The 287,339-nt window shown below is 45.6% G+C and overlaps 5 protein-coding genes and 2 long non-coding RNA genes across 20 annotated transcripts in view; 4 read left to right on the top strand and 3 right to left on the bottom strand.

Annotated features, from left to right (window-relative positions):
• LOC140901478 (complement decay-accelerating factor-like) overlaps positions 1–4,895 on the top strand; it is a gene marked incomplete at its 3' end in the record, with an annotated part of 6,936 nt that extends 2,041 nt beyond the window's left edge. The window contains exons 4-8 of the mRNA XM_073320401.1: positions 277–459; positions 2,117–2,308; positions 2,555–2,651; positions 3,962–4,047; positions 4,846–4,895. Of these exons, the coding sequence (XP_073176502.1) occupies positions 277–459; positions 2,117–2,308; positions 2,555–2,651; positions 3,962–4,047; positions 4,846–4,895 (608 nt within the window). The remainder of the gene's footprint in view (positions 1–276; positions 460–2,116; positions 2,309–2,554; positions 2,652–3,961; positions 4,048–4,845) is intronic.
• A 4,197-nt stretch (positions 4,896–9,092) lies between these two features.
• Positions 9,093–20,634, top strand: LOC140901477 (complement decay-accelerating factor-like). The gene is made up of 10 exons (XM_073320400.1): positions 9,093–9,196; positions 11,822–11,998; positions 12,568–12,750; positions 13,446–13,628; positions 14,209–14,391; positions 16,049–16,240; positions 16,487–16,583; positions 17,894–17,979; positions 18,777–18,971; positions 20,501–20,634. Exons 2-10 carry the CDS (start codon positions 11,893–11,895, stop codon positions 20,632–20,634), a joined length of 1,359 nt encoding a protein of 452 aa, XP_073176501.1. The 5' UTR covers positions 9,093–9,196; positions 11,822–11,892.
• Positions 20,635–26,357: 5,723 nt separating this feature from the next.
• Positions 26,358–49,282, top strand: LOC140901476 (complement receptor type 2-like). Its single transcript, XM_073320399.1, has 17 exons — positions 26,358–26,367; positions 26,499–26,681; positions 27,377–27,559; positions 28,140–28,277; positions 32,731–32,901; positions 34,451–34,633; positions 38,185–38,367; positions 40,970–41,146; positions 41,978–42,160; positions 42,739–42,921; positions 43,678–43,869; positions 44,117–44,213; positions 45,557–45,642; positions 46,180–46,362; positions 47,455–47,595; positions 48,252–48,334; positions 49,169–49,282. Exons 1-17 carry the CDS (start codon positions 26,358–26,360, stop codon positions 49,280–49,282), a joined length of 2,490 nt encoding a protein of 829 aa, XP_073176500.1.
• A 30,340-nt stretch (positions 49,283–79,622) lies between these two features.
• LOC140901506 (C4b-binding protein alpha chain-like) lies at positions 79,623–115,781 on the top strand. 4 transcript variants are annotated; one of them, XR_012155866.1, is made up of 11 exons: positions 79,623–79,739; positions 95,869–96,060; positions 96,900–96,996; positions 97,853–97,938; positions 99,428–99,640; positions 102,302–102,484; positions 106,484–106,663; positions 107,293–107,316; positions 108,900–108,966; positions 113,252–113,699; positions 114,496–115,781. XR_012155866.1 is itself a non-coding variant. In XM_073320456.1 (10 exons), the coding sequence occupies exons 1-10, from the start codon at positions 79,661–79,663 to the stop codon at positions 113,301–113,303; spliced, it is 1,173 nt and encodes a 390-aa protein (XP_073176557.1). In that variant the 5' UTR covers positions 79,623–79,660; the 3' UTR covers positions 113,304–115,781. The 4 variants fall into 4 exon arrangements, 3 of the variants coding, with proteins under 3 accessions (XP_073176557.1, XP_073176558.1, XP_073176559.1); XM_073320456.1 differs by having other exon boundaries at positions 113,252–115,781; XM_073320457.1 differs by lacking the exon at positions 107,293–107,316 and having other exon boundaries at positions 113,252–115,781.
• LOC140901512 (uncharacterized) lies at positions 91,098–153,677 on the bottom strand. 10 transcript variants are annotated; one of them, XR_012155880.1, is made up of 10 exons: positions 153,535–153,677; positions 149,437–152,592; positions 145,086–145,193; positions 138,702–138,913; positions 137,822–138,556; positions 135,388–135,531; positions 133,423–133,544; positions 133,270–133,321; positions 132,183–132,893; positions 120,281–123,012 (listed from the first exon to the last, which is right to left on the bottom strand). It is a non-coding gene; the product is annotated as an uncharacterized lncRNA (long non-coding RNA). The 10 variants fall into 10 exon arrangements; XR_012155878.1 differs by adding an exon at positions 91,098–91,829 and having other exon boundaries at positions 122,836–123,012; positions 132,183–133,544; XR_012155875.1 differs by having other exon boundaries at positions 132,183–132,413; positions 132,795–133,544.
• Positions 153,678–153,679: 2 nt separating this feature from the next.
• On the bottom strand, positions 153,680–196,894 carry LOC140901514 (uncharacterized). Its single transcript, XR_012155883.1, has 3 exons — positions 196,769–196,894; positions 154,476–154,691; positions 153,680–154,297 (listed from the first exon to the last, which is right to left on the bottom strand). It is a non-coding gene; the product is annotated as an uncharacterized lncRNA (long non-coding RNA).
• Positions 196,895–205,193: 8,299 nt separating this feature from the next.
• CD34 (CD34 molecule) lies at positions 205,194–237,442 on the bottom strand. 2 transcript variants are annotated; one of them, XM_073319713.1, is made up of 8 exons: positions 237,158–237,442; positions 217,685–217,846; positions 216,527–216,795; positions 215,108–215,191; positions 211,311–211,467; positions 210,833–210,885; positions 207,461–207,625; positions 205,194–205,423 (listed from the first exon to the last, which is right to left on the bottom strand). In XM_073319713.1, exons 1-8 carry the CDS (start codon positions 237,234–237,236, stop codon positions 205,232–205,234), a joined length of 1,161 nt encoding a protein of 386 aa, XP_073175814.1. In that variant the 5' UTR covers positions 237,237–237,442; the 3' UTR covers positions 205,194–205,231. The 2 variants fall into 2 exon arrangements, with proteins under 2 accessions (XP_073175814.1, XP_073175815.1); XM_073319714.1 differs by lacking the exon at positions 205,194–205,423 and adding an exon at positions 205,436–206,970.
• Between the last annotated feature and the right edge of the window lie 49,897 nt (positions 237,443–287,339).

Below are 287,339 nucleotides of genomic sequence, written 5' to 3'. Positions count from 1 at the left end.
AATTATATTTTGGATTCTTAAGGGAGTGAAGGGCGATTTCTAGGGACCGAAAAGTAGCAGATTGGGAAAATCTGAGTTCGGGGTGAAGGGGAATCGAGGTCGGTGATATTTAATCTTTTTTGGATGTGTCGCATCACCGGTGCGATGCAGGGTTTGACACAACACAGGCATCCTGGGCTTTTCCCCCTCCTGGAGACCAGCCTATTTTATGCTCTTCTTGAACAGGGTTCAGATTTTTTTCCCTGAAATATTCTTCATCCCCTCTCCCCCCTTTAGTGTTGCTGTGTCCCCCACCTCCGGTCATCGTCAAAGGGAAGCACAATGCCAAGCCTTTGGCAGCTTTCCCCAGTGGAACATATGCGAACTACAGCTGTGAACCTGGCTACGCCCTCCGTGGAGAGGCTTCGATCTATTGTACCACATCTGGAACTTGGAGCCACCCTTCTCCTCTATGTGAAGGTGAATGGATTTTCGGTTGGCTTCTTCCTTTTGTCAGTAACCCAGCAGGATGGATAGTGAGAGAAAGAATGTTCAGACACACCATCTAATGCAACAAAATTCACAGCTGGGAATAGGTTTCAGAGCAGCAGCTGTGTTAGTCTGTATCCGCAAAAAGAACAGGAGGACTTGTGGCACCTTAGAGACTAACACATTTATTTGAGCATAAGCTTTTGTGAGCTACAGCTCACTTCATCGGATGCATTCAGTGGAAAATAGAGTGGGGAGATCTATATACATAGAGAACATGAAACAATGGGTGTTACCATACACACTGTAACGAGAGTGATCAGGTAAGGTGAGCTATTACCAGCAGGAGAGCTGCGGTGCGGAGAGGGAAACATATTGCAGTGATAATCAAGGTGGGCCATTTCCAGCAGCTGACTGAGGAACAGTCATGGGAGAGGGAGGGGAATAAACATGGGGAAATAGTTTTGCTTTGTGGAATGACCCGTCCACTCCCAGTCTTTATTCAAGCCTAAGTTAATAGATTCCCCAGGGAGAGACACAGGGCTATAATCACTGCCGGCACAAGAAGCTCAGTTGACTTTGGTGGAACTTGCACACTGATGCCGGTGGAAGCGTGGCTCTCTGAGTGCTGCCGGACAAGATTACAGTTGAAAGGATTTATAAAAGTGTCAGAAGGAAGATGGAATAGTGTAGAAATACTCACGAAAATGAAGTTAAAGGCTCTGCAAAAGAAATGACTCTGTAGACAAACTCCCACGCAGACTCTTAGGGCATGTCCACCCATCGATGTTGCAGTGGTTTCACTAATGGTGTGAACCCAGACACTTGCTGTTATTACAAATGCAAATATATTCTTATGAGACAATTGAATTTGAAAATGTAAACGAAGGAAGTGGCAGAGAGTGCGTTCACCAGAACAGTCTGAAATCTCCCAAGGTGCGAATCTGGGTGTGTACACGCTGCTAGATGCAATGAGAGGTCAGCGCTCACGGTTGAGGCAGCACGAGGAGCGGTTATTTATGTTCCCACGTCTGCCGTCGGTGAGGTGTGCTCGTCTTATCGCCTCAGCCGCTAGATGAGAGTAAGAGAGAACTGAAGTGTCTTGCGTCAATGGGATGTCGTATCAGTTTGTGAAGGGCTTGGGCCCTTTAACAGATGATGCTCTATGTGGATATTAATTCCGTTGGGCATTGCTGAACCTATAGAGTCCTATGCTTTCAGGCCAGAAGCCACGATTGGGACCCTTTCGTCTTTCGCTGACAGTACTTCTGAAAAATGGCACATTTTAGCGTCCTGGGAGTAGGGCAGCCCAAGGATGGATATTAGGACCTGAGGTAAACAGGGCAGGTGTACATGTTGTTTTAGTTGATTGGGAAATAGAGGTTCTTGTGCCAGCAGTGAGTTTGGCCCAGTGTGTGTTGTTTTAGGTTCAGTGTCCAGCTATGAATTTTATTGCATTAGCACCTTTGTCTCATCGTTCTTTTTCCCTCGGCTTTAGTCCTAGTGTAATACCTGGAAGAATATTTATAAAGCAGATCTGCAGTTGTTTCTTTGTAACTGTTGTTGTATCTACCTGCACCTGACATGGTACATGGCAGCAGAGTAGATATGGTTCTTTTTTTCTCATATGTATTTCCTTTCTTCCTAGAGGGCTGTGGAGTCCCAACGAGGTTAAGCTTTGCTGAGCTGAAGAGGGAGTATAAAAATCAGTCTTCCTTTCCTGTTGGGAAGACTATAAACTATACTTGCCGGCCTGGATACAGTAGACACCCGCATATGCAATCCACTATTACATGCCTTGAAAATCGAACGTGGTCAGAAGCATTCGAGTTCTGTAAAAGTGAATATCATAATGAATTTTGTTTCTATTGTTCAATAAAGGTCTTTGAGGCACTAAGTTGTGTCCACGCTGCAAAGTGTTACGTATCTTTAAATAGTTAATAGTGACTAGTAAAGCTCACTCGCTGTGCCTATTCTGGGCCCTTTTAAATGCCATCTTTATGGGGAGTGTTAAATATGGACAGTTCCTGGGGATAATTGTTGCATTGAAAGAGAGAAGCCTAATCCGAGCCTTGTTCTCCACCAGAGAAATCGTGTGGTCATCCAGGAGAGCCGGAGAACGGCAGAGTTATTGTAACAGATATCCATTTTGGGTCAACTGTCAACTTCACGTGTGAAGAAGGGTAAGTTTCAGACTGCCTGAGCTGACTACTTGTGCTTCGCTTACAGCTGTGGAACACAAATGGATATCCTCATATTCTCCCAACTCCTGAAAGCAGTTTACTCTTCCATACTAAAGCAGCCCTCCATCTTCTTGGCTCAATCAATATAATTTTTATATGCGAGGAAAGACGGATTGGAATAAGTCTCCCTCTTTTCTTCACTCATGCTCTGCCATTGATTGTACAAACTTTAGTTGCAGTTTGGCCAGCTGAATGCTCTGCCTGCAGGTGCTGGCTGAGCACAGATGTCTCCTGTGGAGAGTAGGATCCAAGTGACCAGGGCAAACCTTGGAATCTCTTGGATTTTACCCCTGCTTGGACACGGGAATAGTTCTTCTTCGGAATCATTGGAAATGGCTGTTTTCCCGTACGGAGTTGGGTGGAAGGGTTTTCACTGACTAACTGCCCACCTGCCAGACTGATGAGGTGTCTCCAAAGGGAAACCCTGCTGGGGAAGGTGCCCGAGTGAGAATGCTGGGGATACGGTGGCAGAAGAGGGCGTCATATGCCCGCTCCATTTGAGGATGAGGACTGTGCTTCAGGGGTCTGCAGCTGTAGTGCTGGTTTGTGACCTTGTAGAGCGTGTCCTATGTGAGGGCGAAAGGGAAGAACCTGTGACCACAGGAAGTCCCATTTCACAGACACTGCCTGTAATGACAGCTGGCTGCTGAACTCCAGAGGTCAGCTCAGCTGAGGTTTGCTGTATAGCGTCTGTGTTTTGGACCTCTCTGCTGGGGTGGGGTGTTACTCCTGCATGCATTACAACAGTCTTGATTGACTTAGTTTATGAATCTCAAGCTAGCCAGACCCCAGCTGGGTCTGCCTGGCCCGCACCCACGGAAATGTATCTCCTCCATCATGAGAAAATCAAAACCCCTCTTGGCAACCTGCCTGAAAATGCCAGGGGGAAATGCTGTAGTGGTGTTCCTAGTTTGCCTTTGGCTTGTGGTTCAGTGGTGGGGAATGATCCATCTGATGTGGTGAGTAGGACTTGAGGGAACCAGAAGGAGATCTGTGAGACGGGGGATCCAAAATAGCAGCTCATTGGTCCGACATGGGCTTCTGTACTAGAAATTAATTCTACAAGAGGCTGGGGAGTTCGGCTCTGGCAAGGAGCATTTCTCCAGTGGTGGTCAGTCAGAAGTCAGTGGTGTTGGTCCCCACCTGCTGTGGCTGGGGAGAAGAGCTTCCCAGAAGAACTGAGCTTCTCAGGAAAGCTCAAACACCAAAGAAATAGATGAGAACTGATAATCCCCTCTGCCTAACAACAGGCACCGGTTGATTGGACGGCCTTACAGACGATGTGACATTTCTGGCATGCGTGTTGCATGGACTGGTGATGTTCCCATTTGTGAGCGTAAGTAGGTCACAACTGTCTGTCAAAGTGCTTAGGTACCCCCCCCCCCCCCAAATGTGAATAAACAGATATGGAAGAATTCTGATCCCCGCCCCAGAAAGTCTCACCTGAGGCACAGAGTGATTATGTGACATATCGTTTAGGGAATCAGTCAGTAGCCAAGTCAAAAATTGAACCCAGGTCTCCTGAGTCCAATGCCGGTATCTTAAGAACCAGACCATATTGAAGGGGGGTTGCACCTTAGAGAGAACTGTCTGTGTTAAGTTCCTGGCAATCAGAATTTGGTGTTTCTTTGATAACTGAGTAATAGCAAAAGGCATTCAGCTTGGTATGGCAAAAATGCCCCACCAAGGTGGTTATTGGCCCTTCTGGATTTCTGAAGAGCACAACAGGTTTACCTGATACCCACTTATATTCATCCAAAACCAGACACGAAGCTCATTACCTGTGCTTTAAGGCGTTCGCCTGCCCTGGCGTGCTCACCAGCTTATGGTGCAGCAGGAAAATCATGCGTTTTTCAACACCTGGTAAGGATTCAACAGGTTGATCTTAAAACGGTCCATATGAAGGAAGGTGTAGACCATTAAGACACTATCCTAGTAAGTCTCTTTCACAGTTTACAGACCATCAGTGCGAAAGAGAATTGGGTATAATTACCCATTGCGCATGACCTGTCGGCCTTGCTCGTTCTAGTGGTTTCATAGTTAGGGCTCCTAAATTTCTTTAGCAGATCAAATAACTGGAGCTGCTTCTCTACCAGCAATGATTCTAAAATACACTCCTCCTGTGTGTCTCCAGGTATTCCGTGTCTTCCGCCTCCAGACATCCCCAATGGAAGTCACAGTGGCGAGTTCACAAAAAACTTCTCTTTTGGGTCAGCTGTAACCTACAAATGTGAAAATGGTTACTTGCTCACTGGAGAGGCCTCTATTCACTGCACAACCAAGGACGGGCTAAACGGCGTGTGGAGTGCACGTCCCCCTCGGTGTGGAGGTAGGGTTTGTGGAGGTGAAAAACTCCTGCCAGCTCTGCTGTTTCATGTATAGAAAGTTCAGGTCTAGACAAACCCACAAATGTGAGACTCCAGTTAAATCCCTGCACTTAGTGTGCCTGCCTGTGGCAACATCTCCACAAGATTTTCCAGGATTCATGTTGGAGACTGAATAGCTCTGGAGCAGGGCTAAAGATCTGAGATAGAAACTGGTGCCACCGGATGCACCCAAAGAGGAGCTCTGTGTTCAGCCCATGTAGGGTCATAACTTCTATTAAGGTTGTTAAAGACCTTTGATCCCAGCCACAAGGGAATGAAAGTGGGGGATGTTATGGTAGCGCTCCATTTCCCATTAGTATGGGGATGTCTATTCTTGGCATTTGAAGGGACAACTGAATGCCCATCAGGAAAATCTTCCTTAAAAGGAAAAAGAATTAATCCTGCGAGATCTCTGTATGCGGAACATGCATAGCGTTTAGTAGTAATTCCTTCAGTGTGGATGCAAAGTCTACCCCCCTATGAGTGAAGGACACAGGCTTGCTGGTGCAGTGGATAATGGGGTGGAGTAAAGCTGTGTCAGTCCCAAGCACTTGACCTCTTATTACTAATGCCCTGGGGATAAATATAAGCCAGACTTGTGGAATTTTATATTTGGAGGAGTATGGTAGGCAAGCTGAAAGACCTGGCACTTCTAACGGTAATGAAGAGAGGGTACGTTGCTGGGACCACCAGCTTCCTGAAACCTCTCTGGCTTGACTGTGCAGATTGCTGAGCTCCCTCAATGTCTGAGGTCAATGGCTGTGAAGGCCCGTTGGTTCCTTGTAGGACTGAGCTCCTTGGCTCTACCCTGGGGGTGCTCCCATGACTTGGAGATTGGTGCACAGGACACTCCTTGAGAAGATTACCCTTGCGAAGTTGCTATGAAGGGACCTAAGCTGTTACCAGTGTGTCTCCATCTCCTCCTCTTAGGGTGGCCCTCCACATTTCCCACAACAATCTGTATTTTCAAGTAGGAATAACATAGAGGAGTGCAGCAGTTCTCAAACTGTAAGTCAGGACCCCTAAAATGGGTTGCGGCCCCATATTAATGGGGTCACTAGATCTGGCTTTACTTGCTTGGGCCTGGGATCGAAGCCCTAGCCCGCTGCCTGGGGCCGAAGCCAAAGCCCGAGTCCCACCGCCCATGGCCTAAGCCCGAGGGTGGCCTGGGTGGCTGGACTCAGGTCACAGGTTCCCTAGCTGGGGCTGAAGCTCTTGGGCTATGGCTCCCCCGCCTGGGGCACAGGGGCTCATGCTTTGGCTTTGGCCACCCTGCCCGGGACGGCGGGGCATAGGCTGGCTCAGTCTTTCTTCCCCCGTCCCGGGTCGTGTACTAATTTTTGTTGTCAGAAGGGGGTCGTGGTTTAATGAAGCTTGAGAACACATGGGCTAGTGAAACAAGTTACATGGAAAATATTGAAAGTGTAAAAAAGGCTTGAGAGCTGCGAAGGCTGCGGAGATGTTTTTCTTCCTCTCTGGCCCTGTGTTTCAGCTAAAGCGTTTCTTTTTCAGAGGTTAGATGCCCAGCCCCACAAATCCAGAATGGAAGAAGAGTATCTGGTGATAGACGTGTCTATTTATATAATGACAGTGTTACCTTTGAGTGCGATCCCGGCTACACCATGAAGGGTCACAGTCTGAGTCGGTGCCAAACTGATGACACGTGGGATCCACCTCTGCCAGTCTGTGAGCCAGGCAAGTGTCAAAACTCTGATTTGTTTGTATTATGCATCTAGAAACAGGTTTCCCTTCTGTCTGATCCGTGAGCACCTCCAACGCTAACCCCGTCTGGATCTGTCCTGCCTGCTGCTCGCCTCAAATCCAGAGACTTTACAGACTGGTTTGAGGGGAGAGGTGGACGGTCCCAGTTGTTAGGAACAGACGTAGAGGATAAGAAATGAACCAGGTTGGGGGCAGTGCTGGCAGGGCTCCGAGAGCAGTGGGGATGACAGATGAGTAAATTTGTCCCTTCTGTTTTATTGCAAAGCTTGTGCTTTCCCACAATGCATTTGGGGGTCAGGATCCCTCCAACTGCAGCAGCTGCAAGAAGTGACCCAAGTTGGCAAGAGCCATGGGTCTGCTGAGGGGGAATTACTGTACCACAAAGGTGAAAGCAGAGCACTTTTATCTTCTTCTGCTCAGGATCCTCATGTCTGTCCCATCTTGAAAAGGGAACTGGAAGTGATTTAGAAGATGATATTCAATAACTTCTTGGTCTACTGCAGCTTTTGCAGGTGGTACTTCTGCTTCCTCTGCTGACTTTCACTATTTTTATCAATTATGAGCAGTCCTTCCAGTAACTACGCACGCTTTTCACTCTTCCTTTGGAGGTGGAATATGTCCCTCTAGTTCCTGCCTGTGGAATAATCATGAACTCACTTCTGATTTTCCCTCTCACACTGGTCTTTCAGTCAAGCTCTTTTCTGTAATGGGGTGGGGATGAGAGTGTTACAAATGAGTAAAAGATTCAGAAAAGCAATCGGCCGTTAGCTCTTGCAATGTAACATACTAAATAGTGAGCCTAAATTGTCCAATGATTTTTGGTTGCCCAAAATAAGATGCTTAAAGGGGCTTGATTTTAATTCTGGGTGATGAGTGTCCGTAAATTACCATTGTGATCCTGACTACTCCCTTCTTGGGGAGGCATCACTTCATTGTACGGCGTCTGAAGCTTGGAGCAACCCCCACGCTCAATGGGAAGGTGCGTTTCTGTTCTGCTTGCTGCTTCCCTTTATCTCGCTCGGTGCGTCAGACACGTAAAAGGATTTAAACAGATACCCCAAGAACTTTGAGACAAGCCACCAATTCAGCAAATTCCACAGTTGGGGACCAAACCTCCAGTGAGACTCACCTGGCCAAAGTCACTGCTGGCAAGAGGAGCTCCTTTTAACTTCAGCGGCATTGCATCCACTTGTACCAGCGGTGAATGATTCTATGAGTGCAGCCGGGTAATGTTCATGCTGAAAGAATTGCTACAGGTGACAAGAGGACGTGAGAATGTAGAAATACTTATGAAACTGAAGTAAAAGACTTGTCAAAGGCAATGGCTCAGTGGGTAAACAGCCCATTTCATCCCACACGTGCGTTGGAGTCTAAAGGGTTTGTTATGCTTTCCTTTTCAGCCACATGCGTAAGCCCAGAAGTGGAGAATGGAAGAACAAATGGGGTACAGCGTGCCTACAGACCCAGCTCCTGTGAGGGGCCCACAGTTTGGCGTCTACTCCTTGCACAAGCTCCTATCACAGGATTTAAGATGAAAGACAAGCTCACCAGTGCAACAGAATGAATAGCAGGGAATTAAAGCTCCATTTAATTAGACACATGGTGAAATAAATGCTTTTGAAAATAAAGGCATTGTATGCGCATTCTGCGTTTGTGCACACAGATACACCCCCCACGAGGAAAATATTGAGGGGGCGGGAGGGGAAAAAGCATCTGTCTGAATCCCGAGGCACACTTGACATGAATCACAAAAACTGGAAACTAGTATCTACGCTCCCCTCACACACACCGAGAGAAACACATAAACCTCTGCCGCCAATCCCTACCCCTTGCTACACACTCAGTCAACAGAAAAGATTTGCAGTGGGTACTGGAAAGGCCAACAAGCGTGAACTGTTTCAGACCCTGTGCAAGGAGTAGATGCCAAACTGTGGGCCCCTCACAGGAGCTCTCCTGCCAGCCCTGCTCTCTCTGTCACTGAGAGGGAGCCATCTGGGGCCTCTGCTCCCCACAAGAGGAGCAGTATGGAACCCCGTGGGATGTGGTTTTAGGCGGGCTTGCATGATAGTGTTTGCAGTGGAGAGGTTAAAAGCAACACCATAAACTCTTCCCAGAAACTGGTAGGGAGTCAGTGCAGAGCACAGGCACCAAGGGCCCACTGAACAGCACTGCTTGCGGGGCAGGCTGACGCCTTCTGCACCTTTTCAATTTCAGAGGTTCTCTGCATCGCCCCAGCAATCCAGAATGGAAGAAAAGTAGCTGGACGTGGACCTGTCTACAGACCCAAGGACACGGTTAGGTTTGAATGTGATCCTGGCTACACCCTGAACGGCAGCCGTCAGATTCAGTGCCGAGATGAAGGAATCTGGGATCCTCCTGTTCCAGCCTGCACACAGAGTGAGTGTGAATCAAGGTTGACTGCAGGGTAACTGAGACGATCAACATCTGGTAGGGATGTGCCTGGATGCAAAAAAAAAAACCAACGTCCTTTGAATCCAGGGGTCACTTTTCAGCTGTGAATGGGGAACGTACAAATATCCGCCCACCCCCTAATCTCTTGAGTGTGCTCGTCCCTGTGATAGCTGATCCCTTGCGTCCTGCCCTGCCCTCCTGACAGGGAGAGATCTGGCAATGGGCTGTCTCACTGAGCATCCTAAAGCTGTGAATGGAAACACAAATCAGCAGAACTCATCCCGCTCTCCACAAATTCTATTTGGATTTGCTTTCCCACAATGCATTTGGGGGTCAGGATTCCTCACACTGCAGCAACTGCGAAAAGTGACCAAGTTTGGCAAGAGGGGACCTGGTGAGGGGAATTTCTGTAACTTAAAGTTGAAAGCAGAGCATTTTTATCTTCCTCTGCTCAGGATCCTCACGTCTGTCCCATCTTGAAATGGGAACTGGAAGTGATTTAGAAGATGATACTCAATAACTTCTTGGTCCACCGCAGCTTTTGCGGGTACTTCCGCTTCCTTTGCTGAATTTGACTATTTTTATCAATTATGAGCGGTCCTTCCAGTAACGACAGATGCTTTATACTCTTCCTTTGAATGTACTTAGATTGTCCTTAGATTTCCAGAAAGCTTTTGACAAGGTCCCTCACCAAAAGCTCTTACGTAAATTAAGTTGCCATGGGAGAAGACGGAAGATCCTTTCATGGATTGAGAAGTGGTTAAAAGACAGGGAACAAAGGGTAGGAATAAATGGTAAATTTTCAGAATGGAGAGGGGTAACTAGTGGTGTTCCCCAAGGGTCAGTCCTAGGACCAATCCTATTCAACTTATTCATAAATGGTCTGGAGGAAGGGGTAAACAGGGGGGTGGCAAAGTTTGCAGATGATACAAAACTGCTCAAGATAGTTAAGACCAAAGCAGACTGTGAAGAACTTCAAAAAGATCTCACAAAGCTAAGTGATTGGGCAACAAAATGGCAAATGAAATTTCATGTGGATAAATGTAAAGTAATGCACACTGGAAAAAATAACCCCAAGTATACATACAATATGATGGGGGCTAATTTAGCTACAACTAATCAGGAAAAAGATCTTGGAGTCATCCTGGATAGTTCTCTGAAGACAGCCACGCAGTGTGCAGCGGCAGTCAAAAAAGCAAACGGGATGTTAGGAATCATTAAAAAAGGGACAGAATAAGATGGCGAAGGGCAACTAAAATGATTAGGGGTTTGGAATGGGTCCCATATGAGGAGAGATTAAAGAGGCTAGGACTTTTCAGCTTGGAAAAGAGGAGACTAAGGGGGGATATGATAGAGGTCTATAAAATTATGAGTGGTGTGGAGAAAGTGAATAAGGAAAAGTTATTTACTTGTTCCCATAACACAAGAAGTAGGGGCCACCAAATGAAATTAATGTACAGCAGGTTTAAAACAAATAAAAGGAAGTTCTTCTTCACACAGCGCACAGTCAACCTGTGGAACTCCTTGCCTGAGGAGGTTGTGAAGGCTAGGACTATAACAGGGTTTAAAAGAGAACTGGATAAATTCATGGAGGTAAAGTCAATTAATGGCTATTAGCCAGGATTGGTAAGGAACGGTGTCCCTAGCCTCTGTTTGTCAGAGGCGGGTGATGGATGGCAGGGGAGAGATCACTTGATCATTACCTGTTAGGTGCCCTGGAGTGAGTGACCTTGGCATTGGCCACTGTCGGTAGACAGGATACTGGTCTGGATGGACCTTTGGTCTGACCCAGTATGGCCGTTCTTATGTTCTTATGAAGGTGGAATACGACCCTCTAGTTCCTGTACGCTGAATAATCATGGAACCATTTTTTGTTTTTCCCCCTCACACTGGTATTTCAGTCAAGCGCTTTTCTATAATGGGGTGGGGACAAGATTGTTACAAATGAGTTAAAGATTCATAAAAAACAACAGGCATTAAGTACTTGCAATGTAACGCACTGGATAGTGAGCCTATATTGTCCAGTGATTTTTGGTTGACCAAAATAAGATGCTTAAAGTAGCCTGATTTTTGTGTGTGTCTCTGTGTGTGTGTGATGTGTCTGTAAATTACCATTGTGATCCTGGCTCCTCCCTTTTTGGGGAGACATAACTTCATTGCACAGTGTCTGCAGCTTGGAACTGCCTCCTCCCTCAATGTGAAGGCGCGTTTCTGTTTTGTTAGCTGCTTCCCTTTGCCTCGCTCGGTGTGTCAGACACACACGAGGGTTTAAATTGAGACCATGAGAACTTGGAGACAAGCCACCAATGCAGCAAATTTCACAGCTAAACACAGTGAAATACACGGGCCAATGTCACTGCTGGCAAGAGGAGCTCCTTTAAGTTCAGTGGCATTGCATCCACTTGGAACGGTGCTGATGGATTCTGCAAGTGCAGCTCAGTAATGTTGATGCTGAAAGAATTGATAAAAGCGACAACAGGATGTGATAGTATAGAAATAGTTATGAAATTGAACTACAGTAAAAGACTTGCCAGAGGAAAAAATGGTTCAGTCCATTCCATCCCACGCCTGCGTTAGAGTCTAAAGGGTGTGTTATGCTTTCCCTTTCAGCAACATGCGTAAGCCCAGAAGTGGAGCATGGAAGAACAAATGGGGTACAGCGTGCCTACAGACCCAGAGACATGGTTGTGTTTGAATGCGACGCTGGTTACACCTTGAGTGGCAGCGCTGAGACGGAGTGCCAAGATGATGGTAGATGGGATCCTCGTGTCCCCACCTGTGAAAGAAGTAAGTATGACTAAGGCTTTGATCCCGTTGTGATGAGTCAGACCTGGCAGGGCTGAGCCGGGAGGCCAAAAGGACTGTGGGATTAGTTTGAGACCTGACAAGGGAAATGCAAATATCTGTGTAGTTATCCCAGTGTTCCCTGTGTTCCTCTCCATCGTATCTGGGCTCTTCCATTCTCCAAAAAGATCCCTGAAGAACTGAGTCCTGGTCAGTTTTGCCCACTTAACCTCCCTCCCAAGTTAAGGGAACTTGTGGGTGGCCCCTACCAATGAATAAATAGTCCCAAAGTGGCAGCATTTCCCATATAAACACAAAATATAGAGTGGAAATGGCGCTTGGAGCCTTACTTAGGCATCTGGGAAAATGTTTGGGGGTTACAAGAAGCATAACGGAGTCATCATTCTTTATAGGCATTTGGGGGGATGTGAATGGATGGAGGTATGTGATCTGCATTTGTCTCACTGCTGTTGTGCTGGACATGACTCAACAGAAGTATGCAGATATTTTCCCTTCTGGAGATCAGCCTGCATGAGCTCTGCTTCAGTTAAAGCTCTCTTCCCTCCCTGTAGCGGTGCAGTGTGTCTCTCCTCCAGCCATCGCCAACGGGAAGCCCAGTGGCCAGGCCTTGGCAGTGTTCACCAGTGGAATGTCTGTAAATTACAGCTGTGAGCCCGGCTACTCCGTAACTGGGCAGGCATCTATTTATTGTACGGCATCCGGAACCTGGAGCTCTCCCCCTCCTCGGTGTGAAGGTGCGTTTATGTTCTGTTACCTAGAACTAAGAGGAAGAAGCTCCTACCACAGGATTTAACTCAAAAGACAAAGTCACAAGTGCAACAAATTTAAGAGCAAGGAATTAAAACTGTATAATTAGACACAGGGTGAAACAAATGCTTTTGAAAATAAATGTGCTGAATGCAAACTCTGCACTCCTGTGCACACATACACACCACATTAGTGAAACATTAAAAAGCTGCAGCTGTGTGAAACCCGAGGCACCCCTGACATAAATTAGAAACACTAGTAACTAATTTCCACACTCCCCTCACACTCACAGGCACGCTATCCCCATCTTGCCTCGTTACACGCGAGTAAAGAGGAAAGTGTGTCCCCCAAAGGCAAACAGGCCAGTATTGTTAAAGACCATGGTGCCAAAATGAGGGTCCCTCACGGGGAGCTCTCCCACCAGCCCTGCTCTCTCTGTCACTGAGAGGGATCACTCTGGGGACTCTATTCACCATGAGAGGAGCAGTACGGTTCCTCATGGGATGTGGTTTTAGACAGGGTTGCGCTATACTCTTTTTGCATTTTAGAGGTTAAAAGCAACACCATAAACTCTCTTCCCAGAAACTGGCAGGGAGTCAGTGCAGAGTACAGGCACCAAGGGCCCACTGAACAGCACTGCTTGCGGGGCAGGCTGACGCCTTCTGTGGCTTTTCAATTTCAGAGGTTCTCTGCATCGCCCCAGAAATCCAGAATGGAAGAAAAGTAGCTGGACGTGGACCTGTCTACAGACCCAGGGACACGGTTAGGTTTGAATGTGATCCTGGCTACACCCTGAGCGGCAGCCGTCAGATTCAGTGCCGAGATGAAGGAACCTGGGATCCTCCTGTTCCAGTCTGCACACAGGGTGAGTGTGAATCAAGGTTGACTGCAGGGTAACTGAGATGATCAACATCTGGTCGGGATGTGCCTGGACGCAAAAAAATAAACGTCTTTTGAATCCTGGGGTCACTGTTCAGCTGTGAATGGGGAACATACAAATATCCGCCCACCCCCTAATCTCTTGAGTGTGCTCGTCCCTGTGATAGCTGATCCCTTGCGTCCTGCCCTGCCCTCCTGACAGGCAGAGATCTGGCAATGGTCTGTCTCACTGAGCATCCTAAAGCTGTGAATGGAAACACAAATCAGCAGAACTCGTCCCACTCTCCACAAATTATATTTTGGATTCTTAAGGGAGTGAAGGGCGATTTCTAGGGACCGAAAAGTAGCAGATTGGGAAAATCTGAGTTCGGGGTGAAGGGGAATCGAGGTCGGTGATATTTAATCTTTTTTGGATGTGTCGCATCACCGGTGCGATGCAGGGTTTGACACAACACAGGCATCCTGGGCTTTTCCCCCTCCTGGAGACCAGCCTATTTTATGCTCTTCTTGAACAGGGTTCAGATTTTTTTCCCTGAAATATTCTTCATCCCCTCTCCCCCCTTTAGTGTTGCTGTGTCCCCCACCTCCGGTCATCGTCAAAGGGAAGCACAATGCCAAGCCTTTGGCAGCTTTCCCCAGTGGAACATATGCGAACTACAGCTGTGAACCTGGCTACGCCCTCCGTGGAGAGGCTTCGATCTATTGTACCACATCTGGAACTTGGAGCCACCCTTCTCCTCTATGTGAAGGTGAATGGATTTTCGGTTGGCTTCTTCCTTTTGTCAGTAACCCAGCAGGATGGATAGTGAGAGAAAGAATGTTCAGACACACCATCTAATGCAACAAAATTCACAGCTGGGAATAGGTTTCAGAGCAGCAGCTGTGTTAGTCTGTATCCGCAAAAAGAACAGGAGGACTTGTGGCACCTTAGAGACTAACACATTTATTTGAGCATAAGCTTTTGTGAGCTACAGCTCACTTCATCGGATGCATTCAGTGGAAAATAGAGTGGGGAGATCTATATACATAGAGAACATGAAACAATGGGTGTTACCATACACACTGTAACGAGAGTGATCAGGTAAGGTGAGCTATTACCAGCAGGAGAGCTGCGGTGCGGAGAGGGAAACATATTGCAGTGATAATCAAGGTGGGCCATTTCCAGCAGCTGACTGAGGAACAGTCATGGGAGAGGGAGGGGAATAAACATGGGGAAATAGTTTTGCTTTGTGGAATGACCCGTCCACTCCCAGTCTTTATTCAAGCCTAAGTTAATAGATTCCCCAGGGAGAGACACAGGGCTATAATCACTGCCGGCACAAGAAGCTCAGTTGACTTTGGTGGAACTTGCACACTGATGCCGGTGGAAGCGTGGCTCTCTGAGTGCTGCCGGACAAGATTACAGTTGAAAGGATTTATAAAAGTGTCAGAAGGAAGATGGAATAGTGTAGAAATACTCACGAAAATGAAGTTAAAGGCTCTGCAAAAGAAATGACTCTGTAGACAAACTCCCACGCAGACTCTTAGGGCATGTCCACCCATCGATGTTGCAGTGGTTTCACTAATGGTGTGAACCCAGACACTTGCTGTTATTACAAATGCAAATATATTCTTATGAGACAATTGAATTTGAAAATGTAAACGAAGGAAGTGGCAGAGAGTGCGTTCACCAGAACAGTCTGAAATCTCCCAAGGTGCGAATCTGGGTGTGTACACGCTGCTAGATGCAATGAGAGGTCAGCGCTCACGGTTGAGGCAGCACGAGGAGCGGTTATTTATGTTCCCACGTCTGCCGTCGGTGAGGTGTGCTCGTCTTATCGCCTCAGCCGCTAGATGAGAGTAAGAGAGAACTGAAGTGTCTTGCGTCAATGGGATGTCGTATCAGTTTGTGAAGGGCTTGGGCCCTTTAACAGATGATGCTCTATGTGGATATTAATTCCGTTGGGCATTGCTGAACCTATAGAGTCCTATGCTTTCAGGCCAGAAGCCACGATTGGGACCCTTTCGTCTTTCGCTGACAGTACTTCTGAAAAATGGCACATTTTAGCGTCCTGGGAGTAGGGCAGCCCAAGGATGGATATTAGGACCTGAGGTAAACAGGGCAGGTGTACATGTTGTTTTAGTTGATTGGGAAATAGAGGTTCTTGTGCCAGCAGTGAGTTTGGCCCAGTGTGTGTTGTTTTAGGTTCAGTGTCCAGCTATGAATTTTATTGCATTAGCACCTTTGTCTCATCGTTCTTTTTCCCTCGGCTTTAGTCCTAGTGTAATACCTGGAAGAATATTTATAAAGCAGATCTGCAGTTGTTTCTTTGTAACTGTTGTTGTATCTACCTGCACCTGACATGGTACATGGCAGCAGAGTAGATATGGTTCTTTTTTTCTCATATGTATTTCCTTTCTTCCTAGAGGGCTGTGGAGTCCCAACGAGGTTAAGCTTTGCTGAGCTGAAGAGGGAGTATAAAAATCAGTCTTCCTTTCCTGTTGGGAAGACTATAAACTATACTTGCCGGCCTGGATACAGTAGACACCCGCATATGCAATCCACTATTACATGCCTTGAAAATCGAACGTGGTCAGAAGCATTCGAGTTCTGTAAAAGTGAATATCATAATGAATTTTGTTTCTATTGTTCAATAAAGGTCTTTGAGGCACTAAGTTGTGTCCACGCTGCAAAGTGTTACGTATCTTTAAATAGTTAATAGTGACTAGTAAAGCTCACTCGCTGTGCCTATTCTGGGCCCTTTTAAATGCCATCTTTATGGGGAGTGTTAAATATGGACAGTTCCTGGGGATAATTGTTGCATTGAAAGAGAGAAGCCTAATCCGAGCCTTGTTCTCCACCAGAGAAATCGTGTGGTCATCCAGGAGAGCCGGAGAACGGCAGAGTTATTGTAACAGATATCCATTTTGGGTCAACTGTCAACTTCACGTGTGAAGAAGGGTAAGTTTCAGACTGCCTGAGCTGACTACTTGTGCTTCGCTTACAGCTGTGGAACACAAATGGATATCCTCATATTCTCCCAACTCCTGAAAGCAGTTTACTCTTCCATACTAAAGCAGCCCTCCATCTTCTTGGCTCAATCAATATAATTTTTATATGCGAGGAAAGACGGATTGGAATAAGTCTCCCTCTTTTCTTCACTCATGCTCTGCCATTGATTGTACAAACTTTAGTTGCAGTTTGGCCAGCTGAATGCTCTGCCTGCAGGTGCTGGCTGAGCACAGATGTCTCCTGTGGAGAGTAGGATCCAAGTGACCAGGGCAAACCTTGGAATCTCTTGGATTTTACCCCTGCTTGGACACGGGAATAGTTCTTCTTCGGAATCATTGGAAATGGCTGTTTTCCCGTACGGAGTTGGGTGGAAGGGTTTTCACTGACTAACTGCCCACCTGCCAGACTGATGAGGTGTCTCCAAAGGGAAACCCTGCTGGGGAAGGTGCCCGAGTGAGAATGCTGGGGATACGGTGGCAGAAGAGGGCGTCATATGCCCGCTCCATTTGAGGATGAGGACTGTGCTTCAGGGGTCTGCAGCTGTAGTGCTGGTTTGTGACCTTGTAGAGCGTGTCCTATGTGAGGGCGAAAGGGAAGAACCTGTGACCACAGGAAGTCCCATTTCACAGACACTGCCTGTAATGACAGCTGGCTGCTGAACTCCAGAGGTCAGCTCAGCTGAGGTTTGCTGTATAGCGTCTGTGTTTTGGACCTCTCTGCTGGGGTGGGGTGTTACTCCTGCATGCATTACAACAGTCTTGATTGACTTAGTTTATGAATCTCAAGCTAGCCAGACCCCAGCTGGGTCTGCCTGGCCCGCACCCACGGAAATGTATCTCCTCCATCATGAGAAAATCAAAACCCCTCTTGGCAACCTGCCTGAAAATGCCAGGGGGAAATGCTGTAGTGGTGTTCCTAGTTTGCCTTTGGCTTGTGGTTCAGTGGTGGGGAATGATCCATCTGATGTGGTGAGTAGGACTTGAGGGAACCAGAAGGAGATCTGTGAGACGGGGGATCCAAAATAGCAGCTCATTGGTCCGACATGGGCTTCTGTACTAGAAATTAATTCTACAAGAGGCTGGGGAGTTCGGCTCTGGCAAGGAGCATTTCTCCAGTGGTGGTCAGTCAGAAGTCAGTGGTGTTGGTCCCCACCTGCTGTGGCTGGGGAGAAGAGCTTCCCAGAAGAACTGAGCTTCTCAGGAAAGCTCAAACACCAAAGAAATAGATGAGAACTGATAATCCCCTCTGCCTAACAACAGGCACCGGTTGATTGGACGGCCTTACAGACGATGTGACATTTCTGGCATGCGTGTTGCATGGACTGGTGATGTTCCCATTTGTGAGCGTAAGTAGGTCACAACTGTCTGTCAAAGTGCTTAGGTACCCCCCCCCCCCCAAATGTGAATAAACAGATATGGAAGAATTCTGATCCCCGCCCCAGAAAGTCTCACCTGAGGCACAGAGTGATTATGTGACATATCGTTTAGGGAATCAGTCAGTAGCCAAGTCAAAAATTGAACCCAGGTCTCCTGAGTCCAATGCCGGTATCTTAAGAACCAGACCATATTGAAGGGGGGTTGCACCTTAGAGAGAACTGTCTGTGTTAAGTTCCTGGCAATCAGAATTTGGTGTTTCTTTGATAACTGAGTAATAGCAAAAGGCATTCAGCTTGGTATGGCAAAAATGCCCCACCAAGGTGGTTATTGGCCCTTCTGGATTTCTGAAGAGCACAACAGGTTTACCTGATACCCACTTATATTCATCCAAAACCAGACACGAAGCTCATTACCTGTGCTTTAAGGCGTTCGCCTGCCCTGGCGTGCTCACCAGCTTATGGTGCAGCAGGAAAATCATGCGTTTTTCAACACCTGGTAAGGATTCAACAGGTTGATCTTAAAACGGTCCATATGAAGGAAGGTGTAGACCATTAAGACACTATCCTAGTAAGTCTCTTTCACAGTTTACAGACCATCAGTGCGAAAGAGAATTGGGTATAATTACCCATTGCGCATGACCTGTCGGCCTTGCTCGTTCTAGTGGTTTCATAGTTAGGGCTCCTAAATTTCTTTAGCAGATCAAATAACTGGAGCTGCTTCTCTACCAGCAATGATTCTAAAATACACTCCTCCTGTGTGTCTCCAGGTATTCCGTGTCTTCCGCCTCCAGACATCCCCAATGGAAGTCACAGTGGCGAGTTCACAAAAAACTTCTCTTTTGGGTCAGCTGTAACCTACAAATGTGAAAATGGTTACTTGCTCACTGGAGAGGCCTCTATTCACTGCACAACCAAGGACGGGCTAAACGGCGTGTGGAGTGCACGTCCCCCTCGGTGTGGAGGTAGGGTTTGTGGAGGTGAAAAACTCCTGCCAGCTCTGCTGTTTCATGTATAGAAAGTTCAGGTCTAGACAAACCCACAAATGTGAGACTCCAGTTAAATCCCTGCACTTAGTGTGCCTGCCTGTGGCAACATCTCCACAAGATTTTCCAGGATTCATGTTGGAGACTGAATAGCTCTGGAGCAGGGCTAAAGATCTGAGATAGAAACTGGTGCCACCGGATGCACCCAAAGAGGAGCTCTGTGTTCAGCCCATGTAGGGTCATAACTTCTATTAAGGTTGTTAAAGACCTTTGATCCCAGCCACAAGGGAATGAAAGTGGGGGATGTTATGGTAGCGCTCCATTTCCCATTAGTATGGGGATGTCTATTCTTGGCATTTGAAGGGACAACTGAATGCCCATCAGGAAAATCTTCCTTAAAAGGAAAAAGAATTAATCCTGCGAGATCTCTGTATGCGGAACATGCATAGCGTTTAGTAGTAATTCCTTCAGTGTGGATGCAAAGTCTACCCCCCTATGAGTGAAGGACACAGGCTTGCTGGTGCAGTGGATAATGGGGTGGAGTAAAGCTGTGTCAGTCCCAAGCACTTGACCTCTTATTACTAATGCCCTGGGGATAAATATAAGCCAGACTTGTGGAATTTTATATTTGGAGGAGTATGGTAGGCAAGCTGAAAGACCTGGCACTTCTAACGGTAATGAAGAGAGGGTACGTTGCTGGGACCACCAGCTTCCTGAAACCTCTCTGGCTTGACTGTGCAGATTGCTGAGCTCCCTCAATGTCTGAGGTCAATGGCTGTGAAGGCCCGTTGGTTCCTTGTAGGACTGAGCTCCTTGGCTCTACCCTGGGGGTGCTCCCATGACTTGGAGATTGGTGCACAGGACACTCCTTGAGAAGATTACCCTTGCGAAGTTGCTATGAAGGGACCTAAGCTGTTACCAGTGTGTCTCCATCTCCTCCTCTTAGGGTGGCCCTCCACATTTCCCACAACAATCTGTATTTTCAAGTAGGAATAACATAGAGGAGTGCAGCAGTTCTCAAACTGTAAGTCAGGACCCCTAAAATGGGTTGCGGCCCCATATTAATGGGGTCACTAGATCTGGCTTTACTTGCTTGGGCCTGGGATCGAAGCCCTAGCCCGCTGCCTGGGGCCGAAGCCAAAGCCCGAGTCCCACCGCCCATGGCCTAAGCCCGAGGGTGGCCTGGGTGGCTGGACTCAGGTCACAGGTTCCCTAGCTGGGGCTGAAGCTCTTGGGCTATGGCTCCCCCGCCTGGGGCACAGGGGCTCATGCTTTGGCTTTGGCCACCCTGCCCGGGACGGCGGGGCATAGGCTGGCTCAGTCTTTCTTCCCCCGTCCCGGGTCGTGTACTAATTTTTGTTGTCAGAAGGGGGTCGTGGTTTAATGAAGCTTGAGAACACATGGGCTAGTGAAACAAGTTACATGGAAAATATTGAAAGTGTAAAAAAGGCTTGAGAGCTGCGAAGGCTGCGGAGATGTTTTTCTTCCTCTCTGGCCCTGTGTTTCAGCTAAAGCGTTTCTTTTTCAGAGGTTAGATGCCCAGCCCCACAAATCCAGAATGGAAGAAGAGTATCTGGTGATAGACGTGTCTATTTATATAATGACAGTGTTACCTTTGAGTGCGATCCCGGCTACACCATGAAGGGTCACAGTCTGAGTCGGTGCCAAACTGATGACACGTGGGATCCACCTCTGCCAGTCTGTGAGCCAGGCAAGTGTCAAAACTCTGATTTGTTTGTATTATGCATCTAGAAACAGGTTTCCCTTCTGTCTGATCCGTGAGCACCTCCAACGCTAACCCCGTCTGGATCTGTCCTGCCTGCTGCTCGCCTCAAATCCAGAGACTTTACAGACTGGTTTGAGGGGAGAGGTGGACGGTCCCAGTTGTTAGGAACAGACGTAGAGGATAAGAAATGAACCAGGTTGGGGGCAGTGCTGGCAGGGCTCCGAGAGCAGTGGGGATGACAGATGAGTAAATTTGTCCCTTCTGTTTTATTGCAAAGCTTGTGCTTTCCCACAATGCATTTGGGGGTCAGGATCCCTCCAACTGCAGCAGCTGCAAGAAGTGACCCAAGTTGGCAAGAGCCATGGGTCTGCTGAGGGGGAATTACTGTACCACAAAGGTGAAAGCAGAGCACTTTTATCTTCTTCTGCTCAGGATCCTCATGTCTGTCCCATCTTGAAAAGGGAACTGGAAGTGATTTAGAAGATGATATTCAATAACTTCTTGGTCTACTGCAGCTTTTGCAGGTGGTACTTCTGCTTCCTCTGCTGACTTTCACTATTTTTATCAATTATGAGCAGTCCTTCCAGTAACTACGCACGCTTTTCACTCTTCCTTTGGAGGTGGAATATGTCCCTCTAGTTCCTGCCTGTGGAATAATCATGAACTCACTTCTGATTTTCCCTCTCACACTGGTCTTTCAGTCAAGCTCTTTTCTGTAATGGGGTGGGGATGAGAGTGTTACAAATGAGTAAAAGATTCAGAAAAGCAATCGGCCGTTAGCTCTTGCAATGTAACATACTAAATAGTGAGCCTAAATTGTCCAATGATTTTTGGTTGCCCAAAATAAGATGCTTAAAGGGGCTTGATTTTAATTCTGGGTGATGAGTGTCCGTAAATTACCATTGTGATCCTGACTACTCCCTTCTTGGGGAGGCATCACTTCATTGTACGGCGTCTGAAGCTTGGAGCAACCCCCACGCTCAATGGGAAGGTGCGTTTCTGTTCTGCTTGCTGCTTCCCTTTATCTCGCTCGGTGCGTCAGACACGTAAAAGGATTTAAACAGATACCCCAAGAACTTTGAGACAAGCCACCAATTCAGCAAATTCCACAGTTGGGGACCAAACCTCCAGTGAGACTCACCTGGCCAAAGTCACTGCTGGCAAGAGGAGCTCCTTTTAACTTCAGCGGCATTGCATCCACTTGTACCAGCGGTGAATGATTCTATGAGTGCAGCCGGGTAATGTTCATGCTGAAAGAATTGCTACAGGTGACAAGAGGACGTGAGAATGTAGAAATACTTATGAAACTGAAGTAAAAGACTTGTCAAAGGCAATGGCTCAGTGGGTAAACAGCCCATTTCATCCCACACGTGCGTTGGAGTCTAAAGGGTTTGTTATGCTTTCCTTTTCAGCCACATGCGTAAGCCCAGAAGTGGAGAATGGAAGAACAAATGGGGTACAGCGTGCCTACAGACCCAGCTCCTGTGAGGGGCCCACAGTTTGGCGTCTACTCCTTGCACAAGCTCCTATCACAGGATTTAAGATGAAAGACAAGCTCACCAGTGCAACAGAATGAATAGCAGGGAATTAAAGCTCCATTTAATTAGACACATGGTGAAATAAATGCTTTTGAAAATAAAGGCATTGTATGCGCATTCTGCGTTTGTGCACACAGATACACCCCCCACGAGGAAAATATTGAGGGGGCGGGAGGGGAAAAAGCATCTGTCTGAATCCCGAGGCACACTTGACATGAATCACAAAAACTGGAAACTAGTATCTACGCTCCCCTCACACACACCGAGAGAAACACATAAACCTCTGCCGCCAATCCCTACCCCTTGCTACACACTCAGTCAACAGAAAAGATTTGCAGTGGGTACTGGAAAGGCCAACAAGCGTGAACTGTTTCAGACCCTGTGCAAGGAGTAGATGCCAAACTGTGGGCCCCTCACAGGAGCTCTCCTGCCAGCCCTGCTCTCTCTGTCACTGAGAGGGAGCCATCTGGGGCCTCTGCTCCCCACAAGAGGAGCAGTATGGAACCCCGTGGGATGTGGTTTTAGGCGGGCTTGCATGATAGTGTTTGCAGTGGAGAGGTTAAAAGCAACACCATAAACTCTTCCCAGAAACTGGTAGGGAGTCAGTGCAGAGCACAGGCACCAAGGGCCCACTGAACAGCACTGCTTGCGGGGCAGGCTGACGCCTTCTGCACCTTTTCAATTTCAGAGGTTCTCTGCATCGCCCCAGCAATCCAGAATGGAAGAAAAGTAGCTGGACGTGGACCTGTCTACAGACCCAAGGACACGGTTAGGTTTGAATGTGATCCTGGCTACACCCTGAACGGCAGCCGTCAGATTCAGTGCCGAGATGAAGGAATCTGGGATCCTCCTGTTCCAGCCTGCACACAGAGTGAGTGTGAATCAAGGTTGACTGCAGGGTAACTGAGACGATCAACATCTGGTAGGGATGTGCCTGGATGCAAAAAAAAAAACCAACGTCCTTTGAATCCAGGGGTCACTTTTCAGCTGTGAATGGGGAACGTACAAATATCCGCCCACCCCCTAATCTCTTGAGTGTGCTCGTCCCTGTGATAGCTGATCCCTTGCGTCCTGCCCTGCCCTCCTGACAGGGAGAGATCTGGCAATGGGCTGTCTCACTGAGCATCCTAAAGCTGTGAATGGAAACACAAATCAGCAGAACTCATCCCGCTCTCCACAAATTCTATTTGGATTTGCTTTCCCACAATGCATTTGGGGGTCAGGATTCCTCACACTGCAGCAACTGCGAAAAGTGACCAAGTTTGGCAAGAGGGGACCTGGTGAGGGGAATTTCTGTAACTTAAAGTTGAAAGCAGAGCATTTTTATCTTCCTCTGCTCAGGATCCTCACGTCTGTCCCATCTTGAAATGGGAACTGGAAGTGATTTAGAAGATGATACTCAATAACTTCTTGGTCCACCGCAGCTTTTGCGGGTACTTCCGCTTCCTTTGCTGAATTTGACTATTTTTATCAATTATGAGCGGTCCTTCCAGTAACGACAGATGCTTTATACTCTTCCTTTGAATGTACTTAGATTGTCCTTAGATTTCCAGAAAGCTTTTGACAAGGTCCCTCACCAAAAGCTCTTACGTAAATTAAGTTGCCATGGGAGAAGACGGAAGATCCTTTCATGGATTGAGAAGTGGTTAAAAGACAGGGAACAAAGGGTAGGAATAAATGGTAAATTTTCAGAATGGAGAGGGGTAACTAGTGGTGTTCCCCAAGGGTCAGTCCTAGGACCAATCCTATTCAACTTATTCATAAATGGTCTGGAGGAAGGGGTAAACAGGGGGGTGGCAAAGTTTGCAGATGATACAAAACTGCTCAAGATAGTTAAGACCAAAGCAGACTGTGAAGAACTTCAAAAAGATCTCACAAAGCTAAGTGATTGGGCAACAAAATGGCAAATGAAATTTCATGTGGATAAATGTAAAGTAATGCACACTGGAAAAAATAACCCCAAGTATACATACAATATGATGGGGGCTAATTTAGCTACAACTAATCAGGAAAAAGATCTTGGAGTCATCCTGGATAGTTCTCTGAAGACAGCCACGCAGTGTGCAGCGGCAGTCAAAAAAGCAAACGGGATGTTAGGAATCATTAAAAAAGGGACAGAATAAGATGGCGAAGGGCAACTAAAATGATTAGGGGTTTGGAATGGGTCCCATATGAGGAGAGATTAAAGAGGCTAGGACTTTTCAGCTTGGAAAAGAGGAGACTAAGGGGGGATATGATAGAGGTCTATAAAATTATGAGTGGTGTGGAGAAAGTGAATAAGGAAAAGTTATTTACTTGTTCCCATAACACAAGAAGTAGGGGCCACCAAATGAAATTAATGTACAGCAGGTTTAAAACAAATAAAAGGAAGTTCTTCTTCACACAGCGCACAGTCAACCTGTGGAACTCCTTGCCTGAGGAGGTTGTGAAGGCTAGGACTATAACAGGGTTTAAAAGAGAACTGGATAAATTCATGGAGGTAAAGTCAATTAATGGCTATTAGCCAGGATTGGTAAGGAACGGTGTCCCTAGCCTCTGTTTGTCAGAGGCGGGTGATGGATGGCAGGGGAGAGATCACTTGATCATTACCTGTTAGGTGCCCTGGAGTGAGTGACCTTGGCATTGGCCACTGTCGGTAGACAGGATACTGGTCTGGATGGACCTTTGGTCTGACCCAGTATGGCCGTTCTTATGTTCTTATGAAGGTGGAATACGACCCTCTAGTTCCTGTACGCTGAATAATCATGGAACCATTTTTTGTTTTTCCCCCTCACACTGGTATTTCAGTCAAGCGCTTTTCTATAATGGGGTGGGGACAAGATTGTTACAAATGAGTTAAAGATTCATAAAAAACAACAGGCATTAAGTACTTGCAATGTAACGCACTGGATAGTGAGCCTATATTGTCCAGTGATTTTTGGTTGACCAAAATAAGATGCTTAAAGTAGCCTGATTTTTGTGTGTGTCTCTGTGTGTGTGTGATGTGTCTGTAAATTACCATTGTGATCCTGGCTCCTCCCTTTTTGGGGAGACATAACTTCATTGCACAGTGTCTGCAGCTTGGAACTGCCTCCTCCCTCAATGTGAAGGCGCGTTTCTGTTTTGTTAGCTGCTTCCCTTTGCCTCGCTCGGTGTGTCAGACACACACGAGGGTTTAAATTGAGACCATGAGAACTTGGAGACAAGCCACCAATGCAGCAAATTTCACAGCTAAACACAGTGAAATACACGGGCCAATGTCACTGCTGGCAAGAGGAGCTCCTTTAAGTTCAGTGGCATTGCATCCACTTGGAACGGTGCTGATGGATTCTGCAAGTGCAGCTCAGTAATGTTGATGCTGAAAGAATTGATAAAAGCGACAACAGGATGTGATAGTATAGAAATAGTTATGAAATTGAACTACAGTAAAAGACTTGCCAGAGGAAAAAATGGTTCAGTCCATTCCATCCCACGCCTGCGTTAGAGTCTAAAGGGTGTGTTATGCTTTCCCTTTCAGCAACATGCGTAAGCCCAGAAGTGGAGCATGGAAGAACAAATGGGGTACAGCGTGCCTACAGACCCAGAGACATGGTTGTGTTTGAATGCGACGCTGGTTACACCTTGAGTGGCAGCGCTGAGACGGAGTGCCAAGATGATGGTAGATGGGATCCTCGTGTCCCCACCTGTGAAAGAAGTAAGTATGACTAAGGCTTTGATCCCGTTGTGATGAGTCAGACCTGGCAGGGCTGAGCCGGGAGGCCAAAAGGACTGTGGGATTAGTTTGAGACCTGACAAGGGAAATGCAAATATCTGTGTAGTTATCCCAGTGTTCCCTGTGTTCCTCTCCATCGTATCTGGGCTCTTCCATTCTCCAAAAAGATCCCTGAAGAACTGAGTCCTGGTCAGTTTTGCCCACTTAACCTCCCTCCCAAGTTAAGGGAACTTGTGGGTGGCCCCTACCAATGAATAAATAGTCCCAAAGTGGCAGCATTTCCCATATAAACACAAAATATAGAGTGGAAATGGCGCTTGGAGCCTTACTTAGGCATCTGGGAAAATGTTTGGGGGTTACAAGAAGCATAACAGAGTCATCATTCTTTATAGGCATTTGGGGGGATGTGAATGGATGGAGGTATGTGATCTGCATTTGTCTCACTGCTGTTGTGCTGGACATGACTCAACAGAAGTATGCAGATATTTTCCCTTCTGGAGATCAGCCTGCATGAGCTCTGCTTCAGTTAAAGCTCTCTTCCCTCCCTGTAGCGGTACAGTGTGTCTCTCCTCCAGCCATCGCCAACGGGAAGCCCAGTGGCCAGGCCTTGGCAGTGTTCACCAGTGGAATGTCTGTAAATTACAGCTGTGAGCCCGGCTACTCCGTAACTGGGCAGGCATCTATTTATTGTACGGCATCCGGAACCTGGAGCTCTCCCCCTCCTCGGTGTGAAGGTGCGTTTATGTTCTGTTACCTAGAACTAAGAGGAAGAAGCTCCTACCACAGGATTTAACTCAAAAGACAAAGTCACAAGTGCAACAAATTTAAGAGCAAGGAATTAAAACTGTATAATTAGACACAGGGTGAAACAAATGCTTTTGAAAATAAATGTGCTGAATGCAAACTCTGCACTCCTGTGCACACATACACACCACATTAGTGAAACATTAAAAAGCTGCAGCTGTGTGAAACCCGAGGCACCCCTGACATAAATTAGAAACACTAGTAACTAATTTCCACACTCCCCTCACACTCACAGGCACGCTATCCCCATCTTGCCTCGTTACACGCGAGTAAAGAGGAAAGTGTGTCCCCCAAAGGCAAACAGGCCAGTATTGTTAAAGACCATGGTGCCAAAATGAGGGTCCCTCACGGGGAGCTCTCCCACCAGCCCTGCTCTCTCTGTCACTGAGAGGGATCACTCTGGGGACTCTATTCACCATGAGAGGAGCAGTACGGTTCCTCATGGGATGTGGTTTTAGACAGGGTTGCGCTATACTCTTTTTGCATTTTAGAGGTTAAAAGCAACACCATAAACTCTCTTCCCAGAAACTGGCAGGGAGTCAGTGCAGAGTACAGGCACCAAGGGCCCACTGAACAGCACTGCTTGCGGGGCAGGCTGACGCCTTCTGTGGCTTTTCAATTTCAGAGGTTCTCTGCATCGCCCCAGAAATCCAGAATGGAAGAAAAGTAGCTGGACGTGGACCTGTCTACAGACCCAGGGACACGGTTAGGTTTGAATGTGATCCTGGCTACACCCTGAGCGGCAGCCGTCAGATTCAGTGCCGAGATGAAGGAACCTGGGATCCTCCTGTTCCAGTCTGCACACAGGGTGAGTGTGAATCAAGGTTGACTGCAGGGTAACTGAGATGATCAACATCTGGTCGGGATGTGCCTGGACGCAAAAAAATAAACGTCTTTTGAATCCTGGGGTCACTGTTCAGCTGTGAATGGGGAACATACAAATATCCGCCCACCCCCTAATCTCTTGAGTGTGCTCGTCCCTGTGATAGCTGATCCCTTGCGTCCTGCCCTGCCCTCCTGACAGGCAGAGATCTGGCAATGGTCTGTCTCACTGAGCATCCTAAAGCTGTGAATGGAAACACAAATCAGCAGAACTCGTCCCACTCTCCACAAATTATATTTTGGATTCTTAAGGGAGTGAAGGGCGATTTCTAGGGACCGAAAAGTAGCAGATTGGGAAAATCTGAGTTCGGGGTGAAGGGGAATCGAGGTCGGTGATATTTAATCTTTTTTGGATGTGTCGCATCACCGGTGCGATGCAGGGTTTGACACAACACAGGCATCCTGGGCTTTTCCCCCTCCTGGAGACCAGCCTATTTTATGCTCTTCTTGAACAGGGTTCAGATTTTTTTCCCTGAAATATTCTTCATCCCCTCTCCCCCCTTTAGTGTTGCTGTGTCCCCCACCTCCGGTCATCGTCAAAGGGAAGCACAATGCCAAGCCTTTGGCAGCTTTCCCCAGTGGAACATATGCGAACTACAGCTGTGAACCTGGCTACGCCCTCCGTGGAGAGGCTTCGATCTATTGTACCACATCTGGAACTTGGAGCCACCCTTCTCCTCTATGTGAAGGTGAATGGATTTTCGGTTGGCTTCTTCCTTTTGTCAGTAACCCAGCAGGATGGATAGTGAGAGAAAGAATGTTCAGACACACCATCTAATGCAACAAAATTCACAGCTGGGAATAGGTTTCAGAGCAGCAGCTGTGTTAGTCTGTATCCGCAAAAAGAACAGGAGGACTTGTGGCACCTTAGAGACTAACACATTTATTTGAGCATAAGCTTTTGTGAGCTACAGCTCACTTCATCGGATGCATTCAGTGGAAAATAGAGTGGGGAGATCTATATACATAGAGAACATGAAACAATGGGTGTTACCATACACACTGTAACGAGAGTGATCAGGTAAGGTGAGCTATTACCAGCAGGAGAGCTGCGGTGCGGAGAGGGAAACATATTGCAGTGATAATCAAGGTGGGCCATTTCCAGCAGCTGACTGAGGAACAGTCATGGGAGAGGGAGGGGAATAAACATGGGGAAATAGTTTTGCTTTGTGGAATGACCCGTCCACTCCCAGTCTTTATTCAAGCCTAAGTTAATAGATTCCCCAGGGAGAGACACAGGGCTATAATCACTGCCGGCACAAGAAGCTCAGTTGACTTTGGTGGAACTTGCACACTGATGCCGGTGGAAGCGTGGCTCTCTGAGTGCTGCCGGACAAGATTACAGTTGAAAGGATTTATAAAAGTGTCAGAAGGAAGATGGAATAGTGTAGAAATACTCACGAAAATGAAGTTAAAGGCTCTGCAAAAGAAATGACTCTGTAGACAAACTCCCACGCAGACTCTTAGGGCATGTCCACCCATCGATGTTGCAGTGGTTTCACTAATGGTGTGAACCCAGACACTTGCTGTTATTACAAATGCAAATATATTCTTATGAGACAATTGAATTTGAAAATGTAAACGAAGGAAGTGGCAGAGAGTGCGTTCACCAGAACAGTCTGAAATCTCCCAAGGTGCGAATCTGGGTGTGTACACGCTGCTAGATGCAATGAGAGGTCAGCGCTCACGGTTGAGGCAGCACGAGGAGCGGTTATTTATGTTCCCACGTCTGCCGTCGGTGAGGTGTGCTCGTCTTATCGCCTCAGCCGCTAGATGAGAGTAAGAGAGAACTGAAGTGTCTTGCGTCAATGGGATGTCGTATCAGTTTGTGAAGGGCTTGGGCCCTTTAACAGATGATGCTCTATGTGGATATTAATTCCGTTGGGCATTGCTGAACCTATAGAGTCCTATGCTTTCAGGCCAGAAGCCACGATTGGGACCCTTTCGTCTTTCGCTGACAGTACTTCTGAAAAATGGCACATTTTAGCGTCCTGGGAGTAGGGCAGCCCAAGGATGGATATTAGGACCTGAGGTAAACAGGGCAGGTGTACATGTTGTTTTAGTTGATTGGGAAATAGAAGTTCTTGTGCCAGCAGTGAGTTTGGCCCAGTGTGTGTTGTTTTAGGTTCAGTGTCCAGCTATGAATTTTATTGCATTAGCACCTTTGTCTCATCGTTCTTTTTCCCTCGGCTTTAGTCCTAGTGTAATACCTGGAAGAATATTTATAAAGCAGATCTGCAGTTGTTTCTTTGTAACTGTTGTTGTATCTACCTGCACCTGACATGGTACATGGCAGCAGAGTAGATATGGTTCTTTTTTTCTCATATGTATTTCCTTTCTTCCTAGAGGGCTGTGGAGTCCCAACGAGGTTAAGCTTTGCTGAGCTGAAGAGGGAGTATAAAAATCAGTCTTCCTTTCCTGTTGGGAAGACTATAAACTATACTTGCCGGCCTGGATACAGTAGACACCCGCATATGCAATCCACTATTACATGCCTTGAAAATCGAACGTGGTCAGAAGCATTCGAGTTCTGTAAAAGTGAATATCATAATGAATTTTGTTTCTATTGTTCAATAAAGGTCTTTGAGGCACTAAGTTGTGTCCACGCTGCAAAGTGTTACGTATCTTTAAATAGTTAATAGTGACTAGTAAAGCTCACTCGCTGTGCCTATTCTGGGCCCTTTTAAATGCCATCTTTATGGGGAGTGTTAAATATGGACAGTTCCTGGGGATAATTGTTGCATTGAAAGAGAGAAGCCTAATCCGAGCCTTGTTCTCCACCAGAGAAATCGTGTGGTCATCCAGGAGAGCCGGAGAACGGCAGAGTTATTGTAACAGATATCCATTTTGGGTCAACTGTCAACTTCACGTGTGAAGAAGGGTAAGTTTCAGACTGCCTGAGCTGACTACTTGTGCTTCGCTTACAGCTGTGGAACACAAATGGATATCCTCATATTCTCCCAACTCCTGAAAGCAGTTTACTCTTCCATACTAAAGCAGCCCTCCATCTTCTTGGCTCAATCAATATAATTTTTATATGCGAGGAAAGACGGATTGGAATAAGTCTCCCTCTTTTCTTCACTCATGCTCTGCCATTGATTGTACAAACTTTAGTTGCAGTTTGGCCAGCTGAATGCTCTGCCTGCAGGTGCTGGCTGAGCACAGATGTCTCCTGTGGAGAGTAGGATCCAAGTGACCAGGGCAAACCTTGGAATCTCTTGGATTTTACCCCTGCTTGGACACGGGAATAGTTCTTCTTCGGAATCATTGGAAATGGCTGTTTTCCCGTACGGAGTTGGGTGGAAGGGTTTTCACTGACTAACTGCCCACCTGCCAGACTGATGAGGTGTCTCCAAAGGGAAACCCTGCTGGGGAAGGTGCCCGAGTGAGAATGCTGGGGATACGGTGGCAGAAGAGGGCGTCATATGCCCGCTCCATTTGAGGATGAGGACTGTGCTTCAGGGGTCTGCAGCTGTAGTGCTGGTTTGTGACCTTGTAGAGCGTGTCCTATGTGAGGGCGAAAGGGAAGAACCTGTGACCACAGGAAGTCCCATTTCACAGACACTGCCTGTAATGACAGCTGGCTGCTGAACTCCAGAGGTCAGCTCAGCTGAGGTTTGCTGTATAGCGTCTGTGTTTTGGACCTCTCTGCTGGGGTGGGGTGTTACTCCTGCATGCATTACAACAGTCTTGATTGACTTAGTTTATGAATCTCAAGCTAGCCAGACCCCAGCTGGGTCTGCCTGGCCCGCACCCACGGAAATGTATCTCCTCCATCATGAGAAAATCAAAACCCCTCTTGGCAACCTGCCTGAAAATGCCAGGGGGAAATGCTGTAGTGGTGTTCCTAGTTTGCCTTTGGCTTGTGGTTCAGTGGTGGGGAATGATCCATCTGATGTGGTGAGTAGGACTTGAGGGAACCAGAAGGAGATCTGTGAGACGGGGGATCCAAAATAGCAGCTCATTGGTCCGACATGGGCTTCTGTACTAGAGATTAATTCTACAAGAGGCTGGGGAGTTCGGCTCTGGCAAGGAGCATTTCTCCAGTGGTGGTCAGTCAGAAGTCAGTGGTGTTGGTCCCCACCTGCTGTGGCTGGGGAGAAGAGCTTCCCAGAAGAACTGAGCTTCTCAGGAAAGCTCAAACACCAAAGAAATAGATGAGAACTGATAATCCCCTCTGCCTAACAACAGGCACCGGTTGATTGGACGGCCTTACAGACGATGTGACATTTCTGGCATGCGTGTTGCATGGACTGGTGATGTTCCCATTTGTGAGCGTAAGTAGGTCACAACTGTCTGTCAAAGTGCTTAGGTACCCCCCCCCCCCAAATGTGAATAAACAGATATGGAAGAATTCTGATCCCCGCCCCAGAAAGTCTCACCTGAGGCACAGAGTGATTATGTGACATATCGTTTAGGGAATCAGTCAGTAGCCAAGTCAAAAATTGAACCCAGGTCTCCTGAGTCCAATGCCGGTATCTTAAGAACCAGACCATATTGAAGGGGGGTTGCACCTTAGAGAGAACTGTCTGTGTTAAGTTCCTGGCAATCAGAATTTGGTGTTTCTTTGATAACTGAGTAATAGCAAAAGGCATTCAGCTTGGTATGGCAAAAATGCCCCACCAAGGTGGTTATTGGCCCTTCTGGATTTCTGAAGAGCACAACAGGTTTACCTGATACCCACTTATATTCATCCAAAACCAGACACGAAGCTCATTACCTGTGCTTTAAGGCGTTCGCCTGCCCTGGCGTGCTCACCAGCTTATGGTGCAGCAGGAAAATCATGCGTTTTTCAACACCTGGTAAGGATTCAACAGGTTGATCTTAAAACGGTCCATATGAAGGAAGGTGTAGACCATTAAGACACTATCCTAGTAAGTCTCTTTCACAGTTTACAGACCATCAGTGCGAAAGAGAATTGGGTATAATTACCCATTGCGCATGACCTGTCGGCCTTGCTCGTTCTAGTGGTTTCATAGTTAGGGCTCCTAAATTTCTTTAGCAGATCAAATAACTGGAGCTGCTTCTCTACCAGCAATGATTCTAAAATACACTCCTCCTGTGTGTCTCCAGGTATTCCGTGTCTTCCGCCTCCAGACATCCCCAATGGAAGTCACAGTGGCGAGTTCACAAAAAACTTCTCTTTTGGGTCAGCTGTAACCTACAAATGTGAAAATGGTTACTTGCTCACTGGAGAGGCCTCTATTCACTGCACAACCAAGGACGGGCTAAACGGCGTGTGGAGTGCACGTCCCCCTCGGTGTGGAGGTAGGGTTTGTGGAGGTGAAAAACTCCTGCCAGCTCTGCTGTTTCATGTATAGAAAGTTCAGGTCTAGACAAACCCACAAATGTGAGACTCCAGTTAAATCCCTGCACTTAGTGTGCCTGCCTGTGGCAACATCTCCACAAGATTTTCCAGGATTCATGTTGGAGACTGAATAGCTCTGGAGCAGGGCTAAAGATCTGAGATAGAAACTGGTGCCACCGGATGCACCCAAAGAGGAGCTCTGTGTTCAGCCCATGTAGGGTCATAACTTCTATTAAGGTTGTTAAAGACCTTTGATCCCAGCCACAAGGGAATGAAAGTGGGGGATGTTATGGTAGCGCTCCATTTCCCATTAGTATGGGGATGTCTATTCTTGGCATTTGAAGGGACAACTGAATGCCCATCAGGAAAATCTTCCTTAAAAGGAAAAAGAATTAATCCTGCGAGATCTCTGTATGCGGAACATGCATAGCGTTTAGTAGTAATTCCTTCAGTGTGGATGCAAAGTCTACCCCCCTATGAGTGAAGGACACAGGCTTGCTGGTGCAGTGGATAATGGGGTGGAGTAAAGCTGTGTCAGTCCCAAGCACTTGACCTCTTATTACTAATGCCCTGGGGATAAATATAAGCCAGACTTGTGGAATTTTATATTTGGAGGAGTATGGTAGGCAAGCTGAAAGACCTGGCACTTCTAACGGTAATGAAGAGAGGGTACGTTGCTGGGACCACCAGCTTCCTGAAACCTCTCTGGCTTGACTGTGCAGATTGCTGAGCTCCCTCAATGTCTGAGGTCAATGGCTGTGAAGGCCCGTTGGTTCCTTGTAGGACTGAGCTCCTTGGCTCTACCCTGGGGGTGCTCCCATGACTTGGAGATTGGTGCACAGGACACTCCTTGAGAAGATTACCCTTGCGAAGTTGCTATGAAGGGACCTAAGCTGTTACCAGTGTGTCTCCATCTCCTCCTCTTAGGGTGGCCCTCCACATTTCCCACAACAATCTGTATTTTCAAGTAGGAATAACATAGAGGAGTGCAGCAGTTCTCAAACTGTAAGTCAGGACCCCTAAAATGGGTTGCGGCCCCATATTAATGGGGTCACTAGATCTGGCTTTACTTGCTTGGGCCTGGGATCGAAGCCCTAGCCCGCTGCCTGGGGCCGAAGCCAAAGCCCGAGTCCCACCGCCCATGGCCTAAGCCCGAGGGTGGCCTGGGTGGCTGGACTCAGGTCACAGGTTCCCTAGCTGGGGCTGAAGCTCTTGGGCTATGGCTCCCCCGCCTGGGGCACAGGGGCTCATGCTTTGGCTTTGGCCACCCTGCCCGGGACGGCGGGGCATAGGCTGGCTCAGTCTTTCTTCCCCCGTCCCGGGTCGTGTACTAATTTTTGTTGTCAGAAGGGGGTCGTGGTTTAATGAAGCTTGAGAACACATGGGCTAGTGAAACAAGTTACATGGAAAATATTGAAAGTGTAAAAAAGGCTTGAGAGCTGCGAAGGCTGCGGAGATGTTTTTCTTCCTCTCTGGCCCTGTGTTTCAGCTAAAGCGTTTCTTTTTCAGAGGTTAGATGCCCAGCCCCACAAATCCAGAATGGAAGAAGAGTATCTGGTGATAGACGTGTCTATTTATATAATGACAGTGTTACCTTTGAGTGCGATCCCGGCTACACCATGAAGGGTCACAGTCTGAGTCGGTGCCAAACTGATGACACGTGGGATCCACCTCTGCCAGTCTGTGAGCCAGGCAAGTGTCAAAACTCTGATTTGTTTGTATTATGCATCTAGAAACAGGTTTCCCTTCTGTCTGATCCGTGAGCACCTCCAACGCTAACCCCGTCTGGATCTGTCCTGCCTGCTGCTCGCCTCAAATCCAGAGACTTTACAGACTGGTTTGAGGGGAGAGGTGGACGGTCCCAGTTGTTAGGAACAGACGTAGAGGATAAGAAATGAACCAGGTTGGGGGCAGTGCTGGCAGGGCTCCGAGAGCAGTGGGGATGACAGATGAGTAAATTTGTCCCTTCTGTTTTATTGCAAAGCTTGTGCTTTCCCACAATGCATTTGGGGGTCAGGATCCCTCCAACTGCAGCAGCTGCAAGAAGTGACCCAAGTTGGCAAGAGCCATGGGTCTGCTGAGGGGGAATTACTGTACCACAAAGGTGAAAGCAGAGCACTTTTATCTTCTTCTGCTCAGGATCCTCATGTCTGTCCCATCTTGAAAAGGGAACTGGAAGTGATTAGAAGATGATATTCAATAACTTCTTGGTCCACCGCAGCTTTTGCGAGTGGTACTTCTGCTTCCTCTGCTGAATTTCACTATTTTTATCAATTATGATCGGTCCTTCCAGAAACAACAGATGCTTTTCACTCTTTCTTTGAACGTACTTAGATAATACCTAGATTTTCAGAAAGCCTTTGACAAGATCCCTCACCAAAGGCTCTTATGTAAATTAAGTTGCCATGGGATAAGAGGGAAGATCCTTTCATGAATTGAGAACTGGTTAAAAGACATGGAACAAAGGGTAGGAATAAATGGTAAATTTTCAGAATGGAGAGGGGTAACTAGTGGTGTTCCCCAAGGGTCAGTCCTAGGACCAATCCTATTCAACTTATTCATAAATGATCTGGAGGAAGGGGTAAACACGGGGGTGGCAAAGTTTGCAGATGATACGAAACTGCTCAAGATAGTTAAGACCAAAGCAGACTGTGAAGAACTTCAAAAAGATCTCACAAAGCTAAGTGATTGGGCAACAAAATGGCAAATGAAATTTCATGTGGATAAATGTAAAGTAATGCACACTGGAAAAAATAACCCCAAGTATACATACAATATGATGGGGGCTAATTTAGCTACAACTAATCAGGAAAAGGATCTTGGAGTCATCCTGGATAGTTCTCTGAAGACATCCATGCAGTGTGCAGCGGCAGTCAAAAAAGCAAACGGGATGTTAGCAATCATTAAAAAAGGGATAGAGAATAAGACGGAGAATATGTTCTTGCCCTTATATAAATCCATGGTGCGCCCACATCTTGAATACTGCGTACAGATGTGGTCTCCTCTTCTCAAAAAAGATATACTGGCATTAGAAAAGGTTCAGAGAAAGTCAACTAAAATGATTAGGGGTTTGGAACGGGTCCCATTTGCGGAGAGATTAAAGAGGCTAGGACTTTTCAGCTTGGAAAAGAGGAGACTAAGGGGGGATATGATAGAGGTCTATAAAATTATGAGTGGTGTGGAGAAAGTGAATAAGGAAAAGTTATTTACTTGTTCCCATAATATAAGAAGTAGGGGCCACCAAATGAAATTAAAGGACAGCAGGTATAAAACAAAAAAAAGGAAGTTCTTCTTCACACAGCGCACAGTCAACCTGTGGAACTCCTTGCCTGAGGAGGTTGTGAAGGCTAGGACTATAACAGGGTTTAAAAGAGAACTGGTTAAATTTATGGAGGTAAAGTCAATTAATGGCTATTAGCCAGGATTGGTAAGGAAAGGTGTCCCTAGCCTCTGTTTGTCAGAGGTGGGTGATGGATGGCAGGAGAGGGATCACTTGATCATTACCTGTTAGGTGCCCTGGAGTGAGTGACCCTGGCATTGGCCACTGTCGGTAGACAGGATACTGGTCTGGATGGACCTTTGGTCTGACCCAGTATGGCCATTCGCATGTTCTTATGAAGGTGTAATACGACCCTCTAGTTCCTGTACGCTGAATAATCATGGAACCATTTTTTGTTTTTCCCGCTCACACTGGTATTTCAGTCAAGCTCTTTTCTATAATGGGGTGGGGAACAAGATTGTTACAAATGAGTTAAAGATTCATAAAAACCAATAGGCATTAAGTACTTGCAATGTAACGCACTGTATAGTGAGCCGATATTGTCCAGTGATTTTTGGTTGACTAAATTAAGATGCTTAAAGTAGCCTGATTTTTGGGGGTGGGTGGGTGGGTGATGAGTGTCTGTAAATTACCATTGTGATCCTGGCTCCTCCCTTTTTGGGGAGGCATCACTTCACTGTACAGTGTCTGCAGCCTGGAACTGCTTCCTCCTTCAATATGAAGGTGCGTTTCTGTTTTGTTAGCTGCTTCCCTTTGCTTCGCTCGGTGTGTCAGACACACACGAGGGTTTAAATTGAGACCACGAGAACTTTGAGACAAGTCACCAATTCAGCAAATTCCACTGTTGGGGACTAAACCTCCAGTGAGACTCACCGGGCCAAAGTCACTGCTGGCAAGAGGAGCTCCTTTAACTTCAGCAGCATTGTATCCACTTGTACCAGTGGTGAATGATTCTGTGAGTGCAGCCGGGTAATATTCATGCTGAAAGAATTGCAACAGGTGACAAGAGGACGTAAGAGTGTAGAAATATTTATGAAACTGAAGTAAAAGACTTGTCAAAGGCAATGGCTCAGTGGGTAAACAGCCCATTTCATCCCACACGTGCGTTGGAGTCTAAAGGGTTTGTTATGCTTTCCCTTTCAGCCACGTGCGTAAGCCCAGCAGTGGAGAATGGAAGAACAAATGGGGTACAGCGTGCCTACAGACCTAGCTCCTGTGAGGGGCCCACAGTTTGGCGTCTACTCCTTGCACAAGCTCCTATCACAGGATTTAAGATAAAAGACAAGCTCACCAGTGCAACAGAATGAATAGCAGGGAATTAAAGCTCCATTTAATTAGACACATGGTGAAATAAATGCTTTTGAAAATAAAGGCATTGTATGCGCATTCTGCGCTTGTGCACACAGATACACCCCCCACGAGGAAAATATTGCAGGGGCAGGACGGGAAAAAGCATCTGTCTATATCCCGAGGCACACTTGACATGAATCACAAAAACTGGAAACTAATATCTACGCTCCCCTCACACACACAGAAACACACAGAAACACATAAACCTGTGCCGCCAATCCCTACTCCTTGCTACACACTGCGTCAACAGAAAAGATTTGCAGTGGGTACTGGAGAGGCCAACAAGCCTGAACTGTTTCAGACCAAGTGCAAGGAGTAGATGCCAAATTGTGGGCTCCTCACAGGAGCTCTCCTGCCAGCCCTGCTCTCTCTGTCACTGAGAGGGAGCCATCTGGGGCCTCTGCTCCCCACAAGAGGAGCAGTATGGAACCCTGTGGGATGTGGTTTTAGGCAGGCTTGCATGATAGTGTTTGCAGTGGAGAGGTTAAAAGCAACACCATAAACTCTTCCCAGAAACTGGTAGGGAGTCAGTGCAGAGCACAGGCACCAAGGGCCCACTGAACAGCACTGCTTGACGGGCAGGCTGACGCCTTCTGTGGCTTTTCAATTTCAGAGGTTCTCTGCATCGCCCCAGAAGTCCAGAATGGAAGAAAAGTAGCTGGACATGGACCTGTCTACAGACCCAGGGACACGGTTAGGTTTGAATGTGATCCTGGTTACACCCTGAACGGCAGCCGTCAGATTCAATGCCGAGATGAAGGAATCTGGGATCCTCCTGTTCCAGCCTGCACACAGAGTGAGTGTAAATCAAGGTTGACTGCAGGGTAACTGAGAAGATCAACATCTGGTAGGGATGTGCCTGGACGCGAAAAAAGCCAACGTCCTTTGAATCCAGGGGTCACTTTTCAGCTGGATGAAATGGGGAACATACAAATATTCACCCACCCCCTAATCTCTTGAGTGTGCTCGTCCCTGTGATAGCTGATCCTCTGCATCTGGCAATGGTCTGTCTCACTGAGCATCCTAAAGCTGTGAATGGAAACACAAATCAGCAGAACTCGTCCCGCTCTCCACAAATTATATTTGAATTTGCTTTCCCACAATGCATTTGGGGGTCAGGATTCCTCACACTGCAGCAGCTGCAGAAAGTGACCGAGGTTGGCAAGAAGGGACCTGCTGAGGGGAATTTCTGTAACTTAAAGTTGAAAGCAGAGCACTTTTATCTTCCTCTGCTCAGGATCCTCGTGTCTGTCCCATCTTGAAATGGGAACTGGAAGTGATTTAGAAGATGATATTCAATAACTTCTTGGTCCACCGGAGCTTTTGCGGGTACTTCTGCTTCTTTTGCTGAATTTCACTATTTTTATCAATTATGAGCGGTCCTTCCAGTAACAACAGATGCTTTACACTTTTCCCTTGAATGTACTTAGATTGTCCTTAGATTTCCAGAAAGCTTTTGACAAGGTCCCTCACCAAAGGCTCTTATGTAAATTAAGTTGCCATGGGATAAGAGGGAAGATCCTTCCATGGATTGAGAACTGGTTAAAAGACAGGGAACAAAGGGTAGGAATAAATGGTAAATTTTCAGAATGGAGAGGGGTAACTAGTGGTGTTCCCCAAGGGTCAGTCCTAGGACCAATCCTATTCAACTTATTCATAAATGGTCTGGAGGAAGGGGTAAACAGGGGGGTGGCAAAGTTTGCAGATGATACAAAACTGCTCAAGATAGTTAAGACCAAAGCAGACTGTGAAGAACTTCAAAAAGATCTCACAAAGCTAAGTGATTGGGCAACAAAATGGCAAATGAAATTTCATGTGGATAAATGTAAAGTAATGCACACTGGAAAAAATAACCCCAAGTATACATACAATATGATGGGGGCTAATTTAGCTACAACTAATCAGGAAAAAGATCTTGGAGTCATCCTGGATAGTTCTCTGAAGACATCCATGCAGTGTGCAGCGGCAGTCAAAAAAGCAAATGGGATATTAGCAATCATTAAAAAAGGGATAGAATAAGACGGCGAAGGGCAACTAAAATGATTAGGGGTTTGGAATGGGTCCCATATGAGGAGAGATTAAAGAGGCTAGGACTTTTCAGCTTGGAAAAGAGGAGACTAAGGGGGGATATGATAGAGGTCTATAAAATTATGAGTGGTGTGGAGAAAGTGAATAAGGAAAAGTTATTTACTTGTTCCCATAACACAAGAAGTAGGGGCCACCAAATGAAATTAATGTACAGCAGGTTTAAAACAAATAAAAGGAAGTTCTTCTTCACACAGCGCACAGTCAACCTGTGGAACTCCTTGCCTGAGGAGGTTGTGAAGGCTAGGACTATAACGGGGTTTAAAAGAGAACTGGATAAATTCATGGAGGTAAAGTCAATTAATGGCTATTAGCCAGGATTGGTAAGGAACGGTGTCCCTAGCCTCTGTTTGTCAGAGGCGGGTGATGGATGGCAGGAGAGAGATCACTTGATCATTACCTGTTAGGTGCCCTGGAGTGAGTGACCTTGGCATTGGCCACTGTCGGTAGACAGGATACTGGTCTGGATGGACCTTTGGTCTGACCCAGTATGGCCGTTCTTATGTTTTTATGAAGGTGGAATATGACCCTCTAGTTCCTGTACGCTGAATAATCATGGAACCATTTTTTTGTTTTTCCCCCTCACGCTGGTATTTCAGTCAAGCTCTTTTCTATAATGGGGTGGGGACAAGATTGTTACAAATGAGTTAAAGATTCATAAAAAACAACAGGCATTAAGTACTTGCAATGTAACGCACTGAATAGTGAGCCTATATTGTCCAGTGATTTTTGGTTGACCAAAATAAGATGCTTAAAGTAGCCTGATTTTGTGTGTGTGTGTGTGTGTGTGATGAGTGTCTGTAAATTACCATTGTGATCCTGGCTCCTCCCTTTTTGGGGAGACATAACTTCATTGCACAGTGTCTGCAGCTTGGAACTGCCTCTTTCCTCAATGTGAAGGCGCGTTTCTGTTTTGTTAGCTGCTTCCCTTTGCCTCGCTTGGTGTGTCAGGCACACACGAGGGTTTAAATTGAGACCATGAGAACTTTGAGACAAGCCACCAATGCAGCAAATTTCACAGCTATGGACTAAACCTCCAGTGAAACACACAGGCCAATGTCACTGCTGGCAAGAGGAGCTCCTTTAAGTTCAGTGGCATTGCATCCACTTGGAACGGTGCTGATGGATTCTGCGAGTGCAGCTCAGTAATGTTCATGCTGAAAGAATTGATAAAAGCGACAACAGGATGTGATAGTATAGAAATAGTTATGAAATTGAACTACAGTAAAAGACTTGCCAGAGGAAATGGATCAGTCCATTCCATCCCACGCCTGCGTTAGAGTCTAAAGGGTTTGTTATGCTTTCCCTTTCAGCAACATGCGTAAGCCCAGCAGTGGAGCATGGAAGAACAAATGGGGTACAGCGTGCCTACAGACCCAGAGACATGGTTGTGTTTGAATGCGACGCTGGTTACACCTTGAGTGGCAGCGCTGAGACGCAGTGCCAAGATGATGGTAGATGGGATCCTCCTGTCCCCACCTGTGAAAGAAGTAAGTATGACTAAGGCTTTGATCCCATTGTGATGAGTCAGATCTGGCAGGGCTGAGTCGGGAGGCCAAAAGGACTGTGGGATTAATTTGAGATCTGACAAGGGAAATGCAAATATCTGTGTAGTTATCCCAGTGTTCCCTGTGTTCCTCTCCATCGTATCTGGGCTTTTCCATTCTCCAAAAAGAACTAAGAGGAAGAAGCTCCTACCACAGGATTTAACTCAAAAGACAAGGTCACAAGTGCAACAAATTTAACAGCAAGGAATTAAAACTCGAAATAATTAGACACAGGGTGAAATAAATGCTTTTGAAAATAAATGTGCCGAATGCAAACTCTGCACTCCTGTGCACACATACACATTAGTGAAACATTAAAAGCTGCAGCTGTCTGAAACCCCAGCAGCCTTGACATAAATTAGAAACACTAGCAACTAATCTCCACACTCCCCTCACACTCACAGACAGGCACGCAATCCCCACTCTTGCCTCGTTACACGCGAGTAAAGAGGAAAGTGTGTCCCCCAAAGGCCAGTATTGTTAAAGACCATGGTGCCAAAATGAGGGTCCCTTACAGGGAGCTCTCCCACCAGCCCTGCTCTCTCTGTCACTGAGAGGGATCACTCTGGGGACTCTATTCACCACAAGAGGAGCAGTACGGTACCTCATGGGATGTGGTTTTAGGCAGGCTTGCGCGATACTGTTTGCATTTTAGAGGTTAAAAGCAACACCATAAACTCTTCCTAGAGAGTCCAGAGCACAGGTGTAAAGCGCTCACTGAACAGCAGTGCATGCCAGTGCATGCTGATGCCTTCTGTGGCTTTTCAATTTCAGAGGTTCTCTGCATCGCCCCAGAAATCCAGAATGGAAGAAAAGTAGCTGGACGTGAACCTGTCTACAGACCCAGGGACACAGTTAGGTTTGAATGTGATCCTGGCTACACCCTAAACGGCAGCCGTCTGATTCAGTGCCAAGATGACGGAAACTGGGATTCTCCTGTTCCAGCCTGCACACAAGGTAAGTGTGAATCAGTGTTGTCTCCTGAGTAACTGAGATGATCAACATCTGGTCGGGATGTGCCTGGACGCAAAAAAATAAACGTCTTTTGAATCCTGGGGTCACTGTTCAGCTGTGAATGGGGAACATACAAATATCCGCCCACCCCCTAATCTCTTGAGTGTGCTCGTCCCTGTGATAGCTGATCCCTTGCGTCCTGCCCTGCCCTCCTGACAGGCAGAGATCTGGCAATGGTCTGTCTCACTGAGCATCCTAAAGCTGTGAATGGAAACACAAATCAGCAGAACTCGTCCCACTCTCCACAAATTATATTTTGGATTCTTAAGGGAGGGAAGGGCGATTTCTAGGGACCAAAAAGGAGCAGATTGGGAAAATCTGAGTTCCGGGGTGAAGGGGAATCGAGGTCGGTGATATTTAATCTTTTTTGGATGTGTCGCATCACCGGTGCGATACAGGGTTTGACACAACACAGGCATCCTGGGCTTTTCCTCCTCCTGGAGACCAGCCTATTTTATGCTCTTCTTGAACAGGATTCAGATTTTCCCTGAAATATTCTTCATCCCCTCTCCCCCCTTTAGTGTTGCTGTGTCCCCCACCTCCGGTCATCGTCAAAGGGAAGCACAATGCCAAGCCTTTGGCAGCTTTCCCCAGTGGAACATATGCGAACTACAGCTGTGAACCTGGCTACGCCCTCCGTGGAGAGGCTTCGATCTATTGTACCACATCTGGAACTTGGAGCCACCCTTCTCCTCTATGTGAAGGTGAATGGATTTTCGGTTGGCTTCTTCCTTTTGTCAGTAACCCAGCAGGATGGATAGTGAGAGAAAGAATGTTCAGACACACCACCTAATGCAACAAAATTCACAGCTGGGAACAGATCCCCAGGGACACACACAGGGCTATAATCTCTGCCGGCACAAGAAGCTCAGCCTCAGCTGCTCAATGAGAGTAAGAGAGAACTGAAGTGTCTTGCGTCAGTGGGATGTCGTATCAGTTTGTGAAGGGCTTGGGCCATTTAACAGATGAGTCTCTAGGTGGATATTAATTCTGTTGGGCATTGCTGAACCTATAGAGTCCTATTCTTTCAGGCCAGAAGCCACGATTGGGATACTTTAGTTTTTCACTGACAGTACTACTGAAAAATGGCACATTTTAGCATCCTGGGAGTAGGGCAGCCCAAGGATGGATTTTAGGACCAGAGGTAAACAGGGCAGGTGCATATGTTGTTTTAGTTGATTCGGAAATAGAGATTCTTGTGCCAGTGGTAAGTTTGGCCCTGTGTGTGTGTTATTTGAGATTCGGTCTCCAGCTATGGATTTTGTTGCATTAGCACTTTGTCTGAACGTTCTCTTTCCCTCGGCTTCAATCCTAGTGTAACACCTGGAAGAATATTTATAAAGCAGATCTGTAGTCATTTCTTTGTAACACTGTTGTTGTATCTACCTGCACCTGACGTGGTACATACCAGCAGACTGGATACGGTTCTTTTTTCTCATGTGTTTTTCCTTTCTTGCTAGATGGCTGTGATGTCCCAACGAGGTTAAGCTTTGCTGAGCTGAAGAGCGAGTATAAAAATCAGTCTTCCTTTCCTGTTGGGAAGACTATAAACTATACTTGCCGGCCTGGATACAGTAGACACCCGCATATGCAATCCACTATTACATGCCTTGAAAATCGAACATGGTCAGAAGCTCTCAAGTTCTGTAAAAGTGAATATCATTATGAATTTTGTTTCCATGGTTCAGTAAAGGTCTTAATGGCCTTAACATTTTGCAGCGTGGACACAACTAATGTGCCTTTAAATAGTTAATAGTCATTCGTAAAGTTCTCTCTAGCTGTGCCTGTTCTAAGCCTTCTAAATGTCTTCTTTGTGGAGTGTGTTAAATATTGACAGATCCCTGGGATCATTGTTTCATTGAAAGAGAGCACCCTAATCCTAGCCTTGTTCTCCACCAGAGAAATCGTGTGGTCATCCAGGAGAGCTGGAGAACGGCAGAGTTATTGTAACAGATACCCATTTTGGGTCAACCGTCTATTTCACATGTGAAGAAGGGTAAGTTTCAGATTGCCTGAGCTGACTACTTGTGCTTCACTTACAGCTGTGGAACACAAATGGATATCCTCATATTCCCCCAACTCCTGAAAGCAGTTTACTCTTCCATACTAAAGCAGCCCTCCATCTTCTTGGCTCAATCAATATAACTTTTATATGCGAGGAAAGACGGATTGGAATAAGTCTCCCTCTTTTCTTCATTCATGCTCTGTCATTTATTGTAGAAACTTTAGTTGCAATTTGGCCAGCTGAATGCTCTGCCTGCAGGTGCTGGCTGAGCACAGATGTCTCCTGTGGAGAGTAGGATCCAAGTGTCCAGGGCAAACCTTGGAATCTCTTCGATTTTACCCTTGCTTTGACATGGGAACAGTTCTTCTTCTGAATAATTGGATCTGGCTGTTTTCCCATACGGAGTTCGGTGGAAGGGTTATCACTGACTAACTGCCCACCTGCCAGACTGATGAGGTGTCTCCAAAGGGAAACCCTGCTGGGGAAGGTGCCTGAGTGAGAGCGCTGGGGATAAGGTAGCAGAAGAGGACGTCACTTGCCCTCTCCATTTGAAGATGAGGACTGTGCTTCAGGGGTCTGAGAAATAAAGGTCTGCAGCTGTAGTGCTGGCTTGTGCACTTGTAGAGCATGTCCTATGTGGGGGCGAAAGGGAAGAACCTGTGACCACAGAAAGTCTCATTTCACTGACACTGCCTATAACAACAGCTGGCTGCTGAACTCCAGAGCCAGCTCAGCTGAGGTTTGCTGTATAGCGTCTGTGTTTTGGACCTCTCTGCTGGGGTGGGGTGTTACTCCTGCATGCATTACAACAGTCTTGATTGACTTAAATTAAGTATCTCAAGCTAGCCAGACCCCAGCTGGGTCTGCCTGGCCCACTCCCTCAAAAACTTATCTCATCGGTTATGAGAAAATCAAAACCCCTCTCGATCAGGCATAATAATACCCCTCCGCCAGCAACCTGCCAGAAAGTGCTGGGAGAAAATGTTGTTACTTGTTTGCATATGGCTTGTGATTCCATGGAGGAGAATGATTCTGCTGATGTGGTAAGTAGGACTTGGGGGCACAGGAAGGACATTTGGATCCCCTGGCTCAAAGAATGCCAGCTCATTGGGCCTACACTGGATTCCGTTCTGTGGTTTAATTCTACAGGGGGCTGGGGAGTTCTGAGTTGGCAAGGAGCCTTTTCTGTTATGATCATCACTCAGTAGTCAGTGGTGTTGGTCCCCACCTGCTGTGGCTGGGGAGAAGAGCTTCACAAATAATTGAGCTTCACAGGAGAACTCAGATACCAAAGGAATAGGTAAGAACTGATAACCCCCTTTGCCTAACTCCAGGCACCGGTTGATTGGACAGCCTTACAGACGATGTGAGATTTCTGGCATGCATGTTGCATGGAGTGGTGGTGATCCCATTTGTGAGCGTAAGTAGGTCACAACTGTCTGTCCATGTGGTTACGTGCCCTTTTCTCTTTTTTCTGCTTGCCTCACAAATGTTAATTAAGAGGGAGGGAAGAATTATAATCTCCACTTTACAGTGGGAGAAATGAGGCACAGAGATTAGTGAGTTCTCCGGGTGATATATGAAGTTGGTCAGTGGCACAGCCAAAAATTTAATCCAGATCTCCAAATCCCGAGCCAGGACTTTAACCACAAGAGCCTCTCAGGGTTATAGGCATGACGAGAATTGTACACAGGACAATGCTTGAGGAGAGAACCCTTGCAAGGTTGCCATGAAGGGACCTACGCTGTTACCAGTGTATCTCCATCTCCTCCTCACAGGGTGGCCCTCCACATTTCCCACAACAATCTGCAGTTTCAAGTCGGAATAATATTGGTTAGTGCAACAAGTTACAGGGAAAATGCTGAGAGCCTAAAAAAGGCTTGAGAGCTGTCTAGGCTGCGGAGATGTTTTTCTTCCTCTCTGGCCCTGTGTTTCAGCTAAAGCATTTCTTTTTCAGAGGTTAGATGCCCAGCCCCACAAATCCAGAATGGAAGAAGAGTATCTGGTGATAGACATGTCTATTTATATAATGACAGTGTTACCTTTGAGTGCGATCCCGGCTACACCATGAAGGGTCACAGTCTGAGTCAGTGCCAAACTGATGACACGTGGGATCCACCTCTGCCAGTCTGTGAGCTAGGCAAGTGTCAAAACTCTGATTTGTTTGTATTATGCATCTAGAAACAGGTTTCCCTTCTGACTGATCAGTGAGAACCTCCAGCACTAACCCCGTCTGAATCTGTCCTGCCTGCTGCTCGCCTCAAATCCAGAGACTTTACAGACTGGTTTGAGGGGAGAGGTGGACGGTCCCAGTTGTTAGGAACAGACGTAGAGGATAAGAAATGAACCAGGTTGGGGGCAGTGCTGGCAGGGCTCCGAGAGCAGTGGGGATGACAGATGAGTAAATTTGTCCCTTCTGTTTTATTGCAAAGCTTGTGCTTTCCCACAATGCATTTGGGGGTCAGGATCCCTCCAACTGCAGCAGCTGCAAGAAGTGACCCAAGTTGGCAAGAGCCATGGGTCTGCTGAGGGGAATTACTGTACCATAAAGGTGAAAGCAGAGCACTTTTATCTTCTTCTGCTCAGAATCCTCATGTCTGTCCATCTTGAAATGGGAACTGGGAAGACACTAAATAGTGAACCTAAATTGTCCAGTGGATTTTGGTTGTCCAACTGAGATGCTTAAAGGAGCCCGATATTTTTTCTGGGTGGTGGATGTTTGTAAATTACCGTTGTGATCCTGACTAGTCCCTTCTTGGGGAGGCATCACTTCATTGTACGGCGTCTGGACCTTGGAGCAACCCTCACACTCAATGTGAAGGTGCGTTTCTGTTCTTTTTGCTGCTTCCCTTTTTCTCGCTTGGTGCGTCAGACACGCAAAAGGATTTAAATAGACACCACAAGAACTTTGAGACAAGCCACCAATTCAGCAAATTCCACAGCTGGAAACTAAATTTCCAATGAGAGACATGGGCCAAAGTCACTGTTGGCAAGAGGAGCTCCTTTAAGTTCAGTGGCATTGCATCCACTTGTACCAGTGGTGAATGGTTCTGTGAGTGCAGCTGGGTAATGTTCATGCTGAAAGAATTGCTACAGAGGATGTGAGAATGTAGAAATACTTATGAAAGTGAAGTAAAAGACTTGTCAAAGGAAATGTCTCAGTGGGTAAGCTGCCTATTCCATCCCACAAGTGCGTTAGAGTCTAAAGGGTTTGTTATGCTTTCCCTTTCAGCAACATGCGTAAGCCCAGAAGTGGAGAATGGAAGAACAAATGGGGTACAGCCTGCCTACAGACCCAGCGACATGGTTGTGTTCGAATGCGACCCTGGTTACACCATGAACGGCAGCCCTGAGACTCAGTGCCAAAATGACGGTAGATGGGATCCTCCTGTCCCTGTCTGTGAAAGATGTAAGTGTGACTAAGGCTTTGAGGTTGATCATCTTTGATCGTGTTGTGATGAGTCAGATCTGGCAGGGCTGAGCCGGAAGTCCAAAAAGACTGTGGGATTAGTTTGAGATCTGAAAAGGGAAATGCAAATATCTGTGTCGCTATCCCAGTGTTTCCCATGCTCCTCTCCAAAGTATCTGGGCTTTTCCACTCTCCGAAAAGATCCCTGAAGAACTGAGTCCTGGCCAGGTTCTCCCACTTAACCTCCCTCCCAAGTTAAGGGAACTTAGAGAAGGCCCCACCCAACTAGCCATCCAACCAATGAATGGTTCCAAAGTGGCAGAATTCCCAATGTAAACACAAAATAAACAGTGGAAATAACTGTTGGAGCCTTACTAAGATGGCTGAGAACATGTCTGTGGGTGTCAAGAAGCATGACTGAGTCATCGCGCTACATAGATATATGGGGGGATGTGAATGAGGTCGAGGGAATGGAGAATAGGTAGCTTTACCCCGGTGTGCATTAGGGTCACTGCTGTCGTGTTGGGTACAACTCAAAATGAGCATGTGGATCTTTTCCCTCCTATAAATTTAGCCTGCATGAGCTCTGGTTCAGTTAAGACTCTCTTTCCTCCCTATAGTGCTACAGTGTTCCTTTCCTCCAGCCATCACCAATGGGAAGCTCAGCGTCCAGGCCTTGGCAGTGTTCACCACTGGAACGTCTGTAAATTACAGCTGTGAGCCCGGCTATTCTCTTAATGGGCAGGCATCAATTTATTGTGCGGCATCTGGAACATGGAGCCCTCCCCCTCCTCAGTGTGAAGGTGCATTTATTTTCTGTTACCTAGAACTAAGAGGAAGAAGCTCATACAACAGGTTTTAACTCGAAAGACAAGCTCACCAGTGAAACAGAATTAATAGCAGGGAATTAAAGCTCCATTTAATTAGACTTAAGATGAAATAAATGCTTTTGAAAATAAAGGCATTGTATGCACACTCCGTACTCCTACGTGCGTATGCACAGATATGTACTCACGAGGAAAATATTTTTAAAAGCATCTGTCTGAAACCCTTACCACACTTTACATGAATTACAAAAACTAGAAACTAATATTCTCGCTCCCCTCACACACACAGGCAGACACACAAACCTCTGCCTCCAATCTCTACCCCTGCTACACACTGAGTGAACAGGAAAGATTTGCAGTGTGTCCCCTAAAGGCCAACAGGCCTGTACTGTCTAACAGCAAGCACAAGGAGTAGGCTCCAAATTGAGGGTCCCTCACAGGAAGCTCTCCTGCCAGCCCTGATCTCTCTGTCACTGAGAGGGATCACTCTGGGGACTCTATTCACCACAAGAGGAGCAGTATGGAACCCCATGGGATGTGGTTTTAGGCAGGCTTGCACGATAGTGTTTGCAGTGGAGAGGTTAAAAGCAACACCATAAACTCTCCCCAGAAACTGGTAGGCAGCCAGTGCAGAACACAGGTGCCAAGCACCCACTGAACAGCACTGCTTGCCGGGCAGGCTGACACCTTCTGCACCTTTTCAATTTCAGAGGTTCTCTGCATTGCCCCAGAAATCCAGAATGGAAGAAAAGTACCTGGACATAGACCTGTCTACAGACCCAGGGACACGGTTAGGTTTGAATGTGATCCTGGCTACACCCTGAACGCCAGCCATCAGATTCAGTGCCAAGATGATGGAACGTGGGATCCTCCTGTTCCAGCCTGCACACAGGGTAAGAGAGAATCTAGGTTCTATCCTTACTAAAATCAAGAAAATCAAGATACATCACGTTTACTTCTTCCCACCTATCTACTAGGCCAGTAACCCTGTTAAAGAAGGAAATTAGATTGGTTGGCATGATTTGTTCTTGACAAATCCATGCTGGCTATTCCTTATCCTGTTATTCTCTAGGTAATTATATATTTTTTTAATATTCAGTATCTTTTCCAGATATTGAAGTTAGGCTGATTGGTGTATAATTCCCAGGGTCCTCTTTGTTCCCCCTTTTGAAGACAGGTACTGTGTTTGCCCTTCTTCCTATCATGCTTGTGCTGTTCTACAAAATGGTAAGGACAGAAATGACTTAATGTGTTTTTCCCCCGCAAACCAACTAAAAATAAAATGGCAGTTGCCTGCCTTGAAGAGCCTGAAGTCATTCTCCTGCTGTGTTGTGCTCTTCAATGCAGTACTGAGAGAGTGCATAAAAACTAAAGACTGAAACAGACTATGAGTTGAAATCCTGGTAAAACTCCCACTGACTTCAGTGGGCTAGGATTTTGCTCTGTATGTCTGCATTCCTCCAGCGACAAGGCAGCAAATTACACCTTGGTACAGTAGTAGGATTACATGTTTGTTCTTGTCACCTTCATAAGTGAATATAACTACACCCAGAGCCGTGCCTTGGGTATGGCGAATTGGGGCGATCGCTTAGGGCCCCGTCCTTTGGGGGCCCCACAGACTGGTGCATTTGGCCTGGTGGGGTCAGTCCCACACCCCCTGAATGTATTTTCCACTGAATGCATCCGATGAAGTGAGCTGTAGCTCACGAAAGCTTACGCTCAGATAAATTTGTTAGTCTCTAAGGTGCCACAAGTCCTCCTTTTCTTTTTGTGGATACAGACTAACACAGCTGCTACTCTGAAACCTGTACCAGTCTGTAGATCCAGTATGTATAGAATAAATGGGAAAAATTCATGCCCTGTGTTAGGTTTCCACCTAGTGGTCAAATGACAATAGAGGTTGAAATAAGATTTGCCCTTTGCAGAATCTGCAACACAAACCTCCTGTCTATTTTGAGGCCTGCTTTACATCGAGATTTCCAATGCTAGACAGGTCTTTTTTTAAACCCAATTTAGTTAAACCAGTGCAAGTTTGTGTGCAGACAAGATAAAATGTATCCTGGGCTGTGTAGACAATACCTATCTGGGAGGGAAAAGAGATTGTTTTCAAATTTTTATTTGAACAAAGCTACACAGTTACACAAAATAAACTCAATGTGTATATGTCTCCTGAACATATCTGCATTAGTTGTTTCTAATTCCTGATCCCCACACACAGTTGCAAGGGCTTAACTAAAGGTGCTTTTTTTTTTTTTTTAAAGCAGATTTAATCATACTATTGCAACTTTGTGTGTGAGCACTCAAAGCAATTCCAACCTGGCTTATATCATTGTAGTCTGCACCTATAAATTATGAATGCAAGCTCAACTAAGATAAGAATTTTCAAATGATAAAAGCATGCCTACACGGGGGCTTGCACCCAGTTACCTATATTGATTTAAAGTCTGATTTAACTTAAACCAGTATGATTTTTGTGTGTAGACAGGCCCTAAATATGGGAAGGTAAAAATCAAACTCTCTCAACTTGAGGCCTGTCTAAAATGTAGTATGATATCCTAATATGGTTTGAGTTTTTTGACTGTGTAGATACCACCAATCAGTGTTACAACCATGGCTTTTGTTATGTTATTCTGTGTAAAACTCACTGCATTTAGGTTGGAGTTTTCAAAATATGTCTTATTCTCTACTTAAAATATTTCTCCCTATCAGTAAAAGGCAGTTCTCTAAGCAACAGCTTTGTCCTTCCAGCTTAACTCACTGTGTGTGTGACATGCTCCCGAGACTCGGGTGACCAAACAGCAAATGTGAAACATCGCGACAGGGGGTAAGGGGTAATAGGAGCCTGTATAAGAAAAAGACCCAAAAATCAGGACATCTGGTTACCCTACCCAAGACCCTCACAGTTGATATATGGTTGATTTAGCAGGTAAACGGAAAGAGCTTCTTTCTTGCTCAGCCAGTCAATACAGTGCTGAGCTTTCTCCTGTGCTGGAGGAGGCGATTGGGTTACAGTGGTTTATCTCCCTTTAAAAGTTGCAAGGGCCTTTCTATATAGCTGGCAATATGGGGAGGACTTTTAATAAATTTTGCTTTCTAGCTCTCACCAATAAAATCTGTAACATGCCTGATACAGAAAATGTTTGGATAAATATTTTTGAAGAAATCATGTGGCTGTGATTCATTTCATATTACAGTAGTTCAATTTTTTTCCCCTCTCTCTACCCCCAATTCTAGGTTCCTATAACTTCATCTCAGTAGTCCTCGGTAAGTAGTTTACTAAAAAGACCTGGGGTCAGATTCACAGCTGACTTCAGTGGACCTATGCTGATTTACCCTAGTTGAACATCTGGCCCATTGTTTCTAAACCTTCTTTATGGTAACACCCATTGTTTCATGTTCTCTGTGTATATAAATCTCCCCTCTGTATTTTCCACTGAATGCACCGATGAAGTGAGCTGTAGCTCACGAAAGCTTATGCTCAAATAAATTGGTTAGTCTCTAAGGTGCCACAAGTCCTCCTTTTCTTTTTGCAAATACAGACTAACACGGCTGTTACTCTGAAACCTGTCAGGATTCAGAAACCCTTGTGGGTACAGATAGAGGAATGCCATGACCTCTTAACTTTGCTTGGGATTTTGAGAGTTAATTAAAAATCTGCAAAGGCCAATAATACTGTTTCTGTGTTTCATAAGCCCATTTGTCAGACTGATTCAGTTTTCTCCCTTTTGTCTCTCAGGGATCGCAGGTGGGGCACTGCTGCTTCTCCTGGTTACCATCATTATCTCGAGGATTATGTCTAAGCAGAATGCAGGGTGAGGGATTTTTCTAAATTCCCATTCATTTCAAATATGTATGAACTGTTGTTTGGTTCCACAGTTTAATACTGGCCAAACATTTCATTAAATGACTCATGATCTCCATTTGCAACAATGGGACAAAAGAAACAGGTAATCACTAGTGTAATTTTGTGAGTCTGCAGGTAGTAATAGTTTAGTGTTCTTCACATACCAATCTTTTTATATAATATGTAAAAACTTCTCTCCCTTCTCGTCTCTTTGCTCTGGAAGAAGCATTATTATAATGTATTTTTACAAAAATAAACAAACCCAAAACATTCTTCTGTCACCAGGATATTAGCATGGTACAAAGAAATAAGGCCCATGATGGATTTTTCCCCTTTAGATCTGAAAGGGTTTTGGGTTTTTGTTTTGTTTTTTTTTTGGGGGGGGGTATCTCTGTAATATACTAAAGTTTGAAGAGAGGGAGGGAAAGGATGTAAAGTTTGGGGGTTTTTTCTGCTTTTTTATCTTTGAAATATCAGCGATGTAACGTGGTTTTCTCAGGTTTTCTGGGACTAGGAATGGAAGTAGTTTTGAGAACATATATTGTGAGCCGTCAAACTTTAATTGCAGCAGCAGAAGGTATTTAAAAATTACAAAAAAAAAAAATACAAAAACCTTTTCCCTCCCTTCTCCAAACTGTCAGTTAGACAATGGACTTAAATAGTTGTAAATAAAGGGTCTTAAACAGTCTGGTCCAAAATCCTTTCCACTCTCTCACTTGCTCTATGTTTAGTCTTTTGCAGTGTCCGACCGTAGCCTTATTAGTTCTCTAGTTGCCAATAACTGCATTTCTAATAATAAAACCCTTGAGCCTGCTTGGCTATGTAACAAAACAGTATTAAAGTGGCATAAGCCCTATTTTTTTCCTATTTTGCACATCACCTTTAAATGAAGATTTCCCTCCCCCCTCACACCATCCCTCTTAAATCAGGCAACTTTAATATAAGAACCCTCCTCATCTTTCGTCTTGGTAAATTAATCAATCTTGGTGTCCTCTGCTGGTATCAGTGAGATCTCAAATATCTTCAGATCAACTTTCCAAACTTCAGCAGCCATAAAACTCTGAAATTAGTTTTGAGGCTAAATATAAATTTACTTCCAGTCTCTCCTTTTAAAATAAACTAAATTAGAGTTTTCCTTTGAAAATGTAACTTATTTTTCCTCTTCACCATTCAGCTATTACTATACACATGAAAACTGCAAGTACCGGATGCCTTTGGCCCACATAACTGAACAAAAAAATTCATTTGCACCATAGCAGGTATGGGCTTATTTTAAATCACTTTCTTCAACATAAAAATGTCAAAATTGTGGTGAATGATGTCAGCTCTAACTTATTCTAATGCAGTGTTACCCAGACTGAGGCTTGAGAGCTGTAAGTGGCTCTTTAATGTGTCTCCTGTAGTTCTTTGCAGCACATAAGTTATTAACCAGTCAGGATGCTTTTACTATGTTAACAAATTACCAGCTTGCACTGAGTTATTAACTTGTTTGCTGTGAGAATAATAATTTTCTACTATTGTGGCTTCTTTGGGTAATGATTGCTAATTTGGCTCCTGAACCACAGAGATCTGAGTATTACTGCTCTAATGCAAAGACACTGTATGTTGAATGGAAAATGACTATTTTTCTCCCAGTCTCCTTGCTCCTATGTTTCTTGAATAAAAACAGCACCTGTTGTAACCACAGACACTTCCGGTTTGGCTAACCTTTTGTTTGTAGCAAACGAGCAGATCACATTTGCAATGTCACAACACTTTTTTGGAAGGTAGTACAACAAAATCAGGTCTGAAGCATTATTTGCATTAATTCTGTTTCCATCTAGTACAAAGGAAGATGGAAATCATGGGTCAAATGTTACCCACCTTAGAAACCATGTTTTGTTTGTAAAGTTGTGGGGAAATCTGCTTGCTATACAACTTACTTCTAGCCACACTAGAATAAGGCTCAAGCAGTTCTTTGGGTCTGTCTGCTTTAATATGTGTTGTGGTGGCTGCTCGGCTTACCGTTGAATCTGCATGTAGTCCTGTGGCTGCCACGGTCCACAATGAAAACCAACTTTTGCTTCAGAATACTGTCTTCAGAATACTGACATTTAACGTAATGGCACCAACAGCTACCTGCCTTTATACTTCAAATATATCTACTACCTCATGATTGTGTATTATACAGCATGAAATACAGTCTGACGTGAACAAGTTCACAATGTGCTATTTATTTTGACATGTAAACAGATTTTTTTTTTAAAAGTAGGCTGATCTGACAATCTTTCCCCAGGAAATGTAAACATTTCAAAAAGATTACTTTTTGTCCAAGTGAAAGTAATAAAATTGCAATAAAATGTTTCTAAAGATTGGCAGGAGCATAGAAGAACCAAGTTTTGTTTTAACATTGATGTATCCCTTTCTGCAGGCAGGAAACCACTTCTCCACGCAAAATGCACACCATGAGGAGAACATGGAAGCATTTCCTTCACCTTCTTTGTGGGTAATTTACATTCTTGCAATGAAGTTCTCTAGGGGAAAACGCAAAGCCACAGCATATACCTGACGACGTTATGCAGCTGCTTCCTTTAGATCCTTATAGCAGTTTAGTTCATGAAGTTCAACTTTACACAGCACCAGACTGTAGCTTTTAGGCTGCCCTCCTGCTGTTTGTCCACGAAAACGTCTTGCGTGCAGACTTCTGAGATGAACAACCACCCTGCAGCATCAAGGATGCTCACTCCTCAGATTATGCTCTGGCCTTCTTTCCCTTTCATGGAACTTCTTGTTTCTGACCAGTTGACTAAGCAATTTAACACCAGGAAGAGGAGATGACGCAAGTGCTGCTGAGCCTGCCTTGATAAGAAATTGCAAGCACAAAACCCTGAACTTCCTTCTGAGCATGCTTCATTAACTGCCACAGCGGTCTTCTTGAAAAGTTTCGGAAGGCTGTGTGTGAAAGGAACCTTAATTTTGAGGAGTTGCTGGATTTTATAAAAGGGCTTCATGAAAGTATCTCTTTCCTTTTACTTGCTCTTCAAAGACACAGCACTTAATGTTCTTCACCTTATAGTAGAGATACAATCAACTTCTTTTACAACCCCTTGTAATTTTTAACCCCTCTAAAAATAAGACTCAGATGAAATTTTGCTTTCAATATTTAATTTTTTCTTCTTGGATCCCTTACTTTAAAATGACTTCATGGGCGTGAAACTACAGATTAAACTTTTTAAATACTGCTTTTAAATCAAAAGCTGTGTATAAAATGTCTGCAATTTATTATAATGTGCTCTAAAAGAGAAAATATTTGTTTAGAAAGGAGATGGGTGAATTTACAGCAACACATTTTTAAAATCAATCTTGCTCATTTTGTGATGCAGATCCTGATGATGCCTCCATCTTCAGAGACTTTGCCATATTTTTGGGCAGAGGTTCCTACCCTGAATTTCTAATCTGAACTACAATTAAAAGAACCTGCACACGAAGAAGTAAATGCCTCCCTTAAACCCAGTAAAGGGACTGATCTTGCATCCCTGTAAAATCCCTCAATTATACATTAATTGGAGGCATTTGTGAACACCAGCTGCAGTACAAAGAAGGTGTTATGACTCGTTGTGTCCTTGATCCAGGGATTAAGAATGGGCAGTTTCACAAACCAGGCCTCTTGTGCTACTAGGGAAAGACTTGTAACAATGATAGTGGGGTTGTCAGATAGTGGGAAGTAGCCTAATAGCTTTTTGACCTGGGGAAAATGGACTAGCATAACTACAGCAGAATGACTGTTCTGGAACACTTGTATTCCAGTATAACTCCCCCTCACTGTGTCCTGGAATAAAAGTGACTTTATTCTAGAATAATTGTTTATTTCAAACTAGTTACTTTGAAAGTAAGAGTGTTCTTCCACAATGAGTGTCCACAAGGGAATTATAGGAAAAGCTATTCAGCTACAGCTGTGCCAATCAATTTCCCTCACAAAGGCAAGCCTTAAGTGACATCTTTTTAGGATTCAAAAATGAACCCCAAAAACTGTCAGTTGAAACCAAAGACAGTAGATTTAAGTCTAAATTCTGGTCCCAGAGGAGTAACTGGCAAAACTCCCCTTGATTTCTCTGGGCTCAAGCTTTGGCGTTCAGTGTGCAGCCCTTTCTTGCTATGCTTAATGCAGGCTAATGCAGGATCTCCAATGAATGTGCACTGCTTTATACAAACAACAATTAAGGACTCTAAAAGGCATCATACATTTTCCAAGCATCTGGATTCCCTTCAGAACTTCCTCTTCCTGGGGTGTTTAAACAGTACCCTAGGGTTGTGAGATGCTTTTGGCATGTTAAAGAGGTCTCTACACTGAAGAGCTCCCAGACTAAGACATGCTGCATAGAAATGTCATCAGGCCATGGGTGAGTCTCTCTAGACAAAAGAGCCTTTTACCCTTTAAGCCTTGGGCTACTTATTTTTGCTTTGACTATGGGCTCCCTATTTTTCTTCAATATCTTGTACCAGTATAAGGTGGAGTGTGGGTCAGCATTGGTGAAAAGTATCATTGTAAATGCAGAGTGGTTTGAAGAGATCAGACAACCATGCAGTGACATACATTTACGTTCAATTGTGGAGAAAACAGCTACAGGGACAGGCCTGTTCTGTACACACAATCTGTTTTTTTGTTTTTTTTTTAATCTGGCTTCACATCTTTGCACTGTTAACTGGGAAGGCAATTCAGCTGAGCTTCTCTGACAAGCATTCTACTATATACGCTTTAATATGCAACTTTGTGGCATTAGCTTTTAAGAAGGAACAAAAGCCTCATTACCTGTTTCCTGAATGGGTGTAACGCTCCATCTTTCAGCCCATTTCCAGTAACAGATGCAGTGAAGACTATAAAACTGACTGGAACAAGCCAGAGAGCTGTATGGTTGACAAGCATTCTGATAAGTCCAACTAAAAGAGTGGTTTCAATACAGTAACTGTACTGCAGCCAAACACAAACTAAATGTTGTGGTTAAAGTTGGGACACTGGGGAAAAGAGGTAGTTAAGGGTAGGGAAAGGGAGAGAAACAGAGATACGCAACTGTCACTTACTGGGGGTATGTTCAATGCTTAGAGCAGCATACTCAGACCTCAGTGCTGGAGGAGCCACATTAGCAATCACCCTTATCCAACAGAGGCCAAGTACTGTGACTTCATGGTTTCATTTACTATAAAACTGTCTATTCATATTTAAACACGAAAACAGGAGAAATTTAGTTTTTAAATAGTCTCACAGCACGATGACTGACCACCTATAATCATTTGATCAACTACTAACACGCTGAGCGGCCTGATTGGTTCTGCTACAAAGAGCTGCAAAGGACACAGGTAAGAACCATTTGTAGCTCAAAAGCTCCAATCGGAGTATCGCTGGCCTACAGGAATGGGACTCTGCTCTCCAATGGGGTCTAGGGACTCATACAAATCTAGCGTAACGTTTTAGTGGCAGAAATTATTGGCGCAGACGTTGCTCTCTCTGGGCTTTTGACCTAGGACTAAAGGCCCTTTTGGTCTTTCTTAAAGCCTGTTTGTTTGTCCGACCGGGAAGCGAGAGTGGAACAGTTTTCCTAGGACAAACCAACAGATGACCCGTCTCTAGCCGTCACCCTACCACTGAGAGGGGGCCCGTCCCACCCCCAGCCGATGATTAGCATCAGGTTAAGGGGGCTGGGGAGCGGGGGGGGGGAACTAACTCGCCCTTTAGTCTGAAGCGGGGGACCTGTGCCATTGAGCAGCGACACAAACCCGGGGAGAAATCCGCCTGCGAGCAGCCCCTTCCGGGCATGCAGCCAGGCAGAGAAAACAAGCTCGGGTAGGAAAGTGCAGCAGTTGGCAGCGCCCAAAGAGCAGCCCTCAGGCCCGAATCCCTCAGGGGCATTGTTGCCCCCCCCCGGCTTGTGCGCCTTCAGCCGTCCCCGGCCCGGGTCCCCGCTCCCCGCTGGGTCGCACCAGAGCGGGGCCGACGGGGGGAGCCGCGGAGCTGGGCGAAAACCGGCGGCGCAGCGAGGCCTTGGCTGGTGGCCTCCCTCCCTCCCTCTCTCTCTCTCTCGGGCGGGGACCGGGGACCGGCGCCGCGCTGGGCGAGCCTGGCCGCGGGCTTCCCGGGCGGGGCGGCCGCCGCCTCTCTCGGCCCGGCCCCTGCCCTGCGGCGGCCGCGGCGACCCGCGAGCGCGCTCCCGAGGCGGAGGCGGAGGCGGCGGCGGCGGCTCGGTTCGGCGCATGCGCAGTGCGAGGCGCGGCGCCCGGGGGCGGCGCTGCTCGGCGCCATGGAGCTGCTTCGGCCGGGCTGGATCCCGCGTCTCTCGGCGCTGCTGGCGCTCGCGCTGCTTCCCAGGGGAGCGCTGGGTGAGTGTCGGGGGCGAAGGGGGCTCCCCGGCCCCGGCCCCGCCCCCTGGGCTGGCCTCGCCCCCCGCTGGGCTGGCGAGTGGGAGCAGGAGGGCGTGGGGAGAGCGGGGCCCGGGGCCCCGGCTCTGTGGCCAGGTGCCGGAGGGGCGTGAATCCGGGGGGGTGGGGGCAGCAGGGGGAGACCGTTCGTGGCGGGCTGGGGTCCGTGGCCCTGTCTGCCATTGACAGCTCCCTGGACTCGACCCGAGTCTGCCGGGCAGGTGTGCGAAGGGGGCTGAGTCCTGAGTCAGGGTCACCCGCGGGCTGGAAGCCATTCATGGCTGCGGCAAGAGGCATGTGGCTGGCGCTGGGGTGGTCCCCAGCGCGGCCGTAGATGCTGGAAGTGGGGCAGTTCTTCTGCATCGCCTCGTGTTTAGACATGATTGGGCATCCCGTCTGAACACAACCGTCAGGTCAGGCAAAGGGCCGTAACGCAGAGAGACCCAGTTGAATGTTGACCAGATTTGGCAGGCCACATACAGGTTCTGCATTTGTCTGGACTGTTTTGCCTTTGGTTAAAACGGAAGTGTGTAGTCACAGGACAGTATGAGCTGAGGGGAAATATGAATTGGGCCCAAGAAAGGAGGAGAAGCCCTCTTCTAGTCTAGTGTGTAGACCCTTCAGGTGACGTGTGTGTGTGTGGGGGGGGGTTTGACCTTGGCATCTGGCACTGTAGGCTCCTCTTTTAATTAGCTATGACTTGGGGGTCCAAAAATGCGGATCACTCTTTTGCCCCCCCATGGGTCAGGCTGTGGGAGACCCCTGTTCAAACCCCTCCTCTGCAAAGGGATTTGAACAGGGGTGTCCCACCTCCCAGGGACCTCTTTCCCCCCCACCTCCACCCCCCAACCCCCCACCCACCCCACCCCCCGACCCCCCACCCAACCCCCCACACACCTCCCCCCGACCCCCACACCCAAGGGAACCTGAGAGGTGGGGGATCATTGTTTAGACCTCCTCTGTTTCCAGAAAGACAAGGGCCTCCTGAGAAAGGAGGGAATTTAAACAGGGGCCGCTCACCCTCAGCCCTGTCACCTGGGAGGTGATCCATCCTTGTCCAAGCCTCTTCTTAACAGGCCGAGGGAGGATTTGAACTGGGGTCTCCCACTTTCTATGTCAGTAGCCTACCCACTGGGCTACAGAGTGATCCTAATGGTCTTGCTGGTCCCATTGCTATTGACTTGAAGTGGAACAGCTTCAAGAGGCAAGAAAGAAGGAGCTCCCACTGAAAGTCCTTGTCCTCATCTGGTAGAGGACAGACTTGAACCAGCAACCTTGAGTTTCCCAGGAGAGTAGCCTAACCGCTGTAGCGTAGAGGGCTTTTTGCTTTTCCTTTGGCCCAATCACTATTTAATTTACATGGAACAGCGGCAAGAGGAAAAAACCTAAAGAGTTCCCCGTTGAGTCCCTGTCTCCTCTTCAGGGAGGTGCTGGTATTGAACCCGCAACCTTGAGTTTCCTAGGGGAGTAGCCTAACCGCTGTAGCGTAGAGGGCTTCTTGTTTTTCCTTTGGCCCAGTCGCTATTCAATTGGCGTGGAACAGCGGCAAGAGGAAAAACCTAAAGAGTTCCCAATTCAATCCCTGTCTCCTCTTCAGAGAGGCAGTGGTATTGAACCAGCAACCTTGAGTTTCCCAGGGGAGTAGCCTAACCGCCGTAGCGTAGAGGGCTTCTTGATTTTCCTTTGGCCCAGTCGCTATTCAATTTACATGGAACAGCGGCAAGAGGAAAAACCTAAAGAGTTCCCACTTGAGTCCCTGTCTCCTCTTCAGGGAGGTGCTGGTATTGAACCCGCAACCTTGAGTTTCCTAGGGGAGTAGCCTAACCGCTGTAGCATAGAGGGCTTCTTGTTTTTCCTTTGGCCCAGTCGCTATTCAATTGGCATGGAACAGCGGCAAGAGGAAAAACCTAAAGAGTTCCCAATTCAATCCCTGTCTCCTCTTCAGGGAGGCAGTGGTATTGAACCAGTAACCTTGAGTTTCCCAGGGGAGTAGCCTAACCGCTGTAGCGTAGAGGGCTTCTTGTTTTTCCTTTGGCCCAGTCGCTATTCAATTGGCGTGGAACAGCGGCAAGAGGAAAAACCTAAAGAGTTCCCAATTCAATCCCTGTCTCCTCTTCAGGGAGGCAGTGGTATTGAACCAGTAACCTTGAGTTTCCCAGGAGAGTAGCCTAACCGCTGTAGCGTAGAGGGCTTCTTGTTTTTCCTTTGGCCCAGTCGCTATTCAATTGGCGTGGAACAGCGGCAAGAGGAAAAACCTAAAGAGTTCCCAATTCAATCCCTGTCTCCTCTTCAGGGAGGCAGTGGTATTGAACCAGTAACCTTGAGTTTCCCAGGGGAGTAGCCTAACCGCTGTAGCGTAGAGGGCTTCTTGATTTTCCTTCGGCCCAATCGCTATTTAATTTACATGGAACAGCGGCAAGAGGAAAAACCTAAAGAGTTCCCACTTGAATCACTGTCTCCTCTTCAGGGAGGCAGTGGTATTGAACCAGCAACCTTGAGTTTCCCTGGGGAGTAGCCTAACCGCTGTAGCATGGAGGGCTTCTTGCTTTTCCTTTGGCCCAATCACTATTCAATTGGCGTGGAACAGCGGCAAGAGGAAAAACCTAAAGAGTTCCCAATTCAATCCCTGTCTCCTCTTCAGAGACGCAGTGGTATTGAACCAGCAACCTTGAGTTTCCCAGGGGAGTAGCCTAACCGCCGTAGCGTAGAGGGCTTCTTGATTTTCCTTTGGCCCAGTCGCTATTCAATTTACATGGAACAGCGGCAAGAGGAAAAACCTAAAGAGTTCCCACTTGAGTCCCTGTCTCCTCTTCAGGGAGGTGCTGGTATTGAACCCGCAACCTTGAGTTTCCTAGGGGAGTAGCCTAACCGCTGTAGCATAGAGGGCTTCTTGTTTTTCCTTTGGCCCAGTCGCTATTCAATTGGCATGGAACAGCGGCAAGAGGAAAAACCTAAAGAGTTCCCAATTCAATCCCTGTCTCCTCTTCAGGGAGGCAGTGGTATTGAACCAGTAACCTTGAGTTTCCCAGGGGAGTAGCCTAACCGCTGTAGCGTAGAGGGCTTCTTGTTTTTCCTTTGGCCCAGTCGCTATTCAATTGGCGTGGAACAGCGGCAAGAGGAAAAACCTAAAGAGTTCCCAATTCAATCCCTGTCTCCTCTTCAGGGAGGCAGTGGTATTGAACCAGTAACCTTGAGTTTCCCAGGGGAGTAGCCTAACCGCTGTAGCGTAGAGGGCTTCTTGTTTTTCCTTTGGCCCAGTCGCTATTCAATTGGCGTGGAACAGCGGCAAGAGGAAAAACCTAAAGAGTTCCCAATTCAATCCCTGTCTCCTCTTCAGGGAGGCAGTGGTATTGAACCAGTAACCTTGAGTTTCCCAGGAGAGTAGCCTAACCGCTGTAGCGTAGAGGGCTTCTTGTTTTTCCTTTGGCCCAGTCGCTATTCAATTGGCGTGGAACAGCGGCAAGAGGAAAAACCTAAAGAGTTCCCAATTCAATCCCTGTCTCCTCTTCAGGGAGGCAGTGGTATTGAACCAGTAACCTTGAGTTTCCCAGGGGAGTAGCCTAACCGCTGTAGCGTAGAGGGCTTCTTGATTTTCCTTTGGCCCAGTCGCTATTCAATTTACATGGAACAGCGGCAAGAGGAAAAACCTAAAGAGTTCCCACTTGAGTCACTGTCTCCTCTTCAGGGAGGCAGTGGTATTGAACCAGCAACCTTGAGTTTCCCTGGGGAGTAGCCTAACCGCTGTAGCATGGAGGGCTTCTTGCTTTTCCTTTGGCCCAATCACTATTCAATTGGCGTGGAACAGCGGCAAGAGGAAAAACCTAAAGAGTTCCCAATTCAATCCCTGTCTCCTCTTCAGGGAGGCAGTGGTATTGAACCAGTAACCTTGAGTTTCCCAGGGGAGTAGCCTAACCGCTGTAGCGTAGAGGGCTTCTTGTTTTTCCTTTGGCCCAGTCGCTATTCAATTGGCGTGGAACAGCGGCAAGAGGAAAAACCTAAAGAGTTCCCAATTCAATCCCTGTCTCCTCTTCAGGGAGGCAGTGGTATTGAACCAGTAACCTTGAGTTTCCCAGGGGAGTAGCCTAACCGCTGTAGCGTAGAGGGCTTCTTGATTTTCCTTTGGCCCAGTCGCTATTCAATTTACATGGAACAGCGGCAAGAGGAAAAACCTAAAGAGTTCCCACTTGAGTCACTGTCTCCTCTTCAGGGAGGCAGTGGTATTGAACCAGCAACCTTGAGTTTCCCTGGGGAGTAGCCTAACCGCTGTAGCATGGAGGGCTTCTTGCTTTTCCTTTGGCCCAATCACTATTCAATTGGCGTGGAACAGCGACAAGAGGAAAGACCAAAAGAGCTCCCAGTTCGCTCCCTGTCTCCTCTTCAGGGAGGCAGTAGCATTGAACCAGCAACCTTGAGTTTCCCTGGGGAGTAGCCTACCCGCTGTAGCGTAGAGGGCTTCTTGATTTTCCTTTGGCCCAGTCGCTATTCAATTGACGTGGAACAGTGGCAAGAGGAAAAACCTAAAGAGTTCCCACTTGAGTCCCTGTCTCCTCTTCAGGGAGGCAGTAGCATTGAACCAGCAACCTTGAGTTTCCCAAGGGAGTAGCCTAACCGCTGTAGTGTAGAAGGCTTCTTGCTTTTCCTTTGGCCCAGTCGCTATTTAATTGACGTGGAACAACTGCAAGAGGAAAGACATAAGGAGCTCCCAGTTCAATCCCCTTTTCCTCCTTGGGAAAAGGAAGCAATTGAACCAGCAACTCCAAATGTCCCATAGAAGCCGCTTGTTCTAAGTTTGGCCCAATTAATTCTTAATTTAAGTGGAACGGCTTCACAAAAGCTTGAGGGAGGGATCTTATCTGCATAACTTCATAAACGAGACAAACTTTTCAGGAATAAGTCTCTTCTGGGCCCAGTAGAGTTGCTGGCAGAACTCCCATTGATTTCACAGGACTCAAGGTGCGGCCTTGAGGATGCAGCCTTTTCTTTCTGTGCTTCATGGCAGGCTACTGCAGGGTCTCCAAAGAATGTGCACTGGTACAGATGCTAAAGAGCATCCAAGCTCCTGGATTCATTTCAGACCTTACTGTTCCTGTGGTGTTTAGACATTGCCCTAGGTTTGTGCAATGCTTTTGGCAAGTAAAACAGGTCTCCTCGCCCAGGAGCTTGCAGCCTAAGAGGTGGTGCAGAGAAACAGCAAGCGGCACAGGGTGAGAGAGAGAGAGAGAGAGGCACATATACCTCCCTGCCCCCCCGCCCTCCCCCCCAATCATCTTGTAACAGTAGTAAGCTGGTTTGTGGGTCAGCATTAGTGAAGTGTGTCATTTTTAAGTGCAAAGCAGTTTGCCAAGATGAGATCAATGTGCGGTGTCTTGCATTTAGGTTAACTTGTGCAGAAAAGGGCCCAGATGACAAGCCTGTGGTGAACAGACTACAATGCACATGTCTTTCTCCAGCTTCCCACTGTTAACTGGGAAGATAAGTCAGCTCAGCTGCTCTGACACAAGCATTCTACCGTACACTTTAATATAACTCAGTGGCATTAGTTTTTAAGAAGGAGCAAAAGCCTCATGGCTCCTTTCCTGAATGGGTGTGACACTCCATCTTTCAGCCCATTTTCAATAACTGACACAGGTAAAATACGATGAAGCTGCTTGGAACAAGCCAGAGAGCCCTGTGGTTGACAAGCATTCCGATAAGTGAAGCTAAAAGAGCGGTTTCAGTAGGATAGCTGTACGGTACTGCACCCAAATTCAAACTAAGTGCCATGCGTAGAGTTGGGCAGTGGGGAGCAGGGGGTAAGGATAAGGAGAGAAACAGATAGGAAACTGTCTCTGACTGGTGGTGTGTTCAGTACTTAGGATGGCTGCTCTGAGACCTCAGTAGTTGAGGAGCCAAATTAGCAATCACCATCATCCAAAAGAGCCACAGTGTTAAATTAATGGTTTTATTTCCTACAGTAGGCCACAGGAAAGGTTTCGGTTTTCTATCGACACATTTTATTCGCACAGCAAAACAACTGGCCAAGTATTATTATTGTTTTATCAACTACAATGCATTCATCTAGTAAGAGCGTGCTGATTGGTTACTTATTTAATATCATGCATTGTTTTCCTCTCATGTGCTGCAAGAGAGGCATTCAAGAGCCACTTGCAGCTCAAGAGCCTCAATCTGAGTATCACTGGCCTATGGCAATGCGCTCTCAGTGGGGTCTAGGGACTCATACAAATCAAATGTAACATTTAGTGGCAAGTTTTTAAGTGGCATCACTCAGTGGAGCAAACGTTGCTCTCTGTCTCGCTCTGCTTTTGGCCTAGGACGAAAGGCCCTTTTGTTCTTTCTTAAAGCCTGTTTATCCTACCAGGAAGCTAGCTAGGAGGAGTTAAACATTTCAGACTGGGATGAAACTCTGCCTACAATCTGTATGCAATTCTTTCTTCTTGGATCACTTACTTGAAAATAGAAAAGGAGGACTTGTGGCACCTTAGAGACTAACCAATTTATTTGAGCATGAGCTTTCCTGAGCTACAGCTCACTTCATCGGATGCATTATGCTCAAATAAATTGGTTAGTCTCTAAGGTGCCACAAGTCCTCCTTTTCTTTTTGCGAATGCAGACTAACACGGCTGTTACTTGAAAATGACTTCATGGGCAGGAAACTACAGATGAACTTGTTTTTGGAGCAGACGTTGCTCTCTCTGGGCTTTTGACCGAGGACTAAAGGCCCTTTTGGTCTTTCTTAAAGCCTGTTTGTTTGTCCGACCGGGAAGCGAGAGTGGAACAGTTTTCCTAGGACAAACCAACAGATGACCCGTCTCTAGCCGTCACCCTACCACTGAGAGGGGGCCCGTCCCACCCCCAGCCGATGATTAGCATCAGGTTAAGGGGGCTGGGGAGCGGGGGGGGGGAACTAACTCGCCCTTTAGTCTGAAGCGGGGGACCTGTGCCATTGAGCAGCGACACAAACCCGGGGAGAAATCCGCCTGCGAGCAGCCCCTTCCGGGCATGCAGCCAGGCAGAGAAAACAAGCTCGGGTAGGAAAGTGCAGCAGTTGGCAGCGCCCAAAGAGCAGCCCTCAGGCCCGAATCCCTCAGGGGCATTGTTGCCCCCCCCCGGCTTGTGCGCCTTCAGCCGTCCCCGGCCCGGGTCCCCGCTCCCCGCTGGGTCGCACCAGAGCGGGGCCGACGGGGGGAGCCGCGGAGCTGGGCGAAAACCGGCGGCGCAGCGAGGCCTTGGCTGGTGGCCTCCCTCCCTCTCTCTCTCGGGCGGGGACCGGGGACCGGCGCCGCGCTGGGCGAGCCTGGCCGCGGGCTTCCCGGGCGGGGCGGCCGCCGCCTCTCTCGGCCCGGCCCCTGCCCTGCGGCGGCCGCGGCGACCCGCGAGCGCGCTCCCGAGGCGGAGGCGGAGGCGGCGGAGGCGGCGGCGGCGGCTCGGTTCGGCGCATGCGCAGTGCGAGGCGCGGCGCCCGGGGGCGGCGCTGCTCGGCGCCATGGAGCTGCTTCGGCCGGGCTGGATCCCGCGTCTCTCGGCGCTGCTGGCGCTCGCGCTGCTTCCCAGGGGAGCGCTGGGTGAGTGTCGGGGGCGAAGGGGGCTCCCCGGCCCCGGCCCCGGCCCCGCCCCCTGGGCTGGCCTCGCCCCCCGCTGGGCTGGCGAGTGGGAGCAGGAGGGCGTGGGGAGAGCGGGGCCCGGGGCCCCGGCTCTGTGGCCAGGTGCCGGAGGGGCGTGAATCCGGGGGGGTGGGGGCAGCAGGGGGAGACCGTTCGTGGCGGGCTGGGGTCCGTGGCCCTGTCTGCCATTGACAGCTCCCTGGACTCGACCCGAGTCTGCCGGGCAGGTGTGCGAAGGGGGCTGAGTCCTGAGTCAGGGTCACCCGCGGGCTGGAAGCCATTCATGGCTGCGGCAAGAGGCATGTGGCTGGCGCTGGGGTGGTCCCCAGCGCGGCCGTAGATGCTGGAAGTGGGGCAGTTCTTCTGCATCGCCTCGTGTTTACACATGATTGGGCATCCCGTCTGAACACAACCGTCAGGTCAGGCAAAGGGCCGTAACGCAGAGAGACCCAGTTGAATGTTGACCAGATTTGGCAGGCCACATACAGGTTCTGCATTTGTCTGGACTGTTTTGCCTTTGGTTAAAACGGAAGTGTGTAGTCACAGGACAGTATGAGCTGAGGGGAAATATGAATTGGGCCCAAGAAAGGAGGAGAAGCCCTCTTCTAGTCTAGTGTGTAGACCCTTCACGTGACGTGTGTGTGTGTGTGTGTGGGGGGGGGTTTGACCTTGGCATCTGGCACTGTAGGCTCCTCTTTTAATTAGCTATGACTTGGGGGTCCAAAAATGCGGATCACTCTTTTGCCCCCCCATGGGTCAGGCTGTGGGAGACCCCTGTTCAAACCCCTCCTCTGCAAAGGGATTTGAACAGGGGTGTCCCACCTCCCAGGGACCTCTTTCCCCCCCACCTCCACCCCCCAACCCCCCACCCACCCCACCCCCCAACCCCCCACCCAACCCCCCACACACCTCCCCCCGACCCCCACACCCAAGGGAACCTGAGAGGTGGGGGATCATTGTTTAGACCTCCTCTGTTTCCAGAAAGACAAGGGCCTCCTGAGAAAGGAGGGAATTTAAACAGGGGCCGCTCACCCTCAGCCCTGTCACCTGGGAGGTGATCCATCCTTGTCCAAGCCTCTTCTTAACAGGCCGAGGGAGGATTTGAACTGGGGTCTCCCACTTTCTATGTCAGTAGCCTACCCACTGGGCTACAGAGTGATCCTAATGGTCTTGCTGGTCCCATTGCTATTGACTTGAAGTGGAACAGCTTCAAGAGGCAAGAAAGAAGGAGCTCCCACTGAAAGTCCTTGTCCTCATCTGGTAGAGGACAGACTTGAACCAGCAACCTTGAGTTTCCCAGGAGAGTAGCCTAACCGCTGTAGCGTAGAGGGCTTTTTGCTTTTCCTTTGGCCCAATCACTATTTAATTTACATGGAACAGCGGCAAGAGGAAAAACCTAAAGAGTTGCCTGTTGAGTCCCTGTCTCCTCTTCAGGGAGGTGCTGGTATTGAACCCGCAACCTTGAGTTTCCTAGGGGAGTAGCCTAACCGCTGTAACGTAGAGGGCTTCTTGTTTTTCCTTTGGCCCAGTCGCTATTCAATTGGCGTGGAACAGCGGCAAGAGGAAAAACCTAAAGAGTTCCCAATTCAATCCCTGTCTCCTCTTCAGGGAGGCAGTGGTATTGAACCAGTAGCCTTGAGTTTCCCAGGGGAGTAGCCTAACCGCCGTAGCGTAGAGGGCTTCTTGATTTTCCTTTGGCCCAGTCGCTATTTAATTTACATGGAACAGCGGCAAGAGGAAAAAACCTAAAGAGTTCCCCGTTGAGTCCCTGTCTCCTCTTCAGGGAGGTGCTGGTATTGAACCAGTAGCCTTGAGTTTCCCAGGGGAGTAGCCTAACCGCTGTAGCGTAGAGGGCTTCTTGATTTTCCTTTGGCCCAATCACTATTTAATTTACATGGAACAGCGGCAAGAGGAAAAAACCTAAAGAGTTCCCCGTTGAGTCCCTGTCTCCTCTTCAGGGAGGTGCTGGTATTGAACCCGCAACCTTGAGTTTCCTAGGGGAGTAGCCTAACCGCTGTAGCGTAGAGGGCTTCTTGTTTTTCCTTTGGCCCAGTCGCTATTCAATTGGCGTGGAACAGCGGCAAGAGGAAAAACCTAAAGAGTTCCCAATTCAATCCCTGTCTCCTCTTCAGAGAGGCAGTGGTATTGAACCAGCAACCTTGAGTTTCCCAGGGGAGTAGCCTAACCGCCGTAGCGTAGAGGGCTTCTTGATTTTCCTTTGGCCCAGTCGCTATTTAATTTACATGGAACAGCGGCAAGAGGAAAAAACCTAAAGAGTTCCCCGTTGAGTCCCTGTCTCCTCTTCAGGGAGGTGCTGGTATTGAACCAGTAGCCTTGAGTTTCCCAGGGGAGTAGCCTAACCGCTGTAGCGTAGAGGGCTTCTTGATTTTCCTTTGGCCCAATCACTATTTAATTTACATGGAACAGCGGCAAGAGGAAAACACCTAAAGAGTTCCCCGTTGAGTCCCTGTCTCCTCTTCAGGGAGGTGCTGGTATTGAACCCGCAACCTTGAGTTTCCTAGGGGAGTAGCCTAACCGCTGTAGCGTAGAGGGCTTCTTGTTTTTCCTTTGGCCCAGTCGCTATTCAATTGGCGTGGAACAGCGGCAAGAGGAAAAACCTAAAGAGTTCCCAATTCAATCCCTGTCTCCTCTTCAGGGAGGCAGTGGTATTGAACCAGTAACCTTGAGTTTCCCAGGGGAGTAGCCTAACCGCTGTAGCGTAGAGGGCTTCTTGATTTTCCTTTGGCCCAGTCGCTATTCAATTTACATGGAACAGCGGCAAGAGGAAAAACCTAAAGAGTTCCCACTTGAGTCACTGTCTCCTCTTCAGGGAGGCAGTGGTATTGAACCAGCAACCTTGAGTTTCCCTGGGGAGTAGCCTAACCGCTGTAGCATGGAGGGCTTCTTGCTTTTCCTTTGGCCCAATCACTATTCAATTGGCGTGGAACAGCGGCAAGAGGAAAAACCTAAAGAGTTCCCAATTCAATCCCTGTCTCCTCTTCAGGGAGGCAGTGGTATTGAACCAGTAACCTTGAGTTTCCCAGGGGAGTAGCCTAACCGCTGTAGCGTAGAGGGCTTCTTGTTTTTCCTTTGGCCCAGTCGCTATTCAATTGGCGTGGAACAGCGGCAAGAGGAAAAACCTAAAGAGTTCCCAATTCAATCCCTGTCTCCTCTTCAGGGAGGCAGTGGTATTGAACCAGTAACCTTGAGTTTCCCAGGGGAGTAGCCTAACCGCTGTAGCGTAGAGGGCTTCTTGATTTTCCTTTGGCCCAGTCGCTATTCAATTTACATGGAACAGCGGCAAGAGGAAAAACCTAAAGAGTTCCCACTTGAGTCACTGTCTCCTCTTCAGGGAGGCAGTGGTATTGAACCAGCAACCTTGAGTTTCCCTGGGGAGTAGCCTAACCGCTGTAGCATGGAGGGCTTCTTGCTTTTCCTTTGGCCCAATCACTATTCAATTGGCGTGGAACAGCGACAAGAGGAAAGACCAAAAGAGCTCCCAGTTCGCTCCCTGTCTCCTCTTCAGGGAGGCAGTAGCATTGAACCAGCAACCTTGAGTTTCCCTGGGGAGTAGCCTACCCGCTGTAGCGTAGAGGGCTTCTTGATTTTCCTTTGGCCCAGTCGCTATTCAATTGACGTGGAACAGTGGCAAGAGGAAAAACCTAAAGAGTTCCCACTTGAGTCCCTGTCTCCTCTTCAGGGAGGCAGTAGCATTGAACCAGCAACCTTGAGTTTCCCAAGGGAGTAGCCTAACCGCTGTAGTGTAGAAGGCTTCTTGCTTTTCCTTTGGCCCAGTCGCTATTTAATTGACGTGGAACAACTGCAAGAGGAAAGACATAAGGAGCTCCCAGTTCAATCCCCTTTTCCTCCTTGGGAAAAGGAAGCAATTGAACCAGCAACTCCAAATGTCCCATAGAAGCCGCTTGTTCTAAGTTTGGCCCAATTAATTCTTAATTTAAGTGGAACGGCTTCACAAAAGCTTGAGGGAGGGATCTTATCTGCATAACTTCATAAACGAGACAAACTTTTCAGGAATAAGTCTCTTCTGGGCCCAGTAGAGTTGCTGGCAGAACTCCCATTGATTTCACAGGACTCAAGGTGCGGCCTTGAGGATGCAGCCTTTTCTTTCTGTGCTTCATGGCAGGCTACTGCAGGGTCTCCAAAGAATGTGCACTGGTACAGATGCTAAAGAGCATCCAAGCTCCTGGATTCATTTCAGACCTTACTGTTCCTGTGGTGTTTAGACATTGCCCTAGGTTTGTGCAATGCTTTTGGCAAGTAAAACAGGTCTCCTCGCCCAGGAGCTTGCAGCCTAAGAGGTGGTGCAGAGAAACAGCAAGCGGCACAGGGTGAGAGAGAGAGAGAGAGAGGCACATATACCTCCCTGCCCCCCCGCCCTCCCCCCCAATCATCTTGTAACAGTAGTAAGCTGGTTTGTGGGTCAGCATTAGTGAAGTGTGTCATTTTTAAGTGCAAAGCAGTTTGCCAAGATGAGATCAATGTGCGGTGTCTTGCATTTAGGTTAACTTGTGCAGAAAAGGGCCCAGATGACAAGCCTGTGGTGAACAGACTACAATGCACATGTCTTTCTCCAGCTTCCCACTGTTAACTGGGAAGATAAGTCAGCTCAGCTGCTCTGACACAAGCATTCTACCGTACACTTTAATATAACTCAGTGGCATTAGTTTTTAAGAAGGAGCAAAAGCCTCATGGCTCCTTTCCTGAATGGGTGTGACACTCCATCTTTCAGCCCATTTTCAATAACTGACACAGGTAAAATACGATGAAGCTGCTTGGAACAAGCCAGAGAGCCCTGTGGTTGACAAGCATTCCGATAAGTGAAGCTAAAAGAGCGGTTTCAGTAGGATAGCTGTACGGTACTGCACCCAAATTCAAACTAAGTGCCATGCGTAGAGTTGGGCAGTGGGGAGCAGGGGGTAAGGATAAGGAGAGAAACAGATAGGAAACTGTCTCTGACTGGTGGTGTGTTCAGTACTTAGGATGGCTGCTCTGAGACCTCAGTAGTTGAGGAGCCAAATTAGCAATCACCATCATCCAAAAGAGCCACAGTGTTAAATTAATGGTTTTATTTCCTACAGTAGGCCACAGGAAAGGTTTCGGTTTTCTATCGACACATTTTATTCGCACAGCAAAACAACTGGCCAAGTATTATTATTGTTTTATCAACTACAATGCATTCATCTAGTAAGAGCGTGCTGATTGGTTACTTATTTAATATCATGCATTGTTTTCCTCTCATGTGCTGCAAGAGAGGCATTCAAGAGCCACTTGCAGCTCAAGAGCCTCAATCTGAGTATCACTGGCCTATGGCAATGCGCTCTCAGTGGGGTCTAGGGACTCATACAAATCAAATGTAACATTTAGTGGCAAGTTTTTAAGTGGCATCACTCAGTGGAGCAAACGTTGCTCTCTGTCTCGCTCTGCTTTTGGCCTAGGACGAAAGGCCCTTTTGTTCTTTCTTAAAGCCTGTTTATCCTACCAGGAAGCTAGCTAGGAGGAGTTAAACATTTCAGACTGGGATGAAACTCTGCCTACAATCTGTATGCAATTCTTTCTTCTTGGATCACTTACTTGAAAATAGAAAAGGAGGACTTGTGGCACCTTAGAGACTAACCAATTTATTTGAGCATGAGCTTTCCTGAGCTACAGCTCACTTCATCGGATGCATTATGCTCAAATAAATTGGTTAGTCTCTAAGGTGCCACAAGTCCTCCTTTTCTTTTTGCGAATGCAGACTAACACGGCTGTTACTTGAAAATGACTTCATGGGCAGGAAACTACAGATGAACTTGTTTTTGGAGCAGACGTTGCTCTCTCTGGGCTTTTGACCGAGGACTAAAGGCCCTTTTGGTCTTTCTTAAAGCCTGTTTGTTTGTCCGACCGGGAAGCGAGAGTGGAACAGTTTTCCTAGGACAAACCAACAGATGACCCGTCTCTAGCCGTCACCCTACCACTGAGAGGGGGCCCGTCCCACCCCCAGCCGATGATTAGCATCAGGTTAAGGGGGCTGGGGAGCGGGGGGGGGGAACTAACTCGCCCTTTAGTCTGAAGCGGGGGACCTGTGCCATTGAGCAGCGACACAAACCCGGGGAGAAATCCGCCTGCGAGCAGCCCCTTCCGGGCATGCAGCCAGGCAGAGAAAACAAGCTCGGGTAGGAAAGTGCAGCAGTTGGCAGCGCCCAAAGAGCAGCCCTCAGGCCCGAATCCCTCAGGGGCATTGTTGCCCCCCCCCGGCTTGTGCGCCTTCAGCCGTCCCCGGCCCGGGTCCCCGCTCCCCGCTGGGTCGCACCAGAGCGGGGCCGACGGGGGGAGCCGCGGAGCTGGGCGAAAACCGGCGGCGCAGCGAGGCCTTGGCTGGTGGCCTCCCTCCCTCTCTCTCTCGGGCGGGGACCGGGGACCGGCGCCGCGCTGGGCGAGCCTGGCCGCGGGCTTCCCGGGCGGGGCGGCCGCCGCCTCTCTCGGCCCGGCCCCTGCCCTGCGGCGGCCGCGGCGACCCGCGAGCGCGCTCCCGAGGCGGAGGCGGAGGCGGCGGCGGTGGCGGCTCGGTTCGGCGCATGCGCAGTGCGAGGCGCGGCGCCCGGGGGCGGCGCTGCTCGGCGCCATGGAGCTGCTTCGGCCGGGCTGGATCCCGCGTCTCTCGGCGCTGCTGGCGCTCGCGCTGCTTCCCAGGGGAGCGCTGGGTGAGTGTCGGGGGCGAAGGGGGCTCCCCGGCCCCGGCCCCGGCCCCGCCCCCTGGGCTGGCCTCGCCCCCCGCTGGGCTGGCGAGTGGGAGCAGGAGGGCGTGGGGAGAGCGGGGCCCGGGGCCCCGGCTCTGTGGCCAGGTGCCGGAGGGGCGTGAATCCGGGGGGGTGGGGGCAGCAGGGGGAGACCGTTCGTGGCGGGCTGGGGTCCGTGGCCCTGTCTGCCATTGACAGCTCCCTGGACTCGACCCGAGTCTGCCGGGCAGGTGTGCGAAGGGGGCTGAGTCCTGAGTCAGGGTCACCCGCGGGCTGGAAGCCATTCATGGCTGCGGCAAGAGGCATGTGGCTGGCGCTGGGGTGGTCCCCAGCGCGGCCGTAGATGCTGGAAGTGGGGCAGTTCTTCTGCATCGCCTCGTGTTTACACATGATTGGGCATCCCGTCTGAACACAACCGTCAGGTCAGGCAAAGGGCCGTAACGCAGAGAGACCCAGTTGAATGTTGACCAGATTTGGCAGGCCACATACAGGTTCTGCATTTGTCTGGACTGTTTTGCCTTTGGTTAAAACGGAAGTGTGTAGTCACAGGACAGTATGAGCTGAGGGGAAATATGAATTGGGCCCAAGAAAGGAGGAGAAGCCCTCTTCTAGTCTAGTGTGTAGACCCTTCACGTGACGTGTGTGTGTGTGTGTGTGTGTGGGGGGGTTTGACCTTGGCATCTGGCACTGTAGGCTCCTCTTTTAATTAGCTATGACTTGGGGGTCCAAAAATGCGGATCACTCTTTTGCCCCCCCATGGGTCAGGCTGTGGGAGACCCCTGTTCAAACCCCTCCTCTGCAAAGGGATTTGAACAGGGGTGTCCCACCTCCCAGGGACCTCTTTCCCCCCCACCTCCACCCCCCAACCCCCCACCCACCCCACCCCCCAACCCCCCACCCAACCCCCCACACACCTCCCCCCGACCCCCACACCCAAGGGAACCTGAGAGGTGGGGGATCATTGTTTAGACCTCCTCTGTTTCCAGAAAGACAAGGGCCTCCTGAGAAAGGAGGGAATTTAAACAGGGGCCGCTCACCCTCAGCCCTGTCACCTGGGAGGTGATCCATCCTTGTCCAAGCCTCTTCTTAACAGGCCGAGGGAGGATTTGAACTGGGGTCTCCCACTTTCTATGTCAGTAGCCTACCCACTGGGCTACAGAGTGATCCTAATGGTCTTGCTGGTCCCATTGCTATTGACTTGAAGTGGAACAGCTTCAAGAGGCAAGAAAGAAGGAGCTCCCACTGAAAGTCCTTGTCCTCATCTGGTAGAGGACAGACTTGAACCAGCAACCTTGAGTTTCCCAGGAGAGTAGCCTAACCGCTGTAGCGTAGAGGGCTTTTTGCTTTTCCTTTGGCCCAATCACTATTTAATTTACATGGAACAGCGGCAAGAGGAAAAACCTAAAGAGTTGCCTGTTGAGTCCCTGTCTCCTCTTCAGGGAGGTGCTGGTATTGAACCCGCAACCTTGAGTTTCCTAGGGGAGTAGCCTAACCGCTGTAACGTAGAGGGCTTCTTGTTTTTCCTTTGGCCCAGTCGCTATTCAATTGGCGTGGAACAGCGGCAAGAGGAAAAACCTAAAGAGTTCCCAATTCAATCCCTGTCTCCTCTTCAGGGAGGCAGTGGTATTGAACCAGTAGCCTTGAGTTTCCCAGGGGAGTAGCCTAACCGCCGTAGCGTAGAGGGCTTCTTGATTTTCCTTTGGCCCAGTCGCTATTTAATTTACATGGAACAGCGGCAAGAGGAAAAAACCTAAAGAGTTCCCCGTTGAGTCCCTGTCTCCTCTTCAGGGAGGTGCTGGTATTGAACCAGTAGCCTTGAGTTTCCCAGGGGAGTAGCCTAACCGCTGTAGCGTAGAGGGCTTCTTGATTTTCCTTTGGCCCAATCACTATTTAATTTACATGGAACAGCGGCAAGAGGAAAAAACCTAAAGAGTTCCCCGTTGAGTCCCTGTCTCCTCTTCAGGGAGGTGCTGGTATTGAACCCGCAACCTTGAGTTTCCTAGGGGAGTAGCCTAACCGCTGTAGCGTAGAGGGCTTCTTGTTTTTCCTTTGGCCCAGTCGCTATTCAATTGGCGTGGAACAGCGGCAAGAGGAAAAACCTAAAGAGTTCCCAATTCAATCCCTGTCTCCTCTTCAGAGAGGCAGTGGTATTGAACCAGCAACCTTGAGTTTCCCAGGGGAGTAGCCTAACCGCCGTAGCGTAGAGGGCTTCTTGATTTTCCTTTGGCCCAGTCGCTATTTAATTTACATGGAACAGCGGCAAGAGGAAAAAACCTAAAGAGTTCCCCGTTGAGTCCCTGTCTCCTCTTCAGGGAGGTGCTGGTATTGAACCAGTAGCCTTGAGTTTCCCAGGGGAGTAGCCTAACCGCTGTAGCGTAGAGGGCTTCTTGATTTTCCTTTGGCCCAATCACTATTTAATTTACATGGAACAGCGGCAAGAGGAAAACACCTAAAGAGTTCCCCGTTGAGTCCCTGTCTCCTCTTCAGGGAGGTGCTGGTATTGAACCCGCAACCTTGAGTTTCCTAGGGGAGTAGCCTAACCGCTGTAGCGTAGAGGGCTTCTTGTTTTTCCTTTGGCCCAGTCGCTATTCAATTGGCGTGGAACAGCGGCAAGAGGAAAAACCTAAAGAGTTCCCAATTCAATCCCTGTCTCCTCTTCAGGGAGGCAGTGGTATTGAACCAGTAACCTTGAGTTTCCCAGGGGAGTAGCCTAACCGCTGTAGCGTAGAGGGCTTCTTGATTTTCCTTTGGCCCAGTCGCTATTCAATTTACATGGAACAGCGGCAAGAGGAAAAACCTAAAGAGTTCCCACTTGAGTCACTGTCTCCTCTTCAGGGAGGCAGTGGTATTGAACCAGCAACCTTGAGTTTCCCTGGGGAGTAGCCTAACCGCTGTAGCATGGAGGGCTTCTTGCTTTTCCTTTGGCCCAATCACTATTCAATTGGCGTGGAACAGCGGCAAGAGGAAAAACCTAAAGAGTTCCCAATTCAATCCCTGTCTCCTCTTCAGGGAGGCAGTGGTATTGAACCAGTAACCTTGAGTTTCCCAGGGGAGTAGCCTAACCGCTGTAGCGTAGAGGGCTTCTTGTTTTTCCTTTGGCCCAGTCGCTATTCAATTGGCGTGGAACAGCGGCAAGAGGAAAAACCTAAAGAGTTCCCAATTCAATCCCTGTCTCCTCTTCAGGGAGGCAGTGGTATTGAACCAGTAACCTTGAGTTTCCCAGGGGAGTAGCCTAACCGCTGTAGCGTAGAGGGCTTCTTGATTTTCCTTTGGCCCAGTCGCTATTCAATTTACATGGAACAGCGGCAAGAGGAAAAACCTAAAGAGTTCCCACTTGAGTCACTGTCTCCTCTTCAGGGAGGCAGTGGTATTGAACCAGCAACCTTGAGTTTCCCTGGGGAGTAGCCTAACCGCTGTAGCATGGAGGGCTTCTTGCTTTTCCTTTGGCCCAATCACTATTCAATTGGCGTGGAACAGCGACAAGAGGAAAGACCAAAAGAGCTCCCAGTTCGCTCCCTGTCTCCTCTTCAGGGAGGCAGTAGCATTGAACCAGCAACCTTGAGTTTCCCTGGGGAGTAGCCTACCCGCTGTAGCGTAGAGGGCTTCTTGATTTTCCTTTGGCCCAGTCGCTATTCAATTGACGTGGAACAGTGGCAAGAGGAAAAACCTAAAGAGTTCCCACTTGAGTCCCTGTCTCCTCTTCAGGGAGGCAGTAGCATTGAACCAGCAACCTTGAGTTTCCCAAGGGAGTAGCCTAACCGCTGTAGTGTAGAAGGCTTCTTGCTTTTCCTTTGGCCCAGTCGCTATTTAATTGACGTGGAACAACTGCAAGAGGAAAGACATAAGGAGCTCCCAGTTCAATCCCCTTTTCCTCCTTGGGAAAAGGAAGCAATTGAACCAGCAACTCCAAATGTCCCATAGAAGCCGCTTGTTCTAAGTTTGGCCCAATTAATTCTTAATTTAAGTGGAACGGCTTCACAAAAGCTTGAGGGAGGGATCTTATCTGCATAACTTCATAAACGAGACAAACTTTTCAGGAATAAGTCTCTTCTGGGCCCAGTAGAGTTGCTGGCAGAACTCCCATTGATTTCACAGGACTCAAGGTGCGGCCTTGAGGATGCAGCCTTTTCTTTCTGTGCTTCATGGCAGGCTACTGCAGGGTCTCCAAAGAATGTGCACTGGTACAGATGCTAAAGAGCATCCAAGCTCCTGGATTCATTTCAGACCTTACTGTTCCTGTGGTGTTTAGACATTGCCCTAGGTTTGTGCAATGCTTTTGGCAAGTAAAACAGGTCTCCTCGCCCAGGAGCTTGCAGCCTAAGAGGTGGTGCAGAGAAACAGCAAGCGGCACAGGGTGAGAGAGAGAGAGAGAGGCACATATACCTCCCTGCCCCCCCGCCCTCCCCCCCAATCATCTTGTAACAGTAGTAAGCTGGTTTGTGGGTCAGCATTAGTGAAGTGTGTCATTTTTAAGTGCAAAGCAGTTTGCCAAGATGAGATCAATGTGCGGTGTCTTGCATTTAGGTTAACTTGTGCAGAAAAGGGCCCAGATGACAAGCCTGTGGTGAACAGACTACAATGCACATGTCTTTCTCCAGCTTCCCACTGTTAACTGGGAAGATAAGTCAGCTCAGCTGCTCTGACACAAGCATTCTACCGTACACTTTAATATAACTCAGTGGCATTAGTTTTTAAGAAGGAGCAAAAGCCTCATGGCTCCTTTCCTGAATGGGTGTGACACTCCATCTTTCAGCCCATTTTCAATAACTGACACAGGTAAAATACGATGAAGCTGCTTGGAACAAGCCAGAGAGCCCTGTGGTTGACAAGCATTCCGATAAGTGAAGCTAAAAGAGCGGTTTCAGTAGGATAGCTGTACGGTACTGCACCCAAATTCAAACTAAGTGCCATGCGTAGAGTTGGGCAGTGGGGAGCAGGGGGTAAGGATAAGGAGAGAAACAGATAGGAAACTGTCTCTGACTGGTGGTGTGTTCAGTACTTAGGATGGCTGCTCTGAGACCTCAGTAGTTGAGGAGCCAAATTAGCAATCACCATCATCCAAAAGAGCCACAGTGTTAAATTAATGGTTTTATTTCCTACAGTAGGCCACAGGAAAGGTTTCGGTTTTCTATCGACACATTTTATTCGCACAGCAAAACAACTGGCCAAGTATTATTATTGTTTTATCAACTACAATGCATTCATCTAGTAAGAGCGTGCTGATTGGTTACTTATTTAATATCATGCATTGTTTTCCTCTCATGTGCTGCAAGAGAGGCATTCAAGAGCCACTTGCAGCTCAAGAGCCTCAATCTGAGTATCACTGGCCTATGGCAATGCGCTCTCAGTGGGGTCTAGGGACTCATACAAATCAAATGTAACATTTAGTGGCAAGTTTTTAAGTGGCATCACTCAGTGGAGCAAACGTTGCTCTCTGTCTCGCTCTGCTTTTGGCCTAGGACGAAAGGCCCTTTTGTTCTTTCTTAAAGCCTGTTTATCCTACCAGGAAGCTAGCTAGGAGGAGTTAAACATTTCAGACTGGGATGAAACTCTGCCTACAATCTGTATGCAATTCTTTCTTCTTGGATCACTTACTTGAAAATAGAAAAGGAGGACTTGTGGCACCTTAGAGACTAACCAATTTATTTGAGCATGAGCTTTCCTGAGCTACAGCTCACTTCATCGGATGCATTATGCTCAAATAAATTGGTTAGTCTCTAAGGTGCCACAAGTCCTCCTTTTCTTTTTGCGAATGCAGACTAACACGGCTGTTACTTGAAAATGACTTCATGGGCAGGAAACTACAGATGAACTTGTTTTTGGAGCAGACGTTGCTCTCTCTGGGCTTTTGACCGAGGACTAAAGGCCCTTTTGGTCTTTCTTAAAGCCTGTTTGTTTGTCCGACCGGGAAGCGAGAGTGGAACAGTTTTCCTAGGACAAACCAACAGATGACCCGTCTCTAGCCGTCACCCTACCACTGAGAGGGGGCCCGTCCCACCCCCAGCCGATGATTAGCATCAGGTTAAGGGGGCTGGGGAGCGGGGGGGGGGAACTAACTCGCCCTTTAGTCTGAAGCGGGGGACCTGTGCCATTGAGCAGCGACACAAACCCGGGGAGAAATCCGCCTGCGAGCAGCCCCTTCCGGGCATGCAGCCAGGCAGAGAAAACAAGCTCGGGTAGGAAAGTGCAGCAGTTGGCAGCGCCCAAAGAGCAGCCCTCAGGCCCGAATCCCTCAGGGGCATTGTTGCCCCCCCCGGCTTGTGCGCCTTCAGCCGTCCCCGGCCCGGGTCCCCGCTCCCCGCTGGGTCGCACCAGAGCGGGGCCGACGGGGGGAGCCGCGGAGCTGGGCGAAAACCGGCGGCGCAGCGAGGCCTTGGCTGGTGGCCTCCCTCCCTCCCTCTCTCTCTCTCTCTCTCGGGCGGGGACCGGGGACCGGCGCCGCGCTGGGCGAGCCTGGCCGCGGGCTTCCCGGGCGGGGCGGCCGCCGCCTCTCTCGGCCCGGCCCCTGCCCTGCGGCGGCCGCGGCGACCCGCGAGCGCGCTCCCGAGGCGGAGGCGGCGGCGGCGGCGGCTCGGTTCGGCGCATGCGCAGTGCGAGGCGCGGCGCCCGGGGGCGGCGCTGCTCGGCGCCATGGAGCTGCTTCGGCCGGGCTGGATCCCGCGTCTCTCGGCGCTGCTGGCGCTCGCGCTGCTTCCCAGGGGAGCGCTGGGTGAGTGTCGGGGGCGAAGGGGGCTCCCCGGCCCCGGCCCCGGCCCCGCCCCCTGGGCTGGCCTCGCCCCCCGCTGGGCTGGCGAGTGGGAGCAGGAGGGCGTGGGGAGAGCGGGGCCCGGGGCCCCGGCTCTGTGGCCAGGTGCCGGAGGGGCGTGAATCCGGGGGGGTGGGGGCAGCAGGGGGAGACCGTTCGTGGCGGGCTGGGGTCCGTGGCCCTGTCTGCCATTGACAGCTCCCTGGACTCGACCCGAGTCTGCCGGGCAGGTGTGCGAAGGGGGCTGAGTCCTGAGTCAGGGTCACCCGCGGGCTGGAAGCCATTCATGGCTGCGGCAAGAGGCATGTGGCTGGCGCTGGGGTGGTCCCCAGCGCGGCCGTAGATGCTGGAAGTGGGGCAGTTCTTCTGCATCGCCTCGTGTTTAGACATGATTGGGCATCCCGTCTGAACACAACCGTCAGGTCAGGCAAAGGGCCGTAACGCAGAGAGACCCAGTTGAATGTTGACCAGATTTGGCAGGCCACATACAGGTTCTGCATTTGTCTGGACTGTTTTGCCTTTGGTTAAAACGGAAGTGTGTAGTCACAGGACAGTATGAGCTGAGGGGAAATATGAATTGGGCCCAAGAAAGGAGGAGAAGCCCTCTTCTAGTCTAGTGTGTAGACCCTTCACGTGACGTGTGTGTGTGTGGGGGGGGGGGGTTTGACCTTGGCATCTGGCACTGTAGGCTCCTCTTTTAATTAGCTATGACTTGGGGGTCCAAAAATGCGGATCACTCTTTTGCCCCCCCATGGGTCAGGCTGTGGGAGACCCCTGTTCAAACCCCTCCTCTGCAAAGGGATTTGAACAGGGGTGTCCCACCTCCCAGGGACCTCTTTCCCCCCCACCTCCACCCCCCACCCACCCCACCCCCCGACCCCCCACCCAACCCCCCACACACCTCCCCCCGACCCCCACACCCAAGGGAACCTGAGAGGTGGGGGATCATTGTTTAGACCTCCTCTGTTTCCAGAAAGACAAGGGCCTCCTGAGAAAGGAGGGAATTTAAACAGGGGCCACTCACCCTCAGCCCTGTCACCTGGGAGGTGATCCATCCTTGTCCAAGCCTCTTCTTAACAGGCCGAGGGAGGATTTGAACTGGGGTCTCCCACTTTCTATGTCAGTAGCCTACCCACTGGGCTACAGAGTGATCCTAATGGTCTTGCTGGTCCCATTGCTATTGACTTGAAGTGGAACAGCTTCAAGAGGCAAGAAAGAAGGAGCTCCCACTGAAAGTCCTTGTCCTCATCTGGTAGAGGACAGACTTGAACCAGCAACCTTGAGTTTCCCAGGAGAGTAGCCTAACCGCTGTAGCGTAGAGGGCTTTTTGCTTTTCCTTTGGCCCAGTCACTATTTAATTTACATGGAACAGCGGCAAGAGGAAAAAACCTAAAGAGTTCCCCGTTGAGTCCCTGTCTCCTCTTCAGGGAGGTGCTGGTATTGAACCCGCAACCTTGAGTTTCCTAGGGGAGTAGCCTAACCGCTGTAGCGTAGAGGGCTTCTTGTTTTTCCTTTGGCCCAGTCGCTATTCAATTGGCGTGGAACAGCGGCAAGAGGAAAAACCTAAAGAGTTCCCAATTCAATCCCTGTCTCCTCTTCAGAGAGGCAGTGGTATTGAACCAGCAACCTTGAGTTTCCCAGGGGAGTAGCCTAACCGCCGTAGCGTAGAGGGCTTCTTGATTTTCCTTTGGCCCAGTCGCTATTCAATTTACATGGAACAGCGGCAAGAGGAAAAACCTAAAGAGTTCCCACTTGAGTCCCTGTCTCCTCTTCAGGGAGGTGCTGGTATTGAACCCGCAACCTTGAGTTTCCTAGGGGAGTAGCCTAACCGCTGTAGCATAGAGGGCTTCTTGTTTTTCCTTTGGCCCAGTCGCTATTCAATTGGCATGGAACAGCGGCAAGAGGAAAAACCTAAAGAGTTCCCAATTCAATCCCTGTCTCCTCTTCAGGGAGGCAGTGGTATTGAACCAGTAACCTTGAGTTTCCCAGGGGAGTAGCCTAACCGCTGTAGCGTAGAGGGCTTCTTGTTTTTCCTTTGGCCCAGTCGCTATTCAATTGGCGTGGAACAGCGGCAAGAGGAAAAACCTAAAGAGTTCCCAATTCAATCCCTGTCTCCTCTTCAGGGAGGCAGTGGTATTGAACCAGTAACCTTGAGTTTCCCAGGAGAGTAGCCTAACCGCTGTAGCGTAGAGGGCTTCTTGTTTTTCCTTTGGCCCAGTCGCTATTCAATTGGCGTGGAACAGCGGCAAGAGGAAAAACCTAAAGAGTTCCCAATTCAATCCCTGTCTCCTCTTCAGGGAGGCAGTGGTATTGAACCAGTAACCTTGAGTTTCCCAGGGGAGTAGCCTAACCGCTGTAGCGTAGAGGGCTTTTTGCTTTTCCTTTGGCCCAATCACTATTTAATTTACATGGAACAGCGGCAAGAGGAAAAAACCTAAAGAGTTCCCCGTTGAGTCCCTGTCTCCTCTTCAGGGAGGTGCTGGTATTGAACCCGCAACCTTGAGTTTCCTAGGGGAGTAGCCTAACCGCTGTAGCGTAGAGGGCTTCTTGTTTTTCCTTTGGCCCAGTCGCTATTCAATTGGCGTGGAACAGCGGCAAGAGGAAAAACCTAAAGAGTTCCCAATTCAATCCCTGTCTCCTCTTCAGAGAGGCAGTGGTATTGAACCAGCAACCTTGAGTTTCCCAGGGGAGTAGCCTAACCGCCGTAGCGTAGAGGGCTTCTTGATTTTCCTTTGGCCCAGTCGCTATTCAATTTACATGGAACAGCGGCAAGAGGAAAAACCTAAAGAGTTCCCACTTGAGTCCCTGTCTCCTCTTCAGGGAGGTGCTGGTATTGAACCCGCAACCTTGAGTTTCCTAGGGGAGTAGCCTAACCGCTGTAGCATAGAGGGCTTCTTGTTTTTCCTTTGGCCCAGTCGCTATTCAATTGGCATGGAACAGCGGCAAGAGGAAAAACCTAAAGAGTTCCCAATTCAATCCCTGTCTCCTCTTCAGGGAGGCAGTGGTATTGAACCAGTAACCTTGAGTTTCCCAGGGGAGTAGCCTAACCGCTGTAGCGTAGAGGGCTTCTTGTTTTTCCTTTGGCCCAGTCGCTATTCAATTGGCGTGGAACAGCGGCAAGAGGAAAAACCTAAAGAGTTCCCAATTCAATCCCTGTCTCCTCTTCAGAGAGGCAGGGGTATTGAACCAGCAACCTTGAGTTTCCCAGGGGAGTAGCCTAACCGCCGTAGCGTAGAGGGCTTCTTGATTTTCCTTTGGCCCAGTCGCTATTCAATTTACATGGAACAGCGGCAAGAGGAAAAACCTAAAGAGTTCCCACTTGAGTCCCTGTCTCCTCTTCAGGGAGGTGCTGGTATTGAACCCGCAACCTTGAGTTTCCTAGGGGAGTAGCCTAACCGCTGTAGCATAGAGGGCTTCTTGTTTTTCCTTTGGCCCAGTCGCTATTCAATTGGCATGGAACAGCGGCAAGAGGAAAAACCTAAAGAGTTCCCAATTCAATCCCTGTCTCCTCTTCAGGGAGGCAGTGGTATTGAACCAGTAACCTTGAGTTTCCCAGGGGAGTAGCCTAACCGCTGTAGCGTAGAGGGCTTCTTGTTTTTCCTTTGGCCCAGTCGCTATTCAATTGGCGTGGAACAGCGGCAAGAGGAAAAACCTAAAGAGTTCCCAATTCAATCCCTGTCTCCTCTTCAGGGAGGCAGTGGTATTGAACCAGTAACCTTGAGTTTCCCAGGAGAGTAGCCTAACCGCTGTAGCGTAGAGGGCTTCTTGTTTTTCCTTTGGCCCAGTCGCTATTCAATTGGCGTGGAACAGCGGCAAGAGGAAAAACCTAAAGAGTTCCCAATTCAATCCCTGTCTCCTCTTCAGGGAGGCAGTGGTATTGAACCAGTAACCTTGAGTTTCCCAGGGGAGTAGCCTAACCGCTGTAGCGTAGAGGGCTTTTTGCTTTTCCTTTGGCCCAATCACTATTTAATTTACATGGAACAGCGGCAAGAGGAAAAAACCTAAAGAGTTCCCCGTTGAGTCCCTGTCTCCTCTTCAGGGAGGTGCTGGTATTGAACCCGCAACCTTGAGTTTCCTAGGGGAGTAGCCTAACCGCTGTAGCGTAGAGGGCTTCTTGTTTTTCCTTTGGCCCAGTCGCTATTCAATTGGCGTGGAACAGCGGCAAGAGGAAAAACCTAAAGAGTTCCCAATTCAATCCCTGTCTCCTCTTCAGAGAGGCAGTGGTATTGAACCAGCAACCTTGAGTTTCCCAGGGGAGTAGCCTAACCGCCGTAGCGTAGAGGGCTTCTTGATTTTCCTTTGGCCCAGTCGCTATTCAATTTACATGGAACAGCGGCAAGAGGAAAAACCTAAAGAGTTCCCACTTGAGTCCCTGTCTCCTCTTCAGGGAGGTGCTGGTATTGAACCCGCAACCTTGAGTTTCCTAGGGGAGTAGCCTAACCGCTGTAGCATAGAGGGCTTCTTGTTTTTCCTTTGGCCCAGTCGCTATTCAATTGGCATGGAACAGCGGCAAGAGGAAAAACCTAAAGAGTTCCCAATTCAATCCCTGTCTCCTCTTCAGGGAGGCAGTGGTATTGAACCAGTAACCTTGAGTTTCCCAGGGGAGTAGCCTAACCGCTGTAGCGTAGAGGGCTTCTTGTTTTTCCTTTGGCCCAGTCGCTATTCAATTGGCGTGGAACAGCGGCAAGAGGAAAAACCTAAAGAGTTCCCAATTCAATCCCTGTCTCCTCTTCAGGGAGGCAGTGGTATTGAACCAGTAACCTTGAGTTTCCCAGGAGAGTAGCCTAACCGCTGTAGCGTAGAGGGCTTCTTGTTTTTCCTTTGGCCCAGTCGCTATTCAATTGGCGTGGAACAGCGGCAAGAGGAAAAACCTAAAGAGTTCCCAATTCAATCCCTGTCTCCTCTTCAGGGAGGCAGTGGTATTGAACCAGTAACCTTGAGTTTCCCAGGAGAGTAGCCTAACCGCTGTAGCGTAGAGGGCTTCTTGTTTTTCCTTTGGCCCAGTCGCTATTCAATTGGCGTGGAACAGCGGCAAGAGGAAAAACCTAAAGAGTTCCCAATTCAATCCCTGTCTCCTCTTCAGGGAGGCAGTGGTATTGAACCAGTAACCTTGAGTTTCCCAGGGGAGTAGCCTAACCGCTGTAGCGTAGAGGGCATCTTGATTTTCCTTTGGCCCAGTCGCTATTCAATTTACATGGAACAGCGGCAAGAGGAAAAACCTAAAGAGTTCCCACTTGAGTCACTGTCTCCTCTTCAGGGAGGCAGTGGTATTGAACCAGCAACCTTGAGTTTCCCTGGGGAGTAGCCTAACCGCTGTAGCATGGAGGGCTTCTTGCTTTTCCTTTGGCCCAATCACTATTCAATTGGCGTGGAACAGCGGCAAGAGGAAAAACCTAAAGAGTTCCCAATTCAATCCCTGTCTCCTCTTCAGGGAGGCAGTGGTATTGAACCAGTAACCTTGAGTTTCCCAGGAGAGTAGCCTAACCGCTGTAGCGTAGAGGGCTTCTTGTTTTTCCTTTGGCCCAGTCGCTATTCAATTGGCGTGGAACAGCGGCAAGAGGAAAAACCTAAAGAGTTCCCAATTCAATCCCTGTCTCCTCTTCAGGGAGGCAGTGGTATTGAACCAGTAACCTTGAGTTTCCCAGGGGAGTAGCCTAACCGCTGTAGCGTAGAGGGCTTCTTGATTTTCCTTTGGCCCAGTCGCTATTCAATTTACATGGAACAGCGGCAAGAGGAAAAACCTAAAGAGTTCCCACTTGAGTCACTGTCTCCTCTTCAGGGAGGCAGTGGTATTGAACCAGCAACCTTGAGTTTCCCTGGGGAGTAGCCTAACCGCTGTAGCATGGAGGGCTTCTTGCTTTTCCTTTGGCCCAATCACTATTCAATTGGCGTGGAACAGCGACAAGAGGAAAAACCTAAAGAGTTCCCCGTTGAGTCCCTGTCTCCTCTTCAGGGAGGTGCTGGTATTGAACCAGCAACCTTGAGTTTCCCAGGGGAGTAGCCTAACCGCTGTAGCGTAGAGGGCTTCTTGTTTTTCCTTTGGCCCAATTACTATTCAATTGGCGTGGAACAGCGGCAAGAGGAAAAACCTAAAGGGTTCCCGATTGAGTCCCTGTCTCCTCTTCAGGGAGGTGCTGGTATTGAACCAGCAACCTTGAGTTTCCCAGGGGAGTAGCCTAACCGCTGTAGCGTAGAGGGCTTTTTGTTTTTCCTTTGGCCCAATCACTATTTAATTTACATGGAACAGCGGCAAGAGGAAAAACCTAAAGAGTTCCCCGTTGAGTCCCTGTCTCCTCTTCAGGGAGGTGCTGGTATTGAACCAGCAACCTTGAGTTTCCCAGGGGAGTAGCCTAACCGCTGTAGCGTAGAGGGCTTCTTGCTTTTTCCTTGGCCCAGTCGCTATTCAATTGACGTGGAACAGCGGCAAGAGGAAAAACCAAAGAGTTCCTAATTCAGTCCGTGTGTCCTCTTCAGGGAGGCAGGGGTATTAAACCAGCAACCTTGAGTTTCCCAGGGGAGTAGCCTAACCGCTGTAGCGTAGAGGGTTTCTTGTTTTCTCTTTGGCCCAATTACTATTCAACTGACGTGGAACAGCGGCAAGAGGAAAAACCTAAAGAGTTCCCACTTGAGTCCCTGTCCTCTCTTCAGGAAGGCAGTGGTATTGAACCAACAACCTTGAGTTTTCCAGGAGAGTAGCCTAACCGCTGTAGCGTAGAGGGCTTCTTGCTTTTCTTTTGGCCCAATCGCTATTCAATTGGCATGGAACAGCGGCAAGAGGAAAAACCTAAAGAGTTCCCCATTCAATCCCTGTCTCCTTTTCAGGGAGGCAGTGGTATTGAACCAGTAACCTTGTGTTTCCCAGGGGAGTAGCCTAACCGCTGTAGCGTAGAAGGCTTCTTGCTTTTCCTTTGGCCCAATTACTATTCAATTGGCGTGGAACAGCGGCAAGAGGAAAAACCTAAAGGGTTCCCGATTGAGTCCCTGTCTCCTCTTCAGGGAGGTGCTGGTATTGAACCCGCAACCTTGAGTTTCCCAGCAGAGTAGCCTAACCGCTGTAGCGTAGAGGGCTTTTTGCTTTTTCTTTGGCCCAGTCGCTATTCAATTGACATGGAACAGCGGCAAGAGGAAAAACCTAAAGAGTTCCTAATTCAGTCCGTGTGTCCTCTTCAGGGAGGCAGTGGTATTGAACCAGCAACCTTGAGTTTCCCAGGGGCGTAGCCTAACCGCTGTAGCGTAGAGGGCTTCTTGATTTTCCTTTGGCCCAATCACTATTTAATTTACATGGAGCAGCGGCAAGAGGAAAAACCTAAAGAGTTCCCACTTGAGTCCCTGTCTCCTCTTCAGGGAGGTGCTGGTATTGAACCCGCAACCTTGAGTTTCCTAGGGGAGTAGCCTAACCGCTGTAGCGTAGAGGGCTTCTTGTTTTTTTTTTGGCCCAATTACTATTCAGTTGACTTGGAACAGCGACAAGAGGAAAGACCAAAAGAGCTCCCAGTCTCCTCTTCAGGGAGGCAGTGGTATTGAACCAGCAACCTTGAGTTTCCCTGGGGAGTAGCCTAACCGCTGTAGCGTAGAAGGCTTCTTACTTTTCCTTTGGCCCAATTACTATTCAATTGACGTGGAACAGCGGCAAGAGGAAAGAGCTAAAGAGCTCCCAATTCAGTCCCTGTCTCCTCTTCAGGGAGGCAGTAGCATTGAACCAGCAACCTTGAGTTTCCCAGGGGAGTCGCCTAACCGCTGTAGCGTAGAAGGCTTCTTCCTTTTCCTTTGGCCCAGTCGCTATTTAATTGATGTGGAACAACTGCAAGAGGAAAGACATAAGGAGCTCCCAGTTCAATCCCCTTTTCTTCCTTGGGAAAAGGAAGGAATTAAACCAGCAACTCCAAATGTCCCATAGAAGCCTCTTGTTCTAAGTTTGGCCCAATTAATACTTAATTAAAGCTGTAGTGTAGAGGGCTTCTTGTTTTTTTTTTTTTTTTTTTTGGCTCAATCACTATTTAATTTACATGGAATAGCTGCAAGAGGAAAGACCTAATGAGCTCCCAGTTCAGTCCCCTTCTTCTCAGGGAGACAGGGGTATTGGACCAACCACGCTAAGTTTCCTATGGGAGGAGTCTAACCACTGTAGTGTAGAGAGCTGCTTCTTTTTACTTTTGCCAAATTACTATTTATTTTATATGGAACCACTTCAAGAGGCAAGACAGAAAGAGCTCCCACTTCAATCCCCTTCTCCTTATGCAGCAGTGAAAGGAATTGAACTAGTGACTTTAAGGATATCAGGGGCGTAACCTAACCACTGTACCGTAGAGAGTTTCTTACATTTGTTTTGGCCCAATTAATATTTAATTAAAGTGGAACAGCTTCCAAGTGGGAAGACGTCAGGAGCTCCCTGTTCAAACCACTTCTCATCATCATCCAATAGAGGGAGAAATGGAACTAGCGACTCCAAGTTTCCCCACGCGACTAGCTTAACCAGTGTAACATAGATAGCTGCTTGTTTTTGTTTTGGCCTAATTACTATTTAATTAATGCGGAATAGTTTCAAGAAGAAAGATCTAGTAATCTCCTGCTTCAAATCCTGTCATCTCAAAGGGAGACTTGAACCTGCTTAATGAGACTCTAAGGGCATCAACTCAGCCACTGCGCTATAGTGACTGCTTGTGTTTTTTATCCCAATTAAAGTGATATAGGTTCAAGAGGTAAGACTGAGGGCACTCCCATTCATACACCTTCTCCTCATTTCATCGGGGGGGGGAAGGAATTGAATCAGTAAATCAACATCTCACACGCGAGGCGCTGAACCATTCTACTATAAAGGACTCTTCATTCTTTGCTTGACCCAATTAATATTGAGTTAAAGTGGAGCAGCTTCACAAGGCAAGAGCTGCATCATGCCCAGTTTAAATCCCTGCATCTCAACAGATAGAGAGAAGACTTGAATCCACAGCTCCAACTGTCCAGGGGAGTAGTCTCACCACTCTGTTGTAGAGTACCTGTCTGTTTTGATTTGGCCCAGTTATTAGTTAATTAAAGTTGAACAGCTTTAAGAGAAACAGAGTTGTTAGTTTATCTGGTACATGTGGAAAATGAACCCACATTAGCTAAGAGTTCTCACAGGGAGGAGCCTAACCACTGTACTATAGAGGCTCCTTGGGGGATTATCAGACCAATTTATAGTTAATTAAAGTAGAACAGCTTTAAGAGAAGAAGCTGAGGGAGTGCCCACTTCAAATCCCTTTTCCTCATCAGGCAAAGGGAAGAACTGAAGCAGGGTCTTTAATGCACCACATGTTTAGCCTCACCACTGTACCACAGAGAGCTTCTATCTTGGATTTTGGTTCCCTTAATATTTAATTCAAGTGGAACAGCTTCAAGAGGCAAGACTGAAGAAGCTCCCTCTTCAAATCCTTCTTTTCATCAAGTAAAGGAAGGAATTGAAGCCACATCTTCAACATTCCACATGAATAATGTAACCACTATACTACAGAGGGTTTTTCACATGTGCTTTGGCCCAATTAATATTTTCTTCCAGTGGAACTGCTTGAAAAGGAAAGATAACAGGCGCTCCCAGTTCAAATTCCTTCTTTCTCAGCTGGTGGAGGAATTAAATCAGCCTCCCCAAGAGCCTATGAGAGTCGTGTAACCACTCTACTATTGAGTGGTTTCAGAGTAACAGCCGTGTTAGTCTGTATTCACAAAAAGAAAAGGAGTACTTGTGGCACCTTAGAGACTAACCAGTTTATTTGAACATAAGCTTTCGTGAGCTACAGCTAACTTCATCGGATGCATACTGGCTAGCTTAAGTGGCTCCTAGCCTAGTGTGCTTGCTTTTGTGCATCCCATGCTTAGGTGCCTATCCCTCCCCATTCATTGAAGAGGGACCCCAAGTGCCTAAGTTAAGCTTCAGGGCACCCGTTGTCATTCCAGTGATTTTCTAGGCATCTAAAAATTAGGGATGGCAACACTGATTATTGCTGTAGCTAAGGCCCTTTGTAGATCTGGCAGAGGGAGTTATGCCTACTCAGAGGCCATCTCACACCACACAAGGCAGTTATGGAGGACACGGCCTCCCTTACAATATTTAGCTCAGTGGTTACAGTACTCATCCAGGATAGGGGAGAGCTTGGTGCAGTTTCCTCTCGCTGCCCGATGAGGGCCCTGAGACAGTGTATGGTCCTTTGTTTTGGGTGCTCACATGGGATGTGGATAATTGTGGTTCAGTCCCTCTTCTTCTTGATTAGAAATAATTTGAACACCACTCTCCTGCTACTAAAGCAAATGTCCTAAGTGATTAGCTGTGATGCTTGGTGTACCCTTCCCAGATCTGAAAAAGAGCTCTGCCTGGCTGGGAAGCTTGTCTCCGCCCTGCTCTACAGTACAAAGTTATGTCAGTATAACTACATCGCTGGGGGCATAGGAAACACACACCCCTGAGCAACCCAGTTATACCAACAGAACTCCCAGTGTAGACAGCGCTGTGTCAGTAGGAGGACTTCTCCTGTCGACATAGCTACCACCTCTTGGGGAGGCGGAGCACTTATAGCTATGAAAGCGGTTCTCCCATCGGCATAGGTAGCGTCCTCACTTTGGACTTGTCTACACTTACAGCGTTACAGTAGCAGAGCTGCAGCGCTCTAGTGCTATCTCACCAACAGAAGTTGGTCCAATACAAGAGATTACCTCACGCACCTTGTCTCTCTACCTGCCTGCTGTCATTTATATGCCTGCTTCCATTGCCTTCAGCATGAGCACTTTTGAGGGCAAAGAGCAGAAACACTCAAACATGGTCTCACATCAAAGATGATCCGACCATCTAGTAGGCAACTACATCTCTGCTGGTTGAAGGCTTTATAAATTACCGGCATTACTTTGAATTCATGGCCTGACCTAAGTAGCATGTGTTCAGTAACACTAGCAAAAGTTAAATATAGGTAACTGCAGACTAACTCAACTGAAGCGCTTTCAAAGTCACCAGCTTTTGGCTGACTGGTATCTTTATTGTACAGTGGTAAGAACCAAGTATCTCTGGTTAATGTGCACTACGAATTGTTTCAAAATACTTCTGTGGTTAATTTTTAAATGGAATCTAGATATTTAAACTGACAAAAAGTGCAACAGCCCTTCAGCTGACATTAGCTATATACAAAAGTAGACAGACTACACTTAACTAGTGACACCACACTGATAAATGAAGGGCAACTGTATTATTTTTTGGAAGTTTTAGACTGTGTAATGTAAAATTACCTTCTTATGTGTTGAAGACTCTTCAATACGTAAATCAACTCAAAGGAAACGTTCTCTAATTGAACAGTTATAGCAACAGGATGTGAATTCACATCTCCACCCTGTTCACTTCAGAATCTCTCTTAAGACTATTCCAATATTAACATTGGGTGCAGATTGCAAAGTCCCACACCCATGTAATCATTGAAGATCCTGCAACATTCTTAAAGCATTAATGCTGGCTTTCTGCTCAACTTTGAGTGCCAAATTGACTTCAATGGGGCCACTCCCATGCTTAAAGTTAAACACATGCTTAAGTGCTTCGCTGAATTGGGGCCTTGGTGAAATAGCTGCATTTCTCTGACAGATGAAATAGTCCTAACAGGTTGAAAAGTATAATAGAAATGCAGGATTACTACCATGATTAACAGGCAGGCCCCACGCTACCGGCATAGAGGCCCTTCACAAACATTCTTTTTGGTCTCTTCCCCACAGTTCTTCCATCTTAAAAAGAGAGGATACATAAGGGGATTGAATCTATTGTTAGCGTCACAGAAGAAACGCAGTTGGTGAATGCTACTGCATGAGTTTACTAATGGTTTTTCAAAAGACTTTGGTACATTCCAGATCTCACTATGGAGAGCAAGTAGGGTATTCTTCTAGCAGAGTGTCAGCAACTCTTTGGCAAAAAATAGGAGAAAAGGAATTGGAGAAAGCTGTGGTCTGCAGTGGGCAGGCTGAGTTTCCTTTGACAAGATCTGCAGGGAGAATGGATGTTCGAGTGACCATGACAGATCCCATTTTTGAGTGGTGATATTTGTACACAGGAGTCTGTAAAACACAGAAAACAAGATTAATAAATAGCAGCATTAGAACAAAGGAAAACCAAATAATTCACACAAGGCACAGTCCACCTGCGGAACTTGTTGCCGTGGGATGTAGTGAAGGCCAAAAGCATAACTGGTTTAAAAAACAAATTAGATAAGTTCATGGAGGCTAGGTCTTTCAATGGCTGTTAGCCAAGATGGTCAGTGATACAACCCCATGCACTGTATCCCCCCTAAGCCCCCAACTGCCAGAAGCTGGGACTGGATAATAGGATGGATTATTAGTTAATTGCCCTGTTCTGTTCATTTCCTCTGGAGCATCCGGCACTGATCACTGTCATACACCGGATACTGGGCTAGGTGGACAATTTGGTCTGTCCTAGTATGGCTTGGTCCTATATCTGGATTACTTCCTGACCCCGACTCCATCCTTTTTCAAAATGTGAGTGTGGGGTAGCAGAACAAAAACCTCACACACTGACTTTTCTCTCTGCTACCTCCAAGAAAGTGGATGGAAGATATCAGTGTAATATTCCCAAGGATACAGTCTGGACAGATGGTCAACTGTGTCCCCTCAATTTTCCAGTCTGGGATGCCTTGTACACTGTTTTACTGTGAGAACAATCACTCCTGGCCAGATCACACACAGCCTCAAGCATGCAAAATCATGCCCAGCTGAATTACATGAATGCTCTGGCCAGCCATTCATGAATTACATACAGGGAACCACCAGCTACTTCCCAGTCCCAGATCTTGTCCCTGAAATGTGTTTCTTGTACTGTCAAGCTCTCTACTGAATAATGCAAGCTCACATAAAGGCCATCATTTCATCAGTGGAAAATGATGTGCACAAATGTTCTCTCAAGTGGAGATTCCCAAATACTTCAATCCAGACACACTGGTTTAGATAAAACAATAAAACAAGTTTATTACCTGCAGATAGATGTTAAGTGATTGCAAGTAATGGGGCATAAAAATCAGAATTGGTTACAAAAAAAGAAATAAAAGGTAAAATGCACACTAATACCTAATTTCACAAACTAAGCATGCTTAAAAGCAAAAAGGTTTGCCTCCCCGCCAGCGTATAGCCGTCTGGCTGGATTGCTTCAGCTAGGACCTCCCCCCAGTTCAGTCATGCTTCCTTTATGTTTCAAACATTATTGATGTCATGAGTGGAGAGAGGTGATTTGGGAGCTTCTGTTTCTCAGTCTTATATCCTTCTCCCCTCTTTGAGGCCTATCTACAGCTGGGGTTCAGGCAACAGTCTGTTTACATGGAAAACCCCCAGCTGTTCCATTGCCAGTATGTAAAGTTCTAGCTCACGCCCTTCTTTCTGACAGAGAATGGCCACGTGGTAGTCCATTTGATTATGTTGATGCATAGCCAGGGCATCAATGTATCTTTTGTCTTTGAAGAACTGGTTTGGGCTTGTTTTTCTAACTTTGGAACGTGTCACAGCGACATTATACAGTAGAATCTTCTAACTTTACATACAGTGTTGCCACATATTTTACCAGGATAATAAGGTCCAGCAGATTATGATTTTTCACATGATGCCTTGTGATGAGGTCTATCTACCCCACACTGGCCCCCCAGGGGTTAACTGTGCATTGCATGCTGAGGAAGCCACACCCCTCCATCCCTGCTGAACATGCTCAGCCTGGAGACAGTGTATAAAGGGAAGCAGCGCAGCTCAGTTGGGCTGGACTGCTGAGAAAGGATGTCTATAATGAGCGCCTTCAATGGACCTGGGAGAGCCCCAGTTCATAGAGGCTTGGCGTGCTGAACCCTTGGTGGACACTGGAAAGCCAGTGGTAACCTGGGCGGGGGACTGAGTTGCTGCAGACCTTGCCAGCAGATGTCCCCAGAGCACCCATGGACTGCTGTACTAGGAGACCAGGTAGGAAGTGGCCCAGGGGAAATAGACATTAGTCTGGTCATAGGACTGAGATCTCACTGTGTTTGGGGCAGATTCCTGCTGACCCAATGGCATAACACTCTGTTAGGGCCCTGGGCTGGGTCCCCCTGCTGCTAACCCCCACTGGGGTGGCAGTTCCCCCACCATAGACCTAGAGGTTTACAGTTGTCTACTATTCACCAGAGTCAAAATGCGAGACTATTGAGACTGTGTGTGCGTTTGCTGCTCTGCCCTGACTGAGGGCCTGAGATCTTGGGTGATGGTGCAATCTACCCTGACTGCTAGGTCATGCTACCCTGGTAGCAAGGGAAGCCCTAGGGGACTGAGACTGCTAGGTCACACACTCCTGTTTTGTGTGTTAAGCTGTCAGAGACACTAGCAGTTGGGGTGTAAAATCCCTGCTGATTATGTGACCAGATTCCCCTTGATGGGCTTTATCTACCCAGGACATGTCTCAAAAGGCATACTTTGTACAAAATTCATCATAGTTTCTAAAAAAGAATGAATGTGGCGTGCAGACTGTCAATCAGATCCCCACAAAGAGGCTTAAATATTTTTGAGCTACCTACACCTGGCTCTGTGGTTATACAAGCAATACAATACAGAACAAAACAGTACAGTCCTCTAAAGTCCATCCCTCAAGAGAGAGACTCCTTGCCTCCTCTCTGAAAAGCTTGACTTCTCTGGCTGAAAGGTCTGTTCTTCCACAAGTCTATAAATGAGGGTAGCAAGTTACCAAGCGTTACTGTGTGGTTTACAAAAAAAAAATTTAAACTGGGATGAACTGCCCAATTTTGTGGATAAATTATCCAAGGAACACTAGGAAGAACTGAAAACACTTATGGCAGAGGTCTAAAACTGCCAGAACATCTCTGCAGACTGTCTGACACTGCAGCGTGAACAGTGGCCATTGCCATTTCTATGAGGCGATTGCCATGACTGCAACCCTCAGGGATTCCAAGAGGCAAAAATTGAAGACCTTCCATTTGAGGGCAACAATGAGGCACTCCAGACTCTGAAGGATTAATTGCAGGGCTGCTCCGAGCCCTAAGGAGTGCAGTGTCCCATCCCGTAAAAGAGAACAACAAAAGCAGCCATAGTTCAGGCAGTGCTCCCTGATTGTCTGAGCCTCTGAAAAAAAAGCAGAGATTTTAACACAGGCAACCTCTGCAACTTCCTCAGCTGCTCCACAGTTTGAGGCTTTGAACAGACAGCTCCGTCTCCGCCCTAATGTGGAGTCCTAATCCTCTGGGATTCTATGTTGGCAAATGAACTGAGAGATGGTTAGGTTTCCCTATCTTTATGCCCTGAGGGTGGTCAGGGATTGATCAAGGATCCAGGTATGGCCCCAACAGATACTGCTAGCCAAAAAGATTCCAATCTCTAGTGCATGGTGTTCGTGTGTATCAAGAGTGGAATCTGTGTCCAACACATCTGGAACCATAAATACTGTAGATTAAGTAGCTGTTCCTTTACTGCAGAGTAAGCATCATTTAGTGGAAAGTTGAGGTCTGATGTGCAGCCGTATGTTTCTGCAGATTTCTTGTTTGCCTAAGCAAACTGGTCAAAATGCTACAGATTTTGAGAAATGCAGTTGGAAGTGGAGTTGTCACACTGTCATAAGGTGAAGAAGCAGATCAAGAAAAAGGGGAGCGTTTTTTTCTTCAACAAACATCCTTGTTGTTGATTGGACTTGAATCAAATTGCTTCTTGCTGTTGGACATGCAATTAAGTTAAAGGGTTGGTATCTCTGAAAATTGCGTGCCACAGTGGCAGATGAAATTTGAAAGCAAATGTTAAGTTCTGTTGATCTTACCACTGCTTAACTAGTCACGCTTGTTCTGTGGATTTAGGATTTTTTTTCAATAAGTATCTTTTTCTTACCTTGTACCTCACAGATTGGTAGTGCGAGTTACTGTTTGTACTCCTTGTTTTAAGATTTCAAGCTGGGATTTCAAAAGGGCCTAAGGAAGTTCTATGCCCAGAGCCCATTGAAACTTTCCTAGGCTCTTTTGAAAATCCCATCCTCTGTGTCAGTTAAGGCTTGTTTAAAATACAAAAACTAAAGAGTTTGGGGTTTTTTTCCCCAAAGTTACAATGCTATTTCTTTTTTTTTTTTTAATAGGTAGTTGTGGTACCCCACCAAGGCTAAGCTTTGCTGAACTGCAAGACGAGTCTAAGGCCAAGGAAGAGTTTCCAGTTGGGACCACAGTGACATATAACTGCCGCCCAGGTTACCAAAGAGTCGCTGGACAGTCGCCCACTCTTACTTGTGAAGAAAAATCGGTGTGGTCAGAACCCAAAATGTTTTGTCAAGGTAAGGTTTTTTCTCCTCTCTTCCCTCTGCCACCCCTCCACACTCGGGTCAGAAAACACTAACAGGTTAAAGGCTCTTCTGGACTGGAATGAGGATTTTGTAACATTTCATGATTTGGAGCTTGAAAGGGACACAGTTTTTCAGACAGAATTGTTTGTTTTTTAGGAGGTGCATAAAGCTCCCCTAAAGAATCAAAATGTAAAACTTTAACACAGAAGATGAAGTTCTGGCCTACTTGAAGTCAGTGGCAACACTTCCATTCAATAGGGCCAGGATTGTACATGGAGACTAAACTAATGCAGACATTGCATGTCGTTATAGATAAAAACGTGCCAAGCCCATGAGTTAGTGATATTGGTTTGCATTGCTGTGATGATATCAGTTAAATTTTTTTTCTCTCTCTCTGTGGGCTGGGAGTGCTGTGTGGAGGGTTATGCTTTCCTTGAGAAAGGAAATGTTGGATAGAATTCTTTAGCTCTCGCATCCTTCTGGAAGGTAAAAGTGCATCTTCCAGGATGGGGCTCTTTAAGTCTGCCACAAAATTTTTGGCATCTGGTTGTATTATTTTCTATGTAATTCACTTGATTTGGGTTCCTAGTAATTTGTTATTTCACTAGAAGGGCACTGGTCTTATCCATTCCACTCATAACACAATAATATGTAAATTCATCACATTTGAGGGCCTTTTTTCTTGTTTTCATAGGCTTTTTAAATTAATATAAACACTTAACTTTACATTAGTCACGTGCGAAAATGTGGGTCACTTATTATTTACCTTTAGTTATGTTTTGTAACAGAACAGAAAGAAAAATCTAATTCCTGTTATATTCTCTCTTTAGGGAAATCATGTGGACATCCAAGAGACCTAGCTAATGGCAAGATTCATATCACAGATCTCCTATTTGGTTCGAACATTACATTTTCTTGTGACGAAGGGTAAGGATGTCGAAGATTCCTCCTCCCCCCCTCCATACTACTACTGTTGTAGTCAGTACAAAGGTCTAGATAGCAAATTATGACAAACCTTCAGCGGGGCATTCTGGAGTATGAAGTTCCTGAAATAAATAGCTGCAACCTTTTAGCTGTTCTGCATGTTCAATGCAAAGAAGGTTGGGTCAGTGTTTCCATTGTGTGAACCTTCCCTTTTTAGTACCTTGTATTCAAATTTGAAAAGATTTGCTTTCAAATCTTGGAATGGCTTTTTTTTAAATAGGGTCCTCAAAAATTTTTAAATATGCCTCCCCTTTATAAAAATTTTTCAAATATTGTGGTTGGTGTTGATATTTTGGTACACATCTAACATTGTATAATTAAATAGGTACATAGGGCAGAATTTTGTAATTTGTATTAACTTTATCTGCCTCTTTCTAGATGTTTGGGATATAGGGTTATGCATCAAACAAATAAAAACAGAATGCACTGAGGTCTTACACTGAGTGTTAGTTCTGAATTTGGTAGCCAATTATTTTCCTCCTTCTACAGTATCTTTGGCATTGCTTTGGTAATTTTCAAAGAATCAGCAGTGGTGAACTGGGTATCTCTAATATGTAAATCTCAGATGTCGATCCTTGTTAGCTGGAGTCACTTTTCTCACTTGCTATTTTCTGGCTTTGATCAGAATACTTAGCAAAATAAATAACTCTTGTCTTATAAGAATGGCATCACCTGAAATTCAGTGTGTCGTCACCACCTGCTGGCAGAACAGAAGTATACTCAAAATATCTGAGCTGATGGTTTAGAAGTTCGGTAATTTGTTAAGCAATTTTGCCTTTTAAAAAATGTTCTTGTTTAGGTTCAGATTAGTTGGACATAATACTAGTCTCTGTGTGATTGATGGAACAAGGGTCACGTGGAATCATGAACTTCCATTTTGTGAAGGTAAGTGGATTTTATACATTTATGATTCTGTTCTGGTATTGCCAGTTCATGCAACTAGTTTAGGTAAATTGTGCTGTAAAAGGAATTCACTAGTACAGAAAATAAGTATTGTTAAAATGTTTAGTCTTGTTTATTTCACCATTTTAAAAGCTAACGGAGGTACCAGTCTGTTGAAAATGCCCAGAGATTACTGATAGCTAGCTCATATGGGTCAAATTCACTCACTCATTGAAAATCAGGAGTAAACTTTACCTGCTGAATAACTGATAACACAACTGTCAACTTGTGATTAATAGTTTACGTGGAATTTATGGCTGTCTCAAATTCATTCTGTCTACACTATATTGAAGAAAATAGTTCTACAACGGATTTGAGTTTCTGACTGATTTTAGGTGAACAGGATAGATTTTCATATATAATCCTGATACCCAATTATCCTGTTACTTTCTTTGTTTCACAGTAGGCTTTTTTCCATGACTTATTTGTAGACAGTTTTATGATTTCAACTTCTGTTTTGCTGTGTTCGGTTTCAGATTTATTGTTCGTATGTAGGAGCTACACCATGCTTGCTTTTTTCAGACTCTTAGGATATTTTATTCATCCAGTGCCATAAATGTATATTTGCTATTATGGAAATTCTTTTCAGTTACATTTTAATGGAAGGCTAGTCAGATTATTTCATTCTAGACTAAGTTTTAGATTTCTGCATACATTAGGGGCTTATTCTTTTAATAATTTTGAGTAATTATAGGGAAAAGGATTCAAATATAATTTCACCACATACAGGGGTTAATCAAGCATACAGGCTAACTGCATTTCTAGAAAAAGTTGTATTATGCTAACTTTCCTTTAATGTCCATAACATTTACATTTTTACTTCTGGTTTCCTAAGTAACAGAAAAGTCTTATCAAAATACATTCAGGTTTTCCAATTAAATATCTGGAAGATGTTAACATAATATTCATAACTTTCCTTCAGAAGGCACTGGGAAAACAAGTCTGTGATTTCCAGTGCAAATGTATTGACTTTTTTCAGTCTTTCAGAGAGCTCTTTTTTCCTCTGTTTTCTGTTAATCTACCATTTTACCATCTCCTTTCCCCAATATGCTGCTAACATAAAATTGTACATATTTACATCTCCATTTTCTCCTTTTCTGACCTTTTTTGGTGGTTTTGCACTTGTGTTAACCACAAACCCCCATTATCAAATAGTTTAGCTGATTCAGTGAAATCACTTTTAAAAAATTGTGTATTAGACACCTAAAATGGGTCAGATTGCAGGCTTTCATGCATCAGATCTATTGAAAATCCCCTTGCCTTGAATAATATTGCTGTAAAAATCCATAGGCTTCTGTAATTCTTTGCACTCGCCTGAATGACTGTTGCCCTATTGCCTGTAGACCGTGTACCTTGTTGTTCTGCTTGTTGCTATGGCAGTTTTTCTCCTTTCGGTTAAATGCTTTTTTTCTTAACTTTTAATATTTTCTAGCAATTCCATGTCGTCCGCCTCCAGACATTAAGAATGGGAGGCATTCCGGTGACTCCAATACTGAATACACCTATGGCTCAACAGTAACTTACAGCTGTAATACTGTACCAAGAGGCACAGACCCTTTCTCACTCATTGGAGAGGCATCTATTCACTGTACATCTGACAAAGACCAAAATGGAATTTGGAGTGGAGAGCCCCCTCAGTGTAAAGGTCACTATTTTTTGTAGCTTCTATAAAATCATACCAAAAGGATACTCAAGTTTAAGATTAAACATCTCAGATGGATAAAATAGGGCACCCCAGATGTCATGTTCGTGTTTTGTCTTTAACTTTGAATTCCTTTGCTTCTGTGGTATTTGTTCAAATCCTAAACATTCCCATGTCAGATTTCTTAGTTGTTCAAAGGTGTCGCTGTTTAGTTTTCAGATATGTGGCATCAGGAGACTAGTATTTTTCTTTAAAAATCCCCACTGCTAGACAGTCCTGTCTCTTCCCCTGAGTTCCTTAATCTGAAAAAAAGATTCAACAGAATGTGTTGAACTGTGTGGGACAGGAGGACAAATAGATTTTGCTGGTTAGAAACTTGTAGTACATCCCTTCAGAACTTTAAAAGTAGTGGTAAAGATCTCTGAGCTCAGTTTTCATCTCCTCCTCACATGATATAGATTACTACTACAAAAAGGAGATCTGGTGTAGCTGATTGTCATAGAGCAGGGTTCACTCACCGCAAACAGTCCTTGAGCACTCTTTGGCAAGCTCAGTGTCATGTGCTTATATTTATACTGTGAAATAACAATACAAACTCCCCACAGCAGAAGGCTCTTACCTTCTCCCTAGGGAGAGGCTGAGAGATCTTATCTGCCTGTGATCCTGGGCTTCTCCAACCCTTCCTTCCAGACTCTCTCTTCCTGTCTTTTAGCTGTCCTCAGCTGGTGAGCTGAACCACCCTGTTAACTGGTTAATCACCCAGTCCTTAACCAATTATCTCTCCAGTGTGCCTTAAGTGATGGCACTTTCCAAGTGCCCAGACTGGTGAGTCAGCTTTAGGCTACTCCCACACACACCGATATTATCTTTGTATTTCACTTGACTTTAAACAATGGTATGACATCAACATTTGACAGATATGTAGGCATGTTGCTTAATGCACCAATGCAGGGGTCTCAAATTCAAATGACCATGAGGGTCACATGAGGACTAGTACACTGGCCGGAGGGCCGCACCACTGACCGCTACCCCCCCACCGCTGCCCCGGCCCCACCCCACTCCACCCCTTCAGTGAGGCCCCACCCCAGGGGGTACAGGGTGTGGCAGGCGGCTCAGGGCAGGGGGTTGGGGTGCAGGAAGGATGCAGGGTGCAGCAGGGGGCTCAGGGCAGGGGTTTCGGCTACAGGAGGGGCTTGGGGGGCAGGTCTGGGCCGGTGCACACCGGGGGCAGGGCAGGCTGCCTGCCCTGCCCCCGCGCTGCTCCGGGAAGCAGACGGAACCTGGGGGAGGTTGGGGCACAGGGGTCTGTGTGTTGCCCTGGCGTCTCCTCCAGGTACTTCCCCCGAAGCTCCAGTTGGCTGGGAACAGGGAACTGCTGCCAATGGGAGCTTCGGGGAAGGTACCTGGAGGACCGGCCAGGGCAACACACAGACCCCTGTGGGGCCCCACCAGGTCCCGACCGCTTCCTGGAGCGGGGGGGCAAGGCAGGGAGGGAGCTTGCCCTGCCCCGGTGCATGTGGGGCCGGAGCCGCTCTAGGTAAATGCTGGAGGGGTGGGGGTGCCGCGGGGAGCTGGTGGGCCACAGAAAATAACCTTGCGGACCACACAGGCTGCGTGTTTGAGACCCCTGCACTAATGGAAGGCAGTCCACTATTATTATGAGCATGGTATTCTAACCTATGTAGAATAGAATCCTAATGAGCCCAACCAGCCAATCCCAAACTGATTTGGACAATGTTTGTATTAGTGACAAAGCTTGGAATTCTCCCTTCTCTTCGTAGTAGCTAGCATTGGATGTGTTAGCTTTGTGTTGCTGTCAAATAGAGAGAATCTCATCCTCTGCAAGGGATAAAGAACTAGTAAAGACACAAGGGACCAAATCCTCAGTTGGTATAAACTCATGTAGTGCCCTTGAAATCAATTATTCTGTATAATTACCCCAGCTGAGAATTTGGACCAGGACCAGGGATCAGTGTTTGTTTGTAAAGAAGATTGATGGAGAGTGTAATCATAGGATGGGCTAGGGGAAATGAGAATATAAAGTTCAATAAAAGCAGGACAACAAAAAGCAAGAATATAGTAGAGTTGGATCTTGGGAGCTGAGGAACAAGAGGGAGAGTAGTGTTGATTGGTCAAGAGCAACAAATCCATTAAATGAAGAGTGAGGAAGCAAAGAAAAGTCCTGGAAGACATAAACCCACTAAGTACGAGTAGCAAAGTTAATGTTTTGTCAATTGGACATATGGACACCCTCAGTAAAATGTAGGGTTTTTTGTCTGAAGCGAAATTGTGTCATTGGTCTACTTAGTGTCACACGTAGCATGGTTGTGGTAAACCTAAGGGAATTTCTTCCTTAACCTTGCTATTTCTTGGACTTGTGAATAGGAATCCAATTAAGTGCAGTGTTGTGATTTAATATCTGTATGCATCTGTTTGGTGGTTTAGTTGAAGGCTCATTTTGATATACTTAATTTTTTCCCCCCTTGTCTAGCTCCAAGGTAGCTGTTGTAGAAATAAACCTTTAAAAAATTAGGTCGGGGGAGAAGGGGATGCAGAATTAAAGCCACTGTTTATTTAAAAAATGTAAAGAGATGCTATTCACATGTTTCAGGGCTTTATTTTTTCTTTAGAAGATGAGTTTTTCACATTCTTACCCATTTTCAGTGGTCAAGTGCAGTAACGCAGAAGTTGAAAATGGGAGAAAACTAAGTGGATTTGGTCCTTCCTATTCATATCAAGATGCCATTACATTTGAATGTGAGGCTGGCCACTTCATGGTTGGCAGTCATATGATTGTATGCCAAGCAAATAATTTATGGTCTCCTCCAGTACCAACTTGTGAAAAAGGTAAGTGCAAATGGGATTTGAGAGGTCAACTTCCCTTACACATTGCGCACACAGCATTATAAAAATCTACACTTGTTCTTCCAAGACTTGGTTAGACTACAAGGTTGTTTAGAGTGAAGAAAGGAAATGCAAACTTTAGACCTAATGTGGGATTTCTCCAAAGCTCCTAAGGAAGTTCATCTCTACTAGCTGATTTTTTTTTTGGGGGGGGGGGGGGAGAGGCATTCTGACATTTCAGTAGTAGCAGTGGTTGCATCTATTGAGCATGAAAAATACAAGTGAGTGTTGGCATACTGTGTTGGCAACTGAGCACATGGTGTTTAATTCTCTCTCCCAGTGGTTTCCTGTAGATATTGAAGAGGAAAGGGGATAGCATGGGTCCCTGTGGAATCTCACAGGTGAGGGTCATCCATTAGGAGGAGCCATCAGCCATTGAGTTTCAACCTCTTGAGTACTGAGTCATCTGCTCCTGCTGTGTCATGTAGATGGATTAGCAGTTTGCTTATGGTCCACTGTCTCAGAGGCAGCAATAGAGGTCAAATAATATGAGCAAATCTCGTGATCATGGACATAGGCAAGAAGTTTATTGTCTTGTGCCCTTAGAACAGTCTCTGTGCTATGTCCTGGTCCAAGCCCTAATTCTGAGGCATCCTGGTCACATGCTGTTGGAACTTCCAGAACACCTTGCTTCTGCTTTGATTTGTAAAAATGTATTTATTTTTTACTACAGTATCTCAAAGTGTCTGCCGTGCTCCACAGTTCCCAAATGGAAAAATGCTTCCATCAAAACCTCAATATGTCACTGGAGATGGTATTACGTTGACGTGCAAGGCGAATTATGTCTTGCCCAATGGTGCAAAATCTATGACTAGTCACTACAAAGGAAACAATGTGTGGGATCCTCCTGTACAAACCTGTCAACATAAGTCTAGATAAGAATGTCATGGTCCTTTCCGCTGTTGCTTCACAGGCATGTGCATTAACACAGATGTTTCCAAATGCCTAGAATCTGCAGAAGCAACATTACCATTAAACTCAAGTTTAAGATAAATAGCTTTTAATTGTCAGCCATTAGAGTTTCTGCATTGAGGGGGAGTTTAAGGTTTTGATTATCCTTAAATGTACGCAGTAGCTATTATTTTCTAAGTTACTTTGCCCAGGAATGGGATGTTGAAGAGTTTTTCAGGGTGCAGTTATGGCTTCTTGAGGATTGGGAAGCTACTGTTTTGCAAGGGGCTTGGTGATTATGGAAATAGTACTTCTCAGAGAGAAGCAGAAGTAGTGGCTGTAGTTCCCTACTGGCTTTTACTAGGCAGGAAGGCCATGGACCCATTTCACAGCTTGTGGTTTAAATGTTTTTTTAGGGTTTCCTGAGCTATGGCATACATGGTGGAGTCGTGCTGTTGAGTTGTGGAGTGGATAATATGATCTGTTCAGGGGTGGATTTGTCTTTCCCAGTTAAGCTTGACTGATTATCAGTGAAGTAAGCTGAGAGTTCTTGGTAATGGTCAATGCTTGGGTCTGATGTCTGGGCTGAGTAACCCGAGGGCTATGTGAAATAGCTTTGCTCGCTGATATTGACTCACTGATGGCAGAATAGAGTGCTCTTTTTGCTGCCTTCACTGCAGTGACGTAGTCGTGCAAGAGCCAATGCTGCTGGCAGGTGCATTCAAAATATTTTATTCATTAGTGTGCTTTATCTGCCATAGTTCATCTGTGAACAGTGGTGATAGTGGTGGAGAATTGAGCAGCTTGGGGCCAAGGCATCAGTGACAGTGGACGTTAGATGTACTAACTCATTGGCAGCTTGGTCTTGCATGTGTGTGACTGTGAAAGTTTAAAACATAGAGGAGTTCAGGAGTCTTTAGGGGCATAGTAGCTGTGGTTGTTCACTACCTTGGTGGAAGGAGGAAGCCTCTGATCTTTGCCTGGATGAGGAGGAGGTGGTGGTTAGACCAGGAGAGTCGTACACTGGTGATGTCTCAATAGCCACTGCTAGGCTCAGGATAGGCTCTAACATATGTCTGGCTGCATGTGTGGGCCCAGAGACTGCCCTGAAGAATCCCACAGAAGCCAAGGGGACAGACCTTTGTGTAGCATCTGCATTGTCTATGGGGAGGACAAGATCTTCAGGACAAGAAATCTTCACCCCTTTTCCACCACATCAAGTACAAGTTAGTCTTAGCTTCTAAGGCTGTACACAGTTGTCCCTTGCTTACCTGTCCTTTTTTCATTTGTTAGCCTTGATGTTCCGTGTGACTGCCTCTCTAGCAACTATCTCTATATCCTACCTATAGGCCACCCTTCTTATCTTGCCAGACCAGCTCCTTCTCCTTAGGAGGCCCTTCTAATATGCTTATCAGAAAATCAGGCAAGTAATCTGCTTGCATGTTCTGTTATGTCTCTTAGAACATTAGCTGTTTGTGAGAGATTGGTAGTTATTCCCTGCACTGCCCTTGCCAAAGGACAGTACATCGAGCTGTCCTGTGAATGATCGTTGCCCAGCTTCTGGGATGTATGTCCTTGGCCAGACATGATAAATATTATTGAGTCATTAAATTATTTAAAATGAATCTGAGTCCAGGGCACGTCACTCCTTTATTTTTACTACAGTACCTCCAAGTGTCTGTGGCGCTCCACAGTTCCCAAATGGAAAAATGCTTCCATCGAAACCTCAGTATGTCACTGGAGATGGTATTATTATCTTGACCTGCGAGGTGAATTATGTCTTGCCTGATGGTGCAAAATCAGTGACTGTTCACTGCAAAGGAAACTGTGTGGGATCCCCCTGTACAAACTTGCCTAAATAAGTCTAGATAAGACTGTCATGTTCCTGCTTCAGAGGCACATGCATTAACACAGATGTTGCTTTTGCAGAGTCTAGGCATGAGGAAACTCTCTCTTACAAGGTAAATAGAGATTCTCTACTGAGGGTGGAGTTAACATTTTACCTTTTTAAATGGACTGAGTGACTATCTTAAGAGGTTCTAAAACCATGTGCTTTCTTGTCCTCTTAAATCTGGGGCAAAGGGCTTTTGTTCACAGGAGCGCTGCAGATCTGTCTGTTGCTTTATCATCTGAAGCACCTTGATGTATACAGGTGTGGAATGGGGGGTTACAGACCTTTTTTAAATTGTTTTTAAAATATGAAAACTATTTTAAAGGGTGGGGCATAGCACAGGTACAACTAAAGTTTTGTTTGGCTTTATTGGTAACTGTTGCTCTAATGTGATTTTTATATAAGATGAGGACTAATGTACCAACAATTAATAGATGCCCTCTAAGTAAAATGGAATATTTAGTATGTGGAGTTTAATTTTCATTTAAGTGGAACTTTCACACCAGCTCTGTCTCTGCTGTCTTTGTCTGATCTTTCGTAAAGCACCAATGCCAAGAGCACCAAAGAATGCACTCCCCACAAGGGGAGTGCATGCTGCATTCTTCATATTGGAGGGGAATGAACTCTTAATAGAGCTCCTTAAGTGACATGACAAACAGCTTTATTAATACAGTTTTTGAGCCTTTTTCTGTCCTAATACTTTCTCTATTGATGAAGATTAACTCCATGCTGTGTGAGGGGCTTTCAGACTGTTGGTTGGATGGCTATTTTAACTCTTCCAGTGCCTCTCATTAGCTCATTTGTTAGGATAAGCATTGTATAAATGCCTATACATAAATAATAGTAAATCACTGGAAATAAACAGGTCCATGAGACTGTAAGATTCCTGTCTACATAATGTGGCTGTTTTCCACTCCTTCAGAAAATCAGTGCAAAGTAGACAAACATGAAAAATGTTGAGTAAGTTACAGAACAGGTGCTCTGAAATGTGTTTGGTTCTAACCAAACATCTTAAAAGTAGCAGAAAGATTCAATGGGGTATGTATTTTAAAATGCATGTGAATGGAAATATTTTTAAAATGGGAAGCCTAATCTCATTTGCACTTGGGTTTTGTATTACTTTGTTTTAACAAGTGTGTGTTTCACTTTTTCATCTTCAGAGGTTTGTCCAGACCTGGTCATCTCTCATGGAAGAGTAAAGTCTGGAGCAAAACCTCATTATGTTGTTGGAGATCATGTTACAATTGAATGTTATGCAGCCTACACAATGCCTGGTGAACCTACGATTCATTGCACTGATAAACTTAAATGGGAGCCTGTAATTCCAGAATGTAGACTACGTAAGTATAAATGTGATAAATTCTAAAAAAACATTTTGCAAAAAAAATGCATATTTCATATTGTATGACACCCGAATGCTATCTGGGATTCAGAAAGTTGTCACTTGGGGACACTTTCTCATTTAAGAGGTATTGTTAATGCACATTGTTTAAAGAAAAAAGAAAAGGAGTACTTGTGGCACCTTAGAGACTAACCAATTTATTTGAGCATGAGCTTTCGTGAGCTACAGCTCACTGATGAAGTGAGCTGTAGCTCACGAAAGCTCATGCTCAAATAAATTGGTTAGTCTCTAAGGTGCCACAAGTACTCCTTTTCTTTTTGCGAATACAGACTAACACGGCTGTTCCTCTGAAACCCATTGTTTAAAGAGTTTGGGGTGAGACATGGCTAATCCCTTTCTATTTGAGAGTTTTATTATATAAATTAGCCTTCTATTAGATTTTATTTATCTAGACACAGTACTTGGAAGACTATTCCGTATGTCTTTTATTTTTAATTGGTTCTTGTTCTAATTTAACACTTATGCTGGATTTTCTTGGAGACAGTCCAGTAGAGATTAATACATGTACACCTCCTTGTATAATTACCATTCATGCTCTTAAATTGAATTCACCCTTTTTTGTTCTAGGTGTGTACATCATAATAATTTGTGGTAAGTACTTTATTAACACCAAATGAGATACATGAAATATAAAATAAGCATCACTGTATAAAATCAGTGTTTTACTTCTATTTCAATTCGTTGTACGTGACTGCAGGAACGTACAGTGATTTCGGAGTTTCTCTTACTGAATTACTTGCAAACTCCTTTGCAATGCTGTAAAGTTCCTGAAAAAACTGATCAGGTGTATTAGCATCAACTGCTATAAATCATAGTTTTAATGTAAAGTGGGGTTTTTCTTGTTTGTCATCTATGTAATAAAAATCAGAGCAAATTTTTTTTGTTAAATTCTGCAAAGAATTTGAAGCACATTTTTGGCTTTGTATTGGAACCTGTTGGGTTTTGTTGGAACTATAATTAGGCAATAACAGGTCCATCATGAACGAGCTGTGCCTCCCCCATCTTACAAAAGGTTTTTCTCCTCTCTCCCTCCCTCTTTAGTACTTGGTTTTCAACTTTTAAATTTTGTGGACTGCTTAAAACAAAAAGATCCTCTCTTGGACTCTCTCTCTGGCATTCTTACTTCAATGCCACAACTCTCTGGCCACCATAGAGCATGGTTATTTTAACAAGCAGCATTAGGCATAGTCACAAGGTTTACTTACCCCTTGTGGTTGCAGCTGGGGATTAACTCTGCTGAGGCTGACATTCCCTTCCATCACTTGCTTATGCACCATCCCTCTTGGTCTCTAGGACTCAGTGCTTCCTCTCCATTGTTTGGCTCTCCAGCCAGATCACTATACAGCTTTCCCCTTTCACGTTAACAAAGTCACCAGACCAGGTGTCATTCCGGGCAGTCTTTTGATTCAAGATTGTGCCACTCCCAGTGGCTGGTAAGGAAACCCAGGCCCTCCCACTACTACAGCTTGTAGCTCAGGGACCCTACAATCAGGAGCCAAGGTCTGCACGATCTCAACTCTTACTGCCATTTCCATGGGCTGCTTCCTACACTGCCCTCTGCTGGCTTTCTTCTCCACCACCTTTCTGAGTAAACCCTTCCCTCAGAGCCTAGGTCTTGGGCTGCTATTTCCCTGAGTTTCCACCTTCTGTCTTCACTAACTCCAACAATAACTGCAAACTTCCACATTACAGCCCTTTTGCTTGCCCTTCCTGGCTTTATACAAGCCCCACCTACTCCTGCCAGATGGGCACTATCTTCAATTAGTGCTTGTCAACCAAGTCCCATGCAGCCTAACAGGTTAATTAGTCCCTTCTGAGCCATTTTAACCCCTTCACGGGTGGTTGTGATAAGGTGTTCACAGCAATTCTTAAAGAGAGAGAATGCCAGTGAAGCTCCCTGTAATGCAATGGGTGCAGCTTTACCATTTTGGGTCTTCTTTTTCCTCTCCCCTGAGGTAAGTTCACTAGCTGTGTGTTCCTTTGAGCACTGAGTATTTAATACTTTTTGATTAAAGATTCAGAGGTGGGGGGAGATTGTATTGTGGTTGAACACGTGCATTGCTAAAAAGCATCATGAACTTCATTTCTAAACCTGTGACGTTCGTTAATCATGGGTGTGTTCTTGAGCTAACAGTGACTTGTCACCCAATTAAATTTTTTTTTTTCCTTTCAAGTAATTGTAATCGCTGCAGTGATGCTGATAGTAACTTTGGTCTATAAGAAAATTTTTTCACAGAAAGGGTAAGTCTACACCTGTTCCTTGTGCTTGTTTGTCAGCTTCCTGATACCTTTCCTTTTTGCATAAGCCAGTATGGTAGCTACTTGAGCTTTCATTAGCCTTTGTATTCACTAACCTATGAAAAATTCTAGCTTTTAATCTACTTTTACAAATTCAGTGTTGAACCTGTTCTCACTTGGCTCTGATAATTACCCACATAAAAGCTGTGAATTAACCTTAAAGACTGCACATGGCCTTTTCCCATATAGTAAGGCATTTAAGCTCATAATGCCACTACATAAATCCATGGTACACCCACAAATGGAAGGATGCATGCAGTTCTGGTCACCATCTTAAAAAGATATTTAAAATTGTAAAACTATAGCGAAGGGCAGCAAAGGATGATGAGGGGGATGGAGCAGCTTCTGTATGAGGAGAGATTAAGACTGGGACTAGTCAGCTTGGAAAAGACCCAGCTGGGGGTGGGGGAATATGATCTACAAAATTATGACTGGTGAGGAGAAAGTGTTCACCCCTGCACATAACACAAGAACTAGGAGTCACCTGATTAAATTAATAGGCAACCGGTTGAAAACTAGTAAGGGAGTACTGCAGACAACCTGTGGAACTCATTGTCATGGGACACCATGAAGGCCAAAAGTATAACTGGGTTCAAGAAAGAATTAAGTTAATGGAGATGTCCATCAATGGCTATTAGCCACAATGGTGAGGGACACAACCCCACGCTCTGGGCTAAGTTCCCTAAACTTTCAACTGTCAGAAGCTGGGACTGAACAACAGGGGGTGGATCACTATTAAAATTGCCCTGTTGTGTTCATTCCCCATGAAGCATTTGGCACTGGCCAACGTCGGACAGGATACTGGGCTAGATGGACCGCTAGTCTGACTAAATATGGCCATTCTGAGGTAGGCTTAGTTCTGACACAGGACCCTAGGAATACAATTTTCTTGTGGAAGGAATATGCCTGTGCCCTGCTCAGAAGCACACCAGTTTTTCCCCCAGTAATTTAGATGGTAGCACACACTTGTGCCATCCTCATCAGGTTTTGTAACTCTGCTGCCTCCAGGGCAGCTGACATCAGTAGGGAAGAATCTGTAAGACCCATTGCTTGGCCATTCAAAATACTTTATTTTTCATGTCTGTCTGTTCCTCAAAAGTATCTTTTTCATCTCATCAAGAATCCATTTGAATAAATGTTTAACAGGTAAATTAAATCCCCCTGCACACCCACAACACAAGGGAAAGCTAAAACAGCATGCACGCATGTGTAACGTTCAATTTTTATTTTATACAATACTTTCATACTATTCAAAATACAAAACAGTAGGTAGTATGGAAAAAAAGATGTATAGTGTTTAAATTTTGAAACTACCCAATAAATACAAATGTTTGACATTTCATTTGTATAGATTCCTAGCAAACCTGTATAGTGGCAGAAGTAATTTTTGTAAATTAAAAAAAAAAAAGGTGAACATTAGAACCTGACCTTGCTCTGAGAACAGTGGGCCCTGCATCCATGTAGTTCTCAGGTAAGGACTGGAGCCTAACTGAATTCATGAGGAGTTTCCTCTTTGTAATACATTGCATACACTTTTCATGAGGTCCACTTTCTAGGACAAGTTATTTATTTTTTACGATGGTAATAAGCATTTGTTAGAATCTTATGGGGGGAGGGGAGTGGGGACAGAACATACTTTCAGAAATATTTAGTGTAGAGAAACTCAAAGGGATGTAAAGAACAAAATACAGGGCTTAAGCCTCACGTCAGCAAAGCACTTAAACACATGCCCAACTTTAAGCAGGTGAATAGTATGGTTGACTTCAGAATTTACCTTTAAGTGTTTTGCTGGATCCAGAGCATTAGCGCACCATGTGCTTTTTTCATTAACTAGACTCCATGAACCTTTGACACTTTTTAAGTGCAAGAGCCAGGTTAATTTTTAACAAATCAAAATGAGGTTTATGCTCCCACTTGTCTTCTGTGAAGGGCAGGGAGATTTGAAAATGGAGACCATTCAACAGACTGTTTTGGCTCCAATATTAGATATAGACTAGAGCTTATTTTGGAAATCGCTGCAGGCACCAAACTCTGTATTCAATTTCTAAACTTAAGGCTCCTGTAAAAATAATCTCACCAGCTATTTCCCTCTTTCCTCCACTCCCTTGGGCTTAACTCACCATGCATAGAGAATATTAATCAATTAGACTTCCCCCTCCTCTGCTGTTCAGCTCATACCAAACTAATGAAAACGGCCAAGAAGCATGCATGTTAAAGGCTAAAGTACCAGATGAAATTGAAGCATCTGCATTAAAGAATTAATTGAAACATTAAAAGGTATAGTTTAAGCTTCCTTTCCATTTGAAAATGTCCAAATTAGATGGCTTATTCATATTTCCAAGGGAAATGTGGTATGTAACTGCTATGCATTGGGTGAAGACCACAAGTTACTTTCATAAGTCTTCCTGTATGGTATGTATTTTTTGGACTAATTCATTCTCATGTGTTACCTCCTTTTGATAAAGGAGAAATATTGTCACTTCAAACCTGGTGATGTACAGTGGTCCTTATCAGATGCAGTTTGGTTTAAAGTGGTTTTTTTAAAGGCATGCATGAAATATTTCAGATTTTCATTTTAAAGTACTGGTGGCTTAAGTTTTTCAGTAAAATTGTTTTCATAAAATACTCTTTTGTGATTACAAGGAAGTAATTATAGCAATGTAGGGCTGGAAGAGGCTGCAAGCGGTCATCTAGTCCAGCCCCCTCACCAAGGCAGGACCAGTACAACTAGACCATCCTTGACAGTTTTGTCCTATCTGTTCTCAAAAGCCTCTAATGATGGGGATTCCACAACTTCCCTTAGAAGCCTATTCTAGTGCTTAACTATCCTTTATAGTTAGAAAGTCTTTCCTAATAGCCAATCTAAATCTTCCTTGGGTACAGATTAAGCCCATTGCTACTTGTCCACCTTCAGTGGACATGGAGAACAATTGATCACCATCCTCTTCGAAACAAAAAAAGTGTTAAAGTTTTTAGTAAACTACTAAAAATAGAAAGTCGAAAAAAGTTTTGACTTAGTAAGGAAACTGTTTCTATGCTTGTTACATATGAATTAAGATGATTAAGAGCAGCATTTTTCCTTTTGCATAGGAAAGTTTCAAAGCTGTATTAAGCCAATGTTCAGTTGTAAACTTTAGAAAGAACCAATACATTTTGTTCAGAGTTACAAACATTTCAGTTATGAACAACCTCCATTCCCAAGTTCATAACTGAGGTTCTACTGTACTTTAATTGATAAACCTGGTGGACCTGTATAATTGGCAACAATTGTGGTTATTCTTACACCTCAGTTGAGTCAAAATGTTTATTTCAAAATCATCAGTTATATTTCAAACCTATCAGAACAAGGGACCAACCTGCTGCTTTTCACTGTGCTCAGTGGTGACAAAGTTCTGGCAGTGTTTTTTAACACTAATATATATTAGTGCAGTGCAAGACAAAACAATACAATTTTGGGTTTACACTCTGGAGGGGGTGTGCACTTGAGTGCTGGACAATCCCAATGCTGGACAGTTTTACATGCAGAGATAACAAGTCCTTTGAAACCAGAGTTTCCCTTTATCCCAGTCTCAAATCCTTCAGTATGGCTTCCAAGAAGGTGGTGGTAATGGACCGGAGATCTAACATCTCAATCCTGGCTGCTTCCAAAAGGTTTATTAGAAGGATATTCAGTTAAAAAAAAATTAAGGTTAAACTCTTTTCTGTATTGTAACTGATAAATTTTAGGTATCTAGTTTCAAGTTGGATAGTCTGGACTACAAATTACATCCCTTACAGCCATGCAGCTTTTGGTTCTTAATTTATGCGACTGGTTCACATGTCTCCAACAGTCCTAAATATGCTTAAGGAAGTGACTTCTCAGGAGCATGGGATTCCTAGCTAATTGTAAAATAAACAGCGTTAGTGTTTTGTTGTTACCAACATTGTGACAATCTCTTCAACCAAAATAATCCATATATAACAAGCATTTCAGGAGAGCAGAAATGCAGGATGTTAACAGCTTGATAACTGCTTTAGTTTAAAAAAAAAAAACACCCCAATGTCATAGGAGCCTATTTGCATTTTAACTTTTTATAAGTGTACCTGCAGCCAGTATGTCTCTGAAGTAATAGAAAAGATGACTTGGAAAATATTGCCAGTTTTGTTAACAGGAAGAAATATGCTAAATTACCAATTAAAACAAATGAGATTATATGAAAAATAAAAATTCTAATTCTTGTTTTTGCAGGAAACATGTCTCCACTTCACCTACTGCTGAATACACCTCGTGTAAAACTTGATTGATTGGAGGGGAAGGAGCAGTGCTGAAAGAATTCTTTCACAGATGGAAAAAGGACTGCATTTGCACTATATTTCTGTAGTGGAATATTTAGCACCTACTTTCACCAGAATTGAAGATGCTTTCATCTTAGATTTTTCTTCTCCTTTTGTGATTGACTGCTGTAGACATGTACCGCATCTTTACTAAGGCACAAAGCCAGAATGTATACCAGTACCATCCCTTTTAGCTCACTTGTCTGTGTGAAATTAACTTATACAAAGTTTTGTGCCCATAGCCTTTTCACAGCAGCCTGGAATACTAAAACTCTGCATTCAGGGCATTATGCCAGCTGCCTTCTTTCTCTGCCTTGCAGCATCCTGCTTCCAGAAGAGACTAGGCAATGAGAGAGTGCGTGGTAAGTTCTTGATATGATTTATGTTGCATTAGTGGCCATATTGTTTAAATTTAAGTACCTCTATTTTAGGAAGGTGACTACCTACTGAAAGATATGGTGCCTAGTTTAATTTTCATAACTTAAGTTTTGCACATCATTCCCTTTATATTTGCAAGTACTAAATATGAAACTAAACTACTTCTCTTGCTGTCCACTGCTTTTGGATATACTGTGCATCTAAACCAGGTTTTTGTAACCTTCCTCTTAAGGCAATTAATTGGTCTTGGTGGGCAACAGGGGGAGTCTGGGTAGTAATTCTGTCCCAGTTAAGATTGCAAAGGACCGCCTTGAATGGGGAATCAAGAGAGTGACCACATCAGAAACACTTCTTGCGCCTCAGACTTGCTAGATAATGAAGGTTTCCCACTGGAAGTGATGGAAGATGCACACAACTGTACAAAGTGCAGGCACATACACTCTTAATTGCAATATAAAGACAATCTTGAGGTGGAAGTTGGATGAGGACAGACTTTTTTCCCCCCTTGCTGAAGGACAAGCAAACACTTGTCAGCTGAAACAGCTCAAAAAAATTATTACATTAGGGATCTTGGATAGGGGGTTTCCTACTGGAGTTGGGGGTCTTCGTGCATATCTGAAATCATATACTTTCCCATATGGTGGGCTCTGAATTGAAGCTTGGATTGAACTCAGCAGCTATAACTCGAAATGTGTATCATTATGAAAACTGTCATGATCTGTTTATCTCATAGCCATGTGTGGCAAAGCTAATAAACTATTCCTCTTTCTTTTACCACAGACCATCTAGGCAGTTCTGTTACAGGTTCACTTTCCCACAGAAGGAAGTGGATGCAATTTAAGTCTGTTTTTATTTCAGCTATTCATTGTTCTGTGTGATATGGATGTATATATTTGTATTAGTACTTTTAGCATTTCTGATCAGAAACATTTGTTTGAATAATTTTGATCCCCTAGCACACTATCAAACAGTAATATTCTGTGGGGTATGCTTAACAAGGAAGGGCTAGATTCTCAAAAACTTCTTGGTGTCCAGAAAAATCACTGGAATTCACAAAGTCTAGGCTGGCTGTGCAATGAATTGGGAGAATCAGAAGCCAGAGCATGGGATTCACAAAAACCAGCATGTTTTTAAGATGCTCCTTGCAAAAGGTAGCCAATAGGTGGTACAAAGCCAAGGCATATGTGCTAAGCTCTACCCCTCTCTGAGATTGGTACCTCCCTGCTGTGAATCCTGGGGTGTAAAGTACCTACACTGTTTTTGCAAGAAGCCTGGGGTGTTGCTCAAGCTTGCATCCGCTCAGTCAACATTTATCCATCATACAACAGCTTCTACATTGGTCCAGCAAAAGGGAGCATGCACTTAAGAGAGAGGCATCTGCTCCAGTGACTCTTAAAATTATTCACAGTGCAACAGGTTTCAACAAGAGATACTGAAAGACTCCTACCACATGGCTAGGGCACTCACTGAGCAGTGGCAGATCCCTGTTCAAATCCCTTCTCTTCCTCAGGTGGAAGGGGGACTTGAACCATGGGTCTCCCAAGTGAGTACCCTATTCACTGGGCTAAAAGTTGGAAGGAAAATCTGTCCCCTCTTCCCTGTCCTCTAGTCATTTTGTGCAAGCTCATCTATAGGGCCTTGATCTTGCTTACCTGATAGGGCCCCACAGATGAGCTGAGAACCATCTCGCTTTTCCTGGTTGAAACACCGTTCTGGGGTTTAGGCTTTAATTACAGTATCAAAATAGCTTTAACAGCTAGGACCCTGGTCCTGCAAAGACTTACATAGTGGGACTATTCACAATGTGTATAAGAAAACATTGTTAGACTGGGGGTAAAATTGTTAATTCCAGGAATTGCTCATAATGCCTATTATATCAATCATTGGATTGTTATATAGTGCCTTTCAGCATTAAGGGGGTGGAGGGGGAGCTATTTAAAATGGAAGGCAATTGTAAAATGCTACAGTGTGATTTTAACCATATTCCTTATTTAGTACGATTAATGTTCAGTTTATGAACACAAGAAGGATTTGTCTTGTATTCTTAATAAAGTGATGATTTTTAAGTGAAGTGTTTGTCACTCATTCTCCTTTGATTTTTAATAAGCAGCATGCTATGTGACTACTAGTCTGACTTATTTCAGATTTTGCCATTTCAATTTTACTTTTAAAAGTGTTTGATCCAGTTCATCAATCATCGTGTTGGGGAAAAAAATACTATTTTGGGTTGTCATAAATCAAAAAATGAGTTACTTGCATAGCTCTACTCCCATACATATTTTATACTATGCTCACTTTAGACTTACAGGGATGCAACGTATCACCATCCAGTAGATAAATTAAAACTGCATGAAGTAATATTCAATTTTAACTTCATTTGAAATATTCAATTTAAACACAAGTTATTGCAAGTATTAATCTATCAGGGGAGTTGTATTCAGATATAAATTTAACTGTCAGTTACTAAAGATGATGGAAACTGGACTGGAGGAGTGAAAATAAACCATGCTTGCACCTGTCAGTCTTTACATGAGCCAGAGGCCAATACTATCTTGATTTAAAAGAAAAATTAAATCAAAGTAGGTCACCCACAGTTGAAAGACAAATAGCTGTTTTACTGGCTTGCTGAATGTAAGTCACCAAGAAGGTGGGGGAGGGTGGTTTTTTTATATATGTGTGTGTATACACACCCCCACTCACCCCCCTGCACCTCCTTGTCCACTGAATAGGAAGAATCTGCACTACCCTATGTGTGACCCAAAACAGAGAACCCTTCATTGAAACTATTCCTACCAGTTCAACAGAATACAAGCACAAGTATGACATTAATACACACACTTACGGTGCAAGATGACACTTTTGCTGAAAGCATTCTGGGACCTCCGTGATGTGAATATAGGTGCTTGTGGAGAGGGGAAAAAGAGTTTCCATTAGTGTTGCTTTTCCCCCTACATCATAACCGATTTCAAATGGTGCTAGACAAAAACAAACTCTGAACACCAAGAGAGATCGGTCAGCCTGTGTAAGAGATGTTTTCCCAGCTGAAAGGAGGGGAGTCCTCTAGGTCACAGCCACGGGTCTGTTTGAAAAAAAAGACTGCTGTACCAATGGTCTGACTGGATGCTTCTGGATAAGCCACAAAAGCCTCTGAAACGTAGTCAGTTTGAAGAAACTTGCCTACCGTAGACCTCAGTATCTTCAGTGGTCTGCATTAAATATGGGAGGGTTATGGCTTTACTTGTAACAGGAGCTACTGGAAATAAGTAATCCTTGATGTTTTGTTTTTTAAACGGTAACATCTTTCTCAAGAAAATAGCCTGATACTCAGTACACGAGCTTCCACCACCTACTGGAAAGAGAAGGGGTCAGAATTTCAGAGGTGCTGAGTACCTACAGTTCCAGATAAGCACCTGCAGCTCCCGTTGACTTTATCACTACTGAAAAGCAGGTGCTAAAATACCATGATTTATTACGGCACTAATGGATATATGAAATTAACCATCATACCAGTCACTTAAGCTTCCCATATTGCTTATCTAGATACAGTACTAATCAGTCTTCACACAACCTGATAAGTGTTTTCACTGTGGACACTTTGAAGGATGAGGATCCACAAAGGTAACTAAAGCACTTAACTCCTATTGAAATCAGTAAGTACCTTTGTGGATCCCACCCATTATGCTCATCCTTACTTGGGTAAAAATACATTCCAGAGAAGTTCTTCCTTGCAACAACCCTAAATGTGACTGTTAAAAATCCAATAGCTAACTAAACTGACACACAAGGGATGCTTCAAAACTTGCCACTCAGTCTAAAACTAACCTGAAGAGTTGACCCATTTGATGAAGTTAGCAAGCTGCTTCTTGGATCTTCTTTTCCCATGTTGTAATTCTTACTCCTAGAACACTGATTTCAAATGGTGCTAGATACAAAGATGGGAAAATCTAAGCCACCATGTGAAACCAGCTTCCAGAAGAAGACATCTCTTTGCATGGCCACCATCTAAGACAGAAAAACAGCCTTCTTTAAAGTATCTAAAAAAAAAAAATGTTGTTACAGGATTATTGTTTCATTTTAGAGCACTGAAAGTATCCTAGTACTAATCACTCTTTGTCCTTAATTTTTTTTAGTTAAGATGGTGTCTTCCATTTAGTTATAATTTTATTTATTTATTTATTTATTTTGCTAAAATGGTCACTGTCTCAAAATGTAGGTTCACCAATAGGACAGCATTAAAGACTCTTCTATTACTGAGCCCCTGCTTAACCTGGAAACTGAAAAAAGCAAAACAGCATGTAAGGATCATTAGCCCAGTGTGGGTAGGCTCCTATCTTTAAACCAGGTTTGTAACTGTTTAAACTGAAGACCCTTCCAACTAAAAGGATTTATTGTAGCATTTGATAGGTCAGTGTGGATGGATCTGAACAGTGTTCTACCATAGGCAACCGTTGATCCACTGGATCATGGTGTACACGTAAGAGGTCTAGTCATGTGCCTGCCAAGTCCAATGCGAAAGTGACACAGCTTGTTATAAATTTCAGATCCATAGGTTGTCTGAGTTGGAGTCCAAGATTACAGCACACTTCCTTCTTTCTCACTTTGCTTTCATCCTCTGGGTCAAAGCCGCTTCATGATGAGCTGCACCCATTGCTGGATAGTCCCTCCAGATTGGACAGGATTCTGCTCACTTCTCCCAGCCTTCTACATTGATGTTGAACGACTTCATATTATTATTGCACACATTGTGGTACCACCATAAAAAGCGACCATTTTCTCGAGCCATCTCAAAACTTGCTTTACAAAATATTCTTGGGGATATGGTCTCCTCCCATTCTTCCAACATGACCGAGCCATTTCAACCTCCTCTTCTTGATAGTGGTCTGTAAATGTGTCAGTCCTGCACACTCCAGCACCTCTGCGTTTGGTATTTTGTCTTCCTACTTAATTTCCAGGATCTTGTGTAGGCATCTCATGTGGAAGCTATTCAGTCTCCTGTTGTGCCTACCACATGTAGCCCACATTTCTGACAGCATACGAGTCTCGTAGATTTTCACCTCAGTCAACCGTTTGCTGTTATTCCATGCACATTTCTCGAATACCCCAAAATTCTTAGCTGCTTTTCCAATCCTGTTGGTTCAGTCTGAGGGTCAAGATTCCTGCCAATCGTAGCAAAAGCTGTTTACGATGCCATGAGATTTACCCTCCAGAGTTATGTCAGGCATTGGTTCTTCCACCCTTCGGTATACGATCACAGAGTCATAGAATATCAGGGTTGCAAGGGACCTCAGGAGGTCATCTAGTCCAACCCCCTGCTCAAAGCAGGACCAATCCCCAACTAAATCATCCCTGCCAGGGCTTTGTCAAGCCTGACCTTAAAAACTTCTAAGGAAGGAGATTTCACCACCTCCCTAGGTAACGCATTCCAGTGTTTCACCACCCTCCTAGTGAAAAAGATTTTCCTAATATCCAACCTAAACCTCCCCCACTGCAACTTGAGACCACTGCTCCTCGTTCTGTCATCCGCTACCACTGAGAACAGTCTAGATCCATCCTCTTTGGAACCCCCTTTCAGGCAGTTGAAAGCAGCTGTCAAATCCTCCCTCATTCTTCTCTTCCGCAGACTAAACAATCCCAGTTCCCCCAGCCTCTCCTCCTAAGTCATGTGTTCCAGTCCCCTAATCATTTTTGTTGCCCTCTGCTGGACGCTTTCCAATTTTTCCACATCCTTCTTGTAGCGTCGGGCCCAAAACTGGACACAGTACTCCAGATGAGGCCTCACCAATGTCGAATAGAGGGGAACGATCACATCCCTCGATCTGCTGGCAATGCCCCTACTTATACATCCCAAAATGCCATTGGCCTTCTTGGCAACAAGGGCACACTGCTGACTCATATCCAGCTTCTCGTCCACTGTAACCCCTAGGTCCTTTTCTGCAGAACTGCTGCCGAGCCATTCGGTCCCTAGTCTGTAGTGGTGCAAGGGATTCTTCCATCCTAAGTGCAGGACTCTGTACTTGTCTTTGTTGAACCTCATCAGATTTCTTTTGGCCCAATCCTCTAATTGGTCTAGGGCCCTCTGTATCCTATCCCTACCCTCCAGCGTATCTACCTTTCCTCCCAGTTTAGTGTCATCTGCAAACTTGCTGAGGGTGCAAGACACACCATCCTCCAGATCATTGAACAAAACCAGCCCCGGACTGACCCTTGGGGCACTCCACTTGATACCGGCTGCCAACTAGACATGGAGCCATTGATCGCTACCCGTTGAGCCCGACAATCTAGCCAGCTTTCTATCCACCTTGTAGTCCATTCATCCAGCCCATACTTCTTTAACTTACTGGCAAGAATACTGTGGGAGACCGTGTCAAAAGCTTTGCTAAAGTCAAGGAACAACACGTCCACCGCTTTCCCCTCATCCACAGAGCCAGTTATCTCGTCATAGAAGGCAATTAGATTAGTCAGGCACGACTTGCCCTTGGTGAATCCATGCTGACTGTTCCTGATCACTTTCCTCTCCTCTAAGTGCTTCAGAATTGATTCCTTGAGGACCTGCTCCATGATTTTTCCAGGGACTGAGGTGAGGCTGACTGGCCTGTAGTTCCCAGGATCCTCCTCCTTCCCTTTTTTAAAGATGGGCACTACATTAGCCTTTTTCCAGTCGTCTGGGACCTCCCCCGATCGCCATGAGTTTTCAAAGATCATGGCCAATGGCTCTGCAATCACATCCGCCAACTCCTTTAGCACTCTCTGATGCAGCGCATCTGGCCCCATGGACTTGTACTCGTCCAGCTTTTCTAAATAGTCCCGAACCACTTCTTTCTTCACAGAGGGCTGGTCACCTCCTCCCCATGCTGTGCTGCCCAATGCAGCAGTCTGGGAGCTGACTTTGTTGGTGACGACAGAGGCAAAAAAAGCATTGAGTACATTATTAGCTTTTTCCACATCCTCTGTCACTAGGTTGCCTCCCTCATTCAGTAAGGGGCCCACACTTTCCTTGACTTTCTTCTTGTTGCTAACATACCTGAAGAAACCCTTCTTGTTACTCTTAACATCTCTTGCTAGCTGCACCTCCAGGTGTGATTTGGCCTTCTGGATTTCACTCCTGCATGCCCAACCAATATTTTTATACTCTTCCCTGGTCATTTGTCCAATCTTCCACTTTTTGTAAGCTTCTTTTTTGTGTTTAAGATCAGCAAGGATTTCACTGTTAAGCCAAGCTGGTCACCTGCCATATTTACTATTCTTTCAACACATCGGGATGGTTTGTCCCTGTAACCTCAATAAGGATTCTTTAAAAGACAGCCAGCTCTCCTGGACTCCTTTCCCCCCTCATGTTATTCTCCCGGGGGATCCTGCCCATCAGTTCCCTGAGGGAGTCAAAAATCTGCTTTTCTGAAGTCCAGGGTCCGTATTCTGCTGCTCTCCTTTCTTCCCTGTGTCAGGATCCAGAACTCGACCATCTCATCGTCACTGATCAGTCTTCTTGAAACTAATGGTTAAGCTGAAGCTCTTGCATAACACAGAAAATCTACCGAAGAGATTTTTCAGGGAAGATTCACTGTGGGCAACCAAGGCTGCGTCACCTGCAAACAGGAAATCTCTCAGAACCAGCTTTCCCCTTGGCTTTTGCACAGAAATGGGCTGCAGTGCTGCTCGCCACCACTACGGGCCACTGGACCTGGCAGAGCCCAGCTCACACATAGAAGACACTGCCAGGAGGAGGGGGAAGAGGAGCTGAGAGTACCCGGCGGCCACAGTTCCCCTCGCGCTCTGAGAGAAGGAGATGGCAGCGCACAGGAAACTCTACACAAGCCTGGGACCAAGCATCAGGCTATTTCTCCCTCTGGATCCCTGGGCTCTGAAGGGTATGGGGGCAGGTGTCTGGGCTAGGGGTGGCCCTGTGACTGGGCTCTGTGGGGTGGGGGTGTGGGTACCTGGACAAGGGGGGCCCCACATCTGGCCTCTGGGGGGAGGGAGTTTGGGTGTATTGGCCGGGGGGGTGGTTGTAGATGTCCCCACAGCTGGGCTCTGGCGGGAGGGGTTGTGGATGTCTGGCCCCCTGGCAGGCTTCTGTGGGGGAGGGGGGCAGAGAAACAGAGGTATTTTGAAATAAATTACCAAAATAATTGAAACTGGTATGATTCTGTGGTGTTATTTTGACAAATAAAATCTGCGCAATTTTAAAATATTCTGTGCAGAATTTTTAAAATTTTTTGGTGCTGAATTCCCCCAGGAGTAGTCTATTACCAGCAGATGTAAGGACAATAAGATAGGATTCTTTTTTGTTCCTAATATACTTTTAAATTCTAACAAAGGTACTGGTCCATTACTAGATGGAAATGATAGAATTGTCAATAATAAGGCAGGAAAAGCATAAGTGTTCAATAAATATTTCTGTTCTGTATTTAGGGGGGGAAAAACCATAACAGTCTCATATGATGACACTCTTTCCATTCCATTAGTATCATATAAGGATGATAAGTAGCAACTACTAAAGTTAGACATTTTTGAATCAGCAGTTCAAGATAACTTGCATCCGAGAGTTTTTAAAGAGCTGGCTGAGAGGCTCACTGGACCATTAATACTGATTTTCAATAAGTTTTTGAACACAGGAGAAGTTTTAGAAGACTGGAAGTAGCTAATGCTGTGCCATTATTTAAAAAGGATTAGCAAAGCGAACCTGGGTAATTATAAGCCTGTCCCTCCAAAATCAGGACCAGGCAAGATAGTATAAATAATTTAGGACTATTATTCCTGAGCTTGGTTCTACCTTGGCTCATACTAAAGATGGCTATCAGAGTCAGTTTGACACAATTCCCTGAATACAAACATTTTTAGTCATGCACTTTTTTGTTTTCCCCCTAATCAAGAAAATTATTGGGTGGAGTTGAAACTTTTTCTGTCCATTCATAGATTCCAAGACCAGAAGGGATCAGTGTAATCATCTATTCTGCCCTCCAGTATAACACTGACCATAGAACTTCCTCAAAATAATTCCTAGAGCATCTTTTAGAAAAACATCCCACCTTAATTTTAAAAATGGCCAGTGATGAAGAATCCACCACAACCCTTAGTAAGTGGTTCCAATGGTTAACTATTCTCACTGTTAAAAATGTACACCTTATTTCCATTCGGAATTTCCAGTCTAGCTTCAACCTCCAGCCACAGGATTGCGTCGTATCTTTCTCTGCAGATTGTTTTTCTTCCTTTCCTTCCCTGGAAATTACCTCTGCTCGTCACCCTCCTCTTCCAGAATCCACAGTTGTGGCTAGCATCATGCAGTACAGTAACCATCATCTGTGGATTAAAAAAAAAAAAAAAAAAGCACAATGATCACTGCAGGAAGTGCCGTAAAACCAGTAATTTTAACATTTAGAACTGAATGTACAGCATCTCCCTTGGGCACCAAAATTTAGGCACCTAGAATCACTAGATACTTGTGAAAATCCAGGCCTTATGACTCCATATTTAGGCACCAATATTAATTGCCAGATTTTCAGAGGTACTGAACACCCACAGAGCCCATTGACTTCAATTTGACTACATTAGTGCCTCTGAAAATCAGGCCGCTAATTTGTGTGTTTAATTTTCAAAGTGCATAAGTAAGGCTAAGATTTTGTCACAGATATTTTTAGTAAAAGTCATGGACAGGTCAAGGGCAATAATAAAAATTCACAGAAGCCCATGACCCGTCCCTGACTTTTACTAAAAATATCCGTGGGGGGTCGGAGCTCTAGGATCCCCCTTCGCTGGTGGCTCTGAGCAGCAGGGGTTCCCTCTGCAGCCCGTTGTGGCCAGTAGCTGTGGGGGTCCCCGTTGCTGCCCAGGAGCTATAGGGGTCCACCTGCTGCCTGCAGTTCCCTGCCTCCACAGGCGGCAGGGAACCCTGCAGCTCCCAGCCGGCACTGGATTCCGGGACTAAATCGCAGCCTTATGCATAAGTGACTTAGAAGCCTAAGCCACTGAGGAACCTAACTAAACCAAACTTTTAACCACATTTGAAAATTTTGTCCAATAGTCTCACTCTGCTATTGAACATTTACTGAGAAGTAAATATAGCATTTTACAGGCCCAGTCACACACGCACTGAAATCAAAGGGAAGAGGCACATGGCCTTCAGTAGGGAGTTAGAGTAGATCTTTAATAAGGGCTCATCTTACTAACACTTCTGCTTTTACAAATTACAGCAAAGTACATATTCATTTGTGCTAAAAATTCTTATAAAGAATTAAAATCAAAACACTCAATCGCTACCTCTACAGAGGGAACATGGATTGCCTTTAAGAACATCTACCTTTAGAATTGATTGACTATTTTATATTGCAAGGAACAGCACCTTTGAAGATAAATGGCTACGAGTACTATATTTCTTCAAGAACCAAAAAATATATATATACACAATATAATAGACCATGAGGTACTACAATTTATTTGTAACTAAATTCATGATATACAGACAACTTTTTTTAAAAACCTCAAACCCATACTTGTCAAAACAAATGAAGGAAAATATAAATTCTGTGAATATAGAATGTTTGATTTTCTTTTTATATAAAATTCACTTATTAGCTAATTCACAAAATTCAATGATCCACAACAGGCCTCACAATTAGTGAGTTTCTACTGTACATTACACACAATTTGCATTACTTTCAGATAATTATCACGTCTTTCAATTAATACTCCTTTTTCAGTTTATTAAATTGTCCCCAGAGACTTGACTTGAAAAACCCTTTCACGGTTTTTCTTATTCCAAATAGTAGCAGTTTGGTTCTGACATGTAAAAATCTCAGCAATTAAACCAAGGTATTGCTTTAAATTCGTCTGATATTTTTGAAAACAAAAACAAAAGAAATTTGTTGCAATACCAGCATAGTAACTTCCTATTTAATCTAATCACAGTCTTTAATTCTTGCAGAGGTTTCTTGATAAAAGGACTTGAACGCTATTGAAATGAAAAAAAAAAAAAGCTGAGTCTCTGACATTTACTTCGCTTTAAAAACAGAAAACAAAACATTACCTCTCTGCTGAATCTTAAACAAAAATAAAATACAATTTTTTTTACTGTTCAACCACTGTTTGTGAAAAACTCCAGAGCAACAGAAGGACACACTGATGTTTCTCACTCTCCTTTTTTGTAACACACTGAAACCAATGGGGTTTTTACCCATGTTTTCTTCAAGTTAAAGGTTCAGTTATTAAAGCAAAGATCAGCAGAGTTTACCCAGAGTTCCTTTCCATTCGGCAGATATGCATTCTCTCCTCTCTCCCACTTCCACAAGTTTTACAACAGTATTCCTTGTTGTGGAACGAATTCAATTCTTAAACACAAGTCAGATTCAATGTATTGCTTTGCAAACAAACCTTTACCTTTCTTTTTTTTAAAAGGAGAGCAACATAGCAGAAATGTTGACTATTTTCACCTTTTCTAAAAGTCTGATCAGGCTAGAGAATACGGTAGGTAAGACATTCATTGTTTTGTAATTTTTATTTTATTTTATTTTTTGAACTTTAAAGTTTAAAATTTAGTTGAAAAGTGTACTGTACATGGTTGATGCTCGTAATATATAGCATGCAGTTGATGGGAATATTACCCAGTATGTAACAGGATAGTTGGCTGCAGATCAAAAACAACAGATTAGCCCCAGATTTACATGTAAAATGATGGGGGTTCCTTTTATTTTCTTCAAATTAGAGAATATGCTATTTAAAAGTGCATAAATCCATCTGCACACTTTGTGATAAAATAAAAGCAATACATATATATATTACATATCAGACAGACTGTAAGAAGAATGATCTGTCACAGAGTTAATCATGGGTTCAGATTGACTCTCCTTACACACCCAAAGCTCCCACTGACTTCAATGGAATCGGAACTCTAACAGATAAGGAAGTTGACTCAAAGCAGTTGTTTGTTCCTGTGTATACCAGCCACCTACCACATAGAAATATGCACTTGTGGGAAAACTGCCCTGAAAAGGCAGTTCTGTCCAGCAAGCTCTTGAATACAGATGTGTCACAACAAGCCATTTGGATTGCCCAAATGAGAAGCCAAACCTGCAGGCTGATTTTAAGAGAGACACAAAACGGCTGATGTTTTGGGCAGCTGGAGCTCTTGGATTTGAGAGAACCCAGCCAGTTACATGTCCAATTCTGTAAGGGGCTGGAAACATGCCCCCCCCGAATCCTGGTTTCTAGGAGAGAGTGTGGTATTTTGTAGCAGAGTAGATGCAGAAGTGAGCTGTTAGAACTGGGTCATGGGTGGTCAGATCTAGTGGTCAGAGCAGGAGTTAGGCTGAGTTGGGTCCCAGAGGGTCAGAGTCTGGGACAGGCCAGAGGTCAAACCATGAGTCAGGCGTCAGGGTCACCCACAAAGGAAAGCATATATAATCTCCTTTCCTGTGGTAAAAGGTGTCCCATAGCTACAATGGATCACTCATTCTTGTCAGGTATTTACCCCATGTCTATGCCTGCCTTCTGCACCTGCTTTCACTTTTACTTAATCCTTTTCTAACTGATTATCTGTATTGTTTCAATGGAAGTCAGTAATAACATGTGCAGGCCTGGTCCTTCATGCAAAGAAAATAAATTCCTAACCTAATTTTCATAGCAAGCTGAAAGACAGATCTGGAAAAGACAGATTTTAATTCTGGCACTGGTTTTTATCTGACTGTATTGCCTTTGATTCTTTTGTCTCCGTTTTATTTCTGTCAATCACCCAGAATGGGATTTTCAAAAACTCTTAAGGGCATTGGCATGCGACTCCCATAGAAAGTTAATGTAACTGGGTGCCCAATGGGAATTAGGTGATGGGATGCCGAAATTAAGAACAAATATACAAAAATACATTATACATAGGAATAACAGACTAGGTCAGACTAGTGAAGGAGTGGCACGAAATGTGAAAGAAAGCATAGTGTCAAATAAAGTAAAAATTTTAAATGAATCAAACCAGACACTCTCTATGGACAGAAATGTACACCTGAACGATACAAGTATAGCAGTTGAAATATACTGCTGACCACCTGACCAGGATGGTGACAGTAACTGTGAAAAGCTCAGAGAGATCAAAGAGGCTACAAAGGCAGAAAACGCAATAAAAATGGGGGATTTTAACTATCCCCATATTGACTGGGTACATATCACTTCAGGAAGGGATGCAGAGATAAAATTTCTAGACATATTAAATGATGGTTTTTTAGAGCAGCTTGTCCTGGAACCCAGAAGGGGAGCAGCCACTCCTGATTTAGTCCTACTGGGAATGCAAGATCTGGTCCAAGAGGTGAATATAGCAACCATAATGTAAATCAATTTAATATCCCTGTAGGGGAAAAAATGCCAAAGAAACCCATCACAGGAGCATTTAACTTCAAAAAGGGGAACTATACAAAAATGTGAAAGCCAGTTAAAAGGAAATTAAAAGGAACAGTCACCTGGGTGAAATGCCTGCAAACTGCAGGGAGAGTATTTAAAAACATCACAATAGAGGCTCAAACTAAATGTATACCCCAAATTAAAAAAAAAAAACAGTAAGAGACCAAAAAATGCCACCATGGCTAATCAGCACAGTAAAAGATGCAGGTAGAAGCAAAGAGGCATTTTAAAAACATTGGAAGTCGAATCCTAGTGAGGAAAACAGAAAGAAGCATAAAACTCTGACAAGTTAAGTGTAAAAAGAATAATAAGGCAGGCCAAGAAAGAATGTGAAGAGAAATTAGATATGGACACAAAAACTAACAGAAAACAAATTAAGTACATCAGAAGCAGGGAACCTGGCAAACAGTCAATGGGGCCATGGGATGATCAAGGTACAAAAAGCAGCACTCAAGGAATACAGAGCGGTTGTGAAGAAGCTAAATGATTTCTTTGCAGTGGTCTTCATAGCAGAGGATGTAGGGGTGATCCCCCAACCCAAACCATTCTTTTTAGATTACAAATCTGAGAAACTATCCCAGATTGAGGTATCAACAGAAATGGTCTGCAACACATCGATAAATTTAACACTAATGAGTCACCAGGACCAGATGGTATTCACCTAAGAGTTCTGAAAGAACTCACATATGAAATTGCAGAACTACTAACTGTGGTATATAACCTCTCTCTTAAATCAGCCTCTGTACCCGGAGGATAGCTAATATGGTACCTGTTTTAAATACAGGCTCCAGAGGTGATCCTTACAAACTAGGAAGCCTAACTTCAGTACCAAGCAAATTGATTGAAACTATAGTAAAAAAACAAAATTACCAGACATAAAAGAAATATAGTATGTTGGAAAAGAGTCAATACAGCTTTTGTAAAGGGAAATCATGCCTCACCAATCTATTAGAATTCTTTGAGGAAGTCAACAAGCATGTGAACAAGGGTGATCCATTTGATATAGTGTACTTGGATTTTCAGAAAGCCTTTGACAAGGTCCCTCATCAAAGGTTCTTAAGCAAACTAAGCAGCCATGGGATATGAAGGAAGGTCATTTCATGGATCAGTAACCAGTTAAAGGATAGGAAACAAAGGGTAGGAATAAATGGTCAGTTTTCACAATGGAGAGTGGTAAATAGCTGGGTCCCCCAAGAATCTCTATTGGGACCAGTGCTGTTCAACATATTCATAAATGATCTGGAAAAAGAGGTAAACAGTGAAGTGGTAAAATCTGTTAACAATACTAAATTACTCAAGATAGCGAAGTCCAAAGCTGACTGCGAAGAGTTACAAAGGGACAACGCTAAACTGAGCGACCGGATGACAAAATGGCAGATGAAATTCAATGTTGATAAGTGCAAAGTAATATACATTGGAAAAATAATCCCAACTGTAAATACAAAATATGGGGTCTAAATTAGCTGTTACCTCTCAAGAAAGAGATATGGAGTTACAAACCTGTAATTGGGGTTCTTCAAGATGTGTTGTCCCTATATGTATTCCACATGTGAGATACACATGAGCACCATGTGCCTGCATCTGGAATTTCTTGTAAGCAGTGTCCATTGTCTGGGACACATGCCTTAGCCCTCCTCACCCAGGGCACTAAGGGCAGTGTGGGCCAAGGCCTCTCCAGTTTCCCATTCCCAACTGCAGCAGAGGAGATGGAAAGCGGGTAGCGGAATACAGATAGGGACCACACATTTCGAAGAACCTCCAGTCAGAGGTAAGTAACCTCCATTTCTTCTTTGAGTGATGGTCCCTACGTTAATTCCACATGTGGGAGTTAACAAGCAGTAGTCAGATAGGCGATGGGTGCAGGGACACAGAAGTGACAGCTGACTGCAGTACTGCTGTCCCCATAGCCGTATCCACAGCTGATGACTGTACCAGGGCGTCATATCTTGTGAAAGTCCGCAAAGAGCTCCAAGTAGCTGCTCTATATATCTCTCTCTCTATATATAGGGTATATATATATATACCCTATATATATATATATATAGGGTATGTCCCTCAAAAACACAATGGGTCTATGATGGCCTCGTTGATAGGGAGTGCCACTGGACTGGGATCAGAGGGCTGAAGAACGTCTAGTAAGCTGTGCTAAGAATCCTGAATTTCCTCCAGCTAGATTTGTATTTCTGCCACTATCATGTGCATGAGTTCTTGGTGTTGTTCTGGCAGAGAAGGAGTAGGAGTAGGAGTGACCAGCTCATTTGATGACAAGATTGTTCCCAGAGCCATTGGAACCGGCTCTCCTTCCTCCTCCGAATATGCTGATGGAGCTGGTTGCGTATGGCCGGGTGATGGCAAGCAGGAATCATGCACTGATCCTGGTTGTCTGGATTAGGACTCCCACAGTCCCCAATATTGCCAGTAAGATGGATCCACTGGTGGGGGGGAACCTATGGCACAGAATACCATCAAGCCCTTGGCCAGTTGTGTCTGGTTGGAGGTTAGAACCCTGACCTTCTAGGCCTTCTGTCTGGGGCCACCTCTCCTCAGTGCCCCAGAGACTTCTGCGGAGCCTCTGACTCATCAGAAGAACAGGCCAAATCCTGGATTACTGGTGGGACTGATGGGACTGATGGCTGTGCTTCAAGGATAGTGGCAAAATGGCATGAACAAAGTGAATAAAGAAGTGTTATTCACCCCTTCGCACAGCACAAGAACTAGAAGTCACCTGATGAAATTAATAGGCAGCAGATTTAGAATTAACATGAGGAAGTATTTCGTCACACAAAACAGTGTCAACCTGTGGAACTCATTGCCAGCAGATGTTGTGAAGGCCAAAAGTATAACTGGGTTCAAAAAAGAATTGGGTAAATTCATGGAGGATAGGTCCATCAATGGTCACGATGATCAAGGACACAAACCCATGCTCTGGGTGTCCCTAAACTTTCAACTGCCAGAAGCTGGGACTAGACAACAGACGGTGGATCACACAAAACTGACCAGTTCTGTTTATTCTCTATGAATCATCTGGCACTGGCAATTGTTAGAGAAAGGATACTGGGTTAGATGAACCATTGATCTGACCCAGTATGGCCATTCTTATGTTCTTCTTATCCCATTACACTCTACTCTTCTCCAATACACTGTTCCATAATTCATCATAAGTACAAATTTATAATAATATATTAAAAAGCCACCCTCATTGTAAGACCCCAAAAAGGTTGGGGAGATTGAGTATGGGGGTCCGGGGAAGTGTTCATTTAAAAAAATACTCTAAGAAAAATTACAGGCATTTAAAACTGAGGATGGAAAATCTGAGATGTTGGTCAAGTTTTGTAAAAATGGGTTCGGCCTCCCATGGTTTTGATCTTACAAAGCAACGATCATGTAATGAAAATGAAAGAATTCAAACCTCACAGAACCCAGAGCAGTGGAGTAACAGTAATGTGGCAATACTCTGTATAGTTAACTGAATTTTCAGATGCTTGGCAAATTTGGAGTCAGTGTTGGCAAATTCTAAAATTTTATCATTATGAATGGCAACAACACTCGGAAAATAAAGGTTTTTTCTCTGTATCTGTATTGAAAGTTTGTAATTTTTCCTGTTAATTTTCTCCTTTTTCCAACATTAAAGAACAATTCTGTGATTCCTCAAATCAAAGGGAGAAACTACTGGTTTTTAAATATGTAGCTTATGCTTCTGTTCTACAGCACAAAATGATGATCCATCAAGTTTAAGTCCTACAGGTGAAAAAATGATGGAGGGAAGGAATTAGAAACTAAGGTCTCAATCCAGCAGAACATTTATTAATGTGCTTAACTTTAAGCCTAACCCTGTGTTTGTAGTTAAGCACATGCAACAGGATGCCCAGCGAACTTTTCCAGTGAAGGATCCAAATTAATGAAACATTTTAGGTTAACAGCTAATCATATTTAAGTGCCTCCGACTTCTATAAACTCCTCTTTGCAGATTGTCTGTCAGGTCAGAAAATACGTTTGATCCAAAGAAAGAATATACTGCTTTTACATTCACCAAAAGCTCGTTCAATCATCCTCTTTTCCCTCAACCAAAAAAGAAAAAAGAAAGGAGAAAACCCCTGTTGATTCACTCTTGCAGAGATTAATGCTAGTGGGAAAGCTCATCAGACACACAGCAATTTTATAACCTGAACAGGGAGAGAAAGAGAGTCCTCAAAAGTGTTTATATTTGTTTTGGCTTCTTCCTCCTTGTAAGTCTCCAGCCTTGAGCTTCAACACAAGCCAAACCACGTCAAGTGAGCCAAAGGTAATGATAAGCATGCACTGTTGAGGTCATTCTTAACCCAACTAGAGACATTTGCATATGAAAATTACAAACTGAAGACAAAACAAAAATTAAAAATCTTCCTGTGTGTAAAAATAAATTAATAAAAATAGAATTGTGCATAATATATTTACATTAATGGACAGTGGTTCCTAAATTGGAGGATATGATGTAGGAGGCCAAGCATTAAGATTTAAACATCTCATTTCCTTGGAATCACAAGTTCAAATCCTACCAAAGTCAACTTAGTCCATGTTCCTTCTTAGGTAAATAAATTGAGATCCATTCAATTAGCTGTCTTTCATATGAAAGTTTGGCTTGGTCTAGACTAGCAACTTACATTCGTATAACTACATCGCTTCGGAGTGTGGATTTTCTACACCCCCGAGCAACGCAACTATATCCGCCTTACTCCCAGTGTAGACAGCAGGAGGGTTTCCTTCACTGACACAGTTACAGCCTCTGGGGGAGATGGAGTACCAACACCAATGGGAGAAGTCTTCCCATCGGGGTAGGTAGCATCTTCACTAAAGTGTTACAGCAGCACCATTGCAGTATTTTAAGTGTAGACAAGCCCTTTAAGAAGAGAAGCTGTCTGGTCCTCATGGACACGAGAAGATGCCATGGCAATTTTCATAAGAGTGGTATTTTGCCTTGATGCCCTGGCCAGAATTTGTCATCCTACCAATGCTGTGCAGCATTCAGAATGCCATTTTCTAAGGTAGCGGCAATTCAATGGTGCTGTACTACACACACTGTGTCTACGTACAAAAAAAAGGTATGTTCTTACCTCAGGTTAAAACAGCAGTGAAGACATGGCAACTTAGCTTTTAACTCACATTAGCAGGGTAAAGTCAATCCCAGGCTGCCATATAAGGCTTCAACTATCAGAATTAAACCCATATATTTACTGCCCAGATTAATTTACAGTCCAAGTACGACATGGCAAACACATGCAAAGACGACATTGGGCATTATTAGGGATGAGGGAATACTTGATGAGCTGGTCTTAAGGCAACGCCTGGAGGAGGAAGTGGGGGGGAAGAGAGGGAGAGAGAGAGAGAGAGAGAGAGAAGTATAAGGTACTAAGCTCTTGGATCTCTTAGGCAGCTCAAGTGCAATACTTTTCCTGCAATATATCCAGCAAGATAGATTATCTGGCTTTAAACATATAAGTATGAAAAGAAAGAAATGTCCCCATTGTCACCGAGATATTGTATCAAGCTCTTTATCAGCACTGATGATGTTAAAAAAGAAGCTTGCAGGCTACATTTAAAATAAGCGTTTCTCAAACAGATGGTGTTTAAAGAAACAATCTAAAAATGGTTATTTGATTTTGCAAGTTGTGTTTATTCGTAAAGGGGCTCCACTTTTTACTTTAAAAGACAAAACAACCACTCACCGTCTCTTTCTCCACTCCCTATTCCTTCTCTCCACTCAAGGTCTTGTAAGGTCATGAAAAGTGTCAACACAGACCGGGCAATGCTGACTTCCTGGACTCCTATCATGTATGTAAATTACATTACCATGTAAAATGTTTTGCAACAACTAAGCTGTACTACATAATTTTTCACTTCAATTGAGACAGACCCAGAACAGGTTATGAAACACAACAATTATATGCACTGTTCATAAGTCATGACAACGTATTAAACCACTAGAAAGATGAAGTGAAAGCTACTGCTTTGTTTAGGAATTCACACTTTTACCTTGCAACCACTTTCTCTAGAAAGAAATAACTTTTAAACTGAAGAGCCAGGTAGCAAGGTTAACACCAAACTAGGAAAACACTTGTGAGTGATTCTATTTTTTCTTTTTTTACTCCTAAAGTTATTTTATGCTGATGAGAACTACTTAAGATTGAGTACTTTACTCACAAATCAGGCGCAGCCTGGGCAACCCCCATCCTGCTCCACCTCGTACTTTAACCTGGGAACAAATGGCTAATTCAGTCTCCACAATCCATGCAGTCCTTGGCCTGTGCTGAGACTGTCCATTACGTTGGTGTTTTTTGTAACAGGGATACCTACCTACTAACAGACGGAGGACACCAAATAATTTAATACGGGCTGCAAGCATCCACCTGATGGAAAGAGCTTTCAATAACCATCAAGCTGAAATGATGAAACCATTGGGCTGGAGACAGGTTCATCTGGAAGACAATGCGTTAGGAGCCCTACAACAAACTCTAAGGCCTGGTCCATATTTAAATATTGTATTGACCGAGCTACAACACTCAGGGCTGTGAAAAATTTTGCCCCACATGCAGTAGTTTGGGCACTCTAACCACCAGTGTAGATGCAGCTATATTTAGCTATCCCCTCTCAGAGAGGAGGATTAACTACCCGGACCAACAAAACCACCCCCCCCCTTTGTTGATGTAGGTAGTGCATCAGCTGCGCTGCTGTAGCACTTGTAGCATAGACACAGGCCGAGGTACCCGTCCTCCCCACGGCGCTAAACTGTGCGGACTTCTGAAGAATTACGGCGCTGAGAAAGTGAAATATCCAGTATGCAATAGATAAAGGGAGTCTTTTGGGGCACCTAGCTAAGAGAGAAGACTAACAACATAGAATAGTCTCAAGGATGCTTGGCTAACAGTCCCATTGACTTGGGGAAAGGGATAGCTCAGTAGTTTGATCATTGGCCTGCTAAACCCAAGGTTGTGAGTTCAATCCTTGAGGGGGCCATTTAGGGATCTGGAGTAAAGATTGGGGACTGGCCCTGCTTTGAGCAGGGGGTTGGACTAGATGACCTCCTGAGGTCCCTTCCAACCCTGATATTCTATGATTCTATGACTTAAGGGTGACCTAATTAGTTTTATAGCTTTAAAAACACTGGACATCTCAGTTGAATATTTCAACCAGCTCTCTACCTCCATGGAACCAATGCTTTAGATTCCCAAACTGTGGTACATATACTCCGGGAGGTACGATGGAGAAATTGTATAATGGTGGGTTTATTAATTATTTTATTTATTGTATTCTCTAATAGACTACTCAGACAAAGCTTTAAAACTCGGTGGGAATTTACTATATAAAATATGGTAGTTAATTGACTTTAAGATGTATCAATGAGAACACAGATACATGGAGACGCTGACATACAGAGCCCTCACCTCCAATCACCGTACAGTGCGGGTTCAGTTGCCCAGCAACTATCCAGTTTAACTGACCTCAGAACTTAGTCAGGGTTGTTTTTTTTCAATTGTATACATCACACTATAACTCTATTCGTACACAACAGTGAAATATGGGCAGATGGCTCAAGACAGGCAGTGTTAAGAAGAACACAAAGTATCAGTAGTCAGACAGGTAAGGGAACACAGGCAACTAGTAGATCTGGAAGGAGGTATGTAGGCAGCTGGTCGATCTGGAAGGGGGTATGCAATAAGAAAAGTTTGGGAACCTCTACTTTAGATTAATACTAAAAGGAGGGTATTGGGCTTGTGTTTGTTTTCATGTATTAAACATGTCTAGATATGCAATGCACAGGCTATTTCATGCACTTCAGCTGTAATTCTTCCTCTTTCACATCAGGTTAATTAGTACAGTCATTTAGCTTGGCCTCCAGCTAAACAAATAGTTTCAAATGCAACAAGTACATATTTTACAAATGACGTGACAATAAACTTTGCTGAATGCCTCTCAGCTAGGGAACTACAGGGATAAAAGCAAACACCAGCACACACACACACACACATTTCTATTAACTGGGCTTCAGTTAAAAGCTGCTCAGGCAGCACTGAACAGCCCCCATCCATTGCTCAGATTAAGACAATAAGATTAGCCAAACTAATTTGCCTACCTGCCACCAATGATCTACAATATTAACTACATAATACTAAGAGGCAGTATCTAGTAATGAAAGCAGTTAAATGCATATCAAAAGACCTGGGTTCTGTTACTACCTCAAAACTGATGCATCCAAGGCCATACAAGACATCTTGGTGCCTTAGTTGCCCCCATCTTTAAATAGGGATAATACTTACTTACCTTAATAAATTACTTTTTGATTCTTGGACAAGAAAGATGTTAAGTGCAAACTACTGTCATTATAAGGTAACTTCCTGATGCGTTCAAATCCATCCTTGCTACAATATGTCCACCCGATAGGCAACAAAAATGTTCATGGTTCAGCTGGAATGAAGAGGGTCAGAAAACAGACAAAGGATGCAGCAGAAATACTGCAAGCCATAATAACTAGGGGGCTACACACTTCTTTGCTTCAAGCTGACTGAAGCTCACTGCACACACACCAGGGGTCCTTGTGTCCATCCCCCCCGACCCATGCCGCCCTCCAATCCCCCTCTATTACAGGGACTTGTTGCAACCCCTCCGCCCCATGCTACAGACTCTGTGTCCCCTATTTTCTACTCCATGCCAGGGACTGTGTACACCCCCAGTCCTCCCCATACTCTGCGTGCACCCAGCTTCTCCCCATACCAGGGTCCCACATTCTCCCTCTGCCAGGGGTTATGTGTGCCCTCCCCACCCATTCTTCTTTTCCTTCTCTGCCAACATTTTTAAACTGAATTGGGAGGACAGGCAGAGCTAAAATGAGGGGTAGACATTGTTATGCTTGAATGTGTTAATGGCTGCCATCCACCAGTTATCTGATCTGTCGACAATTACAGAGGTGGCTGAAGCTGCTAGCTCTGCTAACCAGATGCTAGGAGTTCCATGTATCTCCAATTTCCCTCTGCTGACTTTGCCAAAATCAATACGGTTCTGCCCATCAATGCCTAGAACATTTCCTGAAATTTTGCAATTGATCCGACGTGGCGTTCCACAGTTATCACATTATATGCGATGAAGTGAGCTGTAGCTCACGAAAGCTTATGCTCAAATAAATTGGTTAGTCTCTAAGGTGCCACAAATACTCCTTTTCTTTTTGCGAATACAGACTAACACGGCTGTTACTCTGAAACCTGACATTATATCCAAACATCCAAGCACAGAAATGCCATCAAGTTGGGTTTTTATAGCCCCTTTCACACATAACAGCACTTTGCAAATGTTAATTAAATGTAGCGACCCCTTTGAGAGGTGGGTATGTATTACTCATCTTATAGATGTATGAATTGAGACACCGTGATTTTCTCGAGGTTACACAATAAGTAAATGACAGAGTCCTGACTCTGCGTGCCCTTCTCTAACCACTGGACCACACTGAAATTCTTCTATGAGATGCAGCCAGTTAAAGTAAAAAGAAAAGGAGAACTTGTGGCACCTTAGAGACTAACCAATTTATTTGAGCATGAGCTTTCGTGAGCTACAGCTCACTTCATCGGATGCATACCGTGGAAACTGCAGTAGCATCCGATGAAGTGAGCTGTAGCTCACAAAAGCTCATACTCAAATAAATTGGTTAGTCTCTAAGGTGCCACAAGTACTCCTTTTCTTTTTGCAAAGACAGACTAACACGGCTGTTACTCTGAAACCAGTTAAAGTAGAGGTTTATGTTTTTTGTTTTGTTTTATAGCAGCACTTATAAGTGCAACAAGGAATATGTGAAAACTAATGCTATTTCATAGTGTTTCAGCATGCACTGCATTTCATTTGTTCTGCTGAAAGGAATTAATGGCCAAAGTCCATTTGAAGACAAGCATGGACAGAAAATAGCTCAGAGTGGTTTGGAACAGAAAAGAAAAGGAATTCCAGTTTCATTCTCTAAAAAATGATTGTGTTAATAGGAAGCGAGTGTGATTCATTCGCTACAGATGACGAGATGTATTATTCAAAAGGCATTCAGATGAACTAGCAGCCATTTTGTTTTGTCAAGCTGAAATTCGAGCAAGGTGAGAGCCAAATTCAGTCAGTGGTGTGGGGGAATCATTCCACTGCTTCAGTGACAGCACCTCCAGCTCTGAGATAGAGGCTCTCTCCTGCTAGAGTAGGCAGGTAGGGAGATGCGTGCGTACACGCATACAGGCCAAATCTTCAGCTGGTGTAAACCAATACAGCTTCTGTGCCATCAATACTGAGGGTCTAGCCTAGATACCCACCCACCCTCAGTGATGTCGGCCCTATGAACTAGAAATCAGCATACTTCAGTTAAAACCGTTTCACTTAAACACAGACATTAAAAAGCAGAGAATCTGGCTATGGCTACATTACCACTTACATCAGTAAAAACTTTTGTCAGTCAGGGGTGTAAAAAACACACCACCCCCCACCAAATGACAAAAGTTTTACTGACAAAAAGTGCCAGTGTGGACAGCGCTTGGACGATGGGTGACGCTCTTCCGCCCCTCATTAGGGGGTGGTTTTATTTTGTCAGCAGGAGAGCTCTCTCCTGCCCACAAAGAGTGTACCGCTGTAAGGTACACAGCATAGACATAGCCTCAGAGGGGTTTCCCCATCTCTGCTTTCATGGCCTTAGATTGCAGCCACTTTCAAATGAACAGAGCTCCTGTTCTTGGAGTACCTGGAACAATGTTGATGGTGCCCACAGAGACCTGACATCCGATGACAGTCCTACAGATAACACAGGAAATCAGGCTGGAAATATATATGCATAGATTGAGGCAACAGCAGGCAGATCAGTGAGACAGCAGAATCTACCCACAATCATTAAGGTCCTCTCTTTACTCTTCTCCTACTGCTTTACATGTCCTATTGATTGGAGACTGCTCCAGACCCTTCAGTAACGTACACAATCTTATGTGTTGCAGACTTATAGTGGGTCACCATCTATACTGTACATGCGTAGCATCAGGGTTGGAACGCAAGAATTTTTTGCTACAATGGATGTAACTCCACTATTTGAGCCCAGTAAGATCGCCTCTAACTAACAGCAGAAGTAGGTCCCTTCTACTCTCTTCAGTCCCAGCCACTAGAATGGTCGAAACGGTGAAATGGAATTCAGCCCCAGCCACTGGTGAAATGGATTTTTTTACATTCTTCCCATTACTCCTAATCTAAATCAATCACTGCAAACTGATAACCTCTATGGAGCAAAGACGCACACTTCGGCAACAGCTTGACTAACGTTTCCCTTTGATAAGAGGCTCAGGTAATAGAACCACAAAGATGTACTACAGTTTAATAATCTCAGCCATAATTAGCCAGACCTTTTGCAGAATGCTATCGTGGAGCATTTTCTGGTTAGCTTAGTCTGCAGAGCCTTCAGGAAATAACCACATTCCGTATTCAGGGTGATCTGTAAAGGAGTAAGAAAAGCCTAAGACAAACGTCAGCACCACCAAGTTTTTCTTTTGCTTTCCAGCAATTATTTTGACTCAGACACTGGATTTAGAAACAGAAACAGGTGTGGGAGACTACTTGACTTTCTGTAGTTTGCTTACCTAAGAAAATATGTCTTGGAGCAAACAGACTCCAGGGCTTCTGTTCCGCCTTGTGTGCACTCTTCATCCCCACCAGCAATGGTCTCCTCTTGGACGTCTTCCAGGGATGACGCTGGGTCTGCTGATTAGACTAGACGCTGACTGGATGGACCAGTGAGGATGTGCACTTTCAGCAGTGCAAACTGGAGAGTGCCCTTTCTATCTCTGGAATCCTAATTTCAGTGCATGAAATAATTGTATCATATGAATATATCACATCACGTCACATCACAGGCATTTTTCCAAAAACTGCAAAACATTCTGCAACCCAAAACATGGTTTAAATATCTCCCATTATACTCATTCACTTTTCACAGAGCTAATGCACGTATTTTGAAGGTGCAACTTAGGCAATAGTGTTTGAAAATGTAGCTCTGCATACACACACACGGCAAGCAAACTTCAGAAAATGGATTACTTCCCAACATCTGGAACACATAAGTATCTTGTCTGGCTTTGGCTACTTGACCAGAATGTGTGTTACATTTTTGGCATCACAAACCACCTGCCACACTACAGAATTGTTTTGTAGTGGTGGTAGTTAGAAATGTCATGTAATCTTAAATATGGTGGAGAAATCCAGCAATTGCATAGAAATTTTCAGTGGTTGTGTGTCCTTGTAGGCTGCCCAATAGACACTTCACGGTTCAGCAGCATGGCCTCCAGGTGTTAGTAAGAGACTTGGATAAGGAAGGACAGTTAATATGAATCATTTTCCCTGTTACCCTGAAAGAGCCATCTGTATGGCAGGAAGGAAATACACTTTGTGGGACTTTGCATTTGAGAGTACTTGCTGGAGAGTGGTTTAAGGCACAGATCCAAGTTGGCACTCTCCTGTAGAACTGCTGGTGATATCGCTCACCTTTAATTCCCAATTCCCACCACCTCCGCTGAATGGAAAAGGGGAAAGATGGAGTGTGGAACAACTCACCTGTGAGTTCTACCCCAATTCAAATCAGGTAATTATAGCATAAACCTCCACACACCCTGAAATGACCCTGCTGGAAAACATCCTGTTGCCTCTGTAATATATCAGGGAGACGCTACTTCCCTAGTTCCTCACACTGTCCCTGGGGAAGGGACAGCACTAGACAGCCTGCAAGAGCTTTTTGGCTGACACTCGGGCTGGTGAGGAACAGCCAACAGAGGCATGGAGGCATCAGTGTTGTGAACTCCACAAGGCAGACACAGGTAGAGATAAGATTTGTCTTTGAATTCAAAGCTCCTGGCAGTAAGGTTTTAGTTTTCCTACGTTCTATGTTTGCAAAGCACCAATACATACCTTCAGTCACTAGAGCAGTAAATCATTTTTATACCCTGATTTTCCAAGGAAAGTAGCAAGCTTCAAAACAACCAAAGAGAAGAAACGTGCATTAAATATTTGAGTTCTTGCAATATTCAACACTTACAGCCCCAAGAGACAAACAGGAAGTGGGCAAGGAGACCAACAGTGGATCTGACTCTGAACCAGTGAACCTATGTTGACAGTGAAGAGAAATGGAAAGCCCCAACTGTTGCAATGCGTCACGACATGCAAATCATATTCCTAGTTCCAGCCAACCCCTGCTGAAAGGGAAGTTATTTTATTAAACAAAATAGCACAAGTGGTTTCCACTGCACTGACTCAATTATTATTTGCTTTATTAAACTGTTCAGATTATCTCTCTGATAATCCTCACTGACCAATCCTGGAACCTGAATTCTTATAACTTTTATTTCTATTATAACTATTCTTGTCTATTTTATCTCCACACACACTGTAGCTTGCAGAACTTCTACATTTTAAAGGCTTCATCCTCATTTGTTGACCTGTTCAGCCAACTTCTATTTGATGTTATGCCACCTATTCAAAGCTGCTGCAACCAAAAGAGAGAAGAAAAAACAAAAAATCAGCTTCCCTGGATAGGCAGCAGCTAGTGTCAGCTAAGGGAAGTGAGGCTCCTCCTCCAGTTTCAGTCTTTCCTTCTCTTATTGTACCAGTGCTCAGATTTGATGTTAACTTGGTCAGAGCCAGAGCCAGAGCTCACATTGGTGTAAAATCAGGATCAAGTAAGAGAAGCAGCCCCTCACCGTTCCCACTGCCGGGGGGGGGGGGGGGGTGGTTGTTATCCACTTCGCCTCAGGCTTCATAGCATGAAGAGCCACCTGACTAAACAACATAACCAAACTGTATGGGCGGCACATGGACTGCTGGCTATGGGAGGCTAGCCCCCAGCTCTGACCCTTCTACCCGAGGCCCCGCCCCACCCCTCCCCTCCACTGGAGTCCAGAGCCCCACCGACCATGGCCACCAGCCAGCGGCCCCAGCCCTCCCCGCCCCACAGTGCCGGGAGGGTGGGTGGCCCAGGCAGCCCCAGCCTGAGCCAGGGCCAGGCACAGGGGAACTGGAGCCAGAGCGGGAAGCAGGAGGGGGGCCTGGGAGCGGAGTGTGGGCAGGGCCATGCGTGGCTGTTTGGGAAGGTGCAGCCTTCCCCAGCCTATGCCCCCCTGCCCAAGTCGAAGTGGCCTGAACAGCTCAGAGCACAAGCAGAATAATGGCAACACAAAATAACTCTGAAGGGAATTTTCAGGAGGGCTGAACATCAGAACAAAAGAGGAAGCAACAGGTGCGGGTCTGAACAACAGATATTTGAAACATAATTTTAAAAGCTACACATCCTCTTTTTTCAAAAAACAAAAGCTTCTTGTGTTGGGAAGGATCACTAACAACAGTGAAACCAACTCTCTCCCTCAACCCCTTACACCTGGTATCAGTTACATGAAAGCATTTTTTTAGGGTTAAAAAGTGACCATGTAAGAATGGCTCCTGCTGCTCCCTGCTCTCTGAGTCACATCTGCTGATCTTTAATCCTGTTAACCCCACAGGAGCTCATGCAGCTATGGGAGAGACATCTCACACTTTTATCCTCCCTTTATGTAACTATAAACATCAAGGGTGTGCATCTGTCCACCCCAGTAAGTTTTTGTGTTTCACTTTGCCTGCATCTATGTTGGCCAAAAAATGGTCACATGGCTAAAAGTTTAAAACCCACCATTTTTCACCGATGTACAATGTTTTGCTTCTTATATGGCAACAGGAGTGGGGACAAATTTGCGTCAATAATGTCATCAATGATTCAGACACAGGTTGATTAGCTGTATGACTTACGGCCATCAGTTCTTGAGGTGGTAAGAATAATTTGCATCTCGCCTGATAGAAAATGATTGCCCACTAACCCAGAAACCTGCCAGGGAAAATGCTGGGTCAATATCAAACGCTGCCTACGAGTCCAAGCAATACAGTTCCAAAGTGAGCTGAGGTTTCACACTGTGGGCCTCAGTTATACTTGGCCTGGGCTGCCGATTCTAATGCCAGGTTTTGTAAAAGATATTCAAAAGGCTGCTCAAGTTATGTTCATATGAAGAGAGGGCAGGCACACTATTTATTTATTTAAAAAAATCCCACAATAACTTGCCCCAAAAGACAAATTCATTTTTCAAACAAATCTCAAATTCTCCGCATCCACAAAGGAATTGTGAGGGCAGATGCACCTAGGGCTATCTCATCAGATCACCACTGATTGGTTTAAGTTAACATCTAAGTAAGCAGAAGATGCTGAGGAAAATGCATATTTGAACCTACCAGCTGGTTTTGACCGAGAGCAGTTATCATCTGAAGGAACCCATGCAAAATGAATTCAATAGCCTGGGTCCATTTCCCAGAGAAGAAGGGACAGACTATCTTCTTCTGATAATCTCTGCTTGGTATAGGAGAGTGTAGGGGAAGGTGGGGTCAGGAGAGTCTGTTATGGCTCCCTGATTCTGTGGACTGGCCTGTGCCAGCCCCAGCATGTGGTACAGATTTATGCCCCTGGAGAATTAGCAGAGCTCCATCTTGCCCGACACATCCCCTATGTCACGGCAGCTACGGGCAGCTGGCCCTGGGGCCTAGTCTGCTGGCTTTATGCAAGCAGATATTTCCTCACCACCACAAGAATTCTCAGCTGGACAGCTAGAACCAGAATCCATCTTACAATCTTACTGTTCTAATAACCACTGTGTGCAGTGTTTACGACTACAAATAGTCTCATCAAAACCAATGGGGATCCACATAGTAAGATCTAAGGACAAGAAGCCTGCATTTTCAAAAAAATGTGACTTGAATTTTTGGGTGCCCAACTTAAGACATCCTAAAGGGGCCTAGTTTTCACAGGGCAAGTGCTCAGCACTTTCTGAAATTCAGGCCCCTTTCAAGCCATCTCAGGTTGGGCAGGGACACCCAAAATCACTAGCCACTTTTAAAAAGCTAGGCCAATAGTCTCTGTTTTCCTGATCTGAAACCACAAAAACAACCCTACATCCTGCTCTCACTGACACCCAGTCTCAGCAGAGAGGCCCAGCATAGGAATGGACCATGAAGACTGAACTCCCCTCTGATTGACGGAGGGAGCTGCCATCCATCCTGGGGGCCAGAGGATGGGGAACTTGTGCCTATATCTGCTCCTTTTCAATAGGCTGCCAGTTCTGTACCTTTCATTAACACTAAATTATATACTCTATACGTAAAAGCAGGGGACAAAAAAAACTACTGTTACAAGAAGCAAAACAACTTAAAGAAAGGGAAATTTTGATGTACTATAGCAGAGATCTGACTGTTTTCTGAGTAAGAAAGAGTTAATTAAAACAGCCACATTAAACTTTGGAAACTTGGCATTACTCTTTTTTTTCCTACTCATTTATTCCAAAGAGCCCTCCTTCTCTTCCTCCTCCTCCTCCTCCTCCACAGTGCTACTCATGTCTCATTAAGTTCATAGCTACTAACTGTCACACCTAGCAACCATTCCCTCGGCATGAACTAGTATTTGTTTCAGATTGTTCATCTCTTTCAAGATGGCCAGTTGCTGCTGCAAGCTTTCCCCATCACTTAATTTAAGGAAAAAAGATTATGCCTTATAACAGCTATGTTCCCCTGATATTTTTAAGTTATCGTTTCAGAAAACGATTTCTTGGTAAAATATGATGCATCAAAGTGGTACATCATAAGACAGTCTTCTAAAGGAGGAACCACGTAGTACATTCTAGTAGTTAAGATGGGAACTAGTCTAGAGAACTACTAATGACGGGAAAGCGTAATTACTGAAGATTAACATCATGACACATGGAATTTCAGATTTCCACAGCATGCAATAAAATGACCTCTAACCCTTTCTAAATGCCATCTGATTTATTTTGCCCTCAAACTTCCTGTTCTTGATGCTTTAACTAGCTGTGTTTTCTCACCAATCACAACCAAGGAGACTGATTCTTATTGCCATGAACCTTGGACAGTCATTTGTATGTACAAAGAGCATGTAATCAGAATAATAGTGTCTCACTATGCACAGGAATCCATAATAATGACACAATGGGAAGACAGAGGAGAATCAATCTAAAGGCTTTTCAGAAAGCAGACAAAAATGCAACCTTCTTATCTTCGGTCCTTCTTGCGTTTCTTAACTCTGAGCATCCTTGTTAGTTTTACATATTGTGTCCCTTTGTCAAACTGCACCTAAAAGTGTGAGGGGAACAGAAACAGAAGACAAAAAAGGAGGAGGAGGAGCAGGAAACGATCATATCAGGACAATCCTTGTGAACAAACAGATGAGGACAGAAAAATGAAAAGAGGAACTATAAGTAAGATTTGCATGTTGGCTTGAGCCCATGTTCTAATTTAGATGTCTAAGTAATTCAGTGTCTGCAAATCTTTTCCTTCACTCCAAGGCTTTCAGCTAAAGAAATCTCTCTCCCACAAAACGTGTTAAGGTCAAGAATTATTTCTTGCATTCATAAGTGCTAGAGCATTGTCGGAGCCCTTTTGTTACCTCATTAAATCTTGCATCTGAAATATGAGAGGGGAAACCACGCTGAATGAAATATGGGCTCAAGCTTTTTAAGAACACAGAAGCTGCACACTCACACACTAAAGATTAGAGGGCACTTTAATCAGTCTTGTACTGTTCGTGCTCCAAGGTCGCTAACCGCAACCAATGATAGAGCCACAGAAAAGGAGCAGAGCCAACATGACTTCACAAAACAGCAACTTCAGTTAGTTAATGTATTAATCAAAACCATACCCAGGGCAGTAGGCAGAGAAGGGACAGGACATGAGGAAGAGGAACATCAACAAAGTGGACTAACATTTACAAAAATACAATGAAGACACAGAAAAGTGTAATGGTTCATTTGTTTTCAGTCTCAGTTGAATTACCATAATCCTTTACTTTACCCCATGTCAGTAGGAATTTGCAGTCAACTGTTTTAAAGCAGAATTCAATTCAGTATAGCTGCTGTTCAGTGTCAGAGCCTACATGTTTTCCTGTATCTTACCAAGTTTCCTTTCATAAAAGAGGAATCTCTGATAGCTGATGCTGTTCCTTCCAAAGTCTGTGGCTTGCTTGGGCATCTCATACAGGATGTCCATGAGGTCAGGCAGCACTGGGGAAGGGGAAATATAAACAAGAAAAAAATCAGAACAGTTCATGATTCTGCAATAAGTTAGCAGTTGCCCAGGAAACAGAAACTACATGTAGGCAGAATTCATCCTGACAAAGTGAGTGTGTGCACGCACAGTATCTACACACCCCTCCCTGAGAAATAAATAACCAATTAGATCCATCTGGAACATCTCTGCTGAAAAGTTTTCAGCAAAAAACAGAGGGTGGGTGTGGAACTTCCACAAATGTATTTTTTTCACACTTTTCAGCCAGCTCCAATAATGCTCTGCATATACACAGCCTCTTTCAGGACCTAAGGGCTTCATGGACATTAAGGCCCCTTTGCAACACTCTGGTAGCACGAAGGGGCCTTAAATTGGGCAGAACCCACCCAGAGAATCACCCCTACAAAGGGGCCTTCCTAGCTGGCATAAAGGCTCTGTACTGGCTCAGTGGAGATGGCAGACTGGAGGCAGGACCAGAGTCCACCATGTTACAGCTATTTTCTTCTCCCCAGGGCCCACAGGAGGCCATGGAAAGCAGAGCGTAGGTCGAAGTAGCCCTGAGGCTGCTGTAATTTACACTGCAATACACACAGGCTCCTAAATGATCCCAAAATACAGGGACAAAGGTGGCTTTAAGGGCTTCACCATCCATCCATTCCCAGAAATAGTGTTAACTGAGGATCAGACCCTAATTTTCTAAACACCTCTGAGAGGAAGTACCCCCATTTTACAGGGGGGAGACTAAGACACAGAGGAAATGTGAATTACACACAAGGTAATATAATGAGTTAACAGTAGAGCCAGGCACAGGACCCGGGGATCTGGTGTAACAAGCGGTAGCACATAGAGATAACTGAACTGGGTGAACTTCTGAAGCTTGGGTTGAGATGTCCATGAGAAGAGATGTGTAACTCATGCCCACTCAGTGTGACACTCTGTCCCCATCTGCCTCACTCAACCACTATGTGACCTCCCCCTCTGCTACAATCATTAGATCACCATGTCTCTCTTAGTGAGCATCCTCATCAACCTAGGCTGAACGTGAAAAGTCAGAGATAAGATAGCCATTACTATTTTTGTTTCAGTGAACTTAATGCTGGTGAAAGGTGACAGGCAGCCTTCCATACTCCAGCATTATCTATTCACAGGACAGGAACAGGCCGTGACAATCTTCCCACTTGCTTCAAAAGTTTCCAGTGGGAGTTTTGCTTGAGCAGGGACTGAATAAAAACAAGAGAGTATGCCCTTAATTATTACAGCCCTGACAGCACCCTACACTTATATTCATTGCCCTACTACTGTGATATAGCTAATGAACTAAAACAACATAGGGCTCTGATCCTGCAAACCTTACTCAGAGTAGTAATCCTAGAAGCCCATGAGACCTCCCACTAGCAAAGTTGTACGGCTTTTTGTCGCATTCTATCGTAACATAATAACAGGAGAGCCAGCATTTCTGTTCCAAATAGACCATCAGTTTGAACTCCTGTTCAAGTGAAAGTTAGTCTCCAAGATGCCAGCGTACCTACACACATTTACCTTGGAAATATCTTACTGGGCAGAAAGATCGAGATGCAGATTTTTTTTAACTGAGTAGCAGACAAGGGTTTGGTTTGGCCAGTCACTAGTTTTTTTTTTAAGAAATATTTAAAAATATGTTTTTAAAAAGAAAACATGGAGAGAATTTAATAAAGTTTGGTATTTTCGGGAAGATTTTTTTGAAATGGTAGAGATATTTGAACACTGGCTGCTACGCAAGTGTTGCAGTCACATTTCAAAGCAATTTCTCTTATGCGTAACTGCTGCACTGAACCCATGTTACTGCATGATTAACTCTTGCTCTGCCAAGTGGTTTAATATGGCTAGTGGTTTCAATTCATGTCAATTTTTGTTAGGGACGGTCAATTTTAAACAGCTTTTGAATGATCAGAGCCATATTAAAACCTTGTTAAATGGAGTATTTAGCTTGTATAGCATTATCCCCCCACCAAATAAAAGTCCTATTCCCTCCACCAAACCAAGAACTTATGGCTTAGCGCAGAGGAGCCTTCCATGGGTCAGAATCCGACTGCCCAGGCTGTGGATCGGCAGTAGATTTGCCAAGGCTAGCACGGTGGAAAATCTGGTGAAGCCATGCTGCTGCAGTTCCACTTGTGCGTGCTCCTCCCCTTCTCTGCAGCAACCTGGAAGGAGCGCCCACAGAGCACAGCTCTGCGTCACATCCATCTGCAGCCTCCTAATGCCCTGCCAGCCCTCCCGTGCAAGAGTCAAATGAGGCATTAATATAGACCAATATACTTTTTATTGGACAAAACAACCAAGTATAAAACTATGCTCCACTGGTCATAGATCAGAACAGTATCATTCTGATCTGTCTCATGCCAGGCCTACAAAGAATAAATAACATAATATGCAACTGCAAGCCAATGCTAACTCGCTTCACTGCATTAAGACACACCAACTCATACGGCAAGTTCACCCCACATTTTATGGCCTTGACATAGGGGGCCACATTACCTGCTATGTCTAGCTGAAATGGAGTGGGTTAAAGAAAGCTTGAATAACTTTGCCTTAGTAGGTTAAAATCTAAGGGGTCAAATTCAGAGCTGGCTTGTGAGGATGAAATTCCACTAAAGTCAATGACTTACCCCAAGCTTTAAAAGGAGCGATGGGGTGAAATTAAGCGGAGGGAAATTTCAGCTGTTAAGGAGAAATGCCTAGCGGTTAGCTCTACTAGACTGTGGAAGTGCATCCCAGGAAAACCACTAGCAGACTCATCGCTTCAGCCATTTAAAGCTAGCCTGAACAACATACTGTATTGACCAGTCTTCCACTGGACTAGATGGAACCCAACGGGGCTTTTTCAGTTGCTAACTTCTATGAAATGTCTGTTTCTAAGCATTAGCAAGGGAATTCAAGCCTTTCCCTGTGCCTTGAAGGGAAGGTGGGCTACATGCATGTCACCAATCAGTGGCTTGGCACAGAAGGGTTCTAGGAGGTAGGTACTGTAATGCCCCTAAAATGATCACTGCCATACAAGCCCTTGATGCAAGGCCATATAGCAACATGCTATCTGTAGTTTAACACATATTAGAACCACGCCTTCTGCTTTATTTTGCAGATCCCTCAATTGAAACCGCTGACTAAAGAGACTCAGAACTTTCATCTTCTGGCCACGTCTCAAGCTTCAGGCCGTGTGATCCTTAGATGGTCCTCGAACCATTACATTTTCCTTTCCTCCACAGAAACTATCCTTGCACCTTGGGGGTTGAAGCCAGTGCTTCATATATGGATGGGCTGCAAGAATGCAGGCAGTTGTGACGCCATGTACATGGATCCCACTTATCAGTCTGAGGATGGGGGAACCAACCTGTCAGTGTCCAAATGTTTTCAGTCTAACACATGTGTCAGTGGTTCAATGGCGGCTTTGAAGTGAATGAATTTCATAATCAAATATGAAGCCAGTGGCTGCGTAAGGACAAATCTTCTAACCCATTTGCCCTATATAGAAAGTGCTGTGCTTGGAGATGAAGGGATGTATTTAAATAGGAAATATCTGCTTCTTGGAAAGCTTAAGGTCTGAATCATGCTGTGTTGGTTTGGTTTTTCAGCAGACAAACTACCACATAGGTTTTCTTGTGGGTGGAGAGGCAGTACTGCCATCAGAATTAGCAGCTGGGTTCCTTTCCCATGAAAACGAAGTAACAACGCCAATACACATTAGGGGCCCAGAGTTACTTGAAAATATCACTGGCTTGTGCAAATGGAAACACCTGCACAAAATCAGGAATCAGCTGCTCAAGCAACAAGGGACAGAAAAGCCAGTGAGCAGTGACTAGCTCTAAAAATACACAAGGGACTGTGCTAACTAGATGGTCACTGGCAGAAGCACAATCAGCAACCTAAGGAATCTGAGTGATAACAAATATGTGAGCAGATATGCAAATATGGATGGCTTTTTATTTAGTTAGTTTTTGCACAGGTGCAACTTAGGTGTCTATGTTTGAAAATTCGCTCCCACTCGCTTACCAGTCCAGGAAAAAGGGTTTTTACCAGCTCTGAAGATCAGCTCAGAGCACAAAACTCATAAGTGGATTTCAAAATACGGCCAATTTTGATGGTTATTTAGATTTAGGGGTTTGGTTTGGCCCATTATAAAAGTAGAGATTATTTGCAAAAGTCAGAGACAGGTGCAGAGCTTCATCATCATCAAAATTCAAGGACATTTGGTTCTGGTACCTGTTAGCGGCTGATGGTGAGACAGCAGAATGACCTTGCAGGAGGTGGTCTGATGGTCCACCCTGCTGTGGAAGGTACCTCTCTCTGGGCATGAGCACAGTTATTCCAAGATCTATCTCTGCATAAATTATATAAACACCATCAGTATTTCTTAATACTAGTAAAACCATTCCATGAGCCAACATAAGTATACACTGCTCTTTTCGTTTTCCAGCAAAAACTGTAGGGAGGTGGGAGGGCAGGAGAAACAATGGAATAAATTTCCCCTCTATAAACCAGGGCATCAATGCAACTCGGAATTGGCATTTTCTATGGAAATCCTGTAATCAGGCACATTGCCACCCACAAGTATCAGCTATAACTAACCACTGCGGCATACGTCCCAACCCCAGGCACCGAAGACTGGTAATCCCTGGCCACACCCATACCAACGACAAGAGAACACCATGCACAGGGTTAAAAAAATCCTAAAGCAGGATTTGGTTTTCTCAATGGTTTCAGGGGGTGATTTCTGGTGGGTTGGGAAGGGGACAAAAAATCTAGTATTTGGATGTTTTTAATAGATTTCTCCAAACAACAACAAAAACATTTGCTGAAAGAACATAACCTCCTCACAGCATCAGCAAAGCTCTGTCACAGAGCCCAGTGCCGTATTTATACAACATGGGAATTAACAGCAGCGGCACTGCAGGCTTAGAATTCACTCTGCAAGCGACAAAATGGCTAGCGGTGCTGTTGCCTCCATTTGGATTCCTTTGCTGCTTATGAGGGGCGAAAATGGTGGATGCCGATACCACTGCTGCTTTGGTTATGGTTACACACTTTACTACGAACGTTGAAGTTATATCTCTATGAATCTCCATTCTAACCCTCACCACTCCACTCCACAAAGCAGAGACGCCCATCACCAACAAAACAGAATGCGTCACAGATGTAACACAACCATCAGCAAAACAAGTGCAGGAAGCAATCATGGCCGCCTGTTCACTCAGAGCCCTGCTCAGATGCAAAAAAGAAAAAAAACACTGGAATTTCCATGGCCTGTGCTATAGGGGAGACCACACTGGTTCCTTCTGGCCTTGGAATCTAAGAAAAACATTAAGGTAATGCTTTCAAATGTATAATGCCATCCATTGGAAGGTCTGAACATGATTTACAACAGTAATACTGCTATGGAAATCAGTAAGAGTTTTGCTTGAGTAAAGACTAAATGATTCAGCTCATTAATGAGCAAAGCCTCACAACACCCCTCTGAGGCAGGTATAATAAACCCCATTTTACAGAAGAGGAAGCCAACGCACAAAGAGGTAAACTGACAAGACCAAGGTCACACAAAAGCAAGCAAGTGGTAAAGCCAGGAACAGAAACCAAAACTCCGGATTCCTGTTCAGTGCTTAACCAGTAGGCCACTTTTGACCAAATGATTGTTCATACTTCTAACACACTTACATTAGTAACTCCAGCCACATGACCTGAATGAGTCAGTTTCCCCATCACCCTCTAGAAAAATGCCATGCTTCTGTCACTGCCTTATTTCAGATGATCCTTTGAGTCCCATAGATTTAGCTGCAGCAGGTAACCTCAATTCCCATATGAACACGTGTTTAGCAGTGCAACTAAACTTAAAGGTTAAAATAAGACAAAAAAAAAATGAGCCACAAGTGCATACATCTCTGTAAGCAGCTGAGAAATGAGAAAAGGAATAAAAATGAACCACTCTCTATGCCTGAATATGCGTGCTCAGAAAGAATGCTTGCTCTCTGTTGAGTTGATGGGCTGCCAACTGTACCTCCTTCTCTAAAGCCAATGGGAACCCCAAACCATTATTGGGCACTGTGCGTTGCAAGTTAACAGAGCCCCCAGCAACGATAGGTGGGAAATACAAGGGGCACCCGTATACATGACATTCAGCAAAATGGACTTAACCCACCATTCGTCCAATCAACAGCTCTTAACCCAGCTGCTGCCTTGTACAAATGCAACTGCAGTATTGTGCCCATGTACGTATATGTATTGTGTGCTCTGCAGTAAGATGAACAGACACATATTGTTACTGTCGTTCTGCTGCTCTGCGGACCTGGCACTGCAGGAAGCAAGGAGACTCCAACAGAGCCAAATCCACAAGGCGAGGGATCAGCAAGTCAGCAGGGACAGTGGCAACCGCAGTAAGAGAATTTAAAATTCACCATGAACCTTGGCAGAGGGGGGGAGACGTGAAAAACGTAGAGATGGGAACGAGATGGGAAAGAGGGGGACAGATCAGTTATCCCCTCTGGCTTGTTATTTTCCCTCCTTCTGTCTCCTACCACTTCTCACTCTTTAGAAATGGTCTCCTCCCTCCTTTTTACTGCCCCAAGATATTGAGCTGGAGGTGAGAGAGCAATACAGGTGCCCTTTAAGACCTGATAAAATCAGTGCTGGAAGGGTGCGTGCGCATATATCTACATTACATAAAAAATCAGAATACACGTTAGGAGAGAAACTACTATAAAAGAAATCAAGAAAGAACACAATACATCTGATTTGGTTCTAAACCCAGCGATTGTTGCTAAATCACTGTACTTGGCTCTTTAGATGTCGGTGAGTTATACATTAAATGCTTATACCCTCATATTCTTGAAGTCACTTCAAATGAAAAAAGGATAAGGAATAACTCTCCCTGCTGAATGATCAAGCAAGTTAGTACTCCTCTGCAGAAGCTGGATGGCTTCCTGAGCAACGAGACCCAAGCTCAAGTGGTTTGTCCACAGAACGTCAGAGCAGAACTGAAATCTTCATTGTCGATCACTTCGAGGAGGTGGGGGAGGACGAGAAGATAGCAAAAAAGAGTTATGAAAAAAACATCTTCCTGTTTGTCTTGGCCTCCTTACCCTCTTTTCCAGGTCCCTTCCAGACCTGTGCTGTTGGTCAATAACAAGAACTTAATATCCTTAGAAGGAAGAGAAAAATACATAAAAGTCTATCACTTTCCTCTGGCCTGACTGACACGTCACTGTGGCTTATTTTGCAACAACAGGAAACTTACCTGTCACTGAAGTAATTCAAGCTATGACATACTTGGTTCTGGCTGTGTTATTTACATAAACAACATAACAAACCACCTCCAAGAGCTTGTCACATCCTTCCCTTGCTTTTAGTTACTTTGCATAACTGACACTGCAAGAGAGAGAGAGAGAGAGAGAGAGAGAGATTTCAAATGCCTGCCTTAAAAAAATTTTAAAAAAGGAAAAGAAGAGAAAACCCAGGTGATTTAGTCACAAAGTGTTTAGAACTGATTTGAGGCAAGTGAAATCAACATTTAGATTTGACACCCTGCCCTCGGCCAATCCATGAGAGCTTTTCACCTGCCATCACCCTTTCTACCAATAGGATCAAGTGTTTAGGCTCAGAACCCTCCCCAGCCAATCGTGTGCAAGCTCAGCCACTTAGTTAATGATGCAGCAGTACAGGGAAGACTATCACATGTGAGCTGGAAGGCTGCCAACATAGAGACACGGAGAGAGCAAGGTAAACAACTTTCCAACGCCAAAATGATGACATTTAATCCCTAAACCCTAGCTTCCCTTCTCGACTCATCCTTAACCCCTTTCAGCTAGTCTGGAAGCCTCTGAAAGGCACGGTGTACCTGTCCCCCTGATGCTTTTAAAAACTGGACAACATGCCCTGCAATGATCACTGCGTCACCATTTACCACTTTCTGAACTACGCAGTGACAAACCTCCAAGCTTTAAAATGCAGAGTGTCTGTTAATCCCTGCACCAACCCCTGGCCGACATGCCAGCCTTTAAATAGGTGGGAGGGAGGAATTAAAAAAAAATTATTAAACGACAGCCTCTGCAAAGTTCTCATCTCCCCCCACGACCACCACCACCCCCAGCTGCATAACAGCACCACAGGCAAGAGCGACATTCGTACCACCTGTGCCATCATTCCATTCAGAAAACGGCTCTGACGCAGAACAGTGCAGTAACATCCAGCCAAAAACATAATAAAACCACTCCAGGGTTTGAACTTAGGAGTAGGGAGGGGGGGAAAAGAACCTGTAAATAAATAAAAGAAGATGCAGTTCCAACCCAATCCCAGTCAAAGAGTACGTACGTGGGAAAGACGGACCCCGAGCCGAAGACCTCTGCCCGTTAAACATCTGCGCAGTCCTTAGCCCTTCGCTCGCTCGCTGTGCAGCGCCGCAGAATAGAATGTTCCAGAATTTTCCTCCCGTTAACCCTTCCGACGTCTGCCCACCCTCCCTCCCCGCGGGATTAAACGCATCGTGTCTCCAGCATCGTCAATGGGCGAACCCTCCAACATCAATTAAGCCAAAATAAATTTTTTAAAAATTAAGCTGGCCGGTTGCAGGAGCCCAGTCCATGATGTTATTACTTCTGTCTCTCTCTCTTGCTGCCTCTCTCTCTCTTCCCCCTTGCTGCAGCAGGGCTGTTGCTAGTAGACCTATCGAGGGAGCTTGCTCTCTCTCACACTCACTCTCTCTCTCTCAGAGCTCTGTGACGCAGCTCAAAATTCTCCAGGCTGCTCCCTGTGTTATAACAGCGGAACTGCAGCTTTCCCAGGAGAGCTGATGCCAACAATGCCAGGGCCAGTCAAATCAAGAAAGTCAGTCACTGCTGGACTCTGCACCTCTGCACTTTTCTTTTTTTTATTAATGCTCCTCACCTCCAGTTTTTTGCTTTGGTTCCAAACCTCTCACACTTGCATCTCTTTCTCTGCTGCTTAGTCACACCTACTCGGTTAACTCTTTTGGGGTCGATAGTCAGCAATGCAAATCTCAAACAAGTGCCACTGACAGCCTGGACAACTTTGTGGTGATTTTTCTTTTTAAACCAACGTAAATCCTCTCCCGTTCCTAAAAGAAAAAAACAACAACAACATTCCAATGGCATAGTAATGCTGTTTGATTAACTCTTTCAGGGATAGGAGACGTGGTTTGACTTTGGGAAGTAACGCATTTAGGCCCAGAGCCCGCAAATATTCATGCATGTGTTTAACTTTATGCACAATGGGACTTCAAAGGGACTACTCACCTGAGTAAAGCTAAGGGTGTGTGTAAGCATTTCTAAAATGGGGATGTAACCAGATGTTCCTGGATGGGTTTTTGGCAGCAGGGATGAAAACTTGGACTTCTGGATCTGAAAGCATGAGCCTCAACTGCCTGACCTAAAAGACCCAGCTGCATTAGCCCAAAGGCTATAGCAGATTCTTCAACCTCTATGTGTTATAACAGCAGAACTCCTAGCCACCTGAGGGAGACAAAGAGACAAAGTACATAAGTGCAGGTTACCATAAGTATTGGAAAATTGTAAGTTCTTCCCTTTCCATCCACAGATTTCAAAAATGTGTTAACTGGATAAAATGAATGCTTGTGCCCAGAGTGAAGATTTTGAGGCTCATGACGACATTGCCTGGGTCACCAGCACTACTAGTCACAGGCCAAGAATCTTCATAATAGCTAAAAATATCAGCACAGCCCTGCAAGGGTTAGGCAAGCAAAACATTCCAGAGGGCTTGGACACAGCTCCTCCAGCAGCAGGCTGAAGGTTAACCCTAGTGAGTCATAGCTAGCTCCAATGTTCGGCAAAGAAAGCTGGACTCTCAGATTACTTATCTTCAACAACTAGGACGGTGGTTCTCAAACATTTTTTTCGTGGACCACTTGAAAATTGCTGAGGGTCTCGGTGGACCACTTAATGATCTTTCCAAATGTTGTTTGTACCGTTAGCTAATATTGAAAAGCGCTTTGGATGAAAGCACTATATAAAAAAACCCTTAATAATAAACAACTTTTTTTGTTCTACAGATAAAAGCACACAACTCATATTTTAATAACAGTAGTCTTATCTTTCTAATGCGATAGATGTGCCCTCTCTCCCCCGCCACAGCAGCCCCCAAGCTGGGGCTGGGAAGGAGGAGGATCTCTCCCTCTCTCCCCAGCTGCGGCAGCCCCCGAGCTGGGCCTGTGAAGGAGGGGGGTTTCTCCCCTGCCACAGCAGCCACAGAGCTGAGACTGGGAAGGAGGGCCATCTCTCCCCAGCAGCCACAGCCCTGGAGCTGGGGAAAAGTCGCCTCTTTCTCTGGCTGCCGCAGCCCTGCATGTCCCAAATTTCTCCCACCCTCTTGTCTCACCCCACTGCCCTCTCCCACCTACCTGCTATTCCCCACCAAGGCCACCACCTCACCTTATATGTGCATCTTCTCCAGGGTACAGACACCTAATTAGTGGAGGCACGCCTGCGCAGCTCCACTAATTAGGTGGGTGGCCCTTCATTCTCTCGTGTGCGACTGCCCAGGAGTACACCTTAGAGGGAACTATCCGCAGACCACCTGAATGGAGCTCGCAGACCAGTTTGAGAACATCTGAACTAGGGAAACCCAGAGGAAGAGCAAAGGCAGGTGTAGCATTTGAGCAACCAGACAGCTGTGTGGATGCTAGTGAAAAACCAATAGCATATGAAAGAATCTATGCACAAGAAAGAGCATCTGTATGGAAAAAAATAAATACAGGAGAACACCACAAAATCGATACACCTGCCATATTAATACCAGATTTCAGAACGGGCTGTGAGTTTTGAGTTTTCAGTACAGCTAAGGCTGAAATAACCAGTATTTTTTCCTTCAGAGTCTGAGCTATTTTGGGATTCCTCTGTACTACACTGAAAGTGACACCTGTTGCACACAGAAATGAACAAGAATAATTGCAAGGTCCTAATTTATAAAATAAAACTTTGCCAAAAGATGCAAGTCACAGGAACCATCTTATACCAGGGGAAAGACATTGACTTGGAGTGAGGAGCATAGCCCCTCCAGATCACCAAACAGCCAGAAGCCAATACAAGAAATACAGGTGGTGTGTTGTAACTGCTATAAAGAAAAACTGAGCATCTCGATCTTTGTAGTGACCCAGCAAGGTCACTTTCCATCAATTGGATGCAATGAAACGTGCCTGCATGCGTACAGATAGACACATGGTCACCTGTGGAGATTGAGCCTAAGACGTTCATCACCAAAGCCACAAGTTTCTGCCACTTGAGCTAAAAGAGATGAAGCAAGCAGCTGGTATTACAGCTGTGTGAACCAGCCACTTGAAGGAGACATTGTCACATGGACATTATGGCCAGCCGTATATGTATTACACAGAAAACACCTAACAGCTTGTTAGGCTGATTCCACCTACCCTTACATGTCTCATGAACCCCACTAACTTCCGAGGTCAGACCCGGATTTCTTCACTCACTCTCTGCATCCTGCTGATTTATAGAGCACTACTGGTGCTATTATGTACTATGCAGATACGTAAGAAGAAAAAGTCCCTGTCCCAAAGCCCTTAAATGACGATTTATTCTATGATATGCCTAGAGGCCGCATCAAAATACAGATCCCATTGAGCTAAGTACTGTATTGAACAGATCAAGGAAAAGGGCAGGGTAGCAACAGAAAGCAGGGCACTACTGTACCGCTCTTAGCACACATTTGGTCAGTGCCACAGTGTTTAAAACGTGGGGACTGAGGAGAAGTGAAGTTTTGGCATATTTTTTAGGGTTTATTTGGGGTGGGGAGAGAGGTTGGCTCTCTTTTATTTGTATCTCCACAGAGAGAAACCATTCATTTTCAAATAACCAAACATGGAAAATTTCTGGCACATTGCCAGAACATAATTATTTATATTCTGGTAGTACCTGGAGGCCCCAAGGAGGGATCAGGGCCCCAGGGTCTGGGTGCTGGACAGACACCGGCAAAGAAACCCCGAAGAGCTTGCAATTCAACTGAAAACAATAAGCAACATGGGCTGGAGCAATCAGAAGGAATGAGGAGGGATGATGACGGTACAGTCATCAGATCACGCACTTAGGTATGTTAGCTATCACACTATTGGATGCTTACAAGTTTTGTGGGGTTTTCTGTAAATATAGGCAAGCAAACAGACTCCCTACTGGCCATCTACCTAGCTGTTATTAGCTTGCAATTTTCCACTGGCATCAAGGTAGAAGTAGAGTGGTGACTTTTATCAGTAAAGGTGGCAAGTGCAGGATTAAACATTATATGTTAAATTCATCAAAAACGTTTCTGGCATTTTAAATTCTTCCCCACCTCTCCCATGTCATTTCCCTCCCTACCACAGGGCACATGTTCTCAGCAGCAGTGGGCTTCCATAACTCCAGATTTCACACATGAACACTTAAGGATCTCATGTAATACACTGGCCACATGACAGTGGTATTGTGGGTGATATAAGAACCTAAATAAACCTGCTGTGCATTCACTAAGAGAGGTCCTTGAGTCAGAGTTTTGCTAAAATCAGACCGAGTGGTACAGTAGATGACGGCACAGGACTTTCATCTGCTCACTAGTAAAGCCTTAGCTCGTATTACCTCTCAAGGACAGGAAACTACAATTATTAAAATCAGGGCAAGTCCTGTTTAAAAGCCCAAGATCAAATAATCCAAAGGCCTAAGCAGTGCCAGACAAATTCCTGCCCATGAATAAATGGAGAGTTGCAGCTGTTGTGTATGTACAACCTCATGACCTCAATCTCCTTGTCAGTGACGTTGCAGCATGGTGCCTTGGGGAACAGTCTGCTGTAAACTGAAGAAGCCAGAGATCAAAAGAGAAATGGAAAAAATGTGCAAGTTAATAACACTGCTTAGTACTGGTATGGTTCTTCCACTCTGCCGAGTGCTTTGCAAACATGAGCACCATTAAAATGTGGCAGTTCAGGGCTACACAGTCATTGCCAACCTGTATCAAACCAGGGATCCCTCTAGTCCAGTATCCTATCTTCGACAATGGCTAGTACCAGCTGCTTCAGAGGAAGATGCAAGAAGAATGCGATGTTGGAAACAGTTTCCTTTCCCACAAAATATTTTGATAGTTCAAAAAAATGTTCCTGTCCTGAATCAGCACGAAACGTCAAAAGCACAAAAATTTTCACGAACCGGGAAAAGAAAAAATGCAGTTCACGTCAGATCAATTGAAATGTCTCATTATGATTTCGACCTGCCTTTCTTTTTTTTAAAAAAAAATTATAAACGAATAACCTACCCAGGTAAAGTGACCTTTCTTCACTTGAAACAGAAGCTGCCAGAACACTGTGGCTTTTAAAGGAAACGGATGGGAAATTACATACACACAACATCTTAAGATGCTATAGTAATGACCACAGAAGCATGGAGCTGACCATGGAAATGTGCTATTCCAAAACATGGATGGATATTTACTTGACCACATACGGTCATCTACAAGGAAACATTTATACTGGACTACATTGTATTATATTTCATTCCAAGGGGATGGTAGCCTAATCGCCAACTGGAAAGTTACCTGCACCTTTTTTAGAAAAGTAGTGACTCGTAATGGGCCAATATCCAAGAGTTAGGTTCAGATAGACTGAGAAGTTCATCATATCAAAACTAGTTTGGTCTGGGAATGTCAGAGAAACTGGTTCCTGTAAGATTTCCAGTTCCTCCCAGATTAAGATAGGTCAGAAGCAGTAAGGATACCACCTCTTTATCATCCCCACCCCAAGCCACATACAGTTATCTGTTATGCTCACAGTATTTTATTTCTGTTCATGATCCTGACTAACACCAGAAAGAACTGTCATGAACACAAATGTTATTAAACAAAAAATACGCAGACACACTTGCAAATACCCTTAAAGGTCTTGATTGCATGCACCTGCTTGTGAGTGCACAACTAACTGCAACCACAAAATTGACCCACACAGTTCTGCATGCACCAATACTACATATGCAGGGTTCAGTGTGTTTTATGCATTCCCCTCTGTGCCTGAATCACAAAGATCTGCTCCAGTTCCCAGCTAGAAGACTAGATCCCAGAGGTTAAAATTTGGCCCTAGCTTAGAGAAAACATAGTCCTACAATTTACTCTATTAAATTTGAGCAACACAAACTGAAGACAACATTCTCTCTCTCCCTCCTTTTCAAAGAGATGATGATGCATTAAGATGCAGGTCACTTCAGGGAAGAGTCCATCTCCCATGTTGGTGTTGTGTCCAATGACACTTAGCATCTCAGGATAATAGCCCTGTTCCTCATTCCACTTCACACCTGGCAGTGTTTTGTATTCTGCAGCAGACAGTAAAGGAAGCCCTGCCAAGACGTTGGCATGTGTGGCCCTAGAGTACCCAGGACCACTTCACACTCCACAGGACAATGAAAGGAAGCAGAAAGCCTTTCTGAGCAGGAGGGTACGCTAACTTCCAAATCTAAGGAGCCAATGATGCTGAGACAAACATAATTATTTCAGCTATTAGCTGCTAAGAATAGAGCCCATGGAGGTGCTCTGCGCAACTGAGGTGCACTGCCAGCACAGTCGCAGGTAGCAGGAGATGCAGTGGAAGCACAGAAATAGTCATTCTCTGCACTCAGCACTTTGCAAACTCACGAGTCTCTGACATAGCAAAGGGACACACACATACCAGACAGCATGTGCCACTGGGCTGGACTCTGTGGCAAGGCTTGAGGGTCAGTGAGGCAGCAGGGTTGTGCTGGGGAGCCTGCTTTCCACTGGGTAAACACTTTTTCTATAACAAAAAGTATGAAAGCACTGATATACCTCCTCTCGCCATGAGATTCCCACCTCCCTGCACTGTCCCTGCCCCACAGGGCATAATGGTTCTCCCAAGGGAGATGTCTACTCCAGATATACCCAGCCCATTCATACTACTCAGAGATGGGACCTCCTCTCCCAGCCATGCATGTTCCTCACCTCTGGAGGCATGGTGGATCTGTCCTTCCTCCCACTGATAGAGAGAAGCGGGTAGAAAAGAAGCTGCCCCGCATATCTTCTGCTACACAGAAGAGAAGTGGAGGCTGTTCAAGAACTGACCCTCTCCAAGCCCTGAAAAGAAGCTTAAGGGGGCTGGAAAAATGGGTTTTTGACAGACCAAAATTTTTCATGAGACATGACTGTTTTCTGTGGAAAATTTTGATCTTGTGTGGAAATTTCTTTCTGTGGAAAATTTTGACAAGCCAAAGGCCCGAAAACCAGAATATTTTGATTTGAAAATATTGCTGCGGTGCCTCAAAGGGAGCTGTAGTTTGATTGCCTGTCGTGGCTGGACTACATCTCCCATGATGCCCCATGGCCAGGGAATTCTATTAAGTACTGCCTCCCCCACTCCAAGAGGGGAAACTATGGTGTATCATAGGAGATGTAGTCCCACCAGCGAGTCTTGCCCATAAAGGAGAATAGGAACTTGAGGTACTCAAACTTCAACTCCCATGAAGCACAGTGGTAGTATTACCAAACCAAAAGATTATTTTTTGGATTTCTGCCCCAAATCAAAATTTTCCGTTAATAATTTAGAAAAATTGATTTGTTTTAGTCAACATTTTCCATGGAAGGAAACACCATTTCTTCCACCAGCTCTATCTTCTCTCACTGTTGTAGCGTTGAGGATGGGAGGGGCATGAATCTGACTGGGCGTACTCCTCCCACACAGAGAAAGGTAGCCCTGCTCAAGCCTCCCCTGCGGAGAGAAACAGATCTTTTCACCCACAAGCAGAGCTCTGGCAGACTTGTTTAGAATGGATCCCAAAAAACATTCAACGTAAATAAGAATTCAGCCCCACAGCCCTTCCTAACCTAGTCCAGCACTCTCTCCCTAAACCCTCTGCCTTTCACAAGCACTGGAAAGGACCTAGTCCTCTAAGAAGTATTGCAAACAACAAAATATTACCAGGAAATAAAACAAAACAAACCACCACCTCAGGACTAACAAGTCCTTATCCATGTTCAATCCACTTGAGTTTCCATTGCCTCCTGTCTGCTAACCCTCTACTGGTCACACTTAATATTAAGATTCCATTTATAAATACTTTATAAAGGGCTAATACATGGGTAATAAATGTTTTAATACATGGTTAATCAATTGTTTGCATGACCAAGAGGCCAATAGGTTGCTTATTGCCGTAGCTTATAACCATCTATGAACACCTTATGTGCTTACAATTAGAGCTGGGAAAGTATTTTTCACCAAAACATTTTTTAATGAAAAAAATGCAAATTTGGCAACACCAAAATATTTCACAAGCTCCTGTTCATTTGTTTATAAAAATCCACCCCCCCACAAAGTATTTCCATTTTTCAGTTCAAAGCATTTCAAAATTTCCTTTTTTTTTTTTAAAGTTAAAAACCATTTAAGAATGCTCAAAATCAAAGTTTTTCGATTTGCTGAACATTTTAAAAAAATTTCATTATTAGTCCAACCTGAAATCAGTTTCCTGCCCCCAACTTTTCGCAACTGCCAACAAACAAACATCCATTATTAGCCAAAGTCTACTTCCTACTCATGTCTGTAACATGTTTCTGACGACATCTATTAACCATGGACATTTAATATAAAGTGTGCCCCTTCAACCACAATAAACCCTTCAGGCCTCAATTTTCAGATCCAAAGAGCAATCCAACACACACAGTTAAAGTCAATAGGAATCGGGGAACGGGGGTGGGGGAAATCAGACCCCATGTTTCCTTGTCTAAAGAATCTAACCGACTTTGGTGCTATACTGTGTTAATGAAGGTATTGTTCCTGCAGGTTATATATGTAACCCATAGCGTGATCTACACTGGAAAAGTCCCACAGATGTCACTAGACTGGTTTTAAACTGATTTAGTAACAGCCAAGCAGCTTTTCTAATACAGACAAGCTCTATGTTACTCTATTGCTGTATATTCTTGCATGAAGTAGGATTCCTGTTTTACACGTACAAAGCCAATTCTTACCTAAAAACAAAATTTAAAAGGACAAAGTAATCGTCATGCTCATTGATGCATCTGCAGAGACAGAGTCAAGCTAGACAGACTTAAAGCAACACCTCAGCTGGGACATGACAAGGCACCAGACAGCTTGCTGATATGCTAAAAATAGATTAATCCCAATTACAGCCACACTTCTACTTTTTCAAGGTTTCCTGTTTCACTTCCTTAGATGAAAGCCTGTGTGAATGGATAGGGTGGGATTATCAACGCGCTGTGGCAGAAGGAAGGCGGGGCCCCAACAGACTCATTTGTGTTGCATAACTCCGGGAACACACAGTCCTTTAGCTGAACTAAACAGAATGACCGCACACTTCCCTTGACCCAGCTGCCTTTACATACCATAAGAATTCTGATCTGAATGGACAGAATTCTCTTAATTCAATAACCAGGCTTTCAAATCCATCTTTCCCCAGTACTGAAAAACAAAAAGGTACAAAGTAAACCCAACTGAAAAGCAAGTTTCAGAGGAATGGTTTTTTGTTTGGCTAGCCCTCCGAAAAATCATCAGCTTCCTGTCGAACTTTTTGAACCATCCTAATAGACATTTAATAGACTTGTGACCCTAATTAATAGACAATTCTAACTTTGCTATAGAAGTCTGTAGGTTGGCTCAAAAAGCCTCTAGAAAAATCCCATTCTCTATTACATTTTATAGGGCCTTAGAGTAAGTGCTATAAATCCCTATTCATTCTTATTAATTTCTAGAGGACTTTCACATAATGGAAACAGACAATGTTCCACAGTACTCAGGATTTCTTAATGGATTAAATTATACATATTATAAAATACACACACTTAAATCCATCCCGTATACCTTAACAGTTCCTTTGTCTGGTCAAATCCTTTAAACTTATGAAAACATCTTTTTTCACCCTAAAAGATGTGTAATAAGGATGGCAGACCTGGGAAGGAAGGACAGAGAGTCTAGCTGAGAAAATTCTTTAGTTTTAAGTACAGTCTTGTTTTAGCTATGTTATTTTATTAAATATTTGTATTTAGGATAGTTTAGAAAATAAGAATTCAGTTCTGTGAAAAACTTTGAGGTCTCAATATTTATTTTCAATTCTCCATGGGATCAATTAGACCTTTTGAAAATTTTCATGAAAAAAAAAAAAAACAGAGACCTGCATCACCACCCCAGAATAGCCAGGTGATTAGGGCACTCACCAGGCATATGGGAGACCCAGGTATACCAAGTCCCTGGTCTGAATCATAATCCCAAATCCCAGGCAAGTGCCACGAGGCCATTGGCTAATTTGGGGGTCTCTCTCTCTCTGGACCTGAAAACTGTTACCCGAGCCACTTGACCAGTGTTTCTCAACAATTGATCCATGGAGCAGTGCCAGATCTCCCTGACACAGTTCAGGAAGGCAGCAAGCTGGTCCTTGGTTGAGAAACACTGCACTAGACCATACAGGCTCAATAAAACAATCCCCAGGAAGATGCCATTTGTATGATTCCCCAGAGTCTGTCTGAGAGAGGGCAGAGACCATGAACAAACAAGACAGGGACTTTCTTCCTCTATCCGACTTAACAGATGGCACTGTAATAACCTAGCAAATATGTATCCTTTGCCTTCTGGATCAGGAGGACTCTGTTCACTGAGACGAATATGCACATTCAAGTACCTATTTGGAACTGTTGGGTTTTTTTAAAAATCTGCAGCAGCTGATTTGGAGACATGGTAGGATTTGCAAAATGACTTCAGAGTTCATTGATTATTGCTACCTTAGAACTAGCACTACGGCCCTGATCCTGTAAAGACTTATGAATGAGCTTGATTTTAGGGAAATGAACAGACCCAGAGTTAAGCATGTGTGTTAGTCTGCCTTAAACTATTAAAACCTTGATATCTCAGGCAACTAGTCACCCTCTCAATATGAAACCGCAACAAATGATACGCTTTAGAAAATGGTGAGGGAACTCTTATACAATGAGATCCTCATTTTAAAAAAAAAGGAAATTTTTTTGGGGGGTATACAAAAATTTCACAGAACTATTCTCTCTTCTTGCTGGAAAGTTTCAAATCTGGAAAGGTTTCACCCTAGCTGTAGTATCAACAAAGCGAACCCCTTCTTTGTCACTGACTTCCCCTGTCTGTCTGTCCTATTCACCTGTTGTCTCTCACCTTTAGCTTTGATTATTTTTTTAAACAGTCTCTGCCAGAAATAATTATTATATGTTTGTGCAGCACTTAGCACAAGGGGCCCATATGGGTTTTCAAAATAAAAGTATTTATAATAAGTGATCATTTTTAAAAGGATGCTCTTATAAAATTGGGATGTGAGAAGTCTTCCCCTTAATCCCCCTCAAAACATTATTTCTGAGTTGAGTCTTTCTAGGCTAATTCCCTCCTCAGCTTTTTTTTTTTTTTTTAAATATGCGTAGCTAATGTACGACTATAGGGATACAGCATATCCTAAAAGGTGGGATAAAAGAATATTTGATACTTCCACAGCATCATTCATTTGAGGACCTCAAAGTAGTCAGTGAACTAGACATCATGGCTATGAGAGATGCTGAATACAAAGCTGCAGCTGGTAAACAAAAATTCTATCAGTTTTTTTCCCTTGGGCAAAATTTGGTCATTTATCAAGACCAGAATCTGTCGCAAACACACTTCAGTTTGTTTTGAAACTTTTCCCCTCTCAAAAATTGGATGGAAAGTTTTACAAAACAAAACAAAAAGAAAAAAATAGCCTGTTTGTCATGCTTCAAAATATTTTTTTGTTTCTCTGTTTCACCACTTTTGATTGGTCAGTTTAGTTACATGGATTTTTTTTCCCCCCCAAAATGGAAAACTTATTTTAAACAATTTCCTTGAAAATTTCAGAAAATGAAAAAAAACTACGTATTTCAAAACAAAACAGACTGAAAAATGCTTTTAGATTTGCCAGCATTTCTGCCAACTATGTTTCTGATTTGTTTTTAAACTAGCTGTGTCTTACAGTGAGCATGACTCAGCATCCCATTGTCCCACTTACAGCTGGGAGAGCTGCAGATCCCATTTTAGCCCAATGAAAGGTTGACATCCAGGTCCTACGCAAAGATCTGGCTGGAATCACCCCAAATCAGAACCCAATATTTCTGCCAATGTCAGAAAGGAGAGGGGGGGAAAATGTTTTGGGGCAGGGGAGCACACTCATTAGACCATCTTCGCATAGCATAAAAGAACAAGCAAATGGCACCGATATTTCTTTGCAGTTCACCTTTAAGAATATACACCACAGAGAACACATTTTTTCCACACAATAAACAATGGCATGAGCATGATTTGATTTGTCCAGTGGAATCCACTGAGCACAAACTATTGCAGCTTAAAGTTAAGTTCTCATTACTCTGCTTTCCTACTGCCCCACTGGCAAAGCAGGGAAACAAAATCATCCTCAATAGACCGAGAGCCTGATTATCAGCAGGGGCTTCAACCAGGACTTCATTTGTATCTGCGTCTGTAATATCGCTACACTAATGTGCACATGTGCAGGAGACAGATTCTCATATGTGGACACAGAATTTACGTACAGTGGGATTTCTAACACCTGCACGTACAAATCTCAGTGCACAGACCTCAATGCGTACACATGGCAGACCTCAATACACAGATACCTTTTTAACATAGGGCTTATACTGTCATCCATTTGTACTAGCTGTGTGCCTTCCATGTAAATTCAATAGCAAAGTCCCTAGTGGACTTCATGGAGTCTCTGGAATCTTTTGGGGGTAAAAACTGCTTGGAGCTCATTTTTTTTAGATTTTTTTTAAAGATTTTACTAATTTCCCTCTCCCTTTATTGTTTGGGTGTTATGTGTGTTTCTTGATTAGAGGGGGTGTTAGTGTTATGCTTATGGCGGAGGCTTTTTTCAAAAAGGTTTTATTTTAATGCCTCCAGAGCCATCATTGTGGTGTGCCCTGATCCCTTACTGTGAGGCATCCAGGACTGTCGCTGATGTCACGTGTTGGTTATGATCGCAATTATTTTGCCCAAGAATGGGAGGATGGAGATAGGACAGTAGGTAAAGAGATCTTCAGGGCAAGTGATGGCTTCTTGAGAACTGGGAAAAGTATTGTGTTTTTTCAAAGGATTTGGTAGTTGTGCTTCTCTGAAGGAGGCACGAATTATTTCCATTAGTAATGAGCATATTTGTTCTTCACAGACTTTTACCAATCAAGAGGATCACGGATTCATTTCGCAGACTGTGGCTCTACTATTTTTCAAGGGCTTTCTGAGCTTCAGTGCTGAGTGCACAGATTTCAGTGCATGCATTCAGAGGCCTCAGAGAACAGACATTGCACACACGTGCAAACAAGAGGCAACCAGACACTGAAAAAGCAGGCTTATGCTTTACAGTCTCACTCTTCAATATTCAGAACATAACTACTCCAAAAAAATGGAGGCTGCATAAGGAATTAAGATTTCAGGCACATCAATAAGGGCTAATAGGTCAGACAGCAGTGTCAGGATCTTTGTTTTGTATTCTTTTGGTAGGTTAATTTATACTGACCCCAATTCCATTCCCAATTCCATTCTTCAGACTGTTACATATAATTATTTCTATTTAGTAAGTTTCAGGAAGTAAACCTACAAGTGACGTGCTGGGTGAGGACTCAGGGATTTATGGTGGCCCCCGCTCTGGTTATTGTCTCAGGTGTGCGTAAAATGACGTGAGATGCTGTGATTCATGTGACAATGACTTGGGTTGACCTGAAGCCCTAGTTACTATATGTAACCAAGGTAAACTGAATGATCAACAGAACTGCACAATAAATCAGTTGTGACTACAGTACCCGGAGTCCCACCACCTGGCAGTACTTGCACCTTTTCAAAGATGCCCACCAGAGTTACATTCGCTTATGAAAGGAGTGTCTTGTTTGGGGCATTATTTTTAATTTAAATAAAAAAAAAGACAGCGTTGGGGTGAGAGGGAAGAGGAAGAAATCAGAATGCCATTACAGTTCATACACAATACTAGCTCTCAGGAATATGATTAGTTACTTGGCAACCAGAGAAAGGTGTGCCAGAGTAAACGGGACACAAATACATGCATGCTAGCTTCAGCAACAGTTAGAAAATGGATGAGAGGAAGGTCATAGTTCATCTGCCTCATCCAATTTTGTTGTGGAACAGTTTTTAGAACAATGCACCTGGAAACAGCCTCTCATGATTTTAATACAAAGCAGGATCCTTCCACACCATTTCTGTGCTTTCCAGACAAACACTCACTTCATGTAACACTGTCTTATCAAGCAGCTAATACAAAAATTGCATGCCACAAATCAGCAAGTTACGTGTATAGTGACCCTCCACCTAGACAGAAACTTTCCTGACTGAGGAAGAAAGATGATCTGATACCATGCTGATGAGTGCAGTACAAATTGCTAGACAGATTAGACTAGCTTGTTAGAGTCTACTTTAGGCAGAGATTCAAGGGACACTGTCAACTCAATCTGAGCCCAACAATTAAGGTTTTGTAAATTAACAAAACACTTAGCTTTTGCTAAACCTAAATCCTTAGAAATGTTTTACAGGATTCAGTTGTATTGTCTAATTCCAAAGAAGGTTAAAAAGCAAACAAATTTTCCTCTGCTATACTTCCATCCCCAAAATCTCAGCACTGAGGACCTGAAAGCAAACTATCAATCAAAAGTGAAAGCAATTTAATTCATCCTCATAATCCAAACCTAAAGAAAATGCAAAAAAGTAAACACACAAATAATGGAAAAGGAATTGGATTTTTAAAATTCTTTTAGTTTTACTAATCTAAGATATTATTAGTAACATAGGTGAAGTCGTTTCATTTGTTTGTGGTAAATGATTTTTTAAATCTAACAATCTTCCTGTCCACTGTAACCAGCATTATAATTAGTGTGATGCACTAAGACAGTGGTTCTCCACCTGGAGTCCATGGCCTCCTAGGGGGCCTTGCGCAGGTTCCGGGGGGGGCGGCACCTCCAAGCAGGGCCAGCATTAGACTCGCTGGGGCCCAGGGCAGAAAGCCAAAGCCCCACCACATGGGGCTGAAGCCCACCACGTGGGGCTGAAGCCTGAGCAATGTAGCTTTGTAGGGGCCGCTGTGGCAAGGAGCCCCAGGCAATTTCCCTGCTTGCTACCCCTAATGCTGGCCCTGGCTTTTATATGCAGAAAACCAGTTATTGTGGCGCAGGTGGGCCGTGGAGTTTTTATAGCACATTGTGGGGGCCTCAGAAAGAAAAAGGTTAAGAACCGCTGCACTAAGACAAGACTTTCATTCCACTTCAGTATTAACGGAGTCCTGCTACACACTCACTCCACTGTGAATATAACATCAGAGACAACTTCCTACATGCTGTAGCTGCCATTACTGGAATGCTGTTACTTCTAACTTTTGCATTAATGAAAAAGTTCATGTACGCAAATATCACTATTGGTTCAAACAGGACATTGTTACAATAAAAAAATACCAGTTTAAGAACCCTACTGCTCAACTCAAAGGAAAGCATAGTGTTTCGGAAAACTGACCTCCAATACAACTTTTCTATATCATAATGATAACCTTCACTTCAGTAGCCAATTTCATTCAAGGTTCACAAATAAACAAATATCTATACAATCATAAATAAATCTCACAAAATCTCTATCAAATAAAGACTATTCTAACCACTTTACTGGAACATTGAGGCAAAGACAGGGAAAATGGCTTCCCCAACATCACATGGTGAGCCAGCAGAAGAGCTGGAAACCAAAGCCAGTAGTTCTGACTCAGTCCTCAGCTCTTACCATAGGGAACACGCCCCCTCTAACTAGATTTCACCATTTCCCCTTCATGGGGGAAGTAGCTAATCTCTTCTGGGCTCCTCCCCTCCATCTTCTTTTTCAAGAAGTTACTATGGAATCAGAGAAGCAATTAATAGCCTAAAAGCAGTTGGCTGTACTGGAGCAGAGACATCAGTCAGCAACCAGCCAAAGCTCTGATGCGTGGCGATATATAGTGTTTGCTGGACCTTTCAGAGATGCAGCATAGTCATTTGCCTACTGAGGTTTGTCCTGCTGCCCTTCCAATTGTCCTAGTTTTTTGCCCTTAGGATCTGCTTCCTTCATCACATACCCCAGGGATTCCCGTCTTGTCAAGGAACAAAGAAAATGTTTAGAGGAAAGCTATAGAAACCTGCTAATCAGAGCTTAAATCTTTGGTGTTTTTACATAGCAACATCAATTCTTCATATAATATTGTACTAGGTTCCCTGTAAGACAAGGAATGTGTGTGAGGTAGCTCAGCATATATATGTTATGAACTATGGGATTTTAGGCTGTGATTTGAGATTCCACAGGAGATGGGCACCTAACTCCCTTAGGCTCCTTTGAAAATCCCACCCAAATGTCTTATTACATTATGAACTAAAAGCTCCAGGGCACCACAGCCTTGCATTGGATCCTGATAAGATGGTTGACTGAGCTTGGACAGATAACAGGCCACAGGCCCAATTCTCATGGTCACCAAGGCCCCTTTACACCTTGCTATTATAAAGGGGGCTTAAACAGTATGCAAATATGAGTTACAGCCAACTTTTAGTCCCTTCACAATGCCAGAGCAGTATAAAAATGCTTTAGTTTTGAGGAAAAACCAAGCCCATAAATGGAAACTTGTGATGGAAAGTGTCTTCTCCCACCGTTAAAAGTAATCAATTTTAAAACTAGGCTTTTTTGTGGAGCACTGGGACGGGGGGGAGTGGAGAGAGGGGAAGGGAGTCTAGAAAAGCCAATGGGATGTGGCAGGTGAAAATAAGTCTGTCAGATGCTCATGTCCCCAACACAAAAATTATTGAGAGACTAAAGTCTTGGTCTTTCCATCTGGCATATGTTCTTGGGGTTGAGGTTACCCAATGAGAGTTCCATTTTCCAGGATGGTTTTCCTTTTCCACTGTTAAAACTAAGAACCACCAGTGTCATCATTACTCGCCCCCCCTCCCCTTCCACTTTTCCCAACAAATGCTTCTATGGCTGGCTGGCTGGGATGGACCACATTGAGAACGCCACATGTAGGGCAGACTGCAAGAAACAGGGCAGACAATCCCCCCAAACTGGTGGTTATTCTATAATTAGATTAGCCAAACCAGTAACAAAAGAGTTTCTATAGCACAACACTAGTTAACAAGAAGCCAAACACAGTCCCCTTTAGGCATTCCAGCCCTTAGTCTAATATAGCAAGGCATTCCAAACAAACTGGTCTAATATAGCGAGAGGTCACTGAAAACCTAATTCACCATTTGGGTTTTTACCAGTCCCAAAGGATCAGACACTTACCCCCAGGTCAATATATATATCTCAGATCTTACCAACATATCACGCTGTCAGCCAATCCTTAGTAAACTAACTAAAGATTTATTAATAAAGGAAAAGGAGCGAGTTATTGAATCGTTAAAGAATCATACACTAAAAGTGATTTTCAGTGTTCATAGATCAGGATCACAGCAGTGATAGAACACACTGTTGGCTTGCAAAAGTGTCTCTGGTAACTTCCAAAAGATTGAAAAGTCCTCAGTCCATTGTTCAAAATACTTCTTTTAATTATAAATCCACAGTCCAGAGAATTGGAGTGGGAATGAGGCAAAATGGAGATTTCTCGGGTCTCTTTTACATCCTCTATCACATGCATGGAAATTTACTGTCCCAAACCAAGCTCACAGCCCCTGTGTGTGTGGAAAGTTACTGGCCCAAGATGGAGTCCAGGGTCACATGCCCTTAACCACATGTCCTTACATGCTTTCCTGATTCACAGGGGCAGCCATTGCCCATATTCTTTCTGAGGCATGCACAGGTAAGGCTTACTGGCAGGATGAATTTCTTCAATTGCCCATTGTGAGAGTGGAGTGTCCTTAATGGGCCATCAACACATAGCTGTCTAGTCTGTCACCTTCAGAAGATCATCAAATCAGACCCCTGGCAGTTTGTTGTTATCTCGTATTGGGGTTGTTTAATGGCAGTGACTATTAGTATTATGGTGTATCTAGAGTGGAGCTGTTGTTGCAAGAAGGAAGTTGACTCCATGGGATGAAGTGTCTGTTAAAAGACATTACTCGTCCCAACCATGGAAATTACAGATAGTTTATAACCTGCTGTATTTGTCCAAGGTCCTAGGAAAATGATTGTGCTGAAGCTGCAGGAAAACTATAGATAGTAAGAGTGGGATTTTCAAAAGCACTGGTCTAATTCTTGAAAATACCACCCTAAAATGACCTATATGATTCACCATAGTCTGGATTTAGACATTGGTTCATACACATTTGTCTTGTTTTATTTATGCTGTAAACTCGACAGAGCATGGAACATGACTTAATCCATGTTTACAAAGCGCCACGTGACTTTATGATGCTGTATAAACACATTAGAAAGAAGCTTTGTGCCCTGCTAAGCCACAGTTCATATTCGTTTCATAGTCTGATATAGCCAGCACTGGAAACTGGCTATCCATGCACACTAATATGTTTTTAAAGAGCACAAAACTCACATTATGTAGGAGGTTTATCCTTAACGGCCAATGCATCGTGAAAGCATCATGCTGGTTTGGGGAAAGACTGGTTTGGTATGGAGGGGAAAGACTCCTGTACCTCACGAAAGCTTATGCTCAAATAAATGTGTTAGTCTCTAAGGTGCCACAAGGACTCCTGTTCTTTTTGCGGATACAGACTAACAGGGTTGCTACTCTGAAACCTAGATAAGAAAGGGCAGCGTTGCGAAAAGAAACGAGTCATGCTTTAAAGACACACATCTTCAGAACACTAACGTAATAAACCTTAGAACACAAGGAACAGAGCTATCTTCTGGAAGTTGCTCTATGAAATAAAGCATTTAAACAGAAATCTGCAGAATCAGTTAGTTCCATTTACCACAGTGCAGGAGATGGAAAAATCTGTCACATTTAGGAAACCAATACATAAACTTTGGGCGAACAGCACACACAGTAGCTTCCATTAAAATGACCATGATGCACATATTGGCGTTTAAGTCATTCCCAAATGACTGCATGAATGGAACAAATTGTGAAAGAAAGAATAATTATATTAATTGAGGTAAGTTAAAGGGGTGCAATGCAACGTGGGTTTGCCAAAGTTCAACCATGACAGACTAACCTGATTTCCTTCTTTTATCTAAAAAAATCAGGTATTTTCTCAAAGAAGAACAGTAGATCTAATATACTGGGACTTCAGTAAAGCATTTGACATAGAACCATATGGAAAATTATTACTTAAAATAGGGAAGATAGGGATCAGTACAAGAATTAAAGTGGATAAGTAACTGGCTAAAGGGGAGAAGGCGGCCGGCTGAGCTAAAAGGTGAATTATCAGAATGAAGAGAAGTTAGCGGAGTTCCTCAACGATCAGTCTTGGGATCAGTCTTATTCAACATCTTTATTAATGACTTTGGCACAAAAAAGTAGGCATGCACTAATGAAATTTGCTGATGATACACAGTTGGGAGATACTGTTAATACAGAGGAGGATTGGAATATTATACAGGAAGATCTGGGTGAATTTGAAGACCAAAGTGACAGAAACAGGATGAGATTCAATAGTACCAAGTGCAATAAAAATTTATCCTGGGAGCGCGTAAGCTGTAAGCAACGGAAGAGGAGAGAGACCTAGGTATGTGGGTTGATCACAGGGTGACTACGAGCCACCAATGTGATGTGTGTGTGAAAAAGGCAAATGTGATCTCAAGATGTATCAGACGAGGCATTTTCAAGTATTAATACCATTGTACAAGGCACCGGTAAGACCTCGTTTGGAATACTGTGTACAATTCTGGTCACCCATGTTCAAAAAAGATTAATTTAAACTGGACCAGGTGCAGAGAAGAGCTACTAGGATGATCATGAGAGGAGCCTGGAAGAGCCTGACTTGTTTAGTTGAGCAGAAAGAAGGCCAAGAGAAGATAGAATTGCTCTCTAGAAATATGTAAGGGGGTAAATACCAGGGAGGGTGAATTAAGCTATTTAAGCTAAAGAATAATGCTGAAGCAAGAATAAATGATATAAACTGGACATGAATAAATTCAGACTAGATATTAGAAGGTTTCTAACCATCAGAGGGGTGATGTTCTGGAATAGCCTCCCGACAGTAGGCGTGGGGCAAATAGCACAATTAAATTTTGAGAGAGCTAGACAAATTTAGGAGTACAATTGTATGACATCAAAAGCAATGCTAAGGGGATGGGGCTCAACAGCCTTGGTGCTGCTTATTTCCAGGTCACATCTTATCTTCCTAAAAGCACATGCTTCAGGGTTTCAGACAGCCACCTGCAGAGGTCAGGAAGGGTCTCAGGGCTGGGACTGACAGACTCAGGCTTGTACTATCAAGCTAGAAATAGCTGTGTAGACATTGCAGCTTGAGCTGGACCATGGGCTCTGAAGCTTTGGGAGGCGAATGGGCATCAGAACCCACACTCCAGCTCGACCTGCAACTTCTACACAGGTATTTTTAGCACAGCAGTGCGAGCCCAAGCCTGTGAAGCCTGCTGCGGGCTGCAACTCAGTGTGTAGATGTACCCTATGATTCTATGACGTTACGTATTAGGTGACAAGAAGTGAGTTCAAACAAACTGTCAACAAACAGATGCTGTATAGTTTTGGAAACATTGCAAAGAAGAAGAGACCTGAGTGAAGCCCTCAAGAACACAAGAAAAACCCTGAGGCTTGTTTGAGAACTGAAAACCACTACCTTTTAATAGTGCATGAAAAAATACAGTACTTGACTTTCCATCTCCATGGTAACCTCCTCCCTCAAATTGCTTTGATTTGTTTTTGACTCCTCTGGCTTCTTGCTGGCCTTGGAACCCAGCAGCCAAGGCTGAAGCGCTGGTAGCCAAAGGACAGAAGAAGATGGGCTGAGCAACCGTTCTTTGTCTTCAGCAGCAAGTGACCGGGGGGAAGAGGGGGGAGAAAAGGAAAATGAAGGAAATACCTGTGCGATCATCGCCAAGAAGAATACATGTGTTTTCTGTACTCGGAAGTTTGCATGAAGCAAGCCAAAGGCAAATCACCTCAGTAGGATGACAACAGGTGACATGCAAGCTGAGTAAAAGGGCTGTAAACAATGACTGAAGCTATTACTGGTAGGGGCCAGGCCTTGATAGCTTCTTCCAGCAGGAGACCTCCTGCTTCTGCAAGATTTGTGTTGGCCTCAAACTACAGACACACTTACCCACTCCAATCTCCTGCAGTTTTAAAGAGTGAGCCTCCCAAGGGACTAGCAAAAGCCTGGAGGAAGATGCGGAAGATAACAGATTCTTGGAATATGGAGATTAGATACCATGGTGATAAATGCTATGTACAAAATTAAGATGGGGTGGGAGCTCCACATACAGCTACTATGGAGTTTAAGGAGAAAAATCTCTCTAGTGAAATTTCGGATAATTTCTCCATAATCTGTTCCAGAGACACGTGTGTGTGAGTGCGCGTGCGAGGGTGGGAGGGAGACGCACATGCACACACACATCCTGACACACAGGACTTTTTCCATGAAGGGCCCTCAACTCTAGAACACTCCAGACTTTGTGTTTTCGTTATTATTTATATAGCACTGTAATGGGGTGCACTCTCCTCTCGTGAGCACCCCGGTCAAGTGTGTACGTGCCTGCAATTTTTCTCAATTTCCTTCGCTCGTAGTGCCCCCTGTTGGTTGCTGTGCTCATCAGGCAGGTCTTGGGTGACTCAGCCCTCCGGCCAAGTCACACACTGTCCATTTGTGAAACAAACCAACCCCTTCCAGGGTACACAGTCCAAAATGTCCTCCATGTCCTGCAGCTCTCCCTAGGCTCAGTCTTCTAAACAGTTGAAGAGGGCCCATCACGGTACTCTCACTTGGTCCGGCTAGATTGCAAGGCTCCTTCTCTGGAACTGAGCAGTGCCCCGAGGGCTTCTTCCCTGGGGAATCCTCGCTGCTACTTGAGTCTTCAATGACCCCAGCCTTCCTGCTCAGCCACCCCTCTTGGGCTCATTTTGCTCACCACAGCTCCCCGCTGAGTCAGTCCCAGTAACTACCTGCTTAGTCCCTTGCAGGGGTCCTGCATCCAGCCCTACTAGCAGCTGCTCTGTCCAGCCTCACAGCTCCTGCAGCCAGCCAGGAGCAACTTTTTCCCCACCCCCTCCCGGATCCCTGCAAGCAGACTGAACTCACTCTGGCCTGGCAGCTCCTTTTATATGAGCCTGCTGGGCCCTGACTGGCTGCTCCTTGTGTCCCCTCTCATTGGCTGTGTCCCACACAGCTGCTCTAAGCAGCTTGGAGGACCTCTCTATTGCTTTTTTCTGGGGCAGGGTGAGGCAGGGCTGGAGGCCTCCAGCAGGGGGCCTCCGGACCTAGTCCGCCCCATCACAAGCACCCAAAATTGTACAAAGGGCCCTACAACCATAAGAAACAGCTCTGTCCCAAATAGTTACATATAAGCCCTTTTGTTGTTCCCTTTTCAATTTGTGATTTTTCACATGGGGCTGTTTATATATTGTATCTTCCAGGTGTGGTTGGGCATTACTCTCTCAGGGTTTCAGACCTAAAGCATTTAGGCACATTGCCCCATTTATGATCTTACATCCAGATATTACTTTCCACCCAGCTGGATCCCAAAATCTTCAAAAATTTTACAAACTGTACACTTAACCGGAGTCAGTCCACGCACTAGCCAATGGCAGCCACGTCAGGGATAGAATGCAGCAACAGCACCACACAGCAGTTTCAGACAAGATAATGCAAGGATAATGCATCCAAAAGAAACTACACAGGGAAAAGCTTGGGTGCTACATAAATAACAAAAAAAAACCTGAGGAGGTCTCGAGTGTTTCAGAGTTGAGCGCCCTCAACAAAGAAAGTCCTAAGCGTGTTAGGATGTGCATCTCTCTCACGCATGAGTAAGGATAGGTCAGGTGGCTCTGAGTCTGTGTACAAGTGGCCAATATACCGCTGCTGCTTTTTGTTTTTGAAAACTTAGCATCCTTTCTATCTACAACTGCTCTAGGGAGCATGCAAGCCTCAGGATCATTGTGAGGACAGGTGAAGAGGAGAGTTGTACAATGTGAACAAGGCACACCTGACACCTTTCAAAGAGTGAGGCTGGAGGTGAAAATAGCAAAGGGGGGGGGTCTAAAGTAGATGATATCACAGGACTGAGAGGCCATTAGAATACCTGCAGGGGATATAGCCAGGGCAACAGCAAGGAGCATTTACCTTATTGCAGTCAAAAGGAAGGCCTTTCAGTTTCACACTTAAGCATGAGCACAAAGGAATCTAGGAGAAGGGGAGTATAAATCACTGATTAGAAGGAAGCAGGTCCAGTGGCTAGAGAAGGAGAGACTGGCAATTAAAAGTACTCTGCTCTAGTCCTTGCCTTCTCCTTGGCCAAGTCCCTGAACCTTCATGACTCAGCTTCCCTACCTGGAAAATTGGAATCAAAAGACTTACTTTCAAAAGTGACCTGAGACTCTTGGGTGAAAAGGTGCCATCTAAATATTGTTATTTATTACAACAGAGTAAATTCCAGCGCTCCAGGCCCTCCACTGAGAATATCCTATGCCTGCCATCAGGGCTTTAAGATCTTTATAAGTTTTCAGCCAACTACAGATGGTAGGCCTCTTCCATTTTTTGTTAAGTCTCTCTTTTCATCCAGTGCAGCATTGGCCCCTGTCATAAACATACAGCTAAGGGTATCATAAAATCCCTCTTTTACCTGTAAGGGGTTAAGAAGCTCAAATAACCTGGTTGGCACCTGACCAAAAGGACCAATAAGGGAAGAAGATCTTTCAAATCTGCGGGGGGAGGTTTTGTTTGTGTGTTCTCTTTGTTGTTCTCTCCGGGACAGAGAGGGACCAGGGCAGGAAAAACCATCTCCTAAAACCCTACCTGAAATAAGCATCCAAGATTACAAAAATTGTAAGTAAAGCAAGGAAATGCATTAGATTATCTTTTGTTTTAGCTTGTGAATTTTCCCTATGCTAAGAGGGAGGTTTATTCCTGTTTTTTGTATCTTTAAAGTTTTGCCTAGAGGGGAATCCTCTGTGTTTTAAACCTTATTACCCTGAAAAATTACCTTCCATCCTGATTTTACAGAGGTGCTTCTTTTACTTTTTTCTTTATAATAAAGTTCTGTTTTTAAGAATCTGATTGGTTTTTAGTGTCCTAAAAACCCAAGGGTCTGGTCTGTGCTCACCTTGTTTACCTATTTGGTTGGTATATGATTCTCAAGCCTCCCCAGGAAAGGTTTGAAGGGGTCTGGGGGGATATTTTGGGGAAACAGGAACTCCAAGTGGTCCTTTTCCTGAATTTTTGTCTAACTCACTTGCTGGTGGTAGCAATACCATCCAAGGACAAGGAAGGATTTGTGCCTTGGGGAAGTTTTTAACCTAAGCTGGTAGAAATAAGCTTAGGGGGTCTTTCATGTGGGTCCACACTTCTGTACCCCAGAGTTCAGAGTGGGGAGGGATCCCTGATAGCCGCTTCAATATATTCCCAAGAGCCTTGATTTGTAACAATAGCGGGATATTTTAGGTAACTGTCATGCACAGACCATACTGCTCATTGCGTCAATGTTGATATTGTACTGCTACACTTCTCCTCCTCTTGTAAACCCTGTGGGCAGATACTTAGGGGATGCAACATCCCTAACTCAGGAAGGCTAAAACAATGCTATTCTATAGACCAATACATCGCGATTCTCTAATTTGAGGGAACAGCAATAAGAAAGTGAAATAAATTTCACCTCCATTACAAAGGCTTGGTAAACTGGAATATTACGCCACTAATGCAGCAGTCTGATACCTGGAAGAGATATTTTGTTAAATGTGCATCACGTGAACAAATCTGTCAATGCAAGAGAACCTTGAGCTTCTTAAAGATTAAAGTTCCTAAATTAAAAATCTTCTGCGACAATATAATTGGGTCACGGCTACAATACATGGAAGCATGCAGTACTGTACCAAAAGATGCACTGAGAAATTCAGATGCCTTCTTTTAGATGCAACAGCAGCAATGGACAAGACAATCTGTTGCTGCAAGGTCTTTCTCACCACTTATTTCTCTTTCCCCCGCCTCTATTAACATGCATACCTGCCATACCAGCTTGCCCTGCAGCCAAATCACCATGTGCAGTGATCCAGTCAGCTCTCAGCAGGGTCAGGCTGCATCAGTACATGAATGGGAAAACTGTAACAAAACACTTCTATGCAGCAGAAAACAGTTCTGGTGGTTTAACAGATAGCATTTTACCTTCTGTAAATGCACTGAACCACTGCCCTAATGGTGATACTAGGAAATCGAAAGTGCTGTCTTTTGGATGAGCCCTAAAACTAAGCTCTGACCCCTTCTGGTTATAAAAGATCCAATGGGGTTTTTGTTTATTTGCTTGCTTTGCAAGAACAGGGAGATTAACACTAGTCTCCTAATAATGTAGCCCAACTGAAGTTCTCCTTGCAATCTAAATTGGGTAAAGACCTTCTGTCTTCCATTGTTATGTAATGTTAGCGTGGGGATTTTTTTCAAAGGCAAAGGCATCGCCAGGTGCCCAGCTCTCACTGAGAGTCAACAGGAGTTGGATGCAATACTCCAGTTTGCATCTTTGAAAGTCTCCTCTTCAAAAGTAGGCCGTCTAAATGCTTGGGGTAGAGTTAGCATCCTCTTCTGTCTTATCATGCAAGTTGTTGATGTTTAACCAGGAATGATTTTTCAGCCTAACGTGATTCTATCTTTTATATATAAAACTCAAATCCTTTTTCATGAAAAACAAAACTAATAATGAAGACAGGAAGTCCTCAATCACTCTAGATAAAACTGGAGTCATGTGCAAGATTAAACAGGTTATGGTACAACACTGCAGAAAAATAAAAAGTTAGCAAACTGAAAGCAGCAGTTGTATTTGACTAAAGAGAAATTAGCTAAAAACTATGAATGGTAAACCGTACTGGCCCCAGCCTAATAAGGCTGTTTATCTAGGCTATGGCAACTACAAGGGGAAAAGCCAGTTTATTAACTTTTGTCCCAACAACCTTTTTACAGAAATGGTCAAAAAACAAACTGCATCATGAACACGGGGACAGAAACAATGCATACCAGGTAGAACACAATTCATTGCTGTAAAGTTATTATTAAGTTCAATGAAGTGATTGTTCCTGAATATTTAAAGCTCTAACACACATTGCTGTAAAGTGCTAGTTCTCAACCTTCTCCATATCATAACCTGATGTTAAAATAGAAACAAGTTTTGAGACATCCCCCACACCTTATTATCATCTTGCCATAAAGAACAGAAAAAGAAAAGAAAAGACAGGTTTTGCAAAGTCACGCCAACAGTTTTCATCAGGACTAATTCATCATAAGCTAATTCTGATTATTTTTTAAACCTTGCTTTTTTACTCAGGGGCACAGCTAGCTTTCATGGAAACATGCTCAAACTGGGACAAATCCACAAAGCACTTACACATGTGCTTAAGTGCACTGCTGAATGTGGACAGATTTAGGCATGTGCTTAAGTGCTTTATTGGATGGGGACTGTTGTTTGCTAAACTTACCTGCAGCATTTTGTGATTATCCAAGACTGCAAGAATTTTGGGGCAGGGATTTCTTTTTTATTATCCCATGTTTGTATAACACCCAGCACCAAGCGGTCTTGCTGACATAAGCAACGACTCCATGGGTGCTCAGGAGCTGGAGCACCCATGTGGGAAAAAATGGTGGGTGCTGAGTACCCAACGGGAGCCCCACATCAGATTCCCTCACCCCACCACCAGCGCCTCCCGCCTGTGCCTGCTGAGGCCTTTAGAGTCTTTCACAATACGGATAATAAACACGGAAATAATTATTAACTCATCCATCTTTAGTGCCTTCATTTCTATTTCATGCAGTACCGTAGGTGCTCCATGCTCCAAGCTTACATTCTAAGCTTAGAGATGGCATAAGAAGGGAGAGCAAACACGGTATAAGGGGGGAGGGCAGGAAATAGAGTTGGAGGGCAGAGGATAAAGGTAATGAAGATCACAGGGTTATTAACTTTACCTCATGCATGTCATTTATTTGTATCTTTTGCTCTAATTGCCATTTACCTCTGCCCTTATTATTTGTTGTCCTGATGAAAGCAATGGATCTTTCAGATGGATGCGGGTGTGTAGTGGAAAGGGTGTTGGATGCTCTGGGATTATGAGATTGTTCTGCCCACAGGAGGTGGCCTGGCAGTAGGGATCAGAATGGAAATGCTGGGGCTGGCATTGAGGCTGGCATCACAAGAGCAGGCCCACGTTTCCAAGTCAAGGCAGGCAGGATCAGAGAACGAAACATGAACAGCTTTTCACCAGGCCCCCACAAGCTGTTCTTAGCATCTTGGTAAACATCCAGCATCCTGTGACCCTGAGAGGATTGGGGGAGGGAGTTGAAGTAGAAGAATCATTTTCTTCTAACCTCTCACTGAAGTTATTAAGAGAACCTTAGGCAGCCAGAATTACCAGTCAGCTCAGACAGAAGCAAACAGCAGCCTCTGCTAATGCGGAGGAGCTAGGCTGGAGAGCCAGACCTCCTGACACAGCTCCACTCTGCAGCTAAGCTTCACAAGGAGGTGGCGCTTACTCCTCTGAACTGGAGGCATGATTTGCATCATCATTTCATGGCTGCTGTTGCCTCAGTAACCGTGACAGTGCGCGCACACAGACAACAGCGTGGAGCACAGAACAGAACGTTTCCCTCTCACTATCTGATGTGGGTTTTTTTAAAAACAGGATGGCTCAGGCTGTTCCTGTTCTTTTAAGCTGCTCCACTCATTCTTCCATTTTAACTGGGTCACTGTTTGCATAAGTTTAATGACCTCTAATTAGAAACAAAACACATTCCCAGTTGTTACTGCACCCCAGCCTTCCGTTAATTTATATTTCCTTCCAATTGCTTGGGTTATATTAATCATCCCAGCTCTTACGTATTTGCATATGGACACAGCTGTCTCGGACACACCCAGGCATTTGACCTGTTATTCCTACATTCCCCCCGCCCCACACCACCACCAACCTGCCACACACAGAGTGCGCCGTTTCCGTAGAATTGTTTGCTGTCTGAAAAATGCTCTCAGCTCCCAGATTTATGCCACAATAATAACCCTTTACACTCCCCTTGCACCTCTCATCCAAGGATCTCAGAGTACTTTACAAACATTAAGCCTCCAGGCGCCCCAGGGAAGCAAGGATAAGAAATTGGCACCAATAACATGTGGCATATTAGATGCTGAGGGTGCAAGAGTTTCTCCTACTAAATGCGGCACTGGAATTTTATTTTTTTTTACTTGCCTTATTTTCGACCCCATTTTAGCCGTGCTGGTGATGGGATGTCTCCGTCAGTACTGCAGTGTCAAATTCTGCTACATCAGCTAATCTCACATCTTTAGCACAAACACCTTCCTTTATCTGGTCTTCAGCCTGGAAGATTTTCTAGGGTAACAGCTAGTCTGTCTACTGGTGTCACAAGGGGTTTGCTCCTGCCTTTTTAACATGTCGACATGTGAAGGTGAGGGGCAGATCATGATGAAATCTGCAGCAAGCATCTTCCGACCTAAGCACAGAGCTTCCTTCCTCCCACCACTCCCTGAGCGTGTTTGTTTCAGGAATGAAAAAGTCCTGCAGAGGCTCCCAGCCCTGCTATTGGCTCTGCCAGATACACCTCTGCATTCTTATTTGCTGAGCAAAGAAAAGGAAAAGCGGGGGGGGGGGGAGGAGGAGGAAAAAAGATACCATCTCTAAATGGTCTTAGATTTAAAACAAACCCAGGTTCCAAGGAGCAGAGACATTCTCAAAGGCATCAATAGAGAATCTGGAACCAAAAATAAAGATATCCAAAAGATCTCTCTCTCATACACACACAAGAAAATAATCTGATCATAGGTCTGTGCTCTCAAAAGGATGTTGCGTTTGTGGATTATGAAACTACTACTCCCCATTGCACCAAATTGTTGGGAGGGCATGCCGCAAACTCTGCATGGGCAGGCATTTTAAAAAAAAGTATTTTAAGCTTAAACTAAAAGAACAATAGTGGAAAGACATGAGCTGTCTCTCAGGGAATGTAGTCTAAATCAAAAAGAAAAGGAGTACTTGTGGCACCTTAGAGACTAACCAATTTATTTGAGCATGAGCTTTCGTGAGCTACAGCTCACTTCATCAGATGTTTACAGTTTCCACGGTAAACATCTGATGAAGTGAGCTGTAGCTCACGAAAGCTCATGCTCAAATAAATTGGTTAGTCTCTAAGGTGCCACAAGTACTCCTTTTCTTTTTGCGAATACAGACTAACACGGCTGTTCCTCTGAAACTAGTCTAAATCAGTGGCTCTCAACCTTTCCAAACTACCGTATCCGTTCCAGGAGTCTGATTTTTCTTGAGTACCCAGAGTTTCACCCCACTTTGAAACTACTTGCTTACAAAAATCAGACATAAAAATACAGACGTGTCACAGCACACTACTACTGAAAATTGCTTACTTTCTCCTTTTTACCTTATAATTATAAAATAAATCAACTGGAATATAAGTATTATATTTACATTTCAGTGTATAGTATACAGAGCAGTATAAACAAGTCATTGTATGAAATTTTAGTTTGTATTGACTTCGCTAGTGCTTTTTATGTAGCCTGTTGTAAAACTAGGCAAACATCTAGATGACTTGATGTACCTCTGGCAGACATACCCCTGGTTGAAAACTACTGGTCTAGACCAGTGCTTCTCAAGCTATCTGATGTGGGGGACTGGCAATTTTTTTTTCCAACGTGCGTGCAGACCGGCAGCCGATGGCTCGCAGATCGGCACCGGTCCGTGGACCACCACTTTGAGTAGCACTGGCCTAGATCACTGGCATCTGACAACAACACTTGGCTCTTTTCATTCGTAGAGCTCAAAGTGCTTTAAAAGGAAGCTAACAGTCATCATCCCCATTTACAGGTGGGGAAGACAAGGCCCAAAAAATGAACTGACTTGCCCAAGATCATCCAATAGGTCAGGGAAAGAGCCAGGAATAGAACCCAGAACTCTTGGATTCCCAACCATGGGACTACACTCTCTCCAATACACACACACAAATTACAGTAGAACCTCAGAGTTATGAACTAACTGGTCAACCACACACCCCATTTGGAACCGGAAGTACGCAACCAGGCAGCAGTAGCGACAAAACAAAAGCAAATACAGTACAGTACTGTGTTAAATGTAAACTACTTAAAAAAAAAAAAGGAATGTTTAAAAAAGATTTGACATGGTGAGGAAACAGTTTCTGTGCTCATTCATTTAAATTAAAATGGTTAAAAGCAGCATTTTTCTTCTGCATAGTGAAGTTTCAAAACTGTATTAAGCCAATGTTCCGCTGTAAACTTTTGAAAGAAATATAATGTTTTATGCGGATTTCCCTCTGACCAAGCCACATGGTGTATCATGGGAGTCACATGATTGTGCACATTACGGGGACATGTAGTCTGGCCAGTCATGGAACTTGGCCTTATGAGGAGCATGGGGTTATCAGCTTTCAAACTACAACTCCTACCAGGAGTGAGCCATTAGGGGAAAATGAAGTTTCACATTGAGCTAGCTCAAAAGATCGGTTCAATAAACCAAAATGAAAAATTTCAATTTCTGAAACGTTGAATCCGATGAAGTGAGCTGTAGCTCACGAAAGCTTATGCGCTAATAAATTTGTTAGTCTCTAAGGTGCCACAAGTCCTCCTTTTCTTTTCACGGATACAGACTAACACAGCTGCTACTCTGAAACCTGAAACTTTTCAATATTTCTGAATTTTTCTTTTAATTTCCATTCTGCAAAACATCTTGATTGGGAATGAAAACAAATGTTTAAGTGTCATAATTCTGTAGCATGGGAAATTTTGAATTTTGCTCTGCTCTAGTACTGTGGTGTTTACAGAGTCATACCAGGAGTAGGGTTATGCATACAAGAACATATGGCTGTCTACATACAGAGGAGCAAGCCCTTCTGGGTAAATTCCATAGAATTTAATAGGGTTGAAATCCATAAGGTTCTGAGGAAGTTACTCAAAGCCTTCTAGAATTGAATAAAAAAATTAAATCCATTCTGGAACCATTCTAAAGAAAACAACAGCAGGGATAGCAGGCTATTCATGATTCTTAACGTTGATTTTAAAATTCTGTTTCTAAGATTACCACTGTCTTCAGTTCTATAAGTTTCATCTATTGATGTAGATGGATGTCAGTGGATCTCAAAGCACTTCTCAACCATTAATGGGATTTCTCCTCACAGTTCCTTATAGTAGGGAAGCATTATCACCCCCGGTTTACAGATGGGGAACTGAGGCACAGAGTAGATATAGTGATATATCAAGTGATACATCAAGAGGAAGGATGGCCCAGCGGTTAGGGCACTATCCTAGGACTTGGGAAATCTAGATACAATTCCCTGCTTTGCCACAGACTTCCTGGGTAACCTTAGGTGAGTCACTTGGCATTCCTCTGCCTCAGTTACCCATCTGTAAAAACAGAGATGATAATATTTCCCAACCTCACAGGGTGTTGGGAGGATAAATACATTGGGAAGACCTTTGAGATCTACTGATGAAAAGCATTATACGAGAGCCAGGTATTACTGTTATTCCTACTGCATCATTTTCATGAGGACAGTATTCATATATGGGTGTATCACTTAACATAGAACATGTACCCATGGTATTTATTGGTCTCCTCACAGCTGGCATCACAGGCTGGCATGGCCAAGCATGCATTAGCATGCACACCTACATTCATGACAAGCATAGGTGCCAGCATAGCTGAGTGCAGGGAGACATGCTGATGTGGCTGAATGCTGCTCTGCTCACAGATACAGCATAAGCATTGCATATGGAAGCAGAGAGATCAGTGGAAATTTCCCAGAGGAGTCAGCACTGGCCTAAGAAGAATGAAGCATCAGCCTCTAGTTTTGTGAAGCAACCAAAGGGCACTCACTGCATTTCAGCAGCAAGCCTTTGCAGAGGATAAACTGGAGGGAGGAAGGAGAAGGTTAACAGCCAGTACTGAGCTAAAGAGGGAGACCATTGCACCTGCCCCCACCCTGAGCTCTTTGCATGCACCGTCAATAGCAAGGCAATCATGCATATGAGGCATTTTTTCAGCCTGCCCCATACTAATCTGAATTGGACCAGCCTGCCCTATGCAGAAACCTGTTGTTGGGCTGGACTATGCACTGGATTTCTGCACTGTTACAACAAACACCACAACAAACTCTAGAATCTGAAATAATTAAAACAAAAAATACAACCCAATCTAATTTACTGTTTGTCATTTGTGCTTTATCCATTTGCATTTTCATGCTGCTTGAACTGTGAAATCAGATTACTTAGTTTCACTTGGTTGGTGCTTAAACGCAAAGATGATATACCAGGTTTGTTTTTACTCAAGACTAGAGAGGGGATTTTAAAAAGAGCTCAATTAAGTTAGACATCCAGCTCCTATTGAATTCAATAAAATCTCGGCCTTTAATTCCCCCTGGAGAATTCTCTTAAAACCCCAGCCCTATTTCCTGCATGCCATGGCTCAACGGTATTGCCTCCAACACAGGCAACTTCTTTTCTAAATCTGTTAATTTATTTTTCTTTAAAAACAAACATTTCTTTTCATGATGCAACAATACCATAAACCTTTAATGTACGTTCCTTTTAGCATAAGTAGAAAGAACATAAATGATGTTGCACAACAACAAAAAAAGTATCTGAATCATTTTCCTATAATTGGCTATTAAGAACTTGTACCACTAATTAATCTACTAATTACACATCTTATTATCTTCAACGCGTTAGCAAGTTGCCAAAGCAGGAACTAGCCTCTGGGACAGGCAGGTGATAAGAAAAGCAGGAAGATACAAACAACCAAAAAAAAAATATTGAAAAGTAGGGAAAAAGTGCCAAGTTAGAAACCTAGAAATAGGTAATAAGTATAAGTGAGGTTAATGAAACATCTCAAATTAATTTACAAGAATAAAAATAGAATCTAAAAATGAATGTATTAGGTGTCTATCCATCAGCAGGTTCCTGTAGGGTATCTTGCACTAGAAAATAAAAGGCACACAGAGTCTACAGAGACATATCCTATAACCATTTCCATGATATGAGCACAAGGCTAAGTTTCTGTAATAAGAACTAAGCACCTGATCCAATCCACTTTAAGTGAATGGGAGATTTTTCCCACAGTGGGAGTAGGACCGTGCTTCAAGTGAATTTCATAAATCCCAACACTGGACACATTTTAGACTATACTGGAATGCTTAAGAGCATGGATGGATGGAGTTAAAATAGGAACTTTCCCTGGGTGACTTCTAGAGCAGTTCCTGCTCATGAAAGGAGCTGGCTTGATTACCCTGTCAACTGAATTTCACTTTATCCATACCACCACACTGGCTAAGAGTGAGTCTGCTCTTTGGTGTCTAATCCACAGCAAAAAGAGCCTACTAGTGCTGCCAGCTAATGGAGTTATATGGCGGAACCTCAAGAGTTGCAAACTGACCAGTCAACCACACACCTCATTTGGAACCAGAAGTACACAGTCAGGCAGCCGCAGAGACAAAAAAATCAAAAAAACAATTAAACATAAACTACTAAAACAATAAAGAGTAAGCAGCATTTTAATTCTGCATAGTAAAGTTTCAAAGCTGTATTAAGTCACTGTTCAGTTGTAAACTTTTGAAAGAACCATAACGTTTTGTTCAGAGTTATGAACATTTCTGAGTTACAAACAACCTCCATTCCCGAGGTGTTCATAACTGAGGTTCTACTGTACTCATAAATGGAAGGACTCTCACTGCCTTCAGTGAGAATTGGCTCAGGCCCTATCAGAACAAAATTAAAATATATTTAATAGCTACAGGAGTTTGAGGAGTTTTAAAGCGGTTGTGATAGGCATATGGAAGAGTCGATTGCCTTGCAACATACCAATCTCAACAGTATAGTCTCAGATGGTAGAGATTGCCTAGGAAAAGTCATGTCCTCTGGAAAAAAACTAAGGAGTTATAGATAAATTAAATTCTGGGAAGTCATTGGACCTAAATGACTTGGCCATGTAGAATCAAAACAACTTGATATTTGTTGGCTCCAGTTTATTTATGACTCTGTACTTTGCCTGCAGCAAACACCTGTCTCAGGTAACTTTTGCTATCAAGGTTATAACGTTGAGATTAGTTTGCTGAATTATGGGTAAAGAATTTGTAGAAATCAAGGATTTAATTCCAATCTGTAGGGTTTTATCCCTGATGTTTTAAGTTATTCCTGGTTGAGCTCCCTGATGGCATCTATTTGGTTACCTAGCAAAAACCTATCGCTATAGGCTACACATGCTTTGGAAATCCTGCTCTAGTTCTATCTAATTCTGTTAGCCTGACCAAACTCTGTTACGATGTGTTTTATGTAACTGCCATTTTATTTTTAAATCTCTCAAGTTGCCAACTTGTCCTTTAGAGCCCTACCTACACTAGGGACATTTTTTTCAAATGCGTTAGTGCAAGTTCATTGCCATTGATGTTAGTAACACTGGGAGCCCTAATACGTTTAGTCTCTAGTCCTCCAAGGAGTCATTCAGGAAAAAAGCAGGGGAGGCAAGACATGTCTGATATTTCTAAGGTAAAAAAACAAAGCAAAAAATCCGCCTGGAAAAAAAAAAATCCTTTGCAGGCCTTCTTTTTATACAGTAAAGAAGCAAAAAGGGATACTTCTTTCTGTCTTTGTGGGTCACCTATAAATAATTTCTCCACAGGATCCAAAATGGGGAGGGAAGGAGATTGCAGAGACTCAACGACTGAGTTGAAGGGAAAAGGTCAAACCCACTATAAACAGAATGAAAGAAATTGCATTGCTAGAGTACCAGCCGCCAGGGACTTCTGGAAGGTAGAGAGAACAATGTAAGTTTCAGATGAGATAACGAGTGATGGAGATGTGTCTGCTCAGTCTCAAAAACCTGGCCTAAATTAGGAAATTAGGTCAGTGTAACTACTGCTCAGGACTGTAAAAAATCCACACCCCCTGAGCAACACAGTTAAACCGACCTAACCCCTGGTGCAGACAGCGCTAGGTTGACAGGAGAAGTCTCCCATCAACTTGCTACCGCCTGTCAGGGAGGTGGAAAACAACCCCCCCCCCCACACACAAACACACAAACAGCGTTTCCACTTGCAACCATCTGCAGTCATCTGACCACTGCTACTTTTGACATAAAAGCTTTGATGCCTAACTTAACCTAATGCTGCTAAAATGGAGATTAGTTACCTGTAACTGGAGGTTCTTTGAGACATGTGATGCCTATCTGTATTCCACACATGGGATAAATATGCGCAATACATGCCCGAGTCCAGAATTTTTTGCAAGCAGGGTCCGTTGGCCCACACATTCATCGTAACTCTCCTCGTGCTCCGAACCAAGGGCATATAAAGCAGTGTGGGCTGACATCTCTCCAGTTTCCCATTCTTACCACAGTTCAAACAATCCGCAGCAGAGAGGGCACAGGGTGGGTAGTGGAATACAGAAAGGGACCACATCTTGATGAACCTCCAGTTATAGGTAAGTAACCTCTTTCTTCTTCAAGTGATATCCCTATGTGAATTCCACATGTGGGAGATTAACAAGCAGTAGTCAGACAGGACATGGGTGCAAAGACACAGAAGCAAAACCTGACTGTAGAACTGCTGTTCCTACAGCTGTATTCACAGTCAACAACTGGACCACAGCATTTCATCCTGTGAACATATGCAAGGAGTTCCAAGTAGCTGCCCTATGTATCTCTCGGGGAGGGGGGGAGTCAGTCTCTCACACATACACAAAAATGTAGCCAAAGTAGTTTGCCCTCTAGTGGAATGAACCCTCAACTCCTCCAGAAGGGGAACATTAGCTAGTTAGTAAGAAAGGGTAATACAATCAGAGATCCATTTTGAAAATCTCTGCGTTGATATAACCTGACCTCTGGATCGCTCTGCTATGGGAACAGATAGCTAGGTGTCGTTCTAAAATCCCTTGTTCTTTGCAGATAAAAGCCTTTCAGACATCTAGAGAACGCAGCCATCTCTCTTTATCTGAAGCATGGAAAAAATACTGCTAAGTGAATTGCCTGACTCTCCTGAAACTCGGAAACTACTTTAGAAACTAATCTAGCGTAGGGTCATAATACAACCTTTTCTTTATAAAACGTAGTATATGGTATGTCCATTTTGAGTGCTCCCAGCTCACTGACCCTTCTGGCTCACATTATGGCTATTAGAAAGGTCAGATTCATAGATAGATTGGCTATAGAGCCTTTGGGTGCTATTGCTTGGACTGCTCTGTTACCGCCTAGACCACCAGGGATTTTGGCGGAGGGTGAGACAACAAAAACTCTGCCCTCTGGGACAGAACAGAGTACCACTTCATGGCCCACTTAGGGGTGGGAGAATGAGAAGCAGGAATGTGCCAAACTGTCTTTGCTGGGTCCACAATGGCATCATTGATGGGCAGGGTGACTCAACTGGACCCGGAAGATTGCAGAACATCTAGTAAACTGTGCTGAGGTTCCTGGACTTCCTCAAGATGATTCTGTAGCTCTGCAGCCAACCTGTGCATGAGCTTTAGATATTGTTTAAAGCCACCTGGCAGAAACGGAGAAGATGGAGTAACCACCTCATCCGGTGAAGATGACAAGATTGCTCCCGGAACCATCAGCTCTTGAACACCTTCCCTTTCCAAATATTCCAAAGGGGTCGAGTGTGGCTATCTGGGCAATGGCAAATAGGACTCCTGAATCAATTCTGGGTGTCCAGGGTAGGGTTCCCATAGTCCCCAATATTGCCAGTAGGATGGATCAACGGGCAAAAGAAGACCCCAAGGTAGGGTACCACCTTCTCTTGGCCAATTGTATCTGGTCAGAGGCCAGAACACGGATTTTCTGGGGCTCCTGTCTCGTGCCCCTTTGTCTAATACTGCAGAGACTACTGTGGGGCCCATGTTCCCAAGCCTGTGTTCAGAGGGACACAGCCTGCATGGTAAGACTGATGTATGGAAGTGAGTCTACGGCCAGGATCTGATTGGGGCTTCATTGCCTTCTCCTGAGATGTTTTCTGAGTCTCAGTTCCCAATCATCACAAGTTCTCGGGGAGGAAGAACAGCAGATGCTGCACTCAGCAGAAATATGTGCCTCGCCAAGGCAGCAGAGGGCAGCACTGATGTTCGTCACTCACCAAAAAGGAGCAAGGGCGGGAAACACAATTTTTGAACCTGGGCATAATCTCAGTCTTCTCAGGCGTTAAAAGTCCCTGGGTGGGGAAGAAAATGGGACAACAATTTCTAACTATTCTATGAAGACTATACTATCAAGACAACTAAAACTACGTATATACAGTATCTTACAGCAAAAAGGGAGCTGAGGATACTGAAGAATCCGACTCAGACCTATGCAGCCGTAAGAAGGAAAGGGAGAGGCACTGGCCTGCACCACCTTTAATTCCCTTGGTTTGGAGTACAAGTAGAGCTATGACACATGTGTAGGCCAAAGGACACTGCTTGCAAAAAAATTCCAGACACAGGCACATGGTGCATATGCATATCCCACATGCAGAATACACAGATCCAATACACATACGGACCATCACTTGAAGAAGAATGAGCCTTTACGTATGTTTTCATTCCCAGATTTAAATTGAGGCCATATTAACATGTTTGTAGAAACCAGTTTCTCAGCTCTCATTTTTGAAAGCTTATCTCAAGGGACAGATAATCTCATTTATTTCTGCTAACACAAATCAAAGCACCAGCAAATGAAATAGATTTGCAGTCTAAGATTAAAGAGCTAGAATCAAAATTCTTGTGACAGGCAGACAATGAAAACAATTTTAAATATAATATTTCTGAAAACCCCACACAAATGTTTTTGTCTTTATCTGGAAAATAGAGGGGAATATATAATTGTAGGTAGATTGATTACACACATACACATGACACACGACACTCCGTGCTTGTCCAACAGTTAAGAAAAGGAGGAGAATGGGAAAAGAAACCCATTTTTGAATGCTGCCAATTATCGATTATGGTAAACATGATTCTATCCATTTAGATACTAAACAGGTTGTTGGATGACTCTGTATAAACACAATATTACAGACCTAAGAATACCATTGGGAAGGATAGAGGGGGATTCAATGAGGAAATTGTTCAAGCTTACATTTACTTCCAGGCTTCCAAGCAGGGAAAAATTCCCCAAGCCAGAGAACAACTCAACCTTTGCTAGTTTAACTTTTCTTTTTGGCACCATTACAGTTTCCATTCACCTTAGGTTTGTCACCCTTCCTTTATGTGAATGTGTATTTCACTTTGAGCAAAAGGCGCAAGGATCCCTGAGAGTATAGAACATATACAAACATTCTATAATTGAAGGTTATATACACTGAGGGTATTCCTGGCCTTAATGAAATCAGTAGGAAAAGTTCCATTGACTTCACAAGGGCCAGGTTTTCACCCTACAGAGTCAGGAGAACTGGTTTTGTCCAAGGAGAATAAAACTCAATAGCAGAATGACACAAGCAAAGGAAAACTTAGACTGACTATCTGGAAGCCATACGAGGCAGGTACTGCTACCTCAGAGGTTAAGTGACTTGCCCAGTGTCACACAGGGTCAGTCTCTGAGAATAGAGGGGTGAAATCCAGGTCTTGTTCAAGTCAATGTCCCTCAACTTCAGTCAGGACAGGATTTGACCCCTGGAGTACCACTTGCTCTGTCCAGTTCTGGTCTCCAGATTGTACTCCCTCCCAAGTCACACACCAATTTTGGGAAAAGAGAAGCTTTACAAGCAAACAAGAAGAGGACTGTTGCATTAGTGGACCCCATTTTGAATGTTGCCCAATTCCTGTCATGTGAGTCACTAAGGTCCCTGTGCTTATCACATATTTTAATGTTTCTAACATTAGAGAGACATCTTTTGGATCGGTTGCTATGGTCACTGAAATTTAACAGCATATCCCTAATCAACGACCACTACAAGAAACTCAAATTGCTTCTGATGAGGGTGACAGCCCTGTATAAATATTGTATCCTGAAGCAAAGTATTAAATCTGTATTAGCCAAGTAAAACCAGCAGGTGGCAGCGCTGTTACACATATTCCATCCTGAGCTACTCATGCTCCAAGGGTACATGGATGTCTGAACCATCATCCATTTTATTTTAGGTAGCTGATTATCTAGGGAAATTAATTCAACTGCATTTTTAAGCACAAAAGAGATGATGCACATGATACAGTGAATAAGTATAACAACTTAGGTTGACATTTCCAATGTATTCTAGGGACTTTAGACGCATACCTGCGATTACAATTAACAAGGTGATGTGTATCTAAAATTTCCATTGTATTTCCATTAAAAAAAATGCAAAGAAACAAGAATGTTTGTCATTTGCACTGAAATTTTTCAAAGAATTTGGGGTGTGCCAGGGTGTCATAAAAAACAAAAATCAGAAAACTTCTGATTTTGACAAATGACGAAAGAAAAACTGTGGTTCAAAACCAAAACTTTTTGGCAGTTTTCTAAAATGATAAACAGACATTTCCTAATGAAAAATGGAAATGAAAATTTCATTCTCTAATGAAAATTCCCATTTAGTCAAAAAACATTTTTTTTTTTTGGTCAAGAAAATGTTTTGACAGAAATTGTAAGCCAGCTGTACTCTAGATGGCTTTGAAAATCTAAACCTTAGTATTTACACATCCTCTTTCTTCTTTCTCGGGCTTTACAAATGAATTTGGCACTGAACTGAAGTCCATCCTCTCTGATGGCTCAGTGTGAAATTACCAGATGACCCAATGCCTAAAGGAGATGTGTCCACATCATACTTGCCACCTGCAGGACTGGCACTAAATGGCAACTTCATGGGCATCATCAGAGATGCTGGGGATTGAATGGACCACTGAAATTTTAGCATCACTCAACAGATAGCAAACTGGGGCTGCTGCTGATATTCTATTACAGTGGTTCTCAAAGTCACGACCCCATTTTAATGGGGTCCCCAGGGCTGGCTTTAGACTTACTGGGGCCTGGGGTGGAAGTCAAAGCCCGAGGCCCACCACCTGGACAGCAGGGCTCAGGTTACAGGCCCCCTGCCTGGGACTGAAGCCTTTGCGCTTTGGCTTCCCACCCCGGGTGGCAGGGCTTGGGTGGGCTCAGGCTTCAGTCCCCCGTCCCCCCTCGGGTTGTGTAGTAATTTTTGTTGTCAGAAGTTTGAGAACCCCTGTTCTACTGCATCTTTTTGAAGGACATTGAAAAGCAGCTTGCTGTAAATTAGAATGTATAAATTCTATGTTTATACAGCGCCCTTCAGGAAGAAATGTCCAAAAATACTTTGCTTTTAATTAAAGGTGATTCAGGAGCAAATCCACAGATACCCTCCACCCTGAAACTTAGGGAAGTTTAGCAACTGACCTGATCTTTTCTCTCTAATAGGTGAGCCAATATGATTCCTCAAAAACTTTGAATCAGAACTCTCATCCACATTTGCACATTGTAACTCTTTCTCTGCAAGTTGTACAATTGATCACTTCACCCATTACTGAAATGCAGCCACTTCGGGCTGGAACGTGGCAGCTGATTAACAGTTTATAGCTACAGTGCATTTTATAAAGTTATTAAACTTCTCTGGACCATGTGATGGTGAGAGGTACACTCAGCTGATTGAGGCCAGACTGAAGACTTCCAACCTCATACCTCAATCACAACACACCCCTTCATGTTGGGGTATTTTCCCCTACACGGAATTACTGCACCCCACTTTAGCACCTTCATTGCCTAGCAGACTAACTGGCATGTAGCTGACGCAATAAATGAGCTTCAGTTCTCTTGAGTCCCTACATTATTGCATCTGAAACCATCTTCCCCCAAATTCACATCAAGGGTCCCAGTGTTCCAAATGCCCAAGTGCTTTTAATTGGGCATGCACAGAAGGGACTGAGGTTGAAACAGCTTATGACTGTTTCATAAGTCAAAGAATCAATCCTGAAGCACTTGCATGAGAGGAAAGTGATCAGGAACAGCCAGCATGGATTCACCAAGGGAAGGTCATGCCTGACTAATCTAATCGCCTTTTATGATGAGATTACTGGTTCTGTGGATGAAGGGAAAGCAGTGGATGTATGATGACTTATGAGGAGAGGCTGAGGGAGCTGGGATTGTTTAGCCTGCAGAAGAGAAGAATGAGGGGGGATTTGATAGCTGCTTTCAACTACCTGAAAGGGGGTTCCAAAGAGGATGGCTCTAGACTGTTCTCAATGGTAGCAGATGACAGAACGAGGAGTAATGGTCTCAAGTTGCAGTGGGGGAGGTTTAGATTGGATATTAGGAAAAACTTTTTCACTAAGAGGGTGGTGAAACACTGGAATGCGTTACCTAGGGAGGTGGTAGAATCTCCTTCCTTAGAGGTTTTTAAGGTCAGGCTTGACAAAGCCCTGGCTGGAATGATTTAACTGGGAATTGGTCCTGCTTCGAGCAGGGGGTTGGACTAGATGACCTTCTGGGGTCCCTTCCAACCCTGATATTCTATGATTCTATGAGGGATCAGCTGAGACAGGCCACCAGAACATCTGCTGCAGGATGAGCTCTCATGCCACAACGGTATCGGAGGGAAAAACAATGGGTACCAGCCATGTGGACACTGCCACGTGGCCTTCAGCTGCCAAGCAAAGGGTCTGGCGCTTTCCAGGACCAAGACATTAGCTCCATTGTGAGAGGCAGATCTGGGAATTACTTGTGGATCTCCAGGTGCAAAATGAGAGACCCGATCCCACTCTCACAACTGAGCCCGAGATCAAGACCCAATAGTTAATATCACATGTCCCGAAAAAGGTGCCCTTCATCTTAGAATCTGATGGAGCATAAACAAAGGTCCCATCCTCACATCCCATCCCACTTGGGACTGGTGAAGGGTGAAGTTAGGACCCATGGGCAATAGTTCACAAGAACAGTGGAAAGTGGAGAAGCAGAGAAGCCAGAGAGAGCTGAGAAACGAGAAACTCTGTTTTTAAGTTAGGTGTCAGCTCTTCTTGCCAAAAGGCAGTAAAAACTTCAACTCATCTCAGCCATTCACTCTGTGGGTGGGCAGAACTGAATGGAGCCTTAAGATAAGGCCAGAACAAGGATTGCAGGCAGCATGGAAACATTTACAATCAGCTTGTTTTTTTCTTAAGGGAAATCTCATATCCCTGCACACACCAGCCAGGGAGGGTTGTTTGTGGCTGCATTAATGAGTTCCAGGCTGGAGAGAATGCAAGACACCCTTTTGTCAGTCTCTCACACGCACACAGTGTTCTTACCGTGCACCCTGTCAGGGAACCCTGTTGCATATAACCTCCACTACCCTTAATTGACAAAAGAATGGTAGAGCCCAAGCTAAAGCCCATTAAAGCCAATGGAAAGACACCATGGGCTCCAACAGTTGAGATCAGGCCTATTTAAAAGGAAACATAGTTTAAGTTTAACCCACTAGGGAGTGTGTGTGTTACAAGTTCCCCTTTATGGCAGATCCACAGAGGAGAGGACATGAATCTGTTACAGTGCCAGCTACAGCATGTTGGCTCTTTAGCTCAAGCTGTAGCAGTTCATGCTGTTCGCTCTGGAGAACTCTAATTCACTCCCTGGTGTGTCAGCCAAGACTGCGGCCAGCTCATAAGGATAAAAGGGAGTGCCAGGAACCAAGACTTCTAACCCCAGGTCTGCCAACAATGCCCTTTGCAACAACAAGCAAATAATTTAAACACTGTCTCAGTTAAAGTGGAAGTAGTAATGTTTGCTTAACTAAATTCTCCTTGCTCCATCCCAGTTAATATTTACGTGATATACTTATTATGTGTTTTATGTCCCACTGCAATGGTTGGTCCACAGAAAGGATAATGCTGAGATGACAGAGACCCAGGACACTGTGACAGGCTGCATGCAAGACTACAGTACAGCAATCTTCGAGATCAAAACCATGACTTAGAGCCCCAAAATCATGAGATTGGCCCCACAACCCATGAGATTTTAAAATCACCATCAAGCCTTATTGTTTGGTCTGTCTTTTGACTTTTAACTCCACTCTCCTCTTCCGGCAGTATGTGCGTAGGAAAATTTCAGGTTGAAATGTCACCCTTTAATGCACACGCAAAATGCACGCCTCTCCCCAACCACTCAGAAGGAGACGGCACTTGCCTTCTCCTCACCCCACAGACAAGGGAAATGCCATCCATTTCCCATTACGCTCATGACTCCCTCACCTTCCCCAGACAGGACAGCACCATCTCCCTTATCCACCACCCACCCCAGGCTGGGGGAGCTCCCATTCTATCGCCTCCTTCTTACCCCCACATCCTGCTGCACACACACACCCCCACCAGCCTGCCCCCAACACCCTCTACACCTCTCCTCAGCCTCCCCCAAGCCCTCAAATCCCCTACACACTCCCACCTGCCCCCATATCCCCCTGCCCCTTTCAGCCTCCCACATCCCCCAACCTGCCCCTTCAGCCTCCCTCCTACCTCCCACAGCCCCAGTGCCTACTCCCCCTCATTCTCCCCAGCCACCTTTCACAGGGTCTCTGCTGCTCCTCACAGTCCCTGAGTCCTGTCCAGTCCCAAGAACCATACAGTGGCTGGCAGCCATGTTGCCTGGGGACGTGGCTTTCAAGCACTTGACACTAGCCATCTTTATTAAGGGCAGCCTGCCTGCCTCTGCAAGAGACAGAGAGGGAAATGGCAGCCATGTTGCTGGCTTCAGCCCTGCTGCCAGTAATGGCTGAGGGCGGCCATTTTGAATAAGGGAAAATTCCTGAGCTGGTGCCTTGCATCATGTTTACCTCAGACAAGTGAAAAATCACCCCAAAATCGCAATACCACAATTAACACAACAGATAAGGGCACATTACTGCTGCCAGCTAAGGGACATTATTCCTTTGGCTCAAGTAATTGAGGCTTATGCTTTGGAGTGGGTGGTCCCATCCATGTCCACCACCAGCTAACAACCATGGGTGGGGATTTGCTAAAGTGCATTTAAGTTTCCCCATCTGTAAAATGAGACTAATGATACCGATCCCCTTTCTACAATGCTCTGAGATCTGCTGATGAAAAGCACCATACAGGGGCTAGGTATTGCTATTATTCAGTTGTTAAGCAACGCATAACAGCCAAGTATTACTGGACATGCTGCTACTACTTAAAAGCGTTGCAAATACTGGATCACACCCTTGTTCCATCTAACCCGATGTCCTGCCTCGAAATGCAGCCAACACCCTGCTGCCTAAGGGGAAGGCAAGGAGTCCCATAAATTATTTGACACTGTAGGCGTGTGTGTGTGTGTGTGTGTAAAACAAACAGCACTGCAGCATGCCATTCAGTTCACCTTGCCTTAGCATGCGCATTTACAAATGTCATACCATGTTGCTGCCCCTTCGATTACGGGAAAGAACCTAGCTCTGGTATTTTAAACAGCGGAAGGAGATGATTTTAGTATTAAAGGAACTATGGGGTGGTGTCCATGATACACACCCTCACCAGCACAGAACCGAACACCCGTGCCCTGCCCCTTCTCCAAGGCTGCACCCTGCTCACTCCATCCCCGCTCCCTCGGTGGCTCACTCTCCCCCACCTTGCTCACTTTCACTGGGCAGGGGCAGGGGGTTGGGGTGCGGGAGGGTGTGATGGCTCCAGCTAGGGGTGCAGGCTCTGGGGTGGGGCCAGAAATGAGGGAGCTAGGGTGCAGGAGGGGGCTCCAGGCTGGGGCAGGGTGTTAGGGTGTGGGTAGGGATGAGGGGTTTGGGGTGCAGGAGGGGGTGAGGTCGCCAGCTGGGGTGCAGGCTCCAGGGTGGGGCCAGAAATTAGGGTTCAGGGTGTGGGAGGGGGTTCGGGCACAAGAGGGGATGAGAGCTCCAGTCAGGCAGCACTTATCTCAGGCGGCTCGCGGAAGTGGCTGGCATGTCTGTGTAGGGCCCCGGCTGCAGGCACCACCCCCGCAGCTCCCATTGGCCGCAGTTCTTGGCCAATGGGAGCTGCAGAGCCAGCCCTCGGGGGCATCGCATAGAGTCTCGCTGGCCGCTCCTGCGCCTAGGAGCCAGAGGGGGACATGCCGGCTGCTTCTGGAGCTGCATGGAGACAGGGCAGGCAAGGAGGCCGCCTTAGTCCCACTGCGCCGCCGTCCGGACTTTTAGAGGCCCAGTCAGCACTGCTGACCGTAGCCGTCAGGGTCCCTTTTTGGCTGAGCATTCTGGTCAAAAACTGGACGCCTGGCAACCCTGACTTTCAGTCAGCAACGGATTGCTAGAGGCTGTGGGTGGTTAAACTGTTATTGGCAACAGTGTTCTCAAAAATAAGAGCTTGAGAAGGGATCTGCAAGGAAGGAACCTACGTCATTAGATAAGGAAGGAATAACAGAGCCTTTGTTTGGCTTGAATGGGACCTGCCTATGTTTACACGCACAGAAAAAACGTCCAGAAACTCCAAGTACAGCCTTTTCTGGCCTGGACCTCGCTGCAGGTTTGCACCCCCACTTCCCCTGTGATCTGCAGTTCCTTTGGTCTTGGCTACTTTGAGGAAGGCTTTTATTTTGCCAGTGCAATTTACTCTGTGGTTTTGTCGTCTCAGCTTGGCTGCAGGTGGTGTCCTGGTATCTGAGAAACGCACCCCGTATCGATTAGATCTCAGATACATCGGGGCATGTGGCACAAGCTCATTCAAAAAATCAGCTGCTCTATAACATATTATATCTAGAGTGTCTATAAGAGAGATTTCCTTGTGTCCTGTGGAAGATAGAGCCCAAATCTGGGAAAGCAATTCAGTTTCCTGCATATATTTTATCTGCAGGATTCATTACTGCAGGAGATCAGAGAACCAAGAACTGCAGAGGAGCTAAAAGGGAGTTACTACTGGCAGCATTCATTGTTAGAATGAGGGTAACAGCTAGAGGCCCCAAGATCAGAGGCCCATTCTGCTAAGCAGCGTACTTACACATAGCAAGAGACCGATTAGGGGGTTAAACTGAAGAAAAAAGATCACTATAAATGGCTTAAATAACTCCTATTGAGTCCCTTGTATGTGCACAGCTCCCACTCTAACACAAAGGGTCTAAAGATCAGGGTTTACCTGATCTTCTAACACCCAGGTTAGCTGCAGAAAAAGTTACTTGTCCAAGGTCACTGTGCAAGGCAGCAGCAGCACTAGAGATAGCCACTCGGAAGTCTGGGTTGCTCTTCCCATGTTCTGACCACAGGACAGCACTGCCCTCACGCAAATGCAAAGCTTTGGGCAATGAAGATTTTGGAGTCACTGTAATACTAAATAGAATAACCTCCCTCTTATTTTGTGGTTTTTTCCAGCAGATCTCAAGGACGTCAATATCATTATCCCCATTTTACTGAGGGGGAAACTGAGGAACAGACAGGGGAAGTGACTTGCATAAGGTCATCCAGCAGGCCTGCACCAAGCTGGAAACAGAACCCAGATAGTCTAGGTCCAATCCAGCCTTGTGCGCACTCTATCCACTAAGCAGCACTGCCGCTACAGACCTTTCCTGTTCTCCACTGAGAGGCTGCAGCACCATCTTTAGAGTTGAGGATCCACTGGCATTCCCACAACAAATCCCCGTAACATTTACCTTGGAACTTTTCCTGTCTCACCAACATGTAAAAAGGAACAAGAGTTGTATTTTCACCTTCCATATTTAAAACATAGTCTATGCTCTGAGCTCCCCTGGCTGAGCCTGAACAATGCAGCAGGCTGAGAGGGTACAGGTGATCATTTTTCCCAGGCTCCTGCAGACAGCGAGGCACCAGTAAGCAACTCACGGAGAGATGTCTTAACTCTGAAATGCTTTGCTTTTGTTGGTCTGAGTCAAAGCCATAATCTATTTAGATAACATTGCTAATGCCTCAGTTCAACATTGAACCATTTATTCTGGCCCCAGAGACCAAGGCACAGAGCTAGGTAAACATTTCTCAAGGGAAACCTGTGTTTTTACCAGTTGATCAAAAAAGAAACTGGTGGATGGGGAAAGGAGGGGGAAATAAAGTTACTTAACATATCTAATTAACAGAAATTAGCAGCATTAGCACTGTCCGGCAACCAGGATCAAAATCAGATTTGTTAGACAAGAGACTACTTGGCAACAACCAGGGGTGAATTTGACACTACAAAATATGAAAGGTTGCCCATTTTAAAACTAGACAGGGCACTGTGAAATGTGCAGTAGGGAACAACACCTCACTGGCAGGAAGATGGATTGGGTGGCCCTATAGGCCTTTCGAATCTCGAGCTTTCACGAGTCCATGCAGATGGTTTAGATAGTAATATGCTACACATTTCTGTAGCACCTTTCAGTCAAAGCATATGCCAGACTCTCCAGGCACCCCTCTGCTCCGGATATTATAGCATCCACATCAGAGATGAGCACACAGGAAGGGAAAGGTTAACCAAAGCCTACCGTGTACAACAAGTTAGAGGCACAACCACAAATAAAACCCCAGAGTCCGGACTGCCCGTTCCTTTGCTCTAACCACCCATCCTCCATGAAACCAAAGAACTAGGCTCTATGAAGGAAAAGCTTCTAGGGCCTGGCAGAGAGAGTTGCCACAATGTCTTATCTATGCAGGGATACACAGTACTATTTGCTCCACACCCTTTGGGGAGATTCCAAAAGTGAAGCTCACACTCTAGGCATGCTTATGCTGTGTGGTGATATTGCGCAAGAGCACCTGTGATTTGTTCCTACCCTGTTAGTTCAGCAACAGCCATGGTAGCCCCACTGGCATAACACTGTGGGCTGGGGTACAGCCTGTTCTTACCTTTCCTTTGAAATTCAGCCTTTTGTGAGCAGACACTCTGTCACTCCTGTCCTTCCTCTGTACAATGCCCCACATGCAGCAGAGAGAGAGTGAGAGAGAATTTCAGCTGTGGGGCAAGTCACTGGGTTGGGACTCACCAGCAGTTCTTCTTTTCTCAGAGTTACTGTCTTGCTCCAGCCATACATGGGCACAGAGGAGCCATCTTCACTGCTGGTCAAAGCTGGGTAAAGTGGAACCAGTCCTAGCAACGCTTCTGGTACAGACACAACATGGAGAGTTTTAGAAGCTGTTGGGCTGGGCTTATTGCTGTGCAAAGAGCAGAGGGGGAGAAACGAACACTTTGCAGCCTACACCCTGTGTGAGCTGCTAGAGCCCTCTACCAGGAGAGCCTGCGCACCGTACATTTTGTTATCAGGATCCTTTGGGTGAAGCGGTCCAGAAATAAACAGAGTTGAAGAATGTTTTAAACCAAAAGGCTCATTCAGGCTAGGAGCCCTGCACTGAGTTCCTCAGACAGCAGCTTCACCTCATTATCACAACCAATTCCACCTGTTTCTGGTCAGCAGCACAGCCTAGCAGAGATTAACTCCTTGTCCGCCAGTGCTGGGGCAGGCCTCTGTACCCAAATACCTCAAAAAGCACCATTGCAGCTCATCAAATAGGTTTTCCATGAGCCCACGAGCTGGTTTTTCTGCACGGGAAAGCTTTAAAAAACTAATGTCTCCTTACCCATTTAGGGCCCCAATCCTTCAAAACTGAAACATGGGAATTACTTAATGCAGCTGAAGACAATGGGACATGCATAATTTTATACAGGTCAGCAGATACTTAAGGGTTACAGGATTGGCTGGAAGCTATGTTCTTTATTCCCCAAGCAGGATAAGCAGCAAAGATTGCTGACTCACCCATGTGTGAACTTAGGCCTGGTGTTACAAAAGATTTTCTCTAGCTTTGCATTTCTCTCACAGACATGATGATTTCTCAGCACAAATACATCCATATTCTTTGTAACTGAAAAATGCACATAGGAGACCCCTGCTCTCTGGGATAAAGTGTACATTTGGATAATGAAACATGATGATCTACACATGTTTCACATGCAGATCAGGACAGCTTGGTCTTGGGGACCAAGGAATCAGGAGCCATGGATTTTATCCTGGCTCTATCACTGACCTGCTGGGTGACTCTTGGACAAATCATTGATTGCATTGCTCTGTACCTCAGTTTCCCTTCCAACCTTTTATCTGTCTTGCCTATTTAGAATGTAAACTCTCTGAGGCCAGTATTGTTTCCAATTATTGTATAGTGCCCAACGTGATGGGGCCGTAATCTCAGCTGGAGCCTCTGGGCAGTGCCATATTTCAAATAATATTAATGGAAAAGGCCACCTTTATGCAGCTTGAAATTAATCCTTAGCAAAACACAGAGAGGTGCAGTTAAATCTGACTCCGATCTAAAGCCTCAGCCCTGCAAGTCAAAGGGGTGCCCCGGTGGATCAGCTTGCAGCATCCAGGCCTAAGACATTTATCAAGGAATAATATGTGCATTGTGGACAGCAGATAATCAACCATTAAGAGGGTGTGAGAGTTTAATTCAGGGAAAGGATTTTTTGAACATCTGATACATGTTTTTCACTTGCTCTGAACCCATTTGCTGAAAGAGAGAGAGTGTGCAAGCAAGCAAAGAATAAGAAACATCTTTTACTTATGCTATTTCTACGGGAAAGCAACTTCTCAGAGGGCAGTACATTCCTTTCTTCGTCCAGGCAGTTAACTGAGCCAGACACAGTTGCCAATGGAATAAACAGTCCATTGTTTCAAGAATACAACAGAAAAGCTGGGTTCAATTCTCAGCTCTTTTTACGGACAGTATTTACAGATCTGTTTGTAAAAAAAGATAACAAAATTTAAAATCAATAGTTTTTGTATTTTTACATGACTTCAGTGCTGGTGAAAAGGGCCTGATTGACAGAACTTGAAATTTAAATTTAAATCCTTCTTGCTAAGCATACTATGAGTCAGGCACAAAGCAGCCCTTCGCCACATCCGAGACACCTGTGTGTCTCAGTATTGACAAGGAATAGCAGTAACATTTAGTAGCGAGAGGATATGTCAGTTTTCCAGGCCTATTAGTCTTCAGCCCCAGTGCTGAAGCTGCCAAGAATGGAGTCTGTTAATGCCAATGGTGATGGTGTGTCCTCTACTCACTGTACTATGAGTCCCCTACTCATTGTATATGGGCCACCAATACATGGATCATATAGCAATGTCTCTGGTCAACCACCAACCTGGGCTTCATTGGAATCCGTGACATAGAGGTGAAAGCCACTGAGCCAGCCAGTCCCCTTTCTTCAATTAAATTTCTTTTCCCTTTACACGTACATGCTCCCCCATCCCGCAAGGCTATGCCCAGGGCAGGGCTGTAGCTGCTATAATAATACTGGTCCCACTGATAGAGGCTCCAGGTGACATGCTTATAGAGGCCTCCACGTGCAGCTAGCCAAACTGTGGCTTGCTCAGTCAGGAGACTAGGAGCCACAAAGGCTACAGGCAGCAAATATTCACGGGGACTGGCTCCATCCTACAAAGTGAATCCGGACATAAGTAGGTCTGTTAGACTTCACTCTTTACTGAATGATATGTGACTCCTGACCCACACAGAATGGGCTTGGCTTAAACCACTTTTTCCAAGAGAACAATCTCAAGCTCATGAGAAGGTGGAGATTGCTCCTGGCCTTAAAACTTCATGGTTGCTGAGAGGCCTTTTCTTTGTTCTTGAAAGTGAAAATCTTTCCCCCGTATGTTTTGTTTGTTTGTTTGTTTTAGTACAACCCCCTATTACTAGGGAAGGCCAAACATCAAAAGCAGGACTGAGGTTTCTTTCCTGTATGACAATTTTTTGGATTCTTTTAGGAAGTCTTTGATATCTACATATTTCCAAGGCCTCATGTTGGGTAACAATGCCAGCTCCTTCCACATAGCTTGACAGTACTGTTGCAAGCACTTGGAGTGGGGTGGGTTGTCTAGAGCAGTGTCATATGCTCTTGTACACCCACACACGGATTGATCACTCCCTTCACCTTCAACTAATGCCTCCAGTCTATGGGAGCCAGACACCAGAGGGTTCACTGCAAAACAACTACACGTATGCTGTGGGAGGAGGGAATAGTAATTCAACTCCAAGTCTATTCACATCTCAGCACCAAACTCCACCTGGAAAGCTTTACATACAAGTTCCACAAGAGCATTAAACACTGAGAGGTTATAAAAAGCACAAGAAGGGGCATTCACTTACTCATGTTGCTGAGAGAGGAAAAGGCTGCACTTAAATACAAAGATGAGGCTAAACCAAACCATCACAGCAAAAGACATTACAACTTCGGAGGTGATGGTAATCAGAACCCAGATCCATATATTGTAATGGGCCCAAGCCCCTGCTGGAATTTGGAGTTGTTTGTAATCTGGATCCAAGTTTTTCTGGCTTGAGCCCATATCTCATTAGAAGCAATTCAGTTGCTATATGACACTTTTTTTTTTTTTTTTTTTTAACATATAACAATGAGAGCACAGAACCAGAGGGGTGGTAAATGGGTGGGACTTGCAGTTTTGGGGCATTCACTTTTGTAGTTCAGAGGATAGTAAGGGGAGGCCATTTCCCCACTTTTTGGAAGTGTCTCTTATGCAGACAGCCCCTGATTCTCCACTCGGAGGTCTGGAAGCTAGGTTAATAGCATGCGTCTTTAACAAGAGACAGTAAAATGCTCCATTGGCTCATGAAGGATTAAGCCCTCTCCTCGCTCCCTTCCCTTCCCTTCCAAGTAAAATCAGAATCAAGTCAATTTCTTACAAAGCTGACATAGCTCTGAATTTCCAAATATCTTCCCCACCCTTTGCTTGGGTGGTTTGACTGCTGATCACATCCCATTCTCTTCTGCTAAAGGAAGAGCAAAGAACCCTAGCCCACAACCTTAGTCCTGTATTAGCCCCTAGAAGCACCTTGCTAGGGTAGTTCAACACCGTACAGCACAGTGCTACATTAGCTCTGGGGTTTAGTGTACTTTAGAGTGGGACTTTGGAGTTCTTCAGATAAAAAAGGGTTACATTTTCCCAGCCATCCAAGGGATAATCTCTCCCTTATCCCCCGCTCCTATCTCTTCTCCCCCACCCCCCCACCCCCGCTTCAAATCATGATAATAAGGCAGTCACCCTGGCACGTTTCACAATTCAGTGTCAGCAACAATGTGCTGCCTGGCTGAATGTCCATTTTTTGAGGATGCCTGTCCAGTCCCATTCTTCTGAGCCCCTCTGTTGTGATTTGGCTTCTCCTGAGGCTCGGACTGCTCTTGGGAGGCCACGGTGACCACTGTGTTTCCCTGGCTACCGTTTTCAGTGTAATAGAGGTCTTCATCCTAAATGGGTACATAGATAACAAATGCAGAGTTAGCAAAAGGAAAGGATGAACAGCAACCAGCTTAGATGCCAAGCAGGAGCTGCAAGGCTGTGAACACCTTCATGGCGCATAATAGCAGCAGGCATGGATACCAGCTTCTGTCAACAGGAAGGAGGTAGGATACAGGCCTTAACTGTGGCATTGCAGTACTAAGGGTTAGGCCCAGTCAGGGAGTTATTTCTTCTCAATGACCTAAAAAGCAGAACACGCTGGTTTTTGTGCTGTTCAGATAAACAGGCCCAGGCTCTGCCTTCCTTGGGAGTTTGCACACCCAGCCCTGGTTTCTCCAGCTCTCTTTTCCACATGGGTCAGGCAGGAAACATTTGGTTTATACCCTTTCTTATCTTCAGCCTGCAACTCAGATAAGCAGCTTTCAGTAATGAGATAGCAGGGGCTTAAGCCACACATTCTTACAACTTAAATTTGGTTCCCTGTGGTGGTCTACACACACACATATTATTACCATCCAACTGTCAAGTGCATTAAGAAGCAGGGGCAGGTTTCACCTGCCTCTGAAGCAGAAGGTTACGAGACAGTGTTGTAGACCAGACTAGATGGACCACTGCTCTTGTTCTGCTGTGACAGCTCTGAAGGCCCTAAATGCAGCAGATCTGACAGTAAGGCCAGCAAGAGCTAGGGACATGAGGCTGTATGTGAAGTACACTTGCCAATAGAGTGTATCAGGAAGGAGATGCAGGCTGACAGAGTCTGAGGCCCTCTATTTGTCCACAAAGCCATGTACAGCATAGGCAGCAGGAGGACAAACACAGAGTCCCCTCCCAATATGCCTCAGTCCTGCCCTGGAATGGACATCTCTTACACAAAAGTGGAGTTCCGGATCTATGGCCCAATTTACTTTTTGGCTTCTTTGCTGAACCATCAACTGTGGTGATGGTGGTGTTTGTGATGGAGACACCTGTCCACTGGAAACTGGATTAAGACCCCCAGGCTTATTTAACATAGGGAACATCAAATCGCCATTAGATACCAGTGACTTTCAGTCACTGCCAAGGTGGGCCAGGAGGTTAGATCCAGTGCCCTAGAGGTGACAAGCTCTGTATCCTGTTACCAAGCCCCTGATCATATCATCTACTACACATGCACTGTCATTTGCATTCATGCATTTGGGAGGATCCGTCCCAGAATACTGAACTTTATTAGCCTCCCACTGTATAACTGCACATGTGCAACTAGATGAACATGCTCTGACTGCACTTCATAGAAATATTCAAGTCTCCATAAATCAGTGATAAAGAAGGAACCCCCGGAACTCAGCAAAATCTGTAAGAGGAAAAATATATATAGGAAAATATTTTCTTTCTTTCTTGATGTTCTTTATTATCCCCATTGGTTAAGCGGGGGAAACAACCTTTATTACAGCATAGATACAAGTTAGATGTATACTTTGATTATTAAATGTAATGATTGCAGAAAAGAATTTCATTTTCAGTGGCAAATTCACATGCTTTCAGAGTCTCTGGAGGAGTCTTCCCAGGTGAGTTCTTACTGCCAGGCAAAAGAAAGTGTTAGACCTAGAAGTGACAGGGAGCAAAGGATAGTGATCCCCAAATGAACGGTCAGAGAATATTTAATATTAGAGAGGAAGAGAGATTTCCTTTCACTCTTCATGCTTTGGGGTCTAGCACAGCTGTTTATGCCTCTCTTATCTCCATCTCCCCATTCACCACACTCAGGCTGGTTCAGTCACAGGCTCACCACGTTTTCTGTTTCCCTGTCGGCCTGCCTGTAGTGGCACTCAGAGCAACAAGCCGTCTTGTCACACCTATTCATACATTCATAAGCTATAGGCAACTTGTACAGAACATAAGCTGAGCCTCTCTCGCCCCCCAAACAGAGACTGGTAGTGGCGCTTAGAGGTCTTTGGCAGTGGGTCACTCCCTTAGAGAGCTTGTGACTCTGTTGCATTCCCTCCTCCGCATTCCTCCTGTATTTTGGTTTCTCTCTACTTCTTGTTTTGCCAGCTATAAGCACTAACCAGCCTCTCTCCCCTGGGGCTCCAACTCCGTCGTTTCATAAGGAAGTATCCAGCCAAACTCAGAAATGCCAGCAAGAGTCCAGATGTGACCAAGGCAATCAGTGTCTTCCGGGGACTGTTCTGGTGAAGTCCAGGACTCTCCAGTGTATGGGATTTTATTCCAAGCTGGAAATATACCAAACAGAGCCAAGAGTCTCATAAACAGGAAATCTGTGCATGCACAACATCTGCTGAGAGCATTCCATATTTTAAAGACACAACTTTGTCTTCCACCCCAGTTCTTTATATATACAAACACACACACACACAGGGCTTGACCCATCTCCCAAGGAAACCAATGGAAACTCATTCGCTTCAGTGGGAGTTGAATCAGAGCTTTAGAGCCAGGTTGAAAGCCCCACAAGCCCAAGATTCTCCTTCTCTAGGTCAGCTACAGCACAGGCCAAAGCAGTGCAAGCTTTCCCCACACTGCCCCAACACTGCCTTACCCCTGACCTGCAGGCACCAACTCTAGGGGAAAGAAATCCCCAGGGCATTCAGTCCTTGGCCCCTCTGCTGAGACTGACAACCTTTATTGGAATTGGAAAAGATTCAGAAAGGGCAACAAAAATGATTGGGGTATAGAACGGTTTCCATATGAGGAGAGATTAATAAGACAGGGACTTTTCAGCTTGGAAAAGAGACGACTAAGGGGGGATATGATAGAGGTCTATAAAATCATGAGTGGAATAGAGAAAGTAAATAAGGAAGTGTTATTTACTCCTTCTCATAATACAAGAACATGGGGCCACCAAATGAAATGAATAGGTAGCAGGTTTAAAACAAACACAAGAAAGTATTTTTTCACGCAACGCACTGTCAACCTCTGGAACTCCTTGCCAGAGGGTGTTATGAAGGCCAGTACTATAACGGGGTCCAAAAGGGAGCTAGATAGATTCATAGAAGATAGGTCCATCAATGGCTATTAGCCAGGATGGGCAGGAATGGTGTTCCTAGCCACTGTTTGCCAGAAGCTGGGATTGGGTGACAGGGCATGGATCACTTGATGATTACCTGTTCTGTTCATTCCCTTTGGGGCACCTGCCATTGGCCACTGTCAGAGGACAGGATACTGGGCTTGATGGACTTTTGGTCTGACCCAATATGGCCGTTCTTATGTTACGTTCTTATGTTCTGGATGAGAAGCAATGCAGAAGCACAGTTTTGTATAATTTTTATTCTCTCCATCTCCGGGGCCCTGGGTTGTGCACTCTGTAGAGCCTACACACCCAGGATTGAAGGACCGCACAGCTCACTTGCATTCTAAGCATCCTCCTCAGTACCCTGCGTTTAACTCCCCTAAAAAGAGTTTTCGCCCACATGAGAACGTTATGTCCTTGAGACGTAGAGCACAGATGCAATAACTTAGTTCATGTTTAGCTGCTGGGTGCCATTTTTTTACAGGCACCTGGAGTTCAACTTTACAAGGTAATGCGACCTCAGTGGTGTATAGAGAAGATTAATTAATGTCAGTATGGCACTTTGAAGAGTTATTATTGGGACCCATATCCTTTTAAAAAAAATACTACAGTCCATTACTGTAATCATCCAAAGCACTGCAGCATACAGTAGTGATACCAGAGGACTCTGTGGTAATGGTTGTAGAATGCTATAGTGAGTGTGTGCATACACACACACTCTGAATTTTCAGAAGTGACAGGTGATTTTGGGTGCCCAACTTGAGACACATTACAAGGCCTTGATTTTCAGAGGGTGGGTGCACAGCTGTTTCTAAAAATCAGGCTCCTCTAAATAGTCTCAGGTCAGACACCCAAAAATCACTAATTACTTTTGAATATTTAGTCCCCCCTCCCCCGCCTTTTTTTTTTAAAGGGATACACTGGCAATGGGTACTTCATACATATTTTGAAGTAAATAAAGTAATAAGAGATTCTGCTGCTGGGCTTAGAAAACACTTGATAGTGACTTCAGAAAGTTCATGGTCTTCCCAGAGGGAAAAGTGCTGAAGTGATTCTGGTTCCAGGATCCCTAAACAGATGAGGCTTCTGTGTAGGTCTGCAAAGCCTCAGGAATTCCCTGTCAGAAGATTTCTACAGGATGAGTGTAGGGCTGCATTCTGTTCTGGTTTTCCCAGGAAATCAGTAAGGGTGCTCAGTATGCATTGCCAGCTGTCCAGTTTTATGGGGTCGGGATCATCCCAGAAATGTCCTGTTTTATGTATGTCAGAGGCGGCAACCCTAGATGATTGGTTCATTCAACATTTTGAGCCCCTTTTGTACCAACCTGTGTGTTGCAATAGAATATGGCAGCATTCTTTAAAGTGCCGCCTTGTTAGCATCAGAGGACCTACAACAGAGGTGGGCAATCTATGGCCCGCAGGCCACACCCGGCCCATGGGACCATCCTGCCCAGCCCTTGAGCTCCCAGCTGGGGAGACTAGCCCCCAGCCCCTCCCCCGCTGTCCCCCCTTCCCTGCAGTGACACCGCCGCATGGGCAGTGCAGCTTGCGCCCGCCCACCTCCCAGGCTTTCCAATAAGCCAGTCCTGCCGCTCTGAGCGGCATGGTAAGGGGACAGGGAGCAGTTGGATAAGGGGCAGGAGGTCCTGGGGGGCAGTCAGGGGACAGGGAGTGGTTGGATGGGGCGGAGTTTCGGGGGTGGGGGGTGGTCAGGGGATGGGGAGCAGGGGGCAGTTTGATAGGAGTGGGAGTCCCGGGGGGCAGTCAGGGGACAAGGAGCAGGGGGGTTTGGATGGGTCAGGGATTCTGAGGGGGGCAGTCAGAGGGCAGGAAGTGGGAGGGGGCGGATAGAGTGCAGGGGCCAGGCTGTTCGGGGAGGCACAGCCTTCCCTATCCGGCCCTCCATACAGTTTCACAACCCCGATGTGGCCCTCGGGCCAAAATGTTTGCCCACTCCTGACCTACAAGGCACCATTGGGAGGTATATTATTCCTCATGTAACAGGAACATGAATCAGTGCTTAGATCAGAATCTGTTTAGAGCACAAAAACAATCTGATTAGTACAGACAGTGAAAGATCCCCTGTTTCTCCCCAAAACAGATACAGCCTAGCAAGCCTCCTCCACACATTGACTGACCTCTGACCACCTCTAGGGAACAAAGGGGTTGATCTCTACAGCCCATTGGTGTCTGTCTCCTCTGACTGCCAGCCACGATGCCCATTAAAGTGGCATAGTGTTGATAGCTGGACTGAAATCATCTTATTTATAGTTGGTCACCAAATGCCCCTGAGATAGTAATACTTTTCAGTTATCACCAACCTGGACTGGATTTGAACTATCAGTGAAAGACTACTTTATCCTAGCCCATGAAGCCATCCAGTTTCCCATGCTTAAGTAGCTTAAAGCATTTACCTTAGTTAGATCAGACGTTGGATGTTGGAGGAGCTTTTCTATTGCATCTGCATCTGCAGTTTTCAAAACAGAAAGGTTGTGACATGAATGCCAACAAGTCAATACTTCCAGTTTATATCAGTATTGAAGAGACAAAGGAGAAGCTGTGAACTGCCCATTCATTCTGCAGGAAATGCTGTGACTCAATATAAGCCAAATAAATCTTTAGTTAAACTCACTTAATAGAGAAAGGAGAAGAACAGTTACAGAGCTGATATGTTCTCTAAGAATTCTGCTTTCTAGTCTGTGCTTTAGTGTTAGTTTTTCGAGCACACGTTCATATAACCCCCAGCTCTGCCTCCACAAACAAGTCATACATCCTCACGGTCCACCAACTGTTAACTTCCCTCTTTCCCACAGAAGCCCCCACTTTCCTTCCTATCCCCCATACACAGACACAGTGGTCACAACAAAATCCAGAGACATTGGTTCCACTAACCTTTACTGCCAGCCTGAATGAGCAGCATGCAGAAGGGATCCACCTCAGATTTGGCGAATTCAATGTGGCATGGCGGAGAAGAGAAGGGATTGTCGCGTGCTGCTGTGTCACAAATCACCATACCTAAATCTGCTCCCTTTGTCTTTACAAAATTATTCTGCAAAATTCCCAGAAAGAAAGAGTTATTAAAAGAAACTGGACAAATCCACAAATGGTCTCCCTCAATGACATCTAAAACATATCACTAGCTTGTGTTATTGTTATCACTTACATTGCAATAGTGCCTGCAGCCTTCTTACCAGATCTGGACCCCATTGTGCTAGGCATTGTACAAACATATAGCCAACACCAGTCTAACATCAGCTCAAACTGGGAAGCAGTCTGATCCAACAGACTGAGCAATGGACTGGGAGCCAGGGACCACAAACACCAATTCTTCCTCTTCCACCAACTTATGTGACCTTGAATGAGAAATTTCACTTCTCTGTGCCTGTTTTCCCATCTGCCAAATGGGAATTTTGATACTTACTCACCTCACAGAACAATTTTATGCTTGTAAAATAAATTTTAAATATTAACGAAATTTTAAACATTTATTTTTACCAAGCCTAAATTTGGGGTCTAAGGTGCTTAGGTGTGTCCCTTTAAATCTCAGAATGAGAAAGAAGCCAAGGGAGGCTTTATTGTTCTGAAATTGCAGGCACTATCTGCCCCATTGTCATCAACTAGGAGAAGAGGGAAATAACAAAGAAAGACTGGCCTTCCTGTTTAGGAAATGTGTTTAGTATTTCTGATGGGTTGTTGATCAAAGACGGAGCAAAGAATAAAATCTTCTCACTTTTAGCATTAAAACGACACTTCTACTTAAAAACAATAGTGACTCTTGGGTGGCGGAAGGGAAAAATGGATTGCAGCTTTTTCCTCCTCTTGGCCAACTTGAACACCAAACAGGATGGACCTTCTCCTGAAACCTGTGTACACACATACTCTGGATTGGGATCAGGGCTGGACTTTACTAAAACTGGGTCACCATTTCTTAAAATATTCTATCTGGGAGGGGGCTGGACAGCTCAGAGTGGCTGCTTAGCACTTTCTAAAATCAGGCCCCTCTGATATGTGTCACACTGGGTACTCAAAAAATGGAGATGCCCAAAAATCACTAGGCTAGTGGTTCTGAAACATTTTCTGTGCATGGCCCCATTTTTACCTATATTGCTTCCTGCAACCCCAAACAGCATGGAAGATGCCATTTAAAAACAATGTCTTCCATGCAGCATGACCTTGCATGCACCAGAGGTGGATTATGGTGTTGTGGGGTCCTGGGCCAGAGCAAGTGGGCCCCTCCTTCCACCTGCAGTCTCCCTAACCCCCCTACCCCCGTGACTCCTGCCAGGGAAATGGGGTTAAGGCATGGGGTCTTGCTCTCCACCCCTGCAGCACTCCTGCCAGGAAGCAGGGTTGCGGTGTAGGGGTTTGCCCCGCTCTGCCCGCCCGGCAACTCCGCTCCCTGGCAGGAGCACAGGCAGGCCAAGCGGGGCAAACCCCTGAACGCCAACCCCGCTCCCTGGCAGGAGTGCCGGGCAGGTGGAGTGGGTCCAGGCACAAGGGCACCCATTTTTCTGGGGCCCCCCAGATGGCCAGGGCTCCTGGGCACAGGCTCCACTGGCCCAGTGGCTAATCTGCCACTAGCATGCACATACATGTGCAGGGTCACGCTGCATGGAAAGCTCCATTTTGTAGAGCAAAATAGTGTCCTCCACGCAGTGTGAACTTGCACATACGGTACATGTGATGTCATGCTGTGTGGAGGACACCATTTTGTAAAATGCACACTTTGAATTGCCACAACCACATTTACTGATGGAGAAACCCAGAGTTTTGGAACTGTTGCACTAGTCACTTTTAGAAAACATTGGCCTAGCTAAGCACCAAACAATAGAAAACCTCCCAGTCACACCAGTAAAACCATTTATACTGGCTTGTTGTGAAAACAGAAGGTTTAAAACAACCAGTTAGTACTATTTCCATATACAGTAGTTTGTTTTGGGGTTGGGGGACTGAGATGGGAGGAAAGACCTGTGTGTATTTACTTTTGTCTGCTGTGGAAAGAATGCTTGAGAGTGTTAGAGTTTCCTTTGCATTTAACAGAGACAGACACCAGATTATTGCATGCATGCCTTGGGAAAGGCCAGCAGGAAAAAGGAGAAATGACTCAGCCTCCTCTATCTACTCTCCTCTCAGACAGTTATCTGGTTTTCAGGTTCAGCAGTTAACCAAGCTTGGAGATCAAATTGTTTTTTCCATGCAATGATTAGTTAAGGTGGAGGCATGAGGAGAGAGGCACCATGGGATAAGGGTATCTGGAAAAGCCATTGTTAAAACTGGGGTTGTTTAAAGCATTTCATATTTGGGGATTCCAAGTGTACGAGCAGTCACATGCGACTTGCAGGAGTAGCTGGAATCCAAGGGCAGAGGACCTGTGTCAAACATACTCAGTGATTTGCCCAAGGTCACATGGGAAGTCTGTAGCAGATGCAGGAATTGAACCCTGAGTCCCAGTCCAGTGCCTTAACTTCAATACCATGCTCTAAAATTTATTTTTATTATTTAATTTTAATTTTTTTAGATTTTCCAGCATTTCAGTCATTCCCAAGGGTGAGCACAATTAACAGGACTCATTTACTAACTTACCTTTAACTAAATACACCCAATTTCTTGGACAGTGAATCTCCACCAGAATATAGAAATATACAAAACCTCACATCTGACAATGCTGTCTGTTTACTGCATCCGATGAAGTGAGCTGTTGCTCACGAAAGCTTAGGCTCAAATAAATTGGTTAGTCTCCAAGGTGCCACAAGTACTCCTTTTCTTTTTGCCCACTAGATGGCATCTGTGTTTGTGGTCACTCACTCCCATACCTTTCAACATGAATTGTTGCTAAAATACTTTCAGCATGAATATAAACAGGAGAAATGCCAGTTAATAGGTAATTTACAAGGAAAAGTCAATAGAATAAGAATCTATCTCCCCCCCCCAGTGATCTCAGTGTGGCTGGCTAATGGAGGTAAAGTTAATCACTGTAATTTCACACCAGTTAGCAGTCCCACAAGATTCTTTACCATCTAGCATTTGTCTCAGGTCTTCACCTGCTGCACAGTGAGTTTATTCCCCTGCAACTTCACCTTAGCTGATCCTTCCCCATTCATCTCATCTTAGTTTTACAAACAAATAATTGCACTAACAGTTTCCAACTGGACAAGTTCATACAGACCTGGGTTACCCTTCAAAGCCATTGAACTGGGGCAGTGAGACCCAGGTTCCACCGTGTCCACCTTGTCTGACCCAATTTCCTCTCCATGCCAGCTGGCAGTAAGGGAAGAGGAGGATGGTAAGGCAGAGGAGATAATGTGTGCAGGACTGGAGTAGGTGTGTGTGTTTGTGAATAGTGATTTCCTGTTAAACAGGAGGAGACAAAAGAAGTTGAGGTGGCCCCAGGTTGCACCATGATGGAGAAGGACATGATTGAATTCCTCCTGGTGACTCTTGTTGTTGTGTACTCTGTGCTCAGTCAGCAGCAAGCAGTTTGCACTCCCCGTGCTCTGGGAACGGAGCACAGGCCGTAAATACAACACTAACATGCCAGGCACCATCAGCTTTGCTGGCCCCTTGTGGCTGCAAGGGGCCTTGCTGGCCCCTTGACATGATAGTAAGAACCTGCCCCAAAAACCTCACACTGTTCCCATGCAGCTTTAAAACAAGGGGCCACTCTGCCCACCTGCATAGTTGCTACTTACACATGTGTCGGGCTCATGGAGATGCAAGCAGATCACTCTGGGCTTCTTCACATGTTTAATATTCTGGCAAGCGATGGTGTAGGGCTAGAAAGTAAAAAAAAATACAGCTGCATTTGTAAATTGCGTAGGTACAGAGAGACAGGTCAGGACACATGGCTGCATCCCTTAGGCAAGTCTTTGAAGCTCCTAGATAACAGGCGTCTTTCTATTTCTGTATTCAGAATGGTTGGGATTATGATCCTCAAGCTCCACTGATTCCCAAACCCTGTTTTATCAAGGAGTTTTCCAGGCCACATCCTGTAATTACACTGCAGAAGATGGAGTGGGCAGGCAGTCTCTACAGAGCTGTTCTCTATATGGCCTGCATGTATCCAGGTTTCCTGCATCCTGGCCCCTAGGTACAGCCTAACTGTACTAGCTCTGCCATCTGCAGCCTTTACTTAGATTCAGCCCATTATGATTCACATCCTTAGGGTGAGGTTGCTTGCTCTGCTCCCCAGCTGGTTGCTAGTCCTTAAAAACTCTGCAAAGAAAGGTTCCAATTCCACCTCTCTGGCAATTCTAGCCCTATAACATCTATTGCCAAAATAGTCCCATTGAACCTATCCCATGTAGCCTGCTTGTCTCAAGTTGAAAAGCGTCACTGTGGTAATAGACATGCCTTCTGAAAATCTGTTTTAATGGCAAACCTCACTGTATCAGGAAGGCAGGACAGAGCAAGCGGGAACAGACTGAACTGCAGCAGGGAAGATGTAGCCAAAGGACATGAGATCACCATGGCTGGAGATACTCCATACTAAGCTAGAAATCCATCTATCCGGGATGGTTTGAGGAGAGTGAGAACAATTCTGCAGCAATATCAGAGGCAGCCCACTAGAGGTTCCTTGCAGCCCAAAGAAATCTAGGATATGCAGTGCCCTACAAGCCGTTCCACTAGAAATGTGTTTGTATCAGTTGCGGAATCCCTTACAACACGCTCATCAATCCGAGAAGTGTGCTTTTTTCAAATGATCTGCCATATCCAGGCATTCTGGCAAGGGGTTCCATGAAAGACAGTGCCAACCGGTAACTCCTGGCAATTCTCTAATGCCTTCAGGGGGTCTCAGAACCATAAATGAATATAGCCTCACAGCACCCGAGGGATAGGGCAGTCTCATTATCCCCATTTCACAGAGAGGGGGAAGTGACCTGCCCAGTGTCACAAAAGGAGTTTTTGGGAGGGCCGGGAACAGAATCGAAGTCTCCTAACTCCCAGTCCTGTGCTCCAGCTACAAGGCTGTCCCATGTCCCATACGTGCGCAGCACTGGATCTGGTTTAACACAGCATGGTATGAACAAACCACAGCTTCTGAATAAAGTCTTCAGGAACAACATGCTCACCGTGATTCATCAAATGCATAGTCAAGCACTTCCTCCTACCTCCATGGTGCTACTAGGCGGGGGTCCTGTGGCAGCTGAGTGGGAAGTTTGCTTTGTGAGGACAGTAGTGGCTGTCGAAACCATTTCCAAAGTCGTGGCTCGTGCTGTCGTACTGAAAGGAGCCTGTGATGTGTTCGGCTGTGAATCGGGAGATGTGTTCACTGACACTGACTGGTCTGACACTTGCATGTGTGTTTGGGTGGGTCCTGTGGAAGTCGCAGGGCTGGTGTCTTCAGTCATTTTGGTCGTTTCAGCAGTACTTTCTTTTCCTGCATAGAAAAAAATAGGAGCATGCTTAAGGCCTCTCGAATCAAAGTTTGTCATTGTAGTGACAGAACTGCAATATTGTAACCAGTGGTACTAGAATGTATTATCGGCTGTAGAAAACACAGACATTAGATTTGCTTCGTAGTTACCTAACTGTTACATGCACACGCTGCTTACAATAGGCTAATATTCTGTGTGTATTCTACAAGTGTGTAAAGCTGCTCTTGCTTGGCTCACGCCCCAACACTGACCTCCCCAGTGCCAACCCTGCCTTCTCACTGGACTCAGAGCCCTCAAACAAATAGATCGGTTGATTTTAAAAAAAAAAAAGTATGTGTCTCTTTTTAAGATCCTTCAGCTTGAATCCCCTCAAGCTCAGGCTTATAGCAGAAAGGCAGACATCTTACATTTAAAGATGCTATATGCAGAACTCAGAAAGGGAGTGCAGAGACATGTGAGATAACCAGGGCATCTGATCATTATAGTTTAGCCTGCCTGCCATCCCAGATCTAGTGATCAGACTGCTTCTCCTAAGCAATCACTTTAAAGCAAAGATGGGTTCAAGCTGCAAGTTTTGGATCTGAATCCACACTTCTCTAAAGAACAGAGGTAGAAGCAGAGTCTGGAATACAGAAGTATTTCAGGACCCAGGGGACAAGTTGGGGTTCACATTCGTGGTTCCGTACTGGACTCATTTCTAAAATATCATTTTGGTTTGACCATGAGTTAAAAGCCCATTTCGATGAGACAACCTGTTCTAAATCATCCTTTGGGTGCCTGCTTAAAGTTTCACTTTCACATCTTGTAAATTCAGTCACTAAAGCACATCAGCAAATGGAAATTGCAGAGAGCATGGAGAATAATTAGCAAGTCCAAATCAATTTCCCATACCTTCTGGTGCTGGTGAAATATTTGTAGGCTCCAAGGAGATCATTGTTTCTGTGAGAGCGACAGTTGTTGTTGCTGGTGTTAGACTGGCGATAGTAGCATTCATCGCTGAAGGTGAGGTAGTGGCTGGTGAACTGTGGTTATTTTCACTAGAAACTTTATTGTCTGGGGGGAAAAGGAGTATTAATTTGTAGCTAAAAAGCACAATATGGCATCTGTTCTAAGAGCTGCAGACTGACAGGACTCTGATATTTCAGTCACATGCAACATGAGAGTCCCTTTCTGAGAAGAAATATGTATGATTTTTGCAATGTTTCTTTTGTTTGTTTTTACAAGGGGTTGGGTTTGATTGCTTCTTCCCCTTTTCTGTTTGAAGGCTTCTGATCCTTGGGCTGTCCTGTTGGTACTGACTGTCCTTTTGACACTTGGATCTGGGGCAGCAGAGGAGGGAGGTTTAAGCCCCCCCCATCCCACACACATACACACTGTCCCCTAGCCTTCAGGAAAGGGTGGCAGACTCATAGACTTTAAGGCCAGAAGGGACCATCATGATCATCTAGTCTGACTGCCTGCACATTGCAAGCCACAGAACCTCGCTTACCCAGTCCTGTAATAGACCCCCTAACCTCTGGCTGAGTTACTGACGTCTTCAAATCATGGTTTAAAGATTTAATGTTACAGAGAATCCACCATTTACACTCTTTTAAACCTGCAAGTGACCCGTGCCCCATGCTGCAGAGGAAGGCAAAACCCGCCAGGGCCTCTGCCAATCTGACCCAGGGGAAAAATTGTTTCCTGATCCCAAGTACGGCGGTCAGTTAGACCCTGATCATGTGGGCAAGACCCAGCAGCCTGACAAACCTGGGAAAGAATTCTCTGTAGTAACTCAGAGCACTCCCAATCAAGTGTCCCATCACTGGCCATTGGAAATGTTTGTTACTCACAAGTTGCAGATCGGCTACATGCCATTGTAGGCAGTCCCATCATACCATACATACTCTCCATGAATTTATCAAGATCAGTCTTGAAGCCAGAACTTCACTCCTCTGATGGTTATAAACCTTTGTCTAATTTCAAGTCTAAGTTTATTGATGGCCAGTTTATATCCCTAAACCATTCCCTTCCACAATAGGATCACTGTACCAGGACTGGCCTAGAGATTGACCACCCCTGAGTAGCCCCATGCCACCTTGAGGAAAAGGCAGAGCTCTCTCTGGTATCCTCTGTTAATTATTTAGTTTTGGAAAAGTTTATTACATTCTCTAAAGGGGAGAAAAGGGATTTTTAATAGTTCTTTTCACAAGCAGACAGTTTTTTCCTTGCCAAAAAAGCTGAACAGCCTTATAATTCATATGGAAGAAATTCAGAGACCAAACAATCAAACTGGGACATATCAAAGGCTCAAATGTTAATCTAGTTTCTGTTTGCAACTCTAAACAAGAATGGAGCAGCAACTGGACATGATGGTCCTGGTCCTACATTAAGCCCCTGGGAATACAGGAGTCCAGCTGTGCAGAGCTCAAAGCAGGACTGGATTGTACACTGGCCTAAATTAATAGGTTTGGGAGGAAAGATTCAGCATTTCAAAAAGACCACTTGTGTGCTATAGGAAAAAGAAATGGAAATTTCAAACATATTCACATTACTGCAGGCACAAACTCTTTCAGGGCCTGATCCAAAGCCCGGTGAAGTCAATAGAAACATTCCCATAGGCTTTGAATCAAGTCCTTGTTGACTAGAGATGTTGCATCTCTTTGAGGCAAAATGGAACATATAGAGAATCATCAAATATTCTCATTTAAAAGTTTGTATATTTCCTAGTAATCACATGATATGAGATAAATATGCCACCTTTGACTTTGCTTATGTGATATTTGAAGCAAGCCTTAAACATCGTTGAAGGCTTTTCCTCTCCTGTTCTTCATGCTTTTTTATTCCTCTCTGGAAACCTATTTCTGTTTTCCACAAACTGGTTCAATACCTACTTCACATTCTATGTGTTTTTAGATTCTTGTAAAAAATACATTGATTGTTGCATTAGTTTCTATCCAGTAGTGACTGAACTCTAAAACGTGGAAGATAAATTATTTCATCATTATTCATTTTTTCAGAACCTAACAGAGATGATATTAAGTTCTTTATCAGCTGCTGAGCATTCTAGCTCTGACCCAGCAAAACACTTAAACTTGTGCTTAATTTTAAGCATGTACGTAAGTCCCATTGAAGTCATGCTTATGTACATGCTTAAAGTTCAACAAATGCTTACTGTTGTTCTAAATGGGAATATTTTCCTGAACTGGACCCTTAGTGCTTTGCTGGATTGGGCCCAGAATGCTCAGCCCATGGGAGAATTGGGCCCTAAATTACTTTACGGGATTGATTACAGAAATGGGCTTAATCCATGCTGTTGTCAAGCTAAATATACAGGAAATATTTTACAATCCAGATTAGGTAACAGACCCTTTAAGAAAGAAAAGTGACCCTTGTCTCTTAATTCATTAGATTAAAATTGCTAACTGTTGATCCTGGAAATTCTGAAGTCTGAGTACAGGGTTATGTTATGAAATAAAATTTTGTTTGTATGCGCATGCATGGGAGAAATATTGGAATGCTGAGGAGTTGCCAGCTACACAAGCAAAACACACGATGAGGTAGATTCACAAGACCATGTTGAGATGTCTCTGGCAAAGGTTTGGGAGCATTTCAAACCTCCACGATTCATGCCTCATGTGAAATCCTTCATAATCTTGCACAACATACAGTCAGTATTGAGAAAAACTGGAAGGATTTTGTCATGAGACAATGAAATGATTGGAAGAGCATGTAAAGAAGGGAGAGAAATTCATTGCAAATAAGAATGATGCAAATGTTACAAGGAACCCACTACAAGACAGGCTTCAGGGGCAGGTCACTCCAGCCAGGGATAGTTTCACAGACCCTACAGCTATTTAGCCAAACAAAAAAATGAGCCAGAAAGCTGGGTGAGGAGAGAGAGAATCTCAGATCTTCATCACATTCTGACATGGGTACGAGTGCCAGGCTCGTGTCTCTGTGAGAGTGCATCTACTTCTTAGATTCATAGATATTTAGGTCAGAAGGGACCATTATGATCATCTAGTCTGACCTCCTGCACAATGCAGGCCACAGAATTTCACCCACCACTCCTAAAAAAGACCTCACACCTATATCTGTGCTATTGAAGTCCTCAAATTGTAGTTTGAAGACCTCAAGGAGCAGAGAATCCTCCAGCAAGTGACCCGTGCCCCATGCTACAGAGGAAGGCGAAAAACCTCCAGGGCCTTCCAATCTGCCCTGGAGGAAAATTCCTTCCCGACCCCAAATATGGCGATCAGCTAAACCCTGAGCATATGGGCAAGATTCATCAGCCAGATACTACAGAAAATTCTTTCCCGGGTAACTTGGATCTTACCCCATCTAAAAACCCATCACAGGCCATTGGGCCTATTTACCATGAATATTTAATTACCAAAACCATGTTATCCCATCATACCATCTCCTCCATAAACTTATCGAGTTTAATCTTAAAGCAAGATAGATCTTTTGCCCCCACTACTTCCCTCGGAAGGCTATTCCAAAACTTCACTCCTCTGATGGTTAGAAACCTTCGTCTAATTTCTAATCTAAATTTCCTAGTGGCCAGTTTATATCCATTTGTTCTTGTGTCCACATTGGTATTGAGTTTAAATAATTCCTCTCCCTCTCTGGTATTTATCCCTCTGATATATTTATAGAGAGCAATCATATCTCCCCTCAACCTTCTTTTAGTTAGGCTAAACAAGCCAAGCTCCCTGAGTCTCCTTTCATAAGACAAGTTTTCCATTCCTCGGATCATCCTAGTAGCCCTTCTCTGTACCTGTTCCAGTTTGAATTCATCCTTCTTAAACATGGGAGACCAGAACTGCACACAGTATTCCAGGTGAGGTCTCACCAGTGCCTTATATAACGGTACTAAAACCTCCTTATCCCTACTGGAAATACCTCTCCTGATGCATCCCAAGACGACATTAGCTTTTTTCACAGCCATATCACATTGGCAGCTCATAGTCAACCTATGATCAACCAATACTCCAAGGTCCTTTTCCTCCTCCGTTACTTCTAGTTGATGCGTCCCTAGCTTATAACTAAAATTCTTGTTATTAATCCCTAAATGCATGACCTTACACTTCTCACTATTAAATTTCATCCTATTCCTATTACTCCAGTTTACAAGGTCATCCAGATCCTCCTGTAGGGTATCCCTGTCCTTCTCTAAATTAGCAATACCTCCCAGCTTTGTATCATCTGCAAACTTTATTAGCACACTCCCACTTTTTGTGCCCAGGTCAGTAATAAAAAGATTAAATAAGATTGGTCCCAAAACTGATCCTTGAGGAACTCCACTGGTAACCTCCCTCCAACTTGACAGTTCACCTTTCAGTAGGACCCGTTGTAGTCTCCCCTTTAACCAATTCCCTATCCACCTTTCAATTTTCCTATTGATGCCCATCTTATCCAATTTAACTAATAATTCCCCATGTGGCACAGTATCAAACGCCTTACTAAAATCTAAATAAATTAGATCCACTGCGTTTCCTTTATCTAAAAAATCTGTTACTCTCTCAAAGAAGGAAATCAGGTTGGTTTGGCACGATCTACCTTTTGTAAAACCATGTTGTATTTTGTCCCATTTACCATTGACTTCAATGTCCTTAACTACCTTCTCCTTCAAAATTTTTTCCAAGACCTTGCATACTACAGATGTCAAACTAACAGGCCTATAATTACTTGGATCACTTTTTTTCCCTTTCTTAAAAATAGGAACTATGTTAGCAATTCTCCAATCATATGGTACAACCCCTGAATTTACAGATTCATTAAAAATTCTTGCTAATGGGCTTGCAATTTCTTGTGCCAATTCTTTTAATATTCTTGGATGAAGATTATCTGGGCCCCCCGATTTAGCCCCATTAAGCTGTTTGAGTTTCGCTTCTACCTCAGATATGGTGATGTCTACCTCCATATCCTCATTCCCATTTATCATGCTACCATTATCCCTAAGATCCTCTTTAGTCTTATTAAAGACTGAGGCAAAGTATTTGTTTAGATATTGGGCCATGCCTAGATTATCCTTGACCTCCACTCCATCCTCAGTTTTTAGCGGTCCCACTTCTTCTTTCTTTGTTTTTTTCCTATTTATATGACTATAGAACCTTTTACTATTGGTTTTAATTCCCTTTGCAAGGTCCAACTCTACTTGACTTTTAGCCTGTCTCACTTTATCCCTACATATTCTGACCTCAATAAGGTAGCTTTCCTTACTGATCCCTCCCTTCTTCCACTCCCTATATGCTTTCTGCTTTTTCTTAATTACCTCTCTAAGATGCTTGCTCATCCAGCTTGGTCTACAACTCCTGCCTATGAATTTTTTCCCCTTTCTTGGGATGCAGGCTTCCGATAGCTTCTGCAGCTTTAATTTAAAATAATCCCAGGCCTCCTCTACCTTTAAACCCATAAATTCTTCAGTCCAATCCACTTCCCTAACTAATTTCCTTAATTTTTGAAAGTCAGCCCTTTTGAAATCAAAAACCCTAGTTGCAGATTTATTTTTGTTAATCCTTCCATTCAATTTGAACTGAATTAGCTCATGATCACTTGAGCCAAGATTATCCCCTACAACCATTTCCTCTATGAGATCCTCATTACTCGCCAAGACCAGATCTAAAATGGCATCCCCTCTAGTCGGTTCAGCAACTACTTGTTGAAGGAATCCATCAGCTATCGCATCTAGGAAAATCTGAGCCCTATTATTATTACTAGCACTCATCCTCCAGTCTATATCTGGGAAGTTAAAGTCTCCCATGATCACACAGTTTCCATTAGTATTTACTTTATTAAAAACATTAAAAAGGGCTCTATCCATATCCAAATTAGATCCCGGTGGTCTATAGCACACCCCAAGCACTATCCTAGGGGAGGCTCTAATAGTTTTCTTCCCCAATTTAATTATTGCCCAGACAGACTCAGTCATATCCATTTCATCGCTTCTTATTTCTTTACATTCTATCTCATCATTGATATACAGTGCTACTCCACCACCTTTACCTTTATTTCGGTCTTTCCTAAACAGCACATACCCTTCAATACCTGTAGCCCAATCATGACTACTATTCCACCAGGTCTCTGTTATACCTATAATATCTGGTTTCACTTCCTGCACCAGTAACTCTAGTTCCTCCATTTTGTTACCTAGGCTCCTTGCATTAGTGTACAAACATCTTAATTTTTGCTGTTTGGCCTCACTCACATTCTGTACCCTATTAGGCACGGTTATTTTACTACCAGTATAACCTATTAGACTTGTATCTACACTGCCCTTCCTCCTACCTACAGCTGTATCCACTCTTACTTCATTTTCTTTCCACTCTATGCTAAATTCTGGCGTGGAGATTACCTGGACATCTCCCAACCATCTCCCCCAAATTCCTAGTTTAAAGCTCTCTTAATCAGTTGTGCCAGCCTCCATCCTAGAAGTCTATTTCCTTCCCTACTCAGATGAAGTCCATCCCGAGAGAACTGTCCTCTATCCATGAATGCCTCCCAATGGCCATACATCCCAAAGCCCTCCTTATAGCACCACTGCCTAAGCCATCTATTGATAGTCATAATCTTGTCACACCTTTGTTGCCCTTCTCTAGGAACAGGCAAAATCCCACTAAAGATCACCTGAGCCTCAATTTCCTTAAGCGTCCTCCCCAGCCTAACATAGTCTCCCTTAATACTTTCCAGTGAGAATCTAGCCGTATCATTTGTTCCCACATGAAGGATAATTAGGGGATTCTTTCCCGCTCCCTTTAGAATCCTTTTTAACCTCAGGTCTACATCCCGTATCTTAGCACCTGGAAGACAGCACACCCTCCTATTTTCTGGATCAGCTCTGGTTACAGGCCTATCTATTCTTCTCAATAAAGAGTCCCCAATCACATAGACCTGCCTTTTCCTAGTGACGGTGCTATTCTCCAGTCTATCCCCTGTTCCCTCTGGCTGCAAGTTTTTTCCATTCCCATTCTCCCTTGTAATCCTTTTTAACCCATCCTGTATCCTCCTGGGGCTCATATTTGGTGTAATCTCCATTAACTCTTCCCCTTTTCCTATAGGACTAACCGCTCTTCTCTTCTTCCTTGCCCTGTCACCTTCAGTGACTACCTGCTGAGCCCCTTCTTCATTTTCCAACTCTGCAAACCTATTCTGAAGCTCTATTTCTCCTTCACTATTTCTTGGCCCTGCCACGGGAAATGAGGGGAGTTAACCTGATGGGAGTCGTTTTTCACAGTGTTCCCAAGGGAGGGAGGGTGTGCCAAGCATGCTACAACTCAGACTGAGGCAGTGGCATCCTCAGTACTATATTTAGGCTTAGATTTAAAATAGCAACAGGAGAAACGTACCCTAACAGACAAGAAGAAAATCCCAGCGGCTAATAGCACTCAGGAGCCCCAGTCAGGAATCAGGGCCCCATGGTGGTAGGCACTGTACACAAATAGTAAAATGATAGTCACTGACCCAAAGACCTTATAGTGTAAGTAAGGGACTCACTCTGGAACAGGACTGCTATCCTACTCAGGGACAGGAACCATATTTCAGGTAGGTCTGGCTAAAATAATGAAAAGATTGATGTATGTGATTCCTTTCATTATAGGATGGAGTAGGATTGACTGGTTAGGACGGGGTAGGCAACCTCTGGCATGTGTGCCAAAGGCGGCATGCTAGCTGATTTTCAGTAGGACTCACACTGGCCGGGTCCGGGCCACCGGTCCGGGGGGCTCTGCATTTTAATTTAATTTTAAATGATGCTTCTTAAACATTTTAAAAACCTTATTTACTTTACATACAACAATAGTTTAGTTTTATATTAAAGACTTATAGAAAGAGACAGTCTAAAAACGTTAAAATGTATCACTGGCACCTGAAACCTTAAATTAGAGGGAATAAATGAAGACTCGGCACACCCCTTCTGAAAGGCTGCCGACCCCTGGGTTAGAACATAAAAGAGCAGGTGAAGTGGGATTCAGTCCCCACCTTGAGGGCATATCTGATGGCGAACTGACACTACACTCAGTCATAGGTAAAAGGCAGAGAAGAATTTTGAGGCCAATGTAAAACTTTCCATGGAAACCCAGAGAGAATTCTGCATAACGGGAGATAGTATAGGAGGGCCTTACTACAGACTCCTGAGAATAGGTTTAATACAAACATTCATAGATTCCAAGGCCAGAAGGGACCACTGTGATCGTCTAATCTGACCTCCTGTATAACACAGGCCAGACAACTCCCCCAAAATAATTCCTAGAGCAGAGCTTTTAGAAAAAAAATCCAATCGTGACAATTAAGAAATGGTCAGTGATGGAGAATCCATCACAAACCCTGGTAAATTATTCCAATGGTTAACTACGGTTAAAATTTTACACTTTATTTCCAGTCTGAGTTTGTCTAGCTTCAACGTCCAGCCATTGGATCATGTTATACCTTCCTCTGCTAGACTGAAGACCCCATTATTATATATTTGTTCCCCATGTAGGTTCTCATAGACTGGACTCAAGTCACCCCTTAACCTTCTCTTTGTTAAATAGATTGAGCTCTTTGAGTTTCTCTCTATACGGCAGGTTTTCCAATCCTTTAATCATTCTTGTGGCTCTTCTCTAAATCTTCTCCAATTTAACAACATCCTTCTTGTTTTGAGGGTACCAGAAACTGACACAGTATCCTAGCAGTGGTCACATCAGTGCCAAAATTAGAGGTAAAATAACCTCTCTACTTCTACTAGAGATTCCCCTGTTTATGCATCTCAGGATTGCATTAGCTCTCTTGGCCACAGTGTCACACTGGGAGTTCAAGTTCAGCTGATTAGCCATGTAAAATATGACAGAATTCACCTAGCAGCACATTCCAGGGAGAAATCAAATATTCCATTTTAATAATCAGTTGGTGTATCCTAAACATAAAAAAATACTCACTGCCATGTCAGGATGGATAAAGGGTCCATCTAGTCTGCTATTCTGTCTCCAGTCAAGGCTTGATGGTTCAGAGGAAGGGATAAACCCATAAAATATAGCTAATTATGCAATACACATGGTAGTGTTCAGCATTAAACACAAACAATCAATTCTATGAAAGTAGCTTCAGAGTGCAGCTCCCCATCTTTGAGCTTCACTGACCTTTGGTTCATTACTGAAGTTCAATTCAGGCAAAGTCCTGCAGTTCAAGACTGAAAGAACATTGCCATTAAAGGCAGTATTGTTTGTATAGAGACTGCATGGTTTGGCCTCACACGTTTAGCCAAACTGATCTGTTAGAGTTAAAATAAAATTCAAGGCCCTCATCCGGCAAAGAAATCATTGAACCCACGTTCAATAAAGCTGCAGGATTGGAGCTTAAGTGTCTATGGATTTACTGCAACTCTGTGTCCTCCTTGAAGAAAACATTCAGGCTACATCCCATGTCATCAACAACATAAAGGAAACTCCCAGCGACCCCGCACAGTCAGATATTTCATACACAGTTCATAGTCATAGGGGCGGCATTAACATCTGAACTCTTTATGTACCTTTTCCTCCTAATGCCTATGATCAGAATTTCCTTCGTGTTGGCAATGGTTACAATGAGGTAACTGTGAAGTCTACCCTCCATCTGTACCCCGCAAATGAGAGTGAGTACACACCGTGTTAACAGGCAGACCACAGAACAGCTGCACGCTCTCTCTTAACCCCTTGCTGGCAGTGAAGAGGACCCCTGCTTTATTCATCTGGAGCAGCAAAAAGCACCTGATACACACAGATTGTACCAAGTCAGCTGGTTGCATCTCCAAGGTGCTTTCTCAAGTGCTTTGCTTGTGCTAATATCGCAATATTAAATTTAAATATTAGTCTATACAAGGCCTGAAAAGGTTTGTGTCATTTTAAAGATCTTCTCAGGAAGGGGAAGTTTTTCATAAAGAAGAAGAGATATTTATGTGTAGATCTTATCCCAACCCATTATGTTCAAGAAAACTTATATCCTGCATTCTTACTTGTCTTCCAGTTAAGAAGTAAGCATAGATGACAATAAGAAATGCGAGAGGCATTTATTAGAAAACATAATATTGTGAATGTTAGTGTTAATGAAATAAGCCAAGCTGCCATCCCTGGATGAAAGTCTTTAGAACAGATACAGCCTGGAAACTGGCAGTGCAAGCTTTCTTCATATACAGCATGCCTCAGACTTGCTCTGGAATGACTCCATCTAACGGCGAGAAGGAAATTCAGTCTCCATGGCCCATTCTATGATTATCCTGTCTACAAGCCCGGGGCCAGATTTTCCAAAGAGCTCATCTCCTGTTTACTCACCAGAACAAGTAGCCAGATTTTCAGGAAAGGTCATCATGTGGCATGTGCATTGGGTGCTGAGCACTTTTGAAAGTCTAGGCCCATGGAAGCCAACTGTGACATTCATTTTTCTGTATCCCACTACCAGCCTCTAAACTAACCACTCCCCTATGAAATGCACTTCCATGACACCTTAAAAGTAGAGATGGGACTGAATTGAAAAGTTCACATCCAAATCTGAATTGTTGCACTATGCAGGGGTATTTGGATCTAGGGTTTTGGTTTTGGCCACTTTTCTTTTTAAATGAAAGAGAGATTCTTTCCAGGAAGGAGCCCAATTCAAAAGAGTCAAATCACTGAGTTTTCCAGATAACAAATCACTACCAGGAGGCATGATTTCATGCCTGGAATAATAATTAACGTATTGCTAAATCTCTCCTTTTCACACGGCTTTGTGTTTACATGGACATCAGCAGGAAACTTTACCTCATTAGAATGACATAATGCCATTTACTTGACCTCCCAAAATGCCATAACTACCCAGACAAACACCTTTGAACTTTTCCAGATGTTTATAAAAATACAAGAGCTGTTTGGCCAAAATCTTTGCACCAACATGTATCATAAAACAAGGCCTGGATCTTCCTCCACCTTAATTTGCCTTTGGATTTGCTCAGTTTTATTACCAAGACTCCTTTTCTCCCCTCACCTCTCCAGCACATGCAACCATTTTAATACAAGAAGTATCAAAGTGTTTTGCAGCTGTAGGACTAAAAAAATCTCTAACAATGCAGATGGAAACTGGGATACCACTCCTAAGTGGCATTTGGCTAAAAACCTCAATCATTTATTGCACAGCACATTCTTATTAGTTTTGAAAAACTTGTGTGAATTTTATTAAGGACTTGAGAATTAAAGCCAAATGAAACTTTAAGCATAAAGCAATCAAAGTCTAGTAAGGCCAGCAGGGAAGGGAGTGATTACTCAGTCTGTGTGAGAATTCACCCCCAAATTAGTTGTAGGGGACACAATTTCACAAATATTTATTTTATTCACCTTTTTTACTACCCTACAACAAAAGAGTATCCACCCAGTACTTTGGACATCCTTGACAATCTGATAAAACTAATTAATAAACAGACCTGGCACTTATCCCAGATCAAATCAAATAACCCAGCAACAACATAAACACAACAAAAATTAATTGACTTACCTTCATCATCCATACCTGAGTTCTGCACCAGTGCTACCCAACCCTACCCAATACCCATCTCCTTACAGTAAAGGAACAGACTCAGATCAACACGGGGCAGTCTCAGCAGTTTGTATCCCATTTTATAGTATAAGGCAATTAAATACAGGGTTTTCGTCCTTTCATCTGCATCTTCACAATGACTAACCTACAACCTGTGGAAGTAGCTGCCTCTTCTATGATGGCAGTACTAATTAGCCTTTATATAATACACCTCGTCTTCAAATCACTTGACAATCATTTTGCCAAATTCATCTCTGCTTTAATACTTTTGACTTCAGCTAACTAATTTATCCTTACAAAAACCTTGCAGGGTAGGTATTAGCCCAATTTTACAGATAGACAAACCGAGGCAGAGCTTAAATGACACACAGCTAAAGCCACAAGGGCAGAAGCAAAATGAGCACTTAGGAGTTCCTGGTCCTTTAAGGGTACGTCTACACCTCAATTCAACAGCCCCTTAGCTTGAGCCCCATGAGCCTGAGTCAGCTGGCATGGCCCAGCTGCGGGCTTTTAATTGCAGTGTAGACATACTCTAAGACTATACTTCTGCAGTCAAAGTGTACAGGTACAGTAGGTGCACTGGGTGTCAGTAGGCTGTGATTCAGGACCGGGTGTGTTGGTCGGAATGGGGAAGCAGTGGAGAAAGAAGGCAGAACAAAACTACAACAGTGTGAGCCAGGTTTCAATGTTTGCCTTTCATTAAAGCCAACAGCTGCAATTAGCAGCACCTTTTGGGACTCTGAGCTACATTACTCATGAAGCTCTAGTTTTAGTCCTCTCCAGCCACGTGGCAGGAATTCAAGCGGGTGGAGCTCCGTTTGCTCTGGAAATATCTAATAAAATCCGCCTTCCCTTTTTTTCCCCTTTTCCACACAGCCCCAGACAGGATATGGGTGTGGATCTGCAGTCACGAATGACACAAAGGAAAGGGCAAACAGAATGTGGGAAGGAGGAGGGTTAACAACTCAAACCATTACATCACTGCAGTCAGCTGTGAGTGGAGTTACCCAATCAACACTTAACCCTGCTCAGTCAGGGCCAGTAAAGAGGGATTTTGCTTTGTCTTGTAGCCTAACTTAAGTTGGCTCTTAGATAAGCCACTGACCTCAGGAGCCTGATTTCTCAGGCAGCTTCTATGATGCTTGTGGCTTGTATACTTATAACAATCAGCCTTCTAGAAGAAGTTGAACCTGAATTACAGTTCCTCCTTGGCCTCACCAATTTTCAGCACTTAAACTGCTTTATTTTGCGGGATCTTGGTAAAAGAATATGTACTTGAGGATGATCACATGCAGAAACAGGTTGACATATGAAGCATAGAGATGCAGCACCACACTCATAGGAACAAACACATATAGTTTGCATGAGGTATAAATACATACAGTGTCTTGCACTAGTGCACCATCTACAAGTTTTAATACATTCACTAATAGGACAATTCACTGCACTGTCCACCAGTAGTGCATACTTTCTAGCATATATACGTCGTCATTCTTCCTGTTAATATTGTAGCCATGTAAAAATCACCTAGAGCTAAATCTTGGCATACAGAAACATTCCTAAATGTCAACAAAGGTTTGGTTTGGGTTTGATTCAAGTCCCAGGCAAAAGTCTTTATTTTAAACTAACAGGTTTGCCCATCTCTAGTGATTCAGCGCTGTATTGTGATCTCCTGATCTACCCATTTGATGGTGTAACTGGAATGTACAAACCAAAGTAACCCCCCGCCCCCCTCATTTTTAAAACACACATATCTCAGTTGTTTTTAGCACTTCAGAATAAACCAGAAAGGCCAAGTAGATATTGTGGACAAATATTTCCCACTTAGAAGCTTTCACTCAGAAAGATCCCAAGGTATAATGCAAGTTATATTTACATACAGCACCGGCTGAAATGCAACAGTTCCTGGGATGCACAGCACCCTTGTACACCGTTATGGGGAAGGGACATTTTGACTTCTGACTCTAAGGCTATGTCTACACTGCAGCTGGAATCGATGCTCTGAGATCGATCCACTGGTGGTCGATTTAGTGCATCTAGTGAAGACCCGCCAAATCGACAGCAGATCACTCTCTAGTCGGCCCCTGTACTCTACCCCGACGAGAAGAGTAAGATAAGTCAATGGGAGAATTTCTCCTGTAGACCCCATGGTAACTCGACCGAAGGTACGTTGACTCCAGCTACGTTATTCACGTAGATCGACTTACCACGGTAGGGTAGACATAGCCTTAGGCAAACACTCAAATGAGAGGATAGATGGTTTTGTGGGGACTCAGGAGAAAGGGGTTCTGTTCCTACCTCTGCCACAGGCCTACTCTGTGACCATGGGCAAATCACTTTGGGATTAATTTTCAAAAGTGCTCAGACGGTGTGGTTCAAAGGTTTTAAAATTCCATGGGCTGACATGGTGCTGGGAATGCATCCAACAAGTTAAGCTATGAAATGTAGCCCAGCTGCTGACAATCAGCTCACAATAGTATTACTTAGCTCTTATATAGTGCTTTTCATGCATAAACGTCACAAACTTTGCAAAAAGGTATCATTATCCCCATTTTACAAATAGGGAATCTGAAGCATCAAGGTGAAATAATTTGCTCAAGGTAACAAAACAGGTTAATGGCAGAGCCAGGAATAGAAACCTAAGTGCAATATCTAAAATGTATGCAAAGTAGTTCTTGGAAAGACTATAAATTGTAACAGGAATAAATCTAAATTATAGTTTAACATTTACCCTGAACCTATTCTAATCTTACTTCAGAGTCTGAAAAGATGGGTCAACAAATTTTCCTTTGGAACAGCATAAAGCTGCTCTGTTTTCACTTACTATATGTCAATGGGAAAGAGGGAATTCTTAGCTTGCTATATAAGCCAATTTGTACATAGCTCTTGAAAGGCATCCTTCTGTTGTCTAGCACGGAAGTGGAGAAATGTTGCTGAGCCTCTGATAGTGTGGCTGATGTTATTAGGCCCTGTGATGGTGTCCCCTGAATAGATATGTGGGCACAGTTGGCAACGGGCTTTGTTGCAAGGATAGGTTCCTGGGTTAGTGGTTCTGTTGTGTGGTATGTGGTTGCTTGTGAGTATTTGCTTCAGACTGGGGGGCTGTCTGTAGGCAAGGACTGGCCTGTCTCTCAAGATTTATGAGAGTGTTGGGTCATCCTTCAGGATAAGTTGTAGAGCCTTAATAATGCGTTGGAGGGGTTTTAGTTGGGGGCTGAAGGTGATGGCTAGTGGCGTTCTGTTCTTTTCTTTGTTAGGCCTGTCCTGTAGTAGGTGACTTCTGCAAATACTCACCAGCAACCACATACCACACAACAGAACCACTAACCCAGGAACCTATCCTTGCAACAAAGCCCGTTGCCAACTGTGCCCACATATCTATTCAGGGGACACCATCACAGGGCCTAATAACATCAGCCACACTATCAGAGGCTCGTTCACCTGCACATCCACCAATGTGATATATGCCATCATGTGCCAGCAATGCCCCTCTGCCATGTACATTGGTCAAACTGGACAGTCTCTACGTAAAAGAATAAATGGACACAAATCAGATGTCAAGAATTATAACATTCATAAACCAGTCAGAGAACACTTCAATCTCTCTATCGTCACGCGATTACAGACATGAAAGTTGCGATAGTACAACAAAAAAACTTCAAATCCAGACTCCAGCGAGAGACTGCTGAATTGGAATTCATTTGCAAATTGGATACAATTAACTTAGGCTTGAATAGAGACTGGGAGTGGCTTAGTCATTATGCAAGGTAACTTATTTCCCCTTGTTTTTTCCTACCCCCCCCCAAGACGTTCTTGTTAAACCCTGGATTTGTGCTGGAAATGGCCCACCTTGATTATCATTCACATTGTAAGGAGAGTGGTCATTTTAGATAAGCTATTACCAACAGGAGAGTGGGTTTGTACGTGTGTGGGGGGGGGTGGGGGGGGAGAAAACCTGGATTTGTGCTGGAAATGGCCCAACTTGATTATCATACACATTGTAAGGAGAGTGATCACTTTAGATAAGCTATTACCAGCAGGAGAGTGGGGTGGGGGGAGGTATTTTTTCATGCTTTGTGTGTATAAAAAGATCTTCTACACTTTCCATAGTATGCATCCGATGAAGTGAGCTGTAGCTCACGAAAGCTTATGCTCAAATAAATTGGTTAGTCTCTAAGGTGCCACAAGTACTCCTTTTCTTTTTGCAAATACAGACTAACACGGCTGTTACTCTGAAACTTGATGGGTTCTGTGATACTCTGCACGCCACGCCCTAGTAATATGATTATGATATAATTATGTGGCATCTTATACAAGGTATGCCTTGTAAGGTAGTATTCTAAAAGTCTTGATCTCTTGAACATTAATATCCTGTTGGATTGTATGTGTTATCACTGTACGTGAAGTTCTAGAGTTTTGCTATGTATGTGTTACTGAAAGATGTTGTGAAGTTGAAAACACCCACAGCTAGCCTTTCAGGTACAACAATGAAGAAGCTAGACAGTGCTAATGGCCCATCAGCAAAGACAATTGACCGTGGAAAAGGTTTGTCCTCAACAGGAACATTTCAGCCATGAGTAATGGATGCTATGACTCAACAAGGCATGCAACCAGACCACATGACACTGAACTCCATTTTGGTACCTGTATTTTTCCACAAGCTGGGCAGGGAATTTAGCTTGGAACAAAGGGTTCCCACCGTATGGAAAAACTATATAAGGTGGGGAGTGACATCACTTGGCTTCACTCTCCACACAAGAGAAATCCTGGAAACATCTAAGGATCTAAGGATCAAAGACTGAACTGGGGAAAGTGCTGGTCCGAGGCTAATGGGATTTCTAGCCTGTGTATGGAAATTTGGTGGACTGCTTGTATCATCAGTCAGGGTGAGAGATTGCTAATTCAAATTGCTTATCTATCTAGTATATTAGGCTTAGTTTGCATTTTTGTTTATTTGATAGATAATCTGCTTTGATCTGTTTGATATCACTTATAAATCACTTTTAATCTATCTTTCTGTAGTTAATAAACTTGTTTTATGTTTTATCTTAACCAGTGTGTCTTTAAGTGAAGTGTCTGGGAAAATCTCATCTTGATTAACACAGGCTGGTTTTGCGTATCTTTCCCATATCAAGGGGGAAGTGAACTATATTAATGAACTTGCATTGCACAGATCCCTGTGCAATGCAAACTTGTTCTGGGTTTATACTCCAGCAGGGGTGCTAGCCTGGGGAGCTGGGAAATTGTTGTGCTCTGTTATGAATCTATGGGAGGCTTAGGAAGGCATTCAGGTAACTCAGTTGGGTGTATGGTGCCACCTGCTGTCATTTTGGGTGATAACAGGACCTGGAGAGGCTGGCTGAATCACCAGCAGAGCAGTGTGAGAGAGAGACCAGCACAGCTACATTGTTAGGGGGCACAATGGTTCCAGCAGCTCCCAGACTGCATCCCGGGGGTAACAACCTGTCACAGATTCCCAGACCTTTATCTCCTCCTGACCAAAAAGGTTTGTTTGTATGAATCCCTGCCAATGACCAAATTTTGCACAGCACCTGCTATAAGTCTTCCTGAATGAAAATAAGGCCTTAGGAGCAGCTTATTGTAAACAGAAGGGCTAAAAAAGGAGGAAGGGAGAACAACTCATAGAATTAAGAGATGTGCAATAGAGCCTCCGCTTAGATGCTTGAAAATTGATAGCCAGCAACACTTCCTTTGCAGTACCTGGTTTTTAATATCATGACACTGAGTTTATATATTCTTCTAGTTTGTGAACACCTGAAAAAGCTCATGTACTAGAAGCCACCAAAAAGGCAGCATTGTCTATGGACTAAGGTAAGTAACTAGGATATAGAACTTCACCTGTATAACTGATTCACTATGGAACCTTGAGACATGTCACCTAGGGACTTATTTTCACAGGTGCTAGGCACTCTCAGCTGCAACAGAAGTCAACGAGAAACGCAGGTATTCAGAACCTCTAAAAATCATGCCCTTAATTTTAAAAATGCTTTATTTTACCCTTACATGGAATGGAAATAATACTTCTCTACCTCACTGGGGTGTTCAGAAACTTACAGACTTGAAGGCCAGAAGGCACCATCATCTAGTCTGATATCTGGCCATAGAATCTTACACCCCTATTCTTGTCGTAGTGGGCCCATAGTCACTGGCTGAGTCACTGAAGCCCTCAAATCTTGATTTAAAGACTTCATATTACAGAGAATCCACCCTTTACTCTAGTTTGAAATCAGCAAGTGATCCATGCCCCATGTTGCAGAGGAAGGCAAACCACCCCCAGGGTCTCTGTTAATCTGATTTGGGGAAAAAGCCCTTCTTGACCCCAAATATGACCATCAGTATGTGGGCAAGACCAACCAGCCAGACATGTGGGAAACTAATTAACTGTGTGCAAAGCATTGCAATATGCTGTACAAGTGCAGAGTATTGGCTTGGTTAATGAAAGGTATCACATTTTACAGTATGTGCATTTTCTCTCAAAGTCCATTACAGGTACAAAATAAAAAAATATCACCCCTCACCCTCCCAAACCCTGTCACGTGATAATTTTGCCTTTACCTTTTTTCATCTCACAAGTGACTCAGATTTCTAATGCCAGACAAATGCTGTTGCACAAAAGCCTTGCTTACCACAGACCTCAGTCATACAATGCTGAAACACACTTTAAAGGCTTCTTCGTACTGCGCTTTCTGTAAGTGCCTACTAGAGGGTGAGATGAAATGGCTCAGATGAACAATTCTGTGGCCTGTGTTGTGCAGGAGGTCAGACTAGATGATCAAGGGATCAGATGGTCCCTTCTGACCTAAATATCTATGAATACGTCATGCCAGCTTGATAGAGGCATGAACTTGATCCTTTTTGAAATATTAGCAATGAAACAAGAGACAGAAGAGCACAATGTAACTGCTAATTTAAGAGGATCGACTATCTCACATTTCACGGATTAAGGGGAAAATAAAGTAGGTTGGATACCTACAGGGTCTTGGATGTTATTCTAATACAGCATATAGAATATTTAGACAAAAAAGTCCCCTTAAAATTTATTACACCAATCTTCATTAGTATTAAGATTCTTGGTTTTAGATTAAATACATGAAAATCTAATCAAAAAGTTAAATATTGCTTAAACAAAAACTAAAGCCCAACAAACAAAACACCCTGCACAAAACAAAAAACCTACAGACCAAAAATCCTTAGAATTTCTCTCTTTCCCACCCCACCCGCCCTCATGCTGAGTGTTACTTGTGGAATTAAGGTGGGTGGAGGATTCCCCATAGTCACAGGGAGTTCATCTGAGGAAGCAAAGGTTTTTTTTGGAAGTGGGCAGATTTTTTTATACCACCAGGTGTTTTGGTTACACTTGTTTTTTAAATAAGTGTTTAATTCCTATAAAATTATCACCACAAATTAGAAACCTCTGTCCTTTTAGACTAATGCAGAGCAACAAATGATACACATTCATTAGAGGTACTCCGTACATTTACGTCTTCCTTATAACATGGTTTCTAATGGGATGCTTTCATATCTTGGTTCCCAACTCTGCTTAAAACTGTAATAATTTCTGTTCAGAACACTCATTTTTGGCTGTTTTGGAGAAGCTGGATTGGGGAAGTGTCCTTCCTCTGCCTATAATGTCCTCAATATAATGCTCTCCACGTAAGTCTGCTCCAATTTTATTGAACATACATTATATTACACTTATAGTACACTCATTCTTTTCCCTACCCTGCTATCCAAGGAGCAGTAGTACAGAAAGGTATTTCCCTGTGCATTATCCACCCCACCCCCCATTTTGTGCTTAATGCATTTAGTAGCCATAAATGTAGCCTTTTTATGTTCAATACTCACCCATCAAGCTCAGAACATAGAACATTGTCCAGAAAAGCTGCTTCCTCTTCGTTGCTTTTAAACTCCCCTGTAACAACATCCCTGCTGATTACTTACAAGCAAAACTGGATATTACTTTAGTACTCTTGGGTTTTTAAGCTCTGCGGCAGCTCTGTCGAGACTGTGTGTGACTCCCCTTTAGTTCAAATCGTTCAATCCACTAACATGTGCAGTGGAATTCCCTTGCACGGTTTATGCTTGTGGTTCCAAATTATGAGATGGAGTTTGTCCAAAGCTTGATCTAGCTTTAAATAGTTCATAGCAATCTCACTATCACATTTTTCCCCTCCCCTATATCCTTTTTTTTTTTTTTCACATGACACATGCTTAACTCTTTCATGGAACCTGGTTCTTTTCACTTTAAAAATGGAGAGACGTACAATTTGCATTACACTGAAAGTGAGCATAATATGGTTTGTGTAGTTTTACCCTGAATTAATACGACTTAAAAGCAGTATAAAAATGTGAAATTACACATCCACCCACACCCACCCCTGTATGGTAATATTGCAGGAACTTTGAAGGCTTTTAGAATCTGGGATTTTTTGAGTAATTAAATTAAGAATGAACCAGGGGCCAAACCCACCACTGACTGAAATAAGAAGAATGCCGTTTACTTCAATCAGGAATTCACTTAGGCCAGCAGTGAACATGGTCCACAGATGAAAGGGCTTTGAAACTTATGGTCAGTATTGGGACTGAGTAACTGATAGATAAAAACAAGTTCTAAAGCCTTGGAGGGAGGCCTAGAAGGAACCTCCTGCAGCTCACTTCTGTTGATAACAAATGCAGCTAAAGATGCAAATTGGTAAATTCTAGAAGCCAAATATTTGGTTTTGCTGGTACCCTAATGAGACCCAGGGACAAGTCATTTCGAGCAAGAATGATTTAACACACTCAGGGAAAAGGATGTCTTACATCAGTCAAGTTAATCCCCTCCTTACTCCTTTCAATTCAGATGGAGGACAGGTTGCTTTTTCCTGCCCATTTTCTCTGTTGCCTATTCTTCTCTGTTTAGCTTTTATTTTCCTTTCCTTCACAGCAAAAAATAACCTTAGAACAAGAGACCGCCCATTTTTCAAAATAAGGGTTACATCTTAACAGAGAATCTCACAGACACCTTCCTTCCCAGTCATGATTGCGCTGCACCCCCTACAGCACCACTCCACTACCTGTTTGTGGTAATTAGTTCTACTTTGGTAGAAATTTAGCATTAGGAAAGTATTTACTGTACTTTTAGCTGCCTTGATGAATTTTAGTAGGTGGAAGAATGAGAGTCACCACCTTTTGACCAACAAACTCTCTAAGTGGATCAACAACACACACACACACACCAGATGAGTTTGGGAACTTTGTTCTGAGAATATACAATCCATAAGCTTTACAGGCTGCTCTCATAGTCATCCTGTGGATGGTGAACTCGACTGAAGCCACAAACCTGAGTTCTGGTCCTAGCTATGTCACTAACGTTTTGATCTTCACTAAGTCACTTAAACTCTGACTCAGTTTCCTCACCTGTAAACTGACAATAACAATTCACTCCGTTTGTAAGGAACTTTGAGATCCTCAGGTAAAAAACCACTCCGTAAGTGCTATATATTGTTCTGACGTCACATTGGTGAGAATCAAAAGTAAATCCATCAGAATCAATGGAGCAGACTGAGGCACTAGACCCTAGAGCGCAATTTGGAGATTTGTCAAGATTTGTAAAGGTACAAATTGTTCCTTTAATATTATAAATCTTAACAATATAAGAAAAAAACTACTGTTGCCTGGCTTTTCTATTTGTGGGTGTGCAAACAACAACTTTAAAAACGTCAGTATGGAAGATAAAGAAATATTTGTTCTGTTCAGTGTGACAAAGCAGCTGAAAAAGTAAACACTGAATTGACCTTAATTTTTGTTTTTGATGCTATATTTAAAAAACAACATTTATTTTACCAAAGAAGTCAGTCTCAGCAAGATGCCTACCTAACAGGATGTACAGCAAAATAAAGAGGGGAGAGAGTGAGAATAATAAAGGCACCCTCCCCAATCTAATATTTTCCATTTGGATGCCTTTCATTCCTGTTCTGCTCCCGGACACCTTACTGCCATATCTGCCTACCCCGCCCCAAATGAAAATATAGTCGTGTTGCAGACTGTTATAAGCATTAAGAAAACACACCTGTTATGAACGTATCATGTGAAACGAAATCCCTCAGTAGATTGTGTTTTAATTAGGGCTGTCAATTAATCGCAGTTAACTCACATAATTAACTCAAAAAATTAATCGCAATTAAAAAAATTAATCGTGCTGTTAAACAATAGAATACCAATTGAAATTTATTAAATATTTTTGGATGTTTTTCTACATTTTCAAATATATCAATTTCAGTTACATCACAGAATACAAAGTGTACAGTGCTCACTTGATATTTTTATTACAAATATTTGCACTGTAAAAATTATAAACAAAAGAAATAGTATTTTTAATTCACTTCATACAAGTACTGTCATGCAATCTCTTTATCATGAAAGTGCAACTTACAAATGTAGATTTTTTTTGTTACATAACTGCACTCAAAAACAAAACAATGTAAAACTTTAGAGCCTACAAGTCCTACTTCTTGTTCAGCCAATCGCTAAGAGAAACAAGTTTGTTTACATTTATGGGAGGTAATGCTGCCCGCTTCTTATTTACAATGTCACCTGAAAGTGAGAACGGGTGTTTGCATGACACTGTTGTAGCTAGCATCACAAGATATTTATCTGCCAAATGCACTAAAGATTCATATGCCTCTTCAAGCTTTGGCCATCGTTCCAGAGGACATACTTCCATGCTGATGGTGCTTGTTAAAATGTAATGCGTTAATTGAATTTGTGACTGAACTCCTTGGAGGAGAATTGTATGTCTCCTGCTCTGTTTTACCCTCATTCTGCCATATATTTCATGTTATAGCAATCTCGGATGATGACCCAGCACATGTTGTTCGTTTTAAGAACACTTTCACTGCAAATTTGACAAAATGCAGAAAAGATACCAATGTGAAATTTCTAAAGATAGCTACGGCACTCGACCCAAGATTTAAGAATCTGAAGTGCCTTCCAAAATCTGAGAGGGATGTAGACCATGTTTTCAGAAGTCTTAAAAGAACAACACTCTGATGCAGAAACTATAAAACCCTAACCACCAAAAAACAAAATCAACCTTCAACCGGTGGCATCTGATTCACATTGTGAAAATGAACATGCGTCGGTCCGCACTGCTCTGGATTGTTACCAAGCAGAACCCGTCATCAGCATGGATGCATATCCTCTGGAATGCTGATTGAAGCATCAAGGGACAAAATATTTAGCGCATCTGACATGTAAATATCTTGCATTACCGGCTACAGCAGTGCCATGCAAATGCCTGTTCTCACTTTCAGGTGACATTGTGCACAAGAACCAGGCAGCATTATCTTCTGCAAATGTAAACAAACCTGTTTGAGCGATTGGCTGAACAAGAAGTAGGACTGATTGGACTTGTCGGCTCTAAAGTTTGACATGGTAGAAAATGTAGAAAACATCCCAAAATATTTAAATAAATGGTATTATATTATTGTTTAACAGCATGATTAATTGCAAATAATTTTTTTTAATCACTTGACAGCCCCAGTTTTAATTATATCCATTTACTGGCATGATAAAATTGAAGTGGCTTTTATTTTTAATTTAGGACAGAAAAATGTCTCTGGGAAGGAAACATCTGTTGTTAACAGATTTGATCCAAGTTTTATATATAGGCTCCTTTTATGTTGTTTTAACATTTTTTAAAAAGTTAGCTGACACAGCTGTACAGCTGTGATAAAAAGGCCATAAAATAACCCAGTAAACTATAGCTTACAAATATATACACACACTTAACCCCTCAAGCTGGACCTTACATCACTAACCCTTTGCAAAGTATACTGGGAGTGAAGGAGTAAAAAGATCTATAGAAGTGCTAAGTCTTATTTTAAGAAGGAAGGCAGTGAACTGGTTTTATTAAAATAAGAAATTAGCCTGAACTGCAATGTTCAAATCCAAGCTTAACAGATATCCGTGTGCTCAAATTTAGGGCACGGTTTGGCTCATTCTATAGCTAGGACTATTGTAAATGTTTTTAGATCTGGATAAGAATTCAAACTCTCCCCAAATCAGGGAATTGCACAGATAAAGGAGTTTGATTTGAGACCATCTCCTCTTAAAAAATGAATCCACTGAGCAAGACTCCATAATTATAACCTGGGCTGAACATTTCCTCAACACACAAAACAATAATAAAAGAATCAATCTGGAATTTCAGATCAATGGAAAGTATTTTTCCTGCTGTTTTTCATACTCTCTTTTAGTTAGTAAACAGAAAATACTTATTTAACTGAAGGAGTTGGATTTCATGATTACTATTTCAAAGTGTCCCACTAACCTATTTCTAGATACATAAAACTGTCTGCTGATGGAGCTCAGGAAATAAATTGGGATTTGCAGATTCCAACTTCTACATAAAATAAGTTAACATGTTATGTTTTCATTTCTATTTTCTGCTAATGTCTGCATGGACATAGAGGATAACAGAACAAGCTGTACAAAATAATATATGGTAACTGCCCTGAAAAGTTTGAAATCTAGTGTGGCAGGCAAAAAGTGAGTTACAAACAGTAGGAAGGAACAGAAAGTGAGATGCATTGCAATTATGTACTCAAACAACATAAAAGACGACACAATTTGATGTTGAAACCACATGACAAAGATGTCCTGAGCAGTTTTATGCTCTCCTTTATTAATTCACTCTTCATTGTACACTATACAGACAACGGTGGAGTCTTTTGAGTTATGCATTCATCTTCTCTCATTAGCCACAATACTAGAGTCAACTGAATGTACTGTGACCCGAAGAAAGACTATTCGGACAAGCATCACTGTGGCCAACAGGGAAAATAAAACCGCACGCAAAGCATCCCCTTCAAATACGTTAGCTACCAAATAAACAAGAATCAAGACTGGTTACAGAGAATTCACAACCAGGCAAGATATCAGCAAAAGAAGAACTCCAGTCCCAGAGCTGAATCTGGATTGACGGGGATACATTACGACATCTGAAAACGCTTGTGATTTAAAGTGACTGAAAGTATGCCATAAAGTGGAGAAAAGATTAGGGTGATGGTAACTAAAAATTTCATTTCCACAAAACCCCACCCTGAAATTAGCCCAACTCCCAGTCTTTGGAACCAACCTGTGGCATAGAGCAGGAAACCTTGCAGCAGCAGCAAAAGTCAGGGCCAGCGGGATGCAGAGTTCGCTCGGTATGGACTGGGTTGTGCGTGTGAGTAGGGCACGGCGACAGGACAGCTAGAAGGACAAACCCCTAACTCTCCAAAGTGGCTGCTTTCCATAACTAGCTTTCAAATGGGCGAGTAAGCTTGGGAAAGTTGCACACCCTAGTTACAGGGACCTCACTTTGGACTTTGGCATGAAGAGGGCCAATGCAAAGAAGGGGAAAGGAAAGCGACCCGAACCCTGATTACAGGGCGGTCACCCTTCCTTCACAAAAATCCTACTTCCTTGAAACAAGGGGAAAGGAGTCACAAGTGTGAAAAGGTCTGGAAATGAACAGGTAAGGGAACCTCCCATGACCAAGGAATCCTCCATCCCTCACCAACACCCTTCCCGACTTACCCCACCAAGAACATTCCAACTTTGAAGCCCCTACCCTTTTCCAAAACAGACATCCCTTACTTCTTACTCAGTCCTGTTAGTAGGGTTAGGTGCACCCACGTGCAAGATCCAACACCACGACATGTGTACCTATGCCACCAGATCACCAACACCTGTCAGGAAGGACAGCTCTTTCAATCACCTCAAAGACAGTCCAAAAATATAGCCTCAGTCTACCAGCAAAGAGACCAAAGGCCTGGAATTGGGACACCACGTAGGGACCTTTCCCAATCAAGACAAGTAACACTACTACAGCCAGCAGTATGTTTTATTCTGCACAGGAAACAGAGGGTCAAAGCTGAGGTTGGTGGGACAGTGGCAATTGGGCAGGGCAAGAGGAAATGAGGAAGGATTACGTGGAAGTGAGGAGCTGAAAGGAGCCCCGCACCTCACCTGTTCATTTCCAGAGCTGGAAAGATTTGGATTGTTTTGGGGGGTTTCTTGGCTTTTTTCAAAAAAGGGTCGAATTTATCACGGCCTCCACCATCCCCTTACAGCCGCCCCTTCGCCACACCATGTTCCATCGGACCTCGTCTTCAATTCAAGCGGTCACAAATACGCTTTGACTGCAAATTTCAAAAAAGCCAAGTCAAAATCATTTCTAGGGCAGTTTACGAGGACAAAGAGAAAAGAGACGCTCAACCCTTCTTAAAAGGGGGTCCCTCAGCCACAGGCACGGAAAGGCCCCACTGGCTTAAGAGGGAGAGGGAGAAGACCTTACACCCTGCTTACAGGGTAGTCATTTTGCCTGGCATGTCAAAGTGACCTGTGGCCAAAGCAGCATGGCAAAGGAGACCCAAACCCTCCTTACAGGGTGGTCCTCAAGCCAGGGGCATTACAATGGGCCAGAGGCTAAAGCGCTGAAAAGGAGAGACCTCCATTCCCTCAGGAGAGGTTGGTCTCTTTGACCGGCAAGTGCCAGCGGCCCAAAACAGTCTAGAAAGGGGAGACCTGAACCCTTCCTACAGGGAGGGGTCAACGGCACAAGGCATTTTAAAGCCTAGCTCCAAAAGAGCTGAAAGGCACAGAGAGACCGCTACCCTTCTTAAAGCTACCAAACGGACACCTCAAGCCTTTTTGCTGGGAAGGGGTGGACCTTGATCCCTGTTTACAGGGAGGTCCTTTTACCTGGCACCTCAAGGGGGAATGAAGCTTAAGTGGAAATCCCGTGTCCTCATTGCAGGGAGGCCCATGTGTGCAAGGTGTGTGTCCCTTTTCTGTGGCTTCTGCTTCTATTGTCTTTTCCTGCCGTTTCTTTGGTACTTCTCACCTCTTCTCCGTTTTCTCTTTTGAGTTGCTAGAGAGAGAGAGAGACAGAGAGAAAAGGGGAGAAAAGTGGTGAGGCGTGGGCTCCGTACACGTTTTATCAAAGCTGTTCAGATTAAATGGACAAGGCCTCTCCTTGAAATTAGCCCAACTCCCAGTCTTCGGCACCAACCTGTGGCATAGAGCAGGAAACCTTGCAGCAGCAGCGGAAGTCAGGGCCAGCGGGATGCAGAGTTCGCTCGGTTTGGACTTGGTTGTGCGTGTGAGTAGGGCACGGCGACAGGACAGCTAGAAGGACAAACCCCTAACTCTCCAAAGTGGCTGCTTTCCATAACTAGCTTTCAAATGGGCGAGTAAGCTTGGGAAAGTTGCACACCCTAGTTACAGGGACCTCACTTTGGACTTTGGCACGAAGAGGGCCAATGCAAAGAAGGGGAAAGGAAAGCGACCCGAACCCCGATTACAGGGCGGTCACCCTTCCTTCACAAAAATCCTACTTCCTTGAAACAAGGGGAAAGGAGTCACAAACGTGAAAAGGTCTGGAAATGAACAGGTAAGGGAACCTCCCATGACCAAGGAATCCTCCATCCCTCACCAACACCCTTCCCGACTTACCCCACCAAGAACATTCCAACTTTGAAGCCCCTACCCTTTTCCAAAACAGACATCCCTTACTTCTTACTCAGTCCTGTTAGTAGGGTTAGGTGCACCCACGTGCAAGATCCAACACCACGACACGTGTACCTATGCCACCAGATCACCAACACCTGTCAGGAAGGACAGCTCTTTCAATCACCTCAAAGACAGTCCAAAAATATAGCCTCAGTCTACCAGCAAAGAGACCAAAGGCCTGGAATTGGGACACCACGTAGGGACCTTTCCCAATCAAGACAAGTAACACTACTACAGCCAGCAGTATGTTTTATTCTGCACAGGAAACAGAGGGTCAAAGCTGAGGTTGGTGGGACAGTGGCAATTGGGCAGGGCAAGAGGAAATGAGGAAGGATTACGTGGAAGTGAGGAGCTGAAAGGAGCCCCGCACCTCACCTGTTCATTTCCAGAGCTGGAAAGATTGGGATTGTTTTGGGGGGTTTCTTGGCTTTTTTCAAAAAAGGGTCGAATTTATCACGGCCTCCACCATCCCCTTACAGCCGCCCCTTCGCCACACCATGTTCCATCGGACCTCGTCTTCAATTCAAGCGGTCACAAATACGCTTTGACTGCAAATTTCAAAAAAGCCAAGTCAAAATCATTTCTAGGGCAGTTTACGAGGACAAAGAGAAAAGAGACGCTCAACCCTTCTTAAAAGGGGATCCCTCAGCCACAGGCACGGAAAGGCCCCACTGGCTTAAGATGGAGAGAGAGAAGACCTTACACCCTGCTTACAGGGTAGTCATTTTGCCTGGCATGTCAAAGTGACCTGTGGCCAAAGCAGCATGGCAAAGGAGACCCAAACCCTCCTTACAGGGTGGTCCTTAAGCTTTGGCGAAACCCTAGAGTGGAGAAAGGGAGAGACCTCCATTCCCTCAGGAGAGGGTGGTCTCTTTGCCCGGCAAGTGCCAGCGGCCCAAAACAGTCTAGAAAGGGGAGACCTGAACCCTTCTTACAGGGAGAGGTCAACGGCACAGGGCATTTCAAAGCCTAGCTCCTGAAGAGCTGAAAGGCACAGAGAGACCGCTACCCTTCTGAAAGGGGGGTCCCTCAACCACAGGCACGGAAAGGCCCCACTGGCTTAAGATGGAGAGAGAGAAGACCTTACACCCTGCTTACAGGGTAGTCATTTTGCCTGGCATGTCAAAGTGACCTGTGGCCAAAGCAGCATGGCAAAGGAGACCCAAACCCTCCTTACAGGGTGGTCCTCAAGCCAGGGGCATTACAATGGGCCAGAGGCTAAAGCGCTGAAAAGGAGAGACCTCCATTCCCTCAGGAGAGGGTGGTCTCTTTGCCCGGCAAGTGCCTGCGGCCCAAAACAGTCTAGAAAGGGGAGACCTGAACCCTTCTTACAGGGAGAGGTCAACGGCAAAAGGTATTTTAAAGCCTAGCTCCAAAAGAGCTGAAAGGCACAGAGAGACCGCTACCCTTCTTAAAGCTACCAAACGGACACCTCAAGCCTTTTTGCTGGGAAGGGGTGGACCTTGATCCCTGTTTACAGGGAGGTCCTTTTACCTGGCACCTCAAGGGGGAATGAAGCTTAAGTGGAAATCCCGTGTCCTCATTGCAGGGAGGCCCATGTGTGCAAGGTGTGTGTCCCTTTTCTGTGGCTTCTGCTTCTATTGTCTTTTCCTGCCGTTTCTTTGGTACTTCTCTCCTCTTCTCCGTTTTCTCTTTTGAGTTGCTAGAGAGAGAGAGAGAGAAAGAGAAAAGGGGAGAAACGTGGTGAGGTGTGGGCTCCGTACACGTTTTATCAAAGCTGTTCAGATTAAATGGACAAGGCCTCTCCTTGAAATTAGCCCAACTCCCAGTCTTCGGCACCAACCTGTGGCATAGAGCAGGAAACCTTGCAGCAGCAGCGGAAGTCAGGGCCAGCGGGATGCAGAGTTCGCTCGGTTTGGACTTGGTTGTGCGTGTGAGTAGGGCACGGCGACAGGACAGCTAGAAGGACAAACCCCTAACTCTCCAAAGTGGCTGCTTTCCATAACTAGCTTTCAAATGGGCGAGTAAGCTTGGGAAAGTTGCACACCCTAGTTACAGGGACCTCACTTTGGACTTTGGCATGAAGAGGGCCAATGCAAAGAAGGGGAAAGGAAAGCGACCCGAACCCCGATTACAGGGCGGTCACCCTTCCTTCACAAAAATCCTACTTCCTTGAAACAAGGGGAAAGGAGTCACAAACGTGAAAAGGTCTGGAAATGAACAGGTAAGGGAACCTCCCATGACCAAGGAATCCTCCATCCCTCACCAACACCCTTCCTGACTTACCCCACCAAGAACATTCCAACTTTGAAGCCCCTACCCTTTTCCAAAACAGACATCCCTTACTTCTTACTCAGTCCTGTTAGTAGGGTTAGGTGCACCCACGTGCAAGATCCAACACCACGACACGTGTACCTATGCCACCAGATCACCAACACCTGTCAGGAAGGACAGCTCTTTCAATCACCTCAAAGACAGTCCAAAAATATAGCCTCAGTCTACCAGCAAAGAGACCAAAGGCCTGGAATTGGGACACCACGTAGGGACCTTTCCCAATCAAGACAAGTAACACTACTACAGCCAGCAGTATGTTTTATTCTGCACAGGAAACAGAGGGTCAAAGCTGAGGTTGGTGGGACAGTGGCAATTGGGCAGGGCAAGAGGAAATGAGGAAGGATTACGTGGAAGTGAGGAGCTGAAAGGAGCCCCGCACCTCACCTGTTCATTTCCAGAGCTGGAAAGATTTGGATTGTTTTGGGGGGTTTCTTGGCTTTTTTCAAAAAAGGGTCGAATTTATCACGGCCTCCACCATCCCCTTACAGCCGCCCCTTCGCCACACCATGTTCCATCGGACCTCGTCTTCAATTCAAGCGGTCACAAATACGCTTTGACTGCAAATTTCAAAAAAGCCAAGTCAAAATCATTTCTAGGGCAGTTTACGAGGACAAAGAGAAAAGAGACGCTCAACCCTTCTTAAAAGGGGATCCCTCAGCCACAGGCACGGAAAGGCCCCACTGGCTTAAGATGGAGAGAGAGAAGACCTTACACCCTGCTTACAGGGTAGTCATTTTGCCTGGCATGTCAAAGTGACCTGTGGCCAAAGCAGCATGGCAAAGGAGACCCAAACCCTCCTTACAGGGTGGTCCTTAAGCTTTGGCGAAACCCTAGAGTGGAGAAAGGGAGAGACCTCCATTCCCTCAGGAGAGGGTGGTCTCTTTGCCCGGCAAGTGCCAGCGGCCCAAAACAGTCTAGAAAGGGGAGACCTGAACCCTTCTTACAGGGAGAGGTCAACGGCACAGGGCATTTCAAAGCCTAGCTCCTGAAGAGCTGAAAGGCACAGAGAGACCGCTACCCTTCTGAAAGGGGGGTCCCTCAACCACAGGCACGGAAAGGCCCCACTGGCTTAAGATGGAGAGAGAGAAGACCTTACACCCTGCTTACAGGGTAGTCATTTTGCCTGGCATGTCAAAGTGACCTGTGGCCAAAGCAGCATGGCAAAGGAGACCCAAACCCTCCTTACAGGGTGGTCCTCAAGCCAGGGGCATTACAATGGGCCAGAGGCTAAAGCGCTGAAAAGGAGAGACCTCCATTCCCTCAGGAGAGGGTGGTCTCTTTGCCCGGCAAGTGCCTGCGGCCCAAAACAGTCTAGAAAGGGGAGACCTGAACCCTTCTTACAGGGAGAGGTCAACGGCACAAGGTATTTTAAAGCCTAGCTCCAAAAGAGCTGAAAGGCACAGAGAGACCGCTACCCTTCTTAAAGCTACCAAACGGACACCTCAAGCCTTTTTGCTGGGAAGGGGTGGACCTTGATCCCTGTTTACAGGGAGGTCCTTTTACCTGGCACCTCAAGGGGGAATGAAGCTTAAGTGGAAATCCCGTGTCCTCATTGCAGGGAGGCCCATGTGTGCAAGGTGTGTGTCCCTTTTCTGTGGCTTCTGCTTCTATTGTCTTTTCCTGCCGTTTCTTTGGTACTTCTCTCCTCTTCTCCGTTTTCTCTTTTGAGTTGCTAGAGAGAGAGAGAGAGAGAGAGAAAGAGAAAAGGGGAGAAACGTGGTGAGGCGTGGGCTCCGTACACGTTTTATCAAAGCTGTTCAGATTAAATGGACAAGGCCTCTCCTTGAAATTAGCCCAACTCCCAGTCTTCGGCACCAACCTGTGGCATAGAGCAGGAAACCTTGCAGCAGCAGCGGAAGTCAGGGCCAGCGGGATGCAGAGTTCGCTCGGTTTGGACTTGGTTGTGCGTGTGAGTAGGGCACGGCGACAGGACAGCTAGAAGGACAAACCCCTAACTCTCCAAAGTGGCTGCTTTCCATAACTAGCTTTCAAATGGGCGAGTAAGCTTGGGAAAGTTGCACACCCTAGTTACAGGGACCTCACTTTGGACTTTGGCATGAAGAGGGCCAATGCAAAGAAGGGGAAAGGAAAGCGACCCGAACCCCGATTACAGGGCGGTCACCCTTCCTTCACAAAAATCCTACTTCCTTGAAACAAGGGGAAAGGAGTCACAAACGTGAAAAGGTCTGGAAATGAACAGGTAAGGGAACCTCCCATGACCAAGGAATCCTCCATCCCTCACCAACACCCTTCCTGACTTACCCCACCAAGAACATTCCAACTTTGAAGCCCCTACCCTTTTCCAAAACAGACATCCCTTACTTCTTACTCAGTCCTGTTAGTAGGGTTAGGTGCACCCACGTGCAAGATCCAACACCACGACACGTGTACCTATGCCACCAGATCACCAACACCTGTCAGGAAGGACAGCTCTTTCAATCACCTCAAAGACAGTCCAAAATATAGCCTCAGTCTACCAGCAAAGAGACCAAAGGCCTGGAATTGGGACACCACGTAGGGACCTTTCCCAATCAAGACAAGTAACACTACTACAGCCAGCAGTATGTTTTATTCTGCACAGGAAACAGAGGGTCAAAGCTGAGGTTGGTGGGACAGTGGCAATTGGGCAGGGCAAGAGGAAATGAGGAAGGATTACGTGGAAGTGAGGAGCTGAAAGGAGCCCCGCACCTCACCTGTTCATTTCCAGAGCTGGAAAGATTTGGATTGTTTTGGGGGGTTTCTTGGCTTTTTTCAAAAAAGGGTCGAATTTATCACGGCCTCCACCATCCCCTTACAGCCGCCCCTTCGCCACACCATGTTCCATCGGACCTTGTCTTCAATTCAAGCGGTCACAAATACGCTTTGACTGCAAATTTCAAAAAAGCCAAGTCAAAATCATTTCTAGGGCAGTTTACGAGGACAAAGAGAAAAGAGACGCTCAACCCTTCTTAAAAGGGGATCCCTCAGCCACAGGCACGGAAAGGCCCCACTGGCTTAAGATGGAGAGAGAGAAGACCTTACACCCTGCTTACAGGGTAGTCATTTTGCCTGGCATGTCAAAGTGACCTGTGGCCAAAGCAGCATGGCAAAGGAGACCCAAACCCTCCTTACAGGGTGGTCCTTAAGCTTTGGCGAAACCCTAGAGTGGAGAAAGGGAGAGACCTCCATTCCCTCAGGAGAGGGTGGTCTCTTTGCCCGGCAAGTGCCAGCGGCCCAAAACAGTCTAGAAAGGGGAGACCTGAACCCTTCTTACAGGGAGAGGTCAACGGCACAGGGCATTTCAAAGCCTAGCTCCTGAAGAGCTGAAAGGCACAGAGAGACCGCTACCCTTCTGAAAGGGGGGTCCCTCAACCACAGGCACGGAAAGGCCCCACTGGCTTAAGATGGAGAGAGAGAAGACCTTACACCCTGCTTACAGGGTAGTCATTTTGCCTGGCATGTCAAAGTGACCTGTGGCCAAAGCAGCATGGCAAAGGAGACCCAAACCCTCCTTACAGGGTGGTCCTCAAGCCAGGGGCATTACAATGGGCCAGAGGCTAAAGCGCTGAAAAGGAGAGACCTCCATTCCCTCAGGAGAGGGTGGTCTCTTTGCCTGGCAATTGTCTGCGGCCCAAAACAGTCTAGAAAGGGGAGACCTGAACCCTTCTTACAGGGAGAGGTCAACGGTACAAGGTATTTTAAAGCCTAGCTCCAAAAGAGCTGAAAGGCACAGAGAGACCGCTACCCTTCTTAAAGCTACCAAACGGACACCTCAAGCCTTTTTGCTGGGAAGGGGTGGACCTTGATCCCTGTTTACAGGGAGGTCCTTTTACCTGGCACCTCAAGGGGGAATGAAGCTTAAGTGGAAATCCCGTGTCCTCATTGCAGGGAGGCCCATGTGTGCAAGGTGTGTGTCCCTTTTCTGTGGCTTCTGCTTCTATTGTCTTTTCCTGCCGTTTCTTTGGTACTTCTCTCCTCTTCTCCGTTTTCTCTTTTGAGTTGCTAGAGAGAGAGAGAGAGAAAGAGAAAAGGGGAGAAACGTGGTGTGGTGTGGGCTCCGTACACGTTTTATCAAAGCTGTTCAGATTAAATGGACAAGGCCTCTCCTTGAAATTAGCCCAACTCCCAGTCTTCGGCACCAACCTGTGGCATAGAGCAGGAAACCTTGCAGCAGCAGCGGAAGTCAGGGCCAGCGGGATGCAGAGTTCGCTCGGTTTGGACTTGGTTGTGCGTGTGAGTAGGGCACGGCGACAGGACAGCTAGAAGGACAAACCCCTAACTCTCCAAAGTGGCTGCTTTCCATAACTAGCTTTCAAATGGGCGAGTAAGCTTGGGAAAGTTGCACACCCTAGTTACAGGGACCTCACTTTGGACTTTGGCATGAAGAGGGCCAATGCAAAGAAGGGGAAAGGAAAGCGACCCGAACCCCGATTACAGGGCGGTCACCCTTCCTTCACAAAAATCCTACTTCCTTGAAACAAGGGGAAAGGAGTCACAAACGTGAAAAGGTCTGGAAATGAACAGGTAAGGGAACCTCCCATGACCAAGGAATCCTCCATCCCTCACCAACACCCTTCCTGACTTACCCCACCAAGAACATTCCAACTTTGAAGCCCCTACCCTTTTCCAAAACAGACATCCCTTACTTCTTACTCAGTCCTGTTAGTAGGGTTAGGTGCACCCACGTGCAAGATCCAACACCACGACACGTGTACCTATGCCACCAGATCACCAACACCTGTCAGGAAGGACAGCTCTTTCAATCACCTCAAAGACAGTCCAAAAATATAGCCTCAGTCTACCAGCAAAGAGACCAAAGGCCTGGAATTGGGACACCACGTAGGGACCTTTCCCAATCAAGACAAGTAACACTACTACAGCCAGCAGTATGTTTTATTCTGCACAGGAAACAGAGGGTCAAAGCTGAGGTTGGTGGGACAGTGGCAATTGGGCAGGGCAAGAGGAAATGAGGAAGGATTACGTGGAAGTGAGGAGCTGAAAGGAGCCCCGCACCTCACCTGTTCATTTCCAGAGCTGGAAAGATTTGGATTGTTTTGGGGGGTTTCTTGGCTTTTTTCAAAAAAGGGTCGAATTTATCACGGCCTCCACCATCCCCTTACAGCCGCCCCTTCGCCACACCATGTTCCATCGGACCTCATCTTCAATTCAAGCGGTCACAAATACGCTTTGACTGCAAATTTCAAAAAAGCCAAGTCAAAATCATTTCTAGGGCAGTTTACGAGGACAAAGAGAAAAGAGACGCTCAACCCTTCTTAAAAGGGGATCCCTCAGCCACAGGCACGGAAAGGCCCCACTGGCTTAAGATGGAGAGAGAGAAGACCTTACACCCTGCTTACAGGGTAGTCATTTTGCCTGGCATGTCAAAGTGACCTGTGGCCAAAGCAGCATGGCAAAGGAGACCCAAACCCTCCTTACAGGGTGGTCCTTAAGCTTTGGCGAAACCCTAGAGTGGAGAAAGGGAGAGACCTCCATTCCCTCAGGAGAGGGTGGTCTCTTTGCCCGGCAAGTGCCAGCGGCCCAAAACAGTCTAGAAAGGGGAGACCTGAACCCTTCTTACAGGGAGAGGTCAACGGCACAGGGCATTTCAAAGCCTAGCTCCTGAAGAGCTGAAAGGCACAGAGAGACCGCTACCCTTCTGAAAGGGGGGTCCCTCAACCACAGGCACGGAAAGGCCCCACTGGCTTAAGATGGAGAGAGAGAAGACCTTACACCCTGCTTACAGGGTAGTCATTTTGCCTGGCATGTCAAAGTGACCTGTGGCCAAAGCAGCATGGCAAAGGAGACCCAAACCCTCCTTACAGGGTGGTCCTCAAGCCAGGGGCATTACAATGGGCCAGAGGCTAAAGCGCTGAAAAGGAGAGACCTCCATTCCCTCAGGAGAGGGTGGTCTCTTTGCCCGGCAAGTGCCTGCGGCCCAAAACAGTCTAGAAAGGGGAGACCTGAACCCTTCTTACAGGGAGAGGTCAACGGCACAAGGTATTTTAAAGCCTAGCTCCAAAAGAGCTGAAAGGCACAGAGAGACCGCTACCCTTCTTAAAGCTACCAAACGGACACCTCAAGCCTTTTTGCTGGGAAGGGGTGGACCTTGATCCCTGTTTACAGGGAGGTCCTTTTACCTGGCACCTCAAGGGGGAATGAAGCTTAAGTGGAAATCCCGTGTCCTCATTGCAGGGAGGCCCATGTGTGCAAGGTGTGTGTCCCTTTTCTGTGGCTTCTGCTTCTATTGTCTTTTCCTGCCGTTTCTTTGGTACTTCTCTCCTCTTCTCCGTTTTCTCTTTTGAGTTGCTAGAGAGAGAGAGAGAGAAAGAGAAAAGGGGAGAAACGTGGTGAGGCGTGGGCTCCGTACACGTTTTATCAAAGCTGTTCAGATTAAATGGACAAGGCCTCTCCTTGAAATTAGCCCAACTCCCAGTCTTCGGCACCAACCTGTGGCATAGAGCAGGAAACCTTGCAGCAGCAGCGGAAGTCAGGGCCAGCGGGATGCAGAGTTCGCTCGGTTTGGACTTGGTTGTGCGTGTGAGTAGGGCACGGCGACAGGACAGCTAGAAGGACAAACCCCTAACTCTCCAAAGTGGCTGCTTTCCATAACTAGCTTTCAAATGGGCGAGTAAGCTTGGGAAAGTTGCACACCCTAGTTACAGGGACCTCACTTTGGACTTTGGCATGAAGAGGGCCAATGCAAAGAAGGGGAAAGGAAAGCGACCCGAACCCCGATTACAGGGCGGTCACCCTTCCTTCACAAAAATCCTACTTCCTTGAAACAAGGGGAAAGGAGTCACAAACGTGAAAAGGTCTGGAAATGAACAGGTAAGGGAACCTCCCATGACCAAGGAATCCTCCATCCCTCACCAACACCCTTCCTGACTTACCCCACCAAGAACATTCCAACTTTGAAGCCCCTACCCTTTTCCAAAACAGACATCCCTTACTTCTTACTCAGTCCTGTTAGTAGGGTTAGGTGCACCCACGTGCAAGATCCAACACCACGACACGTGTACCTATGCCACCAGATCACCAACACCTGTCAGGAAGGACAGCTCTTTCAATCACCTCAAAGACAGTCCAAAATATAGCCTCAGTCTACCAGCAAAGAGACCAAAGGCCTGGAATTGGGACACCACGTAGGGACCTTTCCCAATCAAGACAAGTAACACTACTACAGCCAGCAGTATGTTTTATTCTGCACAGGAAACAGAGGGTCAAAGCTGAGGTTGGTGGGACAGTGGCAATTGGGCAGGGCAAGAGGAAATGAGGAAGGATTACGTGGAAGTGAGGAGCTGAAAGGAGCCCCGCACCTCACCTGTTCATTTCCAGAGCTGGAAAGATTTGGATTGTTTTGGGGGGTTTCTTGGCTTTTTTCAAAAAAGGGTCGAATTTATCACGGCCTCCACCATCCCCTTACAGCCGCCCCTTCACCACACCATGTTCCATCGGACCTCGTCTTCAATTCAAGCGGTCACAAATACGCTTTGACTGCAAATTTCAAAAAAGCCAAGTCAAAATCATTTCTAGGGCAGTTTACGAGGACAAAGAGAAAAGAGACGCTCAACCCTTCTTAAAAGGGGATCCCTCAGCCACAGGCACGGAAAGGCCCCACTGGCTTAAGATGGAGAGAGAGAAGACCTTACACCCTGCTTACAGGGTAGTCATTTTGCCTGGCATGTCAAAGTGACCTGTGGCCAAAGCAGCATGGCAAAGGAGACCCAAACCCTCCTTACAGGGTGGTCCTTAAGCTTTGGCGAAACCCTAGAGTGGAGAAAGGGAGAGACCTCCATTCCCTCAGGAGAGGGTGGTCTCTTTGCCCGGCAAGTGCCAGCGGCCCAAAACAGTCTAGAAAGGGGAGACCTGAACCCTTCTTACAGGGAGAGGTCAACGGCACAGGGCATTTCAAAGCCTAGCTCCTGAAGAGCTGAAAGGCACAGAGAGACCGCTACCCTTCTGAAAGGGGGGTCCCTCAACCACAGGCACGGAAAGGCCCCACTGGCTTAAGATGGAGAGAGAGAAGACCTTACACCCTGCTTACAGGGTAGTCATTTTGCCTGGCATGTCAAAGTGACCTGTGGCCAAAGCAGCATGGCAAAGGAGACCCAAACCCTCCTTACAGGGTGGTCCTCAAGCCAGGGGCATTACAATGGGCCAGAGGCTAAAGCGCTGAAAAGGAGAGACCTCCATTCCCTCAGGAGAGGGTGGTCTCTTTGCCCGGCAAGTGCCTGCGGCCCAAAACAGTCTAGAAAGGGGAGACCTGAACCCTTCTTACAGGGAGAGGTCAACGGCACAAGGTATTTTAAAGCCTAGCTCCAAAAGAGCTGAAAGGCACAGAGAGACCGCTACCCTTCTTAAAGCTACCAAACGGACACCTCAAGCCTTTTTGCTGGGAAGGGGTGGACCTTGATCCCTGTTTACAGGGAGGTCCTTTTACCTGGCACCTCAAGGGGGAATGAAGCTTAAGTGGAAATCCCGTGTCCTCATTGCAGGGAGGCCCATGTGTGCAAGGTGTGTGTCCCTTTTCTGTGGCTTCTGCTTCTATTGTCTTTTCCTGCCGTTTCTTTGGTACTTCTCTCCTCTTCTCCGTTTTCTCTTTTGAGTTGCTAGAGAGAGAGAGAGAGAAAGAGAAAAGGGGAGAAACGTGGTGAGGCGTGGGCTCCGTACACGTTTTATCAAAGCTGTTCAGATTAAATGGACAAGGCCTCTCCTTGAAATTAGCCCAACTCCCAGTCTTCGGCACCAACCTGTGGCATAGAGCAGGAAACCTTGCAGCAGCAGCGGAAGTCAGGGCCAGCGGGATGCAGAGTTCGCTCGGTTTGGACTTGGTTGTGCGTGTGAGTAGGGCACGGCGACAGGACAGCTAGAAGGACAAACCCCTAACTCTCCAAAGTGGCTGCTTTCCATAACTAGCTTTCAAATGGGCGAGTAAGCTTGGGAAAGTTACACACCCTAGTTACAGGGACCTCACTTTGGACTTTGGCATGAAGAGGGCCAATGCAAAGAAGGGGAAAGGAAAGCGACCCGAACCCCGATTACAGGGCGGTCACCCTTCCTTCACAAAAATCCTACTTCCTTGAAACAAGGGGAAAGGAGTCACAAACGTGAAAAGGTCTGGAAATGAACAGGTAAGGGAACCTCCCATGACCAAGGAATCCTCCATCCCTCACCAACACCCTTCCTGACTTACCCCACCAAGAACATTCCAACTTTGAAGCCCCTACCCTTTTCCAAAACAGACATCCCTTACTTCTTACTCAGTCCTGTTAGTAGGGTTAGGTGCACCCACGTGCAAGATCCAACACCACGACACGTGTACCTATGCCACCAGATCACCAACACCTGTCAGGAAGGACAGCTCTTTCAATCACCTCAAAGACAGTCCAAAATATAGCCTCAGTCTACCAGCAAAGAGACCAAAGGCCTGGAATTGGGACACCACGTAGGGACCTTTCCCAATCAAGACAAGTAACACTACTACAGCCAGCAGTATGTTTTATTCTGCACAGGAAACAGAGGGTCAAAGCTGAGGTTGGTGGGACAGTGGCAATTGGGCAGGGCAAGAGGAAATGAGGAAGGATTACGTGGAAGTGAGGAGCTGAAAGGAGCCCCGCACCTCACCTGTTCATTTCCAGAGCTGGAAAGATTTGGATTGTTTTGGGGGGTTTCTTGGCTTTTTTCAAAAAAGGGTCGAATTTATCACGGCCTCCACCATCCCCTTACAGCCGCCCCTTCGCCACACCATGTTCCATCGGACCTCATCTTCAATTCAAGCGGTCACAAATACGCTTTGACTGCAAATTTCAAAAAAGCCAAGTCAAAATCATTTCTAGGGCAGTTTACGAGGACAAAGAGAAAAGAGACGCTCAACCCTTCTTAAAAGGGGATCCCTCAGCCACAGGCACGGAAAGGCCCCACTGGCTTAAGATGGAGAGAGAGAAGACCTTACACCCTGCTTACAGGGTAGTCATTTTGCCTGGCATGTCAAAGTGACCTGTGGCCAAAGCAGCATGGCAAAGGAGACCCAAACCCTCCTTACAGGGTGGTCCTTAAGCTTTGGCGAAACCCTAGAGTGGAGAAAGGGAGAGACCTCCATTCCCTCAGGAGAGGGTGGTCTCTTTGCCCGGCAAGTGCCAGCGGCCCAAAACAGTCTAGAAAGGAGAGACCTGAACCCTTCTTACAGGGAGAGGTCAACGGCACAGGGCATTTCAAAGCCTAGCTCCTGAAGAGCTGAAAGGCACAGAGAGACCGCTACCCTTCTGAAAGGGGGGTCCCTCAACCACAGGCACGGAAAGGCCCCACTGGCTTAAGATGGAGAGAGAGAAGACCTTACACCCTGCTTACAGGGTAGTCATTTTGCCTGGCATGTCAAAGTGACCTGTGGCCAAAGCAGCATGGCAAAGGAGACCCAAACCCTCCTTACAGGGTGGTCCTCAAGCCAGGGGCATTACAATGGGCCAGAGGCTAAAGCGCTGAAAAGGAGAGACCTCCATTCCCTCAGGAGAGGGTGGTCTCTTTGCCCGGCAAGTGCCTGCGGCCCAAAACAGTCTAGAAAGGGGAGACCTGAACCCTTCTTACAGGGAGAGGTCAACGGCACAAGGTATTTTAAAGCCTAGCTCCAAAAGAGCTGAAAGGCACAGAGAGACCGCTACCCTTCTTAAAGCTACCAAACGGACACCTCAAGCCTTTTTGCTGGGAAGGGGTGGACCTTGATCCCTGTTTACAGGGAGGTCCTTTTACCTGGCACCTCAAGGGGGAATGAAGCTTAAGTGGAAATCCCGTGTCCTCATTGCAGGGAGGCCCATGTGTGCAAGGTGTGTGTCCCTTTTCTGTGGCTTCTGCTTCTATTGTCTTTTCCTGCCGTTTCTTTGGTACTTCTCTCCTCTTCTCCGTTTTCTCTTTTGAGTTGCTAGAGAGAGAGAGAGAGAAAGAGAAAAGGGGAGAAACGTGGTGAGGCGTGGGCTCCGTACACGTTTTATCAAAGCTGTTCAGATTAAATGGACAAGGCCTCTCCTTGAAATTAGCCCAACTCCCAGTCTTCGGCACCAACCTGTGGCATAGAGCAGGAAACCTTGCAGCAGCAGCGGAAGTCAGGGCCAGCGGGATGCAGAGTTCGCTCGGTTTGGACTTGGTTGTGCGTGTGAGTAGGGCACGGCGACAGGACAGCTAGAAGGACAAACCCCTAACTCTCCAAAGTGGCTGCTTTCCATAACTAGCTTTCAAATGGGCGAGTAAGCTTGGGAAAGTTGCACACCCTAGTTACAGGGACCTCACTTTGGACTTTGGCATGAAGAGGGCCAATGCAAAGAAGGGGAAAGGAAAGCGACCCGAACCCCGATTACAGGGCGGTCACCCTTCCTTCACAAAAATCCTACTTCCTTGAAACAAGGGGAAAGGAGTCACAAACGTGAAAAGGTCTGGAAATGAACAGGTAAGGGAACCTCCCATGACCAAGGAATCCTCCATCCCTCACCAACACCCTTCCTGACTTACCCCACCAAGAACATTCCAACTTTGAAGCCCCTACCCTTTTCCAAAACAGACATCCCTTACTTCTTACTCAGTCCTGTTAGTAGGGTTAGGTGCACCCACGTGCAAGATCCAACACCACGACACGTGTACCTATGCCACCAGATCACCAACACCTGTCAGGAAGGACAGCTCTTTCAATCACCTCAAAGACAGTCCAAAATATAGCCTCAGTCTACCAGCAAAGAGACCAAAGGCCTGGAATTGGGACACCACGTAGGGACCTTTCCCAATCAAGACAAGTAACACTACTACAGCCAGCAGTATGTTTTATTCTGCACAGGAAACAGAGGGTCAAAGCTGAGGTTGGTGGGACAGTGGCAATTGGGCAGGGCAAGAGGAAATGAGGAAGGATTACGTGGAAGTGAGGAGCTGAAAGGAGCCCCGCACCTCACCTGTTCATTTCCAGAGCTGGAAAGATTTGGATTGTTTTGGGGGGTTTCTTGGCTTTTTTCAAAAAAGGGTCGAATTTATCACGGCCTCCACCATCCCCTTACAGCCGCCCCTTCACCACACCATGTTCCATCGGACCTCGTCTTCAATTCAAGCGGTCACAAATACGCTTTGACTGCAAATTTCAAAAAAGCCAAGTCAAAATCATTTCTAGGGCAGTTTACGAGGACAAAGAGAAAAGAGACGCTCAACCCTTCTTAAAAGGGGATCCCTCAGCCACAGGCACGGAAAGGCCCCACTGGCTTAAGATGGAGAGAGAGAAGACCTTACACCCTGCTTACAGGGTAGTCATTTTGCCTGGCATGTCAAAGTGACCTGTGGCCAAAGCAGCATGGCAAAGGAGACCCAAACCCTCCTTACAGGGTGGTCCTTAAGCTTTGGCGAAACCCTAGAGTGGAGAAAGGGAGAGACCTCCATTCCCTCAGGAGAGGGTGGTCTCTTTGCCCGGCAAGTGCCAGCGGCCCAAAACAGTCTAGAAAGGGGAGACCTGAACCCTTCTTACAGGGAGAGGTCAACGGCACAGGGCATTTCAAAGCCTAGCTCCTGAAGAGCTGAAAGGCACAGAGAGACCGCTACCCTTCTGAAAGGGGGGTCCCTCAACCACAGGCACGGAAAGGCCCCACTGGCTTAAGATGGAGAGAGAGAAGACCTTACACCCTGCTTACAGGGTAGTCATTTTGCCTGGCATGTCAAAGTGACCTGTGGCCAAAGCAGCATGGCAAAGGAGACCCAAACCCTCCTTACAGGGTGGTCCTCAAGCCAGGGGCATTACAATGGGCCAGAGGCTAAAGCGCTGAAAAGGAGAGACCTCCATTCCCTCAGGAGAGGGTGGTCTCTTTGCCCGGCAAGTGCCTGCGGCCCAAAACAGTCTAGAAAGGGGAGACCTGAACCCTTCTTACAGGGAGAGGTCAACGGCACAAGGTATTTTAAAGCCTAGCTCCAAAAGAGCTGAAAGGCACAGAGAGACCGCTACCCTTCTTAAAGCTACCAAACGGACACCTCAAGCCTTTTTGCTGGGAAGGGGTGGACCTTGATCCCTGTTTACAGGGAGGTCCTTTTACCTGGCACCTCAAGGGGGAATGAAGCTTAAGTGGAAATCCCGTGTCCTCATTGCAGGGAGGCCCATGTGTGCAAGGTGTGTGTCCCTTTTCTGTGGCTTCTGCTTCTATTGTCTTTTCCTGCCGTTTCTTTGGTACTTCTCTCCTCTTCTCCGTTTTCTCTTTTGAGTTGCTAGAGAGAGAGAGAGAGAAAGAGAAAAGGGGAGAAACGTGGTGAGGCGTGGGCTCCGTACACGTTTTATCAAAGCTGTTCAGATTAAATGGACAAGGCCTCTCCTTGAAATTAGCCCAACTCCCAGTCTTCGGCACCAACCTGTGGCATAGAGCAGGAAACCTTGCAGCAGCAGCGGAAGTCAGGGCCAGCGGGATGCAGAGTTCGCTCGGTTTGGACTTGGTTGTGCGTGTGAGTAGGGCACGGCGACAGGACAGCTAGAAGGACAAACCCCTAACTCTCCAAAGTGGCTGCTTTCCATAACTAGCTTTCAAATGGGCGAGTAAGCTTGGGAAAGTTACACACCCTAGTTACAGGGACCTCACTTTGGACTTTGGCATGAAGAGGGCCAATGCAAAGAAGGGGAAAGGAAAGCGACCCGAACCCCGATTACAGGGCGGTCACCCTTCCTTCACAAAAATCCTACTTCCTTGAAACAAGGGGAAAGGAGTCACAAACGTGAAAAGGTCTGGAAATGAACAGGTAAGGGAACCTCCCATGACCAAGGAATCCTCCATCCCTCACCAACACCCTTCCTGACTTACCCCACCAAGAACATTCCAACTTTGAAGCCCCTACCCTTTTCCAAAACAGACATCCCTTACTTCTTACTCAGTCCTGTTAGTAGGGTTAGGTGCACCCACGTGCAAGATCCAACACCACGACACGTGTACCTATGCCACCAGATCACCAACACCTGTCAGGAAGGACAGCTCTTTCAATCACCTCAAAGACAGTCCAAAATATAGCCTCAGTCTACCAGCAAAGAGACCAAAGGCCTGGAATTGGGACACCACGTAGGGACCTTTCCCAATCAAGACAAGTAACACTACTACAGCCAGCAGTATGTTTTATTCTGCACAGGAAACAGAGGGTCAAAGCTGAGGTTGGTGGGACAGTGGCAATTGGGCAGGGCAAGAGGAAATGAGGAAGGATTACGTGGAAGTGAGGAGCTGAAAGGAGCCCCGCACCTCACCTGTTCATTTCCAGAGCTGGAAAGATTTGGATTGTTTTGGGGGGTTTCTTGGCTTTTTTCAAAAAAGGGTCGAATTTATCACGGCCTCCACCATCCCCTTACAGCCGCCCCTTCGCCACACCATGTTCCATCGGACCTCGTCTTCAATTCAAGCGGTCACAAATACGCTTTGACTGCAAATTTCAAAAAAGCCAAGTCAAAATCATTTCTAGGGCAGTTTACGAGGACAAAGAGAAAAGAGACGCTCAACCCTTCTTAAAAGGGGATCCCTCAGCCACAGGCACGGAAAGGCCCCACTGGCTTAAGATGGAGAGAGAGAAGACCTTACACCCTGCTTACAGGGTAGTCATTTTGCCTGGCATGTCAAAGTGACCTGTGGCCAAAGCAGCATGGCAAAGGAGACCCAAACCCTCCTTACAGGGTGGTCCTTAAGCTTTGGCGAAACCCTAGAGTGGAGAAAGGGAGAGACCTCCATTCCCTCAGGAGAGGGTGGTCTCTTTGCCCGGCAAGTGCCAGCGGCCCAAAACAGTCTAGAAAGGGGAGACCTGAACCCTTCTTACAGGGAGAGGTCAACGGCACAGGGCATTTCAAAGCCTAGCTCCTGAAGAGCTGAAAGGCACAGAGAGACCGCTACCCTTCTGAAAGGGGGGTCCCTCAACCACAGGCACGGAAAGGCCCCACTGGCTTAAGATGGAGAGAGAGAAGACCTTACACCCTGCTTACAGGGTAGTCATTTTGCCTGGCATGTCAAAGTGACCTGTGGCCAAAGCAGCATGGCAAAGGAGACCCAAACCCTCCTTACAGGGTGGTCCTCAAGCCAGGGGCATTACAATGGGCCAGAGGCTAAAGCGCTGAAAAGGAGAGACCTCCATTCCCTCAGGAGAGGGTGGTCTCTTTGCCCGGCAAGTGCCTGCGGCCCAAAACAGTCTAGAAAGGGGAGACCTGAACCCTTCTTACAGGGAGAGGTCAACGGCACAAGGTATTTTAAAGCCTAGCTCCAAAAGAGCTGAAAGGCACAGAGAGACCGCTACCCTTCTTAAAGCTACCAAACGGACACCTCAAGCCTTTTTGCTGGGAAGGGGTGGACCTTGATCCCTGTTTACAGGGAGGTCCTTTTACCTGGCACCTCAAGGGGGAATGAAGCTTAAGTGGAAATCCCGTGTCCTCATTGCAGGGAGGCCCATGTGTGCAAGGTGTGTGTCCCTTTTCTGTGGCTTCTGCTTCTATTGTCTTTTCCTGCCGTTTCTTTGGTACTTCTCTCCTCTTCTCCGTTTTCTCTTTTGAGTTGCTAGAGAGAGAGAGAGAGAAAGAGAAAAGGGGAGAAACGTGGTGAGGCGTGGGCTCCGTACACGTTTTATCAAAGCTGTTCAGATTAAATGGACAAGGCCTCTCCTTGAAATTAGCCCAACTCCCAGTCTTCGGCACCAACCTGTGGCATAGAGCAGGAAACCTTGCAGCAGCAGCGGAAGTCAGGGCCAGCGGGATGCAGAGTTCGCTCGGTTTGGACTTGGTTGTGCGTGTGAGTAGGGCACAGCGACAGGACAGCTAGAAGGACAAACCCCTAACTCTCCAAAGTGGCTGCTTTCCATAACTAGCTTTCAAATGGGCGAGTAAGCTTGGGAAAGTTGCACACCCTAGTTACAGGGACCTCACTTTGGACTTTGGCATGAAGAGGGCCAATGCAAAGAAGGGGAAAGGAAAGCGACCCGAACCCCGATTACAGGGCGGTCACCCTTCCTTCACAAAAATCCTACTTCCTTGAAACAAGGGGAAAGGAGTCACAAACGTGAAAAGGTCTGGAAATGAACAGGTAAGGGAACCTCCCATGACCAAGGAATCCTCCATCCCTCACCAACACCCTTCCTGACTTACCCCACCAAGAACATTCCAACTTTGAAGCCCCTACCCTTTTCCAAAACAGACATCCCTTACTTCTTACTCAGTCCTGTTAGTAGGGTTAGGTGCACCCACGTGCAAGATCCAACACCACGACACGTGTACCTATGCCACCAGATCACCAACACCTGTCAGGAAGGACAGCTCTTTCAATCACCTCAAAGACAGTCCAAAATATAGCCTCAGTCTACCAGCAAAGAGACCAAAGGCCTGGAATTGGGACACCACGTAGGGACCTTTCCCAATCAAGACAAGTAACACTACTACAGCCAGCAGTATGTTTTATTCTGCACAGGAAACAGAGGGTCAAAGCTGAGGTTGGTGGGACAGTGGCAATTGGGCAGGGCAAGAGGAAATGAGGAAGGATTACGTGGAAGTGAGGAGCTGAAAGGAGCCCCGCACCTCACCTGTTCATTTCCAGAGCTGGAAAGATTTGGATTGTTTTGGGGGGTTTCTTGGCTTTTTTCAAAAAAGGGTCGAATTTATCACGGCCTCCACCATCCCCTTACAGCCGCCCCTTCGCCACACCATGTTCCATCGGACCTCGTCTTCAATTCAAGCGGTCACAAATACGCTTTGACTGCAAATTTCAAAAAAGCCAAGTCAAAATCATTTCTAGGGCAGTTTACGAGGACAAAGAGAAAAGAGACGCTCAACCCTTCTTAAAAGGGGATCCCTCAGCCACAGGCACGGAAAGGCCCCACTGGCTTAAGATGGAGAGAGAGAAGACCTTACACCCTGCTTACAGGGTAGTCATTTTGCCTGGCATGTCAAAGTGACCTGTGGCCAAAGCAGCATGGCAAAGGAGACCCAAACCCTCCTTACAGGGTGGTCCTTAAGCTTTGGCGAAACCCTAGAGTGGAGAAAGGGAGAGACCTCCATTCCCTCAGGAGAGGGTGGTCTCTTTGCCCGGCAAGTGCCAGCGGCCCAAAACAGTCTAGAAAGGGGAGACCTGAACCCTTCTTACAGGGAGAGGTCAACGGCACAGGGCATTTCAAAGCCTAGCTCCTGAAGAGCTGAAAGGCACAGAGAGACCGCTACCCTTCTGAAAGGGGGGTCCCTCAACCACAGGCACGGAAAGGCCCCACTGGCTTAAGATGGAGAGAGAGAAGACCTTACACCCTGCTTACAGGGTAGTCATTTTGCCTGGCATGTCAAAGTGACCTGTGGCCAAAGCAGCATGGCAAAGGAGACCCAAACCCTCCTTACAGGGTGGTCCTCAAGCCAGGGGCATTACAATGGGCCAGAGGCTAAAGCGCTGAAAAGGAGAGACCTCCATTCCCTCAGGAGAGGGTGGTCTCTTTGCCCGGCAAGTGCCTGCGGCCCAAAACAGTCTAGAAAGGGGAGACCTGAACCCTTCTTACAGGGAGAGGTCAACGGTACAAGGTATTTTAAAGCCTAGCTCCAAAAGAGCTGAAAGGCACAGAGAGACCGCTACCCTTCTTAAAGCTACCAAACGGACACCTCAAGCCTTTTTGCTGGGAAGGGGTGGACCTTGATCCCTGTTTACAGGGAGGTCCTTTTACCTGGCACCTCAAGGGGGAATGAAGCTTAAGTGGAAATCCCGTGTCCTCATTGCAGGGAGGCCCATGTGTGCAAGGTGTGTGTCCCTTTTCTGTGGCTTCTGCTTCTATTGTCTTTTCCTGCCGTTTCTTTGGTACTTCTCTCCTCTTCTCCGTTTTCTCTTTTGAGTTGCTAGAGAGAGAGAGAGAGAAAGAGAAAAGGGGAGAAACGTGGTGAGGCGTGGGCTCCGTACACGTTTTATCAAAGCTGTTCAGATTAAATGGACAAGGCCTCTCCTTGAAATTAGCCCAACTCCCAGTCTTCGGCACCAACCTGTGGCATAGAGCAGGAAACCTTGCAGCAGCAGCGGAAGTCAGGGCCAGCGGGATGCAGAGTTCGCTCGGTTTGGACTTGGTTGTGCGTGTGAGTAGGGCACGGCGACAGGACAGCTAGAAGGACAAACCCCTAACTCTCCAAAGTGGCTGCTTTCCATAACTAGCTTTCAAATGGGCGAGTAAGCTTGGGAAAGTTACACACCCTAGTTACAGGGACCTCACTTTGGACTTTGGCATGAAGAGGGCCAATGCAAAGAAGGGGAAAGGAAAGCGACCCGAACCCCGATTACAGGGCGGTCACCCTTCCTTCACAAAAATCCTACTTCCTTGAAACAAGGGGAAAGGAGTCACAAACGTGAAAAGGTCTGGAAATGAACAGGTAAGGGAACCTCCCATGACCAAGGAATCCTCCATCCCTCACCAACACCCTTCCTGACTTACCCCACCAAGAACATTCCAACTTTGAAGCCCCTACCCTTTTCCAAAACAGACATCCCTTACTTCTTACTCAGTCCTGTTAGTAGGGTTAGGTGCACCCACGTGCAAGATCCAACACCACGACACGTGTACCTATGCCACCAGATCACCAACACCTGTCAGGAAGGACAGCTCTTTCAATCACCTCAAAGACAGTCCAAAATATAGCCTCAGTCTACCAGCAAAGAGACCAAAGGCCTGGAATTGGGACACCACGTAGGGACCTTTCCCAATCAAGACAAGTAACACTACTACAGCCAGCAGTATGTTTTATTCTGCACAGGAAACAGAGGGTCAAAGCTGAGGTTGGTGGGACAGTGGCAATTGGGCAGGGCAAGAGGAAATGAGGAAGGATTACGTGGAAGTGAGGAGCTGAAAGGAGCCCCGCACCTCACCTGTTCATTTCCAGAGCTGGAAAGATTTGGATTGTTTTGGGGGGTTTCTTGGCTTTTTTCAAAAAAGGGTCGAATTTATCACGGCCTCCACCATCCCCTTACAGCCGCCCCTTCGCCACACCATGTTCCATCGGACCTCGTCTTCAATTCAAGCGGTCACAAATACGCTTTGACTGCAAATTTCAAAAAAGCCAAGTCAAAATCATTTCTAGGGCAGTTTACGAGGACAAAGAGAAAAGAGACGCTCAACCCTTCTTAAAAGGGGATCCCTCAGCCACAGGCACGGAAAGGCCCCACTGGCTTAAGATGGAGAGAGAGAAGACCTTACACCCTGCTTACAGGGTAGTCATTTTGCCTGGCATGTCAAAGTGACCTGTGGCCAAAGCAGCATGGCAAAGGAGACCCAAACCCTCCTTACAGGGTGGTCCTTAAGCTTTGGCGAAACCCTAGAGTGGAGAAAGGGAGAGACCTCCATTCCCTCAGGAGAGGGTGGTCTCTTTGCCCGGCAAGTGCCAGCGGCCCAAAACAGTCTAGAAAGGGGAGACCTGAACCCTTCTTACAGGGAGAGGTCAACGGCACAGGGCATTTCAAAGCCTAGCTCCTGAAGAGCTGAAAGGCACAGAGAGACCGCTACCCTTCTGAAAGGGGGGTCCCTCAACCACAGGCACGGAAAGGCCCCACTGGCTTAAGATGGAGAGAGAGAAGACCTTACACCCTGCTTACAGGGTAGTCATTTTGCCTGGCATGTCAAAGTGACCTGTGGCCAAAGCAGCATGGCAAAGGAGACCCAAACCCTCCTTACAGGGTGGTCCTCAAGCCAGGGGCATTACAATGGGCCAGAGGCTAAAGCGCTGAAAAGGAGAGACCTCCATTCCCTCAGGAGAGGGTGGTCTCTTTGCCCGGCAAGTGCCTGCGGCCCAAAACAGTCTAGAAAGGGGAGACCTGAACCCTTCTTACAGGGAGAGGTCAACGGCACAAGGTATTTTAAAGCCTAGCTCCAAAAGAGCTGAAAGGCACAGAGAGACCGCTACCCTTCTTAAAGCTACCAAACGGACACCTCAAGCCTTTTTGCTGGGAAGGGGTGGACCTTGATCCCTGTTTACAGGGAGGTCCTTTTACCTGGCACCTCAAGGGGGAATGAAGCTTAAGTGGAAATCCCGTGTCCTCATTGCAGGGAGGCCCATGTGTGCAAGGTGTGTGTCCCTTTTCTGTGGCTTCTGCTTCTATTGTCTTTTCCTGCCGTTTCTTTGGTACTTCTCTCCTCTTCTCCGTTTTCTCTTTTGAGTTGCTAGAGAGAGAGAGAGAGAAAGAGAAAAGGGGAGAAACGTGGTGAGGCGTGGGCTCCGTACACGTTTTATCAAAGCTGTTCAGATTAAATGGACAAGGCCTCTCCTTGAAATTAGCCCAACTCCCAGTCTTCGGCACCAACCTGTGGCATAGAGCAGGAAACCTTGCAGCAGCAGCGGAAGTCAGGGCCAGCGGGATGCAGAGTTCGCTCGGTTTGGACTTGGTTGTGCGTGTGAGTAGGGCACGGCGACAGGACAGCTAGAAGGACAAACCCCTAACTCTCCAAAGTGGCTGCTTTCCATAACTAGCTTTCAAATGGGCGAGTAAGCTTGGGAAAGTTGCACACCCTAGTTACAGGGACCTCACTTTGGACTTTGGCATGAAGAGGGCCAATGCAAAGAAGGGGAAAGGAAAGCGACCCGAACCCCGATTACAGGGCGGTCACCCTTCCTTCACAAAAATCCTACTTCCTTGAAACAAGGGGAAAGGAGTCACAAACGTGAAAAGGTCTGGAAATGAACAGGTAAGGGAACCTCCCATGACCAAGGAATCCTCCATCCCTCACCAACACCCTTCCTGACTTACCCCACCAAGAACATTCCAACTTTGAAGCCCCTACCCTTTTCCAAAACAGACATCCCTTACTTCTTACTCAGTCCTGTTAGTAGGGTTAGGTGCACCCACGTGCAAGATCCAACACCACGACACGTGTACCTATGCCACCAGATCACCAACACCTGTCAGGAAGGACAGCTCTTTCAATCACCTCAAAGACAGTCCAAAATATAGCCTCAGTCTACCAGCAAAGAGACCAAAGGCCTGGAATTGGGACACCACGTAGGGACCTTTCCCAATCAAGACAAGTAACACTACTACAGCCAGCAGTATGTTTTATTCTGCACAGGAAACAGAGGGTCAAAGCTGAGGTTGGTGGGACAGTGGCAATTGGGCAGGGCAAGAGGAAATGAGGAAGGATTACGTGGAAGTGAGGAGCTGAAAGGAGCCCCGCACCTCACCTGTTCATTTCCAGAGCTGGAAAGATTTGGATTGTTTTGGGGGGTTTCTTGGCTTTTTTCAAAAAAGGGTCGAATTTATCACGGCCTCCACCATCCCCTTACAGCCGCCCCTTCGCCACACCATGTTCCATCGGACCTTGTCTTCAATTCAAGCGGTCACAAATACGCTTTGACTGCAAATTTCAAAAAAGCCAAGTCAAAATCATTTCTAGGGCAGTTTACGAGGACAAAGAGAAAAGAGACGCTCAACCCTTCTTAAAAGGGGATCCCTCAGCCACAGGCACGGAAAGGCCCCACTGGCTTAAGATGGAGAGAGAGAAGACCTTACACCCTGCTTACAGGGTAGTCATTTTGCCTGGCATGTCAAAGTGACCTGTGGCCAAAGCAGCATGGCAAAGGAGACCCAAACCCTCCTTACAGGGTGGTCCTTAAGCTTTGGCGAAACCCTAGAGTGGAGAAAGGGAGAGACCTCCATTCCCTCAGGAGAGGGTGGTCTCTTTGCCCGGCAAGTGCCAGCGGCCCAAAACAGTCTAGAAAGGGGAGACCTGAACCCTTCTTACAGGGAGAGGTCAACGGCACAGGGCATTTCAAAGCCTAGCTCCTGAAGAGCTGAAAGGCACAGAGAGACCGCTACCCTTCTGAAAGGGGGGTCCCTCAGCCACAGGCACGGAAAGGCCCCACTGGCTTAAGATGGAGAGAGAGAAGACCTTACACCCTGCTTACAGGGTAGTCATTTTGCCTGGCATGTCAAAGTGACCTGTGGCCAAAGCAGCATGGCAAAGGAGACCCAAACCCTCCTTACAGGGTGGTCCTCAAGCCAGGGGCATTACAATGGGCCAGAGGCTAAAGCGCTGAAAAGGAGAGACCTCCATTCCCTCAGGAGAGGGTGGTCTCTTTGCCCGGCAAGTGCCTGCGGCCCAAAACAGTCTAGAAAGGGGAGACCTGAACCCTTCTTACAGGGAGAGGTCAACGGTACAAGGTATTTTAAAGCCTAGCTCCAAAAGAGCTGAAAGGCACAGAGAGACCGCTACCCTTCTTAAAGCTACCAAACGGACACCTCAAGCCTTTTTGCTGGGAAGGGGTGGACCTTGATCCCTGTTTACAGGGAGGTCCTTTTACCTGGCACCTCAAGGGGGAATGAAGCTTAAGTGGAAATCCCGTGTCCTCATTGCAGGGAGGCCCATGTGTGCAAGGTGTGTGTCCCTTTTCTGTGGCTTCTGCTTCTATTGTCTTTTCCTGCCGTTTCTTTGGTACTTCTCTCCTCTTCTCCGTTTTCTCTTTTGAGTTGCTAGAGAGAGAGAGAGAGAAAGAGAAAAGGGGAGAAACGTGGTGAGGCGTGGGCTCCGTACACGTTTTATCAAAGCTGTTCAGATTAAATGGACAAGGCCTCTCCTTGAAATTAGCCCAACTCCCAGTCTTCGGCACCAACCTGTGGCATAGAGCAGGAAACCTTGCAGCAGCAGCGGAAGTCAGGGCCAGCGGGATGCAGAGTTCGCTCGGTTTGGACTTGGTTGTGCGTGTGAGTAGGGCACGGCGACAGGACAGCTAGAAGGACAAACCCCTAACTCTCCAAAGTGGCTGCTTTCCATAACTAGCTTTCAAATGGGCGAGTAAGCTTGGGAAAGTTGCACACCCTAGTTACAGGGACCTCACTTTGGACTTTGGCATGAAGAGGGCCAATGCAAAGAAGGGGAAAGGAAAGCGACCCGAACCCCGATTACAGGGCGGTCACCCTTCCTTCACAAAAATCCTACTTCCTTGAAACAAGGGGAAAGGAGTCACAAACGTGAAAAGGTCTGGAAATGAACAGGTAAGGGAACCTCCCATGACCAAGGAATCCTCCATCCCTCACCAACACCCTTCCTGACTTACCCCACCAAGAACATTCCAACTTTGAAGCCCCTACCCTTTTCCAAAACAGACATCCCTTACTTCTTACTCAGTCCTGTTAGTAGGGTTAGGTGCACCCACGTGCAAGATCCAACACCACGACACGTGTACCTATGCCACCAGATCACCAACACCTGTCAGGAAGGACAGCTCTTTCAATCACCTCAAAGACAGTCCAAAATATAGCCTCAGTCTACCAGCAAAGAGACCAAAGGCCTGGAATTGGGACACCACGTAGGGACCTTTCCCAATCAAGACAAGTAACACTACTACAGCCAGCAGTATGTTTTATTCTGCACAGGAAACAGAGGGTCAAAGCTGAGGTTGGTGGGACAGTGGCAATTGGGCAGGGCAAGAGGAAATGAGGAAGGATTACGTGGAAGTGAGGAGCTGAAAGGAGCCCCGCACCTCACCTGTTCATTTCCAGAGCTGGAAAGATTTGGATTGTTTTGGGGGGTTTCTTGGCTTTTTTCAAAAAAGGGTCGAATTTATCACGGCCTCCACCATCCCCTTACAGCCGCCCCTTCGCCACACCATGTTCCATCGGACCTCGTCTTCAATTCAAGCGGTCACAAATACGCTTTGACTGCAAATTTCAAAAAAGCCAAGTCAAAATCATTTCTAGGGCAGTTTACGAGGACAAAGAGAAAAGAGACGCTCAACCCTTCTTAAAAGGGGATCCCTCAGCCACAGGCACGGAAAGGCCCCACTGGCTTAAGATGGAGAGAGAGAAGACCTTACACCCTGCTTACAGGGTAGTCATTTTGCCTGGCATGTCAAAGTGACCTGTGGCCAAAGCAGCATGGCAAAGGAGACCCAAACCCTCCTTACAGGGTGGTCCTTAAGCTTTGGCGAAACCCTAGAGTGGAGAAAGGGAGAGACCTCCATTCCCTCAGGAGAGGGTGGTCTCTTTGCCCGGCAAGTGCCAGCGGCCCAAAACAGTCTAGAAAGGGGAGACCTGAACCCTTCTTACAGGGAGAGGTCAACGGCACAGGGCATTTCAAAGCCTAGCTCCTGAAGAGCTGAAAGGCACAGAGAGACCGCTACCCTTCTGAAAGGGGGGTCCCTCAACCACAGGCACGGAAAGGCCCCACTGGCTTAAGATGGAGAGAGAGAAGACCTTACACCCTGCTTACAGGGTAGTCATTTTGCCTGGCATGTCAAAGTGACCTGTGGCCAAAGCAGCATGGCAAAGGAGACCCAAACCCTCCTTACAGGGTGGTCCTCAAGCCAGGGGCATTACAATGGGCCAGAGGCTAAAGCGCTGAAAAGGAGAGACCTCCATTCCCTCAGGAGAGGGTGGTCTCTTTGCCCGGCAAGTGCCTGCGGCCCAAAACAGTCTAGAAAGGGGAGACCTGAACCCTTCTTACAGGGAGAGGTCAACGGCACAAGGTATTTTAAAGCCTAGCTCCAAAAGAGCTGAAAGGCACAGAGAGACCGCTACCCTTCTTAAAGCTACCAAACGGACACCTCAAGCCTTTTTGCTGGGAAGGGGTGGACCTTGATCCCTGTTTACAGGGAGGTCCTTTTACCTGGCACCTCAAGGGGGAATGAAGCTTAAGTGGAAATCCCGTGTCCTCATTGCAGGGAGGCCCATGTGTGCAAGGTGTGTGTCCCTTTTCTGTGGCTTCTGCTTCTATTGTCTTTTCCTGCCGTTTCTTTGGTACTTCTCTCCTCTTCTCCGTTTTCTCTTTTGAGTTGCTAGAGAGAGAGAGAGAGAAAGAGAAAAGGGGAGAAACGTGGTGAGGCGTGGGCTCCGTACACGTTTTATCAAAGCTGTTCAGATTAAATGGACAAGGCCTCTCCTTGAAATTAGCCCAACTCCCAGTCTTCGGCACCAACCTGTGGCATAGAGCAGGAAACCTTGCAGCAGCAGCGGAAGTCAGGGCCAGCGGGATGCAGAGTTCGCTCGGTTTGGACTTGGTTGTGCGTGTGAGTAGGGCACGGCGACAGGACAGCTAGAAGGACAAACCCCTAACTCTCCAAAGTGGCTGCTTTCCATAACTAGCTTTCAAATGGGCGAGTAAGCTTGGGAAAGTTGCACACCCTAGTTACAGGGACCTCACTTTGGACTTTGGCATGAAGAGGGCCAATGCAAAGAAGGGGAAAGGAAAGTGACCCGAACCCCGATTACAGGGCGGTCACCCTTCCTTCACAAAAATCCTACTTCCTTGAAACAAGGGGAAAGGAGTCACAAACGTGAAAAGGTCTGGAAATGAACAGGTAAGGGAACCTCCCATGACCAAGGAATCCTCCATCCCTCACCAACACCCTTCCTGACTTACCCCACCAAGAACATTCCAACTTTGAAGCCCCTACCCTTTTCCAAAACAGACATCCCTTACTTCTTACTCAGTCCTGTTAGTAGGGTTAGGTGCACCCACGTGCAAGATCCAACACCACGACACGTGTACCTATGCCACCAGATCACCAACACCTGTCAGGAAGGACAGCTCTTTCAATCACCTCAAAGACAGTCCAAAATATAGCCTCAGTCTACCAGCAAAGAGACCAAAGGCCTGGAATTGGGACACCACGTAGGGACCTTTCCCAATCAAGACAAGTAACACTACTACAGCCAGCAGTATGTTTTATTCTGCACAGGAAACAGAGGGTCAAAGCTGAGGTTGGTGGGACAGTGGCAATTGGGCAGGGCAAGAGGAAATGAGGAAGGATTACGTGGAAGTGAGGAGCTGAAAGGAGCCCCGCACCTCACCTGTTCATTTCCAGAGCTGGAAAGATTTGGATTGTTTTGGGGGGTTTCTTGGCTTTTTTCAAAAAAGGGTCGAATTTATCACGGCCTCCACCATCCCCTTACAGCCGCCCCTTCGCCACACCATGTTCCATCGGACCTCGTCTTCAATTCAAGCGGTCACAAATACGCTTTGACTGCAAATTTCAAAAAAGCCAAGTCAAAATCATTTCTAGGGCAGTTTACGAGGACAAAGAGAAAAGAGACGCTCAACCCTTCTTAAAAGGGGATCCCTCAGCCACAGGCACGGAAAGGCCCCACTGGCTTAAGATGGAGAGAGAGAAGACCTTACACCCTGCTTACAGGGTAGTCATTTTGCCTGGCATGTCAAAGTGACCTGTGGCCAAAGCAGCATGGCAAAGGAGACCCAAACCCTCCTTACAGGGTGGTCCTTAAGCTTTGGCGAAACCCTAGAGTGGAGAAAGGGAGAGACCTCCATTCCCTCAGGAGAGGGTGGTCTCTTTGCCCGGCAAGTGCCAGCGGCCCAAAACAGTCTAGAAAGGGGAGACCTGAACCCTTCTTACAGGGAGAGGTCAACGGCACAGGGCATTTCAAAGCCTAGCTCCTGAAGAGCTGAAAGGCACAGAGAGACCGCTACCCTTCTGAAAGGGGGGTCCCTCAACCACAGGCACGGAAAGGCCCCACTGGCTTAAGATGGAGAGAGAGAAGACCTTACACCCTGCTTACAGGGTAGTCATTTTGCCTGGCATGTCAAAGTGACCTGTGGCCAAAGCAGCATGGCAAAGGAGACCCAAACCCTCCTTACAGGGTGGTCCTCAAGCCAGGGGCATTACAATGGGCCAGAGGCTAAAGCGCTGAAAAGGAGAGACCTCCATTCCCTCAGGAGAGGGTGGTCTCTTTGCCCGGCAAGTGCCTGCGGCCCAAAACAGTCTAGAAAGGGGAGACCTGAACCCTTCTTACAGGGAGAGGTCAACGGCACAAGGTATTTTAAAGCCTAGCTCCAAAAGAGCTGAAAGGCACAGAGAGACCGCTACCCTTCTTAAAGCTACCAAACGGACACCTCAAGCCTTTTTGCTGGGAAGGGGTGGACCTTGATCCCTGTTTACAGGGAGGTCCTTTTACCTGGCACCTCAAGGGGGAATGAAGCTTAAGTGGAAATCCCGTGTCCTCATTGCAGGGAGGCCCATGTGTGCAAGGTGTGTGTCCCTTTTCTGTGGCTTCTGCTTCTATTGTCTTTTCCTGCCGTTTCTTTGGTACTTCTCTCCTCTTCTCCGTTTTCTCTTTTGAGTTGCTAGAGAGAGAGAGAGAGAGAGAGAGAGAGAAAGAGAAAAGGGGAGAAACGTGGTGAGGCGTGGGCTCCGTACACGTAACTACCAAAGCTGTTCAGATTAAATGGACAAGGCCTCTCCTTGAAATTAGCCCAACTCCCAGTCTTCGGCACCAACCTGTGGCATAGAGCAGGAAACCTTGCAGCAGCAGCGGAAGTCAGGGCCAGCGGGATGCAGAGTTCGCTCGGTTTGGACTTGGTTGTGCGTGTGAGTAGGGCACGGCGACAGGACAGCTAGAAGGACAAACCCCTAACTCTCCAAAGTGGCTGCTTTCCATAACTAGCTTTCAAATGGGCGAGTAAGCTTGGGAAAGTTGCACACCCTAGTTACAGGGACCTCACTTTGGACTTTGGCATGAAGAGGGCCAATGCAAAGAAGGGGAAAGGAAAGCGACCCGAACCCCGATTACAGGGCGGTCACCCTTCCTTCACAAAAATCCTACTTCCTTGAAACAAGGGGAAAGGAGTCACAAACGTGAAAAGGTCTGGAAATGAACAGGTAAGGGAACCTCCCATGACCAAGGAATCCTCCATCCCTCACCAACACCCTTCCCGACTTACCCCACCAAGAACATTCCAACTTTGAAGCCCCTACCCTTTTCCAAAACAGACATCCCTTACTTCTTACTCAGTCCTGTTAGTAGGGTTAGGTGCACCCACGTGCAAGATCCAACACCACGACACGTGTACCTATGCCACCAGATCACCAACACCTGTCAGGAAGGACAGCTCTTTCAATCACCTCAAAGAGAGTCCAAAAATATAGCCTCAGTCTACCAGCAAAGAGACCAAAGGCCTGGAATTGGGACACCACGTAGGGACCTTTCCCAATCAAGACAAGTAACACTACTACAGCCAGCAGTATGTTTTATTCTGCACAGGAAACAGAAGGTCAAAGCTGAGGTTGGTGGGACAGTGGCAATTGGGCAGGGCAAGAGGAAATGAGGAAGGATTACGTGGAAGTGAGGAGCTGAAAGGAGCCCCGCACCTCACCTGTTCATTTCCAGAGCTGGAAAGATTGGGATTGTTTTGGGGGGTTTCTTGGCTTTTTTCAAAAAAGGGTCGAATTTATCACGGCCTCCACCATCCCCTTACAGCCGCCCCTTCGCCACACCATGTTCCATCGGACCTCGTCTTCAATTCAAGCGGTCACAAATACGCTTTGACTGCAAATTTCAAAAAAGCCAAGTCAAAATCATTTCTAGGGCAGTTTACGAGGACAAAGAGAAAAGAGACGCTCAACCCTTCTTAAAAGGGGGTCCCTCAGCCACAGGCACGGAAAGGTCCCACTGGCTTAAGATGGAGAGAGAGAAGACCTTACACCCTGCTTACAGGGAAGTCATTTTGCCTGGCATGTCAAAGTGACCTGTGGCCAAAGCAGCATGGCAAAGGAGACCCAAACCCTCCTTACAGGGTGGTCCTTAAGCTTTGGCGAAACCCTAGAGTGGAGAAAGGGAGAGACCTCCATTCCCTCAGGAGAGGGTGGTCTCTTTGCCCAGCAAGTGCCAGCGGCCCAAAACAGTCTAGAAAGGGGAGACCTGAACCCTTCTTACAGGGAGAGGTCAACGGCACAGGGCATTTCAAAGCCTAGCTCCTGAAGAGCTGAAAGGCACAGAGAGACCGCTACCCTTCTGAAAGGGGGGTCCCTCAGCCACAGGCACGGAAAGGCCCCACTGGCTTAAGGTGGAGAGAGAGAAGACCTTACACCCTGCTTACAGAGTAGTCATTTTGCCTGGCATGTCAAAGTGACCTGTGGCCAAAGCAGCATGGCAAAGGAGACCCAAACCCTCCTTACAGGGTGGTCCTCAAGCCAGGGGCATTACAATGGGTCAGAGGCTAAAGCGCTGAAAAGGAGAGACCTCCATTCCCTCAGGAGAGGGTGGTCTCTTTGCCCGGCAAGTGCCTGCGGCCCAAAACAGTCTAGAAAGGGGAGACCTGAACCCTTCTTACAGGGAGAGGTCAACGGCACAAGGTATTTTAAAGCCTAGCTCCAAAAGAGCTGAAAGGCACAGAGAGACCGCTACCCTTCTTAAAGCTACCAAACGGACACCTCAAGCCTTTTTGCTGGGAAGGGGTGGACCTTGATCCCTGTTTACAGGGAGGTCCTTTTACCTGGCACCTCAAGGGGGAATGAAGCTTAAGTGGAAATCCCGTGTCCTCATTGCAGGGAGGCCCATGTGTGCAAGGTGTGTGTCCCTTTTCTGTGGCTTCTGCTTCTATTGTCTTTTCCTGCCGTTTCTTTGGTACTTCTCTCCTCTTCTCCGTTTTCTCTTTTGAGTTGCTAGAGAGAGAGAGAGAGAGAGAGAGAGAGAAAGAGAAAAGGGGAGAAACGTGGTGAGGCGTGGGCTCCGTACACGTAACTACCAAAGCTGTTCAGATTAAATGGACAAGGCCTCTCCTTGAAATTAGCCCAACTCCCAGTCTTCGGCACCAACCTGTGGCATAGAGCAGGAAACCTTGCAGCAGCAGCGGAAGTCAGGGCCAGCGGGATGCAGAGTTCGCTCGGTTTGGACTTGGTTGTGCGTGTGAGTAGGGCACGGCGACAGGACAGCTAGAAGGACAAACCCCTAACTCTCCAAAGTGGCTGCTTTCCATAACTAGCTTTCAAATGGGCGAGTAAGCTTGGGAAAGTTGCACACCCTAGTTACAGGGACCTCACTTTGGACTTTGGCATGAAGAGGGCCAATGCAAAGAAGGGGAAAGGAAAGCGACCCGAACCCCGATTACAGGGCGGTCACCCTTCCTTCACAAAAATCCTACTTCCTTGAAACAAGGGGAAAGGAGTCACAAACGTGAAAAGGTCTGGAAATGAACAGGTAAGGGAACCTCCCATGACCAAGGAATCCTCCATCCCTCACCAACACCCTTCCCGACTTACCCCACCAAGAACATTCCAACTTTGAAGCCCCTACCCTTTTCCAAAACAGACATCCCTTACTTCTTACTCAGTCCTGTTAGTAGGGTTAGGTGCACCCACGTGCAAGATCCAACACCACGACACGTGTACCTATGCCACCAGATCACCAACACCTGTCAGGAAGGACAGCTCTTTCAATCACCTCAAAGACAGTCCAAAAATATAGCCTCAGTCTACCAGCAAAGAGACCAAAGGCCTGGAATTGGGACACCACGTAGGGACCTTTCCCAATCAAGACAAGTAACACTACTACAGCCAGCAGTATGTTTTATTCTGCACAGGAAACAGAGGGTCAAAGCTGAGGTTGGTGGGACAGTGGCAATTGGGCAGGGCAAGAGGAAATGAGGAAGGATTACGTGGAAGTGAGGAGCTGAAAGGAGCCCCGCACCTCACCTGTTCATTTCCAGAGCTGGAAAGATTGGGATTGTTTTGGGGGGTTTCTTGGCTTTTTTCAAAAAAGGGTCGAATTTATCACGGCCTCCACCATCCCCTTACAGCCGCCCCTTCGCCACACCATGTTCCATCGGACCTCGTCTTCAATTCAAGCGGTCACAAATACGCTTTGACTGCAAATTTCAAAAAAGCCAAGTCAAAATCATTTCTAGGGCAGTTTACGAGGACAAAGAGAAAAGAGACGCTCAACCCTTCTTAAAAGGGGGTCCCTCAGCCACAGGCACGGAAAGGTCCCACTGGCTTAAGATGGAGAGAGAGAAGACCTTACACCCTGCTTACAGGGAAGTCATTTTGCCTGGCATGTCAAAGTGACCTGTGGCCAAAGCAGCATGGCAAAGGAGACCCAAACCCTCCTTACAGGGTGGTCCTTAAGCTTTGGCGAAACCCTAGAGTGGAGAAAGGGAGAGACCTCCATTCCCTCAGGAGAGGGTGGTCTCTTTGCCCAGCAAGTGCCAGCGGCCCAAAACAGTCTAGAAAGGGGAGACCTGAACCCTTCTTACAGGGAGAGGTCAACGGCACAGGGCATTTCAAAGCCTAGCTCCTGAAGAGCTGAAAGGCACAGAGAGACCGCTACCCTTCTGAAAGGGGGGTCCCTCAGCCACAGGCACGGAAAGGCCCCACTGGCTTAAGGTGGAGAGAGAGAAGACCTTACACCCTGCTTACAGAGTAGTCATTTTGCCTGGCATGTCAAAGTGACCTGTGGCCAAAGCAGCATGGCAAAGGAGACCCAAACCCTCCTTACAGGGTGGTCCTCAAGCCAGGGGCATTACAATGGGCCAGAGGCTAAAGCGCTGAAAAGGAGAGACCTCCATTCCCTCAGGAGAGGGTGGTCTCTTTGCCCGGCAAGTGCCTGCGGCCCAAAACAGTCTAGAAAGGGGAGACCTGAACCCTTCTTACAGGGAGAGGTCAACGGCACAAGGTATTTTAAAGCCTAGCTCCAAAAGAGCTGAAAGGCACAGAGAGACCGCTACCCTTCTTAAAGCTACCAAACGGACACCTCAAGCCTTTTTGCTGGGAAGGGGTGGACCTTGATCCCTGTTTACAGGGAGGTCCTTTTACCTGGCACCTCAAGGGGGAATGAAGCTTAAGTGGAAATCCCGTGTCCTCATTGCAGGGAGGCCCATGTGTGCAAGGTGTGTGTCCCTTTTCTGTGGCTTCTGCTTCTATTGTCTTTTCCTGCCGTTTCTTTGGTACTTCTCTCCTCTTCTCCGTTTTCTCTTTTGAGTTGCTAGAGAGAGAGAGAGAGAGAGAGAGAGAGAAAGAGAAAAGGGGAGAAACGTGGTGAGGCGTGGGCTCCGTACACGTAACTACCAAAGCTGTTCAGATTAAATGGACAAGGCCTCTCCTTGAAATTAGCCCAACTCCCAGTCTTCGGCACCAACCTGTGGCATAGAGCAGGAAACCTTGCAGCAGCAGCGGAAGTCAGGGCCAGCGGGATGCAGAGTTCGCTCGGTTTGGACTTGGTTGTGCGTGTGAGTAGGGCACGGCGACAGGACAGCTAGAAGGACAAACCCCTAACTCTCCAAAGTGGCTGCTTTCCATAACTAGCTTTCAAATGGGCGAGTAAGCTTGGGAAAGTTGCACACCCTAGTTACAGGGACCTCACTTTGGACTTTGGCATGAAGAGGGCCAATGCAAAGAAGGGGAAAGGAAAGCGACCCGAACCCCGATTACAGGGCGGTCACCCTTCCTTCACAAAAATCCTACTTCCTTGAAACAAGGGGAAAGGAGTCACAAACGTGAAAAGGTCTGGAAATGAACAGGTAAGGGAACCTCCCATGACCAAGGAATCCTCCATCCCTCACCAACACCCTTCCCGACTTACCCCACCAAGAACATTCCAACTTTGAAGCCCCTACCCTTTTCCAAAACAGACATCCCTTACTTCTTACTCAGTCCTGTTAGTAGGGTTAGGTGCACCCACGTGCAAGATCCAACACCACGACACGTGTACCTATGCCACCAGATCACCAACACCTGTCAGGAAGGACAGCTCTTTCAATCACCTCAAAGACAGTCCAAAAATATAGCCTCAGTCTACCAGCAAAGAGACCAAAGGCCTGGAATTGGGACACCACGTAGGGACCTTTCCCAATCAAGACAAGTAACACTACTACAGCCAGCAGTATGTTTTATTCTGCACAGGAAACAGAGGGTCAAAGCTGAGGTTGGTGGGACAGTGGCAATTGGGCAGGGCAAGAGGAAATGAGGAAGGATTACGTGGAAGTGAGGAGCTGAAAGGAGCCCCGCACCTCACCTGTTCATTTCCAGAGCTGGAAAGATTGGGATTGTTTTGGGGGGTTTCTTGGCTTTTTTCAAAAAAGGGTCGAATTTATCACGGCCTCCACCATCCCCTTACAGCCGCCCCTTCGCCACACCATGTTCCATCGGACCTCGTCTTCAATTCAAGCGGTCACAAATACGCTTTGACTGCAAATTTCAAAAAAGCCAAGTCAAAATCATTTCTAGGGCAGTTTACGAGGACAAAGAGAAAAGAGACGCTCAACCCTTCTTAAAAGGGGGTCCCTCAGCCACAGGCACGGAAAGGTCCCACTGGCTTAAGATGGAGAGAGAGAAGACCTTACACCCTGCTTACAGGGAAGTCATTTTGCCTGGCATGTCAAAGTGACCTGTGGCCAAAGCAGCATGGCAAAGGAGACCCAAACCCTCCTTACAGGGTGGTCCTTAAGCTTTGGCGAAACCCTAGAGTGGAGAAAGGGAGAGACCTCCATTCCCTCAGGAGAGGGTGGTCTCTTTGCCCAGCAAGTGCCAGCGGCCCAAAACAGTCTAGAAAGGGGAGACCTGAACCCTTCTTACAGGGAGAGGTCAACGGCACAGGGCATTTCAAAGCCTAGCTCCTGAAGAGCTGAAAGGCACAGAGAGACCGCTACCCTTCTGAAAGGGGGGTCCCTCAGCCACAGGCACGGAAAGGCCCCACTGGCTTAAGGTGGAGAGAGAGAAGACCTTACACCCTGCTTACAGAGTAGTCATTTTGCCTGGCATGTCAAAGTGACCTGTGGCCAAAGCAGCATGGCAAAGGAGACCCAAACCCTCCTTACAGGGTGGTCCTCAAGCCAGGGGCATTACAATGGGCCAGAGGCTAAAGCGCTGAAAAGGAGAGACCTCCATTCCCTCAGGAGAGGGTGGTCTCTTTGCCCGGCAAGTGCCTGCGGCCCAAAACAGTCTAGAAAGGGGAGACCTGAACCCTTCTTACAGGGAGAGGTCAACGGCACAAGGTATTTTAAAGCCTAGCTCCAAAAGAGCTGAAAGGCACAGAGAGACCGCTACCCTTCTTAAAGCTACCAAACGGACACCTCAAGCCTTTTTGCTGGGAAGGGGTGGACCTTGATCCCTGTTTACAGGGAGGTCCTTTTACCTGGCACCTCAAGGGGGAATGAAGCTTAAGTGGAAATCCCGTGTCCTCATTGCAGGGAGGCCCATGTGTGCAAGGTGTGTGTCCCTTTTCTGTGGCTTCTGCTTCTATTGTCTTTTCCTGCCGTTTCTTTGGTACTTCTCTCCTCTTCTCCGTTTTCTCTTTTGAGTTGCTAGAGAGAGAGAGAGAGAGAGAGAGAGAGAAAGAGAAAAGGGGAGAAACGTGGTGAGGCGTGGGCTCCGTACACGTAACTACCAAAGCTGTTCAGATTAAATGGACAAGGCCTCTCCTTGAAATTAGCCCAACTCCCAGTCTTCGGCACCAACCTGTGGCATAGAGCAGGAAACCTTGCAGCAGCAGCGGAAGTCAGGGCCAGCGGGATGCAGAGTTCGCTCGGTTTGGACTTGGTTGTGCGTGTGAGTAGGGCACGGCGACAGGACAGCTAGAAGGACAAACCCCTAACTCTCCAAAGTGGCTGCTTTCCATAACTAGCTTTCAAATGGGCGAGTAAGCTTGGGAAAGTTGCACACCCTAGTTACAGGGACCTCACTTTGGACTTTGGCATGAAGAGGGCCAATGCAAAGAAGGGGAAAGGAAAGCGACCCGAACCCCGATTACAGGGCGGTCACCCTTCCTTCACAAAAATCCTACTTCCTTGAAACAAGGGGAAAGGAGTCACAAACGTGAAAAGGTCTGGAAATGAACAGGTAAGGGAACCTCCCATGACCAAGGAATCCTCCATCCCTCACCAACACCCTTCCCGACTTACCCCACCAAGAACATTCCAACTTTGAAGCCCCTACCCTTTTCCAAAACAGACATCCCTTACTTCTTACTCAGTCCTGTTAGTAGGGTTAGGTGCACCCACGTGCAAGATCCAACACCACGACACGTGTACCTATGCCACCAGATCACCAACACCTGTCAGGAAGGACAGCTCTTTCAATCACCTCAAAGACAGTCCAAAAATATAGCCTCAGTCTACCAGCAAAGAGACCAAAGGCCTGGAATTGGGACACCACGTAGGGACCTTTCCCAATCAAGACAAGTAACACTACTACAGCCAGCAGTATGTTTTATTCTGCACAGGAAACAGAGGGTCAAAGCTGAGGTTGGTGGGACAGTGGCAATTGGGCAGGGCAAGAGGAAATGAGGAAGGATTACGTGGAAGTGAGGAGCTGAAAGGAGCCCCGCACCTCACCTGTTCATTTCCAGAGCTGGAAAGATTGGGATTGTTTTGGGGGGTTTCTTGGCTTTTTTCAAAAAAGGGTCGAATTTATCACGGCCTCCACCATCCCCTTACAGCCGCCCCTTCGCCACACCATGTTCCATCGGACCTCGTCTTCAATTCAAGCGGTCACAAATACGCTTTGACTGCAAATTTCAAAAAAGCCAAGTCAAAATCATTTCTAGGGCAGTTTACGAGGACAAAGAGAAAAGAGACGCTCAACCCTTCTTAAAAGGGGGTCCCTCAGCCACAGGCACGGAAAGGTCCCACTGGCTTAAGATGGAGAGAGAGAAGACCTTACACCCTGCTTACAGGGAAGTCATTTTGCCTGGCATGTCAAAGTGACCTGTGGCCAAAGCAGCATGGCAAAGGAGACCCAAACCCTCCTTACAGGGTGGTCCTTAAGCTTTGGCGAAACCCTAGAGTGGAGAAAGGGAGAGACCTCCATTCCCTCAGGAGAGGGTGGTCTCTTTGCCCAGCAAGTGCCAGCGGCCCAAAACAGTCTAGAAAGGGGAGACCTGAACCCTTCTTACAGGGAGAGGTCAACGGCACAGGGCATTTCAAAGCCTAGCTCCTGAAGAGCTGAAAGGCACAGAGAGACCGCTACCCTTCTGAAAGGGGGGTCCCTCAGCCACAGGCACGGAAAGGCCCCACTGGCTTAAGGTGGAGAGAGAGAAGACCTTACACCCTGCTTACAGAGTAGTCATTTTTCCTGGCATGTCAAAGTGACCTGTGGCCAAAGCAGCATGGCAAAGGAGACCCAAACCCTCCTTACAGGGTGGGCCTCAAGCCAGGGGCATTACAATGGGCCAGAGGCTAAAGCGCTGAAAAGGAGAGACCTCCATTCCCTCAGGAGAGGGTGGTCTCTTTGCCCGGCAAGTGCCTGCGGCCCAAAACAGTCTAGAAAGGGGAGACCTGAACCCTTCTTACAGGGAGAGGTCAACGGCACAAGGTATTTTAAAGCCTAGCTCCAAAAGAGCTGAAAGGCACAGAGAAACCGCTACCCTTCTTAAAGCTACCAAACGGACACCTCAAGCCTTTTTGCTGGGAAGGGGTGGACCTTGATCCCTGTTTACAGGGAGGTCCTTTTACCTGGCACCTCAAGGGGGAATGAAGCTTAAGTGGAAATCCCGTGTCCTCATTGCAGGGAGGCCCATGTGTGCAAGGTGTGTGTCCCTTTTCTGTGGCTTCTGCTTCTATTGTCTTTTCCTGCCGTTTCTTTGGTACTTCTCTCCTCTTCTCCGTTTTCTCTTTTGAGTTGCTAGAGAGAGAGAGAGACAGAGAGAGAGAGAAAGAGAAAAGGGGAGAAACGTGGTGAGGCGTGGGCTCCGTACACGTAACTACCAAAGCTGTTCAGATTAAATGGACAAGGCCTCTCCTTGAAATTAGCCCAACTCCCAGTCTTCGGCACCAACCTGTGGCATAGAGCAGGAAACCTTGCAGCAGCAGCGGAAGTCAGGGCCAGCGGGATGCAGAGTTCGCTCGGTTTGGACTTGGTTGTGCGTGTGAGTAGGGCACGGCGACAGGACAGCTAGAAGGACAAACCCCTAACTCTCCAAAGTGGCTGCTTTCCATAACTAGCTTTCAAATGGGCGAGTAAGCTTGGGAAAGTTGCACACCCTAGTTACAGGGACCTCACTTTGGACTTTGGCATGAAGAGGGCCAATGCAAAGAAGGGGAAAGGAAAGCGACCCGAACCCCGATTACAGGGCGGTCACCCTTCCTTCACAAAAATCCTACTTCCTTGAAACAAGGGGAAAGGAGTCACAAACGTGAAAAGGTCTGGAAATGAACAGGTAAGGGAACCTCCCATGACCAAGGAATCCTCCATCCCTCACCAACACCCTTCCCGACTTACCCCACCAAGAACATTCCAACTTTGAAGCCCCTACCCTTTTCCAAAACAGACATCCCTTACTTCTTACTCAGTCCTGTTAGTAGGGTTAGGTGCACCCACGTGCAAGATCCAACACCACGACACGTGTACCTATGCCACCAGATCACCAACACCTGTCAGGAAGGACAGCTCTTTCAATCACCTCAAAGACAGTCCAAAAATATAGCCTCAGTCTACCAGCAAAGAGACCAAAGGCCTGGAATTGGGACACCACGTAGGGACCTTTCCCAATCAAGACAAGTAACACTACTACAGCCAGCAGTATGTTTTATTCTGCACAGGAAACAGAGGGTCAAAGCTGAGGTTGGTGGGACAGTGGCAATTGGGCAGGGCAAGAGGAAATGAGGAAGGATTACGTGGAAGTGAGGAGCTGAAAGGAGCCCCGCACCTCACCTGTTCATTTCCAGAGCTGGAAAGATTGGGATTGTTTTGGGGGGTTTCTTGGCTTTTTTCAAAAAAGGGTCGAATTTATCACGGCCTCCACCATCCCCTTACAGCCGCCCCTTCGCCACACCATGTTCCATCGGACCTCGTCTTCAATTCAAGCGGTCACAAATACGCTTTGACTGCAAATTTCAAAAAAGCCAAGTCAAAATCATTTCTAGGGCAGTTTACGAGGACAAAGAGAAAAGAGACGCTCAACCCTTCTTAAAAGGGGGTCCCTCAGCCACAGGCACGGAAAGGTCCCACTGGCTTAAGATGGAGAGAGAGAAGACCTTACACCCTGCTTACAGGGAAGTCATTTTGCCTGGCATGTCAAAGTGACCTGTGGCCAAAGCAGCATGGCAAAGGAGACCCAAACCCTCCTTACAGGGTGGTCCTTAAGCTTTGGCGAAACCCTAGAGTGGAGAAAGGGAGAGACCTCCATTCCCTCAGGAGAGGGTGGTCTCTTTGCCCAGCAAGTGCCAGCGGCCCAAAACAGTCTAGAAAGGGGAGACCTGAACCCTTCTTACAGGGAGAGGTCAACGGCACAGGGCATTTCAAAGCCTAGCTCCTGAAGAGCTGAAAGGCACAGAGAGACCGCTACCCTTCTGAAAGGGGGGTCCCTCAGCCACAGGCACGGAAAGGCCCCACTGGCTTAAGGTGGAGAGAGAGAAGACCTTACACCCTGCTTACAGAGTAGTCATTTTTCCTGGCATGTCAAAGTGACCTGTGGCCAAAGCAGCATGGCAAAGGAGACCCAAACCCTCCTTACAGGGTGGGCCTCAAGCCAGGGGCATTACAATGGGCCAGAGGCTAAAGCGCTGAAAAGGAGAGACCTCCATTCCCTCAGGAGAGGGTGGTCTCTTTGCCCGGCAAGTGCCTGCGGCCCAAAACAGTCTAGAAAGGGGAGACCTGAACCCTTCTTACAGGGAGAGGTCAACGGCACAAGGTATTTTAAAGCCTAGCTCCAAAAGAGCTGAAAGGCACAGAGAGACCGCTACCCTTCTTAAAGCTACCAAACGGACACCTCAAGCCTTTTTGCTGGGAAGGGGTGGACCTTGATCCCTGTTTACAGGGAGGTCCTTTTACCTGGCACCTCAAGGGGGAATGAAGCTTAAGTGGAAATCCCGTGTCCTCATTGCAGGGAGGCCCATGTGTGCAAGGTGTGTGTCCCTTTTCTGTGGCTTCTGCTTCTATTGTCTTTTCCTGCCGTTTCTTTGGTACTTCTCTCCTCTTCTCCGTTTTCTCTTTTGAGTTGCTAGAGAGAGAGAGAGAGAGAGAGAGAGAAAGAGAAAAGGGGAGAAACGTGGTGAGGCGTGGGCTCCGTACACGTAACTACCAAAGCTGTTCAGATTAAATGGACAAGGCCTCTCCTTGAAATTAGCCCAACTCCCAGTCTTCGGCACCAACCTGTGGCATAGAGCAGGAAACCTTGCAGCAGCAGCGGAAGTCAGGGCCAGCGGGATGCAGAGTTCGCTCGGTTTGGACTTGGTTGTGCGTGTGAGTAGGGCACGGCGACAGGACAGCTAGAAGGACAAACCCCTAACTCTCCAAAGTGGCTGCTTTCCATAACTAGCTTTCAAATGGGCGAGTAAGCTTGGGAAAGTTGCACACCCTAGTTACAGGGACCTCACTTTGGACTTTGGCATGAAGAGGGCCAATGCAAAGAAGGGGAAAGGAAAGCGACCCGAACCCCGATTACAGGGCGGTCACCCTTCCTTCACAAAAATCCTACTTCCTTGAAACAAGGGGAAAGGAGTCACAAACGTGAAAAGGTCTGGAAATGAACAGGTAAGGGAACCTCCCATGACCAAGGAATCCTCCATCCCTCACCAACACCCTTCCCGACTTACCCCACCAAGAACATTCCAACTTTGAAGCCCCTACCCTTTTCCAAAACAGACATCCCTTACTTCTTACTCAGTCCTGTTAGTAGGGTTAGGTGCACCCACGTGCAAGATCCAACACCACGACACGTGTACCTATGCCACCAGATCACCAACACCTGTCAGGAAGGACAGCTCTTTCAATCACCTCAAAGACAGTCCAAAAATATAGCCTCAGTCTACCAGCAAAGAGACCAAAGGCCTGGAATTGGGACACCACGTAGGGACCTTTCCCAATCAAGACAAGTAACACTACTACAGCCAGCAGTATGTTTTATTCTGCACAGGAAACAGAGGGTCAAAGCTGAGGTTGGTGGGACAGTGGCAATTGGGCAGGGCAAGAGGAAATGAGGAAGGATTACGTGGAAGTGAGGAGCTGAAAGGAGCCCCGCACCTCACCTGTTCATTTCCAGAGCTGGAAAGATTGGGATTGTTTTGGGGGGTTTCTTGGCTTTTTTCAAAAAAGGGTCGAATTTATCACGGCCTCCACCATCCCCTTACAGCCGCCCCTTCGCCACACCATGTTCCATCGGACCTCGTCTTCAATTCAAGCGGTCACAAATACGCTTTGACTGCAAATTTCAAAAAAGCCAAGTCAAAATCATTTCTAGGGCAGTTTACGAGGACAAAGAGAAAAGAGACGCTCAACCCTTCTTAAAAGGGGGTCCCTCAGCCACAGGCACGGAAAGGTCCCACTGGCTTAAGATGGAGAGAGAGAAGACCTTACACCCTGCTTACAGGGAAGTCATTTTGCCTGGCATGTCAAAGTGACCTGTGGCCAAAGCAGCATGGCAAAGGAGACCCAAACCCTCCTTACAGGGTGGTCCTTAAGCTTTGGCGAAACCCTAGAGTGGAGAAAGGGAGAGACCTCCATTCCCTCAGGAGAGGGTGGTCTCTTTGCCCAGCAAGTGCCAGCGGCCCAAAACAGTCTAGAAAGGGGAGACCTGAACCCTTCTTACAGGGAGAG

This window comes from Lepidochelys kempii, chromosome 21 (assembly GCF_965140265.1).
Source record: "Lepidochelys kempii isolate rLepKem1 chromosome 21, rLepKem1.hap2, whole genome shotgun sequence".
Taxonomy (NCBI): Eukaryota; Metazoa; Chordata; order Testudines; family Cheloniidae; genus Lepidochelys; species Lepidochelys kempii.
This window is presented reverse-complemented; position numbering and strand designations above follow the sequence as displayed.

What these genes read in the sequence shown, in the direction of transcription:
- CD34 (XM_073319713.1), bottom strand. Translation starts at nt 237,236, where the DNA reads ATGTTGTTACAGGGGAGTTTAAAAGCAACGAAGAGGAAGCAGCTTTTC. An exon ending in CTATGTTCTGAGCTTGATGG is followed by an intron (nt 217,847 to 237,157) that starts GTGAGTATTGAA and finishes TTTTCCCCCCAG; the next exon opens with ACAATAAAGTTTCTAGTGAA. An exon ending in GCCCCAGGGGAGAGAGGCTG is followed by an intron (nt 205,424 to 207,460) that starts GTTAGTGCTTAT and finishes GTACCCATTTAG; the next exon opens with GATGAAGACCTCTATTACAC.
- LOC140901506 (XM_073320456.1), top strand. Translation starts at nt 79,661, where the DNA reads ATGGAGCTGCTTCGGCCGGGCTGGATCCCGCGTCTCTCGGCGCTGCTG. An exon ending in ACCCAAAATGTTTTGTCAAG is followed by an intron (nt 96,061 to 96,899) that starts GTAAGGTTTTTT and finishes TTCTCTCTTTAG; the next exon opens with GGAAATCATGTGGACATCCA. An exon ending in AGTACCAACTTGTGAAAAAG is followed by an intron (nt 102,485 to 106,483) that starts GTAAGTGCAAAT and finishes TTTCATCTTCAG; the next exon opens with AGGTTTGTCCAGACCTGGTC.
- LOC140901477 (XM_073320400.1), top strand. Translation starts at nt 11,893, where the DNA reads ATGGTTGTGTTTGAATGCGACGCTGGTTACACCTTGAGTGGCAGCGCT. An exon ending in TCCCCCTCCTCGGTGTGAAG is followed by an intron (nt 12,751 to 13,445) that starts GTGCGTTTATGT and finishes TTTCAATTTCAG; the next exon opens with AGGTTCTCTGCATCGCCCCA. An exon ending in ACGTCCCCCTCGGTGTGGAG is followed by an intron (nt 18,972 to 20,500) that starts GTAGGGTTTGTG and finishes CCTGTGTTTCAG; the next exon opens with CTAAAGCGTTTCTTTTTCAG.
- LOC140901476 (XM_073320399.1), top strand. An exon ending in ACGTCCCCCTCGGTGTGGAG is followed by an intron (nt 32,902 to 34,450) that starts GTAGGGTTTGTG and finishes TTTCTTTTTCAG; the next exon opens with AGGTTAGATGCCCAGCCCCA. An exon ending in TGTTCCAGCCTGCACACAAG is followed by an intron (nt 42,161 to 42,738) that starts GTAAGTGTGAAT and finishes TCCCCCCTTTAG; the next exon opens with TGTTGCTGTGTCCCCCACCT.